Source organism: Lathamus discolor, chromosome 2 (genome assembly GCF_037157495.1).
Source record: "Lathamus discolor isolate bLatDis1 chromosome 2, bLatDis1.hap1, whole genome shotgun sequence".
Classification (NCBI taxonomy): Eukaryota; Metazoa; Chordata; class Aves; order Psittaciformes; family Psittacidae; genus Lathamus; species Lathamus discolor.
The window spans coordinates 143,315,462-143,603,819 of record NC_088885.1 but is presented as its reverse complement, the minus strand read 5'-3'; positions in this window follow the sequence as shown (position 1 = coordinate 143,603,819).

Genomic DNA, 288,358 nt, shown 5'->3' with positions numbered 1-288,358 from the left:
CCAATCCTCTGGGACTTGCCCACTAGAACAGGACTGCTGATAGATGATGGAGAGTGGTTTAGCAAGCTCAGTCAGCACTCTAGGGTGTAACCTATCCGGCTCTATAGACTTGTATACATCTAAGAGGGGCAGGAGGTTGCTAATCATTTCTTCCTCAATTATGGGGACTTTAATCATCTCCCAGTCTCTGCCATCCAGTTCAGGAAACTGAGTACCCTGGCGATGGCTGGTGTGACTATTAAAGACCATTAAGTACCTTAGCCTTTTCCTCATCCTCAGTCACTAGGTTTCCCCTACTATCCAGTAGCAAATGGAGGTTCTCCTTGGAAATTTTGCATGAAGTTCTTTGTTTTTTTAATGGAAGATGACATGTTACTTATGACTTCAGTCATAGTTCTCATTTTAATTTAGAGTCCTCACTTTCTGAAATTCAAATATACAAAACACTTTTTAAGGTCAATCGCTTTTGTACCTCTATCTTGTGGCAGCATTTTTCACTTCATCTGATTTACTGCTAGTTTTTAATAGGAGAGTCCAGTTGTAAATGAAAAATTTAATAATATTAAACACTATAAATAAATAAATAAACACTATTCATTATAATAAAATCAAAGCAGCTCTTCTAAACCACCAATGATATCATTTTGACATTATTTTTGTTTTGCTTATTCACATTATTAAACCAAAGGGTCATCTTCTATCACATAGGCTGTAAATCACCTTGAGTCAATTTCCTGTTTTACTCCTTTTTGTGAGACTGCACTGGAAATACTAGGAGAAATAATAAGATTTGCATGTGTAGTGTATTAGCAACCAGCTAAATTTGTCTTCAAAACTAGACAAGCAGTTATATGAGAAACGTGTATCCATGACAGGGAAAGATGATCTTTTAAATTCTGGAAAGTTGGCTGGGTCAAAATACAGGAATTAGCTTTTAAGCTTCTAGGAATAAATTATAAACTCCTTATGCCCCTGCCATTGGAAAATGGATTTTCTGGTTATACAATATTTCATATTAAACAAACCCAACATGACATTCTTTTTTTCTGCTAATTATATTTTAAGACAATGTAGATATGCATAAATTCTTATTTTTTCACCTCCACATTTAAATAGGTATAATTCCCTAGGAATCAGGGAAACCTAAGCCCTGAGTCTACCGAAAAAAGAGCATGAAATCATCAAAAAAGTGAGTTCTGTGATTTTGATTGTGCAGACTATGTAGTTTTCAACTGAAGATGAAATGTGACACAGAAAAATCTTCCTACCTTGCAACTCTTCACTTTAAATAGCAATGGTTGGAAATTTCTATTTGCATAATAGAATGAAAAACTTACTCTTCCTCTTAATCCTTAGATACTGAAGTTAGTACTTAACTGATCTGACCAACCAGTTCAGCAACTAACGGAGGACAGGTTTCTTTTATGAGAAAATATACCTTTACAATTAGACACATGATTCTGAGTATATCAGCTTGGTTTCTTATAGAGTCATTATTTGAATCTGACCTAGGCTCGAATCCATTTTGAATATACCTGAAGGTCATATGCAGTTGAAAATTAAATTAATAGATGATCTTATGATGCCTGTGGTTAATCTGTTACGGATAAACAGGCAGAGTTACATAGCAGTTATATAAACAGTAAAAGAAAATGTGTTTAGAATAGGATGTAATCAATCCACAGTAATGTTGAATTACCAAAATGGGATCTGAAAATCAGTCTGCATTGAGCTGATTGACTATATCATTTCCAGAGACAGAAAATTGACCAAAGCATAATAACAATAATGCTTTAGCATGAAGCATCGTATCAGCCCAACTTAAAATGAATGTATGCTTGGATGGGAATTGTGTATGAACGATTCCATTTAGTAAAATGGAACTAACAAACCAATTTTCTCAGTCTGGGGAGAGTTTTGTGCAAGAAACCAAACACAGCAACTATCAACTGGCATCTATGAGTTGTGGCAATTGGGCCAGTTTCTAGAAGAAGGCAGAAGGAGTCTACAATTAGAATCAGCTACTTCAGTATTTTGCCTTGCTGTTATACTAAGCTTTTCAACATGCTATTGGGTCTATTCCTAACTAAGCATTTTGGAGTGTTTTCCTGCAAACAACTTATTTATGGGCATGTATAATTCTTCTAGTATGAAAGCCCAGGTTATTTTGTTTATTTATTGTCCATAACAAAAGGTGGTAAATTTTCTGTACATGATTTGATGAGACTATGGTAAGGCATAACTTAAGTGTCAAACTTGTTCTGGATAAGAGGGGGCACAGATTATATGTGGAGATAATAATAAATTAATCGTCTACTTAATAAAAATAAAAAGCTTAACAGTACTAAACATGCAGATGATTTACAGTTACAACATTCTTAGTTCAAATGAATTCAGGAAAACCTTTTCAATAATGTTGATAAAACTGTAAAAAATATTGAACACACTCCTCCCCAAACCAACCAATGAACCAAAAAAGCTTGTTAGGTCAATCCCTTTTATTCTGATGTTGCTTTCACTTATCCATTGTCTTTCTGAATCCTTATGTCAACAGTATATTTAAGCAGAAAGATAAGGGGTTAAAAGTGGGTTAAAATAGCTCAGAGCAAGATAAATCCAGAGATCGTACAGGTAGGTCGTTACAATGGCTGGGTTTTTTTTCTTAGGGTTGGGACCAAAACCACATACAGCTGGCTATGCTGGCAAAGATCTGAGGAGTCTAATCTTATCCTACCACAACAAAGTAATGAAAAATATTTTACAGGAATGATTCAAAGAAGGATCAGGGAAGTGTAATGGTGGGTGGAGATGTGGATTATCTGTAGCTGTTTCACAGTGCAGTTAAAATTGAAATATAATTTAAATATAACTAGGCTGGATCAAGGATTCAGTTTATCCTTTTACACGATTGTATTCAGGAGTTGCCAACTCGCATAGAATCTATGATTCTATGATACTACAGTGAGGATTATAAAAGTTGAGAAATTTTTAATATCTGTGATTGCCTTATTTGCATTGAGGACTTAAACACCAGGTGAGTTACAAAAGTCAGCTAATGACAATGCTTGTCCTAAAACAGCTTATTGTTTAACCATAGAATCATAGAATCAGAATCATAGAATAGTTAGGGTTGGAAAGGACCTCAAGATCATCTAGTTCCAACCCCCCTGCCATGGACAGGGACACCTCACACTAAACCATCCCACACAAGGCTTCATCCAACCTGGCCCTGAACACAGTCAGGGATGGAGCATTCACAACCCCCCTGAGCAACCGATTCCAGTGCCTCACGCCCCTAACAAGGAAAGAATTTCCTCCTTATATCCAATCTAAACTCCCCCTGTTTAAGTTTTAACCCGTTACCCCTTGTCCTGTCACTACAGTCCCTGACTGTCCTCTGCAGGGCCGACAGCTGCACACGCTGAAATAGATGGGTAAGTTTAATTTAATACAACTGTTTGTTTCTTAGTCAAAGAGATGCCTTTTCCTTCACTTTGTCTTCAGCTTTCAATGTCTTTTTTAAATAACATGCAAATCCCAGGGAAACTCTTCTGTTCCTCCAAAGCTAGGCTGTAGGTAGGCCATTTACCACATGATCTTCCACTCCTCATTTTATGTTGTTCTTTCAAACTACTTAGCTCTCGCAGCTATTGGACAAAGAAGAGATTCAGAGCGGCCTTGCGGAGAAGGACTTGGGCGTGCTGGTCGATGAGAAAATGAACATGAGCCGGCAGTGTGCGCTCGCAGCCCAGAAAGCCAGCCATATCCTGGGCTGCATCAAAAGGAGCGTGACCAGCAGGTCGAAGGAGGTGATCCTGCCCCTCTACTCTGCTCGTGTGAGACCTCACCTGGAGTATTGCGTGCAGTTCTGGTGTCCTCAACATAAAAAGGACATGGAACTGCTGGAACAAGTCCAGAGGAGGGCCACGAGGATGATCAGGGGACTGGATCTTTCACTATGGATTTCTTTCACTATGGATTCTTTAGATCTTTCACTGGCTGAATAGAAAATTTGAGCATTTAGTTCATAATGCTCTGATCTTATGACTCTATTGGAGTCAGAAGCCTAACGTTTTTTAAGTATTCCAATATCTTTAGTTAGATTTACCTCTGTGAATAGTGAGATCCATCCCCAACAGAACTTTATAACACTAGGCAAAATCTTCTAAGTTTTAGTTTCCTTTTATATAAAGTACTAAGGTAACATGCTAGCGAGCCACCTAACAACACAGTACACAAGAATAAGAAAAACAGTGAAAATCTCTCAGTGGAGATTTCCATGGCTATACCCAGAGTCACAAATGTGGTCATGTGTGAGCTCAGGATGAGTGCTCATTTTGTTCGTGAGGTCAGTAATGACAATTATTGTATAATTGTGTCCTTCACCCCTCTCTTTTACCATTACGATGAATACAGTAGCTTTTTACATACACGTAAACCCCAAAAAAACCCAAAACCCAAAACCAGCCCCAAACCCAAACCAAACCCCCCAAAAAAAAAAAACAAAACCCAAACAACCAAGATTAGTAAATACATTACATTTTATGCATATTTATGTGCCTGTGCAATAGCTCTTCATGAGTATTTTTCTGGTTATACAACCACAATATCAAATATGAATTTTATGTTGGGTTCTTTTCATGTTCCTTAATGCTACTTCTGGTTAGTACCATCTCTTCAGAGACTGTACTTGGAGAAAATCAGATCAAAGAGGGGAGAAGGTGTTACTGTAATTCTTCTCTGACTAAACAAAATTAACCATTAGGTTTTGAATGGAGAATAATATCTTGAACTTTTTGTAAAGAAAATTAGCTTGCTATCCACTTTTCCTTTCTTTAGAAATTCAATTTTACAGTATAAGTACCTAATGTACCAAATGATTTGCATATTCACCTTGGCCTTTTCCATGTACTGCATGACTCGGTCTCCTATTTCCTTCTGGAGGGGGCTCACATTTTCTTTCATCTTCCTTTTATCCCAAATATACCTATAGAAGTTTTTCTTGTTGATCCTCAATGTCCTTGCCCGGATTGAGTTCTGTCAACGCTTTAGCTTTCCTAACTTGTTGCATGGCTGCTCTCCATATTCTTCCTAGGCTATACGTCCTTGCTTTCACCCTATGTAGGCCTCCTTTTTATGCAGAAGTTTGTCCAGGACCTCCTTGTTTACCACGCAGACCTCCTGGTGCTCCTGCCTGACTTCCTCCTTTTTGGGATGCATCATTCCTGAACTTGGAGGAGGTGATCTTTGAATATTACCCAGCTTTCTTGGGCTTCTCTTCCATGCATGGCTTTATCCCGTAACACTCCACCAAGCAGATCCCTCAAGAGGCTGCAGTCCCTCTCCTGAAGTCCAGAGTAGCAAGCTTGCTGCACACCCTCCTTACCCCCTAAGGATCTCTAACTCCACCGTTTCCTGGTCACTGCAGCCAAGGCTGACCTCCAATTTTACATTCCCCACGAGCCCCTTCCTGTTGATGAGGACAATGTCTAGCATAACACCCCTCCTTGTTGGTTCCTCTGTCACTTGGTTAAGGAAGGTATCATCAACACATGCCAGGAATCTCCTGGATGGCTTGTTCCCTGCTGTGTTGTCTGTGCAACAGATACTGGGGTGGTTGAAATCCTCCAGGAGAACATGGCTTTGTGAAGGTGAGGATGCACCTGTCTGCCTATAGAGGGTCTCATTCTCTTGTTCTTCTTGGTCAGGTGGCCTGTAGCAGACCCCCACTGTAATGTCCCTTGTCCCTGCCCTCCCTTTAGTCCTGACCCATAAGCTCTCATTTGGCTCTTCATCCATCCCCAGGCAGAGCTCTGTGCACTCCAGCTGGTCACTGAAGTAGAAGGCAATACCCCCTCATCTTTTATGTTTTATGTTTAACACTGCTACTCTTTTTCACTGGTGTTCAAGCAGAATGGTGCAGGCCTCTTCTACTGTTCTGTTCTTAAATATGAAATGAGGATATACTTCATATATAGAAATTCAGTTTAAAGGAAGAAAGGTCTAGCTTTGTTTCTCTTGTCACATGTTCCATATCTCTGTTACTTTTCATTGACTTTTACGATTAAAAGTAAAGCTTCTGGAACCTCAAAAATACCTGTTACTTTAATAAGGTTTCTTCCACTCCCCCTCCCAAAAGTGAAGCTGAATCTGGGGATAGATTTTGCTAACACCAATGCTGATAACAGGAAAAAATAGATTAATCAATGCCGCATTTATGTTTGCATGCCTCATTGGATTTTTCATGTGTGATTGATGATAGTGGTAGATGAAAAAGAGATGGTATAACAAATTCTTAGGTAACTGGAGAGCATAGGCAGTATGCTATAACTGTAAGTTTAGTGGTCTGAAAATTTTTAATGAGAAGTTCTTCATGCCTTGATTTTCTTGCAAAAATTGCAAGGAAATATGAAACACGATATGTTCTTTTATCTATAAGTTCTGTCCATTTGATTAATTATGGTATCACATCTTGCAAGAATAGCTAACTTCCTTTGTTATATAGGATATTCAAAAGGAACAGAAGAATGAGTATCTTATTCTGAATCCTGCTGACTAATTTCAGCCAAGGCACAAATTTCGGAGTTATTCACGTTATCAAATCTTTTCAGTAATAATAATAATTATTTACGAAATTATAATAATAATTATTTTCAAAATTTTAAAATACCTCCAAACACATTACACCAGCATTTGATATTTCTATGTGTCCTGAGTTCAGCAGTAGCAGTAATTTTTCTCCTTCTTAGTAGCTGGTGCAGTGTTGTGGTTTTGACTTTCAGCCTGGGAATGGCACCGGTAACACCGATGTTTTCAGTTGTTGCTTAGCAGTGTTTACTCTGACCAAGGACTTTCTGAGTCTCATGCTCTGCTAGGGAGGAGGGGAAGCCCGGAGGACGCAGAGACAGGACACCTGACCCAAACTGACCAAAGAGGTATTCCAGACCACAGCACATCATGCCCAGTATATAAACTGGGGCAGACTGTAATATTACCTTAGCTTTATATTGTGTTTGCTATATCCTGACATTACATTTGTTTATTTCCATATCTTCATCAGGTTGGTAGCTTACAACCGCCTTATTACAGTTAATATATCCTGTCCTTATATCTCTTCTGCTTCTGTTCAATGAGTCCTCAGTTTCTTATTGGCATCAAGTAAATGACTAGGCGTTTAGTGAATTTCATTCTTCCCCTGCCATCTCTAAAGATGAATTCTCTCTTCATGAATAGTATTTTAATTATCTCATGTCTTGCTCATGCCCTCTAGTTTCATGTTAGAAATTATGTGCATTATCATACTTCTTGCATTAAGAAGGCTAACAAAAAATTTAATATTAAAAATTGATCCATCCTAAAACAGATTCTTTAGTTCACCACTTCGTTAATTCTCCAGTGTTATAATATCATACCTAAATCAATGGATTTGACAGGTGGACCACTTGGTAGATAAGGAATTGGCAGGATGGTCACACGCAGAGAGTGGTGATGAACAGCTCAATGTCCAAGTGGAGGCCAGTGACAAGTGGTGTTCCTCAGGGGCTGGTACTGGGATTGGTGCTGTTTATCATGTTTGCTGGTGACACAGACAGTGGGATTGAGTACAACAGCAACAAGTTTGCTGATGACACCAAGCTGTGTGGTGCGGTTTACATACTGGAGGGAAGGGATGCCATCCAGAGGGACCTTGATAGGCTTGAGAGGTGAGACCATGTGAATCAAAAAGACCAAGTACCAGGTCCTGCATGTGGGTCAGGGAAACTCCAAGCACAACTGCAGGCTGGGTGGAGAGTGGATTGAAAGCAGCCCTGAGGATAAGGACATGGAGGTGTTGGCTCAACGTGAGCCAGAACTGTGCACTTGCAGTCCAGAAAACCATCTTTATTCTTAGCTGCATTGAAAGGGGCATGGCCAGCAGGTCGAAAGAGGTGATTCTCTTCCTTTACTCCACTCTTGTGAGACACTACCTGGAGTACTAAGTCCAGCTCTGGAGCCCCCAACACAAAAGGGTTCTAGACCTGTTTTGTGAGTCCAGAGGAGGTCATTGAAGATGAACGGAGGGCTGGAGCAGTTCTATAAAGACAGGCTGAGAGAGCTGGGCTTGCTCGGCCTGAAGAAGAAAAGGCTCAGGGGAGACCTAAAGGCGCAGGGAAGACCATACAGCAGTCTTTCAATACATAAAGGGGGCCTGTAAGGAAACTGGAGAGGGACTTTTTACAAGGGCATTTAGTGACAGGACAAGCAGGAATGGCTTTAAATTGAAAGAGGGGAGATATATTAGACAATAGGAAGAAATTCTTCACTGTGAGGGTGGTGAGGCACTGGCACAGGTTGCTCAGAGAAGTTGTGGCTGCCCCATCCCTGGAAGTGTTCAAGGCCAAGCTGGATGTGGCTTTGAGCAATCTAATCGAGTGGAAGGTGTCTGTGACCACGGCAGGGTGGTTGGAATTAGGTGATGTTTAAGGTCCTTTTCAACCCAAACCATTGTGTTATTTTATGATTCTTTAATAAAAACATGTTCATACATATGTTAGTATTGCACATTAGTCAATATATTAGGTATCATGATAATACATATAATTATTACATCATGGTATTTTTTTTTCACTCTGTATTCAAATTTTTCATTTTAAGGTTATCTGGATCAGAAAATTGATAGCAAAGTGCTTGTTATTGTCTCTCTGTGTGACTGATGGCTCATTTTAAATATGCCAACAGCATGATTCTATCAGCAGTGGCATAAGGCGTATCAGAATATCTTAATATTATACATGCTGGTATTTTTTTTTTTTTTTTTTTTTGCTTTGACAAATACTGATGTTCATTTGTTTTTTAACACAGTGCAGAGAAGAATAAGGATTTCTGAATTATGCCATGTCATTGGTATCTTTACCTTGCCTAAAATTTTGGTAAATAGCAAACTATGAAAACAAAAAACTGAAATCCCCATACTTCAAGTGTGTGATTTCAACTTGAAATTAACAAACTTCTTTCCTGCGGGTTAAACAAATACAGATGATTGACTGATATTAGGCTCTTCAAGTAAAAGAGAACACCCAGGAATATTCATTTAATCTTGTTTATTTTCTTATAGATTATATTGGAAAACCTTGAACATTTAAAAAACATGACGGCCATAGATATCAGATATATAGAAAAAGAATCAACTTTTCAGTCCATCTTAGTAAAATTTCTTAAATATCTGTATTTCTAATTTTCCAGCAGTGCTGCTTTGCAGTCTAGCTGCTGTATTGCAAAACCTTCTCAAATGCTTGATGTGTAAGTGCTTTCTTACATACGTATGTGTGTTCGGGTTTTTTTTATGCTTGACTGTAGTATCATTTTGAAATGTCAGTTTAAGAGCATTATGGAGCATTCAGCTAGGAGTTTCAAGGAAGGCATTTCATTAAATTCCTTCAGCTCTTCAGGAAGGTAATCACAGAAACACAGAACCTAAATCTTGGTTGTCTACTGAAGCCTTTTTAAGCAGTTTTCATGTTTCAGGAGATGATAAAACTGCCTACATAAAGACTTCAGCTTTGTTGTCCCCTTTAATTGGCTCAGCCATGGGACTATTCTTTTGGGGTTTTTGCTTGTAATTCTTTCTTTCCTACTTTGCTACATATTTCACTACAAACAAGCAATGTCAATTCCTACAAGCAGGTTTTCAATATACAGTTGTGATAAGTTCAAAGTCATCAAAGTCGTGAGTCCTGAGTCACAAGGAGTATGATGTTCATGCTGGGCTTTCTTCCTCATCAAGCTTAGGTCACTTAGGTCTATTTTTATGCTTTCTTAGTGCAAAGTGTTTATGTTGCCTTTCTTTTCTTTGCTTCCCAAATACTGAGGTGTGGTTGTTTTGTTTCTTTTCTGTTTGTTATCAATAAAACTGTTTTTACCTAATTCACAAAATTGCACTTCTGCAGTGACCAGAAGTTGATCATAGTGATACACGGGAACATCTAAGGCCTGTGGTATCATCTGATTTTTATGCTCATCTATGTCACATTTTGGTTTTAATGTCACACATAGTTTATTCCAACGTGAATAATTATTTTCTCCATAAACTAACCAAAATGAAAACAATTAAGACAGAAGCTTTCTGAATGCCACACCATTTCTATCACAGCTAAAACAAGTCCAGATCATCTCAGGCCACGACAATCTTAGGTCAATAAAAAATCTGTGGCCTTATACTAACAAATGACACTGAGCTACATCTGACAGGTTTTTGAGTCACTTTGGAAGGCAGAAAATCCTATTGGTTATATTATATTAGTGTCTCGATGAGTTTCTCGGGAGAAATTCTGAAATGTTTGAAACTTTTCAGTACACCAAATACCTGCCACTTGGTTTAAAGGAGTAAATGACATCAGATATTCCTCTTTAAGTAGAGCTACATCAAAAAAGTTATTGAGTTTTTTTTTTATTTAATTCTGTTTTATTCAATCATGATATAAAATTTCCATTTCTGGATGCCATTCTGGGAATTACAGCTACTAGAAGAAAAGAAAACCTTCACTGGAGACTGAAAAAGAAATAGGTATTCTGACTCTTTACACTTTTGTTAATATACTGTCTAAATATTTTTATTGTTCTGGCATAAATAACATGTATTTAATTTCTTAATTTTTTCAGTAATCATGACTACTGTTGAGATCTGCATTTCTGGCACTCTATCTAAAGTTTAGCAGGTAGATCCTGACTATGCAGAGGTGTTTTGAATGTATGAGACAGAACAAAGCAAGCATGGAATGCAATATGAAAATGTAAAAGAAAGAGGCAGGAAAATTTCAGTCACTGGTGAGGAGTCAATAGACTAGACTAGGTGATACTGTATCTTCTTAAAAAAAAAAAAAAAAAAATCCCACAAACTACCATGAAATTAACAATGACGTTCAATAGGTCATGAGGTGAATACACTCAGTGGAATATAGACAATTTGCTATATTTCATGAAGCACTATATACATCACTGTGATTCCTGAAGACCTGGCTAGGAGGTATGGAAAATAGGGTTGGTTTCTTCTGCCTTACAACCATCTGCTCTTCACAGTGAAGACCACTAGACAAACTCTGCAGTGAGCCTGCAAGGCCCTTGAAGCAGCCCTGAGCCCTTACTAAAAAGTAATTAAACAAGGCTTTTTGGGGAACAGTTAATATAGTCCACAAACTTCAACTTTCCAACATTTCTAACATTCAAACATTTTATGCAGCAGATAAATAAATAAATAAATTATCAGATTGGCAGGCAAATAAATGCCTCTGGAGATAGAAACAGTGAGTAAAGAAATCACCTGGAGAAATCAAATCAGCCTCCAGAAAAGATTACAAGTAATGACTGAAGTTATCAAAATTTGTAAGTGTTGTCAAAAGCCAGCAGAAACTTAAGAGGAAAAAAATGAAACATAAACCAGGCACAAATCTACCCAAGACTGCCTCAGGAGCATCACATCTTGTTGTGTAACATACTGAAAAGGTCGAAAAGGCTCATATACTTCTGCAGCATTAATTTTACTTCAGGCTATAGATACATCTTGAGATCTGTTTAAGCATTCTTTCTCAAAAATACCAATACTTCTCTTCAAACGGCACCATAAGGAATAGAACTGCTGAAATATCAGGAGACATAAAGAATAATTGAACTGATGAAATGAGTGAAATATATCTCAGTATATTTGCTATGTATTGAGATTAAACTACTATTGAGATTAAACTACTATTGAGATTAAACAGAAAATTAGTTACAATGGTTCAGGAAGGATACTTTTGCAATGGTTGTTTAGGAAAAATGGCAGCAATAAAACAGATCAGTCCTAAGAAGATATTAATTTGTTCTTATAAATGACAATAGGATCTTGTCTGTTTCTTGTGTCTGTTCATCACAAATTCTTGATGGCGAACAAGAAAACGAATACTGAGATCAGAAACAAAATAAGCCATTTTGCTTTCTTAAAATAGAACCTATTGTTACTGAATAAACTGTTCCAATTTATTTTTAATCTGCTTAATGGTTCAATAGTTTAACCAAAACTGCTTAGCCGGTTATGATGATGCTAACACTCAGAGTCTAAAGTATTTCTTATTACAAAACATATCTCCTAAACATTATTGCAATTAAAAGTTGCCTCTCCTAGTATCTCTTACTTTTTGTCTGTGTTACATTCACCCTTCCACTGTTCTTGTGCATTTCAAAATTTTGGAAAGCATGGTTATGACAATTTGTGAGCCTCCTGATGTCTTTTCTAGGAAAGCAATCATTGTCATAGGGAGCATTTCTTCTTTGTCTGGAGTGCCATAATATCAATGGTAATTATTTCTTCTTCTTTGCCATGGTGCCCACTTAGGCGTATTGTTAACCACTTTTTGCACACGTTGGTCTTTCTCCATTAGTCTGCAGCTGTTATTTTCAACTTTACTATACTAATTGCTTTTTAGCATGTGTCAGATATTTAACATTTTTGTTGTTCCTAAAATCATTTTTTCCCACCTCCTGAGTTTCCATTGTTATCAGAAACTTACCATACATGAGCCATGATAATTCTGTAGTCAATTTTCATCTCTGGTACTATCTGGCCCATATCTTCAAGGTCTCTGCTGTTACTGCAGTCTTGTACTCCTCATGCATCATGAGTGGATGAGGGAACAGTTGCAGCTGCCGGTTACCAGGACTTTAGTAAAGTTTTTGATACTGTTTCCCACGGGCTGCTTGTAGCTTGAACAGGTGTACTGTTCATTCAGTAAAAAATGGCTGAATAGCTGGGCCCAAAGTATTGTTGGTGAATGGAGTTGCTGGCAGGTCACAATGGGTGTTCCAGAGGGTGCAGTACTGGGGCCAGTCCTGTTTAATATCCTTGTCAATGATCTGGAGTTGAAGTGCACCCTCAGTCAGTTTGCAGGTGATATAATGTTGGGTGGGAGTTTTGATCTGCTGGAGGGTAGGAAGCCTCTACAGGGTGATCTGGACAGGTTAGATCTATGGGCTGAGGCCAACTGTATGAGGTTCAACAAGACAAAATGCTGGGTCCTGCACTTGAATCACAACAACCCCATGCACCACAACAGGCTTGGAGAAGAGCAGTTGGAAAGCTGCTCAGCAGAAAAGGACCTGGGGATGCTGATTAATAGCTGCTGAACAGAAGCCAGTTTGTGCCCAGGGGGCCAAGAAGGGCAACAGCATCCTGGCTCATATCTAAAATAGTGTGGCCAGCAAGACTGGGAAGTGATGAAGCCACATCTCAAATACTGTGTTCAGTTTTGGGCCCCTCACTACAGGAAAGACATTGAGATACTGGAGCATGTGCAAAGAAGAGCAATGAAGCTGGTGAAGGGTCTAGAGAACAAGTCTTATGAGGACTAGATGAGGGAACTGGGTTTGCTTAGCTTGGAGAAAAAGTGGCTAAAGTGAGACCTTATACCTGAAAGGAGATGTAGTGATGTGGGTGTTAGTCTTTTCCCAAGTAACAAGTGATAAGAGAAGAGCGAATGGCCTCAAGTTGTATCAGGGGAAGTGTAGATTTGATATTAGGAGAAGTTTCTTTAATGAAATGGCTATAAAGCATTGGAATAGATTGCCTAGATATGTGGTGTAGTCACCATTCCTGGAGGTATCCAACAGACATGTAGATTTGTCACTAAAGGATGGTTTAGTGGTGAACTTGACAATGCTAGGTTGATTGATCTTCAAGGTCTTTTCCAGCCTAAATGATTCTATGATTCTATTATTCTAGGATCACAGACAGTTAATTCTACACAATGTAGTCAGCCACTTTGTATAACACAGAGGACAACAGGACATAAACTACAGTTACATAAATCTTTAAAAACCATGCCATTCATTAAAAAGTGCAGACTTGAGCCTCTTTTCAAATTTTAACTCCGATTGATTAATTTTGTCTGATCCTGTTTAAATAACAAAAAATGAAAACATTAAAAACCCCAAACAACCCACAGTGTAACTGCTTCGCTATTTCCTATATAATGCCTGTCCAGTTATTTCTAAATTATTTTGGTTGCAGTTGAAAGGAACAACAAGCTTTTAAAAAACTGACCTAAAACAGTTTTAGTATGTCAGCCTCACTCTTTTCTGTAGATATAATAAACAAAGCTTGAGGTAGCAGTCAACTCTGCATCAGACTGAGTTGCAAAGAAACTTCTATCTATCTATCTATCTATCTATCTATCTATCTATCTATCTATCTATCTATCTATCATCTATCTATCTATCTATCTATCTATCTATCTATCTATCTATCTCTTCCTAAAGTATTCAAGTACTTAAATGGTTATCCCTGGAACTTTTAATGGAATTAGTCTAATAATTTTCTTTATTATTTAATGTTGTCAGCTGTTCTATAGGTAATACATTTGTTTTAAAGTCTGTCAGTGTCAAAGAATGTATGCTAATCTTGCATTTTAGAATACAGAATCAAGAGATATCAAGGAGATAATGACACTGGCTAACAAGGGAAAAGAACTCTGAACCTTCAATCCAAGGGGTGTAAAGTTCCTAAGTACAAAGTCTGGAAACTAGCTTAATGGCTTGCTTTTCAAAAATGGAGATATCAGCAACTAGCACTTTTTTTCTGATAGCAACTGTGAAAGTGTGAGTTTAAATTCTGTCCTCAGGTAAAGATGATGACCCACTATATAGTGAACAGTCATTAATCATTGGCTTACCACATTTTTACCTGCAAATCTAAAATCACCTCCATAATCACACACGAGGTCATCTGTATTTACACTGGATCCTGTGTTTTTCTGTTTACACTATAAATGCACATTATACCTTTTGTTTGTTCAGTAAGCATGTCTGATTGAGTGGTTCTGCAGAGATAAGAAATGGACTCTGGACTTTCAAGATGCCTTTTGTGATAAGCAGACAAAATCAGCATTATAAATGATCTAAAAGTTAGAACTGTTGGTGTAGCTCACTAAATGTGATTTTGCCATTACTAGTATTAAACCACAAGTATTTCATTGACTCCTCTTTTCAGGGACTTAGGACTTTTCTGGGCTTGCCTTGTCCAGAGCTGTTTTATCCTTCTTTCAAAAGCTACCTAATGGCCAAGTGACTCTTGATTAGCTTGTCTGAGGTGACTCTCTCTGACTATCAAATATGGTAACATTCTGAGAAACCCAGGTAGCCACTTCATAATGAGTAATAGGCTATTATGTTAATTTGAGTTGATGGAGGCATTTGTGCAACAACCATTGTACAGTGAAACTGTAGCTGGGGATAAATGAGAAGAAAGCAGGCTGTGATAAGAAAGCCTAAGCTTTCTTCTAAGCAGAAGAAGAGCTCCAAGCAGATTCTGAGACTGAGGAACAAGGGTCCCCCCATAATGAGAACCACTTCTACCAACTGAAGAACTCAAGATTCCTTCTGACACCCCATCACTTCTCTGCTTGGGACGTACTATTGCCATTGACCATAAAATCCCCCAAAATATTGGAAGGATGAGCATAAATACTACAGAAAAAGGGTAGTTACGAGGAAAAAGTTTTTTTCTATAACAGTTTTGAAGTTGAGTCCTTTTGTATTAATTTGAACTGTGAATGTTGACATTACTTTAACTAGACTATGAAAAGCTGTTTCCTGTGTTTTGATTCAATTGATTTTAATTACTCTAACAATAATTCCTGGCTTCATGTGTATATGGCTTGGTCCCTTAGCCTGTTAACTAGATCACGTTTTTCACTCTCATGCTTTGTCTTAAACTGAAGGCACTTCCTCATCCCAGCTTTGTTGAATGAACTATATACTTCTTGCAAAACTTTGGGAAACAAAGCAAGCACCAGTTTGTTAGGTGTTGGGCTTTGGCATATGACTAAAAGCCAAATTTATACTCAAAGAGAGTGCAAAAATGAAACTGATTTGGTAGTTTTGGTAATTAGTTCAAAAGGTTGAAAGTAAGAAATGTGCAAGCAAAGCTTCAATCTCAATAAAACATACACACATGACCATATTCATAAGTAAAGTTCAGAATCTTGTTTGACAGAACATAAATTCAGGAACATGGATGTACAGGCATATATATTTTGTTACAGGGTTCCTTAGAAATACTTGCAGGTAAAATATGGTTTCAACTGAGAACAAATAAACATATCTTTTATTAATGTTTTGTAAATTTAGCAAGTCTGAATTTCATCAAATAGGGGCTATAATGCCCTAAAAATTACTGACAAAGGGGTCTGCCAGAATCTGGAAGATTATCTAATTACAACTTAAAGAAATTCACAGCAAGGACAAATAATTAAATGTAGAAGTCTCTGAAAACATTAGGAAAAATGAAGGAGAAAGTGTGAGAGAGAGTGACAGACAGCTTCACTTTCTCGTGGGAGTAAAGTGAGGAGAATTACATGGGTCCTTAAGTTTTGTGGTGGGTAACATAAGAATACGTAGAACAGACAAATTAGAAGTGTTCTGAAACACTGCCATCTTGAGATACTTCAAAGAAGAAAACCCAAAAAGAAACAGCTGAGAAAAGCAGAGAGTCTGCTGTCCTACATACTCAAGAAAAACATGCTAATGTTTTATATTTCTCTTCCTAATGTATGCTTTTTTATCCTTGTTAAGTTTCTGAATGCTGTTGTCAGCAAAATTAATGTAATTTTCTTTTAATGTAATATACTATCCTGTGACATTTCTTGAGAAAAAGAGACACACATTAGGAGATGAAGCTATGAATAAATTCAGTCTTACAAACCAGACCTCACTGTCATTAACAACAATGCACAGGAAGTGCTGAAGCTCACTTTAATCTCTTACTGTCAAATAGGTTTTGCTACTTCCATGACCTTTTGCAGTCTGGCAGGTTAATAGTCTTGATTACTTGTACTCTACCAATTCTCAAACGTCTGCACTGACTCTTTCCATTACAGGAAATGATCACAAACATGTGTATTACTCTAGAGGAGTCATGTAAATGTCTGAAGTGGCTATGACATACCTAACATACCAAAATAAATAACGCTTTGCTTAAAAACCCCTCAAATGTTAAAAGTATTGTCATGGTTTAAACAAAGTCACACAGCTTGTTCACTCACTCCCCCCCTTCTTTCCTTCCCTCTACTCCTGGAGGGACGGAGAGGAGAATCGAAAAGAATGTAACTCTCATGGGTTGAGATAAGAACAGTTTAGTAGCTAAGGTATAACACAAATCACTACTGCTACCACCAATGATAATAATAACAAAGGAAATAACAAGGGGAGAGAAATATACCCCCTCAACACCAGCCGACTGATAACTCGCCCCACTGATAACTTGCCCTCAGCTGAGCACCAGCCAACACCTTGTCCAGCCCCGCAGTGCCCTAGCCCTGCCGGGGTAACTCTCCGGTACATCCTGGGCATGACGTGCTGTGGTATGGAATACCTCTTTGGCTAGTTTGGGTCAGGTGTCCTGTCTCTGCTTCCTCCCGGCTTTCCCTCCTCCCTGGCAGAGCATGAGGCTCACAAAGTCCTGGGTCAGACTAAAACATTTGTGTTATCAGCTCTGTTCCCAGGCTGAAAGTCAAAACACAGCGCTGCACCAGCTGCTAAGAAGGAGAAAAATGACGGCTACTGCTGAACCCAGGACAAGTATTTATTAAAAAAAGAACTACACTAAAAACATAAATACATGTTGTGGTTTAAACAAAAGTCATCCATAAATTACACAGTCGCTCTCTCACACCCCCCATTCTTGCCCTCCCCCTACTCACGGAGGGAAGGAGAGGAGAATAGAAGAGAATGAAACTCCCACGGGTTGAGATAAGAACAATTTAGTAACTAAGGTATAACACAAGTCACTACTGCTACCACCAATAATAATAACGATAAAGGAAATAACAAGAGGAAAGAATACAACACCTCTACGCCAGCTGACCAATAACTCACCCCAGTCCCCCCACCCAAGCACCGACTGATATCTCCTCCAACCCTGCAGTCCCTAGCCCTTCCGGGTAACTCTCCGTTACATCCTGGGCATGACGTGCTGTGGTATGGAATACCTCTGTGGTCAGTTTGGGTCAGGTGTCCTGTTTCTGTTACCTCCCAGCTTCCCCTCCTCCCTGGCAGAGCATGAGGCTCAGAAAGTCCTGGGTCAGACTAAAACATTTGAGTTATCACCTCTGTTCCCAGGCCTAAAGTCAAAAGACAGTGCTGCACTAGCTACTAAGAAGGAGAAAAATAACTGCTACTGCTGAACCCGGGAAAATAAAAAAAAAATGTAGTCAGTTATTGGGACATTGCACACTTACTTTACCGTACTAATAAAGATATAACTAAAAAATATTGTTTCAGGAATTTTTATTTTTTTCCCCAGGCAGTAGGCAACAGTTACAGAAGCTTTCTTTTATAGAAAATTTGCTTCATCTTCATGCTGAAGGAAAGCTGTGGTCATGATAGTCTGAGTATGCATGAAGGTGATGTTATCTTTTACCCTTCTTTGTCTACTATACCTCTTAACTTAGAGGGTACTTACATATTTTGTATCCATTTAACCACATGGATGCTTACATTTATATGAAAAATTAACTTGGAGAAAAGTATAAAACAAGCCTTTCATTTTCACAGAATTGAATTGCAAAGAAAATTTAATATAGCAATATAAGACCTACAGCTTTTCATTAGGGAAACCAATGTGTAAGCATTTTCTCACTGACATCAGTTGCTCACATGGGGGTCAGTCTAGACAGAAAATCTTCCATTTCTAAATTACAGTATTTCCAAAATGACTCTGATCTGGAATGAAGCCAACTCATTCAGCACAAATCTTAAACTCTTGTGGAATTTCACTCCCTAGAGCAGGTAAATAAAATTTTAATGTATTTCAGCATCAATATCATTGCAAACTAGGAGCCATCTTGAATATGGGTTTAAGATAAGTTTTTATTCTACTTAGTTCTTTCTGACTGAAACTCGCAAGATACTGCTAGCAATTCAATTCCCAGTGTCCTAGCAAGTCCCATGTGAAGCACGAACTCCACTCCAGCTCAAAATCAGATTTTTCACAAGGCTGCCTCCCTTTTCATATATGACATAAGGAAAAGTCAAAAACTTCAAAGGTGACAGAAGCAGCATGTAACTAGACACTAAAAAACCACTTGAAAGTATTTAAAAATAAAAAGCATTTTACAACAAAACTGTGTTAAAAGGGGCAATTTTCAACAGAGCTGTTTTAGAAGGGCATTATGAGTAAATTCTGTCTGGAATACTTTAAGATAGAGAACAACATATAAAACTTTCTGTTATAAGGACTAGTATAGTCCATTTTAGAACATCAAACCCTGATGAAACATTTTTTGATGTTTAAGCATGTTTCTTAGAGTCTATATAGTTCTTCTAAAGTAGCTTTTATGATTTAAAAACTTAATTAAAGCAATAATAGGAAAGTTCTACTGACTCAACATTAGGTTTTGCTCACACAGGTATAAAATTTGTGTTTGACTTTTCAAGTTAGGCTGTAAAGCCTCTTACAAATACGTGGTTTAGTGAATAAAGTGAACAAGGAAATACAATGTCTAGATTGTAGCTCATAATTTGGGGCATCCTTCAGAGATTAGGACTGGGATTCATAATGTCTAGTGTCTAATATTTATAAAGCTGGGTGACAGGTTGGAGTGTATTTTCAGCAACTTTGTGGAGGACACGAGATTTGGTGTAGCCATCAGTACACGGGACAGATGTTATCACAGAGACCTCAACAGGCTGGAGAAATGAAGCAGCAGGAACCTCATGAAGTCTAACAAAAGGATACATAAATTTCTGTACCTGGGGATAAAGAAAAAAACAATGCACTGCTACAGCTTGGGGTCTGAACTATTGAAAAAGCATCTTTACACAATATGACCTGTGGGTGCTAGTGAACAAGCTGACCATGAGCCAGCAGTATGTTCTTGCAGCAATGATGTCCAACAGTCTCCTGGGCTGCATTAAGCAGAGCATTACCATCAGGTCAAAGGATATGATCTTCTCCCTTAGCCCTGGTGAGACATACCTGAGTGCTATGTCCAGTACTGTTAAAAGAGAGTCAGGGATATACTGGAGATAGCCTAGTGAAGGTTGGAAAGATGGCCAGGGGCTGGAGCACAAAACATACAAGAGTTTGAAAGAGGTAGACTTGTTCAATCTGGAAAAGAGAAGGCTAAGAACAGACAGTATCACTGTCCTGATGAACAAGTAAAGGAAACATGAGCCACGCTTTTTGGAGGTGCACCACAACAGGACAGAGATAACAAGCATAAGTGGAAATGTGGGGAAATTCTATTAGGTATTAGCACTTTTTATACTTTTAAAAGATAAACCTGTGTTCATTCACTAGATGGTACTAATATGTGTAGATCCAGCCTATGATGAGTAGTTTCCTTCCTTTTCTTTGTCTGGAGTCAATATCAATTGTCTTTAGTGCAATGGTACATATTAAGTTACTACTTTTCCAATGCAAGCAATACATAGTCATACACTAAAAGTCATATTACTTACTTTTTTAACATGTTGTAGCTTCAGTGCCAGGGAATCATGTACATACAACAATAAGGAATAAATAAATAATAAATAAGTTTATTATTTATTAATAAATAATACAGTGACAAAATAATTTTTCAAGCAATCTCTCCTAGCTGTTAGAGAGCCTAGGTACCAGAAATACCTTAGATATTATTTTTTCAGATGTGATTATAGATATACTGATTACAGTTGCATGTGTGCATGATCCACTCATATAAGTTGGATTCAGCTGCAATAAAATCTTATACAGGTGTGAGAAACTGATAAATAATGATTTATTTGATGGTACTTATTGAAATTCTGACTGGAGGAAATTGTATCATAAGGTAAATATGTGTATTATAGCAGTCTGTTGCTGTATAATGAAACTTGCAAAGAGGTAGTTGTGAAAGTAAATACAGAATCACAGAATCACAGAATCCCAAGGGTTGGAAGGGACCTAAAAAGATCATCTAGTCCAACCCCCCTGCAAGAGCAGGGTAACCTACAGTACATCACACAGGAACTTGTCCAGGCGGGCCTTGAATATCTCCAGTGTAGGAGACTCCACAACCCCCCTGGGCAGCCTGTTCCAGTGCTCTGTCACTCTTACAGTAAAGAAGTTCTTCCTGATGTTAACGTGGAACTTCCTATGCTCCAGTTTACACCCATTGCCCCTTGTCCTATCACTGGATATCACTGAAAAAAGCCTAGCTCCATCATCCTGACACCTACCCTTCACATATTTGTAAACATTGATGAGGTCACCCCTCAGTCTCCTCTTTTGCAAGCTAAAGAGACCCAGCTCCCTCAGCCTCTCCTCATAAGGGAGATGTTCCACTCCCTTAATCATCTTTGTGGCTCTGCGCTGGACTCCTTCAAGCAATTCCCTGTCCTTCTTGAACAGAGGGGCCCAGAACTGGACGCAATATTCCAGATGCGGCCTCACCAAGGCTGAGTAGAGGGGGAGGAGAACCTCTCTTGACCTACTAACCACTCCCTTTCTAATGCACCCTAAGATGCCATTTGCCTTCTTGGCCACAAGAGCACATTGCTGGCTCATGGTCATCCTCCTATCCACCAGGACCCCCAGGTCCCTTTCCCCTTCACTACTTTCCAGCAGGTCACCCCCCAACCTGTACTGGTACATGGGGTTGTTCTTCCCCAGATGCAAGACTCTACACTTGCCCTTGTTAAATTTCATCCAGTTTCTCCCCGCCCAACTCTCCAGCCTGTCCAGGTCTCGCTGAATGGCAGCACAGTCCTCTGGTGTGTCAGCCACTCCTCCCAGTTTTGTGTCATCAGCAAACTTGCTGAGGGTGCACTCAGTTCCCTCATCCAGGTCATTGATGAAAATATTAAACAGCACCGGTCCCAGCACCGACCCCTGAGGAACTCCACTAGTCACAGACCTCCAGCTAGATTCTGCGCCATTGACCACAACTCTCTGCCTTCTTCCTTTCAACCAGTTCTCGATCCACCTCACTACTTGATCGTCAAGCCCACACTTCCTCAGCTTATCTATGAGGATGCTGTGGGAGACAGTATCAAATGCCTTACTGAAATCAAGAAAAACTACATCTACCGCTCTACCATCATCCCTCCACCTAGTCACTTCCTCATAGAAGGCTATAAGGTTGGTCATACATGACTTCCCCCTCATAAAACCATGTTGGCTGTTCTTAATGACCCCCTCATCCTTGATATGCCTAGTGATGGAGTCAAGAATAAGTTGTTCCATCATCTTTCCAGGGATGGAGGTAAGGCTGACCGGTCTATAATTACCCGGGTCCTCCTTCTTGCCCTTCTTATAGATTGGTGTGACCTTTGCCATCCGCCAATCCTCAGGCACCTCGCCCATTTCCCACGACTTACCAAAGATGATGGAAAGTGGCCTAGCAATGACCTCCGCCAGCTCCCTCAGCACCCGTGGGTGCATTCCATCCGGACCCATCGATTTACAGATGTCCAGTTTGCATAGCTGATCCCTAACCCAATCCTCATCTACCAAAGCAAACTCCTCCTTTGTCCTGACTCCTTCTGGGGCTATAGAAATCCGGGGCCCTCGGGGAGAGTCTGCAGGAGTAAAGACAGAGGCAAAGAAGGCATTCAGCACCTCTGCCTTCTTTATATCCTCTGTCTCCAGGGTACCCACTTCGTTCAGCAGTGGGCCTATATTGCCTCTTGTTTTAGTTTTATTTGCTATGTATTTGAAGAAGCCCTTTCTATTGTCTTTAACCCGACTAGCAAGATTGAGTTCCAAGGAGGCCTTAGCTGTCCTAATTGCCTCCCTACATCCTCTAACAACTGTCCTATATTCCTCCCAAGCGGCCAGCCCCTCCTTCCATAATCCATAGATTCTCCTTTTCCACTTGAGTTTGCCCAGCAGCTCCTTGTTTAACCACGCCGGTCTCCTAGATCCCTTACTTGACTTCCTACTCATTGGGACGCTCCGATCCTGAGCTTGGAAGAAGCGGTCCTTGAATGCTAACCAACTATCTTGAGCCCCTTTACCGCCTAGTACACTTTCCCATGAGACTTCCCTTAGCAGTTGACTGAAGAGGCCAAAGTTGGCCCTTCGGAAATCCAGAACTGTGGCTTTGCTAGGTATTCTATTCCTCCCACACAGGATCCTAAACTCCACCATCTCATGGTCACTGCAGCCAAGGCTGCCATTGACCGTCACCACTTCGACCAAACCCTCCTTGTTGGCGAGTACTAAATCTAGCAGCGCTGCTCCCCTAGTTGGTACGTCCACCATTTGCATTAAGAAATTATCATCAATGCACTCGAGGAACCTCCTAGACTGTGAATGACTGGCTGTGTGAGTCTTCCAGCAAATATCGGGGTAATTAAAGTCCCCCACGACGACTAAGGCATGTAGTCGCGAGGCTACTTCCAGTTGCCTGTAGAAAGCCTCATCAACTCCTTCGTGCTGATCAGGAGGTCTGTAATAGACCCCCACAACTGTATCACCCGTGCCAGTCAGCCCCTTGATTCGTACCCACAGACATTCCACTTGCTCCTCATCCGACCCCGGACAGAACTCAATACATTCTAGTTGCTCTCTCACGTAAAGAGCAACTCCACCACCTCGCTTCGCTGACCTATCTTTCCTAAAAAGGACATAGCCATCCATGACCACATTCCAGTCATGTGAACTGTCCCACCATGTCTCTGTAATCGCCACTAGATCATAACCTTTAGCCCGCACACAGACTTCTAACTCCTCCTGTTTATTCCCCATGCTGCGTGCATTGGTGTACAGGCATTTCAGGGAGCCAGTCCTAGTACTCTTTTTCCCCTGCGGGACAGGGTCTAAAGAGCTATCCTTTCCCACAAGTGAAACAAGAGATTGATAGTCCTCCTTAGCCCGCCACCCTTCAATCCCTAGCATGTTCCTCTTGGGCTTGTCCCCAACAGGCCCAGTTAAATCCCCTCCCCCCTTCCTAACTAGTTTAAAGCCCTGTCAATAAGCCCTGCTAACTCCTGCCCCAAAACCCTTTTTTTTCTCTGGGACTGGTGTATCCCGCCTGTCACCAGCAAACCAGGTGTCCCATACAGCAACCCGTGACTGAAAAACCCAAACCCCTGCCTTTGGCAACAGTCACGTAGCCATACATTAACCTGCAGAGTCTTCTTATATATCCCTTCACCCTCGCTTGCAACAGGTATGGAGGCAAACACCACTTGCGCTCCAGACCCTTTAACCAGCCGTCCCAGGGCCCTGTAGTCTCTCTTCATTGCCCTTACGTTCCTCGTAATAATTTCGTCACTGCCAACCTGAAAAACCAGCAGTGGGTAGTAGTCAGACGGCTGCACCAGTTCAGAGAGCTTATTTTTAACATCTCTAATCCGAGCCCCAGGCAGGCAGCAGACCTCCCTGTGGGGTGGATCCGGTCGACAAATGGGCCCTTCTGTTCCCCTCAGAAGGGAGTCACCCACCACAATTACTCTTCTTTTCTTCTTGGTTGGGGAAGTTCTGAGGCATGTGGGTGAGTGACTAGCCCTGGGTGACTCACTAGATAGATTTGCCTCACCATCTCCATTCACCTGGCCCTGAATTTCCAAGACCTCGTACCTGTTATTCAAGGGCAACTGGGAGGGAGGAAGGGATTGTGAGGGTTTTCGCTTACCTCTCCGAGGAGGAACCTCCCTCCATCCATCCTTGTCCATTAAGCTCTCTCCTTCTGTCTGATGGTAGGAGGGAAGGGGATCCATATCTTGTTGAACCACTTCCCTCTGCCCTTGCCTTAGGGTGTGGTTCCACCAATCTATTTCACTTTCACACTCTCTAATGGCTCTCAACCTTTCTACCTCCTCCCTCAGTTCAGCCACCTGCCTGAGCAGGTCATTTATTTGCTCACAGCGAACACAAGCAGTGTCACTGGCTCCCTCCAATACAAGTGCCAGGCTCAGGCATTCGCTGCAGCCAGAGACCTGCACAGCTGCATGTCTGCAGGAAGGCTCAGTCTGGATACCCACATATAGTACTCACTACAGCTTTCGATCGTGTTGTAACCATGATCTATCTGGTCAATCAATCCGTCTACGTCCCTCAGCACTCCTTCCCCCTCCTGTACTCCAGGCGAGTCCTCTCGATGAGGCGGATGGAACGCTTCCCTGCCCGCTCGCCTGCCCGCTCGCCTGCCCGCGCGAACTGCCGCGCAAACTGCCTCGACCCTCTGCCTCGACGCTCTCTGTTTGCCGGCTCTGTTCGCCGCGCTCCCTGGGAAGGTTTTTTAGCCACTCCCAGCTGGTGCCACTCCTCCTGGCTCCGCCCCCTGTGAGTCAGCCCCTCGCGGGAGCTGAGCTTCCGAGTCCTGGGCAAGTCCTGTTGAGGACTTGAGGCTCCCTCCTCAGTGGCTCTTGTCGCTCTGAGGTGAGGCTCCTGGACGCTGATCTCTCCCCTCTCCGCTCCGGTGTTGCAGGCGTCCTCTCGCAAGCTACTCACCTCAGCAACATTTTCATTATAGTCTTTATTGATTTATCATGACAAAAGAGTGATTTTCCCCCTCCTTCCCCTCCAATATATTTGACAGTGAAAATCATAAGAAACATTATAAGAATGTAAGAAAAAATAGAATAAACTTGACTACTGAGTTTTTACAAAGCCACATATGAGAGAAGGAAGACATTTGTTTTGCTTGTTAGTCTTAGGAAAGTTTCAATATTCATCCAACTATGCAAATAATGGAACTAGGCAAAACTTAGGTGATTAATATCAGAAGACCCAAAGGCCTTCAGGATGTTGGACAACTCACAAAATAAGAACACTTTCACTTGGAATAATGAACTCCCAATCACATTCTGTAGAATATTTCCAGTGAATGGCATTCTAAGACAATTCTACAGACAGAATATGTTCTTTTCTTATAAGAGTTTTAAATAAAACTTTTAGAAAATCTAAAATTTTTCTTATAAATTTATTTAAAGGTGCAATGTTTCAATTGTAAATATATAGATATAAGGTTGCTAGTAAAAATATAGATTATTGTATATTAGCAGTGTTTGTTGATAAATTAAACAAGAAGTTTGTATCTGCAAAGGTTAGTTTCATTTTATTTTTACAAATCTAATACTATAATATTTGTTACTTTCTTCATATTTAATATGTTTATTTATTTATTTTGTTTTGTTATGTTTTTAAATGAACTTGAAAGTCTAAGTTCAATTACATTTCTGTCATGAAAGTAATCAATTTGCGAACTGCATAGGAAAATGGAAACCAAACTGCAGTAATGCTGAATAGGTGACTCAAAACCAACAACATTAAAAACTTTTAAAAAGCAATATATACGCAACATTCATAATGCCAAGCTGATTTGAGATCAAATGTGCAAAGAATGGTAAGGAAAATAAAAATTTATTATGGAGAATGTGTTAGAAGATAAGGCTTAAATTAAATAAACAAATATATCAGGACAATACAGTTAAGTAATAAGCTGCAACTAGACTTCATAATTAAAAAAAAAAAAGGTGAATCTTAGCTCATGCAACAGGAAAGACCTGACAGGTGAAGAACAGTCCCAAGCAAAACAAAGAGCAGATGCAGGAAATGTAAAAGACATGCCAGCAGGGAAGATTCAAAAGAATAAGAAATAGAACTGTCATGGCACTTGAGGGCTATTAGACTACAACTGCCTGCAAGAGAATAGGTGCTGTTGTTAATAAAATAGCAAAAAGAAAACAATTTAAATTGTTAAGAGGTATGGAAAAAAATATGCTTGTAAAATACCTTGTGCTTTGTGTTTATTCTCTTTAAAAACAGACCTGTGTTCTGAAAAAAAACTGTTGTGGTTTAAACAAAGTCAGTCATAAATCACGCAATTGCTCTCTCACTCCCCCCCTTCTTGCCCTCCCTCTACTCACATAGGGATGGAGAGGAGAATCAAAAAGAATGCAACTCCCACGGGTTGATATAAGAACAGTTTAGCAACTAAGGTATAACACAAATCACTACTGCTGCCACCAATAATAATAATGATAAAGGAAATAACAAGAGGAAAGAATACAACACCTCAACACCAGCCAACCGATAACTCGCCCCGCCCTGACCAAGCACCAACTGATATCTCGTCCAACCCTGCAATACCAGCCCTTCCGGAGTAACTCTCTGCTACATCCTGGGCATGACGTGCTGTGGTATGGAATACCTCTTTGGCTAGTTTGGGTCAGGTGTCCTGTCTCTTCTTCCTCCCGGCTTTCCCTCCTCCCTGGCAGAGCACGATGCTCAGAAAGTCCTGGGTCACTAAAACATTTGTGTTATCACCTCTGTTCCCAGGATGGAAGTCAAAACACAGTGCTGCACCAGCTACTAAGAAGGAGAAAAACGACTGCTACTGCTGAACCCAAGACAAAAACCAACAACCAACCCAATCCTAAAACCCCCAAACCTCAAAATAATAAATAAATAAATAAAAAACCAACCCAAACAACCTTATGTCTTTATGGAAGACAAAACTTATAAGCAGCAGCAGAACTTCTGTAACATTTTAGTGCTGGACTTACATCAAAATGGATTGTCAAAAGAAAACCAAGAGTCCGGGGAAGGAAATACAATGTTACCTACTGCTGTGGATAAACAAATCCTGGGGAAGTATGAAGCAGAGCTGTGGTAAAACAAAGCTAATTGGTCACAAAGGTAATAGAGACGATTGAAAATAAAATTAAAAAAACCAAAAAGGCACCAATTTTTATGCTACTCAAGATCAGGTGTCATTTAAGGACCAGCATTTGAAGGCATAATAATAAGAAAGGAGAAAATCAGACATGGGCTAATAAAGTCATTATCACCAATGGCAGAAAAAATTGAGGTCACTGTTAAAGACAGTTGCAACCATTTTTGACAATGAAAGTAAAAATTCTTGAGTCAGGTAATCTTTTCTCACCCCTCTATCGGAAAGCCATACATTTTTTTTCCTAACAAGTCATTTGCAACTTCTGTGTTCTACTTTTCACTTCCATCCTCAAACAAGTCTGCCTTGTTGTCAGATCTATACCTTTCACATGAAGAGCACTCATCAGAGTCCCAGTTCTTCTGGAACATCTGATCCAAACCAATACAATATTTTACATCTGCCATGATGCCCAACAGAGAAAGGATTTTGACCCCAAGGTTATCCTGGAAATTTTTAGCATTTTAGTTATTAGGGATACTTATTCCTATCCAAGCGGGTGCTGCGTTTCTCTTACTGTTCATTCAGATGCTGCAGTGATTTGCCCTTGGTGACAGACTTTTGAAGTCCAAAATGAGACAACCCATTTTAACTTTTGGTGTTTGACAAGAAATGAGAATCATGTAATAACACCCAAAAGAGGCATTACGTTGAACATTCAGGTGCTGACACTTAGCAAATAGAAAATTCTCACGAAAAAGATTTGACTGAAATCACTTGTTTCCCTGTGAGAAACTATAAGAAAAGCTGTTTACATGGAATCTGCAATCAGAAAGACCCATTCTGGCTGTCAAAGCTTCAATCCTATTTTTCATAATGACAAACAGGAGAGACTTTAACTTCACAGTGATGATGATCCCTCAACACTTGTGTGTATCTGTCCTGGGTTCAGCAGTGGCAGTTATTTTTCTCCTTCTTGGTAGCTGGTGCAGTGCTGTGTTTTGACTTTTCAGCCTGGGAAAAGTGCTGATAAAACCGAAGTTTGTAGTTGCTGCTCAAATGTTTGGTCTGGCCAAGGACTTTCTGAGCCTCATGCTCTGCCAGGGAGGAGGGAAAGCCGGGAGGAAGCAGAGACAGGACACCTGACCCAAACTGACCAAAGAGGTATTCCATACCACAGCACGTCATGCCCAGGATGTAACGGAGAGTTACCCAGAAGGGCTGGGGCACTGCAGGGTTGGATAAGGCATCAGTCAGTGCTTGGCTGGGGGGAGTGAGGCGAGTTATTGGTCAGCTGGTATTGAGGTGTTGTATTCTTTCCTCTTGTTATTTCCTTTATCATTATTATTATTGGTGGTAGCAGCAGTGATTTGTGTTATACCTTAGTTACTGAACTGTTCTTATCTCAACCCATGGGAGTTACATTCTTTTAAATTCTCCTCTCCATCCCTCCGGGTGTGGGGGAAGGGCAAGAAGGGGGGGGAGTGACTGAACGAGCTGCGTGATTTATGGCTGACTTTGTTTAAACCACGACAGTATCCCATCAGGGCCCATGGACTTATGTATATGTTTTGATTAAGTGTTCTCTGGCTGATGACATCCCTGGCGAGATTCAGCTCTGTTTTGGCTTTAGCTTTCTTAACTTCATCCCTTCATGCTCAGACAGTGTTTCTGTGTTCCTCCCAGGTTACCACTCCCTGTTTGCTTCCTATTTCTGTATGCTTCTTTTTGCTGCTTGAGTTTGCTGAAGACTTTGTGTTGTTCTGCACAGGCTGCCTGATATTTTTCCCTGACTTCATATTTGTTAAAACTATTAGGTATTGTTAAGCACCAGTTGATATAAGCATGCAAGCTGCAAGTTTGTTTTGGACTTTATTACTTCTGGACAACATTTTGTTTATCTGGAACAGTCAAATTCTATTTATTAATTAATTAATTTATTTATTTATTTATAAGTTTGAATTTGAGAGTTGTTTGTTTGGTTTTTTTATAAGATTTTTCTGCCATAAGGAGAAAACTATTCTTATTAGTGTAGTCACACTTCCTTCAGGTAGTTAAAATAGGTCTCTTCACAGAACTAGAACCAGGAAAATCCTGCAGTGGTAGGTTTTTATGTTAAGACACTATGGAGAAACATAGAAATTTAAAAGCAGTTGCTGAATGAGCTAATACAGTTGAGGAAGTCTTTGTACATGATTCATCTGTTTTATTACTGGGCATGTCGTGGTTTAAACCCAACCACAAAGCTCGTCCGCTCACTCCCCACCCTTCTTGCCCTCCCCATGCTCCTGGAGGGACGGAGAGGAGAATTGAAAAGAATGCAACTACCACGGGTTGATATAAGAACAGTTTAGTAACTAAGGTATAACACAAATCATTACTGCTACCACCAATAATAATAATGATAAAGGAAATAACAAGAGGAAAGAATACAACAGCTCAACACCAGCTGACCAATAACTCACCCCACTCCCCACCCAAGCACCGACCGATGCCTTGTCCAACCCTGCAGTGAACTAGCCCTTCTGGGTAACTCCCCGTTACATCCTGGGCATGACGTGCTGTGGTATGGAATACTTCTTTGATCAGTTTGGGTCAGGTGTCCTGTCTCTGCTTCCTCCCGGCTTTCCCTCCTCCCTGGCAGAGCATGAGGCTCAGAAAGTCCTTAGCCAGAATAAACATTACTTAGCAACAATTAAAAACAGTCAGTGTTATCAGCTCTCTTCCCAGGCTGGAAGTCAAAACACAGAGCTTGCACCAGCTACTAAGAAGGAGAAAAACGGCTACTGGTAAACCCAGGACAGGGTATTATGGAATTAAATGGAGTTTGTGCTAGGTATACAATGACTCAGAGTCCTGCCTAAATTAGAGTCTATTGTGTTGTGTATTATCACACAAAGGAAAACCAGCAGTGAGCCTGCAGGTGCTTTTTAAACATGTTTGTTCAGCATGAAAGAGCTGATATAAAATGCAATGGTTACAGTTCTGCTTGTATATGTTTGTCTTTTGGAAAGACTGTATCCAATTATAACCTTGATCTGATGTTCATCTTCAGACAAGGCATGAAAATTTGTAGCTGCAGCAGTATCAGTGACAGAATGAGTAGTTTAACCTTTGTACATGAATGATCCTTTACGCCCCCATCTCAGAACAACCTTAATCCTCTGCTGATATGTTTAAAGAGCAGTCATACTGTAGAAGTGATAGCTTGCTGCAGCATCTCTACTGAAAAAAAACCTGTCAGGAGTTTTCACTGCTATGTTTTTAAGATATGGAGTTACTAGGAGGCTTGGAAGAGACAGCCTTTCTTTTCTGCCTCATGTACCAATAAGGCTTGTGGAAAAATGATCTCACAATTTAGCAAATATTTTTCCAATTTTCCCCCTCATATCCACGTTGTGCTTACATCTCTTCTACAGAGATATGTTACACTATTAAAATATTAATAATTTTAAAGACATTGCTCTGCTTACTGCTAGAATTCTCCAGTTAATTTCCTTGGAAATCTTTGGCAGGGAAAATGAACAGTTAGAGTCAAATTTCAAAATGAATAGACAAAAAATATCGTTGTCTCGAAGTTTTTACTATATGTGCATTGCACGGATTTTGATCAGAATACAAATCTGAAGTGTTATGACCACTTTCTATTTTAAAATGTATATCATAATGACATAAATTAGCATTTTTCAGAATAGGTGTTCTTACCTGGACTGCATCCTAGAGTCAACAGGGGCAGTAAAGGATGACATCACCTACACTAAAATATATATATATCAGATGGTAGGGTACCTAGAAAGTGTGAGAGGCTCATTAGAATCTCCTCAGGCAGAAGAGAGAATTTAATGCAAAGTCCTTTGCAACTAGGTAAAATGTTTAAGATAGGCTCCTTTTCTTTCTTAGTTTTTGGAAACAATAATGTCATATCTCTTGTTTTGAAGGACGGGACAGTTCCTAAAATTTTGTTAGGAAGATCCTAAGCATAACTACACAATTGGATGCCTGTGACTATTTTCCAACACAGGAAAATCGTTCTGGGTGGAGGACATGGCTGTGCATCGCGCTGCAGATGTTAGTTCAAATTTCCTTCTAGTCCTGTTAGGACTAGACTGGTAGCTATTACAGAGCCATCTCCTCAGACTGGGTGGAGACTGAATTGAAAGCAGTCCTGAGGAGATGGACTTGGGGGTGTTGGTTGATGAGAAGTTCAACATGAGCTGGCTTCAGTGTGTACTTGCAGTTCATAAAGCCAACATTATTCTGGGCTGTATCAAAACAAGCATAACCAGTAGGCTGAGAGAGGTGATCCTCCCCCTCTACTCCGCTCTCATGAGACACCACCTAGAGCGCTGGATCCAGCTATGGGGCCCCCAACACAAGAGGAATGTGGACATGCTTTGTGAATCCAGAGGAGGTCCATGAAGATGATGAGAGGAATGGAGCACCTCTCCTGTGAAGACAGGCTGAGAGAGTTGGGCTTGTTCAGCTCCAGAAAAGAAGGCCCTGGGAAGACTTAAAGCAACCTTCTAGTACCTTGAGCACTTTTAAAAGTGTTCAGGACAGGTTGAATGGGACTTCGAGCAACATGGCCCAAAGGAAGAGCATGGGGGATGGACCTAGGTGATTGTTAAAGTCCCTTTCAAACCAAACTATTCTATGATTCTTTGAAAAGAATACAGAAAAAAACAATATTTGTTTTTTCTTCAAATTCTAGTTTTAAATTAGCAATATTCCCATCTCTATCCATCATTCTAATGCATTTTGTTATAATATGATTAAGTGAATTTACATTGCTGTGAAAATGGCTTGGGTTATGGAAGTAACATTCTTCCGTCTGGTCCTTTCAAATTCACTTTCATTTTCCGAGTTCTGCTACTCTTTCTTTTCTGAATACTCTATTAAGCTTTTTATTACAAACTGATCTTGATCTATCCTTCCACTCCTTTACAGTTTGTCAATTCTTATTGCTGTATCTGGTCAAACAGTGATATACCTGATGAATCTCAAAAGTGAGAAATACTGTTTATGTAATATTATCTTTAATTACTTTGTGAAGAATTGTAATAGACCTTTAAAATTCTAGGAATTGATAATAAATGGAGAATGAATGTGAATATCTGTATGGAGGATTATCAGAAGGATTGACAGAAGTTTATAATAATGGCATATACCAATGCCAAGCAGACTAACAGGTCAGTGAGATGACATCAAATTTATCCTCAGCTTCTCAGGACACACAAGCTGGGAAAAAGACTGCAGTTGCTGAGACAGGATGGAAAGACTAAACACTGCCATGTACTGAAGATTACAAAAAAGATACATCTAAAACCAGCATATTATCATAAATTAAATAAGAACCAAGGAGAATTTGCGAGATCTTGATAGATGCCATCATCTTTCATTTCACTGCAAGGATATCTCGGCAGATCACTAGACTGCATATATCACAGTGCTTGAAGGTCAGAAAGATCACTTGGCTATATGTACCTTAGAGTCTGAATACCGAACAAACTGCTTAGGAATATGCTTCTTGGTGCTTATGAGTATGCAAAAATGAGAGTGTGAGCAAGTGAAATAAAATAAATAAATAAACCCTATAATGCTTCGGTGTTATTTTCTAAAACTTAAACAGTCTTATTCATTATTAAAATCAAAGTCTCATCTGATGATTCAGGTTGGAAGGGAGCTCAAGACATTTCTAGGTAACCCTCCTGCTCAAGACAGAATCAGACATAAGGTCAGATGAGGTTTCTGAAGCTGGCCATTCAACTCTTAATCATCTCCAAGGATGGAAACTGCACAGTATCTCTGAGCAGCCTGTTCCAAAGCTTGAATGTCTTCATGGTCAAGAAGGTTCTCTTTATATCCAGTCTGAAGTCTGTTTCAGTTTATGTCCATTAGCTTAATCTATTCATGTGGATCAAAGGAGTGAGAACCAATACCCTTGGTAGCTTAGAGGTAGAAAGCACCGGTCCTTAGATTAGGACAATAATTTCCTCTCTGGCTTTGTAGTCTTTTGAACAGGTTTATTCCTCAGTAAAAGAATTTATTATGTTTCGTAACTGCACCAATTAATAATTTACCCTACTGAAATAATGTATATAATGTGTACTTGATTTTTTAAGAGTCCATGTCCAGACACCATTGTATAAACTCAGTATTGAAAAAACCCGACATTGTTTGACTTTCCCTTAATATGCTGTTTAACAAAAAGTCTGCTTTCTAAAGTATCTGGTTTTAGAATACAATGTCAAGCTAAAAGTGTATAGCAAGTATCAAAATATCTACATATTCCAATTTAAGTAGCAGCTCTTACATATGAGTATTTTAAGGAATTCAGTCATCTATATTGTTAAAATATTATTAAAATTCAGTCATCTATATTGTTAAAATATCTGGTTTTAGAATACAATGTCAAGCTAAAAGTGTATAGCAAATATCAAAATATCTACATATTCCAATTTAAGTAGCAGCTCTTAGATATGAGTACTTTAAGGAATTCGGTCATCTATATTGTTAAAATAGGTATATTGATCAGACCAGTCTATAGCACAATTTTCAACCATGCTAATATTTGAGAGTTATAGTACAAAAGAAAGAATTTCCAGTAGGACTTTGAGTATGTCCAATGTGTTGGAGGGTTAAAGAGTTACACAGTATGAACATAGGCAATTTTGTGCCATCCGTTTCAGTGCTAGAGGATGATCCAGGCATGCTTAATTTATGCAGCTTGTGGGTCTAGTAATTTGCAATCTGTTTTTGCTAAAAAAAAAATGTTCCAGACAACAAACATGCTGAAGTGAAAGACATCCAGGAGAAAGCATGTGTTCATAATCACAGTTTATTTTACTTTGATGCTAAAAGACATTAGCATTTGGTTTTGCTCTAGGTACAAGGGAACCAAGAGTCTTCTCCACTCAAAGACCTCCCTTTGTTAAATTAGAATCATATAATAGGGTTGGAAAGGACCTTAAGATCATCAAGTTCCAACGTCCCTGCCATGGGCAGGGACACTTCCCACTAAACCATGTTGCCCAAGGCCCTGCCCAACCTGGCCTTGAACACTGCCAGGGATGGAGCATTCACAGCTTCCCTGGGTAACCCATTCTAGTGCCTCACCACCCTTACATTTACTGTCTTTACAAACTTCTTCCTTATATCCAATCTAAACTTCCCCTGTTTAAGTCTGAACTCATTACCCCTTGTCCTGCTTCCTCTCAGCTACCCTGACATCTTGCAGCCTATTGACAGCGTCCCACAGCTCAGCCACCTGCTGCAGGAGGACCTGCACCAGGGAGCAGCGAGTGCAGCCCTGCCCATTATGCACCTTTCCCTCACAAGACCAGTGCAGGCACCCTCTACACCCCGAGCTCTGCACTGCAGCCTCCCTCTCACCGGCTCTGTCTGGGTGCCTACAGTGCCACCACCGGGGCAGCCAGAGCAGAGGTCACAGACCAGGCTCTGGTCATAAGGCGAGTGCTCACCATCCCACCCACCATAACTACCCCTCTCCACTCCTGATCACTCGTGCTCCCTGGGGCAGGCTTTTAACCAGTCAGGGCTGGTGCCGCTCCTCCTGGCACCACCCCCTGTGAGTCAGCTGCTCACGTCAGCTGAGCTGCTGGCTCCTGGGCAAGGCCTGTCAAGGGCTTGAGTCTCCTTCAGTGGCTCTCACGGCTCTGAGCTGAGGCTCCTAGAAGCTGAGCTTCCTCCTGCTCAGGTGTTGAAGGCGTCCTCTCTCAAGCTACTCACCTCAGCAATTCAAAATTCATTGTCACTGTCATAGTCTCTCTTTTTTTTTTTTTTTTCCCTGAATTGGTTATTAGGACTTCATTATCCATATTTTTATTAGAAAACTGGTTTAGCTTTTGCTTCTTATCTTTAATCTCCCCTTTAGCAATAATAGATCAGACGTTCATGAAAAATATCAGGATTGCGATAGTTATTTGCTTGCTGCTAGGAAGAGATTGCATTCATCACTATGGTTCTTTTGCTCAGGAGTGATGTTGCAAAACATTGCTGTGAAACTTATTAATTTGATGCAGCGTTGCATATTTGCATATCTATTACTTTTGAATGTATTGTCTCCTAAGTGAACTTCTAGTTTTAGAAACTGAAATAAGTTTTGATTTATTACGGACCTTCAAATCAGCTTTGAATAACGGAATGGGTAAGGAGAGAGGGATGGATAAAAATTCCTTGGGCGTAGGTAGAAAATGTGCAGTCCTATGTATTGCTGTCCAGTATTTTCTTGTATTACTTTCATTATAATGTTATGATTTGTTAACACCAAAGAATTTTTTTGCCAACATGCTATACTTTAATTTCATGCTGTTTTCTGTCATGATTGTGTATTTTTTTCTACCTGTCTGCTTATCTCACTCCTCAGGTCTCCAGCACCTCAGACTGTGGCACTTGGCTTGGATCCTGAAACACCTAAACTCAAACTTCTACAATCCTTAGTTTCTCAGAAAGCTTTTACTGTCCTTTCTGTCATACTATATCTAATATGCATGACTGTCATGGTTTAAACAAAAGTCAGGAATAAATCACACAGTCATTCTCTCACTCCCCCCCTTCCTGTCTTCCCCCTGCTCCCGGAGGGAGAGAGGAGAATCGAAAAGAATGTAACTCCCATGGGTTGAGATAAGAACAATTTAGTAACTAAAGCATAACACAAATCACTACTGCTACCACCAATAATAATAATGATAAGGCAAATAACAAGGGGAGAGAATACAACACCTCAACACCAGCCGATGGATAACTCCCCCACCCCATCCGACCAAGCACCGACCGATACCTCGTCCAACCCTGCAGTGCCCTAGCCCTTCCAGGTCACTCTCTGTTACATCCTGGGCATGACGTGCTGTGGTATGGAATACCTCTTTGGTCAGTTTGGGTCAGGTGTCCTGTGCCTGCTTCCTCCTGGCTTTCCCTCCTCCCTGGAAGAGCATGAGACTCAGAAAGTCCTTGGTCAGACTAAAACATTTGAGCAGTAACTAAAAACATCGGTGTTATCAGTGCTGTTTCCAGTCCAAAAGTCAAAACACAGCACTGCACCAGCTACTAAGAAGGAGAAAAAAGACTGCTACTGCTGAACCCAGGACAATGACATTAGAATAGAACTAGGCAGCAGATACATTAAAAACAGATAGAGGCTTTTCATTTACTATTTTAAACAAAGTCTTCTGGGATATAAATGGGGGCAAATCCAGCACAGCATTCCTTCGCATTTTTTTTAAAGCTCTTTGGTAGCCAAAATAAGTCATGACTAAAAAAGTGGACTTGTGGTTCGAATATTGTCAGGAAAGTGATATGGGTATTGATAGCAGGAATGAAGGAAGACCTTGTAACTGACTGTCCTTTCTCTTTAGTTTATATCAGAGCTAATTTCCTTTCATGGTTGGATGCTTAGTAGAGAAGTGTGGGGCCTGAGCATTTTCCTAGGCTTTTCTTAAGTGTGATGAGCTTTGATTAGCCTGACTAACCAGCCTTAGAGGAGAGCAAAGTTCAATTAGTCCCCAGGTTATCTAAGCCCTTTGCAATGAGATGTACATGCCTGAGATGCCTGTTAACGCACATTGAACTGGAAACTTGTAACTGCGCACTGTATCAGTGGGGCTGCCTGCAGCTGTGTCAGTGTCAAGACACTTAAAACATCAGGCAAGGTATATAGAACAACCAACCCTCAAATTATTAAATATAAAAAGAAACAATATTTCACTGCATTATCTTATTCCTTTTATCAGAAGTTCCATCTTTTTAGCTGCTAGAAATAGATTAAGGTTGGAAGAGTGGTAACTCAGGGTCACCCTGCTTGAGATTCTGCTCTGCCTCCAAAAACCACTGGGGCATAAAGTGGATACAGAATATCTGTGAAGAAGGAGCTTTATTACTTTAATTGTGTTATGTTTCTTATTTTGTTGAAGCTTGCTAGAGCAGTTGTGGATACCCCATCCCTGGAAGTGCTCAAGAACAAGTTGTATGCGGCTTTGAGAAACATGGTGTAGTGGTATGTGTCCCTGCCCATGGGAGGAGCGGTTGGAGCTAGATGATCTTTAAGGTTCCTTCGAACTCAAAAAATTCTATGATTCTACGATTATTGTGCTTATTTTGTTCAGCCAAATACAATAATAGAAATACAATTGAAGTATTTATTAACATTGTAAAATATTAGTGAGTTTCAAAAGGTGAAAAAAAGTCAAGATTAATGAAGACTGTTGAAAGTAAATAGAATAAAAAGCTTTCTGTTTATTTAAAAAAGTATCAAATTTTGCACTTTTTTGAAATAGCAAAGCCAAGTATGATTTAACAGCTATAGGCATGTAGAGATGTACACACACAAGTTATTCATATCAAGTCTGAAGAAACACATACCTGGAAAAACTATTCACTAAGAGGTAAATCTTGGACAATATTTACTTCCTGGGTCAATAAATGTTAATTTTCATCTCAGCATATGAAAAACTTGTTTATTTTTTTAATTAAGATTCTCAGGGAATGGGCATTGTTGATATAAAGTAAAATAGAAGGTATCTTGCAAAGTAACACAATGAAAATGGAAGAGCATGTCCTGTCCTAAAATTTAATACAAATAAAAATTGAGGTATGAATTTAGAGTGCAGTAACTCTTCTTTAGCAACTATAGCAAAGAAATACCTTGCTAAACTAGACATAAATTTTGCATTCCTATTGCTTAATAAGAACAATTTTGCATATGAATAATAAGACAAGATTATATTTAAATAAATCATTAGTGAAACATCATTGGTACTTCTGAGCTACTGAACTGATGGTAGAACCTTGTCTGCTTACTGTGGCCTAATCATGTGTCCTTAATGTGACCTCATTTAAACACCAATCCTGCAATTCAATCAGCTGGATTCCTTTCAGTTGCATGAAACTGCATGTGTCTTTCTGTGAAGATTAGATAGCAAGTCAAAGTTAATGTATATCCTGGAAGATATGTAAAAGTTGCAAAAGACCTCCTTTTGACCTGCTTACAGCTATATGTATCTTGACAGCTTTTTTTAGAAAAAAGGTCATGCCAAGTCTCATAAGCCTCTGATTCCATTCATTAAATGAGGAAAAAAAGTAAATGACAGACCAAAATTTCCCAGCACAACATGTAATGCTCTGAAATATTTGTCAAACAAAGCCTTTCTGTTTGTGGCTGTTCTCAATCTATTACTCGGATTACTGAGGTAGCAAAAACCAGATTTAATTTATTTTCTGGTTTTTGCCCCCCCCCCCCCCTTTTTTTTCCTCCCAAGTTTGTTGTTAACTACTGACTCTTTTGGTTCCCTAAATAAGAGCACAGCAACTTGCAAACATTCATATGTATATTTTAATTAGGGATATCAGCTTTGTAAAAATGTACTTCAGAGAACAGTATGTTCCCATCATTTGTCACTAGTGTAGATAATTCTTACTGTGCAAAGCCAAACTGAACTTTGAATAGCTATAGCCTCTGGGAGGAGAGTAAGATATGCAAATGATGAATGAAGCACATGACCCTGACTGAGCAGGACTTTGCTTTTTCAGACAAAGGTATTGTAGATTGTCATTTGTTTAGAACATTAGTTCACATGAGCCTCATAAGATTCCTAAAGATCAATACTGAATAGACCTTTATCCAGACATAACAAGAACAATCAGCAGTTTGACATAAAGATATACTTGATATAATATTTATCAATTTAGAAAGAATTAGGTTAAAGTCCCATCTTAGAAATGCTCTGTTGGTTATAAGCGGATTAGCCAATATAATTTATTAGAGATACAGAGTAGCCATTCCCAGAACTGATGCTTCTCATTATAAAGAAGGGCAGTCTTGCTGTGTCTGGTAGTGATTTTTAAGAAAAAGATGACATATTTCAAGGATTTAGACTGTTTAGTGTTACATTCTTTTGTAAATATACATGTGTTTGTTATTGAGTTTTTTTCTTAAGGTCTTTTTTACTAATTTTCTTGAAAACATATTCTCAAAAATAAACTTTGTATCTTATAGCTTAATATTTCAAATCCCATTTGCCATTTCCATGTACTTAAATTCCTTTGAACATTTACATGAAGTAAAAATAGGTGACATGGAATTCCCCCCCTTCTGTTTTTTGTCATTTTTACACTGTGTAGATTTCTTTAATCTGTGGAAAATTTTACATGAGCAAAAATGCACGAGCTTCAGTAAAACAAGTAGCACCAGGGAAGGGCTGAGCATACTGATGTTCAAGTCTGGAGTACAGAGAATAGCCATTTAAAATGATGTGAGGGTTGCCACATTTTTTTGTCTCTATTTGTTGCCCTCCATAACAAACAGGGTGATGTCCACATATTCAACTAGATCAAGTTGCTTACTCTTACTACTCTCTGAAACAGGACCTCTGTTTTCTGAAGGCAGCATTCAGAATGTATGAGGCTGTTTACAGTATGTTTATAGAATGATCTCTTTTGTATGTATACAGAAAACTCCAACTCCGAAAGTATGCATCAGCTGAAAAGAAATGGGGGAAAAAAAAGTGTCTTCTTTTTCTTACACCGTGTTTTAATGTTGTTTGGTTTTTTGCGGGTTTGTTTGCTTGTTTGTTTGTTTATTTTTTCTACTATGCTTTGATAGTTCTGCTTGTGCCAGTCTTCACATTTTTTGTCAAAAGATGTGCTTGTTTAGGGGACTGTCTCTGGAGTCTGCAGAGACTATTCAAGCAATACAGAAATTCCTCACCCTACAGAAAGGGCAGTTTGCCCCTGCTGCTGTTAACTTCATATAGTCTCAGTTAATTATCCTAACTAGAATATTTCAGCATCTGTGCAAACAGAAGTCTCATAAGAATACTTGTTTTTATACTTCTGGTTTTTGTCATAGACAATTGTTTTTCATTGCATTTCCACCTTCCTTTCCCCAGAACATTTATTTCACATACTGCTTTTGTTGACTGCTTTGTGGCATGTTTCTATTGTTTGAGGTACTAGCTCACAGGTCCATTACTCTAATGGCTGTGATTTGGTGGAATGGTATGAGAGCTGATTTTGCCTTTCTAAATTATGTCTGGCATTCTGGAGAACTTGCATCTTTCATTACATTGTTTGTTCTTACTTTTATCCAGCACAAATTCATCATTTCAATGAAAACCTTTCTGTAGGTCTGCAGTTCTTCATCTACCTTTTCTGTTCAGTCTCAGAACTAAGATGCTAATAGTAATAATAACAATTCAGGATTTTCACTGTGATTTGCATTCATTATATAAAGCACAGATGTCAGGGTGTTTTTAACATCCTCCACTCTGTCACACAAAAGGCAAAGTTAATTAAATTAATTAGAAAAGTTCAAGTATGAGATTTGTATTAAATACCACAGAAAACTCCAGTAGGATATTGGTAGTAATTAGCATGTACTTTCACTAAAATAAAATATTAAGATCTCTGTAGACTTTATAAGCAGAACAGCTTGAATAATGCTTATCCTTAATCTAAGAAATCTTTTAATGAAATAATCCTTTTGGGCCTTGTTATGCTGACTTTTACAATAATATGTTCTTATCTTCAACAAAGGTAAAGAACATTATTATTAATTTTAATATTTAATTATATATTTTTTTTAGTTATATTTGATATAGTCCTTTGGTTGGCACAAGGAAACAGGAATCTGAAGATAATTTAGACTGTGAATTTAGGCTGGGAATGTTAAACCTTTTCATATTGAACTTAAGATATAGATCATGCTTCAGCAGCTAATCTTTGACCCACCACGTTGAGCTGACCCAGAATATAAGATATTTGCCTGTCATTTGAGGTAAGAGGTACATTTATAATGCAATCACTTTTGGTTTGTTTGTTGTTTGGGGTTTTTTTTATCCATTGCCTTTCATTTAAAGGGGAATTTAGAATTTCTTGTTTCTGCCTCTTCAGCAGAAGAGAGTGCTAATGGCAATTTACACAATTTCTGTTCCAGTAAAAACAAAATGCCAAAATTATCTCAACTTGTAGTTATATTTCCCATATAGAGGTTGTTGTCTGTTTTGCTCTCACTTCAGCTACATAAACCACTATATTTCTGTCTTTTAAAATAGGCATGCTTTTTCAAGGCATAATAAATATCTCTATGTTTCCTTAAAAAAAAAATAAATCTGTAAGTCTATTAGCGTTATTGGGTGATTTAGCCTAAATAACACTTTTCAGGTTGTAACCTGTTTTTGTCACACACTGCCTCCTCCCCGCTCTCACCCAGGCTTCTCATAAGGTCCTTTCTAACCCTAACCATTCTATGATTCTACGGTAGGTACTGAAACTTAAACCTAAAGAATATGAATGGTTCCTTCAATCGTTTAATTTTGTTTGTTTTGAGAACTTTCATGAATGCTTACTTTTTTAAATACTTTTTTATTACTATTTAGAAACTGGAAAATATTTGTCTGAAGATTTAAAAATAGCACATTAAAAATATTATTTTTATAGTCTCTGTGTGCAAAGTGTCTACATTTAAAACATGTAAATAATAAAAAAACACTTTTCAGGAATATGAAGAATACCTTTATTGCTCCTAATGTGCTTGGGGTTTTGTGTTCTTTTGCTTTATTTTACTTTATTTTATTTTACTTTACATTATTTTATTTTACTTTGCTTTTTTATTTTATTTTATTTTTGTCTCTAAAATATATTTAGGTGTCTGTTATGCTGGATCATCTGATTATTATAAAGTTTGGTGGAGTTCAGGATTTTTTTAAAAATAAAATGAATAACTAAGTTGTAGTGTTTTCTTTTTTTCTTTCTTGTGATCACAGGAAAACAAGCGTCTGTGTGTTTCTACCAATCTTTTGTGACTTTGGGGATTTTTTCACAAAATAGTGAATTTAAAAAGAAGTCCTATAAATCAAATTATAGAATCATAGAATATTTAGGGTTTGAATGGACCTTAAGATCATCTAATTTCAAACCCTCTGCCATGGGCACCACAAATGAAATGCTGAAACAGTAGGAGTACCACAGAATTTACAGCAATAAATCATTACTTTTCCACTGACATACATTTTATAAAAGTGTGTAAGTTCTCTAATTTTTAAAGCTCATTTTTGAAATCAAAACCTTGCTGATTTGCACTACCTCCAGAAATGTTACTATTTAAAAAACAGTTCACTAGTTATTACTGTAGCAGTATCAGTAAGAAGGTTTCCAGAAGAGAAAAAAAGTCCAACACACTATGCTATATATTGCATAAGGAGACCTTTTTTTTTTTTGGTCTTTTTCCGTTACTTAACGCAGCAACATTTCTTCCTGTTGGTCTATAAAAGAAGACTGTTATAAGATCTCCCCAGAGCCTTCACTTCTCTAGCCTGAACAAGACCAACTCTTTCAGCAAGGTGCTCCAGCCCCCGATCATCCTTGTGGCCGCCTCTGGGCCCACACCAATACGTCCATGTCTTTTTTATGGTGGAGATTACAGAGGTGAACACAGTACTCCAGGCAGGGTCTCACCAGAGCAGAGTAGAGGGGGAGAATGAATTCCCTCAACCTGCTGTTCATGCTTCTTTTAATGTATACCAGTATGCTATTGGTTTTCTGGGCTTCAATGTTCAATATTTCATTCACCAATACCCCAAGTCTTTCTCCTCAGAGGTGCTCTCAATCTATTCTCTGCCCAGCCTTTAGGTGTCATAGAATCATAGAATAGTTAGGGTTGGAAAGGACCTTAAGATAATCTAGTTCCAAACCCCTTGCCATGGGCAGGGACATCTCATACTAAACCATGTCACCAAAGGCTCTGTCTAACCTGGCCTTCAACACCTCCAGGGACGGAGCATTCACAACTTCCCTGGTGTCCTGGTTTAAACAAAGTCAGCCATAAATCACGCAGCTCGTTCAGTCACTCCCCTGCCTTCTTGCCCTCCCCCTACTCCCGGAGGGACAGAGAGGAGAATCGAAAAGAATGTAACTCTCACGGGTTGAGATAAGAACAGTTTAGTAACTAAGGTATAACACAAATCACTACTGCTACCACCAATAATAATAATGATAAGGCAAATAACAAGGGGAGAGAATACAACACCTCAACACCAGCCGATGGATAACTCCCCCACCCCACCCGACCGAGCACCGACCGGTACCTCGTCCAACCCTCCAGTCCCTAGCCCTTCCAGGTAACTCTCCGTTACATCCTGGGCATGATGTGCTGTGGTATGGAATACCTCTTTGGTCAGTTTGGGTCAGATGTCCTGTCTCTGCTTCCTCCCAGCTTCCACTCCTCCCTGGCAGAGCATGAGACTCAGAAAGTCCTTGGTCAGACTAAAACATTTGAGCGGTAACTGAAATCATCAGTGTTATCAGTGCGGTTCCCAGGCCAAAAGTCAAAACACAGCACTGCACCAGCTACCAAGAAGGAGAAAAATGACTGCTACTGCTGAGCCCAGGACGCCTCGCCAACCCATTCCAGTGCCTCACCACTCTTATAGGAAACAACTTCTTCCTTAAATTCACCTAAGTTTTAACCTGTTACCCCTTGTCCTATCACTACAGTCCCTAATGAAGAGTCCATCCCCAGCATCCTTATAAGTCCCCCTTCAGATACTAGAAGGCTGCTGTGAGGTCTCCATGTAGCTTTCTCTTCTCCAGGCTGAACAACCCCAACTTTCTCAGCCTGTCTTCATAGAGGAGGTGCTCCAGTCTCCTGATCATCCTCTTGGCCCTGCTCCCAACTTGTTCCAAGAGTTCCATGTCCTTTTTATTTTGAAGACGTCAGAACTGTACACAGTACTCCAAGTGAGGTCTCACAAGAGCAGAGTAGAGGGGCAGGATCACCTCCTTTGACCTGCTGGTTACGCTCCTTTTGATGCAGTCCAGGATACGGTTGGCTTTCTGGGCTGCGAGCGCACACTGAAGAAGGCTTATGTTCACTTTCTCATTGACCAACTTGGCATAGTTAAACTTCATAAGGCTGGCATCAGCCCACCTCACAAGCATGTCAAGGAACCTCTGGAAAATATTTAGGTTTAGCTAATGTTTAAATGTTTAGCTATGTTTAGGATTGCCCTGGCACAGAGGCAGGATCCTGCGTTTGGCCTTGTTGACCTTCAAAAGGTTCATGTGGGCCCACCACTCAAGCCTGTTGACATCTGTCTGTATGGCATCCTTTCCCTCTGGAGTATCAACCACACCAGTCATCCCGGTGTTATGTGCAAATTTGCTGAGGGTGCATTCAATCCCAGTGTTCATGTTGCTGAAAAAGATGTTAAACAGCAGTGGTCCCAATACAGACCTCTGAAGAACAACACTTTTCACCCATCTCCACCCAGACACTGAGCTATTGACACTCCTGATGGCACATCTGAATAGGTTTTACATTGGTACACTGGGGCTGAGATCTCCTGGGACTGGCCTGTTAGGGGCCTGACACTGTGCCCCTCCTCTGAGTCCTTAATTTGTGTTTCCACCTGCTACTGTTCCCTGGTGATCCTCTTGGACATGTAATAGTCTTATGTCTTATGTAATGGGCCTGGGAAAATCTGGACAAGATATTATTCTGGGCCTCCCTCCTGAGTTTTTTTCCCTGTGCTTTTTTATGGATGTGCAGATGAGTTTTTATCACGTAACAGCATCTTCATACAAAGGATAGTTCAGTGGATGGAAATCAAACAAGAAATTGAAAACAAACTGCCATATACACATGGTCGTAAGAGATTAAGAGCACTGGTACATGTTACTACATGAATTCTAAAAAATAATATGGGAAATGAGGCCTCTGGGTCTTCATGAAGATATTAAACATACTTGAAAGAGGGCAAAAGGCAGGAAACAGAGCACTACCATTGTGTTGTAAAAAAAAGACAGACAATTATGCTGGTCAAGAACTGCATAATTTCTTAAACAGAGCTTTGAATCAAATTAACATGCTAACAATTTAAGCAATTTAGCACGTAATGAAAATGAGCTCAAGTTCCTAGTCAGAAAAATAATGGTAAATTATGGAGTGTCTGTCACTTACCTCCAAATATAAGGCGAGATTCTGAGCAAAAAATCATCAGTAGCATGATATTGCTAAGTATGATGGATGATGGGGGATTGCAACCTCCCAGACATCTGCTGGAAAAGTGGCAAAGCAAACTGCAGGAACTCCAGGAAACTACTGGAGTAATAGATGATAGTGAGCTTGACCAGAGGAGAGGCACTGCTGGACCTGTTGCTCACAAAAGCAGAACTTCTTAACAGAGAGGCCAAGAGTGAAGGTAGGCTAGGCTGCAGTGATCATGCCCTGGTGTAAATCTCTCTGTATGGGTAAAAAGATAAGTCAGGACCCCAAACCTCAGAAAGGCGAACTTTTGACTATTTAGGGTGCAAATGTGTGGGATCCTTTGGAAAACTGCCCTCAGAGGCAAAGGAGTGAATGAGAGCTGAGAGATATTTAAAGACATTTTTCTTAGGGTGCAAGAGCTCTTAATCCCAATGTGCAGAAGTTGGACAGGGAAGATGGGAGGCTATCTTGGCTAACTCAAGACATCTTAGCTGAACTAAAACACACCAAGAAAAAAATTAATGTGCAAGCCATGGAGGCAGGGATATGCATCCAGTGATGATTACAGGGATATAGCTCAAGAGTGCAGGAAGAGCATTAGGAAAGCCCAGGAACAGCTAGAGCTGAACTTGGCTAAAAATGTGAAAAATGACAAGAGTTTCTTCAGGTACATGGGACAATAAAAGAAAAGAAATTGTACCTTTCCTGAAGAGCAAAACAAGACACCTGGCTATAGCCAACACAGAGAAGGCTGAGACAGTCAACCATTTCTTTCCTTGGTCTTCACTGGCAAGTGTATTATCCATGCTGCCCAATTCACAGAATCAAAAGGCGGGAACTAGAAGAATGAAGGACTTAAGCCCACTGTAGGAGAAGACTAGATTTAGGACCATCTAAGGAACCTGAAGGTGTACAAGTATATGGTACCTGATGAGATGCATCTGCGTGTCCTGAGGGAACTGGTGGATGAAGTGGCTAGGTCACTATGTGTCATGTTTAAGAAATTGTGGCAGTCAGGTGCAGTTTCCTCTGACTGGAAAAGGGGGAAACATAACCTCCGTTTTTTAAAGAGACAAAAGGAAGGCCTGAGGAACTACAGGCCAATCAATCTCACCTTGGTGAGAGACGGGGAGGCTGAAAGTAGGGGAGTTACTTTTGATCAGGGTGTGCAGCTCAAGGATAAGGGATAACAGTATTAAAATGAAAGAGGGTAGATTTAGATCAGCTATTAGAATTTATTTACTGTGAGCCCAGCTAAATCATGGAGCAGATCCTCCTGGAAACTGTGTTAAGGCACATGGAAAACAGAGAGGCAATTGGTGACAGCAAACATGGCTTCCCTAAGGGCAAACTCTGCTTTGAGAAATTTGGTGGCCTTCTATGATCAGGCCACAACACTGGTCAATAAGGGAAGAGCGGCTTGGGTTTGTCCAAAGTATTTGACACTGTCCTGCACAAAATCCTTGTCTCTAAACTGGGGAGGTATAGATTTGACAGATGGACCACTCATTAGATAAGGAAACAGCTGGATGGTCAGCTCAGAGAGTTGTGTTCAATGGCTCGATGTCTGGGTGGAGATGGGTGAAAAGTGATGTTCTTCAGAGGTCTGTATTGGGACCGCTGATGTTTAACATCTTTTTCAGCAACATGAACACTGGGATTGAGTGCACACTCAGCAAATTTGAGCATAACACCGGGATGACGGGTGTGGTTAATACTCTAGAGGGAAGGGTTACCATAGAGACAGACCTTGACAGGCTTGAGTGGTGGGCCCACATGAAACTTTTGAAGGTCAACAAGGCCAAATGCAAGATCCTGCCTCTGTGCCTGGGCAATCCTAAACATAGCTAAACATTTTAACACTAGCTAAACCTAAATATTTTCCAGAGGGACCTTGACATGCTTATGAGGTAGGCTGATGCCAACCTCACGAAGTTTAACCATGACAAGTGCTAGGTCTTCTACCTGGGTGGGAGCAATCCCAGGCACAGCCACAGGTTGGGCAAAGAAGAGATTGAGAGCAGCCCTGTGGAAAAGGATTTGGGGGTGTTGGTCGATGAGAAACTTAACATGAGCCGGCAGTGTGCCCTCGCAGCCCAGAAAGCCAACCGTATCCTGGACTGCATCAAGAAGAGCGTAACCAGCAGGTCGAAGGAGGTGATCCTGCCCCTCTACTCTGCTCTCGTGAGACCTCACTTGGAGTATTGTGTGCAGTTCTGGTGTCCTCAACATAAAAAGGACATGGAACTCTTGGAATAAGTCCGGAGGAGGACCATGGGGATGATCAGAGCGCTGGAGCACCTCCTCTATGAAAACAGGCTGAGAAAGTTGAGTCTGTTCAGCCTGGAGAAGAGAAGGCTGCATGGAGACCTCATAGCAGCCTTCTAGTACCTGAAGGGGGCTTGTAGAGATGCTGAGGATGGACTCTTCATTAGGGACTGTAGTGATAGGACAAGGGGTAATGGGTTCAAACTTAAACAGAGGTTTAGACTGGCTATAAGGAGGAAGATCTTTACTGTGAGGGTGATGAGGCACTGGAATGAGTTGATAGGGAAGCTGTGAATGCTGCACCCCTGGTGGTGTTCAAGGCAGGTTGGACAGAGCCTTGGGTGACATGGTTTAGTGTGAGGTATCCCTGTCCATGGCAGGGGGGTTGGAACTAGATGATCTTGAGGTCCTTTCCAATCCTAACTATTCTAGGATTCTATGATTTATATGATTTTCACACTGTTTTCAAAATCAAACCAGCTTCCAAACATTGCAATTCTCTGTACATCTTGAACAGCTAATTATTTTCACAGGATGAATATGCTAGAACTGCAAGTTAATAGAAAATTAAGGCATATTGGTAAATGAGTCTGGATATTATGGCTTTAGAAAACCAAATAAAGAATCATCTTTGTTACATATTAGGTGATAACTTCATGATAAAACCTGAAAAGAAGTGGTGAAAAACTAGAATCCTTTCTGAAAGGCATGCCATAAGACAGCACAAGAAATTAGTCAATATTTTGATTCAGTATCAAATTTCAATAGGTATTTGAACTAAAGTATACACGTTAACTGCTAAATGCTGATTTTTTTTTTTTTTTTTTTTGCAATATTGTGGTTCTTTCTAAAGTACTGAACCCTTTTTAGAAGGTACAATGGCAAACTTGGGCCTCAAAAATCAGACTTAGAAGAATACAAGTTATCATTTTTCTTATACCTTAGTGAGAAACTGTTTCTTAAAAAGGAGCCTTTACATATTATTCAACAGCTACATAAGCAAAATTTCTTCTTTTGAATGGAAAAAAAGGTCAAATAAATCTCATCTACGATACTTTACTCTCCAAACGCCACTATTTAGAGATCCATTAAAGTCTGTGAAAATTCTGTATGTCATGACCATGAACTGCTGTTACCAAAGTCCAACACTCTTACAGAAGGCATAAACTCTTTAATGATTTATTTGAATCTTGATTGCTGCTTATCTTGTTTGAACTCAGTGAGCAAACTGGCAACTGTTACCCAGACAAAGCATGGCATCAGATCTCACCATAAAAAGAAAAATAGGCAAATTTGTCAGAAGAAAACTCGATTCTATATGAATAGGCCTTAGACACCTAGTATGTGAAAGAACACACACTCAGATATGTATGCTCTGCCACCAGTATGGTGAAATGCAGCGCTGAGTAGCAAAATTACGCATGAGTACTGACTTACATGGCAGTTCTAAAAAATATGTCAGAAAGATAAATATACAAATTACCAAACAAGACCTATAAAAGATGAAGAAAAATGTGTAGTTACTAAAGAAAATGTTTCAAGAATGCTCATTTAATTTCAGTTAACCAACCAATTCTTTTAACCTCTTAAAAACAAACTGGTGGTAATAGAACTTCAGACTGAGAGAAAAACATGACACAGATTTGTAACATAATGATTTAAAGTGAAGGATGCATCAAAAAAATGCAACAGCAAAATGATCCATGAAATAAGTGGTGTTACCAAGTTTGCAGCTGAAGATTATTACACATAGACTTGTGCACTCAGCTATAAACTCACTAAAATTGACTCAATTCCCACCTTGTGGTAACAGTTACCACCTTAACTACACTGACATAAAATGACACTAATCCTTTTGAGAAACTTGGAACTCTCCGTAGTTAGCATTCTTCCCCCCCAACAAATAGGGTATTTGGATGCAGGCCACGTTTCCTAACTCCCAGGAAAGTTTTTAAAACATCAGGCCATAGCAGAGACTGGACTGGAAGGAGTGGAGGAGAAAAGAAGAAATTCTCAGCCCCTCCCATTTAAGTTCTGACATTGCTTAGAAAGAAATAGTTATTCATGGATTCAGAAAGTGACAGAGAATGATTTTATTGATTTGGTAAAGGAACTTGTTTGGGAAGGTGAGTGGCTTTACCCTGACCTCAGAGCTATGTCTAAAATTGTATTCATTTACTCTTACAGATAAAGGGCAAAAGTATCTGCCATCACAATGACCGTGAATTCAAAATGAAGACAGCAAGATTCACTGTGCGAAGATCTGATCTTGCCTAGATATGGTACATAATTTCATGAGAGACTATTGAACCGGGGTCCTGAAGGTTCTTGAGGGCTGTTGTTTTAAGCTTCTGAAGCCTAACTGGATTAGATGGAAGTCAGGTAGTAAGTCCTCACAAAACTGGGGAAATAGTTGACACTATAGAGGTCCAAATGTTGAGGATTTCTAAGTCAAAACTGGAAGGTGTCTTTGGAATGTTAAGGTTAGGTGACAGCAGTGCTTTTGGTTTTGGTAGTGATAGCAAGAATACTTTATTAATGCACTAATACAGCTTTTGAAACCATGGTTCTTCAATGAAAAGTACACAATGTAAAGAGAATGAGTTCAACAGTGTCAATAATGAAAAAATACCAAAATATGTACGTTTCCCATTGAAACACTCTGAGAATAAAATCAAATATGCAGCTTCTGAACATTTACTAAGTTTTGAAGAAAAATCTGCTACAATGAAACATCAACTGAACAATATTTTGATGGTAAATAAATTAGGCATGCTCTTGTAAAAATTGAAAATTATTGCAGTTAATCTCATAAAGTATGATGATCTGTACAGCTCTGAAGTAGATGGAGCTGTGATGGAGGGAGCTTCACAGCCCTCTTACTGCTGTGGTAAACCCATGCCTGTAAACTAGAAGACAAGTGAGACCATAAAATGAACACTGTAAGTAATTGTTAGGATATGTGCAAACAGGAGATGATCAGACTGAGGAGAACTGGGACCTACAGGGAAATCAGGATGTGAAAAAGAAGCCATGGATGGGAATGTCTACAGATTTGTCTGAGAGTAATCTTGGTTTCATTTCAGGGTAGGACACAGGCTTATACTCTTTCTTCTTTGAGTATGTTGATTTGCAGCTATGAAATACAAATACATAAAAAAACCCTCAAACAAACAAACCAACAAAAAAAAAACCCAAACTTAAGCCTAGAAAACTGTATAAATATTGGTTTAAAAGAAAAATTAAATTAAACTTGCTTTATATGTTGATAGTTTTAGTTCAGCTGCTTTGGGAATAAAGGATGAGAAGAGGATATAATTGCTAACAACGCAGTCTGGTTTCAGAGCATTCGGATGAGGTTTCTTTTAATTTCTAGCTAACTTTAATTAACTGTGGGTTGGTTGGTTTTTTTTTTCCATATCTTCCCCATCTTTCTATCCCAATGGTATTTAACTATGCAAAAAGTTTTGATCACGATTTGCAAGAAGACAACATGACAGTCCTGATGAAATCACATCAGCTCCTGCTTCATGATAGTAATTTCTCTTTTGTTGAGGACTTTTTACTGTCTCTGAATGTAAGTTTAAAAAAGGATTTCTTATAATCACTAGTTGAATTCCATTATGTGAATACAACATAACAGCAGTAGGACACCAGTTTCAAAGTCATTACAATTAGCAATTATTTTACAGGGCTTTTTAATCTTAGTAAAGAGAGACACACTGTGGTATAATAAAGATACAGACTCTATGGTTTCAACAATGAAAATAATGCGTCTTCTGGAGAAAAAAATAACAGCCTAAAATTACCTCTTCATATTAGAGGATTCTGATGCTACAAAAACATGATCAAACGACTAATCACTTCCACATAAGTTTTGGAAAAAAATAAAATAAAACTAATCTACTGGCATGGAATTCGTATTGTAAGGTAGTACAAAATTATGCCCTCTAGGCAATGAATTTGCTTTCTTGTAACAATTTTTATTTTCATCCATAGGGAAGCTGTGTGAAAGAACACATCATACAGCAGGATGGTCAACTTTTTGTAAATTTAAGGTCTGCTATGCCCATTACCTTGGTATCTAAACATATATAAAATTAAGAAAATGTTTCCCACTACATTTTCCAGCTTACTTTATAAACATATCCCTAGCTTCACAAATTTACTTCAGTTGTTCTGTAGAGGCTATGGGTAGATGTTTCAGCTATGTAGAAAGTGTCCCACAGAAGTCGTGTCTTGAAAAAGACAAAGTTTGGGGTTCTGTCTTAACATTGGATGAGAAAGTTAACCTGCTTAGTAAGGTTCTATGGGGTATAGCCCTAGAGGGCAGGGGGGCCCAAGACTCTTGGTTGATATTCAAGGATCACCTACTACTAGCTCAGGAATGTTGCATCCCAACTAGAAGGAAGTTCAGCAGGAGGGCCAGGAGACTTCCTTGGAGGGATAAGGAGCTGCTGAGAAAATTAGAAGTAAAAAAGAGGCTTAAAAAGTGGAAGCAAGGACAGGTGGCCTGGGAAGATGTCCTGGGGTCAGCAGTAGCAGTTGTTTTTCTCCTTCTTAGTAGCTAGTGCAGTGCTATATTTTCATTTTTTGCCCTGGGAAGAGAGCTGATAACGCCGAAGTTTTTAGTTGCTGCTCAAATGTTTGGTCTGGCCAAGGACTTTCTGAGCCTCATGCTCTGCCAGGGAGGAGGGGAGGCCGGGAGGAAGCAGAGACAGGACACCTGACCCAAAGTGACCAAAGAGGTATTCCATACCACAGCACGTCATGCCCAGGATGTAACGGGGAGTTATCCCGAAGAGCTAGAGGGACTGCAGGGTTGAACGAGGTATCGGTCGGTGCCAGGCTGGGGGAAGTGGGGTGAGTTATCAGTCAGCTGGTGCTGAGGTGTTGTATTCTTTCCTCTTATTATTTCCTTTATCATTATTATTATTGGTGGTAGCAGTAGTGGTTTGTGTTATACCTTAGTTACTAAACTGTTCTTATCTCAACCCATGGGAGTTGCATTCTTTTCGATTCTCCTCTCCGTCCCTCCAGGAGCAGGGGGAGGGCAAGAAGGAGGGGAGTGAATGAGATTTGTGGTTGGGTTTAAACCATGACAGAAGAATACAGGGGTGTTGCCTGGGAAGCTAGGGACCAGGTTAAGAAAGCTAATTCCCAGTTAGAATTCAACTTGGCTAGGGATGTTAAGGATAATAGGAAGGGATTCTATAAATATGTAGTGAATAAAAGACAGACTAGGGACAAGGTAGGCTCCCTCCTGAAGCTGTCGGGAGAACTGTTTACACAGGATTCGGAGAAGGCTGAGGTTCTGAATGAGTTCTTTGCCTCAGTCTTCATTGGCAAAGACTATGACCAAACCACCCAAGTCTTGGAAGGCAGACGCAGGGACGGTGAGAATGAAGAATCTAGGCCCAATGTAGGACAGGATCTGGTTTGAGACCGTATTAAGAACCTGAATGTACACAAGTCCGTGAGACCTGATGAAATCCATCTGCTGGTCCTGAAGGAGCTGGCAAATGAAGTTGTTAAGCCACTGTTCATCATATTTGAAAATGCATGGCAGTCAGGTGAAGTTCCCGATGACTGGGAAAAGGGAAATATAACCCCCATTTTCAAGAAGGGGAAAATGGAAGACCCGGGGAATTACAGACCAGTCAGCATCACCACTGTGCGTGGAAAAATCTTGGAGCACATTTTCCTGGAAGGCATGCTAAGACACATGAAAAACAACAAGGTGCTTGTTGACAGCCAGCATGGCTTCACTAAGGGGAAATCCTGCCTGACCAATCTGGTGGCTTTCTATGATGGGGCTATGGAACTGATGGACAAGGGTAGAACAGTTGATGTCATCTACCTGGACTTGTGCAAAGCATTTGACACTGTCCCACGTTACATTTTTGTCTCTAAACTGGAGAGATATCAATTTGATGGATGGACCACTCGGTGGATATAGAACTGGCTGGATGGCCGCACACAAAGAGTTGTGGTCAATGGCTCAATATCCAGCTGGAGACCAGTAACGAGTGGTGTCCCTCAAGGGTCGGTGTTGGGACCGGTCTTGTTTAACATCTTCATCGCTGACATGGACAGTGGTATTGAGTGCGCCCTCAGCAAGTTTGCCAATGACACCAAGCTGTGTGGTTCGGTTGATATGCTGGAGGGAAGGGATGCCATCCAGAGGGACCTTGACACGCTTGTGAGGTGGGCTGATGCCAACCTTATGAAGTTCAACCATGACAAGCGCAAGGTCCTACACCTTGGTCGGAGCAATCCCAGGCACAGCTACAGATTGGGCAAAGAAGAGATTCAGAGCAGCCCTGTGGAAAAGGATTTGGGGGTGTTGGTCGATGAGAAACTTAACATGAACTAGCAATGTGCACTCTCAGCCCAGAAAGCCAACCATATCCTGGCCTGCATCAAAAGGAGTGTGACCAGCAGGTCAAAGGAGGTGATCCTGCCCCTCTACTCTGCGCTCATGAGACATCACTTGGAGTATTGTGTGCACTTCTGGTGTCCTCAACATAAAAAGGACATTGAACTGTTAGAACAAGTCTGGAGGAGGGCCAGGAGGATGATCAGGGGACTGGAGCACCTCCCGTATGAAGACAGGATGAGGAAGTTGGGGCTGTTCAGCATAGAGAAGAGAAGGCTGCATGGAGACCTCATAGCAGCCTTCCAGTACCTGAAGAGGGCCTATGGGGATGCTGGGGAGGGTCTCTTCGTCAGGGACTGTAATAACAGGACAAGGGGTAATGGGTTAAAACTGAAACAGTGGAAGTTTAGATTGGATATAAGGAGGAAATTCTTTCCTGTTAGGGTGGTGAGGCACTGGAATGAGTTTCACAGGGAGGATGTGAGTGCTCCATCCCTGGCAGCGTTCAAGGCCAGGTTGGACAGAGCCTTGGGTGACACGGTTTAATGTGAGGTGAACCTGTCCATGGCAGGGGAGTTGGAACTAGATGATCTTAAGGTCCTTTCCAACCCTAACTATTCTATGATTCTATGATTCTAAAGCATTCCTTTGAGCTGCAAATATCAGGATTATAACTGCTTTAAGAAGTTAAAAATGAGAGGGGAAACTGACAGTTAAAATTTATGTTGCGAAACTGCTTACATGGCCTAAAACCATGACTAAAAAGTCAGGGACTGACTTTACAGGTCTCTAGCTTATAAATATGTTAATTCAAACAAGGTTTTATTTACTCAAACTTCCTACTCAAAGATTGCTTAATTTTTCTGTAACTGTTGCTCACTTTTATGTCTTTGTTACAAGAATGCTAGATGATATAGGGCCTGATATTTGACAAATCTCTAAACCCACTGTTGAGAACACTGGAAAAAATTTCCACCAAAACCTTAGTAAGATTAACTGACTGCATGGAAAAAATTTCTCATTATTTCTACTGTTAATCTTTTAGGAAATTATTATGTGTAGCACAGTTCCATGCCTGCAAGTTACCCAGACCAAAACAATGGAAGTTAAATATCTTGGGAGAAGTACAAGCAAGTTGTACCATGTAATAACCATCAAATTATATGGGCTGTTGAGCTCTAAAGTTCCTTTACATTTTATAAGCAGTAATTGAGGTGGACTACTGGATGGAGTTGAACTGCACTTTGTATACGGACCAGAAATGCTTACTTTCCAAGGGGTGGTGGCTTAGTTTGACTTTACCAAATCATGCTGGGTGGTGGCTTAGTTTGACTTTACCAAATCATGCTGTGTATGACCACTGAAACATTTCAGAACACGCGTCTCGTAAAAGGATCAAATCAGGACCATCAAAGTGAAAACAAATAATAATTTTGAAATGCCTGACTTTAGCTGCATTCTACCTTCTGTGAGGTTGTATTGTGGTAATTTTCAGTAACAAATGCATCTTTTCATTTGCGATGATAAACTGGTCCTCCTACCAGGATGTTCTTTATAACATGTAAGAGGAATCATATTAATAAAATGGTCAATCCTTGCTGAATGAAGCTTAGTGACAGACAAAGTTGGCAACCCTCAGTGCTTAAATGAGTGTTTTTTACCAGTATTCTAAATGGAAGCAGATGGCAGCTTCCCAGAGACTGTGCACATTCCCTGGGGGAGAGGAGAAATGTTACAGCACTCCACCATTGCACTGGAGCAGATAATTAGGCAATTAGATCTATTAAAAACTGACAAAGGGGAAAATATAGATGAACCTTCTCCTTAGGCTTCAGTATGGCAGTACTTGTAATAGCCTATATAGAAAGTCACAGTGAGCATATGACTTGTGAATTTTAAGGCCGAGTTATTGTAATTCATATATGTATGAACATATGCACACCTAATACAAATTAGGTATATTTTACATGCAGACTTGCATGCATATATCTTTATATGTTATGTTACATATGTGTGTGATTACAAATAATTTTCTCTCTCATCAATGGTGAATTTATTAAGAGTCCAAGGCAAAGGTAAATTATGCCTTAATTTCTCCAAGAAGACTTTCTTCACACAGATCTGTCTCAGGATGTCAAAATGTGAGGAGTGGGAAAGTTTTCTGTATGCAAATTTCTTTATGGAAGCTAGTTATCTCCCTGAGTGCAACTGGAAGAGACAAAAATTCCTGGTAGTATAATCAGAGAGCTTCTCCACTTCTTTAAGATCTTCAGCATAGGCTCTGTGTACATGTGTGCATCTTTCAGCACCAGAGAGATAAGGCCAGTTTAACAATTTGTGTCACAAAATGAGCAGAGATTTACAAAGAATTATTAGTTGTGGGATGTGGCGTAAAGTTTCTTAAAAAAGTGAAAAAGAAAATAGATGTTAGGAAAGGGGATCCTTGTCCATATTAATGTAGGAAAAATTCCAAATAAAATCTGATCTATGAGACTTCCTGTTCGTATGATTTTACAATTAGTAAACAGGCTGGTGGAACTGGAATAGCTTCATTCTCATTATGTTTGTTGGGTAATATGCTAATACTATAAATACTGCAATTTATTTGTATTAATAAGACCTGCTCAGTTTTGTTGAAAAGGTGTAAATTATAGATTGTGCAAATTTTTTATGTAAGTTTCTTGTGGTAGAAAGAAAAAAGCATATTTGACATGGTTTAGCGGTGGAATTTGCAGTCCTGGGGTAATGGTTGGACTTTATGACCCCAAAGGTCTTTTCCAAACTAGCTGACTCTATGATTCTATGATATTTAAAAGCCCTTCTGAATCTTCTATCAGCTGAAAAATGGCTAATTAAAAAATTAGCTGATTTTTTCAATGTATCCAGGTATTTTTTCATACATAGGCATTTTATTAGTGATATATCATTAATGATATGATTGAAGGTTCACTAGAATTTCAATATATTGTTTATTGTTAATATATTATTAATAATTTTAATAATATTTATTATCTTATGTCATGATTCAGGAGCCAGTTGTTCCAGGTACTAATGCAAATACAGAAGAAAAAACCCTTGTATTGATCCACGCTTTAAAATATCTGTGTGACACAGTATTTTAAAAAATGTATGTAATAGTATGAATAAAAAAAATCAATTACAGATCACATAATCAAGTAAAATTTGGAAGATCCTGATTATATAGAAATGAAGAGATACCATACATAAAATTACATGAAGAATAATATACCTTTTGATCTCTAATACAGTGTGACACAGAGTAGATAAAATACAAAAAAATTATATTAAAAACCAGCACAATAAGATAAAAAGTAAAAAATATCAAACATAAAATTATAGAGGATAGAGAAATCAAGCAGTCACTAGGAGATATATCTTTAGCTAAGAAATATCATCAGCTTCTTAAGAGCAGCCTTCCAGTATCTGAAGGGGGCCTATAGGGATGCTGGGGAGGGACTCTTTGTCAGGGACTGTAGTGACAGGACAAGGAGTAATGGGTTAAAACTTAAACAGGGGAAGTTTAAATTGGATATAAGGAGGAAATTCTTTCCTGTTAGGGTGGTGAGACACTGGAATCGGTTGCCCATGGAGGTTGTGAATGCTCCATCCCTGGCGGTGTTCAAGGCCAGGTTGGATGAAGCCTTGTGTGGGATGGTTTAGTGTGAGGTGTCCCTGCCCATGGCAGGGGGGTTGGAACTAGATGATCTTGAGGTCCTTTCCAACCCTAACTATTCTATGATTCTATGAGTCTATGACCAAGACACTTCAAAACTAAGTCAATTTAAAATACAGTTTCTTTATAAGACACCTATGGCCTTTACGTTGCCTGAGTGCTTGGTTTATTCCACATTAATATCTTCCCTTTTATACTGTTGCTTTGTACCACATACCCAAGAAAAATGGAAACTTCCTTAGGTTATTTCCCTGCAGCCAAGGAGACATTTTTCTAAATTATTTCCCAGTTTTATTTACTTGAAAAAAAAAAAAAATATTCTCCTTGAACTATCCCTACCATGTTCCGTACATCAATAATAGCTTTACATTGTCTTCCAGTAATTTCCAGGTAGTTTTCATTTTCTATGACTTATTTTAGAGGCCAAGAATATAAATGGCTTCCTACCGCAGCATTATAATTCCACCATTTTGCAAGTTTCGGAGAGATAGTTCACACCCATGCTCACACAACAAGTTTTATACATATGTGGTTATCTCTGAGGAAAGAAACCAGCAAGGACAACTTTCCTTTTCTTTATTGTTCAGCAACGAAAGCTGTTGCATTGGCAAATGCCATCTTTAATGCAGTAATCTAGTGTCTCTGCATTCCCTTAGAGTATCTTTTGAGAATTTGATTACCTTCCATTCACAATACATAGAGACTACGAGACTAACCTTCATCAGATAAAGTCAGCATCTTGAACTTTCTGTTCACATGCTACACATGTATAGATGGAAAATAGGAAAACTGGAAAACCTATTTGGCTTGATTACTTGTTCCAATATTCTTCTAGGCACTGATAATAAACACTTATTAGCTGGTATTAACCAGGTTTAACAAAGGCAATTGTATGGTACTGCACCTGGGGAAGAACCCCAAGTACCAGTACAGGTTGGGGGCTGACCTACTAGAGAGCAGTTCACCTGAGAAGGACCTAGGAGGACTGGTGCATGAAAAATTGATTATGAGCTGGCAGTCTGCCCTTGCAGCCAATAGGGCCAATAGTAAACTGGGATCCATCAGAAGGAGTGTGGCCAGCAGATCAAGGGAGATAATCCTCCCCCTCTACTCAACCCTAGTAAGGCCACATTTGGAATACTGTGTCCAGGTCTGGGCTCTGCAGTACAAGATAGACAAGGAGATAGTGGAGAGGGTCCAGTGAAGGGCCACAAGGATGATCAGGGATCTGGAGCATCTCTCTTATGAGGAGAGATAGTGGGAACTGGGACTGTTTAGTCTAGAGAAGAGAAGACTGAGAGGGAATCTCATTTATGTATATGAGTATCTCAGTGTGTGTGTGTGGGGGGGGTGGGGGGTGTGGGGGGGTGTGTGTGCAAGGAGAATGGTGCCAGACTGTTTTCAGTAGTGTCCAGTGAAAAGATAAGGAGAAATGGCCAAACTAAAATACAAGTTTCACCTCAACATGAGGAAGAACTTCATTATGCTGAGGGTAGCAGAGCACTGGAGCAGGCTGCCATGGGAGGTTCTGGAGTCTCCCTCTCCAGAGACATTCAAAACCCACCTGGACATGTTCCTGTGTAACCTACTTTAGGTGGCCCTGCGTTGGCAGGGAGGTTGGACTAGATGATCTCTAGAGGTCCCTTCCAACACTAACAATTTTGTGATTCTGTGATCCTGTGAGGTATATCTATATGCACTGATTCCTCCTTTCAGATTAAAAAAAAAAAAAAATAAGGACCATAGAGCTTTTCCCAGTCTTTCAAAATCTCACCATATTTTCCCAAAGTTCTCAAGAGATAAAGGGCTTTAGATAGGTTGGATCCATGGGCTGTAGCAAAACATGGTTCAAAAAGGCAAAGTGCTGGGTCCTGCACTTGCATCACAACAACCCCATGCAACACTACAGGCTTGGGGAAGAGTTTCTGGAAAACTGCCTGGCAGAAAAGGACCTGGGAGCTCTGACTGACGGCCACTGAACATGAGCCATCTTGTGCCCAAGTGAACACGAATGCCAACGACATCCTGGCTGTATCAGATATAGCGTAGCCTGCAGGGCCAGGTCAGTGATCATCCCGCTGTACCCAGCACTTGTGAGGCTGTGTCGTGGTTTAAGCCCAGCCAGTAACTCAAAACCACGCAGCTGCTCGCTCACCCACCCCTTTCCCCCCTTATTCCTCCCCCCCACTCCCAGAGGGATGGGGAGGTGAAGCAAAAGAATGTAACTCCCATGGGCTGAGATAAGAACAGTTTAGTAACTAAGGTATAACACAAATCACTACTGCTACCACCAATGCTAATAATGATAAAGGAAATAACAAGGAAAGAAAATACAACCGCTCACCACCTGCCGACCAGTACTAAGCCTGACCCGAGCAGTGGTCTAGCCCTTCTGGGTAACTGCCCCCGGTTTATAAAGTGGGCATGACGTGCTGTGGTCTGGAATACCTCTGACTAGTTTAGGTCAAATGTCCTGTCTGTGCTTTCTCCTGGCTTTCTATGCCCCTCCTCACTGGCAGAGCATGAGACTAAAAGTCCTTGATGGAAGTAAACATTACCGAGCAGCAACTAAAAACATTGGTGTTATCAGCGTTATTCCCAGGCTGAAAGTCAAAACCACAGCACTGCACTAGCTACTAAGGAGAAAAATGACTGCTACTGCTGAACCCAGGACAGGCTGCACCTCAAATACTGTGGTCAGTTCTGGGCTCCTCACTGCAAGGGAGATATTGAGATGCTGGAGTGGGTCTAGAGAAGGGTCACAAACCTGGTGAAGTGTCTAGATCAGAAGTCTTTCAGGAACAGCTGGGGGAACTGGGGTTTTTTGCTCTGGAGAAGAGAAGGCTCAGGGGGACCTTATCACTTTCTACAGCTAACTGAAAAGAGAATGGAATGAAGATGTGGCTGGTATCTTTTCTCTATTAACTACTACTGGACAAGAAGTAACAGACTCAAGCTGCACCATGGAAGGTTTAGACTGGACATAAGGAAAAATTTCTTCACAGAGAGGGTGGTCAGGCATTGAAACAGGCTGCCCAGGGAAGTTGTTGAATCACTGCTCCTGGAAGTGTTCAAAAATGTGTAGACAAGGCCCTCGGTGACACAGTTTAGTTGTGGACTTGGCATTCTTGGGGTAATGGTAGGATTCGATGATCTTAAAGGTCTTTTCGAACCTAGTTGCATCTATGATTCTGTGATTCATTAGCCACGATCTAAGTATCTTCATATGAAAGTAATCTATCAAATGAAAATTTACAATCTACCTGAGGACTTTTAAAGTTGTTTCTTGCTTGTTCCTAAGATTTTATCTTTCTCATCATAAGTACCACCTGGTCTGTGTTCATCAATTTAGTATGGTATGATTTACTTCATCTTTATTCTCACTACTCAAAATTTCATAGTCTTCATCTTGCTATTAGCATACTTACAGGAAAGTTACTCGTGTATTTTCTTTCCTTAATATATTTCATTTGTGTCCTGGGTTTTTTATTTTGCTGATATCAATTTATGCTTAGCACTTTGTCCTAGGCTTCATTTTTTTCTTGCATCTCTTTCGTATTTGAGATTCATAAATAAATTGTTATCACTGTATTGTAATTCCTCATTGAAGACTCCCTTTCCTCTCACTTTCACAATGACAGCTTTCTTCTGGCTTGCTTAGATTCCCTACAAGTAAACTGTATAAAAATCTATTGTCTGAATGTTTTAGTATCTGTCTACATCTCTTACATTATGTTTCATATATATTTATAAATATATGATTCATAAAGTGTTGCATCATACTGCATATTATATATTACATTACAATATATACTACTTTACATGTGTACATGCTTTTTGCCTTACCTTTACTTTCTTCACCATTTTTCCCTGTATTTCTAAAGTTCATGTAATGCTCATTCATTCTTTCATATCTTAAAGTTTGGATATCATGAACACAGCATTCTATGCCTGTTTTTTTTTTTTTTTTTTTTTTTTTTGGGGGGGGTGTTACACAGTGAAAATAGTACTAATTAATTAAAGATTTAGATTACTTTTTTCATAAGCCTGTTTGGTGTTAAGTACTCTGAATGTGAAGAGCTAGTTTATGAATTAAATATTTTCATGTACCTTTGAAATAAAACATAGCGTGATTTCAAGCAACTAAAGCACAATAATTCAGAAAAAAACCCTACATCCTGAAGTAATGTTCCAGCTCATGGTAAAATTCAAAATTGTTTGGTACGATTCCACTAATGACGTTAATGTATGTAATTTTTCCAGAAGTGAGTAGATATGTTATTTTAAATGAAAAAGTAATCAAAGACATATGAGAACTTTTCCTGCCTTAAGTGTAATTCTTTCAATTTTGAAGTTACAATTGAAGCTCTTAAAGCTATTTTAAAACATGATTCCTGACTTAATGCTCTGCCCCCAAGGACGCTTTGACAAAAGCTCATCAAGATATCCTCTGAAGATCTTACTATATAATCTAAAATTAGACATTTTGAATATATTCTCGAAAATTGGTCACAAAAGAAAACAAAATGAAGTGCTCTGTTTTGCAAGTACTAATTAAAATTATCTTTTTTTAAACTAACATCAATATGGAATGGCAGTTTTCTGAAAACATGAACTTTCTCAGTTTTTAGGGCAACCATAATTTCCTTTTTTTTTTTTTTCAGTTAATAGGTTTATATAACTGTCCTTTTCCTAAAGAACATATGTATTATGTCTGTAAAGTCTGTGCCTTAATCCCCCGCCATGGGTAGTTTAACAAACATCACAGGTAGCTTAACAAACTTCTATAAATAAAGAGAATATCAAACAGAATGTAAAAGCCATGCAAGCTCCTGTCATGCAGTGGATTCAGAATGTATATGAAGCAAATGATAAAAGCTTCATACTAGCATGTTCTGCAAATAGCTGTTTTAGCAGCTTTACAACAGGTAACAATTTCATCCATATAGCATAAACATGTTAAATTTTCCCCATTTGTCACTGTACATTAACTGGCTCAATTATAATTTTCTAACCTTATTTGTTAGTTCCTGACTATTAATGTTGAGAATTTTATATACAGCAGAAAATAATATATTAAACCAGAATTTGTACATATTTGGATTTGATAATGTAAGTCAGTTGCTCATCTTAGTATACACAAGTTTCCCTTGATCAAAATCTAATAGACTTTAATCTGAAACTGTGACGTCAGCCAGTATGTCTACAAGTATGTTTTTGTACATACATATATACCTGTGATGACTTTAACCCCTGAAATTCTATTCAAGTGCTTAACTTTAAAAATTAAGCCCTCAAAGTTAGAAAATGAGAAATCAGTCATGTGTATATATAAGAGACTGATCTGAAATCAAGACTTCACTGTCCATTTTCTCAAAGATTGCTCTGAGGAATTGAAATGGTACTCCACCGACTGTTTCCTCAGAGATGGGTGGAAGGAGTTGAAATATGACTCTTTCGTCCATTGCCTGGGAGAAGGGAGTGAGGAGCTGAATTGGGACTCCAGCCTCTATTACCTCGAGGGTTGGTGTGAGGAATTGCTACCCATTATCCCAAGAATTGCTGCAGACACACAAGTGCCATTGAAGAGCTGGCTGCAAGACCAGGCAAACTGGTTCACCAGGAACATGTAATACACGACATGAAGATCGGAGGTACGCCCCCTAACTCATTAAAAAGTGGGAAAAGGTAATCACCAGGGCACATGACCAGGGAACCATTGTCATGAGGATGACTCCAGGAGGACACCTCCATGAGGACACTCTCCATGATGACTACTATGGACCCTGAGGGACACCCTTCAAGAGACATCGCCATGAGGTCAACTCCGTGAAACACACTCCATGGGGTACTTTCAAGGGGACTCCAGAAGGACTCTTCCACGAAGACAGCCACCTCCGATGGACTCTTGGGGGACACTGCTCCGATACCAACTACAAATCCTGAAGAACTCCCACCACCAACGAAGACGACAATGGATCCCCGGGACACCACTGAATACACGGTGATTACTATCTCTCTTTCTCTGCATCCCAAATTCTTGCTTGATTTTTTACCTTTTATTACAAGAATTTCCCTTTTTTATAATAACTGTCTTTTTGTAATTTGCAATAAACTGTCCAATTGTCGTGGTTTAAACCGAGCCACACAGCTCATCCACTCATTCCCCCTGCTTCTTGCCCTCCCTCTACTCCTGGAGGGACAGAGAGGAGAATCGAAAAGAATGCAACTGCCACTGGTTGAGATGAGATAAGAACAGTTTAGTAACTAAGGTATAACACAAATCACTACTGCTACCACCATTAATAATAATGATAAAGGGAATAGCAAGAGGAAAGAACACAACAGCTCAAGACCAGCCGACTGATAACTCGCCCAAACCCACCCTACTGATCACCAACTGATACCTACTCCAACCCTGCAGACTACCAGCCCTTGCAGGTAAATCTCTGTTCCATCCTGGACATGACGTGCTGTGGTATGGAATACCTCTTTGGCTAGTTTGGGTCAGGTGTCCTGTCTCTGCTTCCTCCCAGCTTTCCCTCCTCCCTGGCAGAGCATGAGGCTCAGAAAGCTGTTGCTCAGACTAAAATATCTGTGTTGTAACTAAAAACATCAGTGTCATCAGTGCTGTTCCCAGGCCAAAAGTCAAAACACAGCACTAAAAAAACACTAAATGCTCCCTCTGCTCAGCAAGTCCGCATCCTGGAATTACCTAAAACTCAGTAAAAACATCACTTTTCCCTACTTTTAGCTATCTGATCTTTAGGACATATATATCTCAGCAGATGGCTATTTACATCCTGTCTGAGTTACAGAAAAAAGTAATGAACAGCTAGGCAGAGGAAAATTGTGTTCCTTCAGGGGCCCACTTTATTAAGATGTGATTAGATGAAATCTACAGCATTCCAGAAGATTCAGAATATTTCAGAAATCAACTCTGTACTACATTTGCTTGAAAACATTAGAGAGAAGGAGAAAGAGATAGTATTAACTTTATAAAAAGACCCAGTGTTTAGAGCCTCAATACAAGAAGTAGCAGAGCAGAAAATTCAGTGCTCTTTGTGGCTTCAGACCTCTCCAGCCTCTTAGAACATCTTTTTAAGCACTTCCTGGAATATGCTTTGTTTGGTTGTTGTATTTCTAAATTTAAAAGCTTTTAATTCAAAAGAGAAGGCAATCCAGGGATTGGAAACTAAAACTTGACTTCTATGAACACATGGATACTCTGACTACTACTAAATTAAGCAGCTATGTTGCCTTTTACTTGTTCGACATTTCACCCTGCAAACCACTCCTTTCTTTTGTTTTCCTATAAAATGGCACAGCTTCAGAAAAGTATGGAAGAATCTGGGGTTCACTAGCAAAAATGGGCTAGTTAGTGCAGACCTCCTGGGAACTGCCTGGTTAACTTTACTTTTTTGTGCAGTAAATGAACTGTCTGAAAACCTACTGGGCTGAGCCACAGAGATAACGTAGATTCCCTAAAGTTTTGAGAATATTTAGGCTTACATGACAGGTACTCTCTGTCTCAACAGATATTTAAACTTAGTTGAAGCTTTTGAATGGGATGCAGCTAAAAAGACATAAACTTAGACTGTCTCCTGAATTAAAACCAACTAACCAAAGCCCTAAACAAACCAAAACCAAAACCTATGACTTGATATTGCCATACATCATATAACATCTCAGTGGGAAAAGTTAGCATTTGGAAAGTAGAAATCAACTGATCTTACAATGGGTAATTTGGTTTTCCCTCATTATTATTACCAACCTTATAGTCAATATGTCTACACATAATTTGATAGCAAAAAGTATGCTCATAAATACTTACATAGTGAATATTGCACATACACATTGCAATAAATGAGTAAAAATAAATAAAATCCACTCCCTTGATGAAGGAGCTCTTTCAATGATTTTTTTTCCATTTGTTTTTAAAATATTTCATCAAAAACGGACAATAACTCTCATGCTTCACAGATTTTTTTTCTAAATTAGCAACCATAAATGAAAATTAAATCTGTTCATTAAAGAACAGACAACAAAAACATAAGTTATTTATACCATTGCTATTTATACTACACTATGATTTTGCCAGTTAAACTGCTTAGAAAACTCGTTTCGGACTGTACTGAACCACTAAATTATAATTTCATGTTTGCATTTTTATTACTTTGGACACTTCCCCAAAAACACATGCTAATTACTGTGCCATACAATTGTGAAATCAGAATATGAGTTTTCCTTGAAATTTTTTTACAGTTCTGATATGAATAAAGAGATAGTAGATGATGTAGAAAAGTGGTCTGGGGGAAGAGAATTTTGGACCCTGATCTTAGGACAAGAGCGCTGTCAGAGGTGTTGAACTAGGCAATGCAGCATAGTAGAGTATTTTGGGGAAAACAAAAGGAGTAAAAGCTCCTTTTCCTAGAGTGTTAATAGAACTATAGAATAGTTTGAGTTGGAAGGGACCTTCAAAGATCATCCTTTGAAAGTCCTTTCTTTTGAAGGTTGGTCTTTTCAGAACTGAAAGGACGCAATAAGGTTTCTCCAGAGTCAAGTCTTCTGCAGGCTGACAACACCAACTCTCTCAGCCCTTTCTCTGTAGGAGTGAGAGTTCCATCCCTGTGATAATTTCTGTGGCTTTTCTCTGGACCCTCCCTTACAGGTACTGTAAGGTCTTTCCTGTTCTGAGTTGTTCAGAGCTGAATGCAGTACTCCAGGTGTGTTCTCACCAGAGAAAAGGGGCAAAATCATCTCCCTTGACTTATAGCCACACTTCATGGCATACACCAAGAAAGAATTTTTAAAAAGCAGATTAAATACAGCTATTAAATGCTGGCTTGACTGCATTTTTATATTCTTTCTTTCCCAGCTGCCTTTTTTATCTTTCTCTGTTGTCTGGGTTATGTTTCTCCATCTTAGAGTCTACTGGGTTTATCACCCACCTACTATTTCCTACAGAATAGACTCAGCATCTAATGCTGGCTGTTTCAAATGTAGATACTGCTGTTGTTGTATAGCCAAAATTTTGATGAAGAATTGTGTTAAATTCCTTTTACATTCCCAAAGAAGTTGGGATGTGTTAGATATCTATCTTCAGCTTTTTCTTCTTGCAAAGTTCAGATTTCCAGAAACACTTTAGAATTGCCCGTTAAACTGAAATTGAATTTTTACCTTTATTTTTCCAAGTTATATCTTAAAATAAAAAAGGAGATTACTAAAAATAGACAGAATGGAACAATACAAGATTTAGAAAAATATATTTATACTATAATAAAGTAGCATTTTTTTTTCTAAGTTAAAACCCTACTTTTAAATAGTGTCTTAAGAAGGAGCAGTCATTTGCTTCAGAATGAAAAACTGAGCTTGCTATGAATATTATCTCTGAGCAATCTGTAGCTGCGGGGAAGGATTTGGGAGTGTTGGTCAATGAGAAAATGAACATGAACCGGGAGTGTGCGCTCGCAGCCCAGAAAGCCAACCATATCCTGGGCTGCATCAAAAGGAGCGTGACCAGCAGGGCGAAGGAGGTGATCCTGCCCCTCTACTCTGCTCTCATGAGACCTCACTTGGAGTATTGTGTGCAGTTCTGGTGTCCTCAACATAAAAAGGACATGGAACTGTTGGAACAAGTCCAGAGGAGGGCCACAAGGATGATCAGGGGACTGGAGCACCTCCTGTATGAAGACAGGCTGAGAAAGTTGAGTCTGTTCATGCTGGAGAAGAGAAGGCTTCATGGAGACCTCATAGCAGTCTTCCAGTACCTGAAGGGGGCTTGTAAAGATGCCGGAGAGGGACTCTTCATTAGGGACTGTAGTGATAGGGGAAGGGGTAACAGGTTCAAACTTAAACAGGGGAAGTTTAGATTCATTATAAGGAGGAAATTCTTTACTGTGAGGGTGATGAGGCACTGGAATGGGTTGCCCAGAGAAGCTGTGAGTGCTCCATCCCTGGTGGTGTTCAAGGCCAGGTTGGATGAAGCCTTGTGTGGGATGGTTGAGTGTGAGGTGTCCCTGCCCATGGCAGGGGGGTTGGAACTAGATGATCTTAACGCCCTTTCCAACCCTAACTATTCTATGATTCTGTGATTCTGAATTGGGTGAATGACTGTAAATTCTTTCTTGATAGATTTCATACATTCATTAATGCTAACATGCAAGTTATCTTAAGTTATGTCTACATTGCAATCGAAGTTGGGAATGTAACATGTAGGTAGCCTGCAAATTTTTTTTTCCTAAAACGAATTAGAAGGAGGTGTTCTGAGAAATTCTCAATATAGTTGAGGCTTGGGTTTATTAAAGGAGAGCTAAACTATAGACTGACCTGTAATCGTTTTGAGGAAATCCAGTCTCACATCTTTTTTGAAGAGGATACATGTGTTTTCCAAATAAAGATATAAAGATGCTCTTGCCTCCTGTGATCACCACTTCTCATGACACATATCTTTGATGAACTGCATGCTCTCAGACCAAATTAGGCATATCTGAAAATGTAATGTACTACACTCAAGTGTTAGCCATTGAGTAAAGGAGGAGAATTTATAGCCAAAAGTTGTATATTATATAAAAGAAAGTAGATATTATGCAAATCAGAATAATTACAGGAACTTTTAAATAATGAACAGATTTTTGATAACACTCATTAACACTCCGACTTTAATGTGATTGTATTAACCTTCAAATTATCACCTTGTTGCTTCAGATTACCACCTGTTTACCCAACATGTTAACTAATTTACTCCAAACAGAGGCTACCTTCTGGAATGTGTCCATTTTTGCTGCATAATCATCAAATTTATGTGTCATTAAATGCTAATGAAGACTTTCACATTGTTTATACAATTCAGAACATTATTGTAGATCACAGTAAAGATTCTATAAATTCTACATATGCTTTCTGGAGTATCTTAGTGTAACAAATACGGCAAACCTGAACTTTCATATATTTATTTTTAATGCCATAAATCTTATAGTCACTCCAAAGGCCTCAGGAAGTTCAGCTTTATATAGATCTGTGCTCTTCATTGCTGTAGTGAACTACCTCATGTGCATTCAAATTTAAATATACAGAAACTAACCCTTGAAGGGTCAAGTGGTAGTATTCTAAATTCTTTCTTAGGGCTTGTAGAGATGGGCAAAGATTGCACAGGCCACCAGAAACAACAAACCTGGAACAACTAGGAACTGAGGCCAAAGTACTAGATCAATATATTAACAAGTTCCACAGTTGGACATGGGGTTTTATCAGACACATTTGCTATAAATGCAATGGTTTAGTCTCTTGCTGATATAGCCAAGTTTCAGCTGGAGAAAAACAAAAGAAAACCTCGTAAAGTTTAGAAACTTGATTTTTGTGTTTGCCGTTTTTTTTTTTTTTTATATATTTTAGGACCAAATTTGCTTAAATTCTTTGATAACATGGTCTAGTGTGAAGTGCCCATGCTCATGACAGGGGGGATGGAACTAGATGATCTTAAGGTCCTTTCCAACCTTAACTATTCTATGATACTGTGATTCTATAAATTGCAATATAAACCATAGTCCTTTTATCTGAGTTTTCTTTAGTTCTATTTGAAATTAGAAGTCACTTCTATTTTCTTTTTTTTTTTTTTTTTTTAATTGGGTAAATAAGCTGATAAATAGCTTTCAAAAAAGCCTATTCCATATAATTTTTACTCTGTCAATAAATTAAAACTAAGCAAAATTAGTCAGGTTGGTTGAACTGAGATTTACAACGCATTAAATTTGAATTTGTCAGACCCAGAAAAGTGTGGAAAATTCACTATAATATGTATATTCTTATTTATTTCTTCTGATAAACGTGTGGAACACATACTTCTGAGGCTTGATTTATAATTTTCCATTTAAATCTAACAACAGAGCTTTTAAAAGTTCAACAGAGCTTTTAAAACTTGGTCCAAATGTGAAGGAATATTTACCTCACAATCGGTTGCCCAGGGAGGTTGTGAGTGCTCCATCACTGGCGGTGTTCAAGGCCAGGTTGGATGAAGCCTTGTGTGGGATGGTTTAGTGAGAGGTGTCCCTGTCCATGGCAGGGGGGTTGGAACTAAATGATCTTGAGATCCTTTCCAACCCTAACTATTCTATGATTCTATGATTTTACTCTGAAAAAATTAATTAGAAAAATTACATTTTGTAACTTGCTTCATTGCAAACAGTGGTCAATTAAATTTGAACAAGACAGAAATGAACACAGGCACAAGCCATGTAAATGCGTTTGACTCTTTACATTGATTTTTCTGCAGTTCTTTCGAGATAAAATTTTGATACTAAGACATGGAGAAAAAAAAAAGCTGAGAACATTTGATGTATATTAATAGCAATAGCTTAAGTTATCAGAGAACCTGGTTCAAAGACTTTAAAAGACAGCAACCATATTTTCATTAATATCACTGGATTTAGGGTGCAATCATAAATACTTTCTTGTTATGCTTATTAATTTCTTTATTTACAGCTTTCATACATATATTGGAGATCTGCACATCAAGTTGGAGTATATTTTCTTAATTTAATTCCATATACAGAAGTCAGTAGATAGTATATTTTCTAATCAAGTTAGCTACTATGTTACAACTGAGAACCAAGAACCCAGGCACATACGGTTCTTCCAGTTTACTTGCCTGTATCTGAACCTTTAAGTAAGGTTCAGATTTAGAATCATAGAATCATAGAATAGTTAGGATTGGAAAGGACCTCAAGATCATCTAGTTCCAACCCCCCTGCCATGGGCAGGGACACCTCACACTCAACCATCCCACACAAGGCTTCATCCAACCTGGCCTTGAACACCGCCAGGGATGGAACACTCACAACCTCCCTGGGCAACCCATTCCAGCGTCTCACCACCCTAACAGGAAAGAATTTCCTCCTTATATCCAATCTAAACTTCCCCTGCTGAAGTTTTAACCCGTTCCCCCTTGTCCTGTCACTACAGTCCCTGACGAAGAGTCCCTCCCCAGCATCCCTATAGGCCCCCTTCAGGTACTGGAAGGCTGCTATTAGGACCCCACGCAGCCTTCTCTTCTCCAGGCTGAACAGCCCCAACTGCCTCAGCCTGTCTTCATACGGAAGGTGCTCCAGTCCCCTAATCATCCTCGTGGCCCTCCTCTGGACTTGTTCCAACAGTTCCATAGAATCACAGAATCACAGAATCCCAAGGGTTGGAAGGGACCTAAAAAGATCATCTAGTCCAACCCCCCTGCAAGAGCAGGGTAACCTACAGTACATCACACAGGAACTTGTCCAGGCGGGCCTTGAATATCTCCAGTGTAGGAGACTCCACAACCCCCCTGGGCAGCCTGTTCCAGTGCTCTGTCACTCTTACAGTAAAGAAGTTCTTCCTGATGTTAACGTGGAACTTCCTATGTTCCAGTTTACACCCATTGCCCCTTGTCCTATCACTGGATATCACTGAAAAAAGCCTAGCTCCATCATCCTGACACCTACCCTTCACATATTTGTAAACATTGATGAGGTCACCCCTCAGTCTCCTCTTCTCCAAGCTAAAGAGACCCAGCTTCCTCAGCCTCTCCTCATAAGGGAGATGTTCCACTCCCTTAATCATCTTTGTGGCTCTGCGCTGGACTCCTTCAAGCAATTCCCTGTCCTTCTTGAACAGAGGGGCCCAGAACTGGACGCAATATTCCAGATGCGGCCTCACCAAGGCTGAGTAGAGGGGGAGGAGAACCTCTCTTGACCTACTAACCACTCCCTTTCTAATGCACCCTAAGATGCCATTTGCCTTCTTGGCCACAAGAGCACATTGCTGGCTCATGGTCATCCTCCTATCCACCAGGACCCCCAGGTCCCTTTCCCCTTCACTACTTTCCAGCAGGTCAACCCCCAACCTGTACTGGTACATGGGGTTGTTCTTCCACAGATGCAAGACTCTACACTTGCCCTTGTTAAATTTCATCAAGTTTCTCCCCGCCCAACTCTCCAGCCTGTCCAGGTCTCGCTGAATGGCAGCACAGTCCTCTGGTGTGTCAGCCACTCCTCCCAGTTTTGTGTCATCAGCAAACTTGCTGAGGGTGCACTCAGTTCCCTCATCCAGGTCATTGATGAAAATATTAAACAGCACCGGTCCCAGCACCGACCCCTGAGGAACTCCACTAGTCACAGACCTCCAGCTAGATTCTGCGCCATTGACCACAACTCTCTGCCTTCTTCCTTTCAACCAGTTCTCGATCCACCTCACTACTTGATCGTCAAGCCCACACTTCCTCAGCTTATCTATGAGGATGCTGTGGGAGACAGTATCAAATGCCTTACTGAAATCAAGAAAAACCACATCTACCGCTCTACCATCATCCCTCCAGGACACCAGAACTGCACACAATACTCCAGGTGAGGTCTCACAAGAGCAGAGTAGAGGGGCAGGATCACCTCCTTCAACCTGCTGGTCACGCTCCTTTTGATGCAGCCCAGGATACGGTTGGCTTTCTGGGCTGCGAGCGCACACTGCCGGCTCATGGTCATTTTCTCATCGACCAGCACCCCCAAGTCCTTCTCTGCAGGGCCGCTCTCAATCTCTTCTTTGCCCAATCTGTAGCTGTGCCTGGGAAACCAAAGAAACACATAGAATGCAATGTAATCTAAAATTATATTTATTTAAATTAACTTGGAACATAAAACCCCATTTATTGTCAGTTTAAAGCAATATGATGCTTTTATATTAATTAGGGTGTATTGGACTCAAGACATTGTTGAGTCTCTTTCCACCCACCAGAGAATTTTTATGGTACTGGATGCTGCAAAATGTGACTGTGGCTGCTATATGTCTTTGCAATGTACTTGTAGTGGATGCAACTGCATCTCTTAAATCTAGTAAATCAAAACCCCATCCTCTTTAGGACTGCCTGAGGCTGATAAGAGGTCCTTTCTCTTGTTTAAACTGTTACCTTGCATGAAAGGCAAGTTCTATATTTCAACACTACAGAGTCATTATAAAACAATGCAAGACTAAAACATACCTGGAGCAAGATGGAATCTATGCCTCCTATTCCCACGTGACTCTGAAAAACCTGATAGAATACTAGATATTCTCTGCCTATTTCTCTCTGTGTCTTTAATTATGGCATGGAAATGGAACTGCTTTTTATGCTTATTCAGGATCTAACTTTTCTATGAACCCCATCTAGCAGTACATTGAAGAAAAAGAGAGCTGTTTATTTCAAAATGTTGTGTAAGTGTATGCAATTAGGAGAAGGTACTGAAATATTAATATGGAGGTGTATAGCTAGAACTCTGATGTATTTAACTTTTTTCTCCACATTGTTTAGGTACCTAATTCCTAGTCTGAAAGTCCACTAAGGGTTTTGGCTGCTGGAAAAAATTTTTTTTAAATAATTTCATTGGGTTTTTTTTCTTTTACATCTTAAATCAATCTTCCTAAGTTGTTTATAGAAAATATTGGGGAAAATGTCAAATCACTATGAATGCATTGTTTTGTTTCTATAACACATCTAAGAGATCCACTGGAACCTAGTCAGTAAAACATTATTGAAAATACCAAGTTAATAATAAATTTCTTTCTCTACAAGACAGAAAGTTTTAGTTTCAATTACATGCTAACATACTTGCAAAGCTGCTTAATTAACCAGCACAAATGTGTAATGATATGCTCAAGGATGTTAATAATGCTGATAATTTTTCTGAATACTAACATGTAACAGCATGACTTTGGGCAGACTTTTTTCATGACCAGAAAAGTGAAGCTTTTTTATTATCCCTGCAATTTATACTATGGCAAATTAGCTGATTTCCACAGTGTTTTTTAACCTACGTTATCTCAGCTAATATTCCCTCATAATGTAGCAGGCAGACAGCAAAGACCAGAGTAGGTGGAATGGCATCAATTACAAGAACAAAGTTCAACAGGAAAACGGATGTTATGACAGCCCCTTATAAAGAATTTGCAGTGACTACAGACATTTTAGAAGCTGACTCTTCTTCTTCCAGTATGTTGTAGCTCTTCTCACTTGCTTTGCGCTCAGGACAATAATCTTACATTTCTCTCTCTTTTTTTTTTTTTTTTTTTTTTTGTTGCATTTACAGGAGAACAAATGCAGACAATGACGTATAGATTCTGTATTTCTCTGTCATTTGAGAAGCAGGGAGACTACATGAACCCTAGCTGGTAGAAAAAAAGTAAACCGTTAATCAAAAGCAAAAAATATTTAGTAGCTTATTTTCCTAGGGAATACAGACACATCCAATTATATCACATATCAGCTACTGACACCCTTCTAAAAATCCACAAAGTACATTCTGGAGCAGGAAGTGCAAGATGTATCTGTTAATAGATAGCTTGGGTGTATAGTATTGTCATTGCTAGTAGCAGTCTATGAAATTAATACTGAGATTGCAAGGTTCAGGACGGGGACTTGTACAGCTTGCTCTGTCTGAATCCACTAATATCACAACTTTTCCCCAGCAGGGCTGCTCTCAAGCCCTTCATCCCCCAGCCTGTGCTGATGCTGTGCGATTGCCCTGGTCCAGGTGCAGGACCTTGCACTTACCTTTGTTGAACTTTATGAGGTTCACATTGGCCCACTGCTCAAGACTGTCAATGTCTTTCCAGGTGGCATCCCTTCCCTCAAGCTTGTTGATTCCACTTTGTGTAATTCATTAACTTGCTGAGAGTACACACAGTCACAGAATCATAGAATGGCTTCGGTTGCAAAGGACCTTAAAGATAATTTAGTTCCAACACTCTTGCCATAAGCAGGGACTCCTTCCACTAGACCATGTTGTTCAAGGTGCCATCCTAACTGGCCTGGAAAGCTTCCTTGGATGGCGCATCCACAACTTCTCTAGCCATCCTGTTCTAGTGTCTCTCAATCTATGTCATTAATGACAATTTTAAATAGTACTTGTCCCAGTACGTACTCTTGAGGGACATCACTCAACGGTTTCCATTTGGATGTTGAGCCATTGACCGTAACTTTGGATGTAGCTATCCAGCCGATTTCTTCTCCATCAAATAGTCCACCCTTCAAGCCTATATCTCTCCAGCGCAGAGGTAAGAATGTTGTGGATGGTCATTATTAAAAGTCTTAACAGAAATCAGGATAGATTATGTCAGTTGCTCTTCCTTTACCCACCGGTTCATTTCATTGTAGAGGTGTTATAGGGTGAAGAAATACAGGCCTGATCTGATAGCAGAGACCTTGAAAAGTATGGAAACAGGATGCAGCATAGACATAGGCTTTTCACTAGATGCTCCTAGTATAAACAACTTAATCTTGATCAGTCAAAGAAATTATGACCTGGAGTTGATAAAGGAAAAAAGATTCCTGGGGCAACAAAGACATCAAAGAACATGTACCTGACATATATAATAAGCATCATATATAGCCAATTTGGATGCAGCTTGGAGCTGCAGACCACGGGAGAAAAAGCATGCTGCCAAACGTATGAAAATGGCTCCAAGTGAACCACAGAGAGAGGAGAAAGAAACTATCAACATGAACCTTGTATCTGTCTGTCTTGGCAAAGACTCCAGACGCCAACAATTCCCAGTAACACTACCCCACACACACAAACACTAGAAAAAATCAGGATACAGGAGCAGCGGGAGGGTAAACTTTGCACCAGGAGGAGTCCAAGCTGAGAATTTTAAGTGTACTTTAGCTTTTTTGTTTCCTGTAATAATTAACTGGCTAACAATTATTAGGTATCAATTATACTAAGAATAAAATGTTTGCTTTATATATATAGAAAGTGTTCTTTCACTTTGCCCTTAAACAAGATTTGTGAATTTAACAGCCTCTGGAAAACATATCCATATGCTTTTCTCATTCTGGCATTAAAATTCTCAATATGTTTTTAGAAACCTTCTTCAGCATCTCTGTTCCTTACACGTCTCACAAGTGTAGTAGAAAACCAGGGAGTAGGACAGTGATTGGAGGAGTCATGAACACAGGAAAGAGTAGTTTTGCTGTTTACAGGAAGAAGAATCAACACACAAGCTGTACAGATGTTGCATAGCCAGAAAAGACTATTAAACAAATTCACAGCATATATTCAGTGATTTTTTTTCTGAACTAAGTTTAGCCTTATACCATGTCACTCCTGTGCCTGCACTGGAGTTACTCTTGATTTACACTGTGGTAACTGAGATTACAGCTTCCTCCAGTGCTTAAAGTAAACATTTAAAAGGAAATGAGCATCCTGGAATAGATTCAAGTGACATCCAAAATATCATCAATGCTATGCAACTGGAAAAAGTAACAGTTAACAAGCCCACTGAAGCAATAATAAAGTAGAAGTTGACATTCCTCCTTTGTCTCCAGGCTGTTGGCTTGTGCAGTACAGAGCACTAACTGTCCATTCACTGAATTTTGTCAGTCTGATTATCTTTTTGCACCTGTGGGGATTATCCAGTGTAACAAGGCCTTAGAAAAAGATCATAGTTCTTTTAGCCTTTTAAAGTAATCGAAGAGACAGCTTCTAGACTGCTTAACCCAAGACCTCTTTTAGCAGATGAATATGTGGATGCTAGTTAGTCTCCGGAGTTGTTTGTTGCTCTTTTTTTCTGTATCCATATTATAAGTCAAAACCCCATGCTCCCTGAAAAATCATTACTTGATCTTTTTCCTAACAGCAATTCTAGTGGTTCTGCTATTCTTTCAGACCCTATTCCTTTCTACACCTTATTGAACAAGATGGAAAGTATAAACATAAACCGGCACTCACTGCCTACTAATCATCTAGCATGGAACACTTGTATCTGTTAAAATACACTATGTCTGTGTCTTGTAAACATATTCTGAAATTTAGACTATAGACCTGATCATATATATCTTGACAAAACCTTTGCCTATAGAGTGGGCTTATCAGTTTCCAATTAACTTTGATTCATTCTTCCTCATGTGCTATAGCTATAAGGAAAGGACCTTAAGATCATCTAGTTCCAACTCCCCTGCCATGGGCACTAAACCATGTCACCCAAGGCTCTGTCCAACCTGGCCTTGAACGCTGCCAGGGATGGAGCACTCACAACCTCCCTGTGAAACTCATTCCAGTGCCTCACCACCCTAACAGGAAAGAATTTCCTCCTTATATCCAATCTAAACTTCCACTGTTTCAGTTTTAACCCATTACCCCTTGTCCTGTTACTACAGTCCCTGACGAAGAGACCCTCCCCAGCATCCCTATAGGCCCTCGTCAGGTACTGGAAGGCTTCTATGAGGTCTCCATGCAGCCTTCTCTTCTCCAGCATGAACAGACCCAACTTTCTCAGCCTGTCTTCACACGGGAGGTACTCCAGTCCCCTGATCATCCCCGTGGCCCTCCTCTGGACTTGTTCCAACAGTTCCATGTCCTTTTTATGTTGAGGACACCAGAACTGCACACAATCTTCCAAGTGAGGTCTCATGAGAGCAGAGTAGAGTGGCAGGATCACCTCCTTTGACCTGCTGGTCATGCTCCTCTTGATGCAGGCCAGGATACGGTTGGCTTTCTGGGCTAAGAGTGCACATTGAAGCCGTCTCGTGTATTTTCTCATCAACCAACACCCGCAAGTCCTTCTCTGCAGGGCTGCTCTGAATCTCTTCTTTGCCCAACCTGTAGCTGTGTCTGGGATTGCTCCCACCCAGGTGGAAGACCTTGCACTTGTCATGGTTAAACTTCATAAGGCTGGTATCAGCTCAACTCACAAGCGTGTCAAGGTCCCTCTGGACGGCATTCCTTCCCTCCAACGTCTCAACCAGACCACACAGCTTGGTGTCATTGGCAAACTTGCTGAGGGCACACTCAATCCCACTGTCCATGTCACCAACAAAAGATGTTGAACAAGACCGGTCCCAACACCGATCCCTGAGGGACACCACTCGTTACCAGTCTCCACCCGGACATTGAGCCATTGAACACAACATTTTTGCGTGCGGCCATCCAGCCAGTTCTTTATCCACCGAGTGGTCCACCTATCAAATTGATGTCTCTCCAATTTAGAGACAAGGATGTTGTGTAGGACAGCGTCAAACGCTTTGCACAAGTCCAGGTAGATTATGTCAACTGCTCTACCCCTGTCCATCAGTTCCATAACCCCATCGTAGAAGGCCACCAAATTGGTCAGGCAGGATTTCCCCTTAGTGAAGCTATGTTGACTGTCACCAAGCACCTTGTTATTTTTCATGTGCCTCAGCATGCTTTCCAGGAGAATGTGCTCCAAGATTTTTCCAGGCACAGAGGTGAGACTGACTGGTCTGCAATTCCCTGGGTCTTCCATTTTCCCCTTCTTGAAAATGGGTGTTATATTTCCCTTTTCCAAGTAATCAGGAACATCACCTGACTGCCATGTTTTTTCAAATATGATGGCCAGTTGTAGTGGTTTAAATTGATCCACACAGCTTGTTCACTCACTCCCCCACCCCCTTTTTTTTTCTTCTCCTTCTTTCTTTCCTCCCCCCCCCCCCCCACTCCCAGAGAGATGGGGAGGAGAATTGAGAGAATGTAACTCCCACGGGTTGAGATAAGAACAGCCCAGAAACTAAGGTATAACACAAATCACTACTGCTGCCACCAATGATAATAATGATAAGAGAAAATAACAAAAGAAGAGAATACAATACCACTGCCGAACGAGTTCGACCCCCCTGAAGCAAGACCGTGCCCTTCCGGGTAACATCCAGTTACCTCCCTGGGCATGACCTACTGTTGTATGGAATACCTCTTTGGCTAGCTTGGGTCAGGTGTCCTGTCTCTGCTTCCCCTCGGCCACCCTTCGTCCCTGGCAGAGCATAAGACTCAGAAAGTCCTTAGCCAGAATAAACATTATTTAGCAACAATTAAAAATAATCGGTGCTATCAGCTCTTTTCCCAGGCTGGAAGTCAAAACACAGAGCTTGCACAAGCTACTAAGAAGGAGAAAAATGGCTACTGGTGAACCCAGGACACCAGTGGCTTAGCAACTTCATTTGCCAGCTCCTTCCGGACCCGCGGATGGATTCCATCAGGTCTCACGGACTTGTGCGCGTTCAGATTTTTAAGATGGTCTCGAACCAGATCCTCTCCTACAGTGGGCCCAAGGTCTTCATTCTCACAGTCCCTGCGTCTGCCTTCTAAGACTTGGGTGGTGCAGTCAGAGCCTTTGCCATTGAAGACCTAGGCGAAGAAGTCATTCAGAACCTCAGCTTTCTCCAAATCCTGTGTAGGCAGTTCTCCCGACAGCTTCTGGCAGGGGCCTACCTTGTCCCTAGTTTGTTTTTTATTCACTATGTACCTACAGAATCTCTTCGTGTTATCCTTAACATCCCTAGCCATGTTGAATTCTAACTGGGCATTAGCTTTCTTAACCTGGTCCCTAGCTTCCCAGGCAACATCCCTGTATTCTTCCCAGGCCACTTGTCCTTTTATAAGCCTCTTTTTTCATCTGAATTTTCCTCAGCAGCTCTTTATCCCCTCAAGGAAGTCTCCTGGCCCTCCTGCTGCACTTCCTTCTAGTTGGGATGCAACACTCCTGAGCTTGTAGTAGGTGATCCTTGAATATCAACCAAGATTCGTGGGCCCCCGTGCCCTCCAGGGGTATATCCCATGGAACCTTACTAAGCAGGTTCATCACATCATCACGTCAGTTAATCCCCAGTGAGCTGCAAATAATAATTTAGAAAAGACTCCAATGACTAATGCTTTGAAAAATAATTGTATTTTTTGCTGATAGGTTTTAGCTGCAACAGCACAAAGTAACGCATCATAAAATTTCTAAATAAAGTTAATGATGATTTTGTTACTGATAAACATTTAGCCTAACAACTTTAATTATATGCCACCACTGGAGGGCAGCGTCATGGTTTAACCCCAGCTGTCAACTTGCACCATACAGCTGCTCACTCATTTCCCCTTGGTGGTGTGGGGGATAGAATTAAAAAAGTAGAAGCGGGAAATCTTATGGGTTGAGGTAAAGGTGGTTTAATAGGTAAATCAAAAGCTGTGCATGCAAGCAAAGCAAAACAAGCAACTAATTCACCACTTCCCATGGGCAGGCAGGTGTTCAAACATCTCCAGGAAAGCAGGGCTCCATTAAGTGTAACGGTTACTTGGGATGACAAACGAAATCACTTCAAATGTCCCCCAGCCCTCTCACTGATGTGAGGAGCAGAAAAGGCTTTGGCTCTATGTAAGCACTGCTCAACAGTAAGCAAAACATCCCTGTATTATTAACAGTTTCTAATACAAATCCAAAACATAGCCTATACTAGCTACTATGAAGAAAATTAACACTATCCCAGACAAAACGAACATAGGCTGCAACTTACTGCCTAGTAAATTATTCCATATCCTACAATTCTATTGGTAAATTTGCCCCCTTAGCATAACAGAGTATTAGAAAGTTACAACAGTCTTGCTAAAGGAATAAAGGAACTATGCCTTCCATTTGGAGAATCAGCATAATTAAATTATTAAAATGGATAGCAATTTTATATAGACATTCTAAAGGGAATATCAGAAAATAATTAAAAGTGAAAAAAAATGTGATTCATGAAAATTATTTTAAGAACAAAAGATTTGTAATACACTAATGGAGTATTCTGTAGTTTGCTCTCTGTGCTAAATGTGATAGAGTTGTTACATCTATTGTTATGATTGTTGAGCAAATTAAGAATGGATGACCCTGGGAACTACGGACCAGTCAGTCTCAAGTCTGTGCATGGAAAAATCTTGGAGCAGATTCTCCTGGAAGGCATGCTAAGGCACATGAAAAACAACAAAGTGGTTGGTGACAGTCAGCATGGCTTCACTAAGGGGAAATCCTGCCTGACCAATTTGGTGGCCTTCTACAATGGGGCTATGGAACTGATGGACAGGGGTAGAGCAGTTGACATCATCTACCTGGACTTGTGCAAAGTGTTTGACACTGTCCTGCACAACACCCTTGTCTCTAAATTGGAGAGACATCAATTTGATAGGAGGACCACTCGGTGGATAAAGAACTGGCTGGATGGCCACAAGCAAAGAGTTGTGGTCAATGGCTCAATGTCAGGAACTGGTATTGGGACCGGTCATATTCATTATCTTCATTGGTGACATGGACAGTGGGATTGAGTGTGCCCTCAGAAAGTCTGCTGATGACACCAAGCTGTGTGGTTCTGTTGATACACTGGAGGGAAGGAATGCCGTCCAGAGGGACTTTAACATGCTTGTGAGGTGGGCTGGTGCCAACCTTATGAAGTTTAACCATGACAAGTGCAAGGTCTTCCACCTGGGTGGGAGCAATCCCAGACACAGCTACAGGTTGGGCAAAGAAGAGATTCAGAGCGGCCCTGCAGAGAAGGACTTGGGGGTGTTGGTTGATGAGAAAATACACGAGACGGCTTCAATGTGCACTCTTAGCCCAGAAAGCCAACCGTATCCTGGCCTGCATCAAGAGGAGCATGACCAGCAGGTCAAAGGAGGTGATCCTGCCACTCTACTCTGCTCTCATGAGACCTCACTTGAAGTATTGTGTGCAGTTCTGGTGTCCTCAACATAAAAAGGACATGGAACTGTTGGAACAAGTCCAGAGGAGGGCCACGGGGATGATCAGGGGACTGGAGTACCTCCCGTGTGAAGACAGGCTGAGAAAGTTTGGGCTGTTCAATATAGAGAAGAGAAGGCTGCATGGAGACCTCATAGCAGCCTTCCAGTATCTGAAGGTGGCCTATAAAGATGCTGGGGAGGAACTCTTCGTTAGGGACTGTAGTGATAGGGGAAGGGGTAACGGGTTCAAACTTAAACAGGGGAATTTTAGATTGGATATAAGGAGGAAGCTATTTACTGCGAGGGTGGTGATGTACTGGAATGGGTTGTCCAGGGAAGTTGTGAATGCTCCATCCCTGGCAGTGTTCAAGGCCAGGCTGGACAGAGCCTTGGGTGACATGGTTTAGTGTGAGGTGTCCCTGCCCATGGCAGGGGAGTTGGAACTAGATGATCTTAAGGTCTCTTCCAACCGTAGCTATTCTACGAGTGTATGATACTATCTTATAATTTGAAGCAAGAAGTTATGATCTAAAACTAGTTATAATCTGCTATAGAGCAAGAAACTGTCTTTTAATTTTTTATATAGTCTGTGGAAGACAGTATCTTTTAATCTGAAGTGTTGGGTTGCCTCCAGCTGCCTTCTCACAAGACAAGTAATTGTTTTCTAAGACTCAGTATAATGAGCATGATAGTAACCATTTAAAATGCTTCATTGTCTTTAATTTTGAAGTTTCAATGAAGTCGAATTGACTTCTTAAGGATGGCTAGACTCTTATGTTAAAAGCAATAATAGAAACTGAAAAACTAAAGGCTTTTTTTCTTCCCTAAAATTCATTCCTTTGCAAGTACTCTATGTGCTTTTTTAGTGAGTTTTTTCTAGTTAAGATTATACTTAGTCTTTTATTCTTATTTTATCACATATCTTTCACCCGCTTTGAAATGCTATAATTTTTTTTTTCATTGTTATCAAAGGAAGCTGATGCGCAAGTTTTTTCCATCTTTCTTAATTATTTTGAGATTTAAAAAAAAATAAAGTCTTATTCTGTATTCAGAAAAAAATGTCAGAAGGAGAATAAGAAATGGTCCAATAGACATTTGAGTATGTTACACGATTGGTGAGGTTGTTTAACAGGAAATTGTGGTAACAAAAGCTTTACTTTGCCTGGTGCAAACCAGAGGAAGGCTTTTTTTAAGTATGAAATAAAGAAAATAGATAATTCTTAGTTTCATCTTCTGATTTTAAATCCTCTTATTAGTTTCAAATCCAAATGTATTTACATTAAATTCATATTTGCAAAATTAAAAATATTAATTCAAGGAAGGAACTATCCAAACTACCTGACATAAAGTTACTATGACTTCTATGAGAATAATTGACATATATCACCATAATGTGTTTTTAATTCAGAAGAATATAATACTGTAACATAAATAATGTTTTGATACGCAATACCCATTTGCATTTTCAAATGGTATTTTGATTCTTCTTTGGAAAAGAATAAGAGATTTGGACATTTAAATAAGCTGAGAATATGTATGATGTACTAGTATTAGAAACTTGTCCACAAAAACTAATTCATATGCAAATTCACTACATGGTAGGCAGTTTTCTCTGTTACTTAATTATTGCCCTTCTCTTTCAAACATGGTTTGGACAGTTCATTTTGTGCTTAGCTGGTAAGACAGTTAACAGACAGTGACACTGAAAAGTAGTGTAAGGTTAAGAAGACCATTCTTCCATATCTCTTCCTTCAGATTGAAAGAGTGGGGTGTTTTTGCTTTTTATCTTCCTTCAGCAGAAATTACCAAATGTGACCTAAAATTTTCATAGGCTGTAAAGACACTATACAAAATGAAAAAAAAAGAAAAATCAGTTTAAATGTATTTTATCACTGTATATTACCAGAAGGTGTGCATAAGCAAGATATCATTTACAGCACTGACAAAAAACCAAAGATTGTACCACTTCCAGAATTTCTTCTTTTCTTTCTGATTTTTTCCTCTGGGTTTATCTGTGGTCAGCAGTGGTAAAGCCTAATCAGAATTGTTTGGACTGTGTTATTTCCCTCTCTGCTTATTTTTAGAGCCCTATTATCCTTCTCATGTTTTTATGATCACAGACTATTTGCTTAGAATAATAAAATAACCTGAACCTATTACTCTATCTTCCATTTAAGATATTACTTATTGTTATTAATTATACCATTAATTATAATACTGATTAAATAATAATAATATTAATATTGTTGTTAATAATGACAACAACCACCATCATCATCACCATCTGGGGTACTAGAAAATGAAGAGGCCTAAAACATCATCTAGTCAAAGCAGTTGTCTGTTATCTATATTCCAAACAAAGAGGAAAAAATAACTGAGTAATCTGTTTGCAGATTAATCAAGTCTGTTTAATGGCCTAGAAATATAGAACAGTATATTTCAAAAGTCAGGTAATATAATATTTTAATTGTGTCAAATTATAAATTTAGTTTAGTTATATTTAGTTATATAGACCCTTTTAGTTCTATTTAGTTATACAGAGCCTTAAAGGTAGATTTTAAAGGAAAATTAGTTTGGGACACTGTCCTGGGTTCAGCAGTAGCAGTCATTTTTCTCCTTCTTAGTAGCTAGTGCAGTGCTATATTTTCATTTTTTGGCCTGGGAAGAGAGCTGATAACGCCGATGTTTTTAGTTGCTGCTCAAATGTTTGGCCTGGCCAAGGACTTTCTGAGCCTCATGCTCTGCCAGGGAGGAGGGGAGGCCGGGAGGAAGCAGAGACAGGACACCTGACCCAAAGTGACCAAAGAGGTATTCCATACCACAGCACGTCATGCCCAGGATGTAACGGAGGGTTACCCCGGAAGGGCTGGGAGGACACCAGCGTCTGATGAGGTATCGGTCCGTGCTTGGCTGGGGGGAGTGGGGCGAGTTATCAGTCGGCTGGTGCTGAGGTGTTGTATTCTTTCCTCTTGTTATTTCCTTTATCGTTATTATTATTGGTGGTAGCAGTAGTGATTTGTGTTATACCTTATTTACTAAACTGTTCTTATCTCAACCAGTGGGAGTTGCATTCTTTTCGATTCTCCTTTCCGACCCTCCAGGAGTAGGGGGAGGGCAAGAAGGGGGGGGAGTGAGTGAACGAGGTTTGTGGTTGGGTTTAAACCACGACAGACACACAGGATTAAAAAAAAAGGTTTTGTCTTTTAGATAATTAAAATATTTGGGGACTTACCTGTCTGAATGTCAGTGAAACCATTTACCACTGAAATGTGCGCAAAATTCTTAATAAAATTAAGCAAGACCAAAATCCAGAGATGGAATATGAGGAGATGGCTGAGTAAGCAGCATTAGAAGGTAAAGTATTAGCCTGGAATGAAAATACTGAAAATATCTACATGGATCCACCTAGTTTTGTGTTAATGCTTCAATTAGTTACCATGGGACAAAAATTAGTAGGCTAATGATGAAATCTGCTGTTGACATAAAATGGCAGAGAAATAAGATATCACAGAAGACGAACACCGGAAGAACAGAGGACAAAAATTAAATAGAAGAAATTGAAATTTACGATCTTAGGGCCTTTAAAAAAAGCTGTAAGCTGTTGTGCTCATTAATTGGAAGAAAATTGAGAAAGAAAAGGATGTGGGTTTATTTTTTGATGAAAGCATATAGGTAGAATTCTCCAAGACAGATACTTAACTTAGTAATTGCAAAGCATTACTTTTTTTTATAAACACGACCTCTCAGAACTCATTTGAAATTCTGTATACAGCTCTAGTTCCCTGTGGTCATGAAGATGAACTGAACTGGAACGAGTGGAGAGGAAGACAAGGAGGATGACTAGGAAAATAGAAAACCTGTCTTATAAAAGGACACTAGCAAAAAAAGAGAAAGCTAAGAAGGCACAAAACATATTCTATATATAAATAGATTTTAAGTTAGTAAAGTAGTAATAAATGTCATGACTTAAAAAAAACTTGTTAGTAACTTTTGGGAATAGTTTAAAACACCATCTGCCTGTGATAATGTCTTAGCTCTTCTGTATTTTATTTTTTTTCTATTCCACGTATCTGGTTTAACACATCATATACAATAAAAATGTTGCTAAAATAAACTGTACCTAGATATTTTCTTTGTTTCTTAAGCCCTCTTTCAATCTTGTTTTGAAAAGAAAAAAATGTAAAATTGTTTCAATTCAACCCTAGGGATAGTATTTGTAATGTGCTGTAATTGATGGTCAGGGAACACCCCCCCTCCTTAACTTCACTAAAAGCTCTACACTTCCTCTACCTGCATCAACACATCAATATTATTCAAGTGCAAATCCTCTACATTTCAAGCTGTAACATTTCATTGTCCTTCATTTTAAAGGCATGGGATAAAATAAATCTTTTCTAAAGATATGCAGTGTCCGGAATATCACAATCCAAACCAAGGCAGTCATTTGTTACAAGTTATTTTTTTTCACCAGATGTTACTATCTAATTAGTAGTATAGCACTCAGTCAAAATTTTCACTAACTTCAAAAAGCAGGTTTAAAGTTTATGTTCCTAGGAACTGACAGTCTTAATCTACAAATATTTTACCTATTTCTTGCTCATTCTTAGATTGTAGTTTTCACTTAAAGAACTGGGATTATTTTTTTTTCCTTTTTTTTTTTTCTTAATGCGTTATTTATCAGTACTTATTAATATTGTTGAGACTAAACCTGGGACTTAGGAGAGTTCTTGTCCCCAGTCTGTTTACTTCTGTTCCCCTTCAGGTGCCCAGGTAGCAGGAAGTCGGAGCATGTATTCAAAAAATATAAGTACATATGCACACATTGCATAGGTCAGATATACAAATTGACACAGTGTCTTGGTTTCACCTCTAATAGATTATTTTTTTTTTTTTCCTTCCTAGTAGCTGGTACAGAGCTGTGTTTTGGATTTAGTCTGAGAATAATTCTGATAACACTGATGTTTTAATCATTGCTGAGCACCACTTACCCTGATTAAGGACTTTTCAGTCTCTCATGCTCTGCCAGCGATGAGGGGCACAAGAAGCCCAAAGGGAGCAGAGGCAGGACACCTGAACCAAACTACCCCAAAGGATATTCCATACCACTGCATGTCATGCTCAGTATATGAAGTGGGGGAAGTTACTTGGAAGGGATGGACCACTGCTCAGGTTGGGCTGGGTGCCGGTTGGCATGTAGTGAGCATCACTTGTGTTTATTGTTTCTTAATATTTCTTTTCCTCTTTAACATTCTCTCCCCTTGTTATTTCCTTTATCATTATTAGTATTGATAGTAGTATTATTATACCATACTTTAATTTTTAAACTGTTCTTATCTCAACCTGAGAGGTTTACATCCTTTAGATTCTCCTCCTCATCGAGCCTTGAGGGGGAAGGGGAAGGGTGAGGGAGCAGCTGTGTAGTTCTGAGTTACCGGCTGGGTTTAATCTGCAACACGTAGTCAGAGAGCAGTCCTCTTGCTGGCATCCACATAAACCACAGCAGAACTTACAAAGACATGAACAACACAGCTAAATCATGTTCCTTTTCTCCAGTTTATCAAGGCAGGATTTCCCATTGTCACACTTCCTCCATCCCCCAATCCATAATAATGTCTTGATCTATCAACTCATGCATGTCTGCAGGCCCTTCAAACACTGACCAGTCTGTCCCAGTCACACCTGTACAGGGTCCTTGCCCATGCCCTGGGCTCTGTCAGTCCAGCCTGCAGTCCTAAGGGTGGCTTTTTCCAGACTGGTCTCTAACTTGCTGGCTGTTCATCTTGAGGCTAAGTAGTGAGCCACAAACACAAATACACATATGAAGACACATGCACACACAGAAGAGAACTGGTTGAACCTCTTCAAGTCTGTGCTCTACTGCTTTCTTCAAAGGCCCAACTATCAGTGACTGAAGAGCTCTGGTCATTCTTATTTTCTCAGAAATCCACTCTTCATTATGGTTTGTGTATCTGGGTTTTTAGTTTGTTATTGTCCTTATTTCTTGGTTTTGTCTTTATTATGAATAACTGTCAACAGGGTATCCTTATAAACCATACTGTTACAAATATATAGGTGGATAAATATTTTAGCTTGTAAGTATTCATCATAGTGAAATCAATTTCAGGCTGATTTTAGAGAACAGTGCTATCTAGGACTCTCATAGGATGTGGTGATAACAGTGATGATTTTGCTTGCCTGTTTTTTTGGTTTTTTTTTTTCCTATAATGCCATTTATTTACATAATATCTTGGCAACTGATTTAAATACTTTGCACTGTTGGTGGTAGTGACAATCCCATTTGAAGTTATTGGTGTGTGTAGGTTTACAGATATCTTACTTCCCAACGAAGTAGCTGATAAATAGGGGATTGAATAAGGACATATCAATTTGCTCTGTGGAATGACTTATAAAACAGTTTGATGGCAAATAATTTATTCAACTATGGCTTCAATGGGTTTGTCTATTGATAGTGTTAAAGCACAAACAATCTCTTTCATAACTTAACGATCTACATAAGTGACAAATACCAGTGAATAAACATGGGAGAGAAACATCAACTGAGAAGTGTACTCTGTGGGTTTTATGAGACATAACAGTGTTTGAAGATTCCCTATGGTTAGAACATGATAGCACTCTCCAAGGTGCTGCAAGATGTCTAGTAAAAACAGACTGCATGGAAAAGAATACTGTGAAAATAGCATCGAAGAGTTTCTGGAGAAGAAAGCAAAACAAAGTCTTTTTTTTTTTATTATACAGATTTGTTACTGAGAGTTTACTTGCAAATTTTCAAAGTTTGCATGAACAGGAGAACCACAATTTGAACCCTGACAAACTTAAATGACATTGAATAAAGCAAAGCAAAAAATAGAAGATAGAAGAAATGAAGATAGAAGAATCAGGAAGACTAAAACAAAGAGTAAAAAGGCAAGAAGGAAAAAGATAGAATAAAATTGATTAAGCTTAAAGTTATGTACAGGTTTCTGTGATGAGTGGAAAACAAACTTCAGTTACCAAATAGGGTCTTAATGAGAGACAGGGAGACTCAGTAATAACATTACTAGAAAATATGAAACCATGACTGACAAAAGTTGCAGTTTTCTAAAGCGTTCAATATTATCTCTTGTCTACAAGTAGGGTGGTTTACTAGAGTTTATTTCCCCTGATTCTAGTGAGATCAATTAACTGCATAACACTCAATAGTTTGTATCGGTGTATCTCAATATGACCCTTATTAAAAAAAAATTAAAATTCAACACACCTAAGTAGGATATTATATAACCTTAATGTCTTGAATTTTATGTCTGCAATACTATATTTGATATAGTCATATCTTGAAAAATATTTTTATATTTTAATATACCAGTGTATTTAGTTGTATAACTTGCACGTTATTTTCTTCAAGAAGAGATAGAGGCAACATGAGATTTAATATGAAATGTTTACATTCAAATAAATGTATGATCACATTTATTGTAGTTCTGAGCTCACAGTCTCGTAGGATTAGATTACACTATTTTTTATACATTCTGACTTGTTGATAACGAAAGTTCTTTTAGCATCAGTTCTACTCAGAGTTTGCAGTGTTAAAAGAAGGTACATTTCACACAGAATAATATAACCTACAAAGTTGAAGGTCTCTTATTTGCAAAGACTAAACCACCTCTAAATTTTTGGTAGACAATGGATTATATTCTATCTCAATGGTGTGGGTGTTTTCCTGGTTGCATTAATGCTGGATTTGCTCATACTGCTTTCTCTTTGCAAAAATCTTTATTCTTTTTGTCTGTGTACCATACACTACAGAAAGGATTCTTGGTCTGTGACTTCAAGTCATGTAGCTCCTACTAGAGCAAGGTAAATAAAGCAACATTAATTGACAACAGCTCTGAAGCAAAGATTAGAGGGCTCACACATATGTCCAGCTGTGGATCATTGTTATGATGGCTTTTTAGTTGTCAGGCAGTTTGATTCAAAGTATTGCAACCTTAAATATTTATTCAGACTAAGTAACTTAAAGCAATTTATTATTATATCCATTTCAGCTCTCATGTTGTTACAATAAATCTGACAGCTTTCTCAAAAGATGCATGCAATCATAGAATCATAGAACACTTAAGAAGCGGATAGATGTCATATCTATCCTCGCATATATCTGATCATGTCTCAAAACATATTTCTAGCTAACTTACTATGTCTACTTCAGAACTGCAAATGAAAAACACACCGTAATACATCAATATGCACCCCTTAAAAAAAACCCAACAAACTAAAACCAAATAAAAACCGAACAACAAAGCACTTGATAACTTTACAAGTTCACGACTGTATAAACACTTTACACTGTTAATTTGCCTCAGTGCTAGTGTCCTTTTGCAGTCACTTCTGCAAGGACTTGATCTTTCATTAGAGTTTACACAGGAATAGCTTTTTTATTTAAAAGGGCATAATAAAGAATTTAAGAACTAATGTAAAGCACATCAGGGCAGCAAAGCAAATTCTAAAATGTGTAGTGTGTATGCCAGTAATGAGGAGAATCCAGTCATTCAAGCATCAGTATTTTAATATTGTCATGGTGGAAGCTGATGAAGTCTTTTTTATCTATCTTTTAATCTTGAAGTTTTGATATTCTAGTAATCTGTTACAGACCATTTACAAAACCTCTGTCAATCTGTCCCATGCTACAGTGATCCTCACCAGATTCTTTCAAAAGGAAAGAAACTCTTTCAGTGCTCCTTCTCTCTCTAAGACACATAAAGGATATAAGTTTATACTTACACATTTCTAACAACAGAGGTGGATTACTCTGGGATATTTTGAGCATAAATTATTGTTTTCTATCCATAGTCAATAGGAGATCCTTAATCACCACCAGCGATAAGAAAATTCTATCTAGGAAAAACTATGTCTAAAGAAATGCCCCAAGAGAATCAGGAAATCCAGTCAACTAAAGTATATAAGACTAGAATCTGAAAACAAAGCACTCAAATATATGCTGGACAAAACCTTACTGAAAGAAATATGGCAAGGATCTGTTTTATATGTTTTTGAATTGACTTGTATCACTTAAATATTGGTACTGTGCTTTATTGTCAATTCTCTATGGTAATTAGATAAAGAATCAGATACAGTGGCTACATAGTAGATCGTAGAGCTGGGCGTATAACTTGTTTCTCCGTTTAGCACATACAAATAATTTGTAAGTAGCAGAAATCACTACTGTTCAGCCCTGTGACCATTTTTGTGACCCTCTTCTGGACCAGCTGTAACAGGTCTATGTATTTCTTGTGCTGGGGACCCCAGAAATGGATTCAGTACCCCAGGTAGGGTCTCACAAGAGGAGAGTAAAGGGGGAGAGTCACTTCCCTTGACTTGAAGACTGCATTTCTTTTTATGCAGAAAACATTAAGGCATCTTGGCTGAAGTCTTGGAAATATATAACAGTGTTTATCTGCAGTTACTTAAACTATCCAGCTGTTGTAAACAAGTTTGCCATGAAGTTATTTGTCCCTCACCGTGGCTCAGTGCAAGAGCTGTCCCTTTTTTCTACCAGATCTTTCCAGTTATTCCTGATAAATTCTTTCCCCTTTGAAGTTTCATGATAGAACCATAGAATCATAGAATAGTTAAGGTTGGAAAGGACCTCAAGATCATCTAGTTCCAACACCCCTGCCATGGACAGGGACACCTCACACTAAACCATCCCACACAAGGCTTCATCCAACCTGGCCTTGAACACTGCCAGGGATGGAGCACTCACAACCCACCTGGGCAACCGATTCCAGTGTCTCACCACCCTAACAGGAAAGAATTTCCTCCTTATATCCAATTTAAACTTCCCCTGTTTAAGTTTTAACCCATTACCCCTTGTCCTGTCACTACAGTCCCTGACGAAGAGTCCCTCCCCAGCATCCCTATAGGCCCCCTTCAGGTACTGAAAGGCTGCTATTAGGTCTCCACACAGACTTCTCTTCTCCAGGCTGAACAGACCCAACTTTCTCAGCCTGTCTTCATACGGAAGGTGCTCCAGTCCCCTGATCATCCTCGTGGCCCTCCTCTGGACTTGTTCCAACAGTTCCATGTCCTTTTTATGTTGAGGACACCAGAACTGCACACAATCCTCCAGGTGAGGTCTCACAAGAGCAGAGTAGAGGGGCAGGATCATAATCTTCAATAGTCCCATACTAAAATGAACCAGGTATTGCAAAATATGTGTCAATATTTCCCCAGTAAATTGACCATCTAAGAAATGCTGAATCAGGCATTAGGCTTGATCAGCCCAGCTCTTTTCTAGTAGAATGTAACATCAAGAGTCCCTCAGTTTTTCCTCCTATTCAGAGATGTCATTATTCTTAATTATTAATATGTCTAAAAAATTATAACTGCTAGACATGTTAGTGACAACAATAATAAACAGGACAACAGCAATGATAACAACCACAACAGTGATAGCAACGCTCATGTATTTATTTACAAACATTATGTGTGAAAGTAGTTTTAGAGTAGTATTTGGTTCAATAAAATTGTATATAGGCTAATAAACACTTTTGGCCTCAATATTTGTTGTTCTAGAATATAGTTATTGCTGTGTAAACAAAAAATACCCTCAAATTATAATCGCCAACTCTGCCACTTACTATGAATAGAATGCTAAAACTTCTAGACCAGTTCAAAGTAAAACAAAGTATAAATTAATTTCTTTTGTGATTTGGCTTGTGCTTTTTCAATTTCTGAAGACAAAAAAATCTGTGCACCGACCACCAATTTATTGGAGCATTGCTAATTTGCATATCTAATTTCAAGCTGTACTAATTGCCTTTGAAAATGCCAAGCTTGCTCATTAGTCATTTCCTATTTTCCTGAAGGAAGAGTCTATTTACACAGAAACATTCTCCATAACTGCAAAATCATTATCCTGGGATCTAAAGAAGAAAAAAAAAAACAACAAACACTTAAAATGCATCATAGCAGGTACAGTTCTTTTGCTTTATATGATTAAATTTTACAATTAAGTTAGCAGATGCCTTAGGTATTTTGAACTGAGACATTATTTCTGTCAAGGTTTTAATCTGCTTTAACTATAATAACTTTGAATATTCAGATTACTTGTCAAGAAATACATAAATATTTTGTTTTCTATGTTTTTTACATGTATCTTTTGCATTAGTGCTAGGGAAGGGAATGGAAGGAAAAGGAAAGAAAGGAAAGGAAAGGAAAGGAAAGGAAAGGAAAGGAAAGGAAAGGAAAGGAAAGGAAAGGAAAGGAAAGGAAAGGAAAGGAAAGGAAAGGAAAGGAAAGGAAAGGAAAGGAAAGGAAAGGAAAGGAAAGGAAAGGAAAGGAAAGGAAAGGAAAGGAAAGGAAAGGAAAGGAAAGGAAAGGAAAGGAAAGGAAAGGAAAGGAAAGGAAAGAAGGTGTGTGCATAAAAGGTATTTTTCTTTGAATGCACCAAAACTGATGGACTTTATGGGAAAAAGGAAACATTTGTTATCAAGAAAGTTCAGGAAGATTATTATAACAAAGATGAGGCTTCATGATGCACTATGGTGATTATCATGGCCATCATGGTTAAATACATTTGGGCAATATGGTCATACCAGAACTATTTATCTGGACTGATGTAAACCTAAATCCATCAGGACTAGATATGACACATGCATACTGCCTTCAATGGCTCTTATGCAATGCTGGGTTAGATAAAACTTTATATCATAAGATACGTAGATCAGATTTGTAGTAAAACATAAAATCATAGCTGAACTGTTGATTAGCATATAACTACATACAGTTCCAATTCCCCTGCCATGAGCAGGGGTGCATCATGCTAGAGCATGTCACTCAAGGCCCTGTCCAACCTGGCCTTGAATATTGCCAGGAATGGAGCATTCACCACTTCTCTAGGCATCCTGTTCCAGTGCCTCACCACCCTCACAGTAAAGAACTTTCTAGTTATATGTAGCTATTCAGCTTGTGCTTACAGGTTCAATGACTGACAAATTGTGGTATTTGAAGAGTTCTGAAATATTTTAAAATCTGATTTTAGTGCAAAAGAACCCAGGCTAAATACTTTTCTCATATTTTCTTCATATTTTATTTATTCTAATGCTATTCTCTATGCTTGTAACATTTTCCAGAGACCAATAAAATGATTGGTTAAAAAATGGCAGCCTTCATTGCCAAAGGTTTCTTTTGGTGGGAATAGTTTATAAAGTCATCACATTTATTTTTTTTTCTGACATCTGGTTCGCTGGATTAGTATTAGAAATTAAGACTTTATCTTTGTACATCAGTTTGAATCAACATCTCCAGGAAAGAATATGTATTTTCTTTCATTATATAACAGCACAGAGAGTATATTTTTTTAATATATATACACATATATATATTTATTTAACTGGTTCTATCTTAGGCCTCTTTCTGGTTACACTTTTGTTATGTAAATTTACTTCAGCTATTTTGAACTTTGGACTGCCTCCAGCATTTTGTATTGATTTTATTTTAATAGTCAGAACCCAGAATGACTTAAACGTGCGAGGCACTAATGTTACACTAGATTCAGACAGCTAGAATTACTTCAACAGTTCAATTAAATGGCTTCCAAAATGAGCTTTTGGTCTTTCTTTGTCACAATAGTTTTAGCATGTTCTATACAACCCAGGATGTTGGGGCAAGAGACTTCTTTTTTTTTGGAAAATGCACAATGAAATTCTACTTTCTCAGAGATTGGCATTGTGGGGTTTATGTAAAATAATTAAAGGCAAAAATCTTTTAAATATGTAAGTAAAATTTCCACTGAAGTTAGTTATGTCTGTCCTGACTATATGTACAACTATATATGTATATAACTATACAATTTATTTGGAGAATCTTAATTATCAAGTAAGCTTGATATATGATAGCAAGCATACTTGACAACGACAAAAAGTGTGATTTTATATTTAAAACACACAGTTAAAACTATCACACACCTTATTTTGCTGTTAGTTGTTCTATACTCTTCCATAATTTTATTTCAAGTGCTAAAATCTGTTAAACCAAATTAGATTATGTGTATTTTGCATTCAGCATAACTTAAAAGGTCATTTATATGTAAAATATTTTAATGTCTGTTTTTAAACTCTATTACCTTTACATAATACTTGTACATAGCTTTTGGATACCAATTAGTCATACAATTTGCTGAAATATGTCAGCTCAGGTATATCTATGCCATTTTATATACAGTTGCATAATGAACTGCCTTTATAGAAAAAGTAGACAATGAAAAAAAAATTATCTCTAATTATGTTTTCTGTTCTACCTCAACAATAATTACTCTATATGCTAATTAGGAAAATTATTAACAGTGTTAAAGTGATTTCTTAATGTAGCTAATTAGAAATGTCTTATGTTCACTCACACAAATTCACACCTTCGATATTTTTAGTAAAGCAGCATATGGAATGGCTACTTATTAAGACTAGTATCTACAATTTAATAATTTGGACAGAATTAGCATTTTCCAAATCATTATATTTAAGGATTTTTTTTAAGAAAGTTGCTGTTTTCTTCTGAAATCATATAAAACCTCTTTACACCAGAGATCTGTAATTGTTCATTTTTTTTTTTGTTTGATTTTAATGAAACATGCATCAATCTCTCAATCCAGATTGTAAAAGTATCTTCACATCTCCACTCTGTTTCCCTGTGTTATGGGTGAAAATAAGAGAAGACTGGTGTGGGTGACATCGTGATAGGTATCTGCTATAGGTCACCTAACCAGGAAGAACAAGTGGATCATGCCTTCTACAGAAAGCTGGAATTAGCCTAATGTTTACAGGCTCTGGTCCTGATGGAGAACGTTAGCCACCCCGGTATCTGCTACGGGGGAAAAACAGAAGGGCATAAGCAATCCAGCATGCTCCTGGAAAGCATCAATGATAACTTCTTGACTCCAGTGACCATTGGTAAGGTCACAATTCAATGTCACAACTGTAACATTTTTACTTTTAAAATGTAATGTGTTCTGAGAAAATTAGGGTTGTGAAGATGATTATGGCTTTGCAGGATATGGGGAGAGGCTATGAGAATCAAACCTTGGAAAAGGTTGCTAAGAGATTGTCTGTGTTGTGGACTTTTCTGCCGCTTTGGTGATGTCCAAAACCTAACTGTACACAGCCCTGAGTAACCAGCTGTAGCTGCTCCCCTTGCTTTAAGCAGGAGGCTTTGGACTACGCAATCTCCAGAGGTGCCTCCAAATATAATCCATTCTATGATTCTATGAAATCAAGGAGATATTACATGAAATAAGTATTACTGGCCTGACATATTTCAAAATATAGTCACCTGTGGGAATTGTATTTGAATAACACTTTTCCTAAGGGGAGTAAAACTGGACTGATGTTAAAACCAACGCTATTAACATTTTCATGAACACTCTTGAAGTGAGTATCAGTTAACTGTTGCTTACATTCGCAAATGACACAAAGATTGACCGAATAATTAATGATGAGGAGAGAGCAGTCATACCAGAAGACATCTATTGAAACAGCAACTGGTCTCATTTAAAAAATAAAAACAATAATAATAAAAAATATCTTGTGAGAATAAGGTATGAAAGTTATAACTACAGGCTAGGAAACTGTACCATGGAAAACAGAGACTATATGAAGCTTTAGGGGTAATGCAATATTCTGTGCTACACTGCAGAAAAGTACTCTAATTTTTTTGAGGAATAGAAAGAACAGTAGTAAATAAAAGTAAGATGGATATTTTATCTCTCCTGTGATATTAATGAACTTAGTGTGCATAATTTTAAAGGACACTAAAAAGATTTTAAGAAACAATCAGAAAAAAAAAAAAAGAAAAATGTCCCCAGAATGATTGCATAAATTTGTACATCTTGTCAGGATTAAGACAGATTTCTGTAGAAAGCAACAGAAAAAGTCATGAGAAAAAAATAGCATCTGGGAATTAATTCAAATAAAAACTCAAATGAATATGAATTCCGAAGTGGTTTTGTTGGATTTCTTTTGTTGTTTTTTTGTTTGTGTATGTGGGGGTGGGGGGGTGTGTTTGTTTGTTTTGATTTTGAGAAGGCTGTTTAACTTTGATAATCAACAGCTATCAGAAATGGTGAAATATCTCTGTTTCAGAACAGAGATCAGAACAGGAAATTCTTCAAGCACTTTCCAATAAGAAGATGAAATTAGAAGACAGTGCTACTGTGAAGCACAATTTTAAGAGATATATAATACAAACCGCATATTCAGATGAAATTGACGTAAGTTTATTCATTCCTTGGTTTCAACAATATAAAGACATCATATATATATCCTATTTTGACTTTATGGATTTACAGTATTTTACTTTATCAACCTTGTATTGCTGACAATAAAAACAACACTATTACCATTTTCCTGAATGCTCTTGAAGTGAGTATCAGTTCATTGTGGATTACATTTGCAGGTGACACAAAGAACAGTGTTAAAGACTAAGTTTCAGAAAATATTTCGCCTTAGTTTGACATTATTAAGAAATGGGGACCTCAGTGTACCACCTCCAATGGCATTTTTTTCTGTATTCCATTATTGCTTTCAAATTAAATCACTGTCACTTTGAAGAACATGGACACATTTCTAAAATGATTGGCTACAGCTCTCAGCTTTGAGTACTTATTACACCGTTATATGCTGCTTTGAAGATACGTTTTGCACCAAGGATTCACTTTGTCATCGGGAGGTTTATAGTGAAACATAATCACTTTAATAAACTAAATGTAGTAAACTTATCATAAGAGCATTTTTCTAGTTATTGAACCATTATGTCATGACTTTTACATACTTTCCTCAATTCTTCAGTGTTTTTGCTGGGTACATCAAAACTTTAAACAACAACTTAAAATTGCTCTTCACATTTTACCTGCCTGCTCACTATTCTTGTATTGTTCTATCCATGATATGAATCATTCCGGGCCATAGCATTAAACAGAGTGTTTATGTCCTATTTATTGTCCAGCATGTAGCATTCAGTGTGGTGTTCAACAGGTTGTAGTAATTTGATATGTTATTCTAGAGTTTATGTGGTAGGCAGGTTTTGTTGCTGCAGAGATTCTCCCGACCAAAAGTCACTATGAGATCAAAGGATCGAAGATACAGCTTCTATCATATGACTTCCATAGAAGGACCTTCAAAACATCAGACCTTCCTCTGCCCTCTTTTGAGTTCTTATGTATGCTGAAAAATTGTGAGCACAAAATCAATAATTTTTCTTATAATTCTGGAAATCTTACACTGTATGTTTGAAGTCTCAGCTTTCATTGTTAAAGGAATTATGACTCATTTTAATTCATAAATAGAATCAGTTTAATTATACATAGCTGTCAATTGTTATTCAATTAAGCAGAGGCAGAGATATTAATATAAAATAGAGTTTACTGAGGAAAAAGTGAGAAAATCTACTTTTCATTAAATATTTTTCATTCAAAGGATACTGGGGAATTTCAGTCAGTAACAGTAATCATTTCCGATCATTGCTTTTTCCTATTTCGCATAGTTCAGAATGTGCTTCTCCAGCTTGTCCCAACTCAACATTTCTGCCAGTCTTCTACTTTCATCTCCTGCCTGTACTCAGCTCAGCCCACCTTTGAAGTCCAGTGATCATACTAGCAGATTAACAGCACAAACTGCCTTCTGTCATTTATTGTGCAAAGCTTTCATTCTTTGTAGCAAATGAATAAATGATACTGCTCATTTGTAGGCCAAGAGACTGCTTAGTCTGTATGGCATTATGGGTTAACTTCTTTGTCATATTCTACTAAAAAATAGACTCAAATAAAATGAAGTTTGACTTTTCCCATTCACAATTAGAAAGATTTTAATAGGGAGAGTCAACAGGGAGAAATTCCTTCTTTCAAATGTTGAGCTGCAACTTTAAAACACAGTATTGTTACAATTTATTAAAAACACACACGAGCTGTGATCCCCCCTATAAACCTCCTAAAAGTTTCTATGTATTTTCCCCCTTCTGTAATTCATGTAATTGTGCTCACAGATTTGGTTTGAATTTTCCTGTATAAATGTAATTTAGTCTGAGATAGAAGTGCAGTGAAACATTAAATCCAAATAAATGTTCTATAAAAGATTATAAAATATGGAAAGAAAATATATGACAGCTTTATGTGGTCCTTTAAAAAAAAAAAAGTATCAAACAAACACAGCAATGAGCAGAAGACATGGTTTCAAATGACAATAATTCAAGATCTTTGAGAACATAGTTGAAAACGCACTGATGGTATTTTAGTATTATTAAGTAAATCATAAAATGCCACACGAGTTGGTTTTATGTTGAGACTGTCTTTACAGTTACTGATGGGTTCGTATTTAATTTCAGTTACATAAGAGAAAATCTTTGATAATTGCTAGCAATGACATGAGTGAACTTCAAATAGCTCTAAGCAAAATATTAATGCTACAATTATTTAGAAGCATAACAAAAACACCATTTTAAAGTTTTCACAGGATTTATTCTCATTAGCATCAAATTTATGATTAATTCATTATATAAAATGCCTTATTTAAATGGCTGACAGTATCATACCATTTGTGTAGTTGTAAAATTACGTGCTAATACTGAGGATATTAAAAGGGAACTATAGTTTAGTTTAGCCAGATATCATAGTGCTAGGTGTGTCCCTCTTTCACAGAGTTTAAAATGTTCAGTCTTTAAACTACAAAGATGATGCAGAAAAAAAAATGTAATTCTTTCATGAACCTATTTTTACTACATTTGTAGCAACTTTTGCAAATAATGTGACACTAATACTGTCTCTCAAAACACCATGATCTCAACAGCATATTCCATACATCTATTTATGAGCATTTAGTTTGACATTGTAGCGTATTTTAAAGCCCATAGTTATTGAAATGTCAATAAAATGCACAGTAGAACATCAGTTACATAAATGTAAATTAGAACACTTTCATAAAAAATAAAACACTCTTGTTTGAAGTCAATTTAGAGAAAGAAAAAAACCCCATATATTTTATTTTGAGGGTACTGACTGCAGTTGCTCCACAAGTGTTTGTAAGTACAGTGAGGAATAGTCCTGTTATGTGATCTGTACGGATTTCTAGGCCTAAATTCCCATGATCATGTGGTCTTCTAAGAGTCAAGGATAATATAACTGATATAAAGTTATGAGAGTAATAGAAATGACATAGAGTTAAGACATCATCAAGTTAAAATTAATGATCCTTATATATAGTGATGAACGTCATTCTATCTCTTTTTCCAAGTACCTTCTTGTGCAACAATTTTGTATATGGTATCAGGTAAACCATTTGGCAGCAAAAAATAATAGTAGTTTAGTGTAGGCTGAGTAATTAAATGTCCTGGGTTCAGCAGTAGCAGTTATTTTTCTCCTTAGTAGCTAGTGCAGTGCTGTGTTTTGATTTTTGGCCTGGGAACAGTGTTGATAACGCCGATGTTTTTAGTTGCTGCTCAAATGTTTGGTCTGGCCAAGGACTTTGTGAGCCTCATGCTCTGCCAGGGAGGAGGGAAAGCTGGAAGGAAGCAGAGACAGGACACCTGACCTAAACTAGCCAAAGAGGTATTCCATACCACAGCACGTCATGCCCAGGACGTAACTGGGAGTTACCCGGAAGGGCTGGGAGGACTGCAGGGTTAGAGGGGGTATCGGTTATCGGTCAGTGCTTGGCTGAGGGGGAGTGGAGCGGGTTATTGGTTGGCTGGTGTTGAGGTGTTGTATTCTTTCCTCTTGTTATTTCCTTTATCATTATTATTATTGGTGGTAGCAGTAGTGATTTGTGTTATACCTTAGCTACTAAATTGTTCTTATCTCAACCCGTGGGAGTTGCATTCTTTTTGATCCCCTCTCCATCCCTCCAGGAGTAGAGGGAGGGAAAGAAGAGGGGAAGTGAGTGGACGAGCTGTGTGGATCGGTTTAAACCATGATATTCAATAACAAGAAAAAAAACAACAGCAGCGATAGTAAGAAAAAGTAGTAGCTGGAAATGAGAATTAAAATAACCATGAAATAGTTTATCACTGAGGGATATTGACAGTTCCGTAATGCAGAATGTTCACATGCTGTTAGGAAACTATCATTTCTGACCAGTCTCGGGCTGCCTTCTCTTCAGCTCATACCGGTATGTTCTAGTGCTTTTAGCTTGAGCTTACAGATTTTTTAAAATAACCAAACAACCTAAATCATACAAAAGGGGTTTAAAGCAGATAAAGGCAAACAGGTTTAAACACTCCTCTGCTTGTCTTTAGCAACAGTCTGGAAGATGAGTCTTCCTTTTTTCTAATGACTGTTTTAATCATTAGGATATTATTTATGCTGCCCACAAGTACCTTTCATTTTGAAACGTCTGTGATTATTCCAAAGGCAAGTTTAAATTTATGAAAACCACATTTGTTGAATTCCAATGACTGTCTGCAGAGGTAAAGAAAGAAGTTCCCCCACTATGGTTGTCATACAACTTGACAGGACTCTGTGTTTATCTGAATGCCTGTCCTGCTCTTATTGCTTTCTTCTTGTAATGTTTCAGCCTGAGGTAGAATGTGTTCTCCTTTGGGAGAGAACACATAAAACTAGCTCAAAAGGGCTGCAGCTGAAATAATGCAGCAATCCCCTACTCCCTTCAATCACACCCTCTTTCCCATTAATAGTGATTTCCACTGCTGGAGAAGTTAATGAAAAATGTATTTAAAAAGGGTAATTTGATCCAGCTCCAACATTTATAGACGCAATTATCTGAGTTTGATAGAAACAGACACAAATGGGGCCAATATTTCAAAAGGTTGTTGCAACAAAATGCTTTTAGGGAATGAATAGATATAACATGTTTGTATGTCTGGTAAAGAATTAAGAAAGTGTTGAGTTAGGGTGCAAACCAGTGGAAGCAATAAGCAGAGACCAATGAAATGGAAAATCATTAAAACTAATTTGTTAGAAATTGAAACGTTACAACAGAGTTACAGTTTTCTAACAAGGAAAATTAGTTCACTTTGTATGTATTTTATCTTGCACGTTATCATTTTATAGTTTCAATTTAGAGATCATTACTACAAATTTTAATTTCTAAATCAGCAGTACAAAATATATAAGTAAATGGTAATTTAGCATGAGGAATCATAGGCTGCTTGATTTTTGAGAATAAAACTGAGATAAGTAAAGAACTATTTAAATTTTTAACTGGTACTGTTAAACATGTCTCTGGAAAAGGTACCCATAGCACTAGACTATTTGGGCAACCATTAAAAAATGTCTGTAGGTATATGTTTTGCTGTGAATATATATTAACTCAACATGGTATAGTACATAATGTTTGTAATCAAAGTGTCAGGGAATCTTATTTGTACTAAGTCCTTCATCAGACAGAGCTAAATGAGCTTTTGCCAGTATTAGTAAGCAAGATGACAATTCCAAATCCATTGGTATTTTGTACTAAGTAACTCAATTAAGATACTGTTTTTTTTTCCTTCGTAATCTTATATAAAATAATCTTAAAGTATCTAGCACTGGTGCTGCAGAGTGATATTTGCAAGATGTCAAGGAGACAACACATACAGCTAAAGCTAGGTAATAATAATGATAGAAGGATTATTAAAAATAATCTCTTTTTCATTTGACACATATCTTACAAGAGAAAGGATAGTGAATTATAGTCAGAGGTGCCACTACACAGAGTTCTCATCCCTCTGTTCCCAAGATGAAACAGTATTACGTTCAGCAAGAGTTTATTGAGAATGACATGTAGACACACACCTGTTGCTACCTACCTGATTCTAAGTCTCAATGTCTCCTGCACGAATACTATGTAGCGAAAAAGAGGGGTGGAGACATAAGCAGTGCATTTCCTGTCATTTATGCATTTACCCAAGAAATTACTTTTTAAGACGTAAGCATCTCACATGCTCTTTGTCCTGACTAGTCAGATAGAGAAATATGGCAAACTAATATGTGTAGCTTAGGGACATGACCAGCCTGAAAAAGTCGCACATCTAAATCCTGTGGTGCCTTGGGATTTGGGGAACATACAAGTGTCCATTGTTCAGATACATTTTTTAGTATAGTATACATTGTTTAGGTCAGTTAGTCTAGATTTTTCAGATTTATAAGGTTTTCCTTTCAAGGTAATGAACCTAGGTGGGGAAATATACTACTGACCATTGTTGGAAACACTAACTGTGGACAACTAGATGAAAGCCTAAAACTATCATGTTTATCTGAAGACTGATTCTTATCATAACATTGAATAGTGGTTTTGCTGACTTTTGCAGGTAATAGATGGTTTGAGAAATCGGAAAAGTTTTAACTGACGTTAGTTAAAATGAAAGCTAATTTTCTAAGACAGACCTTTTAAAATAAGCTGTGACTTTTTTCAGAGTTAAAGTAGCATGAGTTTTATTATCAGAAACGATGTGAAACAAATCTTAGCCAGTGGGTTTCCTCTGTATTTTGGTACGTACTTTATATCAATCAGATCAGAAGATGCATTTGACAGACATAAATTTATAAACAGCTGTTGGATTTTTAATCCATCAGATGTCATTAATAGCCTCTTGTGTAACTGCAGTGTGATATAGGAAAAAATGAACCTGTTGGAAAAAACTCCCAGTAAAAATTAAATGAGCTTGGGATGTGACCTATAGTTCCTGGGCATACTTGAAAATCTGCTAGATGATATTAAAAAATCCCTTACAAATGATATCTTTTTTGCTTTTGGGCGGTGTGGGGGATGGGGGTTGCTGTGTGTTGCTCCACATTAAGATGTATGACAGACATCTCCTAACATATTTCTATCAGGACATATAGCTTCAAGACATCCAGTCCTGCTGATTTCAAAATTTTTATTTCTAACAGTGATGTTGAGTAAGTAAAATGCTGTAATACAATTTACTTTTCCGCAATAACCTTCCTTTATGTTTGTGTATCCTCAAAATGACTAATATTAGAGGATCTCTCAGGTCACATGTCTACCACATATAGAGAATAACAAGCATAGCATACATAAGCAGAGTATCCATAAGGCTACACAGTTATATTTCTTTTCTCTCTAGCATGATGAATTACAAATTTACTGCTAAATGGTGAGAGAAATATTCTCAGAAAAAAAAAAAACCTCCCTATTTTAATCCTCCAAGCAGAGAGAACCTTAATTGCAAATCTCTCACACCCTAGCAATGATTCTACCATGTCTTCCTTTGGTGTGTTTTAAGAGTGTTTTTAAGACTTTGTGTTTTTTAAGAATTCTTTTTTTTAAGATTACTTTTATGTGAGAAGAAACAGATGAAATAGCTATCCTTCACAACCCAGAACCAGGTGTATAATCTGAAGAAGAAGAATGTATATATTTCTTTTCTTTGTTTCTGATCAGTAAGCTTGGGTGGATTCCTATACAGTTGTGTGGCTGTTGTAAACATCACTAAAATTATCCAATGAAATTTTTATTTCACGTTTTTTTTTTTTTTTTTAGTGTTTAGAGACCTGAAAAAAGCAATACAACAAGCAGTTTAAAAGGACCCTCAGACTATGCAAGCTGCAATTTAGTAATAGTGTAACTTCTTCAGTTCGAGAGAACGGGTTAGAAAATCTTTGTCCAAATATTTGGGTCTAAAGCTTTATTTGCTACTGCTGAGCATACACGTAATTGCTACCTAAATGACAAAAAAAACCCAGGTATTTCAGAGTTTAAAAACATCTCTTTGGAAAGACTACTTAGACTCATAGAATAATGTAGGGTGAAAGATACAGCTGGAAGTCATTTAGTTCAACCACTTTCTCAGACTATGGCAAGCTTTTAACTTAGGTAAGGTTGCTCATGATCATCTCTAGCCGAATTTTATACCAAGCTATATCTACAAGGGAATATCTACAAGAGTAGAGGTTCTGTATACTCTGGGCATCCTGTTGCAGTGCTGTCTCTGTGATTTACTTTTCCTTATATTCAGCCAAAATTTTCAGTGTGTAACTTGTTCCTCATATGTTTTACATAAAACAAACAATATTCAAATCCTGCCTTGGTAAGTAGTACTATTTTCTGCTCACCTTTGGTCTCCATGAAATTTGCAACCTCTTTTTGTAATGACCCTGCATCAGTGGGAAAGATTTAAAATAATATTCAGTCTGATTATGAGGTCAGCTTCAAAGCATATATATGGTAGTTGCATAATGCAGCAAAGTGCCAGAGGTGTGACAAACAGCAACAACAATCCACTTAGGCCATTATGCAAACCACTCTTTTAAATTAAAGTAGCAAACGTGTCTAAATCAATAACAGTGTTTGAGATTCAACTACAGTTTCAGAAAGGCATAAAGAGAGAAAGCCCTTCCCCTGTTGTTTCTTAAATGCTTTTTAGCAGCTGACATGCTGAAATCACAATCAAAACATCTTTTTCTTTGCTGTTCTTTTCATGCAGGATCTTATGTCAGCTAACTTTTTGGCATTGCAGAGCTGAGAATCAGGTTACCTAAATGTATTTACTAAATCTAATCCTTTCCTTATTTAGTTTATGAGATGGAAGATTAAGACACTTATTTCCTGAGTATTGATAATGTCACAGATATGACACATAAGTGAACTAGTTAATGCCTTTTTCCAATGGACCATTCCATGTGCAGCACTGTGTCAGTGTACTTTGCTTTATACTTGCTGATGTGCATTACACAGTAAATTTCTCAGGCTAGGCTTTCTGACATTTATTTGTCATTCTTGTCATAAAGTCAAATATTTTAAGTAAAAAAAACACATGTTCCAAGAGAGCAGTGCAAAAAAGAAGAGGAATAGTTTGATTCTCCTATCTACATATTACTATTCTTTTTTTTTGTCTTGTCCTCACTCAATGAATTTTAACAGCTCACATTTAAAATGTTAATGAACATAGCTCTTCATATAGAACTCATTTTCCTTCTAAAGCTATCAGAAAGGCAGCAATTCAGAGAGGAAAAGCCATGAAATAAATTTTTGAAATAATTTATCTTTTCTGTAAAAAAATATTAAAAAGCTTGAAAGTAGAGAGACTGTTCAGATTCTTGTTGGCAGGCTAATATCTGGTGATAATATCATCACTGGAGTAAACATCTGGGATTTCTCATTTTAAAGAAGAGAAGGCTCAGGGGGATTTTATTCTTATATATGAATACCTGAGGGAAAGGTGTAAAGAGGATAGAGCCAGACTCCTTTCAGTTGTAGCTAGTATTGGACAGATGAGATGGGTACAAACTGAAACTGAGGAGGTTCCCTCTGAGAACTCAACCATAGAATCATAGAATCATAGAATGGTTAGGGTTGGAAAGGACATCAAGATCATCTAGTTCCAACCCCCCTGCCATGGACAGGGACACCTCTCACTAAACCATCCCTCCATCTGACAACACCAGTGCCAGGCAATGATGACTGCCATGGCAATCTTCACTAAAAAATTATGATTACTCAATTTTAAGAAGATATATGTGCAATAGTGCTCTATACGTTTGATTAACCTTTACTTATACTCTATTTTAGAAGATAAAATATTTTTTCTTACATATTTTTGAATCCCCCATGAAACTGAAGAAACTTCAACTTCACAATGTTTTGATTTTTATTTTTCATGTATTTTGTCTTGAGGAAAATATTGGAGAAAATATGCAAGCATAACAGGGTTTACATTTATAAAGGTTTTATTTTCTGGTAGCTGACACTAAAAATCTCCACTTATCATAAGTTAAAAGATAGTTGATGACTTTTGTATACATCTCTTTTTATCTCTCCCATCCATGTGGGCTTCAGGCAAGACATGGGATGAGAAATGGAAAGGTCACATACTTTTGTATTTCAGGGTACTCTGAGGTTCCTTTTTTTTTTTTTCCATCAGGTTATAAAAGATGTGATAAACATTAAGACCTCATTACCTCATCTGCCTTTGTTTTATTCGTGCTGTGTTTGCCAAAATGGATTATATTTCATTTCTTCATATATACTTAGTACTGAAGCTACGAGAGATTGATGGAGAAATTCAAATTTTATTTCTTCAATAGTCTTGTTCTTAGAACATCAACAATTGTCAGCTGTATGTAACCAACGCTGTACAAACCATGAAGATAGACAGTGGAGTGCTATTAACAATCTTAAGAAGAAACCCAAAACTGCTACATTAGATAATTTTATAATTTTCTCTGAGCATATTTACTGTAACATGCTCATCATTAGCTGATTTTATGATGAACTACAAACAGAATTTTTCTAAGACATACCTAACCTATTTGTAATGTGGAGAATAACAGATCTTAGAATGGGAATGATGCTGTGTGACTGCATTAATAATTACACACATCAAGGTGCTGAAGTGCAAGTTATTGCAGATGTACAAATAATCATTACTGCTGAGTGTAATCCAATTTATTCACATCTCTATGCAGATGATGTACAGATGGGATTAAACAGCTCATCTTCTATAGTTATAATGCACAAAGTACACACTATATAGAGTAATTTCTAATTCCAAGAAAAGTCAAACACATGATGACCAAGTAAGCATGGAAAATTATGGGACTTTTCCTTCAGTTTTAATGATGTTTTAGTGACAAGAAAAGTCTGCTGCAAATAAGATTCCATAGAATTCTGGATGTGCTTCATACAGCTATATTTGTGACAATGTGAAATCTAACAAATACATGTGGGTTGAGGTTTTTTTCCTTCTTTGGAAGAAGGTAATTGATTTTACCTGTGAATACATTGATAATTCTTCCAGGCTTTACTATTTTAATACAATAATCTAAGTGCTCCCAAGTAAATAATTTTCTTCAAGGCATTCAAGCCTTTCAGTTTTCCAGGATTCCCTATTGGACATTAGACATTATTGGGCGCAGACAGGCCCTTCGTCTGTGCAACAATACAGTTGTACTACGTAACTCTACCTTGATGGGTTTAGTAATAGAGCTTGTTAAACTGAGGAAATTATTGTCATAGAGTCATAGAATCATAGAATGGTATGGGTTGGAAACGACCTTTTATCACCAAGTTCCAACCCTGCTACCATGGGCAGGGACATCTTCCACTAGACCAGGTTGTTCAATGTTCCATCCAACCTGACCTTGAACACTTTCAGGGATGGGGCAGCCACAGCTTCTCTGGGTAACCTGTGCCAGTGTCTTACCACTTTCATGGTGAAGACTTTTTCCTACCCTTTTGTCGTGTAGCATGTAGTAGTTTCTTGCTAACAGTAAGAATATCCTAGAAGCAGATCATTTCATTTTGCCATTTGCTTTGCTGTGCTCCATACCAAATTGAGAAAACACCTGCACTGTGAAACAGTTCATTTTTTTAGCTCACTCTCAGGGTTCAGTCTCCTGGTTGCCCACATTGCATACCATTGTAGCTTCTCTTTCTGGGAAGAAAAACAATCTTCTCCAAAACAAAATGCAATTGCTTGATTGTGAGCATAGATCACTCCATGTACTCTTTCAATAATGTTTACAGGTGAGAATGCACTATGCTTCTGTTCCTCTTGAAACAAGGGGGACAGAAAATCACAAAATGGAATATAAAAGCCTTTAGAATCAGTTTTAAGTAATGCTAAGTTTGATGGCTTTGTAACAGTAGCAATGGAAAATTACTAAAGTGCATGATACATAGAAAAAAAAATATAGAGTGCAGCTAGAGAACACACTGAGTATTCTTGTACAAGATAAATTGTTATAGTTGACAGAGTTTTTAGAAAAACAGGCTAGAAGAGCACACAGGGATAAGGAGTATCTGGGAATGGCAGGTGTCCAGGATGGGCTACAGTTAAACTAACTGATAAGTAGGAGGATTATTATGTCTCCTGTGCTAACGAACCAATTAAACTGGTATGAGCATCTACTGCGCATGCTCCAAAGGCTGCCAGAAGTGATGAAGATTGTTGGAAGAAGTAAACGACCCTCAGAGACCACCACCACAATTCTGTACGCATGCTCAGAACTTTCTGGAAAATGACGTAATGTAAGTATGCCCAGGGACTATATAAGGACGGCTTGTGGAGCAACAGAGAGAGTCACACGTTAGGAGGAGCTATCCCCCGTGTCTCCCGGCGCCGCAATAAAGAATGCCTGCTGGTCAGCTTGAAAACTTTGTTGGCAAGTTTGTTCCTGGAGTTTTCTCCAAATCACTCTGCTCTACTTAATGTAACTAACACTGCTTTGTCTGATATTGCACTTTTGAGCACCTCTAGAGACTTCTGACATCCTGTTACACCTCAGTTACGTTAGTTTATAAGTACTCCCTAGAACATGTTTTATCCTTCATTTTAACTCAGAAATGCTGCCCAAAATTATAGTTGTGTCTGAGAACCTCTAGACACCATGTAAGGCTCAACTGGAAGTGGCATATGGACCACAATTCTTTTACAGCCTTGGTCGGAGTGCTGGGACACTTATTCCTTGTAGCAGAAGTATTTAGCAATGTGGAAGTAGCCACATGATCTGTTTCAGAATTAATATTGATTTTTAAATTGTACAAAGTCTACAAACCTGGTGCAGTGTTTGTTTTTCCATTACAGATGCAGCATACAAGAGCTCTGTTCCCCTAAGGGAATTCTATCACTAGCCAAGGATGAGGCTGATGTCCAGGTCAATTGTTCTGAAACTCTGAAGGATGAGAATTAAGCTGCTGCTTTTAGAACTTGATACTTCAGTCAAACTTCATTCATTTTGGTTTCTCCAGCTACACCTCTCACTAATAGTTTCCTGACAGTATTCCCACTGATAACTTTTCTGAGACTGGCTTTAGAAAATTACACATTACTTTTTCAACAGTATCCACAAATAAAGAACAAATAGGAGCAAAAGAAGGAAGAACATTCTCTCAAAGATCTGAGCAAACAAAAACTGCTGACAAGTGCCTGTGGTACAGAAAATAAGAAAGTACATGACTGAATCAAAAGCAGTTCAAACTGTGAAAATATTTATTAACATAGTTCTCTGATTATATTAATTCCTTGTAATTTCTGGCTGTTTGCAATATTTCACAGATGCAACGACTTCTAAGACACAGAGCCCAATCAGAGTCAACAATTTCAGAGAAGTGAGAAAAAATATATTTCTGGGATCCATATAAAATAAAGTTCTTAATCAAATAACAAGCCATAGCTTTTTTATTTTCTTGACAGAAAGCTTCTTCCTGCCACTATTATTTTGCTTATTGGCACCTATCAAATGTGCTTTAAGAATGTCATTAAACCTGTCTAAAAATAAAATTTTGCAAATTGAAAGACACAAACTGTAGCTAATAGGACTAGGAAAATAATAAGGGCTCAATTGCATTTCATTTAAACAAACAAACAAAAAAAACAAACGGCAACAACAACAAAAAAACCAACAAAAACCAACAACAAAAGCCCCAAACCCTAAATCAAAACCAAAATCAAACCAAAATCAGTAATTGCAAAAGTCGCATAAGGCAAATACCCTAAAGAGAGATGTCAAAAAAATAATTCGTTTATTATTTGATTTCAGTCATATTGATTTGAAATTGTGCAGTTAAAATATACAGGCTATGGCAATTAATGGAATGTTGCAAACAATATTAACTACAAAACTCCCTAACCCTACTAAGTAGCTCCTTTCTTGAAGGCTGTCTGAGTTCTATGCTACTATGGCTAGTACATATTGTTTAAAATGTGCTAAATTTTGCTGTAGATTTTACGTACAGTGTCACAAGCTTACCACTGAGCACTAGTTTTATTCTTAGAATAACTACTATAAAATATGAAAGAGTTGTGATGAATAGAAGGAATATACAAGAAATTGGCAGCCTTGACAAACTTGGTCTTCATATGACAAAGTCCCAAAAAACCTTTTAATGGTTCTAAAAATACTTGTGAGGGGGAAAAAAATCCATATATTTTCTATGATATATGTGTCAGGTAAATACTATAGGCATTGTCAGGTTTCTACCACAGTGTATAGTAACTTATTTTGTTAAGATAAGTAGCAAGCAGACATTTTAGCTTCCTTATTGACAGACAAAGGGTATCTGACAGTGAACAACGAAAATAGATAAAATTGTTAGTCATGATTTTCCCTCAGCAAAATTTATTATAAAAGGGAGACCACTTAGGATATTTAAACATATCTGACATGAGTATACATTCCTAAGGCAGTCTGTTTGCAAGCAATCTGTGACAGACAAAGCACTATGAAATAAACTGGAGTTGACAGAGTCCATAAAACAAGCTGTGCACTTGCCTCAAGATGTAAAGTACCAGACAAATGTCTGTAAACACTGCAAGTTTAAATGTAGGGTATTATGTCCTATGCTTTTAAAGAGGCTTAGATACATAGATATTTTTTTTTAATATAATTTCTGAAGGACCAAAAGGAACTTTCTGCCCTTGGTCAGAATGCAAAGTCAAGAGGAGAAAGCAAAAAGCAAACTGAAACAAAAGTTCCCGAAGAGAATGAAGGGCTTGGGACAATGGGGGTTTATTTAGTGAATGCAAGCATCTTAACTCTCAATTAAAAAGCATTTCAGTCATACAGAAGTGATTACCTTCAGCAGTTTGTGTCTTCTGTAAGTGTTCTACTTTTCAGAGCTTCCTTATGCACTTCCTGAAAAATCAGACCTTGAAAATATTGCCAATTGAATGAGCGAATATTGAGTTATAAAACCCACTGTTCACTCCTTTTTTTTTTCTTTTTTTTTTTTAACTCTGATGTCTTGATTTTTGTGCAGCTGGAAGAGATCCCCATTTTAAGTGTCTTTACTTGCATAGACCCTGCTCGAAGAGAGTATTGCTGAAGATAAATATGTGGCAATATTGTATGAATAGGACTAATTATAGTCAACTTTTAACATCTTGCTTTAGGCTTTCTCTCTGATAATGCCTCTGAAGATCTACAAAACCCTAAACCAATGATTTTTTGATTTCTTCTTTGCCATTAGGGGTAGGAAAGAATCCCATTTGAAGCTCTGTCATAAGAATATGGAGAGGAATTTGAACTTTAAATCAGGATAAGGCTCCAATCTGGCATGATACTGGGAGCTGTGGTTAGGCTTGATGAACAAAACTGTACAGATCAGTTTTCAGTCTAAAAAGTGTTTCTACTTTTGGTGTCAGGCATGAAGTTCAAAAGCAAACTCCATGTTTAAACAGATGGTGAAATAGTAAACTGGACAGAGAGCTGGAGTTCTGACACAACTCTACTATATGATAACACTGCAAGATGAAAGACTAACCTGGTATTTTCTGGATGAACTATTAAGACAACACATGCTATAAGCTGAGAATACTTTGCAATACATACTATAAGCTAAGAATACTGTGCAACTCTAGCTGTCGTCATAATTTATTTGTATACCTAAGAACTCTGTTTATTCCTATAATACTTCATTCAGTGATACAGCTTTTATTGCCTTTCAAGCCTCAGTACAGCACAATTGCTCTATAGCAGATGCATCCTCTTGTAATAAGCTCCAATAGCAAATACATAGAATCATAGAATCATAAAATAGTTAGGGTTGGAAAGGACCTCAAGATCATCTAGTTCCAACCCACCTGCCATGGGCAGGGACACCTCACACTAAACCATCCAACACAAGGCTTCATCCAACCTGGCCTTGAACACCGCCAAGGATGGAGCACTCACAACCTCCCTGGGTAACCCATTCCAGTGTCTCACCACCCTAACAGGAAAAAATTTCCTCCTCATATCCAATTTAAACTTCCCCTGTTTAAGTTTTAACCCGTTACCCCTTGTCCTGTCACTACAGTCCCTGACAAAGAGTCCCTCCCCAGCATCCCTATAGGCCCTCTTCAGGTACTGGAAGGCTGCTATTAGGTCTCCATGCAGCCTTCTCTTCTCCAGGCTGAACAGCCCCAACTTCCTCAGCCTGTCTTCATACGGGAGGTGCTCCAGTCCCCTGATCAACCTCGTGGCCCTCCTCTGCACTTGTTCCAGCAGTTCCATGTCCTTTTTATGTTGAGGACACCAGAGCTGCACACAATCCTCCAGGTGAGGTCTCACAAGAGCAGAGTAGAGGGACAGGATCACCTCCTTCGACCTTTTGGTCACGCTCCTTTTGATGCAGCCCAGGATACGGTTGGCTTTCTGGGCTGCGAGCGCACACTGCCGGCTCATGGTCATTTTTTCATCGACCAGCACCCCCAAGTCCTTCTCTGCAGGGCCACTCTGAATCTCTTCTTTGCCCAACCTGTAGCTGTGCCTGGGATTGCTCCCACCCAGGTGTAGGACCTTGCACTTGTCATGGTTGAACTTCATAAGGTTGGCATCAGCCCACCTCACAAGCGTGTCAAGGTCCCTCTGGATGGCATCCCTTCCCTCCAGCATATCAACAGGACCACACAGCTTGGTGTCATCGGCAAACTTGCTGAGGGCGCATGCAATCCCACTGTCCATGTCAGCGACGAAGATGTTAAACAAGACCGGTCCCAACACCGATCCCTGAGGGACACCACTCATTACCAGTCTACAGCCGGACATCGAGCTATTGACCACAACTCTTTGTGTGCAGCCATCCAGCCAGTTCTTTATCCACAGAGTGGTCCATCCATCAAATTGATATCTCTCCAATTTAGAGAGAAGGATGTGGTGTGGGACAGTGTCAAACGCTTTGCATAAGTCCAGGTAGATGACGTTAACTGCTTTACCCTTATCCATCAATTCTGTAGCCCCATCATAGAAGGCCACCAAATTGGTCAGGCAGGATTTCCCCTTAGTGAAGCCATGCTGGCTGTCACCATGCACCTTGTTGTTTTTCATGTGCCTTAGCATGCCTTCCAGGAGAATGTGCTCCAAGATTTTACCAGGCACAGAGGTGAGACTGACTGGTCTGTAATTCACGGGTCTTCCATTTTCCCCTTCTTGAAAATGGGGGTTATATTTCCCTTTTTCCAGTCATCGGGAACTTCACCTGACTGACATGATTTTTCAAATATGATGGCCAGTGATTTAGCAACTTCATTCACCAGCTCCTTCTGGACCCTTGGATGGATTCCATCAGGTCCCACGGACTTGTGTGCGTTCAGATTTTTAAGATGGTCTCGAACCAGATCCTCTCCTACAGTGGGCCCACGGTCTTCATTCTCACAGTCCCTGCACCTACTTTCAAAGAACTGGGTGGTGCAGTCAGAGCCTTTGCCAGTGAAGACCGAGGCGAAGAAGTCATTCAGAACCTCAGCCTTCTCCAAATCCTGTGTAGCTAGTTCTCCCGAAGGCTTCCTCAGGAGGCCTATTTTGTCCCTAGTCTGTTTTTGCTTGCTACGTACCTGTAGAATCCCTTCCTATTATCCTTAACATCCCTGGCTAGGTTTAATTCTAACTGGGCCTTAGCCTTCCTAACCTGGTCCCTAGCTTCCCGGACAACATCCCTGTACTCTACCCAGGCTGCCTGTCCTTGCTTCCATTTTTTATAAGCCTCTTTTTTTCCTTTGAATTTTCCTCAGCAGCTCCTTAGCCATCCAAGGAGGTCTCCTGGCCCTTCTGCCACACTTCCTTCTAGTTGGGATGCAGCACTCCTGAGCTTGTAGCAGGTGATCCCTGAATATCAACCAAAAGTCTTGGGCCCCATGATTGCTATTTTTTGCAATGACCAGGTAAATATTACCTGTTACAGTTTTGGTTTAGTTTTCAGTAATTGTGCATTGTAGCACCTACTGTTATTGTAATTTTGATAGATTTCTATAAATAATAGGAACTAATTTCTTGGGGTTTATTATGTGTGTTCATACTGAGGAGTACGAGCATAGGATGACAGTAGACAACTTGAAAATATGAACACGGCATGAAACTAGAAGTTCCAGGCAAGAAAAAAAAAATGGCCGGTTTGATTGATGGATCAGTTTTCAAAGAGCTGCGGTAGTAGAATTTATCTATAGGTGCAAATAATTGAATGGCCTTTCTTAAGAAAGCTGATGGATAGGCCCATCTACAAGGATAGCTCTTTTGCTGGAGCAGTAACTGGAATTTATTGAGACCTATACCTAGAGAACTGATGGCTTTTATATCAAAGTAGGGTTGTATTTTGTTTGAAAGGCTTTCCAAGCACCATTATGTCCACTCTTTCCCTGGCCTCAACCCCAAAAGTAAAGTAAAAACAAACAAAAGAAAATAACCTCCACCCAACCAAAAAAACCCAAAACAAACCCTCAAGAAATAAAAACCAAAATTTATTACAGTGAGATTAACACTGTTGAATAAATATTATTTATTTTGTAGGCAACTCTCTCTTACAAAAACCAGAAAATTGTTTTATAAGTAAGTAGCATTTTATAGCCACAGATTTTCCTATGTTTTGATTTTACAAAAAGCAAAAATTTCAAAGTTATTTCACAGTCTATTTTTTTTTTTGTGGGCCATTTTGTGCACTCCACTGGTAGATTTCTCTGTTCCTGGTCCATTTATTACCTGATATAATCTAGATATTTTCCCTCCATTTTTGTCAGGAGTTCTCTCTTCTCCCTTATGTACCAACTGGTTTTTTACCATACAGAATTGCTTCTTCTCTCATACATTGGATGTCCATTAGATCGTTAGAGGCATGGCTTTCCTTTTCTAAATCCTTGTGAATTCTTTTTCATTAGTATGAGTTCAGTCTTTCAACTATTTATCTATTGTTACCTCCTTTCTCTCATCAGTGTGCATGCTAGACCAAGTAACTAGTACAACATTGTCCATAGAAAGCACAAGGGAAGTTGTTGGGCAGCATTCTGGTGACAGAAAAGAAACTCATTCTATATACCACAACTCTGCAAACATTATCCTTTGATGTGTAGAATTTAACAAAGTAAATGACAGGCTTGATGAGACTAAGTCACACAGTAAAGAAAAGTCATTTTCTCACCGACATTCTGCTTCATGAGCTGAAGGCATGATTCAGTTTTTAGAAATAAAAACCCACAATGAAAAAAAACCCTAAACCTTGACAGCCCCACAAAACACCCCAAAAAACAAACAAAATACTCAATAGAAATATTTTTTATTTCTTTCCACATAAATATTTCAGGAAAGGAACAGTCTCCTGTGGTAAAATTGCTTTGGAGAGGAGATGATTTTGTTTTCTTAAAGTGGTATTGATGGGTTCAGCACAGACCGTAAGCTTGACAGATGTTTATTTGCTGAGTATGTTTGCGTATCAGGAACTAGGTTTATGGAACAACATGCTTGAAGGCAGATTTACAAACCACATGATGCTCATATGTTTTTTAGATTTTCTTGACATTACAGGAAATTAGAAATGAAAGACTGTGTCCCTTGATTATAGCCTGTGATGCAGAACTACCCTAGCAACTGAAAGTTCAGTTACCCAACATTTCTGAAATAATATAGAACAATGACATGCAGTACTTCACTGAAAAGAAAAACAATCTGTATTAATGGAAAGGAATTTAAAATGTTGTTAAAGATATGTGGCCTGCCAAAGGAAAATCAAAGAAACAGTAGCATAACCAACTGACAAGTATATATTATATGCCTCTTTCGCTCTCTAATAACAAAACTCGGAAATCTGAAATAAAGATGAAAATGGTATCCCTCAAGAATTTTGGGGGGACTGATTTAGTTTAATATTTCTATTTGTGATCTTGTACAAAGGACATATATATATATATAAAAGAAAACAAGAAAAATTATTTATTTAAAAATGTACTGAATGTATTTTAAAAAAAAAGGAAACAATAAATATATCAATTGAAGGTCTCTCACTTTTACAGACTAGTAAGACTTTCTCAGATAAATTTAAATATTGAATTCTAAAATATAAGGAGGGGAAATATGCTAACATGTTAATTGATCAGAATATGACCATAAATCAATAACATGCAGTTACAGAGAGGACAAATTTAAACCTGAAATAAATTTTAGTAGATAAATGAAAGTATTTATTGCTTTATATGAGGTTTTCTGAGATTTGTGGTTTTTAATACTCTATTCTTAGGAGCAATAACAGCCATCTGATTGTTTAAGAAGCAATATGTGAAATGTAACAGCCCCTTCTCAGAAATCCCCTGCTCGTTCTGCTCAAAGCTAGCTGATGAACAGATTGATTGCATGTCATTAAGATCATTCTATCTTTATAACATCCTATTTCCTTGAGATTTTTTCGTTTATTTGTTTACTTTTTGCTATATTTAGACTTCCTCTTGAGTTTTTAGCTAATATGTCCTAATTCATCATTATGCTGGCTACTATATTACTGTATGTAATACAGTAGGGTAAGTCAGCAGATTTACTCTGAATAGTTTTCAGTGAACTTATTCCTATAGGTGGTTCTTCCCTGGACTTCTCCATAACTGCTTCATGACAGTATTCCAAAAAGACATCCGTTGCAGAGTGTGGCTTCCCCTAGTACCAGGAATCTGATTTTCTACGATTTTTTTTATATGGTAACACTGGAGTTCAGGCAAGAACAAAATTCAGTTCTAATAGAAATATTTATAAGACAGAAGGGGCTCACATTTGTCAAAGACCTCTTAGCTCTGTAGTCATTAAATAAAGTACTGGTATTCACAATAACGAGACAGCCTTTGTGTTAAGCTAACATCACACGTCAGGATGGGCCTATAATACTCATTTTCTCTAAAATTTGTCTTACTTATAGCTTCATTTTAGCTTATTTATCTGTAACAACATTTTCTTAATAACCATATAGCTTAGAATTTGTGTTAGCTTTGTTAGAATACATAAAATGTATGCGTATTTGTGTTGTTTAACAAGTGCTGTTAAAATTTTATGTAGACAAGTGGTTATGCTGTGTGCTGGGAAGTGACCTTAGGACAAAGATGCAGCTAAAGGAAGCTAGGCATACAGTGACATCTGAAAGTGTGCACACAGGTGACACTGGAGACCACAAATCTATCAACTAATCACCAGTAGGCATATACTGATAGTAATGAAAATATAGGAGCTGGAGAAAATTAGTTTGAAGTGTAGTAAAAATAAAAAGCAACATATATCTAATGTGCAAAACACATCAAGTGTAAAACGCGTCAAATGTAAAAAGGTGAGATGTAACATGGTGGTTCAATGAAGGTGATCACAAAAATGATCGGAGGGCTGAAAGACCTCTCCTTTAAAGAAAGGCTGAGACAGTTTAAGGTGTTCAGCCTGGAGAAGGCCCCAGTGAGACCTTTTTGTGGCCTTTCAATACTTAAAAAGGGCTTATAAAAAAGATGGGAATAAACTTTCTAGCAGGATCCGTAGTGATAGGACAAGAGGTAATGATTTCAAATTAAAAGAACCATAGAATCATAGAGCAATAGATTCAACTAGGCTGGAAAAGATCAAGTCCAACCATTACCCCAGGACTGCAAAGTCCACAAATAAACCATGTCACTGAGAGCCTCATCTACACATTTTTTGAACACTTCCGTGGACAGTGATTCCAATTCCCTGGGTAGCCTGTTGCAATGCCTGATCACCCTGTTGGTGAAGAAATTTTTCCTAATATTCAGCCTAAACCTCTTTGATGCACCTTGAAGCCATTGTGTCTTCTCCTATCACTTGTTACTTGGGACAACAGACCAGCTACCACCTTGTTCCATCCTCCTTTCAGGCAGTTGAAGAGAGCAATAAGGTCCCCTATGAGCTTTCTCTTCTCCAGACTAAACAACCCCAGTTCTTTCAGCTGTTCCTTATAAAAATTATTCTCCAGACCCTTCACCAGCTCCGTTGCCCTCCTCTTGACTCACTCCAGCATCTCAGTATCTCTCTTGTTGTGAGGGTCCCAGAACTGAATACAATACTCAAGGTGCAGCCTCACCAGTGCTGAGTACAGGGGGATGATCACATCCCTGGCCCTGCTGGCCACATATCTGGTACAAGCCAGGATGCTGTTGGCCTTCTTGGCTGCCTGGGCACACTACTGGCTCATGTTCATCAAACCAGCAATCAGTACCCAGAAGGTATCAAGAAGGTAAATTCAGGGTAGATATAAGGAAGAAATTTTTTATGATGAAGTTGGTAAAACACTGGAACAGGTTACCCAGAGAGGTGGTAAATGTCTCATCCCTGGAAACCTTCAAGGGCAGGTTGGACAGGACTTTGGGCAACCAAATCTAGTTGCAGATGTATCTGCATATTTCAGAGGGGCTGTACTAGATGACCTTTAAAGGTCCCTTCCAACCCAAACTATTCTATGATTCTAAGAAAGAAGGTGTGAAAGACACAAATCAAACAAATAGAAATAATCATAAGCAAATCCTAAGGTGAGGAAGGAAAAAACCACTAATATCAGCATATTGCTCCTCCTACCAAAAAGGAATGAAACTCCTCACTAGGGATGCTGGCATCTTTTTGCTGTTTTGCAGACAGATATTGCTGACATTAAGACCCGCAGGAATAGTTGAAAGATCAGAACACAATACGAGAAAAAAAAAAGAAAAAAAAAGAAGATAGTAGAGGGTTTTTGTGTAAGAACTTGCAACTGCACTATGAGATTTCTTTAGAATTAGTTATTTAGATAATGAGCATTAACATCATTATAACTGGGATAATAACAATAACTGTTGCATTTTTATTACACTAATAATTCTTGACTTCACTTACAAGTGTCTAAACAGCAAAAGGAATACAACAAAATATACAACCTGAATAGCAGAATATGTCCTAGAAGTTAAGTTTACCTTTTTAAAAAAATTCTTTAAAAGGCACTGTATCAGTGACAATGTTTGATTAGCTAGGTTAGAAAACTGGAAGGAGTAAAAGTAATAAGGAAAGTACCTCATTAGTTCTGGAGACAGAATACTGCAAATAAAACCTATCAGAAATGTCTGATAACACTTGTGTTTAAGATCTCCTTCATAAAGTGCTTTTTGCATTCACCCTGTCAAACTTCAGTGTCTACTAGATCACTTTCAGAAGTTAATTCTAAGACCATGGGAAACATGTGGGTCTTGCATGTGTGGATTTTACTTTCTACAACAAGATTCCAGTAGTACTTCTGCATTTTGTGCTATAGGAGGGCATAAATACTTTTATTTACTAGAAATTCACTGAAATCAAATCTATGCTGACATGGCATAGCTTTACAATGTTGTAGGACACATCAGTGAAGCATTAATACTCAGTGTTTTTGTTTCTCTGAAATGGAGAACACCACATCAAATTAATTCCAGTTATTTTGTCCATTTTATCTCTTCATTAATGCCCTTGACTAGGAGAGTTCTTACATTTTCTTTACATCTGATTCACTCTGCTTCTAGATCAGTCTTCACTGATTTCCCATAGTCATTCCCATGATTCATCTGATCTAGCTTTTAATGCCCTATATCCAGTGTTTTAGACTTTTCCCAATTTCCAAAGATTTTCTAAATATATGTATAAGGAGAACTGAACTTTTCTTATTTGCAAATAGATTTTTTGGCTTCTTCTTCAGCTTCAGACAGTTTGGTTTATTAATGTTTCTATTTTGTCAGCTAAGGAGTCCCTCATTTCATTCTCTGTTAGTTTTCTTTCTGTGAGTGCTACTAGATATGATCTGTAAAATCATACAGTGTCAGGACATTCACCTTGTTGTGGCTGTCTGTATTTTCTGTTGTCTTTCAGAGGAAAAAATGGGATTAGAAATATAAATAAGCAATCCTAAAAATCTTGTAACTAATTAATTAGACTCAAATACAAGGTACTGACAGATCTGACACTTCTCTCAGAGCAGTTCCGGCCTCTCCTTTAAGCTTTGGGGAGCATCAATATCTCTGAGTTTTACTGGAGTGCTAAGGCAGCAGACAGATATCTGAGGTGCTTATTTGGCTCTGCACTGAGGTTAAGCTAATTGAACTGGCCATGGTAAAATACTGTACATATCATAAGAAAACCACTGGATGAAACAGATAACTGAGAAAAGCTGACAAAAGTTAGAGACAGCTCTTTGAACGACATCTGGATCTCACTAGTGTACAACAGGAGTCACATGGAAAAGGACTAAAACTCACAGACTCTTGGAGAGGATGCTGCAGCTGCTCAGAGAGTATAGTAGCCAAGGCCGGGAATAGTGTATGCTGATACCCACTTAGCAGTATAAGAAATATCAAATTTGAGTATGGACATAACAAAGCTTGGACTAATGGAAAAACAAATAATTAATATAATTTATTTAGGAGGGGATGAGAGTAGTAAAATAGGGGAAAGAAAGGGAGAAAACAGAGAATATAAGGAATAGCAAATTATGTGATCAGTGCTGTTTGATGGTCCATGTCAAGCAGCTCTGCATCTAAATACAACAGTTTGGAAGAGAAGTGAATCCACTGTTCCACTTTGTATATGTTTGATGTAATTCCAGTGTATGGATGGACCTGGCATGGCTTCCCTGGCATGAGCGAATATTTAGGATGATTACAGGAGATCAGACAATTTGCCATCATGGAAAACAAAGTAATAACTGTAGAGTAGCAGTATACAGGTCAGAGAAATTATGCATCAGGACATTATGAAGGCTAAGTGTTTAAAAGTTATCAATAATTGTTTCTTGGAATAATTACTTGGAAAACTCACATAAAAAAAAAAAAAAAGATTTAATCTTGAAAAGTGCCAACCCCCAGTTCAAGATGTTAGCATATAAAAGCCAGCTCACATTGGAAAAAAAAATGTACAAAGAAACAGCTTTCTCATAGCTGGGAAAGCAAAAAACTTCTACATTTGAGCTCTGAAGATGAAGAGGTGCATTAGAATGAAATTAAACTGCTCACCTGAAAGAAAAAAATACTTATTCATTGCATGCTTGCAGAAGGAAGCTTAGGGTAAATGTAGATTGCCATATAAAATGGACTTGAAAAGACCACATAAAGAAGGAAATAATTCTTCAGCATGATTAAACAGCAGCCTGAAAGAGGCCATTAGTAGATAAAATATACCCTTCAAAAGCAGAAACCATACCAAAATGAGTAGAATAATAAAGAACCTTTTAGAGATTTTTAAGAATCAAATTGCTCGAGGCATTAAAACTAATAATAAAATGTTTCAACTTATAATAAGTAAACAGCTTTCTACAGGCTAGCACTGAACCAGTATAATTAGGGTATAATTAAGATGAAAAAGTAGCATACATAAAAAAAAAGCCATACTCAAGGAAAAGAATTTCAGTGTTTACTGGAGGAAAATTTAAGAAATTTCTATAGCAGAGAGAAGAAATCCAAGGAACTGCCTCAGACAAAAGTGTCAATAGAAAGGATTCAGAACTACTAATTCAAATAACATTAACTTGCTGCTACTTGACTGTATTCAAGGAAGAAATGCTAGAGGAACATGAATTCTCTGAACTACACACTCTTATGCACAAAATACCTTTTAAGTTAGGTTAATGAGAAGAATAGAATGTGGCAAATAACATGAGGGTTTATACAAATTCCCATATGTTTTCCAGAGAAACATAGATGAAAAATTTCCATTTGAAACTAACTTACAGTCCTAGAAGAAGAAACGGAATTAGAAGACATTAGTAAACATTTTTGCGGGAGAGTCAACGTGACTTTTACAGGGAGCAGTTGTGCCCCATAGAACAAGTATTTGAAGCAGGCAATAAGTTTAAATTGGGACACTACATTGTAATTCTGTATTTTCAAAATATTTTAGCAAGATCAGATGCCAAAAACTCTTAAAAATACCAAGATGTAATAGGCAAATTACAAATGTTCTCTTGTGGATTAATAGACAGCAACTGATTGAAACCAATGACAGATGTAAATGGTTAATTTTTACAACAAAGGGGAAATAATTTTGGCATCTGCCAGGGGTCTGAGTCAGTGTCTGTGTTGTCCATTATATTTAGAAGAATCAGCCATATTAAGGAGATAAATTCTGCAGGTTATTGATATAAAAATTTTAATATCTAAAGCTGTCTGTAAGAACTTCCAGAAAGACATCACAATGCTATAGTGAAAAAAGTCACTGAAATCGAATGCTGATAGTTAAACACATTAGTAACAGACAGGATCCAAGAGAAGCCAATCAGATGAAGCTGATCTATCTCCCAATCTGCATTAGAAGCACTGTCATCAGAAAAACACATGAAGTATTAGTACCTAGAGTTTCCTTACTGAAAGGCACTGAAGCACCCATTTTCCACCAAATTTCTCTAGAGAATTTTGCTGCCTGCTAGGAGATCACATTCTTGATGCCACTGAGAGGTTGCTGAGCCTAGTGAACCCTGCAGATTATTATTTACTTCTACTATTCCATATGGGCTCCAATGATGCTGATGAGGCAACTTAGAACCATCAAAAGAGACACATCTGTTGGAGCACTTTGGATCTGGAACACTGTTGATGTTCTCCCCTATCCTCTCAGTCAGAGGAAGTGGTTTAGGAAGGAGGAGATGAATTGAACGGCTGAATGCCTGGCTGCATGACTGCTGCCGTACTCAGGTTTTTGGCTTCTCCTTTTTTATAATAATTGTCCTTTCCCAATAAACCTACTGATCAATTATAGTACTTGACCTCATTTGTATCTTAATTTCACTCTTGGGATCACAAACTGAAACAGGGTTTGGCACTGGGGTTTTCTCCAATCGACCTGGACATACCCTAAAGGAATTAGGGTGTGTTCCTTTAAAAATTTGGCATAGTCTATAGCCCATCTAAAGTTCCTCCATAACAATGCACACAGCATGCATAGCAAGCAGGAGAAGTCGGAAGCCATTGTGCAGCTAGAAAGCTGTGATATAATCACTGTTGCTGAAACATGGTGGGGTGAATCACATGACTGGATGCCAAGATCACTGGCACCCTGGGGTGCAGTGATTAAGTCCTAGTGGAATTCACAACCTGTAGAGATATTGCCTGGGTGAAGTGTAGAATCAGGATACTGACATGAGCCACCAATGTCCTCTAGCAGTCAAGAAAGACAATCCTATGCGGAGCCGCATAAAAAGAAGTGTGACAGTAGGTTGAGGGAAGTGATTCTCTCCCTCTACAGTGGTCCTATGAGACTTCACCTGTGGTACTGCCTCTACCTCTGGGACCCCAAGAACAAGAAAAACACGGACCTGTTAAAGCAGGTCTAGAGGAGGACCACAGAAATAATCAGAGATCTGGAACATCTTTCCTATGAAGAATGTGTGAGAGTTGGGGTTGTTCAGCCTGTAGGAGAAGGTTTGGGGGAGACCTTAGAGCAGTGTTTAAATATGTAAAGGTACTTGCAGCCAAGATGGAGAGAGGCTTTCTATGACATCTTGTAATGACAGGATGAGGGAAAATGGTTTTAAACTGAAAGTGGTAGGTTTAGTTTGGATAAAAGAAAGATGTTTTTTCTACAGTGGAGGTGAGTGCTCTACAGTGGAGACAGTGCTCTAGGTTGCCCAGAGAAGCTGTGGATGCCCCATTCCTGGAAGTGTTCAGAATCAGGCTGGACAGGGCTCTGAGCAGGTTTAGGTATCAGATATAGGAAAACATTAAAAAAGAAAATGCTGTTATCCTCTACTGACTGTCAGATGAGTCTAAGGTGGACTGTAGCTATGCTCATTGTACATTGTATACAGACTGCAGGTTATGGCATGAAGTTATTAAGACCGTGGCCTTTCAGAGTTTTAGAAGAAATTAGAAATGCTTACTCTAACTTAACCTATCTTACAAAAGCTGCATTGTATAGCTCCTGGAACAATTTTGCTTCATTGAATTAGTAACAGAACTTCTATTCAGCATATTTTTGTGTATTCACGTTGGCTGAAACCAACTTGGATTTTCTATTTATCATTTTTTTAAAAGCGTTAAAGTGAAATGTTGATATACCACTATACCATCAAGTGTTCTTACTTCAGAGACACTGGAAGAAGCATCCTGATGGTGTTTCAGTTACTTATGGAAAGGCATTCTCATGATCTGTGAATGCTCTTAGGCACATTAATAGTCCAACCTAACAGTGTGAGACAGAGCTAAGAAATAATATTATTGCATTTCTTCTTCTCTCTTGATCATGGCAGCAGCAAAGGAATATCCTTGGGATTATATCTGGAATTGTGAAAGTTTCTCTTGACCAAGCCAGCTTACAATCTTCTTCTTTTGTCTGCAAGGAATGAGCCAAACCAAATTCATCTCTGCAAAACAACCAACCTCTGCAAAGACATTTTTTTTAGCTAAGTTAGCGCAAAGTGTTGTCAGGTTTTGATACTAAAGTGGAGAGACTGTGTCTTCATGTTCTGCATGCTGAGCCAGACAGTCAATAGGAATAGGAAACCAAAGGCAGGAGGTTTACATGGCATAAGTTCACCTAAATAGATTACACATCTGGAAGTCCAAACACCATCCTTTTGCAAATCCTAACTCTTTACTTATTGAATGAACCTGGCAAAAATGTTTCTCTAGTCTCACCGTTTTGAGTGAAGTCAATGTATGTGATTATATATGCTGCTATAGATGTGAAAAGATTTTCAAAAAGCTAAGGATCTCAAAACACTAGACTACTTTAAAACACACAGGTTTTTCAGAATACATTCTGCTGGCTCTGTGATACAAAGGATTTCTTAAAGCAGAGAATGTGTCTCAGGAATATCTAGAAAATTTTCTATCAGCATACTAGGTAGTCAAGTGTCGTAGTTTAAACCCAGCCAGCAAACTTTGCTCCTCTCAAGGTGGAATGAGGAGGAGAATCTGCAGGTTGAGATAAGAACAATTTAATAATTAAAGTACAATATACTACTACTACTACTACTACTAATAAGGGAAATAACAAAAGGAGAGAATATAAAACTGAAATGGGAAAGGGAAGAGAAAAAAAAACCCAAAACCACAAGTAATTCTCACCGCATGCTGACTGACACCCAGCCTGGCCTAAGCAGTGATTCATCCACTCCAGGTAACTTCGTCGAGTTCATATACCAAACATGATGTGCTGTGGTACACAATACCCCTTTGGCTAGTTTGAGTCAGGTGTCCTGTCTCTGCTCCCTCCGGGCTTCTTGTGCCCCTCCTCACTGGCAGAGCATGAAAAACTGAAAAGTCCTTGATCAGGGTAAGTGCTACCTAGCAACAACTAAAACATTGGTGTGTTACCAGCATTATGCTCAGACTAAATCCAAAACACAGCACTGCACCAGATATTAAGAAGAAAATTAATTGTACCCCAGCAAAAAACAGGATATCAAAAATCAAGACCAGAGCCTTATATGGATTTTATTTGTTACTGTAGCTGGAACTAGAAAACTTTAATATCTAATCTTCTAATGGTTGGAACATTAGAAAGATTCCCATCCCCTTTGCCTTTCTCCCTACCCTAGTTTCATGAGCTTCTCCAAGCAGTTGAAGAAAGGAGTCTGCAACGTATAGAGAACGTTTCCTTATCTACTTTGCGCACTTTATGGTAGATTTTAGCAATCTAAAAGCAGCACAGTGGTATCAGTTAAAAGTGCAAAGACTGCAGTAAGAATGAGAAAAATAGGCCATTGAGAGGCATATAAAAACATTATATCTGAAAGAGCTAGAGCTAAGTTTTTCATTTAGTTTTATTTTGCTCTCTAGGCAGCTATCTGTGTTCAACTGGATCTAGGGACACACCAAAGAGAATTTCATCAGGAAAAGTACAGTGTCACTTTCCAGCAACCCTTGGTTAGAAGGCTTAGAAGAATGTCGCGGTTTAATCAAAGTCACCCATAAATCATACAGTCGTTCACTCACTCCCCACCCTTCTTGCCCTTACCCTACACCCAGAGGGACAGAGAGCAGAATCAAAAAGAATGCAACTACCACGGGCTGAGATAAGAACAGTTTAGTAACTAAAGTATAACACAAATCAGTACTGCTACCACCAATAATAATAATAATAAAGGAAATAAGGGAAGAGAATACAACACCTCAGCACCAGCTGACCGATAACTCATCTAACCCCACCCGACCGAGCACTGACCAATACCTCGTCCAGCCCTGCAGTGCCCTAGCCCTTCTGGGTAACAACCCGTTACATCCTGCGCATGACGTGCTGTGTTATGGAATACCTCTTTGTTCAGTTTAGGTCAGGTGTCCTGTCTCTGCTTCCTCCCGGCTTTCCCTCCTCCCTGGCAGAGCATGAGGCTCAGAAAGTCTTTGGTCAGACTAAAATATTTGAGTTATCAGCTCTGTTCCCAGGCCGAAAGTCAAAACACAACACTGTACCAGCTACTAAGAAGGAGAAAAATGACTGCTACTGCTGAACCCAGGACAAATATTGTTATCTTCAAAATTCTTAATCGCTGAGGATACATTGTGTTTCAAAAAGATGAGGAACTAGCAAAAGCATTATATCAGAGGGGTTGACTAGCAAGTACGCAGAAGTAAAATAAGTTGCAAATGGGAAGAAATTGTTTACAAATACCATCCACAGTAAAGATACACGTGTATAAATATAAAAGTTAATGAACTCTTTTTGAGAAAGGGGAATAGTTTAAATAGGTAAACAACTTAGTTTCAATTCAGTTGTTCACAATACTATCCTAACATTTACTTTTGGTGTTTTTTGCTGGATAAAAGTATGAAGGAGAAAGCATGCACTTAAACCAGATAGAAGCTTTTTTTTTTTTTTTGTTATGTAACTTATATTATTATTAAAAGACAGCGCATGTTTAAAAAAAATGCTTATCACTTATATTTTCCTAACAGTTGCTAAAAATCCAAATTTTCATTTGTTGCTCTTATTTAAGTGAGATGCCTATACTGTAAATATCTGATAAAAAAGCTATTGTTTTGAATCTGTTTCTTAGAGACAAGAACAAATGTAACTTGTGAATAGGTTTCTATAGAAAATGAAACAATTTTCTAAAAAAAAATATTCTACAAAAATGAAATTTAAGAAAAATTTGGAGGTACTGATATCATCCTCTTCATTTTCAAAAGAACATATCAATTAGTAGAAGACAGAAATTCTACCTTGTGGAAAACCACAGGCAAATCTTAGCCCAGGTGTCTATGGATGAAGAAACCAAAGTCTTTAGAAGCTAATCTTGGTTTACTCTTTTATTTGTAAAGACTAGAGTAAAATGTAACATGAACCCAATATAAACAAGCATGCAGATAAACAGAGTTTATGCAGTGACATCCATTCAACATTATTTTGCTGCAAACAGAACACAAGCACAATGAAATCCAAACGTTACGCAAATCCCTTTCTGCCTTCTTAAAAGTTAGGAATGTTCGTATAAGCAGCTAACACATTTTATTTCAGTGAATTCCCTATCATTTCTTCAGTCAATGCGAGGTTCCCTCCTCTGACATATATGACTAAGTTTTAAGGGTTGTAACTTCTTCCATTTGATCAGGGTCAGGCCAGTCTATAAGATGCATTTCATACATTAATCATCAAGAATTTGTGTTTCTCATCACAGAAACTAATACTAGTGAAAGTGGTTGCCATAGCAATTAATTGTCAGAATTTATTTTCAGAAGTGAACCAAGGATAGCATTTGTGAAACCTTTTCACATCAGAATTCCACATCAGATTCTTGAAGAACTAATTCTAAGGTTTCAATTTAATTGCAGTGCAATGTGTCTTTGTGTTTGTGCCCACTGTGTCCAAGTAATGGTATTAATTAGTACAGTATCAAATGCTAAATTTTCCATTAATAATAAATGGAGATTATTTGGTCAGTATACCTTCATTGCCATAAGAGAGAATTAGTTGATATTTACTACATCATGACGGATTATTATGATTCATACAGTATTACAGGAATTTGATTTTATAGTTATGCTTCTTGTTTTATCTCATCATCAGTGGAATCCAGCTTTCCACAATTTTGCTTACTTAGTTTAATAACACGCTCAACTCTTCTTGAAAGGATTTAAATCGCAGTTTTTAAGATTGTGGATGGTATGGCTTTTTCAACACATTTATGAGCTTGTCAACATTCTACTTAAAACTTGTGAAATGTGATGTGTCCAACAACCCAGGACAAGAGTGGTACTTTTAAGATTATGATTTTATGCCAGGGAAGGATGGGGAAGGGGGAAAGAAAAAAAAACAGAAAAGAAAAATACATTTGTATTTCAATGTTTGTATTTTTTTCAGATAGCACTGTTTTTTAATTGTATTTTTTATATATGCCTTGGTATCTGCCAACAAAGGCAACATCACAGAGAGTTTAGATATGCATTTTTCATCAGATTTAATTGGATTGAAAAGAAATATGGAAGAGTGCTTTTGCATATTTTCTTTTTAAAAAAAGTGCCAAATCTGAAGGCTTAATTATTTTCTTCTATAAAAACTGTCTAAATTTCTAAAAAAATAAGACCTTTATGATACAAGATTTAGTGGCGGCTCTATTGTATCATGCAGACTTAAACATTGCTCAGATAAGAGATGTGAAATGCGTTTTTTTTTTTTTTTTACCTCAGTCTAGCACACAGCATTGTCTCAGCTTCTAAGAACAGATACCAGTATGTCAGTGTTGTAAACGTACTGCATCATCTATCAATATATGCAGTTTGCCCCAAAGAGTCCCATATTTAAAATACAGGGTAGAGATTTTTACAGATCATTTTTGGCAGTCATTGTCAAAATGCTGAACTCATTTTGCTGTTTTTCCTGGTGCCATCATTCATTAGCAAAATATAGCATGCAAAATGGTAAACAAGGGAAATCATGCTGAAGCTAACTGGCAACTACAGGAAGGGTAGCTTTGTGCATTCTGCCTGCCTCTTGAACCACTTGAGAGATAAATTCTTCATAATATACTTTGAAAGCATAAGAAACTAAAAATGATGCATACACACCAGAAATTATCTACTATGAGGGAAAAAAACACCCTAGCATTTTGTTGTCTATCTGGAATTCTGAAAAGCCTTTGACACAGCCCCCCACAATATTCTTCTCTTTAAATTAGGGAGATACGGTTTTGAGAGGTGGACTGTTCAGTGAATAAGGAATTGGCTGAATAGTTGCATCCAGAGAATAGTGATCAATGGCTCAATGTCTGGATGGACACCAGTGACAAGTGGCACTCCTGAGGGTTCCATGCTGGGACCAGTACTGCTTAGTATCTTTATCAACAACATAGACAGTGAGATTAAGTGTGCCATCAACAATTTTCAGATGACATGAAACTGTGTGGTCAAGTGCAGGGTCTTGCACCTGGGTCTGTATCAATACAGGCTGGGCGATGAAGAGATTGAGAGTTGCCCTGAGGAGAAGGACTCAGGGGTACTGGTGAATGGAAGACTGGACATAATCCAGCAATGTGTGCTTGCAGCCGAGAAGGCCAATTGTATCTTGGGCTGCATCCAAAAAAACATGGCCAGCAGGTCAAGGGAGGTGATTCTGCCCCTTTGTTCTGCTCTGGTAAAACCCACATGCAGTACTGCGTTCAGCTCTGAAGTCCTCAGTACAGGAAAGACATGGACCTGTTGAAAAATGTTCAGAGGAAGGCCAAAAAAATTATCAGAGTGCTGGAACACCTCTCCTATGAGGAAAGAAAAGCTGAGAGAGTTGGGGTTGTCCATCCTGAAGAAGAGGAGACTTCGGGGAGGAGACCTTATTGTGGCCTTTCAGTACTTAAAAAAGGCTTATAAGAAATATCTGGAGAGACGTCTTAACAGAGCCTTTTGCAATAGGACAAGGAATAATGTTTTTAAATGAAGAAGGGAAACTCAGCCTAGATGTGAAGGGGAAATTTTTTACAGTGAAGGTGGTAAAATATTGGAACAGGTTGTCCAGAGAGGTGGTGGATGCACCATCCCTTAAGACACTCAAGGCCAGGCTGGATGTGGTTCTGAGCAACCTGTTCTAGTTGAAGATGTCTCTGCTCGTTGCAGGGGGTTGGACTAGACGACCTTTGAAGGTCCCTTCCAACACAAAATATTCTGTGATTTTAGTGTTTAGGATTTCAGTTTGTTGGTTTGGTTCGGGCTTTTTTTCCAATTGTTTCTTTAACACACTCCTGTGTAAAGACAAATCAGAAAGCTCACTGGTTGTTACAGCAATGTAGAACATGTTTGGTTTGTAGCTGGTGTCTATACCTCTCTACTAATAAAACTGACATTCAGTGAGGGAATTAACAAGTGAAGTTAGTGGACATGAAGCAAGTTATTTTATTATCAGAAAAATGTCTATTTCAGAATCAGATGTTCAGAAGCAGATTTTCATTGCACCATTCTCTTGTACTTAATAGACTGATATAAAGGTGCAAATAGCACTCCAGTGTAGCTTTTATTTCTGATTTCAGCTAAAATAAATTGTTACTGAAAGACTTTGTTGGGTGGGGTTTTTTTGTTCTTTGTTTATGGGCAAGGTTTAAGGTGTTTATCGGATTCTGAGAATGGAGTTTTCCTATTTTCATTTTCAAGGAGCAGCTGAAAATTTTTACACAGGTAATTAGACAAGAATGGCCTTCTCTCTAAAAGCAGCCATTAGTTCGTGTTCAAAAGAAATACATGTATAAATGGCTTTGCTGCTGTCGTGGTTTAAACCCAACCACAAACCTCGTTCACTCACTCCCCCCCTTCTTGCCCTCCCCCTGCTCCTGGAGGGACAGAGAGGAGAACTGAAAAGAATGCAACTCCCACGGGTTGAGATAAGAACAGCCCAGTAACTAAGGTATAACACAAACCACTACTGCTACCACCAATAATAATAATGATAAAGGAAATAACAAGAGGAAAGAATACAACACCTCAGCACCAGCTGACTGATAACTCGCCCCACTCCCCCCAGCTGAGCACCGACCGATACCTCTTCCAACCCTGCAGTCCCTCTAGCCCTTCTGGGTCACTCCCAGTTACATCCTGGGCATGACGTGCTGTGGTATGGAGTACCTCTTTGGCTAGTTTGGGTCAGGTGTCCTGTCTCTGCTTCCTCCCGGCCTCCCCTCCTCCCTGGCAGAGCATGAGGCTCAGAAAGTCCTTGGCCAGACCAAACATTCGAGCAGCAACTGAAAACATCGGTGTTATCAGCACTGTTCCCAAGCCAAAAGATCAAAACACAGCACTGCACTAGCTCCTAAGAAGGAGAAAAATGACCGCTGCTGCTCAACCCAGGACAGCTGCCTATTATTTCCTAGCAGTTTGTGAGACTATGAGGAAAAAAAACCAGGCAAGGAGGAAACAGGACAAAAGTTTCTGAAGAGACATTAGAGGTTAGATGTTTGAAATGAGTTCACAGTAATGAACAAGGGAATTAGTTGCTCAGTTCCTCACATTTTGGGTATTTTAGAATAAACTGTATTGTATGGAAAAAAAAATCAGTTCTATCAATATTTTCTCCTTTCAAAAATTTCTGATTTTTTAGCAAATTAATGACAGCAATGCTATTTTAATTTACAGGTGCAGAGTGGATAGTATAGTACCTAACCCTCTGTAATTCTAAAAGCATCACTGAAGACTGAAAATAGGAAGTGGAGTAGAAATACCTTCTGGGTAAATGGTAATAAAAGAATATTTGTAACGGATGTTTTGCAGCAACATTACTATGAATACTTAAAACAAACAATGCTGTTCAAGAGTTACTCTGAAAAATAATCTAGTGTTTCTTCAGAAACAGAATTTCAAAAACATTAATTTTACCTGTATTTTGTTTTTAATTTCCTGAGTTCTTTATGTATAAGAGACAGAGACTGTTAATACTGAGCAATTTAACACCCACCTGTTTATGAGATATTCTGAAAGAAATATATATGAAACAGCTTTGCAGATGATTCAGTAAAATCTCACAGTTTATATCTATCAAACAGATCTGTGAAATCTGGAAATATCAGTGAAGAATGGAAACCAGACCGGTAGCTAAACTGCAAGTCTTTTAACAGATGAATGAAAATCCACTTTCAGAGAAGTGGTGAAGCCTAAAGCTAAATCATAGACTAAGTGGATAAATGTGACTTAATTATATGAGTTAAGCATAGCCCAGTGCTGGAACAGTACAGTATACTCTCTCATGTAAAAAGTAATTTCATAAGTAGCTGACAAATAACTAGCAGGGAAATCTCACCAGATAATTGCTTAACAGCAAGCCCATGCCTCTTCGTGACCAGAGTCATGAGACTGAGGAAGACCTTTTTTCTAATTTTAAACAGCAGGAATACTTTGTGTATAAAGAAACATGACTGGGAGTGGAGGTAAGAAATGTATATACCTGTTAATTGTTCTGTGCATTAGCATGGCTTCCCTTCCTGTTCTTCTGGCAGGTTCTTCCTCTGTTATGATTAGGGGAATTGTTCTTATATTAATATTTGTGTAGCTCAATCACGAGCAGAATCTAAAATCTCTTGACGTGATTTAGTAAAACTAAAAAAAAAAAATTAAAAGAAAAATACTGGCACAAGCAGTTCGCTGTTTTGTGACACTGGCCTAGACTATCCTGTCATATCTCTCATGTCAGTATGCCTTTTTTGTCAGAGAAGACAAGGTGATGAATTTCAGTACTCCTTCAAATTTTGTTTAAGGACAGATAATTATATTATTTTCTTTCCCTTTGTGGCAAAATATTTGAAGAGCCGATACCAACATCCTGAACTGATGAAGCAATACAAATTCTTTCTAGATAACCACATTTTCCTAAGAATTAATCTATGTCAGCCTTAAATATTCAGAGTTCATTTCAATACTCTAAATCCAGTAATTGGATCAATTATAAAGCAAGAGAAGGAAAAAGTAATTTCATTTCCATCAGAATGATTCACCAGTTCCCTGTTATCTAGAGGTACAGTGCTGTTGCAAGGTAAAAGTATCTGCCAGGACAGGACTTAGGCACGTCTTGGCTCTGCTTGAATTCTGGAGGAAATTGTCCCATTTGACTACATTTTTTCACTAGCTGCCAAGTCAGCCTAGCTCATTGAACATGACTTCCCTCCCTGTCATATTCTTGATTATTTGCTCTTCCACAGGGGTGAAGGGAAGGAAAAAAAAAAAAATAGGAGTAAAATGTTGAAAGGTTTCCTAGAATATGAAGCAATATATTCCAGAACTGAAGTCAAGGTTTCCTAGATCATGTGTCGAAAAAGTCATAGTAACGTTAAAGCCCAATCATGATGAGATTAGTGTCTTCAATAAGAGTGATCAAATAGCTCATTAAGTGTATGGTATGGAGCAACAGTAATGCACCACAGTAGTACAAATGGAATACAGTATTACTTTGCATGTTTAACTCAGATAATTTCAATATATTTCTTCAGTTAGACTAAAAATATTTTCTGTAAAAACTACAATACTTTCACAAGTCATTCAGCTTTTTGTTTGGACAACTCCTCATTGCATTTTCCTCATTTCATTTAGAATAACTTTCATTTAAGGTGGAAAAGACCTTTAAGATCATTGAATCCAACTCTAAACCTAAGATTACCAAGTTCACCTTTAAACCATGTCCCTAAGTGCCACGTTTACATCTCTTTCAAATACCTCCGCAGCTGGTGACTCAATTACTTCGCAGGGCAGCCTGTTCCAGTGCTCGACAACAACCTGTAACCTGTAATCTGATAACCTTTTCAGAATCTGTGGAGCCTTCCTACCCTCAAGCACATCAACGCTCCTGCCCAACTTGGTGTTGTCTGCAAACTTACCAGGAATGCAGTCAAGCACTTTGTCTAGATTATTGATAAGGAACAAACAGAACGGTCCACAGTACTGAGCCTTAAGGAACATCCCTTGTGAGTCGCTGGCAACTGGATTTAGTTCCATTCACCACAGTTCTTTGGGGTCATCCATCTGGCCATCTTTTTACCCAGCAAAGAGTACTCTCGTATAAGCCACAAGCAGGTATTTTGTCCAGGAGAATGCTGTAAGAAATTGTGTCAAAGACTTTACTACTGTCTAGACAGACAACATCCACAGCCTTTCCCTCATCTACTAAGTGGGTCACCTTGTCACAGAAAGACATCAAGTTTGCCAAGCAGGACCTGCCTTTCATAAAGCTATGCTGACTGGGCCTGATCACCTGCTTGTCCTCACTGTACCCCAGTAAAATAGTTTTACTCTTTCTTATATACATTTTTTCCTCTGTCCAGAAATCTTTCTTAAATCAAAATATATTTATTTATTTATTGAGTAATTAAAACAATTTCCTAAATTGTGTATGATATATAACAAAGTTATAAGTACTCAAGCTAAAAACAACGCTTAAGTGTATTACTGTATATAAACAGAGGGAATATCTAAGGATATGGATTTGTTTTTGTTTTCTTTTTCCATTCTAAGTATTTTAGTAAAAGGGCATTCTTTCATTGCATTCCTGGGTTTAGATACATATTCTGAATATTGACATATGATAGCAGGGATACCTGAAACCTTCCATTATGACTGCAAACAGATCTGAGAATGACCTCATCAAATCAGAACTTTATTTAATTATCCCACAAAATCACCAAATTATTACCAGCATTATTATATGTATGATCATGGGGACTGAAATTACATTTGAATTCAGCCCAGGCACAGCTACAGGTTGGGCAGAGAAGAGATTCAGAGCGGTCCTGCAGAGAGGACTTGGGGGTGTTGGTTAATGAGAAAATGAACATGAGCTGGCATTCTGCGCTCACAGCCCAGAAAGCCAACCGTATCCTGGGCTGCATCAAAAGGAGCATGACCGCAGGTCCAAGGAACTGATCCTGCCCCTCTACTCTGCTCTTGTGAGACCTCACCTGGAGTATTGTGTGCAGTTCTGGTGTCCTCAGCATAAAAAGGACATGGAGCTGTTGGAACAAATCCAGAGGAGGGCCACGAGGATGATCAGGGGACTGGAGCACCTCCCTTATGAAGACAGGCTGAGAAAGTTGGGTCTGTTCAGCCTGGAGAAGAGAAGGCTGCGTGGAGACCTCATAGCAGCCTTCCAGTACCTGAAGGGGGCCTATAGGGATGCTGGGGATGGACTCTTCATTAGGGACTGTAGTGATAGGACAAGGGGTAATGGTTTAAAACTTAAACAGGGAAGTTTAGATTGGATATAAGGAAGAAATTCTTTCCTGTTAGGGTGGTGAGGCACTGGAATGGGTTGGCCAGGGAAGCTGTGAATGCTTCATCCCTGGCAGTGTTCAAGGCCAGGTTAGACGAAGCCTTGGGTGACATGGTTTAGTATGATGTGTCCCTGTCCATGGCAGGGGTTTTGGAACTAGATGATCTTAAAGTCCTTTCCAACCCTAACTATTCTATGATTCTATGATTCTATGTCAGCTGCATTAAATAAATCTTATATTGGTATGAAAATGCTAGCAAGTAACATTTTATTCTTTAAGTCTGTGAAGTATAAGACTAGCTACATTTATCTTCAAATGGGAATCCTCTTTCATAAATACAGGATTACTAAAAATGTAATTTGTGATTGCACTAACATAATTACACTACACAGAATCCCAGTGGAGTCTCTAGAAATATTGTTAGGGATGTCAGTAGAAAGAAGTCTATGGATTAAAAGGTTCTAAACTAATCATGCACTTATTAGGTATGGCCAAATTCTTGCTAACTCCCAGATGAAAGAGAAAACAAACCTAAACTAATTACTACAGTTCTGCACACAGGGGAAGGCATCTGTACTAGAAGAAGTAGCATAACACAGCTCTCATGCCTATAATTACCTTTTCCATTATGTCATTTTGAATTATTATAGAAAAAAAGAATAGTAGTATAGTAATATGAGGGGCTGATGAGCTACAGCAATATAAAAATATGTATCAAGACAGCTGTTGCATAGTATGCTACTTTGCGAAATAATCTTTACAGTTAGTAGAAATAGATTTATTGAATCCATTTAATAATACAAACAGATGTAGCTCTGACTTGAAAATAAGCAGGTTCTGCAGCACTAAGAGTCTGATTAGACTCTTTGAAAGAGACTGATCATCTTAGCATTTGCAGAATGATTCTGTGTACTCTGAATCAAAACCTGCAGGAATTGAAGCCAAAAATGCTTATAACAGACACATAATATTTATTAGGAAACACAGACCTCTTTCTGTAAAGCCTACTAATGAACATTTTCATAGAACTGAAAATATCTCAGTTGGAGCTCCAGCCAACCTGGTGATGAGTACATATCTTTCAAATTCCAAGAATATCTTTCATTCATTGATTTATACATTCGCATATGAGGCAAAGGAAAGGGCGCACCCAAAAATGCAAAATGTGCATATGCAGTAGCCCAAGTTTGAAGATGTATGGCTTTGAACAGTCTTATGATAATGCAGTTCAAAGGTGATTTGTTATGAAGATTCATAAATTAACACAGTTCAAATTGCACAGCTTGTTTATAGTAATTTTTTTGATAATGGCTGTTTTAAGGGTGGATCAAAGGAAGAACTGCACCACAGCAAGTTTAATATATCAGGTTTCAAAATTCTATATATAATTATAAGGAAATGTATTAAATGTTTAAAAAAGGTTGTACTGTTTTTTCAGAAACTCATTATAACACATTCCAACTTTAAAACCTGCAATTAACTTGGAAGAAAATCTCTGCTGGATGCAATGATGCTCAGTAGGATATGTATTACAATTTCTCTTTTGGCAACATAACCAAGATAAAACCTGATGTTATAGCTAATTAAATTATTTTAGCAAATTAGCTTTGTCTATGACTTATTTTGGGTTTAGTGCTGCCACAGACAATCTTTTGAAGATATTATTTAAATAAGAAAGCAGTCACGAGAAGCTCTCTGTCTCAGCTGAACATAAAACCTTTAATCTCTATCAAAATTCAAAGCTGAAATTCAGACAATTAACTAAAGAAAGAATAAATGTGCAAATAATAAATAAACTGTATATACTTGCTTTCTTGTATACCATGAACTGGATTAATTTTAAACAAATAATTCTAAATCACGGTGAAGAAAAGTTAAGCATAGGATGTTTAACTTGGAAACAGGAGAAATAACTTTAAAAAGAAGTAAACAATATAAAAATGAATTCTGCATGAAAAAACAGACTGCCCAATTTTATCTGAAAGATCTTTTTGGTTTTGTGGTGGTGGTTTTTTTTTGCTGATAATAAAATATTCACTCTAAATCTTAACACAGAAAATAATGTCTTTTTATTGTCAGGTATTTAAAATTAATCCTTTTTCAATTAGCCATCACATAGCTATCAACTTCCAGAATGAACTGCTTACCACCAGAATTATTTCAAGATATTTTTTTTCATGTCACATATTTAAGAAAATAAATTAAGAGGACTTTTCAGATGTTTCAAGCACCTCTATCCAACGTATTTAGTATGCTTAAAGATATATGCTGTGTTAGGCTACCATAAGAGGCATGGCAGAATAGCTGCAATAAGAAACTTGTGAGAAAACACCACAAGAAAAACCTAAAACAACAGCTGAAGCAATAGCTGGTAGTGGTATTAAATGGAAATGTTCTAACCCATGATATACTATCACATACTGATCGCCTAAAGCTTTTCCAGCTGAGAACGATATGTTGAACATGTATCTAACAAAGGCCTACATTGGTGCAATATCACTTCACAGTTAGGTGACCACAAGCTGCCAAGTTATTTGTAGAGACAGACAGGGGGCAGGAGACAGATGTGATCTTGCCCTAGGGCTTATTAGAAAGGCAGAAGAGAGATACAGACAAACAACACATATTAGCGCCAAAAAGCATTTTTAATATTTTAGTTGCTCTGATACTCAGAAACTCTGCCATTGCTCAGTGACTGGAAACCAAATATATTGCAATAACAGAAAGGAATAGGGAATCAAATGGACTTAGATGTTCTTCAAAGTAGAGTTTACTCTGCTTTTGTTTCTGATCTTTTGGGTGAAGGAAAGGCATAGCTTGCTTAGATTTTAAGATCAGCAAACAAACATGCCTGCCCAAAACTATTATACACAACTGCATGCATATAGATTAGAAGTTGATAGAGGATGTCTATTTGTTCATACAGCAGAGTTGATTTGGCCCATTGGTTAGGAAAAACCAAGAAGAGCGAACAAATATTATAAACTAAGGTACGCAGATTAGATGTGATTAGCGAAACCAATATACAAAAAATCAGTACATCAAGAAGGCGAACTATATCTTATACTAAAGAAAAATATATTAATAGCTGAAGCTCTATGTGATTAAATACATATAGCTATATATGGAGAACATTCATCCAAAAGGTACACAAATCTATTATCTCCAACATACTAATAGTGATCAAAAATCCTGCATTTCCTGTTCCTGGCTCTTAGTAACTTTTTGCTTGGAGATTCTCAGAATCACAAAATGGTTGAGGTTGGAAGGGACCACTGGAGGTCATCTGGTCCAGCTCCCTAATTGAGCAGAGTCATCTAAAGAAGGTTATACATTGTGGTGTCCAGATGTTTTTTTAATATCTCCAAGGATAGAGATGCCACAGACTGTTTCAGCAGTCTGTTCCAACCATATAGGTCATCTTCTACCCTGCTGAAATGTCAAAAATCATCCTCAATTATGCTTGCATTTTTTTTCCCCCCTCATGACTCTAAATATTTGACTGCTATTAATGGGTAGAACTTATTCTAATTTTCTCTGCACTCCAGAGTCTTATACCTTGCCGTTCTCACACAGCCTGGGACAAAAGTAATTCCTGCTTCATATCACATTAGCAGCTGCCAAATGATTTCATACGCAGAACAAACACTGTATTTCAGCCCTCTTCATCCCTACAATGGCAAATAATGTAATGCCCAATCCATAACAGCTGCATCCTACGAACCGTCACTTAAAATACTGGTTTGCCATATATCCTGCTTTTGGTCTATTTCTTATTACAGGCTGCAGAATCCTATTTGTATTGTAGCTTACACTTTAAATGAGGTGAACAGAAAGAGTTTTGGTAAATTCTCTGGATCTGTTTGATCTAGATCGTCATTTTTGGTCTTATAATTTTTTTATTTTATTTTTTTTATGTTATACACGTTTTCTCTTTAACATCTTTCCGAGGTGAATACGAGTTGAACTAATAAGAGAAAATATTGAAAAAGTGAATTTCATAGAATCATAGAATAGTTAGGGTTGGAAAGGATATTAAGATCATCAAATTCCAACCCCCTGCCATGGGAAGGAACACCTCACACTAAATTGTGTCAACCAAGGCTCTGTCCAATCTGGCCTTGAACACTGCCAAGGATGGAGCACTCACAAATTCCCTGAGCAACCTATTCCAGTACCTCATCACCGTCACAGTAAAGAACTTCCTCCTTATACCCAATCTAAACTTCCTCTGTTTAAATTTTAACCCATTACCCCTTGTCCTATCACTACAGTCCCTAATGAAGAGTCCCTCCCCAGTATCCTTACAACAGCTCTAAATTTTTCAGCCTGTCTTTACACAGGAAGTGCTTCAGCCCCCTGATCATCCTCGCGGCATTCCTTTGGACTTGTTCCAACATGTCCATGTCCTTATTTTGATGACATCAGAACTGCACACAATACTCCAAGTGAGGTCTCATGAGAGCAGAGTAGAGGGGCAGGATCACCTCCTTCGACCTGCTGGTCACGCTCCTTTTGATGCAGCCCAGAATACGGTTGGCTTTCTGGGTTGTGAGTGCACACTGGAGCCGGCTCATGTTAATTTTCTCATCAACCAGCACCCCCAAGTCCTTCTCCTGAATCTCTTCTCTGCCCAACCTGTAGCTGTGCTTGGCATTGCTCCCACCAAGGTGGAGGACCTTGCACTTGTCACGGTTAAACTTCATAAGGTGGGCACCAGCCCACCTCACAAGCCTGTCAAGGTCACTCTGCATGGCATTCCTTCCCTGCAACATATCAACTGAACCCCACAGCTTTTTGTCATCGGCAAACTTGCTGAGGGCACACTCAATCCCACTATCCTTGTCATCGACAAAGATGTTGAACAAGACCAGACGCAACACCAGTTCCTGAAGGACACCACTCATTACTGGTCTCCAGCCGGACATTGAGCCATTGACCACAACTCTTTGCGTGTGTCCATCCAGCCAATTCTTTATCCACCGAGTGGTCCATCCATCAAATTGATGTCTCTGCGATTTAGAGACAAGGTTGTCATGTGGCAAAGTGCAGAGAGCTTTGCACAAATCCAGGTAGATGTCACCAACTGCTCTACCCTGTCCATCAGTTCTGTAGCCCCATCATAGAAGGCCACCAAATTGGTCAGGCAGGATTTCCCCTTAGTGAAGCCATGCTGGCTGTCACCAAGCACCTTGTTGTTTTTCATGTGCCTTAGCATGCCTTCCAGGGGAATCTGCTCCAAGATTTTTCCAGGCACAGAAGTGAGACTGACTGGTCTGTAATTCCCCGGGTCATCTATTTTCCCCTTCTTGGAAATGGGAGTTATATTCCCCTTTTTAAAGTCATCAGGAACTTCACTTGACTGCCATGAATGTTCAAATATGATGAACAGTGGCTCAGCAACTTCATTCGCCAGCTCCTTCAGGACCCGCAGATGGATTTCATCAGGTCTCATGCACTTGTCTACATTCAGGTTCCTAAGATGGTCTTGAGCCAGATCCTCTCCTACAATGGGTCTAAGGTTTTCATTCTCACAGTCTCTGTGTCTGCCTTCCAAGACTTGGGTGGTGTAGTCAGAGCATTTGCCAGTGAAGACTGAAGAAAAGATGTCATTGAGAACCTCAGCCTTCTCCAAATCCAGAGTAGTCAGTTCTCCTAATAGCTTCCGGAAAGAGCTACATTGTCCCTAGTCTGTCTTTTATTTACTACGTACCTATAGAATCCCTTCCTGTTATCTTTCACATCCCTAGTCAAGTTGAATTCTAACTGGGACTTAGCTCTCCTAATCTGGTCCCTAGCTTCCCAGACATCCCTGTATTCCTCCCAGGCTGCCTGTCCTTGCTTCCACCTTTTATAAGCCTCTCTAAGTGATATTTACACTGGCCATTGTCCAGTCACAGAGATACAAGATGATGAATAGCAAGCATATTCCTATGAAGTCTAAATTAACCAGCTGTACCTAGTATTACCTCTAAATATTACAGAAAGGACTTACAGTGAATTTACTTTTGATGTTTTTAATTTATACAAACATTCATCCATAAGATTGCAGAGGAATATATTTTTTGAATAAACATATATAATGACAGCTTATAAAAATCATGCAGTCTCTGGCATCAAAGGACTTTTTTGTTTAAATGTAAACAGATGTGAATACATATTTCTGAGCTTGTGTCTTTGTAAGGATTTTTTCCTCCTGAAAACCTTTTAAAAGTTGGGGTTTCGGTTTGTTTGTTTGGGTTTTTTCCCCCTGGAATGGATTAGATGCATATTTATAAAAGAATGTGAAAACTGGGTATGTAATGAACTCAGAAAACACAGTGTAAGACACAAAACCAGTTCTTTGTGAAATCTCAGGTCTTGAGATTTTTATTTAATAATTAAGGTATTTAATTAAATTCTTTAATTTAATTCCTCATTTTCTAACTTCTTTTCAGTATCTAGGTTTCCTGTAAGATTGAGATTGCAAACCATTAAATACTGGGAGCTTTTGTAAAACAAAATAGCATTTTGGAGCAGTTTGAGGGCATTTTAAAATTTCATCAAATTGCACTTCTATAGAAAAAAAAGCTGTTAAGCAATAATGAACTAATTGTTCCATTCCACTAATTTGCTTGCAGAAAACTGCAAGCGAGACCTCATGTCAGACTTACAGTTTAATTCCCAGATTCAACAACTTGTTTCTCCACTTTCGTTTTATCAGGCCAATAGGGAATCTGCTGAGTTACAAAGTGCAAAACACTGAAGTATTGGAAAATGATCTGTTTTATTCCTAACCTTGCTAATCTTCAACTGATATAAAGAGTAAGATGACTTTATTTCTGACCCACCCCTCGATTAGGATGGAGGAGAGAAAATCTGTTACCTTACACACAGTGACTACTAGTATTTTGGAATTATCATATTGCTAGGTGAGGAGATTAGCAGGCAATAAAGAGAAGGAAAAAAATAAAGATCTAAGCAGGCTGTAATTTATGGAATATTGATTAAATTTCTTTTCTGATTCTCCATGTAAGCAGCTTTTCCATCTCCATTGACTCTCACAGTCCGAAAGGACTGCCCTTCATTTTTAGAGGCCTTAGATGACTAGCTTATTTATTATATTCCTTTACCACTATTGTCCAAGGAATAAATAGATTAATTTAATTTTCAGTGAGAGTATTACTTTAGAGGTGAAAAAAAATGCAGAATTCATTGGGAGAACACAGTTGCACTTTCACTGACCTTTGGCAATGAGCAGTCTGAGCCACAGGGTCCTCCAAGCAGTGGAGTTCCTTGACCAGTCAGACAGATCTTACAAGTGTGTCCGACCATGGCCATGTATGTCTTCTAGACTGCTGGGCCAGAGACCTGCTGGAAGCTGGAAGAGGTGGGGTGGATGCATTTAAACATTCCTGTCAGACCCCACCAGTCCTGCCTGCACTGGTCAGTATTCCCCTAGCAGGGTAGTTAAAATCCTTTGCCTCTGCTCCCTGCTGACTCCTCCAGTGGCAACCAGGTCTCTTGGTCCTTGGTCACTTCTACCCAGCAACTCCAACACTCTTCAGTTATATGAAATGACTTAATTTTCAAGGGCTGTAGCATCAAGGACCACAGTGGCCACAGAAAGACTTGTCCATGAACTTGACCCAACTGCTGCAGAAGAGAAAGATAATGTCCTTGTTGATTAAGAAGGGAGCTAGGTACTTTTCTCCCTGAATGGTAAAGTTTGAACACTACATTTAATCCCAGTAATAGAAAGGAAATCTACTGTATATATGCTAACTAAACCTAAGAAAGACACATAATTAAAAAGGAAGAAACATATAAAACGAATGATAATGTTAAAGACCGATAATGTTAAAGAAAACATTTTACTCATTCCTGCATACAACTGGGGGGAAGCACATTTCCAAGAAATCATGTACCTCTAAGACATTTTCCTACCAGAAGGAAACAAATATGCTGTTTTCAGTTTCTTCCAGATTTAGTGATAATCTATGCTTCCAAGAGAGATTTTGGTCCATCTCTGAGGTAATACATTTGTTGGAATTATTTTTTGCTTTCTGAAATATTTTTCATCTCTATAACAAAAAAATCCCTGATAGATTATGTAGCTATGATATACTCCATTTAGGTTTCCTTCACATTGATTTACAGTTAGCCTGATAACATTTCCATGTGCAGTAGCCAGGCAATCCTCACCAAAGAGAAAATATTAATTCACAATTTTTTTTGTACAAGAGATTGTACTTCATCTGGAGGCTGTAATCCCTTTTCAGTATACTAATTCAATTTTTTCCTTATCTGCCACTTACTTAAAATTTTTATGAAAAGTTTGATGTCTATACCTATTTCAAAGAACAGTCAAACCCAGAAATAGACAAATTTAATGCAGCTAATGAAAAAATTTAAGCAACAGTACATTCTTAACACACCTAAATACTCATGCTACAATGAGAGATGAAAGATGTTCTTAAATTCATGATTATTAGAAAGATATTAATCTTTCTGTTCTTATTTTTGTACGATTAACCGGAGCAGTATGTCTCACATCCATCTCTTTGTGGTTTTAAGAGTACAGTTGTATGGTCATATGGTTAAGAAACTTTAGCAATGCTTATTTCCAAGCAATCTTCATAAAATTATTACTACAGCTGATTCTGAGTAACCTTAGTACTTTTACCTGTTTTCAATATTATTAATTTTTAACATAAGTGAAGTTCCATGGTATGTTACATTTTGGATAATTTTGTTTAGTTGCATAATCCTGCAACTGAAAAGAAATTCGGAATAAAGAACACATCAAGCAGGGAGGGTTTTGGCCCAGATCCTTACCTTTATATTTAAACAGAGTAAATTCACAACCCCTTGTGCATTTCACACAGACAGCTGTGAACTCCATTTACATATGCTTTACCTGTAATTATCTACACCTGGGTTGGAGCAATCCCAGGCACAGGTTGGGCAAAGAAGAGATTCAGAGCAGCCCTGCAGAGAAGGACTTGGGTGTGTTGGTTGATGGGAAAATGAACATGAGCTGGCAGTGTGCACTCACCGCCCAGGACGCCAACCATATCCTGGGCTGCATCAAAAGGAGCGTGACCAGCTGGCCCAAGGAGGTGATCCTGCCCCTCTGCTCTGCTGTAGTGAGACCTCACTTGGAGTACTGTGTGCAGTTCTGGTGACTGCAACATAAAAAGAACTGTTGGAACAAGTCAGAGGAGGGCCAAAACTTAAACAGGGGAAGTTCAGATTGGGTATAAGGCGGAAGTTCATTTACTGAAAAGATAGGAAGTTAAACTGAAATACTGATAATGAGAATGGAATAAGTACTGTAATTATAATAGAGAAGATTATATATAGACAATACCACAAGTGATTTAAGTGATTTAACAGACAATTCTGTCTACACTTTTCTTCTTACTCTTAAGTGAAAGAATCCTCTGAGTTTGAATAGTCCAGTGTCTTTCTCTGAGTAGCTACTAAAAATACCCAGGATCAGAGACTGAAGTGTTTAACTGAAGGACATATATTACAGTTTTGTCGCATGAGAATGTGACCAAATGTTCATTAAAGTATCTAACCCAATATTCACTAAAGTGTCTAAAAGAAAAGTGAAACAAAACAAAAAACCCCATAGTTTCATATCAAAATGTTCAGCCTGGAAAAAAGAAGGCTGCGTGGAGACCTCATAGCAGCCTTCCAGTATCTGAAGGGGCTGGATGGCTGCACACAAAGAGTTGTGGTCAATGGCTCGATGTCCGGCTGGAGACCAGTAACGAGTAGTGTCCCTCAGGGATCGGTGTTGGGACCAGTCTTGTTTAACATCTTCATCGCTGACATGGACAGTGGGATTGCGTGCGCCCTCAGCAAGTTTGCCAATGACACCAAGCTGTGTGGTCCGGTTGATACGCTGGAGGGAAGGGATGCCATCCAGAGGGACCTTGACACGCTTGTGAGGTGGGCTGATGCCAACCTTATGAAGTTCAACCATGACAAGTGCAAGGTCCTACACCTGGGTGGGAGCAATCCCAGGCACGGCTACAGACTGGGCAAAGAAGAGATTCAGAGCGGCCCTGCAGAGAAGGACTTGGGGGTGCTGGTCGATAAGAAAATGAACATGAGCCGGCAGTGTGCGCTCGCAGCCCAGAAAGCCAACCGTATCCTGGGCTGCATCAAAAGGAGAGTGACCAGCAGGTCGAAGGAGGTGATCCTGCCCCTCTACTCTGCTCTTGTGAGACCTCACCTGGAGTATTGTGTGCAGTTCTGGTGTCCTCAACATAAAAAGGACATGGAGCTGTTGGAACAAGTCCAGAGGAGGGCCACAAGGATGATCAGGGGGCTGGAGCACCTCCCGTATGAAGACAGGCTGAGGAAGTTGGGTCTGTTCATGCTGGAGAAGAGAAGGCTGTGTGGAGACCTCACAGCAGCCTTCCAGTACCTGAAGGGGGCCTATAGGGATGCTGGGGATGGACTCCTCATTAGGGACTGTAGTGACAGGACAAGGGGTAATGGTTTAAAACTTAAACAGGGAAGTTTAGATTGGATATAAGGAAGAAATTCTTGTTAGGTTGTTGAGGCACTGGAATGGGTTGCCCAGGAAGCTGTGAATGCTCCATCCCTGGCAGTGTTCAAGGCCAGGCTGGATAAAGCCCTGGGTGGTATAGTTTAGTGTGAGGTGTCCCTGCCCAAGGCAGGGGGCTTGGAACTAGATGATCTTAAGCTCCTTTCCAACCCTAACTATTCTATGATTCTAAGGGCGCCTATAGGGATGCTGGGCATGGACTATCTATTAGGGACTGTAGTGACTGGACAAGGGGTAACAGGTTAAAACTAAAACAGCGGATGTTTGAGACTATATATAAGGAAGAAGTTCTTTACTGTAAGAGTGGTGATGCATTGAAATGGATTGCCCAGGGAAGTTGTGAATGCTCCATCCCTGGCCGTGTTCAAGGCCAGGTTGGACGAAGCCTTGGGTGACATGGTTTAGTGGGAGATGTCCCTGTCCATGGCAAGGTGGTTGGAACTAGGTGATCTTAAGGTCCTTTCCAACTGTAGCTATTCTATGATTCTATGATTCTATCCATGTATTGGTTAAACTGCTCTTGAATATAAAGAGAGACTTAAGTTTACGGTTACCCCCCTGGCGTATGAAATCAGGGTAATTGATCTTATGGAGTAGGTATTTAACTGCATGGTTAATATATATAAAATGCAGGTCTATAAAATCCAGTTAGTTCTCAATGATCTTTTGATATTGGAAGAAATCTGCCCCTTTTCTCAATTGGCAAGCTGGCAAAACATAGAATAACAGAGCTGCATTTCCTAGGGAGTCTTGTAAGGATAAACTAAAATTTTTGCTATTCAGATCCACACATAAAAGAGTGAATTCAGGGTTACTCTAAATTGAATAGAAGAACACCAGTAAAAGCAGGGATTTACTTTTGGCCAAACTGTTTTACTTGAAAAATAATTTGCATAGACTCCCTTTCAACCTTTTCTGCTACATTTTATGGTGGCAAAATATCACAAAAAGGTAGCACATTTATGTTTTTTTCTTCAGATATTACTTTAGAGTAGTGGAAGTTTTAAATGTGTTATAGACCTGCAAACTTTTCTTATTGCTTCCAACATTGATCTTTCTTTTTTTAAGTCTAAGAACTTAACTTTCAGTATATTATCAATAACTAAGATTTTTTTTATTTTTCACAGGTAGAGACACATCATCATTCCTCACTCTCATAGCTTTTATGGTATATTTCACACAAAATAATATTTGCTCTTTTTAATCATGAGTTACAGAAGAGTAGAACAGACAGAAATAGTAGGAGAAGAGTTTTGAAATATTTTGTCAGAAACATCTCAAAGTGATAAGTATTTCATCAAAAAAAGAAAAAATTCTTGGATAGATATTTTTATTAAGGAAGTGTAACTGTAGTCTGATGGTGCTTATCTGCAAAAACACCTTGTCTATAGATGCTGTGCTCTTTGTATAGTGTATGCTAGTGGTCAGATTGCTGGATGCCAGTAAGAAGGAATGTGAAAATTTGAATTTCAGCTCACCTTTTCATTGCCTTCTCCTCTGAACAGGTCACTTCTCTGCTGTCTTTAAACAACCTAAGGGCTCTTCCTTCTAATGCTAGCCAGTGACGACAATAAAGAGCATAAACTTTGTTCAGGAACATCATGAGATAAATGTGTGCCATCTCGATACTACTACATGAAATGAAAAATTATAAATTTGGGGTGGTTAAGCATACATAAATTTGAGGAAAATATGGTATGCTCAGTACAGTTTTAATAGTGTGCATACATTCAAATCTTCCCGCATATCTTATCTTTCTATAAAAAAAAAAAAAATTCCATGTACCTATCAGCCTGCTGAAACTTTGTCTAAGATCCATATTGGACCTTTGTTTGATCTCACATGCATCTGGGAAATGTGGCTGTCCCTAAAGCATGCACACTTTGGTTGTGTCTAGGCCTTCTCTATATGATCAGAGCTACTGTGCATTTTATTGTATTACAGAAGTGAGAAAGGAAGGTTAATGCATCTCATTGATGAGTTTGTACACAGGGGAAGAATGGTAGAGTGTATAGAGGGAATTCTAGCCAGAAATATGCTACCTCTACTCAGTGAGTTAACAAAAACTAAGAATCTTACCAAACCTGTGATGTCGCTGAAACATTTCAGGTTTTCTTACACATTTCAGCCTTTGGTGGGAGTCACAGCATAATGGTTCATTGGGTCAGAAAGTCTAATGCTTGTTGGCTGAATCATATGATACTTTCTGTAACATTTCATTATTTTTTTGTTCTACAGAGTATATTAACTTTATGAAGAGTAATTAAAAACCTCTTCACTCAAGTAGAGACAAGTAACACATTTTTCTAGAATTAATATATCTGTAAGCAGCTGAGCCATCCTACTGCTTATTGCTTCCTGATTCTCTATACATTTTATTGATTAATAATCAAGAAAAAAAGCAGGCATGTCAGACAAAGCACTGAGCAGAAAGAAACAAAAATAGTGTCGGTGGTGAAAGAAGCCAAATATTACTACTTACAAGGCACGCATCCTGAAAATGGGCAGAAGGGAGAGGTGATACTTTTACCTCTGCATTACTTTTGGTCAGGCATGGATCTCCGTTATATGCTGATCTTTTATCTACCCCTTCCAAGTTAAATAAAAACCTGAAAAAGAAATGTATTTGTACACAAATAACAATTTATTTTATAAAGTAATTCCCTTTGTTGTCAGCTAATTAAATTCTGTCACTGAACCAAATATGATTGACTGTTACCTACAGCTGTTCCCTGTAAATCTGTCTACATGCAGCTGCTCCAGGATGGTAAGCATTCTGACACTCTCTAAAACACAGTCAGGCAACAGAAACAGACAGCCATTGAAAATTTAATCTTAACAAGGCTTCCACTGAACTCATGGGGATACCATTTTTAATGAGAAAGAGAATGTCAGACTGAGAATCTTGCTTAGCAAAGTTCATTAAGTAACAACTGATTAAAAGGCATAAGGTGGACAGCTTTATTTTCCCTCTAGGAAAGCAAATATCTTTAGAAATTATTATTTCCTTCATAAGATGCATTTAGTTGTCAAAATGACTGTCTTGTCAAGACCATGTAGGCATGTGGCAGATTACCAATTTTTTTTTTTTTTCCAAGTTTGTTTCCTACTGAGGTGTCAAGACAGAACTCACTGCCAGCAATGCATTTTTTTATGAGCAGTATCAAGATTTATCCACAGAGCTAAGAAACTGATGCACACTAGTCATGTAGCATGGTGAGATGTGACAGAATGCACTCTCAGAAAGGCTGCAATGATCTGGGTAGAGTAATTCACCAGTGGTAGTGCTGCCATTCAGAGGAACCTTGACAGTCTTGGACAATGGGCACAGTGGAATCCCATAAAGTTCAGCAATGACTACTCTAAAGTCCTATAGCTGGAGATGAATAGTTTTCTTCAGCAGTGTGGGACCAGCCACCTGGGAAGCAGATTTGCAGAATAGGTCCTGGAAGTTGTGCTGGGCAGTAATTTGAACATGAGCTTTTTTTCTGTGGCAAAGAAGGCAAATGGCTTCTGGGGCTGCACTGGGCAGAGTGCTGACAGCAGATTCAGTGAGGTGATTCTTCCTTCAGCACTGGTGAGACATCTCTGGGTATTATGTCCAGTTCTGGGCTCCCCAATACCAGAGAGACATGACCACACTACGTCAAGTATACAGAATACTACAAAGATGATGAACAGAACAGCATCTTTCGTACAAAAGGCTAAGAGAGGTGGGAATACTTAGCATAGAGAACAGAAGGCTCAGGGGGGTCTTATCCATGTGGGATAAGGGGTGGAGGTAAAGAAGATGGAGCCAGGATTTTTTCAGTTATGCCCAGTGACAGGACAAGGGACAATGGTCCAAAATTAAAATACAGATAATGCTGCTTAAACATAGAGGAAAAACTTCTGCTGAGGGGGTAGCTGAGAACTGGAGCAAGTTGCACAGACAGTCTGTGGACACTATTTTTGGGGATATTTAGCTCAACTGCATATGCATGACAACTCAGAATCAGCTAATGCAACTGAACAACCTCCATTAGCTGACTCTGAGTTTAATTGTAAAGATTTGTCTAGGTGACTTACGGACCTGCGTTCCAGACTCATCTAATTTTTGATTCTGTGATTATATATTTTGGGGTGAAGGGAAGGAAAAAAAGAAAAAGTATCCTGATTTTTTTGCTTTGTGTTTGTTTTATTTTTAATAATTTAAAGATAATTTAAAGGTAAAACAATAATAACATATTTTGCTCCGGATAGCTGTCATACCGAAGTAAAATCAGCTACATTATTTATCCTGAATAAGAATATCCAGTCTTCTATATCCATCTGGAGATACCAGGTTGCAACTTCATTGAAATGTTCATCTGAGTTTGAACATTCAAACTTGGGAGAAAGAAAGCAAACAGGCAGCAGCACTCTCTACTAGTGTGATCTTTTTTACTTACTGCAATTTTGTCTGTGTTTCTTTTTAATGGACTATGCAGATCCTGGTTATGGTATATGCTTCTCTAACATTAATAGAGAGTATTATTAAAAAATGTAGTGACGACTCAGGTATTGTCTAATAGGTCAATAGGAAAAGAAAACATGAGAAAACAGACTGAAAGAACCTCCATTCAGTATATTATTCAGGCAGGCTGTACTAAGCAAAAGTTAAGCAAAAAAAAAAAAAAAAAAGAAATATGTGTTTCAGTAGAGGACTGAAGATTAATAGAAGTTCAGGAATCTGATACTGCAATAAATAAAAATGCTGGAAGCACACATGGGATCCCAGAATAGAAAGCTTATGGTGTTGTTTTATGTACCCTTGCGACAATATAAAAAGAAAACCAACATTTACAATGGTTACTGTTATGTTTCTGAGTTAAAAATAAAGAAATTTCTGAAATTATTTAATGTAGACTTGTTTATTATTAGATATTAGGAAGCAGAAATGAATAAAAATGCCTAAATTTACAATGCAAAATCGCGTTCCAACGTATGTTATTCAAGTACTTGTGAGTTATGCATGTTTCCCTCTTCTAAATGAGGATATTACGTATGTTGAATTAAGGAGCTCGAGGTTTGAAATGATTTTTTACACAGTACCTTGGAAAATGGGAGACCACAAAACAAAACATGTACAATTAAAATGGGTACAAATATGGGATGATCTCATAAATTCCATAATAAGACTTAGAAACTTTAATTTTTTATTTGTTTGGGTTTTTTTTCCTACATATGTATGGTTCTTCTACATTTGTTTCTGAGTACATTTAGAAAGAATGCTCAGATAAAAAGTTTTTGCATGCTCAAGGACAACCTTATTTAGTCTTTAAAGTCTGTGTGGAAAAGCTGAGATCCAAAAAAAGTGTGAGAAACAAGAAAATATTAAGAGATATTTCTAGATTTCCTTCTATTTTATTTGAAGATTATTTAAATATAATTTAATTTCTTTACAAACAGTACTGAGCAACCTTAACTTCATTCCATTTTCTTACTGCCTATTGCTTTTCTTTCAGAAATTTTATTGATGCAATAAATACAAAATTTTTCTATAGATGCTGTGCTCTTTGTATAGTGTATGCAACAGCTGGAACAAGTCCAGAGGAGGGCCACGAGGATGATCAGGGGACTGGAGCACCTCCCGTATGAAGACAGGCTGAGGAAGTTGGGGCTGTTCAGCCTGGAGAAGAGAAGGCTGCATGGAGACCTCATAGCAGCCTTCCAGTATCTGAAGGGGGCCTATAGGGATGCTGGGGAGGGTCTCTTCGTCAGGGACTGTAGTGACAGGACAAGGGGTAATGGGTTAAAACTTAAACAGGGGAAGTTTAGATAGGATATAAGGAGGAAATTCTTTCCTGTTAGGGTGGTGAGACACTGGAATCGGTTGCCCATGGAGGTTGTGAGTGCTCCATCCCTGGCGGTGTTCAAGGCCAGGTTGGATGAAGCCTTGTGTTGGATGGTTTAGTGAGAGGTGTCCCTGCCCATGGCAGGAAGGTTGGAACTAGATGATCTTGAGGTCCTTTCCAACCCTAACTATTCTATGATTCTAAGGCTGCATGCTTCAAGGCACTGGTTTCTGATTCTATGATGTTCTAGACATCATCTAGGAAAATAATCACATTTTCTCATATAGAGCCTTATGATCCAAACATAGATACAGAGTGGCAGAACATTTTACTAGACTGTGCATTCTAGAATGAGAATAAGTTTGGAAAGTTAATAACCATGTTGCTGGCACTTCTCCCTTTACAACTCTGTCAGGAAAAGAGCTTAGATAAAGGTCACTTACTCAATTAAAGTCTTTAGTTTATAATAGCTAAGGATCTGCCACATACATTATGGTTTATGGCATGATACTTTAAACACTGGTAACTGTTAGTATGTCTCCAAGCTACTAGTAACTTGGGTTTATCTTCTCTGGTCCAAATAACAAAATGCACATGCAATTACCTGTAAATCTCTTCATATTTTCTGATCCTCCCTTGTACCTCTCCTAATAAGGATGGGAGTTGTTTACTTCGGTTCCTACTTCAGCTACTTGAATTCTGGAAGACAGAGAAGTTGATCATGTTCTTCACAGGTTCCTTACTACACCATACATGGTTTAGTCTCCTTTGCAAACTCTGGAAAACCTCTTACAACCATGATAGCCTTTGGAAAATAGTGAAATTTGGATGGGGAAGAAACAGAAATATGACAAAATATATAGAAACTGCATTTTTATTTTTGGAAAATAACCGTCTGATGAAGCTGCTTATCCTTGATACAGTGATCTATTTGATTTGAGCACCATTAATGGTTCCCAATACCTCATGGGAATCAACGAATGGTTGAGGTTGGAAGGGAGTGATGGGCATCATCTATTTCAAATTCCCTGCTCGAGCAAGGTTACCTAGAATACATTACTCAGAACTGTGTCCAGACAGCTCTTGAATATCTCCAGGGAAGTATCCTTCACAGCCTCTTTGGACAACCTATTCCAAGGCTCAGTCACCCTCACGTAAAGAAGTGAGTGAAGTTCTTCCCCACCTTCAGGTGGAACCTCCTGTGTTTTAGTTTATGCATGTTGTCATCTGGCACCACCATGAAGAGTCTGGTCCATCCCCTTGAGACCTTCCATCCAGATACTTTTATACATTGATCAAATTCCCCCCTGAGCCTTCTCTTCTCTAGGCTGAACCGTCCCAGCTCCCTCAGCCTTTCCTTGTATGAGAGATACTCCAGACCCTTAATCATTCTGGTAGGGCTTTGCTGGACTTATTCAAGGAGTTCCATGTCTCTCTTGTACTGAAGAACCAAATACTTGACATAGTACTCCAGCTGAGTTGACTGGCAACATCTTTATTTTGAAAAGGTGGAGATTTCAAAAGTTTCACTCTTACTGCAAATACAGATCCATGTGATCCCTGTTCCACTTATTCCAGTAAATCTAATTTCTGGGTTCACATATCATAAATGATATTTGGAGACTGGCTTTAGATAACAGAAAATAGCAATAGTAATAACGAGGTACTAATCCTGGAGTCTGGCCTTTTCAATGTCTAACTGAACTGGAAATGGAAATCAAAGATAGAACACAATTTTTTCTTAAAATGAAGATTTCTTTGATTTTTCACAAGGCAGCTATTTAAATTCCTGGTTATTTTTATTTTATTTTTAGTTGAATGACTCTTTAGACTATATATGGTAACTTACCACACAAACCAGCTAACTGTAAGCAAAAACAATACCAAAAATCCTATTAACTCAGAAGCTTGCTACATCCTTATCTAACAAGTACTTATCCAGAGGCAATGCAGATCTGCAGCTTTCCTGTTAAATTGTACTTTACTCCCCAGCTAATCCCAGTGTTTGGCAGAAGTAATTCCAGAAGTAAATTGTCACTTCATAAATGAAAAGAAAGCAGAATCAGGCCATCTGCTAATCTGAATGCTTGTTTTGCTGAAAATAATTTTGCTTCTGTCTAGGTATTTGCCATTTATGATTGAACAATTGTCTGTTGTCACTGAAGCAGTCAAATTCTCTGATGTGGAGTTGTGTGTGTACTTTGTTTCCCTGTGTGCAAAGGTATATACATCTCTGTATTTTACAGTCTTTTATATAATGTGGAAAAAAAAGCTAGATTTCAGCTCTGTGAAAGTTCACTTTCATAATAGTTCTCTATAAAGACTTAAAACTCACAGACTATATTAAGAATAAAATGAAAAAAAAAAAAAAACAAAAAAGAAAAAATCAAGTGCCTATTTGGAAAAAAAACCCTACCCAAAACAACAAACCTAAACTGATATTTGTGTTAAAACAATGAATAGCAAACATCATAGTTCAATTAAACAGTTAAGCCAGGTTTTGACCCTGATTTATTGAAAGCTCCTTTGTCTTATCTGTAATTCAGAATGGCTTCCAGGAGTCAAGAAATGTGATACGGATACAAATTTCAGGTAAGGTAAGTATGCTTGCAAACCTGTGAGCCTGTTCACACTAAGAAGGAGAATAAAAGCTTTTCTTAGGTGTAATAGCATGTGGACTTATGAGGCTGGAAGTCCTTTCAGAGTGTTCTTGAAGCAGTGTGCAAAGCTAACAAACTAAAAGAAGGCACAGATTGTAGGAACACAGACAAATTTTTTCGAAACTGACTGGTTCCTAGGAGTGCACTATCCTGCTTATGTCATACTCTACTCTGTCCATTTCACAGTCATGAATAAACAGCAATTTTTAAACAAAAAGTAAAAAGGTGAGAAGCAGCCTCTAGATAATTAAGTAGATCAGCAGGACACCAGCAGTTTCAAGGCTGCTTAACTGCATGGGGAAATGAAACTGGAGTACTGCTTCTTAAAATGGATACTTGGCATCACTTTCAGTTCACTTATTTGTTCTTAAAGCTATATTTTTAACTTACCTTCTGCACTTTTCTGTTTCATGTAGGTTGAAGTTGAGTTCAAAAGCTCTCAAACAGAAATCTATGGCTTTTCACGTCTCCCTACCCTTCTGTAGGCATCCCCACATTCAAGATTTGAAAGAAGGAATGCATCATCCCTGCAGTTATAGTGCAAATGCACAGTTTACTCAAGACTAGAGAGGTCTTGGTCTACAAACAAAACACTGGTTTATGCTGTGGGAAACAAAGAGAGGCATGCCTACATAACAACTAAAACAGATGATTTGAAACTTGTAGATTTTAAAACCAGGAAGACGTATGTTATTTGTTCATCTGGATGTCCCTCTTGGCATAGGCCAAATACTCCACATAGTAACTTCTCTATATAGCCCACCACATTTTCAGATAAAACCTACTTATTTTTCAGCTCATAGAAATATTGTTCCCATCACTGAAAATTCTGGCTGTGGATCTTTTGATTTGTTTTGTTCCACCTACCTCTCAACACTTTTACTAAAAGTACAGGCCATGAATGTGGACTTTCAGAAATGTCCTTCAAGCAATTCTAATAAATAACCCCCACAAATTTTTTATTTCCACCATGTGTTTTTAATACATTTTAAACATTCTATATTTTTGCTCAATTCAGAGAATTTACTTCCTTGTTCTTCCTTCACTAGTTAAAATAATTCAGTTACACAGAAAAGATGCTCATCTTTAGTATATTTTCTGTAGTCTTCTAAGTCTCTACTAACTCAGTAAATACGTTTCAAGTAATTTTTCATATAATTTATGTTAAAATTCATGGCTGACAGTTCTGAAGTTAGAGTTTCTCCCCCAGAGCAATGATTTCATTAATTCTTTTATTTTTGTTTCAAGCTTTGGGAATTTCAAAACTAAAGATGACTCATTTCTCCTTTCTGAATATTAACTGAGTCTGAAAAACTAACTTAGGCTGGAAACTAATTTCTTTCGAAGTTTCAATGCATATCACAGCTTTTTATTCTTATTTTCATGATGCTTGCACTATAGCCATCGTTATAAATCACTCAGTCCTTGGGATTATGTCCTCAATTTACTCTCTGTTCTGTTTCAGGTTATTAGGGTGTTCTAGTGGGACATGCTATCTTGAAAAAATTTGAGACAGAGAAATGAACAGCACAAGAATCACAAAGTCTTGCTCTACCAAGCCCCTGTTATACTGTGAATTCTTTCATCTCAGTTTTAATTATGCCTGTGAATTAAATAAACAGACCTGTAATGCTAGATGTTGAAGGAGCTGTAGCACCTCCTGTGAATGGAATATATTCTCAACAATTACAGAGGCTTTTTTTAACAGTGACTGGAAAACAGGAAAGAAATTGTTCTGCGATCCTTTTGCCCTTTTCATAGAATCATAAAATAGTTAGGGTTGGAAAGCACCTTAATGACATCTAGTTCAAACCCCCCTGCCATGGGCAAGAATGCCTCACCCTAGGCCATTTTGCACAAGGCTCTGTCTAACCTGGACTTGAACACTAACAGGGATGGAGCATTTACACTTCTTTGGGCAATATGTTCCAGTGCCTCATCACCCTCACAGTAAAGAACCTCTTTCTTATACCTAACCTGAACTTCCTCTGTTTAAGCTCGAACCTGTTACCCCTTGCCCTATCACTACAGTCCCTAATGAGGAGTCCCTCTTCAGAACCTTTGTAGGCCCCCTAAAGACACCGGAAAGCTGCAATGAGGTCTCCACACAGCCTTCTCTTCTCCAGGTTGAACAGCCTCAACTTTCTTAGCTTGTCTTCATATGGGAGGTGCTCCAGCACCATCATCCTCATGGCCCTTCTCTGGACTTGCTCCAACAGCTTCATGTCCTTATTTTGAGGACACCAGAACTGCACACAGTACTCCAAGTGGGATGTCACTAGAACAAATTGGAGAGTATCTTCTATGCCCTTGTTTCTTGCCTCTACCCTTCCTGATAGCTTAGATTAAACTCTGGCAATCGAATAATGGTCTGTACTTTATATATGTGCAATGCTTAGCATAATGGCTCCCAATTCAGTCTAGAGTCTCTGGGCACATCCTGTAATGATTTTGCTGCTTCTAACAACATCTGGCAAGTTAGCATTTATTTTCCCTCTGATCTGAATTCTGCTGCTGATAGATTATGTCATGCCTTGGATCAGAACAGCTCTCATAATCTCATGTTTTATAGCTTTTTTTTTTTTTTTATTCTCTGATCCAATTATGAACCTGGGTGATCCACTGGAGTTAGACTTCAATCATTATTTTTGTTTTATGCAAATATTAATTACTCTGTTTCTTGTCTCTGTTAATGATTACTTTACAAAGAGTTGCAGCAAAGACACTGTCTAAAATTCACTCAATTGTTCACTGGATGCTGGGTAGGATTTTTACTGCCCACCTGAGCTACAATCATACAACTGTACATATTGTATTTTGGTGCATATTGATCTTTAGTCATTGCAATTCTTCCAAACTGTTCTTCAGTTTTGTCTTTAAGTTTGTTCAAGTCTTGTGGCTTTCAGTTTTGTAGACTTTAATAACGATAATAAGCAGAAGTATTTTCATTTTCCTGACTTTCGACAAAAGGAAAAAAAAAAAAAAAAAGCCCAAACATTAATAATAACAATGGAAGAAAAACAAATAAATAGATGAATGTCATGAACACATTTTTTTTAACTGAGCAATTAAAATTATTTTTTTTAGAAAAATAACTTCCAATTACTAGTATTCTTTTGTAGGCAAAACTCATGAAAATCCTGAAAAAAATATAGTAAAAAATATAGCTTTATTAAGTCTGGTTTATTGAATTATTTACAGTTACTAAGGAACAGAAGTGCCCCCTCTTGCCTATAAGAATGACTTTAGGAAAACCGTTGCACAGTTAAAGTAGCTTCTAGCTCCAAAGTCAAAGGCTAAATGATACATCTTTCCTCTGAAAAAACAATAATCATATTATATATTCAAAGCATTCATAGATTATAGTCACAGCATCTACAAAGATGGGTTCCAAACCAGCAAAACGGACAGACAAAATACCTTAGAAGAATCAATGTGAAGTTTTAAAAAATACATAAACCTCCTCATAATATAAGCTTCTTTTATATCACCATATTTTTCTTTGGGAATATGAATCTGGTATGGAAACAAAGATGACTTTCCTTTCCTCAGCCTGAATGACATAAATAAAAATATATCATTAGCTATACAAATTTGGATTTGATTTTACCACTGCTATTTTAACAAAAGGCTACAATTATTTTGAATGAATTGATTTGTATACTTAGGCAAAACTTTGCCATGTTAGCATTTCAAAATGTAAATTAACTGTTTCTGGTTTTCCCCAAGTTAGCGAAATAGTATATATTGAAAAGGAGAAAAACCTATAAGATCATTCAAGTTAAAGAAGATGTATCTTAACTATATACATATTCAGTCTAATTCTAGAGAATGATTGTTATATATACAGTTTACAAAAAATATGTTAAAAATCCCACACTCATAATTCAGTAGCACTATAGATAACATGTGTGTTTGTGTAGCACCAGAAATGATCTCATCATAGTGGTTTTACATTCCTAGTAGTTCCTGCTTCATCAAATCCCATTCCATCTTTCCCAACTGTCCTTTCTCTTCTTCACTTTTTTCTTTCCTTTACCTCCTCACATGGCCTACAACAGTTTTTCAAGAATTTTCTTTACACCATACCCCTGTAGGATACATAGCTAAGGTGTACAATAAGGAATATAATAAGGAACACAGAGTAATAACAGCCTTGAGTTACCTAAGTGCACAGGTTTTTTTAGAGCTCACTTTGCTAAAAAACTTATTTTTCAGGGAAAAATTGTTTTACAGATGTAGACTTACATTTTATATCATTACATGTAAGTCAACTTCTATTGAAATGTTTTTCAGGTTTTAGAATGAAGTTTCCATTAAAAAAACAGAACAAAGTATAAGCTATCTACCCTAGTGAGTAGACAGCACTTCCTGCAAGGCAGATGTGACAGCTAAGGAAAGCTCGTGAATGAACTTCTGAGACTTGAATCTCAGAATCGCTCTTGAATCCTTTCTCTTGCTCTTTAGCTTGCTTTTTTTTTCTTTATTAGTTGCATACACATATACATATAGCCTCTTCATAAAGTTGCATGCACTTAATTCTTTACTTTTACAGTTTCATAGCCTCCTAAACTGACAAAGCATGAAAGACAAATTCGCAAAAGCAATATTAATTATCCACTTCCCACACATCACCCAAAAACTTTAAAAGCAAGGCACTTATCCAGAAAAATAACTATTATTGTTTGCAGCAGAAAGGAATTTATAATCATATTTAATTAGCTAATGTTTACAAGGATCTTTAGATCCTTGGATAAAAGATACTAGACAAATGTTAAGCATGATCATCCTGAAGGTTTTTTCTATACTTTGGCAACATAATTATGATCTCTGCAGTCTTATCAACAATTAAGCTATAAGAAGTAGTGCATTTTGAGATATTTTTAGTTACTAGTGTTTGATAGCAACAAGACTGAATTTTCTTTTCAGATTCTTTTCAGATTTATGTTAGGGATAAGCTAGAGAGTATGGAACTCTGTCTGGGGACAGGTGAGCAGTCAGTAGAGAATTTGTGGGTCAGGGTTAAAGGAAGAACAATGATGGTAGACATTACTGTAGGGATCTGTTACAGACCGCGTGATCAAGAGACAAATATGAACAGCCTCACGATTGCAGGCTCTTGTTCTCATGGGGGACTTCAACCATCCTGATATTTGTTGGAGGGACGGTACAGCCTGCCACAAGCAATCTGGGAGGTTCCTCGACTGTGTGGAATACAACATCCTCCTGCAAGTAGCAGAGGAGCTGAAAAGAAGTGCCATGCTTGACCTTGTGCTCACCAACAGGGAAGGGCTTGTTGGAAATGTGATGCTCCAGGGCAGCCTTGGCTGTAATGATCATGAGATGGTCGAGTTCAAGATCCTCAGGACAGTGAAAAGAACGTTCAGCAAGCTCACTGCCCTGGACTTCAAAGAGCAGACTTTGGCCTCTTGGTTCCATGCAATAAAACCCTGGGGAGCAGAGGGTCCCAAGACTGTTGGTTGATATTCAAGGATCACCTACTACAAGACAGGCGGAGAAAGTTGGGGCTGTTCAGCCTGGAGAAGAGAAGGCTGCATGGAGACCTCATAGCAACATTCCAGTATCTGAAGGGGGCCTACAAGGTTGCTAGAGAGGAACTCTACACTAGGGACTGTAGTGACAGTACAAGGGGTAATGGGTTAAAACTTAAACAGGGGAAGTTTAGATTGGATAGAAGGAAGAAGTTCTTTACTGTGAGGGTGGTGAGGCACTGGAATGGGTTGCCCAGGGAAGTTGTGAATGCTTCATTCCTGGTGGTGTTCAAGGACTGGTTGGACAGAGCCTTGGGTAGGATGGTTTCCCTGCCCATGGCAGGGGGGTTGGAACTAGATGATCTTGAGGTCCTTTCCAACTCTAACTATTCTACAAGTCTATGATTGCATGATTCATGTAATTTAAAACTTAATTTATTATTGCTTTCTTGGCATTCAGCTAAATGACTAACTTATGGTGAATTTTCCTGCCATATATTTTTTAAGTAATTCAGCTGTATTTTTTTATTTAATCTTTTTAAATAAAAATAAATATATATTGCGCACATATTTGCCAGAGCCTGAAACTTTATTAGAGGAGGATTTATTCATGATTATAACTTGGCTGCTGACTGTACTTTGTTATAAAATAAATGGAGGAAAACAAATTATATATACTATGCATTGTTCCATTTTTTTCTTTGGAATCAGAATGTAGACATTTTATTTCAGATGTGTATCAAATGATCCCACTGATGAGCTGGGGTTTGGGGTTCTTTAAACTCTAACAGTTCATTCTAAATGTCCAACCTTAAATACAGGATCCAAATCTGTAACCTAAGGCTTTCAAAATCTGAGCTGTATAGGTCATGTATAAATCTTGTAGAGGATTTTATTATTTTTTTTAAATAATTTATACCCCCCGTCTTGGGTGTGCCTCATCTTTCTTCTGCAAGACTTACTGAAGGAAAACAGTAATTTTTTTTAAAGAACTTCTATTTTTAAAGTGTAACGAGAATAGCAAACTTTTTTTTTTTTTTTTTTTTTTTTTTTTGTTCATAAAGTATTATGTTAAAGTTCAGCCTCAGGAAAGCAGCTGAAGGAGATTACACCAGTACTCTTCTTCCCCATAAGATGACATCCCCTTTAAATATGTGCTAGTCTGATTCGTATAAAGAAGCACTATCCATCTCTCCAGAGAAAGCTTTGCCATTATGAAGAAAATAAATCAAGTTCAATAAAGAAACTGAGGTCAGATTTGGAGAAAGGATGAAGGAAATGTTGCAGGGAGAACAAAATGGAGCACGCTGGCTAGAAAGTAGGACACACTAGCAGGGACGTTAAAAAAAATCAGGGTTCAAATTTCCTCTCTCAAATTCTTTCTTTGTTTTATCCAGTGACAGCTTAATGACAAAACCAGAACATGTGTGACATGCACAGTGATAAATCTCTAGGTACCTGCAGACATGCAATGTGAGAAAGTTCAAAGAAGCTAGTTAGAACTTCTTAAGAGTTTCAGTAGTACAGTGAGGAACATAGTTCTAAGTTAGTAACCTAAGAACAAAACAATTTTGAAACATTTTAATAGTATCATAGGGACAGTATGTCAAAATATAATATTTTTTCTCCAAACAAAAATTCTAGTTTTGCCTTTATGTTAAGAGTGCTACTAAAAGAGATTGAAAAGTCACTGTTCCACAAAATAAAAATTCTGGTGAAACAAGACAGAGACTGTCTATACTGTGAATTTCAATAATCTAGAACTCTTTCATTTTTATGTCAAAACATGATATTAAATACTAAAATTAGATCATAATATTAATTCAACGTATTGCATGGCCTGAAAACCAGGATTTAATCTGTTATAAATGTAAGAAAATTGAAATGCTAAACCTATGTTTACACCTAATTAGAAATAAACACATCAGTACTATTGAAATTAATAAGTCAAAACAATTGTACTTTTTCTTTCTGAGATATATGTGAAAAGCACTCAACTTGAATTCTGAAAATAAAAATAGTGAAAGAAGAAGTATTTTGGTTATACCTAGACAACAGATATTATGGAGTTTTGATTTATTACATCTCTTTTTTAATCTATTTTTTATTGTAGCTGCAGCTTTCCTTCATCCAAAAGACATAATGTGGTAGTACTATACACTAGCATATTGTAAACATGATTCACAGTTATCAACCACCCATGAACAGTTAAATAATAGAATCATAGAATAGTTAGGGTTGGAAAGGACCTTAAGCTCACCTAGTTCCAACACCCCTGCCATGGGCAGGGACACCTCACACTAAACCATCCCACACAAGGCTTCATCCAACCTGGCCTTGAACACTGCCAGGGACGGAGCATTCACAACATCCTTGGGCAACCTACCTATTCCAGTACATCACCACCCTAACAGGAAAGAATTTCTTCCTTATATCCAATCTACACTTCCCCTGTTTAAGTTTTAACCCGTTACACCTTGTCCTGTCACTACAGTCCCTAATGAAGAGTCCCTCCCCAGCATCCCTATAGGCCCTCTTCAGGTACTGGAAGACTGCTATGAGGTCTCCACGCAGCCTTCTCTTCTCCAGGCTGAACAGCCCCAACTTCCTCAGCCTGTCTTCATACGGGAGGTGCTCCAGTCCCCTGATCATCCTCGTGGCCCTCCTCTGGACTTGTTCCAGCAGTTCCATGTCCTTTTTATCTTGAGGACACCAGAACTGCACACAGTACTCCAGGTGAGGTCTCACAAGAGCAGAGAGTCAGGATCACCTCCTTCGACCTGCTGGTCACGCTCCTTTTGATGCAGCCCAGGATACGGTTGGCTTCCTGGGCTGGGAGTGCACACTGCTGGTCAATGTTCATTTTCTCATCAACCAGCACCCCCAAGTCCTTCTCTGCAGGGCTGCTCTGAATCTCTTCTTTGTCCAGTCTGTAGCTGTGCCTGGGATTGCTCCCACCCAGGTGTAGGACCTTGCACTTGTCACAGTTGAACTTCATGAGGTTGGTATCAGCCCACCTCACAAGCGTGTTGAGGTCCCTCTGGATGGCATCCCCTCCCTGCCACATATCAACCAAACCACACAGCTTTTTGTAATTGTCAAACTTGCTGAGGGCACACTCAATCCCACTGTCCATGTCAGCGACGAAGATGTTAAACAAGACCGGTCCCAACACCGATCCCTGCGGGACACCACCTGTTACTGGTCTCTAGCTGGACATTGAGCCATTGATCACAGCTCCTTGTGTGCGGCCATCCAGCCAGTTCTTTATCCACCGAGTGGTCCACCTATCAAATTGATGTCTCTTCAATTTAGAGACAAGGATGCTGTGCAGGACAGTGTCAAACGCTTTGCACAAGTCCAGGTAGATGACACCAACTGCTTTACCCTTGTCCGTCAGTTCTGTAACCCCATCATAGAAGGCCACCAAATTGGTCAGGCAGGATTTCCCCTTAGTGAAGCCATGCTGGCTGTCACCAAGCACCTTGTTGTTTTTCATCTGCCTTAGCATGCCTTCCAGGGGAATCTGCTCCAAGATTTTTCCAGGCACAGAAGTGAGACTGACTGGTCTGTAATTCCCCAGATCTTCCATTTTCCCCTTCCTGAAAATGGAGGTTATATTTCCCTTTTTCCAGTCATCGGGAACTTCACCTGACTGCCATGATTTTTCCAATATGATGGCCAGTGGCTTAGCAACTTCATTCGCCAGCTCCTTCAGGACTCGCGGATGGATTTCATCAGGTCCCACAGACTTGTGCGAGTTCAGATTTTTAAGATGGTCTCATATTCAGGCAGCCACTGACAATACCCCCAGGTACTTTTGTATCAGGCAGCTTTCCTGGGCTGCATCAAAAGAAGCAAGACCAACAGATAGAGGGAAGTAATTATTCCCTTCAACTCCATTCTTGTGAGACAGCACCTGCAGTAAGCACTGTGTTCAGTTTTGGAACCCCCAGTGTAAGAAGTGTGTGGACCTGCTTGAGCACATCTAGAGGATGGTCACAAAGATGATCACAGGGCTTGAACATTTCTCCTACAAAGACAGGCTGAGATAACTGGGCTTGTTCAGCCTGGAGTAGCTGCATAGATATAAATTAAATAGTGGAAAAAAATTCTTTACTGTGAGTGTGATGAGACACTGGCACAGGTTGCCCAGAGAAGTTGTGGCTGCCCCATCGCTGGAAGTGTTCAAGGCCAGACTGGAAGGGACTTTGAGCAACTTGGTCTAGTGGAAGGTGTATTTGCCCATGGAACCAGATAATCTTTAAGATCCCTCACAGTGCAAAATATTCTTTGATTCTATGATTTGATTTTACTATTTTTTCTTTGGAATTTTAATCTTCAGCAAGTACAGTCAAAAAAGTTTAAGTTACAAAGTGATTGGATGCCAGTTATTTAAGATAGCTTTGCCATCTTCCTTGATTGAGCACATAACAAAATAATTAATGCATACAATGCTTTAGTTAAAAAAAAAAAAAAAACAACAAACAGACCTAGAGAAAGAAAATTAGTATTTTGATGTTTATTTATGTTTATTTGGTTTTTTTTATCTAATGAATAAAGGCTGTCTACAGAATACCTAATTTGTCATACATGCTAAAGCTATGAACTACTGAACTTCCAAACACGCTAATATCAAACATAACATCAAAATATCCCTCCAAAGTTATTCTAATTAATTTAGAATAAACCTAAAAAGAATATAGTCTCTTTCATTTTGACATAATCTTCAGTTTCATAAGGTAAAATTGCACTGGAATAAAATATGATGGTCTAATATAAAAATACTTCAAGATATGTGTTCAGGAATTGCCTGCTTTTCAAGAGAAATAAGCTGTAATGAAAAAATCTACTTACTGTTTTTCTGCATTTTTTATCTTTATAAGTAAACAAAAATGTAGTGTTTATTCTTGAAATACAGCTTTTTTCTACATTCTAGATGAGTATGTTTATCCATTGTATACTTGTACTGACTATTACTGTTACAATGTTAAGAGAATTAAAAGTTAATTGCTAATTTCACAAAATGTCATTGGGAAAAAATGTCACCAAAAATCATAGCTCCACATTAGCATTCATTTAAACTATGAAATATCTTTGTGATTATATGAAGAATTACACTGATGGTTATTCTGTTTACCCAGGAGCTCCTTAGGCATGCTGTTTGGAAACTTTCTTATTCACATCTTCAAATTCATGCTAGTAAAACCACTGATTTATTATATCTATTTTGATTTTATCACAGTTGGAAAGTCCTCAAAGCCTCTTAACAAGGTTACTTTTGTCAAAGACACTGTACAAAGTTATAAATATGCATAAAATAATTTCCAAATTTTATTCCAGAAAATGTTTATTATTCAGTGCTGGCACTACAATTTTTCTTTTATGTCTTACTCTCTGTAGAATCATAATTACTGGCTGAAGGTCAAATGAGTCAGTTATGTCATCTGATTCTCCTTTTGTTACAGAACACAATTTTGCTCTCTTTATTGCATTGGTTATGTACCGTGAATAGCACACTGGAGTTGACCAATGCAATAATATTTCAAATGTTGTTTCAGCCTACATTTAATATGTGTGTACTTCTATCTAAACTTTCATTCTTTGGAGCAATCGTTAAGAAAAGAATTCTCAGAATTACTCATTTCTGTAACAAGGGTCATAGCTGAACTCTTCTCAGGCTTAGAAACAGAAGCAGAATTCTGAAAACAGCACTTGAAGACTGCTCTAAGGGACCCTAATAAATGAAATCTTAAGTATTTTCTTTTAAGCTAACAGGCAGTGGGATAACATTTACTAGGAGTTCTATCAAACAAGTTTCTCTTTGAAAACAATATGCTCAAAATTCCTTTAAACTTAATTATGGATTAAAGTTTAAACTGTGATAGTATTCAGTAAATGATTTATTATAGTGCTAGTGAACGTTCTTCTCCATAGTACAATTTTCCACTTCACTGCTGCCATTTGAAAATGACATCAGAACTTAGTTCACTTACCATCTCTTCTTGTTAATGATTTATTGTCATAGTTGCAAAGCATTTCAGCTGACAAGTAGTTTCCTCTTTCAACAATTCAGTTAAAAAAACACCTTGCTGTTTTCCCAGTTTGTGTTAAATAACTATTTTCTCCTTTTTTAATTTGTAATTGCTATGGTTTGTATAGACAGCAGTGGAAGAGTCAATAGAGAAGTCTATGATGGAATTTTAACATGTAACACTAATTTTTCCTTAATTGTTAGATACAGGGGTTGACTATATCACAAGTTCCAGTCCTTGTTAATGTCAAAAGAAAAACACCATAGGAAAAAACAGAGCAAGAAAGAATTTGCAGGGATAGTTCACACTATGACCTTTACATTACAGTGGAGCTTTAGCTCCTAAATTCCAACACAAGTATTAACAATATCTGATTTCTGCAGATGTGAACCCAGCATTAGCTCATTCATCACAAACTTGATGTTTTATATACATTTTAAAATTTTTTAATTTTAAACTTATATTCTATCTCTATAATTTAAGTGCATTGCGTCTATTAAAAAAAACAAAACCTGCCCAAGTATTAATTGAAATCTTGAAATGTTATTGCAATGGCTCAGAAAACACAAAATTATGTGCCTAGTCTGAATTTCTCTAGCTTTGCTTGAAGTGATCAGATTGTGTTATATATTTGTGACTTAGAATGAAGAACTTTCTACCATCAAATTTTAATTATTCCTGTAGACTTTTAAAGTTTGATATCATGACATCAAACCTTAACCTTCTTGTAGATTAACTAAACTAAATAGGTTGAATTTCTTTAACTTCTCACTTCGTATTTTCCAAACCTTTAATCATTTTTGTGCAACTTCTCAATTTATTTACTCACTAATTGACTCGTCTGAAAAATGTGATAAAAATGCTTATACTTTTTAAGTAATGTCTGTATTTGATAAGTAATTTGTCACCTGCTTATCAGTAGATAACATATCAAAATATTATTAGTATGCAAAATGCCATTCAATAATACATGTGGCAATAATTAAACAATATTCATAGATAGTTAAAAGTGCAGAGGAAGAAAATCAGTTGAAACCTTAAACTGTTTACACACACACACACACATCTATCTTCTTGTATCTGTCTTCAATCTTGTTTCAAGTACAATTTTCAGCATCTAGCATATAATGTCAGTAAGTGTAGACATCACTGTGTGATTTGAGAACTGTGTGAGACATAGCAGCAGTTCAATATCTTATCTGAGTGGCTATATTTAATGGTATAAACCAACTAGGTCTCTGATCACCTTCCAATCTTCTTGTTTACTGCAATCCTACTATAAAGAAATAAAGGATATTAGATATTAAATAAATTACTTTATCAGACTTAAACACTGAAATTCAGCTATGGTAACCTAGGGTGGAGAAAATTCTTTAACACCTTCCTCCCTATTTTTATTCATCATTTCACCTAATTCTTGCATTTTTTTCTTTTACTTACTTTCACTTTTCTTATGAAAGCATAATGTTTCTCTCTTCATTCTAATTCATTCCAAAGGTATCTCTGGAATTAATTTGGTATATATTTACCCTGCAGCACCAGTGAATGTGTTGTAGCTTCAACATGACAGGTCAGATGCATGTACAAACAACTCACCTCCATGTTGTGAGAGACTGATTTGAAATCAGACTCCACTATCCATTGTCTCGAAGATTGGTATGAGAAGCTGAGATGGAATTCCACCTATCTTTTGTCTCAGAGATGGGTGGGAGGAGGTGAGATAAGATTTTTACACTGTCCATTACCTGAGGGATGAGTGGGAAAGAGCTAAGACCTCCAGGACTGGTGTGAAGAATTGCCCACTGTCCCAAGAATTGCTGCAGACCTGCAGTTGAAGAGCTGACTGCAAGACGAAGGAGACTGGTCCACCAGGAGAGTGTAATATGTGACATGAATAACAGAGGTACTCCCCCAAGCTCATTATAAAAAGGGGAAAAGGTAATCACCAAGAGAGATGTTGCCAAAGGAGCCATTGATATGATGATGACTCCAGAAGGACACCTCCATGAGGTCATCCACCGATGACTACTACAGACCCTGAGGGACACACTTCACAAGATATCTCCATGAGGGCAGCTCCACAAGACACACTCCACAGGGTATCTTCAAGGGGACAAACTCCAGAAAGACATCTCCATGAGGGCACCCACCTCCAATGACTACTATGGACTCTTGGGGGACACTGCTCCGATACCAACTATGAACCCTGAAGAAATCCCACCACCTCTGATGATGGATCTCTGGGACACTGCTGGATCCATGGTGGTGATTAGTTTGCTCTCTCCCTCTGCACCCTGAATTCTTGCTTCATTTTCCGCCTTTTTTCAAATCTGTCCTAACACTATCCTTTTTTTATTTATATAATAAATTCTCTTTTTTATAATAATTGTATTTTCTTAATAAACCAACTGATTGATTATGGTACTTGACCTCATTTACATCTTAATTTCACTCTTGGTATCAGGAACAAAACAGGCTCTGGCACTAGGGTTTTCTCCAGTCGGACCCTGACGCGTATGGATGAGACCACTCCAGCTTCTCCTTGTTACTCAGCTTCTATGTGAAAGACATAGGCTGCACTTGCCTTCTTACTCTTAGACTTTCCACGTTTCTTTTTAGGTATAAAGGAAGACATAATCTGGAGTCTTGGAGAACTTAGTAATATGAAGCTCCATATTAGTAATATCAAAGTGTGGAAAGGAAACAGGCAGACAGAATACTATTCTGGAGAGATCCATGGAAAAGTATTGTGTTACAGCCTATGGGTACTTCTGGAAACAGGACCTGAGGCAACACTCTGTTTGGATGCTTAACAGGGGAATTCAACAAGACTTATGCCACTGAAGGAAATCAGTTTATTTTGGCAGAAATATGTTTGTCTTTATTGTTTAATTCATCTATATCTGGATTTTCTGCTTCTGTTGTACTACAAAATTAAACCCTTTGTTTTATGTTTTAATTAAAAAAAATATTCTTCTGTGTTGAACAACTAAAATGCCCAGTGTGAGGTTAAATGAGTTCTTTTTGCCTGATTATAAAGAGGAGAGTGCCAATTTTCCTAATATTAGAAAGCATACAGCATAAAGTTATGCAATTTAAAACACATTAGCATCTGAACGTTTCCCAGTCCTTCACTGAAACATCTGCTAATGGAAATGTGTTGTGTAATAACCCCTTTCACTTGCTTATGTATGCTTATGTCATACACATCTGTATGACATGGCAAATCTGAGGAGAGTTTTAAGTCTTTTAAAAAGAAAGAATCTTGCATATAATCAAATAATTCGATAGGTAGTTCAATAATATAATGAAAGAATGTGACAATTATGAAGGATGCTTCATTTCAAGAAAAACGTAAATTTTCTTAACATTTAGAATAATCTAGGTTGAATCTTGTGAATAAAGAATGTAGATTAGACAAGAGTTCAGGAAAAATCAGAGAATTCAGATCCTTTTACAGTATAACTTCAGGACTTGATCAGGTTTTCAATTTATTTTTTAATTTTTTTCTCTTTCTAATTATTTTTCCAGCTTCCAGAAAACAGTATCCTAACAATGTTAACCACTGTCTGTGCATTTGTTTGGTTTTTTTTTTTGTTTTTTTTTTTTTAATTACAGGATGCATTTTAATACTTATTTTGAATGTTAAATGGCTGTCAAATGACAACGCTGATGACTGCAATGACTGCACCTTGTAACCAGCAAATGTGGCTCATCAGTCCAAGATTATTACATAGATGTCTGTTCTCCTGGTGTAAGGACTGTTAATTCTATAAGTACTACTATAAATAAAGGGAAATGTGATGGGTTTCCTTAAAATCCCCACTTCAAAGTCATACAGGACCCTCTATTTTCAACCTTATTGTTATTAATAATATTAATAATAATAAAAATATTTAATAAGTCAGAATGTAAACATCAAATAACTCAGCCCTGTATCTGTTCTCTTCACAAGTTATTTTTGTCTGGCTAAAACACAGAACTGTGAATACAGTGTTGTGAATTGCAAGTATTTTTCAATGAATAACACCTTTTCTAAGCTTTAAAGTCAATTGGATTTAAATGCCTACTTCTCTTTTAGCTTTTGAGTCTATCTGTTCTGCCCAGAGGTATGCAGGAAGTCTATAGAAGCAATTGGTAGCAGTCACAGAATTTTTGTAGTTCACTCTAGTGTTGAATAAAAAGCAGAAAAAAAAAAAAAAAAAACCAAAACCAATACAGGGAGTTAACATCTTTTGATAATTCTGAAATAAAAGCTGAGGGAAAAAATGAAGCAAGACTGGATTTCTGTATCTACATGCTGAGGCACTACATATACGCTGCTGAAACTGGACCTGGACTTCTATGATGGAAGACAATAAAAAATGTAACTGGGCAAGGAATCCACACAATCTTAGACCTGCCTGTGAAATGAGACCGGATTCTGATCATCTTGTGACACTAAAAGGAAGTTTACTTCATGCAAAATTCTAGTGACTTATGGATTCCTAAGAGGCTTTATATCACCTTTATTCTTCCTCAGATCTACTGAAGGCAAAAGCAAAACTGATTTACATTTTCTTTTTTTAAGAATGTGTTACTGTTCTTCATTCCACTCATGTATAATTTGAAAAAATTAGAATCTTGCCGATTTGTCTTCCCTTCCTATTCACTTACATGGAACTTAGAATCATAGAATCATAGAATAGTTAGGGTTGGAAAGGACCATAAGGTCATCTAGTTCCACCCCCTCCCATGGGCAGGGACACCTCCCATTAAACCGTGTCACCCAAGGCTTTGTCCAGCCTGGCCTTGCACACCACCAGGGATACAGCATTCACAACATACTTGGGCAACCCATTCCAGTGCCTCACCACCCTCACAGTAAATAATTTCTTCCTTATATCCAATCTAAACTTCCCGTGTTGAAGATTTAACCCATTACCCCTTGTCCTGTCACTACAGTCCCTAATGTAGTGTCCATCCCCAGCATCCCTATAGGCCCCCTTCAGGTACTGGAAGGCTGCTATGAGGTCTCCACGCAGCCTTCTCTTCTCCAGGCTGAACAGACCCAACTTCCTCAGCCTGTCTTCATACGGGAGGTGCTCCAGTCCCCTGATCATCCTCGTGACCCTCCTCTGCACTTGTTCCAGCAGTTCCATGTCCTTTTTATGTTGAGGACACCAGAACTGCACACAATCCTCCAGGTGAGGTCTCACAAGAGCAGAGTAGAGGGGCAGGATCAGCTCCTTTGACCTGCTGGTCACGCTCCTTTTGATGCAGCCCAGGATACGGTTAGCTTTCTGGGCTGGGAGTGCACACTGCCGGCTCATGCTCATTTTCTCATCGACCAACACCCCCAAGTCCTTCTCCACAGGGCTGCTTTGATTCTTTTCTCTGCCCAACCTGTAGCTGTGCCTGGAATTGCTCTGACCCAGGCGTAGGACCTTGCACTTGTCGTGGTTGAACTTCATGAGGTTGGCATCAGCCCACCTTACAAGCTTGTCAAGGTCCTCTGGATGGCATTCCTTCCCTCCAGCTTATCAACTGGACCACACAGCTTGGTGTCATTGGTAAACTTGCTGAGGGTGCACTCAATCCCACTGTCCATATCACCAACAAAGATGTTGAACGAGACTGGTCACAACACCGATTCCTGAGGTACACCACCTGTTACTGGTCTCTAGCCAGATATTGAGCCATTAACCACAACTCTTTGTGTGCAGCCATCCAGCCAGTTTTTTATCCACCAAGTGGTCCATCCATCAAATTGATGTCTCTCCAATTTAGAGACAAGGTTGTCATGTGGGGCAGTGTCAAACGCTTTGCACAAGTCCAGGTAGATGAAATCTACTGCTCTACCCCTGTCCATCAATTCCATAGCACCATCATGGAAGGCCACCAAGCTGGTCAGGCAGGATTTCCCCTTAGTGAAGCCACGCTGGCTGTCACCAAGCACCTTGTTGTTTTTCATGTGCCTTAGCATGCCTTCCAGGGGAATCTGCTCCAAGATTTTACCAGGCACAGAGGTGAGACTGACTGGTTTGTAATTCCCCAGGTCATCCATTTTCCCCTTCATGAAAATGGGGGTTAGATTTCCCTTTTTCCAGTCGTCGGGAACTTCACCTGACTGCCATGATTTTTCAAATATGATGGCCAGTGGCTTAGCAACATCATTTGTCAACTCCTTCAGGACCTGCGGATGGATTTGATTAAGTCTCATGGTCTTGTGTACATTCAGGTTCTTAAGAGGGTCTCGCACCAGATCCTTTCCTACAGTGGGCCCAAGGTCTTCATTCTCACAGTCTCTGCGTCTGCCTTCCAAGACTTGGATGGTGTAGTCAGAGCACTTGTCTCACTAACAAAAAGCCTCAAGCTTTTCTTTTCTTTCATATCTTACATAATTTCTATGTACTTCAAAATTAAAGTTAACAATTCTGATTTTCATTTTTGCTTTTGAAACATGATAAGCTATAATTTGTTCCATCATATATCCTTGCATCTAAATATAAATATTGCTAAGCAACGCTTAGCAGATGCTGGGTTTAGAAACTTCTGCTTATACAACAGCCACTCTTAAGTATTAATCATGCAAATTATAATTATGTTCTTCAATAGAATTCAGATTTTAGGCTGTAAATGACCTTTATAGACATTTTTGTGTCAGCAGCAATCATCTGTGCACCAAGTTCAACTGCATCTGCATAAGGTAACTTTATATCTTACCATTTATATCAACATGAAATCCTCAATTGTAACAATATCAATCTAACATCATAATGCAGTGGCAATTTTTTTCCTTTCGCTGCTGCTGGCAGACCTTAGCAGCATAAAAATTATTGAGACAGATGCACAAGTAATCAGTTATGTCACCTTATTGATGCATTCTTGATTATCCGTTAATGAGACAGAATATCTGAAGAGGGAGTTCTTGTACCTAATGAATGTTTCTTCAGATGCCAGATTTGTTTGGCTTATACACCTGCTTTCCTTATATGACCTCCTACCCCTAGTTATTACTTATAGGTACAGCGGAAAAGAAAAAATCTTGGAACAACAGTGTATCAAAAATCTTGTTTTTCTTTAGCATAGGTACGAAATTTGCAATAAAATAGAGTGAGATTCTGAGATGGGAGTGAGATCTTAATTTAAAAAATACAAAATGTGGGAAAAATACAGGGTAAAATTTTCATGCAAAATAAATAATTAGCAGCCATTCTGACGTTCAGTGATGTAGCTGAAGAAGCTATTTCTTGGTTTTCTCTCTTTGTTTTCAACTTAAAAGCTGGAACATAATTTATCCCATGCTAAATTAGTTCAGTTTCCATTAATATTTGCCAGTTAGAAGACTGATAAAAAAAGTCACAAAAGGTTATTGGGGTGGGGAGACGGCAGTGTTCAACAGCCCAGTTCCAGAGTAGAACTGCGATGTGACTTGAACTGTGCAATCCAGAATCCTATTATTTTATAGTATTTCCTCTGCTGAGAGTGGAAATATCCTGGCACCTGAAATCATGGCATTCAAAATCATGACTTATCTAAGACAGAGAATATGAAAAGCTAAGCGAAAAGTAAAGTAAGTGAAGTTCCTTTTTTTTTTCCCCTCCCACACTGTGCAAACTAGGTGAGAACCAATTCTGATCAGAAAGTAAACGCAGATTTATGCCTAACCTAACAAACTCCTTTCTCTTTGCTCATAAGCAAATGAAGTCTATTTCTGTCTGTAAATTTTTCTGTCCAGTGAGTTAGCTTCTCATAGCTACAAATTCATACCTAAAATATGGAGCCTTTCTGTTACTGAATTTATGTAGAAATAAGTGGCCTAAACAGACAAATATGACATCTTTTTTTTTCTGTGTTGGTATAGCTGTATTTAACTGAGAATGATGTCACTGATGGTAAGTTAATTTTGCCCATAGTAGTCGTCAGAGTGCTGTGCATTGTATTGACAGCTAGAAAAGCATTGATAACACACCAGTGTTTCTGCTACTATTGAACAGTGCCCTCAGAGAACCAAGGCTGTCTTTCCAACATTCCCTTCCCATCACCTGCAAAAGCCAGTAGGCTGGGGGTGGGTAAGATCTTGGGAGGGTATATAGCCAGGACAGCTGACCTGAACTGACTAAAGGGATATCACATACTATATGATATCTTATCAGCAATAAAAGCTGTTTATACTTCATTTAATATTAATATATGTTTGTAAAGATTACAAATACTTCTGAACCTTCATGAATAAGCAGTAATGGGAAATAAAAAAACAAAACAAAAATTAGTCTTTTTTAATTAGTCTTTTCAGTGTTTCTGCCCCCCTTTTTTTTTTCCTTGAATTCTTTCCTCTGTTGTGAAACTGCCTTCATTAAAAACTATGTTATAATTCGCAACAAAGCTGGTGGCTTCAGAATTTCATTCTTGAATGTTTGCAAGATTGTATTTCTAGTGGTTACCCATGAAAGATATTCAATCCAGAAGGAAAAAAAGAACAAAGAAAAGCCCTGTTGGATGAGTAGGATCTGAATTTTCTGCAGCAGGAAAAAATAAATTCATAAACAGTAACAGGACTGGAAGCTTTGAAAAGAGCTCTCAAGCAGATTAGCTCTTCCTTGGCAACATCTGAAAGTTTCCACTTTAGTAAATCTCTCCAATGCATAATCCATATAACTGAAAAACTAATTAGAAATTCAACTTTCAATGTCTGGCTAATATTATACCTGAAAGTAACTGTGGCCAACTACAGTTCCCACACCATAAATCTATTTACCACTTACAGTCCCCTTGTATATGAATTGTAGTTCCATTTAATAGTAAGACAATAGCCAAATTGTGAAAAAACAACAAGTAAAATTGTGATGTTCTATAAATGCAAGTAATTGGATGAATTCCACAGAACGCAAATAGTAATGGCTGAAATTGCACTGTACTTCTTGTCTGCTTTAAACCAATGCGGGTATTTAAATCTTTCTCCTCAGGGCTGCACAAAATCCATTCTCTGCCTAGCCTGTAGGTGTGCTTGGGATTGCCCTTAGACAGATTCAGGACCCTGTACTTGGCCTTATTGAACTTCAGGAGATTCACAAGGGCCCGTTTCTCAAGCTTATTAAGATCCCTCTGGATGGCATCCCTTCCCTTCAGTGTGTCAACTGCACCAGACAGTTTGGTGCTGTCAGCAGACCTGCTGAGGGTGCAAATTCCACTGTCTATGATGCTGTCAATGATGCTAAACAGTGCTGGTCCCAGTACCAAGCCCCAAGGAACACCACTCATCACCGATCTCCACTTGAACATTTTGAAGTTGACCACAACTCTTTGAATGACTAACCTGCCAATCAATACCATACGCACCAAGTGATCCATCTGTCACATCCATGCCACACCAGTTTAGAGACATGGATATCACGCAGGTGGTTTTGCTGACCTTCTTCCTGACTTCTTCAAAGACTGAAAATTCTATCACTTCATGACTGCAAATGTGATATGTGATACAGACATAACAATTGAATGGGTAAGCACAAAAGAAGAATTTGTCATTTCTGCTGCACATGATTTTTCTGCAACTGTAAGGTAGAATTGCTTGGGGCTTTTTACGTCAGCAGGAATATTTAGAAAGTACAAGTGCAGTAACAGTAGGGTTTTAGAATTCCATTTCTACCTCACAGGATTTTCCCTTCTACCAGAAGTAAACAGTCAGACCATTCTCAGCAAGTTCCTTGCTTGTGAAAACAGTGAAGAAATTCATGCTGTGGTGATATGATCAGTTATTAGTATGCACCTGCTGGCATTGCCCTGGTAATTTATTACAGCAAGTTATCATCAAAATCATGGTGTGTTGATTACACATTAACTTTCATACATTACCAGTGGACCAGTGAATTAATGATATATTACCACAGTACATCAGAAAAATACCAACTGCAAAATATAAGAGATAAAGTTTGTTTGTTTTTGTCAACACATATATTTATGACAAAGACACTAGCACAAGCATTATGCTATCAACATCTTTCATCATTGAAGAATGGACATTGGACATGAAACTGGATATGAGACAGGAATGTGCACTTGCAGCCCAGAAAGTTAATCATATCCTGGACTGCATCAAAAGAAGTGGACTGAATGGTATTTAAAGGTCCCTTCCAACACAAATTCTTCTATGATCATAAATTAGCTATTGTGGCAAACTGAGAAGAAAAAGACTAAATTAGGGAGTCTAATGAAAAAATAGTCTTAAAACTTCCATGATTATCTTCCAAATATATTTGTGTCATTAGTAACATATTTGCTTTGTAGTTTTTTCTTTGTTGCTGTTTGCTTTTTTTGGGGACTATTTTTCAACATTTATAGTCAATAGAGTGAAGTTCTCATTGAAAGTATAAGTTAAACCAGAATTTTTCTAGTCAGGTGGTTTTCTGCTATTAACCATAATCTGAATTCATTATATAAGTATATTTGGCCATAGTGTAACATCAGTTATAAATCTGAACTGCAGAAAGTGAAACACATAAGTATTTAATTCTGAAAACCTGGAAAAAATAGGAAGAGAATCCTATATTCTTTCCACTGGGAGTGTACGTGAAAAATTTTCATGCCCAAGTCATCTTTTCTTCCATTCTACCAGTTAAAGAAAAGCGTGCAGCCAGAAACAGGGATATAATGTGATTCAACTTCTGTCTTTGTCACTGGTACTGTCATGATGGTTTGGGCTTTTATGACAATGGGGCATTCTTTGACGGCTATAACACCTGCTAGGGAGGGATGGGATTCGCCTGTCTAGAAAAGGCAAGGGGATCTTTGGCAGCAGGCTGGCCAACATATTGAGGTAGGCTTTAAACTGAAGGACACGAATGTGGGGTCCAAAATGGCAATGCTCATGCCATCACATCCAACTGGGGAATAAGCCAGGCCAACCAGAGCAATGACAAATGTTTCTTAGCTGCCTCCCATGATGAAAAGCAGAAGGCCAACTCTCTCAATGGTGTGTATGACTACAGTAGATCATTTTGCACCTCTCCTGGGTAACCAGAATGCTCGATTACCTCTCAAATGTCAGTAGATCAAAGTATGCAGCATGTGTAAGAATTAGAGATGTGTGTGTTGCTGCTGGGCTATGATGTCATTGTGATTACAGAGACATGGGATATGGTGAGATAGTTTGCATGACTGGAATTCTGTCATTCTAGGAAAGACAGGCTACCAAGGCGAGATGCTTGTCTTGCTCTTTATGTGGGAGATCAACTGGAATGTATTAAGCTCTGCCTAGAGGGGGATGAAAAAAGAGTCAAGAGCTAATGGGGCAGGCTAACATGAGTGACACTGTTGTAGGTGTTTAGTCAGGCCACCTGATCAGGAAGAGGAAGTCCATGAGACCTTCTACAGAGAGCTGGAAGTGGCCTCATAGTCACAGGCCCTGGTTCTCATGGGGGACTTCAACCACCCTGATATCAGCTACTGAAAAGACAACACAGCTAGGCAAACACAGTCCAGGAGATTCCTGCAGAGCGCTGATAACTTTTTGACACAGGTGTTGAAGAACCTAACGAGGAGAGGTGTGTTGCTGGACCTTGTACTAACAAAGAAAGGAGTATTGGCTGGAGATGTGAAAGGGGCATTTACTGCTCTTCTGGGCAAAACATTTGCTGATACCATGAAAACATCAGTCTCCTCCATATTCAAGCATGCATCTTTATACCAAAGAAGCAAAAATGTATGTCCTACAATAATGAGGACAGAAATTTTCTTACATCTTTCTGCAGGTTCTGAACAACGTGCAGGAAGGATCAAGAAGTCTGAGTAGGTTCTACAGGATCCTGAAGACTTGCCCTATCAGGCAATAGGCATTATGCCAGCGTTCCCTACAATGATAACACATGGCATACTGATATGTACGCATATGTTATCATCAGGGTAACACATACATACTCAGGAAAATAAAAAGAAAATTCATCAGGAAAATAAAAAGAAAATTCACACATAGCTCCCACCTCAGCCTTAATGTGTGAAAATCTTTGTTTCTAATGCCTTGTTTTTGCAGACACAAATATTATATGGGGAACCACTCAAAGGCCTCTTTAAAGTCAATTACACAATTCCCATTCTTTAGTGAGACTAAGGCTTCGTCTGAAATTCAGAACAATTAGGAAGAATTATTTATAAAGTATATTCCTCTATAAAAATTCAGAGAATAGGGGATTGATTCAATATACTAACTTCAAGCAACCCTAGCCAGTTGAAATGGCAGCTATTTACTAAACATTAATTCTGGTTAATGAAAATGTTTGTTTGTATCTAACAACCAAAACCATTGTTAAAACAGACTTTGAGTTGCAAGGGACTTCAGCAAAATAATGCTTCCTACGAAATCTAGGAACAAAATTAATGTGATATAACAGGCAGTTTCACAAGCTTAATTTTTGAGTGAAATCCACTTAAATTTAATTTTCTTTTTCTAAGAAAAGTGTTTGCAAAATTTAGAATGTCTGGAAAAATGTAGAATAATTAGTGTCATCATTCTTACAAAATGTTTTAGACATTTATTATTAAAAAGATCAGTCTGGTACCCTATTATAAAATCAAAGTTTGGCTACAGAAAGTCAAAAAAATTGAGGGAACTCTCTAGGAGAAGGCTGAGGTTGTTTAAGCTCTAATTAAAACATTGGTGATTACATTCAGGAATGCATCAACTGAAACTAAAAGAAAATAAAAGAAATACAGTACTGTAAATTAAAATTACTATGTCCAGGTCCAGGTCTAAGATTATATTGTGACTAATAAGAAAAAAATGCAGTAACAATTTTGTACAAAAGTTAAATATTATTTCTTCTTCTACCCTATGTGTATTCCTCTTTACTAAAACACCTCTCAATGAAATAGTATAAAGGTTGTACAATACTTCCTATAAAATTATATAATATTTAAAGAATGCATAATAATATCTGTATTTAGGCAACTTCAAGTTTTAAATTCTAAGTAGATCTATGAAAAATGTGAAGGAAATAAGTTTGTTAGTTGGAAGTTCACATGACAGAAACCTTAGAATTCATCAGGTGTATTTATTATGTTTAGAACAGTTTAGCTCTTTAAATTATGAAGTTCCATGCTGCACCTCAGCTTATACAAATTTATTTGTTACACTAAGGTGAAATTTCTCAGAAGTTCTTATTTTTTTTTTTCAGCTTTAGTCTTCTAATTGTTGGTCTACTTTTTTAGACAGTCAACAAGAATTACTTGGACACATCCGGTAGCACTCTGCTGTCTGAAACGACAATGTGCCTTAATCTGCTTCAACTCTTCAATATCAAGAAAAACTTTTCCATCTTTTTCAATTGCATATTTGGCTATCCCACATGGCAAGCCCTATCTCTCTGACCCAGATAAGCAGAACTTAATGAAGGACGGCTCAGCATGTGTAGCCTCATAAACTTGCTTTTTGTTTGCTTATGCTCTTCAGCTGACAAGAATGTTCATCAGTATTAAAGGGCATACATACAAAATGTATGCTACAGCACTGTGATTTCATTTTGCAGACTACTTATGGAAAAAAACCCTATAGATCGTCTTATGGTGTTTTTATGAATCTTTATTTTAAACCAGCTTTTCTTGCTGTTTGGTGACTCTTTTTCCCATAATTTTAACTGATTTCTTTTTTATCTTTAACGCATTTTCTTAGCTTACTGGCTTACTGCATGACAAGACTTCATCTCCTCTTTCCCAGGAACTTAGTTATTACCAGATGACTGTGATGACATCAGGTGACATCATGCATTCAGAATAACTTTGAGTTCTAACCTATAGGACAATTCAATACTTTTACACATGTTTTTAGAATTAGACTCTGATGAAAGAGTCAAATTTGGCCTGTTTTTTCTCCAGCATTTACCACTGGAAAATATTGCCAACATTTATTATTTGCCTTCTTTAAAAAAAATAATTGTGTTTTCTAAAAACATGGTTAAAGAACCACAGAGAGGTGGTCAATAATATAAATGTTTAAATATTTGTTAATGGAGATGCATTATTTTACTTTGTTTTCACACAGAAAACAGGAAGGATAGAGAAGGCTGAAAGCAAAGTATTGTTTGTCTTTGTTTAGTGCTTTTTGCTTCTGCTCTTCTCAATTTTATCTCTTCAGTTTCAATTCCAAAATCCTTGGTCTTATCCTGAAACTCACATAAACTGAGAGTGGGGTAGATTAAGGAGATTTTTTATATATATATATATATGCACATATATATGTACAAATATACATTTGGGTTCCAATATTCAGAGACAAATTAGAAGAATTTACTGGTCAAGTTTGGGAAGTGATACTTGTCTTTAGAATTTTAAGGACTATAGCAGCCTCTATGATCTTCTTCCCTTTGTGAGAACAGCTAAAATGAATTCATTATCCATCTCTTATCACATTTTCTTCCAATTTTAGTATTTTGAATTTCCTTAGGAGACTGTTTTAATAAATGGTGCTGTATGTAAGTAGCTTTCAGAGGAACTACTGGGATTTCTTATACACAATAATGGAATTCTATTAAAAGGCTGTTTTTTATTAACGGTGTACATATATTTTAATTAGAACAAAGCAGCTCTGACTTTGAAATAGCCTAAGGCAGTCAAGTGCTTTGTGACTATTTGGGAAGCCAGTAGCTACATAGTCTGAGAAGTGGGAACACTTTATTGTTTCCCTGAGGCATCACTGCCTTAAGAGTTGACCTTTTTCCCAACTCTGAGTCCTGTTGTCATTGTGCACTACACCACAAAGTAGAGCAGCTATTGTCGAGGTAAGAAGCATTTTAAGTCATATTGCTACTATGACAAGAAGTTCAGCATACGTAATAGTATGAAAGTTACTGTCACTGCCTAATATTGATTCAGAAATAAAAGTCAGAAATAATTTATAGATATTCTTTCTTAAAATCTCTCATACGTTTTGCTGTAAAAAAAAAAAAAAAAGCACAGAAAAGTACAGCTGTTCTACTCAATGACAGATACATTCTTAGAAGGCACTTGCAGGCATCCTTTGTGCTTTTTTCTGTCTGAACATGTGAGTGGTTAAAAGTAATGATTTCAAAAACTGCTTATATAGCTTAAAGACAACTATGGCCTTAAAATTTTTCCTTTCTTTTTGTTCTCTGCAAAAGTAATTACATTAAAACATGTGCCTGGATATATATCATATAGGTTTATAAGCATATACATATACACAGATTTCAGATTTTTGTACATATATACACAAATATCCAAATCATAGAATCATAGAATCATAGAATGGTTAGGGTTAGAAAGGACCTCAAGATCATCTAGTTCCAACCCCCCTGCCATGGACAGGGACAACTCTCACTAAACCATCCCACACAAGGCTTCATCCAACCTGGCCTTGAACACCGCAAGGGATGGAGCACTCACAACCTCCCTGGGCAACCCATTCCAGCATCTCACCACCCTAACAGGAAAGAATTTCCTCCTTCTATCCAATCTAAACTTCCCCTGTTTAAGTTTTAAGCCATTACCCCTTGTCCTGTCAATACAGTCCGTGACAAAGATTCCCTCCCCAAAATCCCTATAGGCCCCCTTCAGGTACTGGAAGGCTGCTATGAGGTCTCCATGCAGCCTTCTCTTCTCCAGGCTGAACAGACCCAACTTCCTCAGCCTGTCTTCATACGGGAGGTGCTCCAGTCCCCTGATCATCCTCGTGACCCTCCTCTGCACTTGTTCCAGCAGTTCCATGTCCTTTTTATGTTGAGGACACCAGAACTGCACACAATCCTCCAGGTGAGGTCTCACAAGTGCAGAGTAGAGGGGCAGGATCACCTCCTTCGACCTGCTGGTCACGCTCCTTTTGATGCAGCCCAGGATACGGTTGGCTTTCTGGGCTGCGAGCGCACACTGCTGGCTCATGTTCATTTTCTCATCGACCAGCACCCCCAAGTCCTTCTCTGCAGGGCTGCTCTGAATCTCTTCTTTGCCCAGTCTGTATCCGTGCCTGGGATTGCTCCGACCCAGGTATAGGACCCTGCACTTGTCGTGGTTGAACTTCATAAGGTTGGCATCAGCCCACCTCACAAGCGTGTCAAGGTCCCTCTGGATGGCATCCCTTCCCTCCAGCATATCAACCGGACCACACAGCTTGGTGTCATCGGCAAACTTGCTGAGGGCACACTCAATCCCACTGCCCATGTCAGCGACGAAGATGTTAAACAAGACCGGTCCCAACACCGATCCCTGAGGGACACCACTCGTTACCGGTCTCCAGCCAGACATCGAGCCATTGACCACAACTCCTCCAATTTTATTAGATTACAGTGAAAAACATTGAAATTCAAAGATTTTCCTCTGCCTTCTACAGTTATTGTTCACTCTCATGGTACTGATCAAAAACATCATAAAATAAATTATTTATAACAATTAAGGGTGAAATTTAGTGTACAGAACTATGTGTAAATCAGCTTTTTCACAAAATGCTTCTATTACACATAAAGCATACATAAATTAAAAAATGTGTATGCACATTTGTGCGTATGTACAAGCATTTATCTTTATTTACCTCTTCAGCTTTGTATGAATCTCTCACCCAAAATCTCTGTTAGGAATATGAAATAAATTTTTCAAGGGTGATCTCAGTTCAGCTAAAGTTAAGTATCTCACAGCAAAGTGCTGAAAAAAAATCCTCTTGTAGTCTCCTGGAAGATAAGAGTAAAGCCCTAAAAGATTTTTTGGAAGAGTTTCTATGGAGAAAAGGAGGACATGACAGACATCATCCTTTTTTCTTGAGTGTCAGTGTTTTTATGCCCAAGGAAATGAGGCTATGCCTGAGCCTTGTCTGGAAAGGTAGTCACATGGGGACATGTGTCATTTTTGATAGACAAATATTGAGCAGCATTCCTTTCTGCAATTTTTAAATGACACATGTCATGTCAAATCCCATTAATCAAACATATCTTGTTGTTGAAAATATATAATATATAATGGAAAAAAGCTTAAATAAATTATAGGAAAGTATTTTTATGGTATGCAGAAATCTTCGCTTATTAAACTCTTGAGTAAAGAGGAATAGCTCTAAGTGTCTGTGCACCCCTATATTCTTTATAAAACAAGAATGAGTGGAATCATCATGCTTTTTAGAAAAAAGGGAGAAATGCCTATTCCATATATATATATATATGCTCATCGGAACAGTTACATGAATGCTCGCAAGAAAAGTGCCACGGATTTGGAGATAAAGTCTGGTTTTGAAGCTTTAAGCTTGCAAAAAAAGAAAAAAAGTAAAATGTAAGGGAGAGCAAAATCAGTTCACATTTCATTAAATATTTTTTGTTGTATCAGAAAATACTCTTCATAGAATCATAGAATGGTTTGGATTGAAAGGGAAATTAAAGATCACCTGGTTCCAACCACTTGCGATGTCAGGGACACCTTCCACTAGACAAGGTTCCTCAAATCCTAGTCCAATGTGGCTTTGAACATTGCCTAGGGCAGCCACAACTTTTCTGGGCAACCTGTGTGTCGTAGTTTAAACCAATCCACACAGGTCGTCCACTCACTCCCCCCCCCCGCCGACCCTCCCCACTCCCGGAGGGATGGGGAGGAAAATCAGGAGAATGTAACTCCCACGGGTTGACATAAGAACAGCCCAGTAACTAAGGTATAACACAAATCACCACTGCTACCACCAATTATAATATTGATAAGAGAAAATAACAAGAGAATACGATACCACCGCCGAACGAGTTCGACCCCCTCGAAGAGAGAGAGCCTGCCCCTTCCGGGTAACTCCCAGTTCCCTCTCTGGGCATGACGTGCTGTGGTATGGAATACCTCTTTGGCTAGTTTGGGTCAGGTGTCCTGTCTCTGCTTCCTCCCGGCCTCCCTCGTCCCCAGCAGAGCATGAGACTCACAGAGTCCTTGGCCAGAATAAACATTACTTAGCAACAATTAAAAACAATCGGTGTTATCAGCTCTCTGCCCAGGCTGGAAGTCAAAACACAGAGCTTGCACCAGTTACTAAGAAGGAGCAAAACGGCTCCTGGTAAACCCAGGACACTGTGCCAATGCCTCACCATACTCATAGTTAAGAATTTTCTCCCACTATCTAGTCTAAATCTACCCTCTTTCAGCTTAAAGCAATTCCCCTTTATCCAGTCATGACGTGTCCATGTAAAAAGTCACTCTTCAGATTTCCTGTAGGCCCCATTTAGGTACTGGAAGTCTTCTTTAAGATCTCCCTGGAGACTTCATCAGGCTGAACAAGTATAACTCCAGACTTGTCATCATAGGAGAGGTATTCCAGCACTCTGATCTCTTCATATCATCATACCAACCTGTATTTGTGCTTGGGATTGCCCTCAGCCGTATTCAGGACCTTGCACTTGGTCTTGTTAAACTTAAGGAGGTTTGTGCTGGCCCACCTCTCAAGCCTGTCAAGGTTCCTCTGGATGGCATCCCTTCCCTCCAGTGTGTTTTTCTTGTTGCCCTTAATGTTCTTGGCTAGATTGAGTTCTGCCAGTGCTCTAACTTTCCCAACCTGATCCCTGCCTGCTCTGACTATTTCTCTATATTTTTCCCAGGCCACCTATCCTTGCTTTGCCCTTCTGTAGGCCTCTTTTTATGCTGGCATTTGTCCAAGAACTCCTTGTTCATCCACACAGGCCTCCTGGTGTACTTCTCTTTGTTGGAATGCATCACTCCTGAGCTTGGAGGAGGTGATCTCTGAATATAAACCAGCTCTTAATACAACTGGAATCATAATATAGTGCAAACTTACTACTTTTGCTAATATGATGAGTGATTTAATTACTTCATTACCTTTCATATTATGCTACAAAAAAGAAACAATGTAGTAGCAAGATATCTTGCTACTTGGAAATAGCAAATAGTAAGTGAAGAATAAAGGTGTGATGTGGTTTGATCAAAGGAGGTGATCGTGACCCTAGTCTGCTCTTGTGAGACCTCACTTGGAGTATTGTGTACAGTGCTGGTGTCCTCAACATAAAAAGGACATGGAACTGCTGGAACAAGTCCGGAGGAGGGCAACGAGAATGATCAGGGGACTGGAGCACCTCCCGTGTGAAGATAGGTTGAGGAAGTTGGGTCTGTTCAGCCTGGAGAAGAGAAGGCTGCGTGGAGACCTCATAGCAGCCTTCCAGTATCGGGAGGGGGCCTATAAGGATGCTGGGGATGGACTCTTCATTAGAGACTGTAGTGATAGGGCAAGGGATAATGGGTTTAAACTTAAACAGGCAATGTTTAGGTTAGATATAAGGAAGAAGTTCTTTACTAGGAGGGTGGTGAGGCACTGGAATGGGTTGGCCAGGGAAGTTTTGAATGCTCCATACCTGGCTGTGCTCAAGACCAGGTTGGACAGAGCCTTGGGTGACATGGCTTAGTGTGAAGTGTCCCTGTCCATGGCAGGGAGTGTTGGAACTATATGATCTTAAGGTCCTTTTAAACCCTACTTATTCTATGATACATTAGAGCCTGCAAGAATATTCAAATGTGCCTAGCTGTGATTGCAAATGTAAAACAATTCAGTTTTGTATAACACGGACACAGGCATAAGTCTTGCAAGACTCATATTAACTATTGAAAATGCAAACAAAAGACTCCTTCACACTAGTAATGGTGCAACCGCTCTCTATTAATTTTTTTGTCTTACTTATGATCAGTCACTGCTGGACTATGACTGAGGTGACTAGTGAGCTGCATGTGATGTCATGACATAACTGTTGTGGATTAGGAACCTTTTGCTTAGTCTTCTCATGATACAGAAAACCCCCAGAATTCTTAAAAAAGTTCTTATTTACTAAATGTAGTGGTACCCTATGTCACCAGTTTAGAATCAGGTTTTAAAAAGTGGCACTGATATTATTCCTGAAACGCAACATCCTCCCCTTTAGTAGGCTTTATTTCACAGCTAGAATATATTTCAATAGACAAAAATTTTTACTTTTTGAGATAAAGATATTCTGACAGCTGATCCCCTCTTCTCAATAAGTCATGGCAATTTCATTTAAGCTGTATGCTTGAAATGTTTGTTAATTGGCATAAAATTCTCACAGAATTTGTATTCTTTTTATTTCATGTTTTTTTTTATTTTCTCCCTTTCAGGCTAGTTAAAAATAAGGGTTCATGTCTGCACCTAAGATGTGGTGGAAAACCAGAGATAACAGAGACAAATCAAGTGGGTCTCCTGTGGAGCTTCATGACCTCAATCTATGCTGTCACTGTACTCCTTAAAGAGGGCTTAAAAATAGAAGAAATAAACAGTTAAGAAATGCTTTGCTTCTTCAGATCAGTGGTCTGTCTAGCACAGTGACAGTAGGAGATGTTCTTCAGGGAGAGCATGTCAGCCAAGCCAGTGTCTGACTTCCTTTCCTAAACTGTACACTCACAGTCATTGGATTAGAGATGCAGAGGATACACTCTTTTGAAAGAGACTGGTTTTCCCTCATTAAATACATTTTCATATTTTATCATCACTAACACTATTTAGAAACAGAAAAGCCCTGACATAGCTCTCTTGAATTAAATAGATATATTTTGGAGACTATACAGTAAGAACTTTAAAATGTTTTAGATCCACTCTCCAAACACTGACAGTGAGAAGAGTAACAAAGCATCATTATCTCTGATTTTTCCTTTATTTATGGTAGACATAAATTTTCTTTCTGGGTAATGTACTGAGTTACACAAAATTCTAAATAGATGATGAAGAAAAAAATAAGGAAGAGGTTTGGAATCATAGATTCAACTAAATTGGAAAAGACCTTTAAGATCATTAACCTTCTTCCATACTTCTTTCTGTGTGATGATATACTAGCTACTCTGAAATTCAGGTCCTGAAGTACACATCTCTAGTCAATGTCTAACAAAGGGATTCACAAAGTCTATGATACATGATCAGGGAGTGTATGACACTATACTGCTAAACATTTTTGTAGCTTATCACTTCATATATGAGTATGACAGTAACTTTCCAACTGGGATTTTGTGAATTTTTTTTCCACTATATGCAAACAATGTTTCACCCCACCCTCCAAATTTTTCATTACAAAATGGTGAGAACCTAAGCCTACTGAAAATTAAAATGCTCATGTCTATCCTTCTTTTTGTTAGTATATGTACTGATCAATAGATTTTGCAGATATTTAAGAAAGACCATTCCTACACAGTTTTACAATCATTGTATAAATTTCAGTTATTTACAAGGCTTGTTGAAGAAAGGAATGTAGCTATATCTTTTCCAGCAACATGAGATTTATATATTATTTTCCAGGAGATGAGCAAGGTTTAGTATGTTAACCTAATATACTTTCTTGATATGCAGTTCTCCAACAAATTCTTAATTTAAGTCACAGAAAAATCATATATCTTAGGGGAAAATTATTAGAGCTTGGCAGCACTCTGTGCCTTTCTGCTCTCCAAGCAGGAAATATGTTGCAGGCTCTGTACTTTTTCTGCTTACACTTATTCTACATTCAGAAAAAGGTTTTCTAAGTTTCTTGAATGTTTAGTAGTGTGGTTAAATTAAATATGCATTAACATTCATGTGTACAAATGCCCATCAGGCATAGGAACATATAAAACTACTAAAATTTAGACTATCATTCCCATTATTTGCAGGGTACCTATGTTGGCTGAATATCAGGGAAAATGAATTTTTCAGATCTATAAATACCTTCTACAGTATTTGTTTCATCATGTATTTTTCTACTTAATTTCACCCACTTAACGTGAATATTAGCAAAAAAAAAATAACAATCGTGGTGAATAAATCTTACAAACTTAGGGACTGACAACAATTTCAAGGAACTCAACTGTCTGCAATGTATGTTTATGTTGATAATTTTCAGAGTGATTGTTTACTTAGCATTTTATTGTTCCTTGGACGTTTTCAAAGAAAAGCTCTGAAGATTTATACTATAGGAAAAAATATAAGGAGAACACTAAGTGGATGATTACTAGTTTCTCCTATGCTGAAACACCACAGTACCAGCTTTCTTTCTTTTTTTTTTTTTAATATTTTAATACAAGGTAATTTTATCATATAGCCTCTCGACAATGTGTATGTGAGCAAGGAGGATGACTAATATGTAGCTAAGAACAGGAAAAACAAAAGTTGGTGAAGAACAAGGAAGAAAATGCATGATTTGAAACCAATAGGATCACTTACATGTCAAAAAAATGAAAGCCTGTATTAATGTCTTCCTTTAATAAAGCTAGCTTAATCAAAGCATTGGAGTGGTGAGGGTTAAGTGTTACATAAATCCTACCTGAGAATGCTGTCTGAGGTTATTTTCAGTACAAGTTATACACTGTTAGAACACTTCCCTACTGGAATGGACTCTTATACCAAAAGACTGAACACTGGCAAGAGTAATCCATAGAAAAATACATACATTCTTTTATCATGGTGAAAACAGAAAAAACTCTCAACTTACCAATTAGTTTCAAACAGTACAGGAAATTATGCATTGCAAAGAGAACTCTGTTAGCCAGGGGGTGGAGGGGATGGGGGGGGTGGGGGGTGGAGAGGGGAAAGAAAAGAAAAGATAAGAGCTTCCTTTTTAGACATAATGAGAAGTTATATCTGGAAGCACTATTGTCACTGATATTAATCTTTTCATTAACTTATTTAGCATGAATTCATAATCTGGCTGACATTTTAAGTAAGGTCTCCACTGTGTCTGAAATAATCAGATTGTTCTGCATGGCAAAACTATTTGCTCTTGTTATGTTAAAATGAATCACATTAAGAGAATCTGACTTCAGCTGGCAGTTAATTGAGATCAGGGATACAACACTGGTAATCATTTTACAAATGAGTTCCCTGTTTGCATTCAGTTTTGACTCATAGCACCTAGCAACATCAAGTCTTTGTTAATAAATCCTTATCAATAGTATTTTTTAAAATACATTCTTTCATTGGCAATGAAAGGAATGTATCTTTTCCTACACTTATTAAAACTCTGGATATATACTATGTAAGATTATATTTGACCTCAGATAAAGGTGTAACACCTTAATACAATTTTAACATGAAAACAGAAGCATAGCTTACATTCAGTTTTACTGCAAATAATATTTTATTGTCACAGTGATTCATAAGATAGCCATTTGTCTTTCTAGAAACAGCGAGTAAAACATGCCATCACAAATGGCAGCTCTTGGAGCTATCCGTGCAGTTGTTCCTGCTAACAGAGAGCTATTAGGTATTATGTGCAAATTAATCATGGATTTCTTGTCAGTAAACTATATTGGCCTGCAAGGAAAGGCTTTAACAATAAATGCCAACATTTTGAGTATTACAGGTCAAGCAGTCATGGCATTAAAGCTGTCATAATAATGAAAAGAACTTTATACAGTGTGCTCATAAATTTTAAGAATGCTGATATTTGCATTCATAATACACCTTATGTGCATCTATATGCAAGGCACACAAGTAGAATTCTTTTATCTCATTTCACTTTACCTCCACTATTAACTGCTACGTAAGACAGATATACTTTACCTGCTGCAGCACACCAGATATTTTCTTTAAACTTCCTATGTGACTTCATAATCATTTATTTCACAGGAGAATTGCAAATTTGGGTCGTATTTAGATACATTTCTGTCACCCTGCAGTGCCTTACATTTAATCTGCTATTGTATTGAAATACTATACTTTTCTTGATGTATTTCTCAGACAATATTACACATAAAACCAAATGTTTTGAATAAACCCCTGAAATCTTGACACTCGGGTGAATAAAGTGTTCTTCAGATTTTTCTAGTGTAACCAGTCCCTGTTTCACTATACCTTTTCATGTCAGGAAAGCTTCAGATAGAATATAACAGAACAATGTAAAATGCTTTTAAATCCTATGTTGAAAGATTTACTGTAGGACTACTAATAAAACAAATTGGCAGTTTACCCAACCGCTATTTATTTTCTCTGAGTCAGGTATGTTTTCCTATGCTGTACCACTTACAATTAGATTTTTTCAGAAGTTATATTCCTCACTATTTAAATAATACATTATATAATTCTAAACAAAATCATGTCACATGATCAGCATGCCTTAACACAGTTGTTTATCAACACTTTGGGACAAAATTTCTTCTCTCATCCTCCTTAATTTCAGACCTGGAATCCCTTAACTTTTCAGTTTGAAACCTTCCAACAAAGTCGATGGCAGTAGGCAAAACCAGAAGGAATGTTAAACATGGCATTGTTTTTGAATTGACAAACACCTGTATAATTCAGAAATATATTGTAAGGACTTTTTATTTTTCCTACAAGGATTTTATTTCAGATTATTACTATAAGCATCTATCCTTTTCAAAATATATGCTATTGTTCTTGGGTTTGAGATTAAAGTACAAGCATGAGAAGGTTTTTTTTTCTTCCATTTTCAGAGCATTAAACATGCTTAATAGTGCTATATTTTTCTAAATACATAATTAAGCCCCCACACAAGTGGGCTGATTTGCAAATACAACAGTGAAGTAAGTACATTTAAAAATTTCTGATTAATCTTCACATTAACTAAATCTAATTTCACATGCCTTAAATCAGGAAGAATTTTCCTAGGGTTATACAGAAAGGTGATTTTTACACAGATTAATGTGTAAAGGAGAAAGGAAATAGAAACCCCTCAGATGCCTCATCGTAGCTTGACTAATTGATGCCCCTCTTAAGAAGGCATAGGCAAAGAATAGATAGCATGCACCCTTAAATTCTATAACATCTAAATAGAAGGTGTTTTTTTAGATAAAATATGTAGCCTGCAGCAGAACAAAGACTAGAAATCATCTCTCCATTCGTCTCCCTTAAACAAACTAGTGGGGGCAAAAAAGTGCACAAGAATCTCAACAGTAAATTCCTGGGAAAATTGATACTATTATACAGAGTTAAGTAAGACTGAGGAAGCTATTGATATGTTGGCCTGGGAGAAACCAAACAGCATCTCAAACAACTTGGTATTTTTTGATCTAGATAATATTGTTACACTAGCTAGGCCTACTAGATACTTTAGCAGAATGTGCTACAGCAGAACTACTCATTCTATACAATGCAGAAAAATAAAAAAATCCCATGTCTTTAAGAGAACTTTTGTCATAAACCTTCTCCTAGATCAAATTGGAGTTTGTTAAAAAAGAGGATAGTCCATTCATATGCATTATAAAGGGTACCAGCTACTAACATGCTATCTACTCATTTGTTTCTGTATTATTTTTTCCCCACTAAGCTAACACACTGCTTAGCTGAATGTTTACTACTTAGCTTATATAATTCTACTTATACAATACACTACTTATTTTAGATGTTACTTAGCTAATACATTTGAAAGCCAGGCTATTTACTTTCTAAATTTGACAATAGTTTTAATTTCCTTATTTTTTTTAATTTCATTTCCCATTTTTTAATTTAATTTGCTATTTTTTTTACTAAAATAAAGTAATGTATTAAAAGAATTTGAGCAATAAAATTTAAACTGTAATGTTTTGTTGCATCAGACATCTTCAGTGTTTCTCTATTTTACAATGATGCACATTGGGGTAAGGCCACAGACAACATTACTTCATTTCTCACAGCACGTTGCTTTCCAGAGAATTCTTATTCCATTTTATTCATCTGCTTGCAATACGTCTTCAGTATGACTGTTCTCTCTACTCATTGTTTGTAGAAACTATTCACACATCTTTAATGCAACTTTTATATTTTAATCACATACTCTGAAGCCACAGTTGATTCTATTTCTAATCCTGATATTTTAGATTATACACACATATATACATAGGCAATAACTACATGAATGTTAGTTATCTCTTGGCTCAATAAAATAACAAAATTTGGATCCAATCCCAGAAAAAGGTGAGCCCCTACACCTTCTTCTGACCAGAAAAGAACAGAAAATTCTTATGTGGATTGGAGTGCAAAATAAAACCTTGAGTAAGCATGTTATTATAGACATAACCATCTAAAATAAAAATCAAATTGAAATTAAGTTACTTTTCCTTTATTCTAACTGGCTCTTTCACATACTCAATTTTTCCTGTATCTCTATAAGAGGTGATGCTGCATTTCTGTATTTACTATGGAAGACAAAATACCTCATAGAGAACCTATGTTTAAGTTGGAATTCTTAGCATTTTACGAACAGCTTAGGAAATCTACACAGTAATAAACAATTTTCCAGATGTGTTCTGTATATATAGTGTCTTCTATATGAAAAATAAAGTTGACTGCTTTTCTCTACATGAGTCTTTTCTGCCTTTCTTTACTGTGGTAGAATGAATAATGTAAAGAATCTGTCAGAATTATTTACATGTTTACGAGAACAATCTGCCTGTACCGTTCTTTCTCCTGCCTCATTTAATCTATTCAAAGAGAGGATGAGACATTGGCATAGGGACAAACCATTGGGACTTATCTGCAAAAGAACTGAAAACCATTACTGTTAGCTCTTTCCCATTATTTTTGATGATGCCCCAGAAAATATATATGGTTCCTAAGTAGCAAGCTGAATGCAGATTTGCTTTAAAAATATGAAGTTTAACTTCTTTGAACCTCAGTTTTTACCAGTCTCTGCTCCCAGCTGTTTCCTAGGTTTTCTACAGGATTTTTATTTTTTTTTCCTTTGCTCACTTGTTTGTATCAAAAAGTAGGAATGTGCTGTCATTGCATACTCATTCACTTAATAACTATTTTATTTGTAATGGAATTACATTACAGCATTACAGCATTACAGCAAGTAGAGCAGTAGCGTAGGAATGTGAATGTTAAACAAGTACTTTCAACCTGCTGTGACCAATCAAGGAATGTCTGCAATAGAAGAAGGCTCTTAGTAGGAAAGACAAAGTTAACACAAAGGTGACCAGAAGGTAGCATTTGTTCTAGATAAATGGTATTAACAGCTGAGTGGATCAACTAGCTGCATTAGTTGAACAAATCAAGCAGTTATATCAGCTGAGTGAACCTGTTGTGTAACAATTTGTCACTGATTTTATCAGAAAAGCGCAAGTATCTTCCTGAGTCAGCCAGCATGGGGCTGTAGGTTTGGTGTAAACCAACACAGTATATATAAACTGAACAACCAATAAAAAGAATTTCTAAGAGAGCAATGGGCCTGATCTAGTTTCAACCCACATATTGCTTCCCGACAACCAGGCTGCCCAACCTCTTGACAGTGATTATGCTATAGACAGCATACAGTGGCTTTTGCATTTGGTTTATGAGTCCACTGCATATTGCTGTTCCTACAGTCCATTAAATGTAATGTGTACTTGCATTGTGATATAAGTTCATTATTGTGTCACTCTTTTAAATCAAAGTCGCATCAACTAACTTTATGTTTAATAACAAGTTTACTTTCTTAAAGTCCTCCACTTGTATACTAAGTAAAGGAACTTGATTATGTAATATTAGACTCTGAGACCTGTTTGTTTCCAGTAGTAGTTTCTACTGTCACAACTAGATAATCAGAACTGAGCACTGAACCTGAGCAGGACAGAACAGATCAAATCTGGTTAAAAAGAAATTAACTGAAGTCACAAACTATGTCAGTGCTCAAGGCAACAGAAAGAGAGTGTTATCCTTGACATATTTCCAGCAAGAGCTAATTTTTTTTTTTTAATTTACTTAAATCTGATCCAGTTTTAATCATGCATATTTGTAGGCCAAATTATAGAATGCAGCAATATTCACTTTTTAGTAACAAAATCAATTATCAATATGATGCATGACAGACTGTATTAATGTTAATAAACCATTAGCTTTATAGATTTTATATCTTAGTGTCGTGGTTTAAACTCAGTCAGCCACGTAGCCTCTCTCTCATTCCCTCCCTTCCTCCCCCCTGCTCCTGGAAGGATGGGGAAGAGAATCAAAAGAATGTAACTCCCACGGGTTGAGATAAGAACAGTCCAGTAACTAAGGTATAACACAAACCACTACTGCTACCACCAATAATAACAATGATAAGGGAAATAACAAAGCAAGAGAATATAACCACTCACCACCAACCAACCGATACCCAGCCTGACTGAGCAGTGATCTAACCCTTCCGGGCAACTGCCCCCAGTTTTACCTCCTGGGCATGATGTGCTGTGGCATGGAATACCTCTTTGGCTAGTTTGGGTCAGGTGTCCTGTCTTTGTTTCCTCCTGGTTTCCTCTCCTCCCTGGCAGAGCATGAGACTCACGAAGTCCTTGGTTAGACTAAGCATTACTGAGCACTGACTAAAAACATCGGCCTTATCAGTACTGTTCGCAGGCCGAAAGTCAAAACCACAGCACTGCACCAGCTACAAAGAAGGAGAAAAATGACTGCTACTGCTGAGCCCAGGACTGCATCCACCCCGTATTCCGTAAAATTCACATCATGCTCAGATCCCACATTTTGAATATACCATCACTTTTATATATATATTCACCACAGAGAGACAGATAATTTCTTAGTGCATGGACCAATCCGTATAAAGCTACTGAGTCCATTCGATCAATGATGTCAGGTTCCATCTTTTGTAACAATCTTTCAGAGCAAGAGAAGCTGTGTGCAGTGTTCACACTCATGAATAACCTGGGCAATAGTGTCCATTGCTAAGTCCACCCCTCAATCATGAGTCCATCTCTATGTTGCATCTCTGCCCTGATGGCCTGAAGTGTCATGGGTCCACCAGGCTCAAAATAATTCACTGTCCCCTTCAGCAGTTTCTACAGCTTGTCACTGGGGACTCCATACAGCTGCCTTCCATCTGCTTCCAAAGCATTGGAAGGGCCCAGTGGAGTAGATACTTGCCCATACTGTCCCACACAGCCTGCCACTCATGACTGTCCAGCCTCGGGGAAAATCTCTTGGTCTTCGCATATAGTTGTGTAATACTAGACAAGACCCAAACCCAACTCTGCTTAACTTTTGAGATCAGACAAAATGGTCGTGGGTAGAACACACTCTGTGTGTGTGCCAACATGGTGATCCCCATCACAATCCTCAGGCAGGTCTCAAGGGTACCCAAAGGCCATTCAAAGCCATCAGAACTCTCAAATGATGCTGCTGTACTTGTTTGTTAAGTGTTGTTCCCAGGCTGAAAGTCAAAACCACAGCACTGCACCAGCTACTAAGAAGAGAAAAATGACTGCTGCTGCTGAACCCAGGACACTTAGACACCTATGGCATTCAGCAATCTGCAACAACTTAGTATTTACCTTCTTAGTAAGAAAATGTTTTATTCTGTTTTGGTGAAAATCAGTGTTAAATGCAACAGAACCTGCAAAAATAAAGCTTAACTCTTCAGTACAAAATCTTTAGAGTATTTCTTTGATGTGTGACTTAACAGTATCAACATGGACAGCCATAAGTAAGATTCTGTTAACAGTCATAACATTTATTTTCTGTATTCTCCTATACATTTTCCTGCTCCCCAGTACAACTGACTGTGACTGATTAAATAAGACACTAAAGGAATGAGGATAAGATGAGTAATCTCTCAAGATCATCTCTTCACTACTGTGTATACTCTGTGTCTGATCTGATTTATTTCATAGATGCTTTACAGGGAAAGAAAATAGTTTTTCTGAATGTTATCTGCCTAACATTGTACCCTTCATTAATATCTTTCCCGGTTTTGCTACTTGGAAGGTATCTTTCTTACTGTCAATAAGCTATTTGGAAACAATGGAGTCAACTCAAATTACACTGGCAGATGGAGTTAAGGGTGGGCAGAATTTGGGTATCTAAGCTCAGATGATGATTCAGATCACCTACTGTATATAACTGCCAGATCCTTGGAGAACCAAAGTCTCAGACTGAGCTGTCGGTGGCTAAAGCTTCTTTGAGTAGACAATTCACTTCGTTCCGCAGAAGGTCCAGTGCATTTGGTGTGTACAGATGCTTACACTGACAGGTAAGCATCAAATTCATTTTAAGCTATTAGTTGAAAAGAAATATGTAGATATTCCTTTGGGGGACCTTATTGCTAGTGACTAACTCTACTTCCCTTATACCCTTTGCCCTGGTTCAGAGACAGATAGTTCCATGGCATTATAGACACACACAATTCTCTTTCCCTTCTGCCTTTCTCTAGTCACCCTGCTACACGCAGCCTAGAATTTAATCCATGTATCTATGTTTTTGGAAAGGTATCTTTTAACATGAGAACAAATTCTGAACACTAATTTTAATATGTTGCATTATTCAAATAAAAGAACATTAGCTAAGAAATATTACTTTTGTTTTTGCAATAGCATGCCCTTTGAAACAATGCCTAACCTTGACTTAAAAGGCTGAAATTGATGAGAATGTATCAGAGTGCAAGACTGATTATACAATGATTTATTACCTCCATGTTAAAACCTACATTTTTTGTCCAGATTTGGTATCTAACTATCAAATCTCATTAGGTCTATTTCTGCCAATTTAAGGGACCATCTGCCAACAAGAACAACAAAACCAACAAAAAACACCAGAAAAAAAACCTACAAACCAAAACAACAAACCTGCAGCCTACTTATTTCTAGGCCATCATTCAAACATTCATTAATAAAGGAGAGTGTGATTATTTTTTTTTTCTCTTTTTTTTTTTTTCTTCCCCTACCAAAAATGTGCCAGACTCTCCATATCTTGAAGGAAAACATTTTGTGTAGTGATTAGCCAGATTTCCTTTGCAGTCGTACTGCACTGTTATCTATACTCCAAGACTGAACATTAAGATCGTCTCTGAAGATATATTTTAGAACAAATAAAAGGTTACATGCTACATTAAGCAATCAGGATGACGATACTTAAAATGAAAGTAATTATTTGCTCACTAAAGAGTCTTCCTAAACATTCTTTGCATTATTCTATTGAGAGAAGGATAAAAAATACCCAACCAACCAAACAAACAAAAAAAGGAAAACAAGCCACAAAAACCCCCAGACTCAACAACATGAAAAAAACCAAACCAAACTTTGCTACAGAAAAAAAACACAAGCACAATAGCAATAAATCAAAACCAAAACCAAAACAGAAAATCCCCCAAACAACCCCATGCACAATCCCAACTAGTTTTCATTATTTTCTAATATTTGATGTGCAAAGGAATGAGGGATTAAAAAATATTATTCAGAACTAATATAGCAATTTAAATACAAATACCACAAGTTTTCCTTGAAGGCCTTGCGATCTTACTAATGTTTAATTACATTACATAAGAAATCAATAGAGCCTTCCAAGGAGATAAAGGCTAGAGCTATCCATTATTATGTTTTTATCTATTTTACTGCAGCCACATCCAGATGCATTATCACGTTTGGCATGTTTTACATATTAGAACAAAAACACTCCATAACCAATTATTGACAGTTTAGGAATACAAGAAGAACAGATGGAGAAAGACTGGTAAACGGATGGTGGCACTGAGGAGATAACAAAAAAACACTAATTACAGCTAGTAGGCCTGCACAATCTGAGAATGGACACACATACCTTACTTAACATGCCAAACCACTGCTACTGGCAGTGTAGCAAGAGATTGTTTTGTTTCAGTTTACGAAATTAAAAGGAACATTTTTTTTTCTAAAAAAAGCAAAAAATAGAGATTGCAATAGCTACACTTATTAAGATGGTCTTAGTTGTGCTGAAGCAGTTGTTTGCTACGTAACTGTGTTAACAGTTTGAGATTACACTTGCTGACAAAGAGCACAGTCCAGAGTACTAGGATGAATGATACAGGGAATGATCTGGGGGAAATCCCTGTTTCTGCAAGGCTGCTAGACTCTAATCTGTGTTGCTGCCTATTTTCTGTCCATCAACACCTTTTTGTCACTGCCAAACAATCTTTTCCTTTAACACTGAGTATCTGAAGGGATGTCAAACTCTCTTTGATCCAGAAGCTCTCAGGACAAAAGTAAGGCTATTACTCCCAGATTAAGACAGATGATCAACATTAAGGCTGACTTAGTAGACATCAGTAACATCTACAATTTACAGTTAGACTGTGTTAAGAACACTGTTAAGGCTTGTTTACTTCAGTGCTAGAAAGTTAGACCTATCAAATAAAGGTTATCTCAAAGAAGATAAAATAACTTGCCAAAACCTGGTGCTTGCATTCCTGTATTATGATAATTGTGTTTCTGTCAAGAACATTTGCACAGAGTGTATTATTCAAGAACCTGAAACCTAAGATTATGTAAGCAATAATAATAATAAAAAATTGTTGTACTATTAACATATGAAAATTATTTGTAAAGGAGGGACTGTTCTGTGGTCAAAGACAATCACACAGTAAAGAAGGAAATATGTACAGATATCAGAAAAATGCAAGATGCATTCTAAGTTTTACAAAGAACAAATTGCTACTTTTACATGCATAAGTTTGGGGAAGATCGTGGGAGACATCACTGGACTCTGAAGATAGCTATTCTGTCTTTTTTTTTTCCTGTGCTTATTTACTGAATATAATCATTCAGATAATCTACCCTAACAGGCATAATTCACACCGTGAGTGTGAAATTCAAAGAATTTCTAATTCATTAGTCAAGGGATCTAATGTATAGATTTATATACTATGTAAGAAAATACTTAATGTAGAATCATAGAATAGTTTGGATTGCAAGGGACCTTCAAAGACCATCCAGTCCAACCCCCCTGCAATGAGCAGGGACTTTTTCAGCTAGATCAGGTTGCTCAGAGCCCTGTCCAAACTTGAACGGTTCTGGGATGTGGGCATCTACCACCTCTCTAGGCAACCTGTTGCAGTATTTTATCACCACCATTGAAAAAATATTTTCCTTATGTTCAGCCTGAATCTTTCCTCTTTTAGTTTAAAACCATCACACTTCATCCTATCACAAAAGACCCCACTAAAATGTCTCTCCCCAATACTTTCTTAAGGAGTAATGTTTCTACAAGTGTTATTTCCCTTCTCTCAAAATCCAAGTCAGTCAATGAATAAAAAACCTTAAGAAATTCCAACACCCTAGAATGGCAAATATAAAAATAAGCTCTAAAAAGAGAAAGAAGCTAAACAAAGACAAAATTATAGACTATTATGAATAGTAACACATTTTACTTAATATGCATGTCTTCTCACTTGTTTTACATGTTTTACATGTGGGAGATAAAACAAGAGAAAGCCATTTTCTGGTAATGAAATATTATTGCCTCTCAATAAAACAAACAAAAAAAATAAATCATATGCATGCTCAGGGTCTTTGTCTTGAGGCTCTGCATGAGTAAAAAAATTCAGCTTAAGTTAGTTAATTAAATGCTTATGGCAATAATAAAACAAATGGGCCATTTTCAGTAGACTGCATTTGATCCCAGTTTTTATCTTGTTTGATACCTGGAGGCAACAGAGATGCAAAATATAGATGTTAATGATAGAGAGCTGGACATCCTAGGTAGCCTCAAACCAGACACTACCACTGAAGGTGATGGCGCTTCAATGACTTATATAACAAGGGTATTTTGTTCAGAAAACCATAAATCTGGAATCTAAATTATTGTGTACACTACTTCTGATTAAATTCATAATTTCAGCTAAGTATCTAAGTACTGAATGGTTTTATGATGATGTTTAATGGGACACAATCAATTTACTGCACCTAAAAAACAAATATAAAGGTAAAATCTTTTGCAAGATATGTATATATAACAATTTTATTCTCAATGAATTTAAAGAACTATTACTTATCAGCATTTGTTCCTTAATACCTTAGCTCGGTAAACACCTACTGCATATTTCCTTGAAAACAATATTAGAATCATAAAATCATAGAATCATAGAATAGTTAGGGTTGGAAAGGACCTCAAGATCATCTAGTTCCAACCCCCCTGCCATGGGCAGGGACACCTCACACTAAACCATCCAACACAAGGCTTCATCCAACCTGGCCTTGAACACCGCCAAGGATGGAGCACTCACAACCCCCCTGGGCAACCGATTCCAGTGTCTCACCACCCTAACAGGAAAGAATTTCCTCCTTATATCCAACCTAAACTTCCCCTGTTTAAGTTTTAACCCGTTACCCCTTGTCCTGTCACTACAGTCCCTGACAAAGAGTCCCTCCCCAGCATCCCTATAGGCCCTCTTCAGATACTGGAAGGCTGCTATGAGGTCTCCATGCAGCCTTCTCTTCTCCAGGCTGAACAGCCCCAACTTCCTCAGCCTGTCTTCATATGGGAGGTGCTCCAGTCCCCTGATTAGCCTTGTGGCCCTCCTCTGGACTTCTTCCAGCAGTTCCGTGTCCTTTTTATGTTGAGGACACCAGAACTGCACACAATACTCCAGGTGAGGTCTCACAAGAGCAGAGTAGAGGGGCAGGATCACCTACTTCAACCTGCTGGTCACACTCGTTTTGATGCAGCCCGGGATACGGATAGCTTTCTGGGCTGCGAGCGCACACTGCCGGCTCATGTTCATTTTCTCATCGACCAGCACCCCCAAGTCCTTCTCTGTAGGGCCGCTCTGAATCTCTTCTTTGTCCAGTCTGTAGCTGTGCCTGGGATTGCTCCGACCCACGTGTAGGACCTTGAATTTGTCGTCCTTGAACTTCATAAGGTTGGCATCAGCCTACCTCACAAGTGTGTCAAGGTCCATCTGGATGGCATCCTTTCCCTCCAGCGTATCAACTGGACCACACAGCTTGGTGTCATTGGCAAACTTGCTGAGGGCACACTCAATCCCACTGTCCATGTCAGCGATGACGATGTTAAACAAGACCAGTCCCAACACCGATCCCTGAGGGACACCACTTGTTACCGGTTTCCAGCCGGACATCAAGCCATTGACCACAACTCTTTGTGTGCGGCCATCCAGCCAGTTCTTTATCCACCGAGTGGTCCATCCATCAAATTGATATCTCTCCAATTTAGAGAGAAGGATGTCGTGTGGGACAGTGTCAAACGCTTTGCACAAGTCCAGGTAGATGACGTCAACTGCTCTACCCTTATCCATCAATTCTGTAGCCCCATCATAGAAGGCCACCAAATTGGTCAGGCAGGATTTCCCCTTAGTGAAGCCATGCTGGCTGTCACCAAGCACCTTGTTGTTCTTCATGTGCCTTAGCATGCTGTCCAGGAGAATGTGCTCCAAGATTTTTCCAGGCACAGAAGTGAGACTGACTGGTCTGTAATTCCCCAGATCTTCCATTTTCCCCTTCTTGAAAATGGGGGTTATATTTCCCTTTTTCCAGTCATCGGGAACTTCACCTGACTGCCACAATTTTTCCAATATCATGGCCAGTGGCTTAGTAACTTCATTCGCCAGCTCCTTGTCGTGGTTTAAACCCAACCACAAGCCTCGTCCACTCACTCCCCCCGCCCCACCCGACCCTCCCCACTCCCAGAGGGATGGGGAGGAGAATCAGGAGAATGTAACTCCCACAGGTTGAGATAAGAACAGCCCAGTAACTAAGGTATAACACAAATCACTGCCGCTACCGCCAATGATAATATTGATAAGAGAAAATAACAAGAGAATGCGATACCTCCGCCGAACGAATTCGACCCCCTCGAAGAGAGAGAGCCTGCCTTTCTGGGTAACTCCCAGTTACCTCCCTGGGCATGATGTGCTGTGGTATGGAATACCTCTTTGGCTAGTTTGGGTCAGGTGTCCTGTCTCTGCTTCCTCCCGGCCTCCCTCGTCCCCAGCAGAGCATGAGACTCACAGAGTCCTTGGCCAGAATAAACATTACTTAGCAACAATTAAAAACAATCGGTGTTATCAGCTCTCTGCCCAGGCTGGAAGTCAAAACACAGAGCTTGCACCAGTTACTAAGAAGGAGCAAAACGGCTCCTGGTAAACCCAGGACACTCCTTCTGGACCCGCGAATGGATTCCATCAGGTCCCACGGACTTGTGTGCGTTCAGATTTTTAAGATGGTCTCGAACCAGATCCTCTCCTACAGTGGGCCCAAGGTCTTCATTCTCACAGTCCCTGCGTCTACCTTCTAAGAACTGGGTGGTGCAGTCAGAGCCTTTGCCAGTGAAGACCGAGGCGAAGAAGTCATTCAGAACCTCAGCCTTCTCCAAATCCTGCGTAGCCAGTTCTCCCAAAAGCTTCCTCAGAGGGCCTATTTTGTCCCTAGTCTTTTTTTTTTTGTTTGCTACATACCTGTATTATCCCTTCCTGTTATCCCTAACATCCCTGGCTAGGTTTAATTCTAACTGGGCCTTAGTCTTCCTAACCTGGTCCCTAGCTTCCCGGACAACATCCCTGTAGTCTACCCAGGCCGCCTGTCCTTGCTTCTACTTTTTATAAGCCTCTTTTTTCCTTTGAATTTTCCTCAGCAGCTCCTTATCCATCCAAGGAGGTCTCCTGGCCCTCCTTCTGCACATCCTTCTAGTTGGGATGCAGCACTCCTGAGCTTGTAGCAGGTGATCCTTGAATATCAACCAACAGTCTTGGGCCCCCCTGCCCTCCAGGGCTATAGCCCATGGAACCTTACTAAGCAGGCTCCTGAAGAGGCCAAAGTCTGCTCTTTTGAAGTCCAGGGCAGTGAGCTTGCTGCACGCTCTTCTCACTCTCCTGGGGATCTCAAATTCGACCATCTCGTGATCGCTGCATCCAAGGCTGCCCTGGAGTACCACATTCTCAACAAGCCCTTCCCTGTTGGTGAGCACGAGGCCAAGCATGGCACCTCTCCTTGTCGGCTCTTCTATTACTTGCAGAAAGAAGTTGTCTTCCACACAATCGAGGAACCTTCTGGATTGCTTGTGCCGTGCAGTGCCATCGTTCCAACAGATGTCAGGGTGGTTGAAATCCCCCATGAGAACAAGGGCCTGAAAGTGTGAGGCTTTTCCTATCTGTCTGTAGAGTGCTTCATCCACAGGTTCTCCTTGATCGGATGGCCTGTAACAGATCCCCACAGTAATGTCTCCCACGGCTGTTTTCCCTTTAACCCTGACCCACAAACTCTCTGTAAACTGCTCACCTGCCCCCAGACAGAGTTCCATATTCTCCAGCCTATCCCTAACATAAAGGGCAACTCCCCCTCCCCGCCTGCCAGGCCTGTCTTTTCTAAAGAGCCTGTAACTTTCCATTCTAACACTCCAGTCATAGGAGCCATCCCACCATGTTTCTGTGATGCCTATTATATCATATCCCCGTAGATGTGCGCACATCTCTAATTCCTCTTGTTTGTTCCCCATGCTACGTGCGTTTGTATAGAGGCATCTGAGACGAGCTCCAGTTGAAGCTGGCTCGTTGGCTGGAGCAGCTGGAATATGTCTACATTGTTCCGAGCATTTATTATAGGTGTTGGCAACTGACTGGTTGTGTTGGGATGGAATGATGCCCCCCTCCCCCAACACATCTAGCTTAAAATTAGAATTTCATAAAACCTGAATTATGGGCAAGGTTAGTAACCACATATGTTGAATATCACCTTCAGTATGTATGAATTGAAATTAATTAATTTGGACTGAGAAAAATATATCGTGCCTCCTTCTAAATTATTTTAATAGTTTCTTTTGCTTACTATTTGGCGAAACAAAGCAAAATATCCAATATTTCAAGTAAGTTTTCAGATGTCAAGGCCAATGAAAAACCTCTTATATTCTCATGTTATTTCCTGTTCTTTGTGGTTTTTATGGAAGAATTGAGGAATTTTGACTTTCTAGTCACCATTTTATTAAAAGCCACTTGCAGGTAAAAGAAAACAGAATTAAATCCTCACATGTCTGGTTTCCTATGAAGTAAAAATCAACTAAAGTTCATGTTTTAAGAAAGAGCAGGACGGAATATTGATCCACTCTACAGGAAACAGAGTAAAGAAGTGACTGAGGCTGCAATGGAGCGGTGAGGATCACTCTGTGGATGAACCGCAACAAAAATAATTAGTTTTTTTCATCTGGTTTAAAATTGTACATTCCTGTTCTCCTTGTCACTATATTATAACATTTTTACAATGATAAAGGCATGTGTCAAACCCTTGATTGCACACTTTTTAGCAATTTTAACTCATCATAGTGCTCCTAGGTGAGATTCTTGAATTCATCAATGAAAATATAAAAGCTTGCCACAAGTTAGCTAGACAGTGAATGCAATGTCTGTGTAACACAGAATTGTTTTTTAATATGAGTTATAATTAAGGCAATAAAGGATTTGGAAATTTCATGTTCTAGAATATATTATTCAATTCTAGAGAGTAATAAAGCAATAATTTTTTTTAACATATTTATGGGTAGCCAGGGAAGTGCAGCAGAAAAGCACTGCACACCAATCTTTGCAAAGTGTTTTGAGCACTTCGGAAGTTCTAATAATTTTTGTTTGCTCAATAATCAGGAGCTTTATGAACAAGATGCATTAAGTTTTTCAATCGTTTTTCACCAGGATTCATGCAAAACTATTTACTTGCAACTTGAAATATAACCTCTTAAACAGCATGAAAAGTTTTCATGTCTGTGTGAATTTCAGTAACTGTTCTGGCCGAAAAGCAGAAAAGGCAACACAGAAATAATCAAAACCTGAAATACTTGCACAATGTTGAACAACTTTTCAAATTGTCTGGAAGTTTCTACATAATATTCCATATAATCATAGAATCTTTGAGGTTGGAAGGGAGCTCTTCAAGTCACCTAGTCCAATGAATGCAGCTCAAGCAAGGTCATTCAGTGCAAGTTCCCAGTATCATGTCCACCTAGGTTTTGAAAGTATCCACAAATGGAGACTCCACAACTTCTCTGGGCATCCTGTTCCAGTGAGAAAGTGCTTTCTTGTGTTCAGAAGGAATTTCATGTTTTCCTAATTTGTGCCCATAGCCTCCTCTCTTATCAATGGGCACCACTGTAAAGAGCCTAGCTCGTCTTCTTTACACCCTCCTTTTGAGGTATCTGCATGCACAGATGAGAGACTTGTGAGCCTTCCCTTGAGCCTGAGCAACCCCAGCATTCTCATCCTTTCCTCTTATGGCAGGTGCCCCAATCCTTTAATCGTCTTCTTGGCCTTTTATTGGAACTTTTGCTCTTTACTTTACTTTTACTCTTTCTTGTACTGAAGTCCAGCACTGGGCAAAATATTGCAAAATTACAGAAAGTCTGGGTTTGGAAGGCACCTCTAGAGATCATCTAGTCTATCCCTCTCTCCCCCCGCCCCAAATCAGGCTCACCTAGAGCATATTACACAGGATTACAACCAAATGGATTTTGGGTATCTCCAGAGGAGTTTCCACAGCTTCTCTGGGCAGTATATTCCAGTGCTCTGTCTCTGTCAAAGCAACGAATTACACTAATTGTAAGCAAATATACTACATGTGTGAACTAATGCACCTAATGAATTTGCAGTAAGGTTGGGGAAGGTTCAGATCCTAATAAGCTAAATATTTACAGTAATTGTAAGTTTGTAAATTTCAAGGAAACTTGAAGGACAGCATATTTCCTCTTGTTTGTGTGCTCTGAAATAAAATATGCATCTAAACTCCAGTACTGTGAAATCCCATTTTCAGCCATATCATAGAAGTTTTCCAATATCTGTCCTCCCATCAGGTGAATAGCATTAAAACTTCAAATCATCTTGACTTCAGAGGGTATCAAGTGAATCAACTGGAGCATTTTTCATTTTCATTTGTAGTTCTTGGTTTTAGGTATTACTACTAGTCTTTTTAATGCATAGACATAGACATTTCCTAAGATACAGGAAAGTAAAAGAGAGCATGAATAGCAAATTTTGGCTATTCCTAATTTGAAACAACAAAGTCATAAACCCCTTTTAACCAACATTTGTAGAGAAAAGGCATAACAGCCTGTCAGCTACAGGAGTCATTGCCAGTAGAATTCAGTATTTCCAATTACTGTAAAATGCTGACATCTACTGGAAAATATTTAATTAAATATTAAAGCCAGACTGTCCAGCAAAAAATATGAATCCTGTTACTGTCAATGAAATGAGTTCTTTGATAGTTCAGGATGTGTCTTTTTCGTCGTTGAGATAAATGATTAAATTTGCATAGGACAAATGATTTCTCCATACTTTGCTAATCTAAAATCAGAACTAAAAGAAAACTTTGCATTCATTTATTTCAGAGCACAATTTAAAATGACATGCAAAACCTTCACTAAGAAAGTGTTTAATGCTAGGTAAAATCTAACTTTATTCAGTCTGAAGGACATATATCCATCTTTCATAAAGGCAACTGGATCTCTATGATTTACCATCAAATATTTAGATAGTCAGATTTAACATTTTGCACTCAGTTAATTGTGAGAGTCAGTACCCTGCAGAAGTCATTGAAAATGGCATTTTAAGAAAACAGAAAGCTAGATATCATTAAGTGGACAATATAATGGAGTTTTTTAAAATTGCCAAATTGGCATAGATACAGCACTAAATTGGTCCAACCTTTTTTTCCTGCTTGTGAAGGAAAAAGAGCTAGTGTTGTGAAAATACTCCATGTCAGCTCATCAGAAGTATAGCTGCGGAAGATCCATGCTGTCCACTTGGTCCCTTATATGAAAGTATCCTTTCAATGAGTTCTATTAAGGAATGATGCTTGATTCTTTCACATCATAGACAGGGTGTCTTAGCAGGGCAAGCCACCGTATTTTATCTCATACCACGACATTCCTTGTATTGCTCAGGGCAAAGAATGTCCTAGACATATGCACACATAAAGACGCATGTAAAAGACAGGAGCTCTGAGGATTGTAATCCACATAGTTGTTTATAGCCACCTGATGTAAAATTGCAGTTAACAGGAATATCTAATGTATTCTCTTTCTAAAGCAACTGCATTTGATCCTACACATTCTTAAAAATAAAATTTAGAAAACTATACATAAATCTATTATAGTGTGATTTATTAATGGGTTTAGGAAAGATTGTGTTAGATGTTCGTTAGACTGTAAGATGACATCTTTAACTACTTAATGGGTTTTTTTTAAATTTATTCACCTTAGTAAAGATTTAAAAAGTGGAATTTACATACAGGTAAGAGAAAATAGCATTTGTGGCAGAAAAAAATAACCAACCAACCAAAACAAAAAACCAAACAAAAAAACCAAAAAACTTCTTATCCAAAGTCAGAACAATGAAGTTTTCAAAAATACAGTGAAAATAAAAATTGAGAGATAGTGAAAAAATACGTTTCTATTTTTCATTGCTTTTAAGCAATCAGTGCCTTATGCATCTATGAGGAGGGCATTTCGGAGCAGTCAGTCTTCTGCTGCTTTTAAAGCAAGAGTGGAAAAAGCCAGAAGTGTTAAAGGAACCATTTTATTCCAGTTGAAAACAATCCATGTTTTAGAGTAAATGACTGAGCTTGAAGCAAATTAGAACTGGTTGAAAATTCTTCAAAATTTCATCCACAAAAGAAAACATTAATGCAAAAATTTAACTACAGAAAGAAGAGGAAAAAAAAAGGTAGATTTCACACACTTAAGGAAAGAAAGAGCGTCAAATAGGCCTGTAGAATTTATACCCAAAAGCAACTATTTTGAAGCTGGGAATACCAAAGAAAATGTAAGAAAGAGTCAAAACAAACTGTACTAGGCTGCAGCCTTGATGTTTTCTTCCCAATTCTCTCATTATTTAGTCATAGAAACTTCTTCTTGTGGTTTAACTCCAGCCAGCATTTAAGTACTACGCAGCTGCTCACTCAAATCAGGGCAAAAAAGGTAACATCCGTAGGCTGAACTTAAAACAGTTTAATAATAGAAAATATTATTATTAATAATAATCGTAATGAAAAGGAAAACAACAAAAGAGAGCGAAATAAAAACCAAGAAAGTCAAATTGCGTATAATATAGTTGCTCACCACCAACTGACCAATACCCATCCAGTCCCCAAGCAGCAATCACCCCACACACACACACTCCCCCCTCACCAACTCCCCCCAGTTTATATACTGGGCATGACATGCTGTGGTATGGAATACCTCTTTAGCTAGTTTGGGTCAGGTGTCCTGTCTCTGCTCCCTCCTGGCTTCTTGTGCCCCTCCTCACTGGCAGAACATGAGACTGAACAGTCCTTGGTCAGGGTAAGCGCTACTGAGCAACAGCTAAAAACATTGGTGTCTTATAAGCATTATTCTCAGACTAGAGCCAAAACACAGCACTACACTTGCTACTAGGGAGAAGATTAACTCTATCCCAGACAAAGCCAGGAGACTCCTGAAGAAATATTGGACCATTAAATGTAAGGATGACCAGGAAGAAGCATATAGGAAACATAGAGGCGAGAAAGCAAGCTGTTTTGGAAGAAGAAGGTTTGCAAAAAATAAAACCCCGAAACAACACACGCAGAAGCCCCTTCAAACTTTGCAAATATGTGAGGAAGTGGCTAGAAGCCACAGACAAACCCGTCAGTCTTTCAGCTTTCCTGCTGAGATGGAGTGAGCTGACATAACTGCCTTAATATTTAAAGCTCTCATATCTTCCAGCTATTGATTTGGAGAATAACTCATGCAACACAGATGTGTGCTGTAGAAACCTGCTGAAGAGGTCTGCATACCATGTGGAAAATGTGGCTCCCTTGTTGCTAACGCTGACTGACACTAGTGACTGGGAGAGACTGATAAGATTTGCTATAGGGAAAGAAGAGTTATACCAAAATAATCGGATTCTATTGTTGCCTTACATCAGTCCTTTTACCCAGTCTTGACAGAGGTAGCTTAGCACAGTTTATAAATTGTTTAGAAGAGAAAACAGGGAACTGGATATGCTATTTCTTACAAAAGGGAGATAGGCTTCATGTACTGGTCAATTCTGAACTGGCTGTAAGAAATGTAACCAGAATCAGATGATGCTGCTTCTGAATTTTCTTAGACAGTTACTGATTTTTTTTCATCCTAATCAAGATTAGGTAACAGCCCAAGGAAATAAAGCCTAGATTTGCTACAGTGTGGGTGTTTGCTGTGTGGCTGATCCTTACATTAGTAAATCAACCCCCATTTCTCGCATGGAAGGAAAAAAAAAAAAACACAACAAAGCAAACCTTGAAACACTACATAGATTATCAAAAAGCAGCTCAGTGACAGATACATGAAACAGGCAGTTCTATATAACAAGATGCAGAAGAATGATATTCTATGTCAATTTGCAGACTTATCTTTCCCGATTGCTTCTTTGAGCAAAGACTGAAGATACAGAAAACAAAATCAAGCCAAAAAACCATGTTGTCTGCTGTTCCCTGCTGATCCTTCCCTTTTAGTTCCTCTAGTCACCAGTATGGTAAGAGCCACAGGCATAAGACTGCCTTTTTACCTCAGATGTGACAGTAACCAAGTGAATCCATTCTTTTAAAAAGACAGGCTTTACCAAAAAGTCACATTATATATCCCAGCTAACTCTGCCACATTTTATCCAGACAAAGTGGCAGTCAGTGACATCACACTCACCAGTCCTCTGGTTATTTGGGAAGAATCAAACACTATTTGCCTCTTTTCTGAGCATTGCTTCTTCTTCCATACCCTGTGCAGGTACTGCTGACACTTTCTTTAAACCTAGTGAAGTTAGTGGGTATGGATACTTTCATAAACTGTATCAAAACACTCAGAGTGGTCATATTCCTGAGTGAAAATGGATGTAACAGATATACGTACGGTACGTTTGAGAATTATTTCAGACTTCCTCTGTAAAAGCCCTATTGAGCTGGCAAGGAAAGTTAAAATAATTTGATATTTTAGTAACAATTAATAGTATCTTTGACATTTTCATGTTAAAATCCTCCTTTAAAAATAACCTTCTGCAGAGAATGAAAAGAAAGCCATAAAAATCCACAGGAAAACCATGAAGCATAATCACTGTGGCCCAGAGAAGGCATGATGTGACAGGTAAGCACTTTAAATTCAGTTACAAAGCTAGCAGCTGCATGAAAGATATACTACCAATGGATTTAGGTACTTGTGACATATCTTTCTAAGGTGTTTGAAATAAAAATAAAATCAGCATTTACAGTCCTCCAACCATTGGATTTATTTGAATGGAATTTCTCTGGGTTTACTACAGTAACAGCTGTTAGGTATGTTCACATTTCCATTAATGACATGAAGACCAATACACTAAATATTAACAAAATAGAATCTTGAATTGAGTCCTTTTGTAAATATCACCAAGATACAAAAATATAAGAAATATTTACAGGAAACAACAAAATGTAATGGAAAAAAAATTACATTGGATGATCTTGAGGAAAAATAAACAGAAATATGTCATTTTGCATATTTCTGTTTTAGCATGTTAGTTATGAAGAACTCTCTACATAAAAAATGACCTATGTTATCAGAGATTTCAGATTAGCTATGGAATTATGAAACTCACAAAACCTTTTTCAGAATACTAATATTTGTCTCAACTTTTCTGTAAGTCTCAGTAGAATCAAACACACAAAGTAAAAAAAAAAAAAAAAAGAAAAAAACAACAAACCAAAAAACAGAACCAAACAACAAGCACCACCACAAAACAAAAAAAACAAAACCCACAAACCAACAAAGCCCAAATAAGAAAAAAACCTAAACCAAACCAAAAATAAAAAAAAAACCCACAAAATAAAAATACACATAGATGCTGAGATTATTGGAGATTAAATGAATAAAATAAATATAATCCAGTTAAGATGTTTCATCTGCTTATACGGCATTTTACTGTTTGCTCTGTCTTCCCAGGAACCAAAATCACACAGTTAAAATCCTGATTTTAATAAACTAATGAAAAAGTGTGGAAGTCCATAGAAATAAAAGAGCCCCCCCAAAACCCAGCAATGGTTAAAATAAAAGTTTATAAAAGTCATCTTATTTAGGTATGGCATATTAGTACAGTGGAATTAGTAGACATAGTTCCGCAAAAACATCTTGAAGTTGAACTTAAAGCCCTTGGGAACATTTATTTGTATAACATTTATGAACAGAAAGGGGAGTGCTTAAGCAGCTATTGTTTGTATGAGGCCAGAGTGAAAAGTTGCGAGAAGTGTTCATAGTTCTTCTTCAAGGTTAATTTTAAAGCTCATGATGAAGACTATTTGGGCTGCCTGCAGTCAACAGCAAATTACTTTTGAACAATATTCCTAATTTTTGGTATGCCACTTAATTGATGAAGCACTACCTCTAACCCTTTCTGACAAATAGTTGTTTTAAATCAAGCCAAGAAATTACCGCCTGACTTGAACAGTCTGTGAAACATTTTTTTAAATCTCATAGCAGAGCTGAGAGTTAATTTTAGCAGCCAAAGAGAAACAAGGGTGAATTTGTGAAACTGAATACTGTTTATTCAGAACCTGTTCTGTTTTCACATACGTTAATGCTATTATCCTCTCAACAGAACTTACAGGCAAATGTGTTTTAATCTATTTTTTAAACAATTTTCTGAATCTTCCAAATGTATCACCTGTAGAATGACTTGCAGATCCATGAACATAGCTAAACTCTGCTGGATTATTAAATATGAGACCCATAAAACTAGAAAAGCCTCCATAAGCTATTTTGTCACATCATGCCATAACCCTCTGGGGAACAGATTATTCTTTTCTTTACAGTAGCAGCTATGTATATGATGAACCTTTCTCTTTTGCATTAATGTCCCTGTGCCTTGCTTTCACTCTTCAAATAGACTTACATTTAAATCCACTTTATCTGTTCTTATGCAGCAAAAATAAAATGCAAACAGTTTCAAACCAATTGCAATGAAATCAGCATCAGTGAAATTAGTTAGGCTTCTCCTGGGTTCAGATATATGTGGCCATATAGGCCATAGCATAAACATTTTAATCAGACAAGGTTTTCCTTCTTACTAATTTAATCTATCAGGACAAATAATGGCTTTAGCTTTCCATAAACAAGAAGTTAGCTTATATTTCACTAAGTCAATTGATGTTCAGCCTTCAAAATAAAGAGCTTCTTGTCATGCAGAAATAAGATTCTGGCTGGTGTTTCCATTTTTATTAGCACATTTGTTTTAATGTTTTAACCCATGAAATATCTAACATCTTCGATTCTGGGTGAGATGAAACTTAGTATTGCTGTAAAAGAGATGAAACAAAATCACTTAAGTTCTGGAATATTTTTGTGTGAATATAGCTAACAGTTCTTTATAAGTTCATTTTCCTTGAAGAACAAAAGAAACATAACTAAGAAAATTACTCGATATATTAATGGCTTTAACAAACCACACAGGTTATTTTTTTTTTTAAACTACAAATTGCCACGCTGGAAGTCATGCCTTCAAGGTAGCTGATAAAAACAAATATAATAAAGAGGTTATTTTAAGTAAAACACCAGGATTCCCTTTTGTTATAAGAAAAAAAAAAGTGGAAAAAAAAGTAAAAACTTGTAGTGATTGTTAGAAATAAGAAAGTGAGTTCAATTGTTGAAGCTGCAGTAAAGTCAAATGCAAATGCAAGCATTCTTTTCCAATGTACTTTTTTAAACTACAACCAAGCATTCCTAGAACTTGAGGTAATAACAAAAAGTTGTGTCCTGTTGGGTTTACTTAGGCAATTTCCTCATCTGTTGAGTTCCACAGACAAGAACTGGAAGAGCTTCAGTGCAACAAACACAGTGTGCAGGTGTCACAGGCACACAAATTCAGCATGTGGGAATCATACCTGTCAAGTCCTTGGGGAGTGTTATTAGCTATATTGTTTCCAGAAGATCAATTAACTGGGAAATTAAAAACTGCCTGGGAAAGTCCCTGCTGTGAGGGCAGGATTTTCAAAGACTGACTTCTGACACCAGAAATTATCATACCAATGGAGTGTACTGCAGGTCCAAAGAAAGCAAACAGTCCTGCCTTGAGATCATATACACACAGTTTTGTTCTTGACAAAACGAAAAGGGAACAGGCTATGGTCAGACAATAATTTTGTTTTCTTGCCCTTCTAGCTTTTACTTTTTTATCATAAACTCATTGTTACTTCAAAGAAGCAACCATCATGTCATTTAGACAAAGGGTCCCCAAATTTCTCAATTCAGACAGATTTGCAAAGTAATGCACGTGACAAAGAGGAAAAGGATTTCAGCCTTCAGTTGTATAACTTCCAATTTTCTTTTTAATCAAAGAGTAATAATAGTCTTTCAGCTTCTGTTTAAAATACCTGCCATTTTTCAGAATCTATAAAAATATATTCTGTTTCTTTCTATCAAAACAATTCTTATTTTAACTCAGAAAAGAATACAATAAATAATGCGTTATTAAATCTCTTTTAATATTTCACTTAACCTTGTACCTCATAATAAACCTGGTAGTCCAGCAAATATATATCAATGGAAATACTGACATTTTCTAGTATTATTACAGTTTTAATATCTCTTAAGATGATGTTGTATAGAAAATAAGAAATACAGGGTTGTACAGTGTTGCATGCAATCACTGAAAGCATTGTCTTCTGCTCAAGCTGTATAAGTTAAAACTAGATCACTTACAGAATATGTTTTTATTTAGTTTGTATGTATAAACATGAGTTCTCACTCTAGTTGTTCTTTTTCTTTTTATACAAACATCATTCAGTTCTGGTAACCTTTCAGCATATATTATGCTTTTAACTTACATTTTATTTTCCCTTAAAAAAAAAAAAAGAAGGAAATTATAATCAAGACATTTATTAAATCAGGTGGCTGTCACAGCCAGGCTCCAGAGCTTTTAATCTACTGTATTTATCAGAATATGCGTAGTTATCCATTGAGGATCCCAAGAGATTCTGCATCATATGTCTTAATTCCTCTTCTTATTTTATGCCTTTTTTAAAATAATCTCTGAATGCAAGAATGTGATGCCCACCATCTAATACTCTTTTGTGTGTACATAACAAAGGAAAATTATTTAAAAAATAATTATGCAGGCAAATGGTGGGAATTAAGAGACACAAATGACTTAATTGACAGAGACAACAAATGAACACTTCTTCTTTAATACTTGGTGTCTTAAGTTTGCTGCCTCTTAATCTTGTTTCTCAGTTCTAAAATAAATCAAAGATTCCCAAATAAAAACAGGTTTGTTTAAATAAGCATAAAATTAAAGAATATGAAAAAAAAAAAAATCTGTTACCATTCCAGTCTAAGCAGGTTGCAGACTTTTTATTTTTGTTTCCTTGACTAAATCATCATTGAAGTTATAGACAACTGCTGAGCAGCTCCCCTATTGTTTGATAGAGTCTTTCATCTATAATGTAACCAGCCTCCAGAAATATATTGCATCAGGAGCTCATATTATTTCCAAAATGAAAACATAATTATCTGGAAATTATAGAATAACATTTTAGAATGTATATACTATTCACAGTTTATATTACAAAATTTATTACAAATCATACACAGAAGCAATTAAACTCTCTATTTTCTGGGTAGAGATTTTTCTATCCTAATTTATGCAGGATACATTCTTTCAAACACAGATTTGCTCTTTATTTTAACTATTTTAACTTGAATTAGTGCTTTAGGTAAGTTATTTTATAAATACGAGGCTGAACTGTGTTTGGAAAGCTAATTTCTCTCAGAACTATGTAATGATCATTATAGAAAGTCTATTAAGAACGTCAGGATTAAAGCATTAATAAAACAAAATAAAAAATATATGTTTTTCTAACTTTCATGAACTCTAAGACGAACTATTTTAAATGTTTTTTACTGGAAACTGATTAACAGTTATCAAACCCCTGGGAACACTTCAGAATCACTTAAGTAATTATTTAAACATAAATAAACATTTAGTTGTTTTAAAAACTACTATGAAAAAAAAAAATACTTGACTTTTGATTTAAGAAAACCCCTGTTCTACATGACTAAATAATTCTTCAGAAAAGAAATGGAAGCAAAACTAAGGTAACCAACAAAATCCTAATGATATTACTAACTGATCTTAGTGTTCATACCATTGTTCAAAAGCAGGATAAATGATGTACGTATCTACTTGTTTCCCACTGGGCCCTGCAGAAAAGTACTTGGGGGTGCTGGTCGATGAGAAAATGAACATGAGCCGGCAGTGTGCGCTCGCAGCCCAGAAAGCCAACCGTATCCTGGGCTGCATCAAAAGGAGAGTGACCAACAGGTCGAAGGAGGTGATCCTGCCCCTCTACTCTGCTCTCATGAGAGCTCAGTTGGAGTATTGTGTGCAGTTCTGGTGTCCTCAACATAAAAAGGACATGGAACTGTTGGAACAAGTCCAGAGGAGGGCCACGAGGATGATCAGGGGAATGGAGCACCTCCCGTATGAAGACAGGCTGAGGAAGTTGGGGCTTTTCAGCCTGGAGAAGAGAAGGCTGCGTAGAGACCTCATAGCAGTCTTCCAGTACCTGAAGGGGGCCTATAGGGATGCTGGGGAGGGACTCTTCATCAGGGACTGTAGTGACAGGACAAGGGGTAACGGGTTAAAACTTAAACAGGGGAAGTTTAGATTGGATATAAGGAGGAAATTCTTTCCTGTTAGGGTGTTGAGACACTGGAATCGGTTGCCCAGGGAGGTTGTGAGTGCTCCATCCCTTGCGGTGTTCAAGGCCAGGTTGGATGAAGCCTTGTGTGGGATGGTTTAGTGTGAGGTGTCCCTGTCCATGGCAGGGGGGTTGGAACTAGATAATCTTGAGGTCTTTTCCAACCCTAACTATTCTATGATTCTATGATTTCTGTATGGGTTCTTTGCTAAGTAAACATTTTAAAGGGAAGAGAAAATTAAGCTGGAGTTCATCTCAGGCACCATAGTGTAGCACTAACCTGTTACTTTTTTGCCATCTCTTATCATTCACCACCCCTTTAGTTTCAAGACAGCTGCACTCTCATTTAGACACAGATTTCTGGTAACTACATTACTACAATGTTCTAATTTACTTGTCTGATTAGGTTTTAATCCAAATTATGATTTTGCTTCTTAAATGCAAAATAGCAACTGTTAGCCTACAGATTTTCATCATATATGACCATCATGTTATGGAAAGGGCTATCTATGTTAGAAAGCAAGTGAAATAATATTATGACAAAAAAAATAATAACTTATAAAAAATTAACTCTTCTGAAATTAAGTACAATTACATAGGTATGCCACTGTGATTAATGATGGAGAGTTTAGGCTTATCAAAAAAGAAGCACAGTAGAGCATTACCCAGGATAAAATGGCAAATTTAAGCCTTAAGAGATCAGGCAGTTTGTCTGAGAGAGGAAAAAAGAAAAGAAAGTACAGTTTAATCACCATTTTTATGACTTTAGTCTGTATTAGTATGGAACAGAATCTATGTGTTTATAGGACAGCTCCTTACCTAGTGTTAGCACATTAAACTACTAAGACTGCACAGAAGCTTTGGTATCTGACTCCTTAAACTGCTTTCCTAAGTAGAGGGAGAAAAAAAAAATCAAAAGAAACAAGGTTTTGTTAGCTTTCTTTTTTTTTTTTTTTTTTTTTTTTTTGCAGGAGTATGTTGTACAATTGTACTATATATTTTGATACCATTTGTCTATGAATGAACTACTGTTCTCATTTATACCCTTATTTGTGCCTTTTCCATGCCATGTCTTGAGAAATTTCCTTCTTTTTTCTTAATATTTTTTCTTCTGTAACCTTTAAAAAAGTACATATAGAGACCATGAGATGGTGGAGTTTAGGATCCTGTGTGGGAGGAATAGAATACCTAGCAAAGCCACAGTTCAGGATTTCCGAAGGGCCAACTTTGGCCTCTTCAGTCAACTGCTAAGGGAAGTCTCATGGGAAAGTGTACTAGGCGGTAAAGGGGTTCAAGATAGTTGGTTAGCATTCAAGGACCGCTTCTTCCAAGCTCAGGATCGGAGCGTCCCAATGAGTAGGAAATCAAGTAAGGGATCTAGGAGACCGGCATGGTTAAACAAGGAGCTGCTGGGCAAACTCAAGTGGAAAAGGAGAATCTATGGATTATGGAAGGAGGGGCTGGCCGCTTGGGAGGAATATAGGACAGTTGTTAGATGATGTAGGGAGGCAATTAGGACAGCTAAGGCCTCCTTGGAACTCAATCTTGCTAGTCGGGTTAAAGACAATAGAAAGGGCTTCTTCAAATACATAGCAAATAAAACTAACACAAGAGGCAATATAGGCCCACTGCTGAACGAAGTGGGTGCCCTGGAGACAGAGGATATAAAGAAGGCAGAGGTGCTGAATGCCTTCTTTGCCTCTGTCTTTACTCCTGCAGACTCTCCCCGAGGGCCCCGGATTTCTATAGCCCCAGAAGGAGTCAGGACAAAGGAGGAGTTTGCTCTGGTAGATGTGGATTGGGTTAGGGATCAGCTATGCAATCTGGACATCTGTAAATCGATGGGTCCGGATGGAATGCACCCACGGGTGCTGAGGGAGCTGGCGGAGGTCATTGCTAGGCCACTCTCCATCATCTTTGGTAAGTCGTGGGAAACGGGCGAGGTGCCTGAGGATTGGCGGATGGCAAAGGTCACACCAGTCTATAAGAAGGGCAAGAAGGAGGACCCGGGTAATTATAGACCTGTCAGCCTTACCTCCATCCCTGGAAAGGTGATGGAACAACTTATTCTTGACTCCATCACTAGGCATATCAAGGATGAGGGGGTCATTAAGAACAGCCAACATGGTTTTATGAGGGGGAAGTCATGTATGACCAACCTTATAGGCTTCTATGAGGAAGTGACTAGGTGGAGGGATGATGGTAGAGCGGTAGATGTAGTTTTTCTTGATTTCAGTAAGGCATTTGATACTGTCTCCCACAGCATCCTCACAGATAAGCTAAGGAAGTGTGGGCTTGACGATCAAGTAGTGAGGTGGATCGAGAACTGGTTGAAAGGAAGAAGGCAGAGAGTTGTGGTCAATGGCGCAGAATCTAGCTGGAGGTCTGTGACTAGTGGAGTCCCTCAGGGGTCGGTGCTGGGACCGGTGCTGTTTAATATTTTCATCAATGACCTGGATGAGGGAACTGAGTGCACCATCAGCAAGTTCGCTGATGACACAAAACTGGGAGGAGTGGCTGACACACCAGAGGACTGTGCTGCCATTCAGCGAGACCTGGACAGGCTGGAGAGTTGGGCGGGAAGAAACTTGATGAAATTTAAGAAGGGCAAGTGTAGAGTCTTGCATCTGGGGAAGAACAACCCCATGTACCAGTACAGGTTGGGGGTTGACCTGCTGGAAAGTAGCGAAGGGGAAAGGGACCTGGGGGTCCTGGTGGATAGGAGGATGACCATGAGCCAGCAATGTGCTCTTGCGGCCAAGAAGGCAAATGGCATCTTAGGGTGCTTTAGAAAGGGAGTGGTTAGTAGGTCAAGAGAGGTTCTCCTCCCCCTCTACTCAGCCTTGGTGAGGCCGCATCTGGAATATTGCGTCCAGTTCTGGGCCCCTCTGTTCAAGAAGGACAGGGAATTGCTTGAAGGAGTCCAGCGCAGAGCCACAAAGATGATTAAGGGAGTGGAACATCTCCCTTATGAGGAGGGGCTGAGGGAGCTGGGTCTCTTTAGCTTGCAAAAGAGGAGACTGAGGGGTGACCTCATCAATGTTTACAAATATGTAAAGGGTAGGTGTCAGGATGATGGAGCTAGGCTTTTTTCAGTGATATCCAGTGATAGGACAAGGGGCAATGGGTGTAAACTGGAGCATAGGAAGTTCCACGTTAACATCAGGAAGAACTTCTTTACTGTAAGAGTGACAGAGCACTGGAACAGGTTGCCCAGGGGGGTTGTGGAGTCTCCTACACTGGAGATATTCAAGGCCCGCCTGGACAAGTTCCTGTGTGATGTACTGTAGGTTACCCTGCTATTGTGGGGGGGTTGGACTAGATGATCTTTTGAGGTCCCTTCCAACCCTTGGGATTCTGTGATTCTGTGATTCTGTGATTCCCTGAAAGCTCTTTTAGTTTACTGAAATAATTTGCAACAGTTGATGTTAATGTTTACACACCACAAAAAATAACAAAATTTTGCTGTAAATTATTTAGTAGCATGAACAGACACAGGACTTAAGTACAGACAATACCAAACTCAGGACAAAAAGAAAGCAGGACTGCTCAAATATACTTAGGAAATTGCTGTGATGCAAGCGCTGTAGAACTATTGTAATGTGCTTTGTTGAGATCAATTTCCTTGAGTGGATCAACACGTGGAAACAATTTAGAGCACAGGAAGGAACAATGAAGTATTTGAAAGCAAGCTTATAATAAGACAGTCCAAATGACTGATTTATTTAACATTGCAAAGAAGAACTCATGTTGTGGATTAATAATAGCTTATGACCACTTTTTATGGGGAAGTGAAATGCATTTAGATATTTCTTTAATTCATCAGCATGCAACAAATACCAGCAGTATAGAAAGCTATTCAGTCTGGAACTGAGGTGCATATTTTAGCAATAGGATGTTCATTGTAAAACCTGACAAAAAATAGTAACATAAACATTACTAGGTATTTTAAATCAAGAATGAAGATGTGTTATAAAGAATTGCATTAGATAGAAAAAAATAATAGTTGCTCTGACAGCTCATTACCTGTATTGGAAAAGAGCTCATATAAGACCATCATAACAACTCCTTCTGCCTTTAAAGCATTTTCAAATATGGAAAATACTTGCCCAAATGAAGCCTATGAATGTAAGTTATCAATGTTTTGGGGTTCTTTTGCATAACAAACTGTTTAAAAATATATGAATTGCTAAAATGACATGATTGTGTAAACTGTGAAATTGCATGATTGCAACAGAAAACAAACAGTAAACACCCTTTTCAGAACTTCAGACTCAGCAAGAGTCATGCCAGACAAAGTCAGAATAATCTCATATAAGACTACTGATTGTATAGTGCTGCAATGCCTTGGAATAAGCAGTAGGATGAAAATGAGCTAAAGAGTCTATTGGATTTTTTGTGTTCCTTTTGTTACACATAAAAAACAGTCTTTCTGTTACTTAAAAATGAATATTTTTAAATTACCTGCAAAAGAAAAGATTTTGGGAACATACATACTTAAGAGCAGTCATTTTTAATTTCCAGTCAAATTTGAAATGCCTGTTTAATAATTAGACAATTATCATAGAATCATAGAATCATAGAATGGCTAGGGTTGGAAAGGACCTCAAGACCATCTAGTTCCAACCCCCCTGCCATGGACAGGGACACATCATACTAAACCATCCAACACAAGGCTTCATCCAACCTGGCCTTGAACACTGCCAGGGATGGAGCACTCACAACCCACCTGGGCAACCAATTTCAGTGTCTCACCACCCTAACAGGAAAGAATTTCCTCCTTATATCCAATCTAAACTTCCCCTGTTTAAGTTTTAACCCATTACCCCTTGTCCTGTCACTACAGTCCCTGATGAAGAGTCCCTCCCCAGCATCCCTATAGGCCCCCTTCAGGTACTGGAAGACTGCTATGAGGTCTCTACGCAGCCTTCTCTTCTCCAGGCTGAAAAGCCCCAACTTCCTCAGCCTGTCTTCATACGGGAGGTGCTCCAGTCCCCTGATCATCCTCGTGGCCCTCCTCTGGTCTTGTTCCAGAAGTTCCATGTTCTTTTTATGTTGAGGACACCAGAACTGCACACAATACTCCAGGTGAGGTCTCACAAGAGCAGAGTAGAGGGGCAGGATCACCTCCTTCGACCTGCTGGTCACGCTCCTTTTGATGCAGCCCAGGATACGGTTGGCTTTCTGGGCTGCGAGCGCACACTGCCGGCTCATGTTCATTTTCTTATCGACCAGCACCCCCAAGTCCTTCTCTGCAGGGCCGCTCTGAATCTCTTCTTTGCCCAGTCTGTAGCTGTGCCTGGGATTGTTCCGACCCAGGTGTAGGACCCTGCGCTTGTCGTGGTTGAACTTCATAAGGTTGGCATCAGCCCACCTCACAAGCGTGTCAAGGTCCATCTGGATGGCATCCTTTCCCTCCAGCGTATCAACCGGACCACAGAGCTTTTTGTAATTGTCAAACTTGCTGAGGGCGCACTCAATCCCACTGTCCATGTCAGTGACGAAGATGTTAAACAAGACCGGTCCCAACACTGATCCCTGAGGGACACCACTCGTTACCGGTCTCCAGCCAGACATCGAGCCATTGACCACAACTCTTTGTGTGCGGCCGTCAAGCCAGTTCTTTATCCACCGAGTGGTCCATCCATCAAATTGATATCTCTCCAATTTAGAGAGAAGGATGTCGTGTGGAACAGTGTCGAACACTTTGCACAAGTCCAGGTAGATGACGTCAACTGCTTTACCCTTATCCATCAATTCTGTAGCCCCATCATAGAAGGCCACCAAATTGGTCAGGCAGGATTTCCCCTCAGTGAAGCCATGCTGGCTGTCACCAAGCACCTTGTTGTTCTTCATGTGCCTTAGAATGCTGTCCAGGAGAATGTGCTCCAAGATTTTTCCAGGCACAGAAGTGAGACTGACTGGTCTGTAATTCCCCGGGTCTTCCATTTTCCCCTTCTTGAAATTAGACGTAGTTATACTTACTAATATCCAATCTCATCCTCCCCTTGTGTACTGGGAGGCCATTACCTCTTGTTCTATCACTCGTTACTCAGGAGAAGAGACCGGTCACCTCTTGGCTCCATCCTCCTTTTAGGTAGCTGTAGAAAGCAGGAAGTTCCCCCCTGAGTCTTCTCATCTCCGGACTAAACAACCCCAGTTCCATCGTCTTCTTCCCTCAGAAGACTGTCAGAATCTTCACCAGCTTTGTTGCCCGATGCTGAACCCACTCCAGCAACTCAATAACCTTCTTGTAATGATGGGCCCAGAACTGAGTAGGGTATCTAAGGTGCAGCTTCACGAGTGTCAAATACAGAGGAACGATCACATTACGTGCTGCATATTGTGCTGGCCACACATTTCTAATACAGGCTAGAATGCCATTGGACTTCTTGTTTACCTGGGAACACCACATTTAAGACACTCTGTGTCTTTAAAGTCCCCTGAAATTTTCAGGTCTTCTTTTAAAAATTCACAGTTTAGTCAGAAATGCACGGTAGAAGCTTGTGGACAGTTGAAGAAAGAGGTTTCAGGTCAAAAAATGGCCTAAGCAGATACTAGGTGCTCACACATATTTTTTCCTCTATTTTCCTCTTGTTCTAATAAGTTTTTTATTAATAACAAACATTTATAAAACCCCCAAACATTCCATAAACATTCTGTTTAGATCAGTTTTAGAAGCTGTGTGTTTAGATCATTAAATATTTAAATCTGTCTGTATCGAGCAAGCTCAACTTGACCTTCCATTTTAGTCAACAACTACAATTTAAATGGAGTCTGTGGTACTCAGTGCCTTTGAAAACAGCATTATAAATCAGATTAGGTGTTTAAATTGAGAGATTTGAATTAATAATGACGGACTGTTGTTGACATTTTCCCTTCTCTAGCACTTATCATTTGCATTCTAATTATTATTATTTGCATTGCAACAGAACCACCTTATAAGTTTTTATTGCCAAAGATATTGTACATCAGTACCTATATTTACGACTTTTTTCTGTTTTTAATCTTAGCATAGTAGTTATCTATTGTTCTAATATTTCTGTTTTCTTACATTGTTAGAGTATTATTTTAGTTGTTTGGTTAGGTAAAAAGAAGAGATTGCAAGAGGAATTGGAGAAATTATTTTTTTCAAGTACTTTGTTTCAGAATCTGAAACAGAATGATTACCAAAACATTTTGATGCATTAGAACAGTGGTCCTTTAATTCAAAATCCTAACATGAAAACTAAGTGCATTTTCTAGAAATGTTGAGCTTCAGTCAGAGATGAATACCAAAAGATATTATATAACCCTTTATACAATGATTAGTATAATACTTGAATCCAGTTTGCAATAATAGTAGAAGAATATTGGAAAGAAATGAAAATGTTTCTGAAAGAAGAAGCTGAAAATTCCGAGTCACAAACATATGTAGATGCATTAAAAGGGACAGTCAAAATAAATGCTTCTACCTTCCTTTTATTCCAGTGGAAATAAAATAACAGAAAATAACAGGAAATTACCTGGCCTACAAAATTTAACAGAAAAGTTTGGAATATTGCAGTTGTTATGAACCATGTAATTCCAGCGTGCACTCTACTACCACCACAGTAAATGAGCTTTTGAGAATACTGGTCAAGTATAATAATGATCTTAGGTGCTTAGATTTACATAAAACTACAGCATAATGAATGTAACTTGTACTTAAGTGTTATAAAATAGTATGAAAATAAGTGTCTGTTATTTGACTTATAGAATAGTAGGTGGAGGTTTTTTACAGTGGAAAAACAAGAAGCTTTTTCCTTTCATATCTGGATCATGGGAATATTTAGTTTTGAATCAAGTTATAGTATAATTTAAATGTAATGTTTTGATTTTTTACTGATGCTTAATACCATACATTTCTATTTCATATATATACAGCAAGATGGTTTCAGCTATGTAAAAATTAAAAAGTTTTTGAAAAGTTTTGACATTTTTATTTCATCTGTCTTAGAGAAAATGTTTCAATTTGACCAGTTTGAGGCATCATTACAAAGTAAATACTAAATAATAAAAATCTAGGTTTATAGATATCACATTTGACTCTATATTCACATCTATTATAGTAAGTGTTTATTCTGTGCCTGCTATTGTAGTAAAGCACTGACTGGTGCTACCTGCAGATGCTTAACAAACAGCCGAGTACAGTTCCAACTAAAAGTAAAAGAAAAGTTGTTTGAAATATAGTAAAAAAAAAAAAAAAATTAAGGAGCAAGATTTAAAAGAAAATAAAAGAATAAATCAAACTGACATCTAAGTGGCATAAGAATTTAAGAATTGTTCCTGAAATATTGTGAAAGATCAAATAACAGTAAGAAAGACTAGGGTATGCTTTAAACCTCTATGCAGGCATAGGGGTATTCTTTGAAATTAAATTTCAAGTGCCCATGTTGTTAACTGACAGACAAACCTATATTTTAGAGTACAGTCTTTTAACTACATTTCACTGTCTTTAGGGTATTACAAATATTATCTTAGTAGACACATATAATTGAAGAAACAGGGGTTTTGCCAAAATGGACCAATTTCTACTTTCAGTTCTCTTTTTAATTGTCCTGGGTTCAGTTGTCCTCAGTGAAAGGATCCACTCTTATTTTTAAACCAGAGTTTGAGTAGTTACTACACTTACAGTACTGGAGAACTTTGATTAAGCTTATGTGATCTCATCTTCTATCTCCTAAATATAGTAAATGCTTTAAGTAACCCAAGAATATCCTCAGATATATTTGCACTTTTTGTGGGATTTTTGTTGTGGGGTTGTTTTGTTTTGGTTTTTTTTGCATAATTGTAAGGGATGGCATATAGCAAAATGATGTTTGTTTAACTGTCTGTTTTTATGTGGCTTTGAAATCAGCTGTTTCTGCTGTGAAGGGAGGTATGATATTGTGTGCAACAGCTTCTGTGGATGACCTTTCCAAGTAGCATCTGTTGTTGTCCAATCCATTGCTATTCCTGCAAAAGAAGGTCTAGGACTGTTCTGCTACCTTAGACCAGGGCTACACCTCCTCAGAAAGGAAAGCTTCCTCTTCAAGGTGGTGAAATTCAAATTCTTGGCTTTATTGTGTGTACAGTGATTCCTTTAAGTTTCCATCTCTTTTGATTGCATACTCAGTGAGAAGATGAATGAAGAAACACATGAATAACTGTTTGTTAATATAATATTAAGAAACTTATTTGCAAGGGAATATTGATGTTCCTTTTTTTTTCTGAAATGAATATTTAAACATCTGATGTACTGGAATACTGGAATATAGTACTGGAATATGTACTGGAATAATGATAGAAACCTGCATGTCCCTATTTCAGAGTGAATTGTCTAATTAGATTACTATTATTACAGTGATTTCTTTTGCTAGTTAAATGAATATCAAATTCACCTTTCTTCACAAAGAATAAAAATAAGCACTCTTCACCCTCTCTCACTGCTTTGGAATATTAGTTTATAATGTAGCATATACAGCTGGTAAAAAGAGGATTTCTCTAGGCAGAAAAACATCTGTTTCTCCAGATTCTTTCTAGCTACTGAACTGTTGGACTAAAGAAGGAATGCAGACAGGTAGAAATAGGGCATGTCACATTCCTGCATTTATATTCTATGTAGAGTTCAATCTAATAGTGAACCCTGAGAAAAACCTATCAGATCAACTCTTGGAAGTAAGAAAGCCAAAACTAGTCTTGGATCTGATAAAGCCTAGGCAGACTTAGATTTTTCATATCTCTCCTTACAGTCAAAATGGTGAGATAAATTTTTGTTAAGTGGGCTAGAGATTAGACAGAAAACTGTCAGAACTTGCATGATCTGTGATACAAGCTCAATTGCCACCCAGTTACTAGAGACATTTCAGTACTGTGGCTCACACAATTTTACTTTGTTAATTATTCTGGAGGGTTGCACAGAATTCAGTCTCATTAACTTCATGAATGACACTAAAATGGGGAGACCAGCCAGTATCCAGGAGGCCACTTAAACATAAATTATTCTATATTCTGATTTTGTGAGTCTAACAAAGAATGACTGATGACATAGTTAACGGTGTTAAGGTAAGGCCTGACACAATTATTTTTCATTGGCAATAACTTCATTGAGAAAGCCAGGTAGGAATAATATCAGAATAAAACTATTTTCACTCTTGAACTAAAAATTGTCTAATTTGCATGACATATAGTATGTGTTTACATGATAAATATAAATTGATACAGCTATCCTACAATACCGAGAAACATGGCATTGACTTACAGTTTGGTTCTATCTTTCAGTGGCATGTTCTACAGATCTAAGGAAGTGAGACTTCTCAAAAAAAGCCGTGGAAAACAAGACCAATTATTCTACTGATCTGAATGTTCTTTGAACATGACTTAATTGATTATATAAGTTTTAAATAAAGTGTTAAATAATTTACATGAAATTTTACCATTAATTCAGATTCCAGTAGGTTAAAAGCTATAATGCATTTTACTCCTGAAATGTGAATTTTCAGTTCCATGTGTGGAGCAAATCTGGAAGATGTTTGGTGAACTTGTTACTGGATCAGTTCATCAGTGGTAAATATTCCTTTTTATTCTTCTAGCATTAAAAAATTAAACAATCATAAAACATATCAACTCTAAATTTTAAGTTCAGCTTTGAAGTTCTTCCATCTTCAGGAACTACATAAACTTCACAATGCGAAATAGATTTGTAAAATATGTTTGAACTTCTAAGTAGAGAAATTCTTTAAAGATTGGAACTTTGCCATGATTAATATGTAGCTGTAGATATCAGTGAATTATGGTTATCTTCTGTAAAAAACTACATTGTTTCCATGGACTATTAGATGTAGCTTATATGGATATTTTGCTCATTTGGACAGTCCGTGGATCTCTTACAATATCTTTAATTAGACAGAAATCACTAAATAGATGGTTTGTGATAAATCTGTTGGAGAAGTGTTAACAATTCAGAAACACCTAAAGGCAACTAATAATCCAAGCATTTTAAACAACAGCAAATAAGACCGTATCTGATTAAATGCAGCAGGGACACCTCTACAATTTTCAGCATGTGTAGTTTCAAACACCACAAATCAACTAAAACAAAGGCATTCTGATGAGCAGAGGTGTTTAATATGTTAGAGCCTTTCTCCACTGCTATTCTTGAAATTAAAATTAGTAGCTACGGAAAGCTGTGCCACTGGAGTGTTATGTATCCATCTGACAATACATGGGTATAGAAATGTAAGCCTTATGAAGAAAATCACAAAAATGAAACATTCAGTATGTAACAGAAAAAAAAAACCCACCCCACCAACAAACAAACAACCCACAAAAAAAACCTAACCAACCAAACAAACAAAAATAATTCCCGAATTAGAACATAAGCATTTTTTCTATTACAAAAACATACTATTACTGCTGTGGCTTTACTGAGAAACTGAAACAGATACTACACCTCTATCTCATTATGTTGGTAAAGTTGGCTGCTAAATCACATGAATTCTTCAGGCTATTTTCTGGAGTGCTAGAGTTGTAAAAAAACTGTGGGGCTACTTGTGGTGTATTTATTAATTTGCACTTAAACCTATGAAAGTATTCTTTTGGGTTGGGTTGTTTTTTTTTTTTTTCTAAAAAAACAACTCAAAAGGGAAAAAAAGAAAAAGACCCAAACAACAAAATACTAAACCCCCAAACACAGCTATTGCTTTATTTCTGTAGCCATTACAATATTTGAGCCAGCGAACCCCTTTGCTTGAAGCAAGAAGCAATTTTCTTCATACATAAAATGAAGCTAAACAAGACCCACTACTTGATTAAAGTCAAAATTATTTTAAATTTCCCCTCCATAGGTAGGAGTTCTACTGTGTCACAAAACAGTCATCCCCCTTGTTGCCTGTATCTGGAGTATTCTAGTGGCTCAGAATCTGCAAGAAATCTGTTTCTACGCACGTAATTCAGGTAAGTTTGGGGAGATTTTCTAAACATTTTAAAGTTTCATTTAATTCCATTTAAAATTCTGTGCTTTTTGAAATTCTTCTATCCGTGAGAAGAATGTGTTTATATTTTCCCTTTTTTTTTTTTCCTTGAAAGTGTTATAGTGTGATATTGCAAAGCATTAGCTGTAAGATTATTCTGTGCCAGTAAGCATGAGCATAAGTACTGATTAATTTCATTACTATGCATAGCTCCATTTCTGGGCATTATTTTTGTTCTGAAATAAGGACAGATACAGAGACATTGTGGAAGAGAACCACTAAAATGTGGCTTAAGATAAAATGCGTATTAGAAGTCTTCCTTAAATGTATTTCTGAGAACATATTCTCGGGAAAGGGTTTCGGGATCATAAAAGAAGGCAGTTATAACCAACATCATAAATATAGTTCAGTACCCTCAGTGTTGCTAAAAAAAGGGTAAGGACCAAAGTGAAAACAAAAAGAACACATCAAGTTTCTCCCTTGTGTTCAAGAGAAAGGAATTTTAGGTCAGACCATGACCCCAAAAAATGGGTCAGACCCAGGTATGTTCAGATTTCGAAAGTATGAAGGAGGCTTGTCAGAAAAAACAAAAATCTAATTTTATTGAAAACATTAACATCTCTTAAACTAAAAGTTAAACAAAAATGAAAAAAAATGGAAAATATAAGGGAATGTTTCACCTTATGGAAAGTGTGACTACATGTTTGACCTGCAAACAGGAAAATGATGTCTCTACAGGATGGATCTATCCACTTTTCATTTCGAGAGACCAGGGCTTGTTCAGTGCTTACTGAAATTGCCACAGTACTTAATGTGACCCTTTTGTGTATAGACTTAGAAGAACTTCCCTTCTAAGATATCTTCAAAATTTAAAACCATAGAAAAGCCACACAGTGAGAATACATGTTTTTTTTCAGGTTTGGTAAATTCACTACAGAAATACATTATGGGATATCGATTAGTATGCTACTAAATTACAGATCTCATCTTCACAGCAGGTTTTACTCACATTAAGCTACAAAGTGGCAGTTTGAACTAGATTGTTTATTCCTGGAGTTGAAAATCAAGAGTATGAATCAAAATCAACAATAAACCAACAACAAACCAACAACCAGTAACATTCAATTTTTGCAAATGTCATGGATTTGATATTTATTTACAAAGATTTTTTTTGCACTATGATATTGAGGTAATTTATGTAGACCTCTGAATTGTAAATTACAATTGAAAACTCGCATTCTAGTTTCAGCATCGTATAGAATGGCCATTGTGTAAACAATAATCAGGCCCTGTGTGTTATAGCTTTATAAGATATAAATGTGCAGATTACAGGTTTACCAAACATGCTGCTGAGAAGCAACATTGATATTAATCACGCTACAATGATATTTTTTTATACTGAGAGACTATTTAAGTAGTCTGCAAAGGCAAAATTTATTTGTTAATGGAGAACAATTCTACCAAGAAAATGAAGGAGACTGTATTTACCAAACAGCATCAAATTTTGAAGTAGGCTCAAGATTGCTTCCATTCATTTGATATAGGTTCATATATTTGAGGAGAATGTTAACATTCAAACTGTTAGCAATGAAACCACTAATATCCTGATTAGTACCTACTGATGATCTCTATGGAGCTCAATTTTAGTTTCAGGCAGACGTGGGCTTAATTCTGTGGCCCTCAGCTCTCTCCCTGCATGGTATAGACAGTTAGGTGTTTAATACAGGGGTATAGATTACATCCTACATTTGTAGAAAACCATGTCCTGTATTCACTCTGTCCTGAAGCAGGGCCTACTGGACAGCCCCTGGCCTCTACTAACATAGCACACCCATGCAGTCCTGACACTGCCAACCCTTTGACACATTAACCCAATTCAGTGGTGGAGGACAAAGACCAAAGTCCAGCAACAAAATCTGCTAAGGGCTTCTGTCTGCTTCAGGGACTTGGATCTGCTGCAGAGCTTTCCTTGTTCCCATCGCTTTGTTATTTAAGCTAAAGTACAGATAACCTAGAGAAGGGATGAACAGTACAGTTATTTGACTTCTTTGACAATCTTCAATCGGGGTCACTCAAGTAATGGTAGATCAGGGCAAATGTCAGAGCATTAAAATACAAACAATGTTTTCTTAACCCCTGAATTCAGCAGTACACAGTGAACACTGTGTGGAAAACTGTCTTTTGACAAGGCTTGCATTTCTAATTATTTGATATCAATCCTAGTTGTTCTCAGAAGCAGCATATAATTTCTCTCTGAAAGCTTGCTCCCATCATTATTTTTCAGTTTCTGGCTGTTAAAACAAGAAAGGTGTGGTCTGTTTTGTTTTGTTTTATTTTTTTAAAACACAGAGGTTTTCCTTTTTTATTTCTCACTTCAAAGCTACATTCATCACTCACTTGAAAATGGCTTAGCCATTTATATTTTTTTTTACATTCTTCACCTACTGTTCACCTTTCTATGAACTACATACTGGAAGACTTCAACACACAATATAAGTTCATGCTATCAACAGAATTAGAAAAGAAACTGTTGTGATGGCTGAACAGGAGGCTGTAATGGTAATGTCAGATTGCAGAGTTCACTCAACATTCTTTCTTCAGACTTACAACTAGAGAGGACTACTCAGAAAGAACACAAATGTTTTGTTCTGTTCAGTTCACAAAGTTTTCATTATAATGCAATCTTTCCTGATTTATATTTATCATCTGAATTTAATTATTTCAATCAGGACTCAGTGCAACAACTGGAAGTTTTAAATAAGTTTGGTTTTTTTAAATAAAACTAAGCTACTGGATAATGGTTGTTGGTAAGAATACCAAGTTCTAACACACATTTCAGGAATGCACAGAAAGCTTTATTATCCATCATAATGGATAAGATTCAATCCAAGTCTGACACATTTAGGCTCCTAAATGTCTATTAGAGATATGAGAAATTCAGTTCAGTCGCCTAGGTAAAATAGTTAAGCATCATATGTGATTGTATGTGGCAGGATCTACAGGAGACCTGTGCCCTTCTGGGCTGCCAGCTGAAGTCTGTTACTACCAATGAAAATAGATGCCTACCTTTTGTCAACAAATGCCTGTCTTTTGTCAGCCCTGCAGAGAAAGACTTGGGGGTACTGGTTGATGGGAAAATGAACATGAGCTGGCAGTGTGTGCTCACAGACCAGAAAGCCAACCGTATCCTGGGTTGCATCAAAAGGAGCGTGACCAGCAGGTCGAAGGAGGTGATCCTGCCCCTCTACTCTGCTCTCGTGAGAGCTCAGTTGGAGGATTGTGTATAGTTCTGGTGTCCTCAACATAAAAAGGACATGGAACTGCTGGAGCAAGTCCAGAGGAGGGCCACGAGGATGATCAGGAGACTGGAGCACCTCCCATATGAAGACAGGCTGAGAAAGTTGTGTCTGTTCAGCCTGGAGAAAAGAAGGCTGCATGGAGACCTCATAGCAGCCTTCCAGTATCTGAAGGGGGGCTGTAAGGATGCTGGGGAGGGACTCCTCATTAGGGACTGTAGTGATAGGGCAAGGGGTAATGGGTTAAAACTTAAACAGGGGAAGTTTAAATTGGATATAAGGAAAAAGTTCTTTCCTGAGAGGGTGGTAAGGCACTGGGATGGGTTGCCTAGGGAAGTTGTGAATGCTCCATCCCTGGCAGTGTTCAGGTCAAGGTTGGACAGACCCTTGGGTGGGATGGTTTAATGTGTGGGTACCCTGGAGACAGAGGATATAAAGAAGGCAGAGGTGCTAAATGCCTTCTTTGCCTCTGTCTTTACTCCTGCAGAATCTCCCCGAGGGCCCCGGATTTCTATAGCCCCAGAAGGAGTCAGGACAAAGGAGGAGTTTGCTTTGGTAGATGAGGATTGGGTTAGGGATCAGCTATGCAAACTGGACATCTGTAAATCGATGGGTCCGGATGGAATGCACCCACGGGTGCTGAGGGAGCTGGCGGAGGTCATTGCTAGGCCACTTTCCATCATCTTTGGTAAGTCGTGGGAAACGGGCGAGGTGCCTGAGGATTGGCGGATGGCAAAGGTCACACCAATCTATAAGAAGGGCAAGAAGGAGGACCCGGGTAATTATAGACCGGTCAGCCTTACCTCCATCCCTGGAAAGATGATGGAACAACTTATTCTTGACTCCATCACTAGGCATATCAAGGATGAGGGGGTCATTAAGAACAGCCAACATGGTTTTATGAGGGGGAAGTCATGTATGACCAACCTTATAGCCTTCTATGAGGAAGTGACTAGGTGGAGGGATGATGGTAGAGCGGTAGATGTAGTTTTTCTTGATTTCAGTAAGGCATTTGATACTGTCTCCCACAGCATCCTCATAGATAAGCTAAGGAAGTGTGGGCTTGACGATCAAGTAGTGAGGTGGATCGAGAACTGGTTGAAAGGAAGAAGGCAGAGAGTTGTGGTCAATGGCGCAGAATCTAGCTGGAGGTCTGTGACTAGTGGAGTCCCTCAGGGGTCGGTGCTGGGACCGGTGCTGTTTAATATTTTCATCAATGACCTGGATGAGGGAACTGAGTGCACCCTCAGCAAGTTTGCTGATGACACAAAACTGGGAGGAGTGGCTGACACACCAGAGGACTGTGCTGCCATTCAGCGAGACCTGGACAGGCTGGAGAGTTGGGCGGGGAGAAACTGGATGAAATTTAACAAGGGCAAGTGTAGAGTCTTGCATCTGGGGAAGAACAACCCCATGTACCAGTACAGGTTGGGGGTTGACCTGCTGGAAAGTAGCGAAGGGGAAAGGGACCTGGGGGTCCTGGTGGATAGGAGGATGACCATGAGCCAGCAATGTGCTCTTGTGGCCAAGAAGGCAAATGGCATCTTAGGGTGCATTAGAAAGGGAGTGGTTAGTAGGTCAAGAGAGGTTCTCCTCCCCCTCTACTCAGCCTTGGTGAGGCCGCATCTGGAATATTGCGTCCAGTTCTGGGCCCCTCTGTTCAAGAAGGACAGGGAATTGCTTGAAGGAGTCCAGCGCAGAGCCACAAAGATGATTAAGGGAGTGGAACATCTCCCTTATGAGGAGAGGCTGAGGGAGCTGGGTCTCTTTAGCTTGCAAAAGAGGAGACTGAGGGGTGACCTCATCAATGTTTACAAATATGTAAAGGGTAGGTGTCAGGATGATGGAGCTAGGCTTTTTTCAGTGATATCCAGTGATAGGACAAGGGGCAATGGGTGTAAACTGGAACATAGGAAGTTCCACGTTAACATCAGGAAGAACTTCTTTACTGTAAGAGTGACAGAGCACTGGAACAGGTTGCCCAGGGGGGTTGTGGAGTCTCCTACACTGGAGATATTCAAGGCCCGCCTGGACAAGTTCCTGTGTGATGTACTGTAGGTTACCCTGCTATTGCGGGGGGGTTGGACTAGATGATCTTTTGAGGTCCCTTCCAACCCTTGGGATTCTGGGATTCTGTGATTCTGTGAGGTGTCCCTGTCCATGGCAGGGGGGTAGGAACTAGATGATTTGAAGGTGCTTTCCAACCCTAACTATTCTATGATACTATTCTATGATTCTAACAAAGTCTGAATGAACCAAAATAAGAATCAGAGCCTAGAGTGAGTCGGTTCTCCAAAAGGCAGAATTTATGTCAGTTGCTGAAATACAAACATAAGTTCCCACTATAACAGCAGCTGAGTATTCAAGTCACCTCTACATATATGACAAATATGGTACAAGCAATTTACACACTAGGGCGACAACTGACATTGTGGACCTGCAGTTAAAGGCCAAATAAGAACAGCTTGTGACAGTTTAAATAAAGCTACATGCCTGTCTTTGAAAAGCTGAACCATCCCATGCAAAGCAATTTAGTTCATTCTAAAATGCACATAACCTGCCTAGTCATTTCAATTCATTAGCTGCACTGAGAAACATTGTATTTACCAATGGGATAAACCAGCTGAGGAAATATTTTCAGTCCCTTCGTCAGCTGGCTCTTTAAGAAGATGGACAAGAAACTTGTTTTAATAATGCTACTTTAGAGCACATTTTGAGTGACATCGAATCATAGAAACATAGAATCAACTAGACTGGAAAAGACCTTTAAGGTCTACCAACTCCATCACTAAACCATATCACTAAATCATCTGCATGTTTTCTGAGCACTTCCAGGGATAGTGATTCCACCACTTCCTTGGGAAGCCTGTCCACCTACGATGAGACTTTATTAATAGATGAAGAATTTGTCCAATTAGACCTTTGTCTATTGCAGATAAACTAAGGTGTGCTTAAATCAAATTTGATCAGCACTCACAGGTTGCCAAAGGGGAGTCCAGGTTATCAAGTTGTCTTTCAGGCCATGCTGTTGTTCCTTCATTGTGCACTATTCCTTGCAGAAGTTAGATTTGGATCTTCTTTTTCATTGCTTTTTTCTCTATATACTTCTATACAGTCATTCTTTATAAGCTCTTAGGTGTTATGCAGACCTATTTTTATCTCTCTGGTGAGGAGCTTTATCATATACACTAAATGCTGGTGACACTGCATTCTGTCCTACTTGCTGTGGTCTTCAAAATTTTTTAAATCTAATTTATGTTCTCCCCAAATTAGATTCTATGCAAGTAAAACATTCTTTATTACAAGGTCTGCTTTTTCTTGTTTTTTTTTGTTTACTAGCATACTCACTAGGCCAGGTGCATGTTGGGCACTTCTATCTATCCAACGTTATTGAATATCTAGTGTTTAAGTTGAAAAGTTAATCAGTTGAAAAATAGGAAGAGTATTCTGTGCTAAAGTATTCACTAACTCATATTTTATTTTCTGGTTTTTATGTTTCTGACTATTCAACACCACAGGAGTTTTGCATGAGAATATAACCTCGATATTTAAAAATTCCTCTGCTCCCATTCATAATCATTGCATCAAATACCAATCTGTTTGTGGCTTCATTGTTGCTCACAAAAGAAAATGACAGAAACTACATTTGAAAGTAGCCAATGTAATTTTTAGAACAGCCCAATGTGGAAGGCTCAGCAGATTTGGACTGTATAATTACAGTCCCAATGTCACATGATGATATGACTTCTAATTTATAAGAGTGTGTAGGAAAGGAAATAATTCCTAATGACCATTGAATAGTTATTTGAATATATATGTTCACAAAATACATGAAATAACATGGCACATGGTAGAGGAAGTGTCCTAAATATGTTTGTTAGAAATTATACTTGTGGTCTTTTGACTAGCCTTGGATGAGATCGTTTAGTGTGAGGTGTCCCTGCCTATGGCAGGGGGGTTGGAACTAGATGATCTTTAGGTCCTTTCCAACTCTAACTATTCTATGATTCTAAGTAAAGTTGTGTTAGAAAAGATTTTATGAAAAGTGCATGCATTAGTTGGTTTATATCTCAGTGATACTTTGTGATGAATCACAAGGCAAAAGAAAGTGGAAGTAACCAGTTATAGCCATAAACATGGTATGAAAAGCAAGTTTGCTCACTGTGGAAAGTTTGTCCTTTGCTCCTATAAAGACTGTTGAATCTGCGGTTGCAGAAGAGGAAAAAGAGAATCAACTGCTTATCTTTCTGCAACAATGTTTATAAAAGATGCCAGAATTTACCTTCAAATGATCAGCACTAGATGGATATACACTAGGCATTGTCATTGCATTAAGAGCACAACCATGTGAGTGAAATAAATAGACAGGTTTGAGAACACATGAATAAGATAACAATAATTTGGTGGGGTCTCATCTTTGGCATACCTTTGGATGAAAGTCAATTTTGAAAAATATTCCAGGATAATGTAGTTCATGATCTCCTGAAGGTGTAGTCCAGGTGTGGACACTAAGCTTCTTCTTAGAAAAGTAAGCCGAAAGCCAATAGAAGGAAAGGAAAAATAAAAAAGTTCTGAAAGGCAAGAAAAGTTCCTCTTGCAACTGGAGTAATCTTCTTTATTGATTTTAAAGCAATTACTTTTCCACTATAATATCTAGAATTATAAATCATGCAATTGCAAAACTGAGCCTGCTTTTACCTATTTTAAGGAGAAGAAACCAATGAATTGGGCAGATTTGCACTGGCAAATCGTCCATTGAGGACATTTGAAACAATGGGTTTCATTTAAAATCTCTAAGAATTTGAAGGGGGGAGGGAGACTAGATGGCTAAAAGAGCTGCATTTTTAATGGCCAATATTGAAAACACCCCTACTATTTATCTTATATATACTCAGACATAGATGTACAGGATATATAAGCAGGGAAATAAAAAGCATATAAACTCAATAGCTCAAAGACTGTAATTTTTCTTTTAAAATATACTCTGAAATAGATCATAGAAGTTAGTACCTCAAGATTTAGTCCGACTACTCTCTAGAAGATTATTATTACAATTTAAAGCTGTTTATGCTTTAGTAAATTGAGTGCCCAAAACTGGAACAGCACGGCATACAGCCTTCAGAATTTAAGTAAACCAGCTACTAATTCAGGAAAGTGAATGGGAGTTAATGGAATTATGGCAAAGAATGTATGTCCCTGATACGAACACAGCATGATCCCAAGAAGTGTAAATAAAAGTAAATCCCAGAATAACAAGGGTGAAAACATTTAATCCTAAGGTTTCTCTTCTAAAGAATTTCAAAATTCTACATTATTTTATGGTGTCTCAGGTAAATCAAATTTCTCAAGCAGAAAGGACAACTGAGACTTCTAAAAGATGGTGAAGAATAGTAAAGAGCAATTATTTTGAACTATGATCATTCTCTCTCTATTTGCTCTGTAGTATCCATTCAGAGATGTTCCCTTTTTAATCTGTGGAAAGACATGGGACAGACTCCAGAAAGACTGTCAGTTTCCAGCCTGTTAGTCCACAAGAACTAATGTAGGGGTGTTCAGTTTAATGCAGAGACAGTGGTACAGAAGGAAGTACAAATGCCTCAGTGTTTTCTTTTGGACTGGGTAAGAAGGCTGCCCAACAACATACATTGTACAAGCCACAGCTTTCTGTTCTACTCTAAAAAACACAACAGAATCAGGTAGTCAGAGGGAGGAACATGACTGAAACACGTTAATGTTCATCAAGGGCAAAGGCATTTTTCAACCTCTTGTGAGCTTTCTTTTTCCTTCTTTTTTTTTTTTTTTTTTTTTTAATTAGCTATGGATCATGAAGAATAATGCTTGTAAGATTTCATCATGCCAGAAAAGCTGAAGTGAAAATGACATGGAGAAACAGTCTGTCAAGCTGTGTAAAAAGCCAATATTCTTGGAATACATCTTCTAAAGAAGTAACATCAAGAAACAGATCGGTTTATACAATCTGTGTATCTGACCTGTAGACTTTAAGAGCAATGAAGCAGAGAAGTCGGGGAAACAATGAAGGAACAACCTGATTTTTATAGAAAGTCTTTATGGTTCAAGTAGAAAAAAAAAAAAAATTCTAAAGACATCTGACTGTTTACAAGTATAGTATTTTAGGTAACAGATATAACATTGATAACAACAGTACTGTACCACCTACAAAGAACCTAACAACAAAGCAGTACTCCTACTGCATTATAATGTATTATTTTGTACTTGCCCTGAATATTATTTTTCCTTTTTGAATGTTTCATTTTCTTTTTTGATCCTGATGTCATAAATTCCTGAAGTCAAGCATGGACAGCTTGTTTCTTTGATGTCTTTATCCACCTATAGAGTCATAAACTAGCATTCCAAATAACCAACAACATGTATTTTCCAATCTAATTCACAAAATCAGAATCCTGTGTCTGTATGACTCACTAAAGAGATTAGCGTTTCATTTTGTAGAAGATGCTGACTTTATTGATTAAATTGATTGATCTGTTCCTGTGCAAAGAAAGTCATAAGAATGTCTTGTTATATTATTATTATAGTTACTCAAGTTTTGATTTTGAGAGTGAAGAGTAATGAGATAGCTGAATTCTGTGTGCGCTGCTTAACACAGTCTAGAAACTGCATACAACCTACAGGACTGAGGAGTAGATACAGAATCACAAGAAGAAAGAAAAAAAAAGGTATTTGTATTATTGTTGAGGTTTCTTGTAATGTGAATTTTAGAGGTAATTTGGGGGTTCTCATTACTCACAAATCTTATATTCCAATGACGTACATGTTTTATATTTTAATATTTCCTTTGTTCTGTATTTGATAGTAAGCTTGAACTATGTTAATTTGCAAAGGCATAGGTTTTTCATTTCATCTAGTCTATTTGGAATAAGTCAATTTTAATTTGTATAAAACAGATCTCCAATAATGAGATTCTCCTCTACATGTCTTTCAGTTTCCCTATGGTCCTGTAGGGCCTGACAAGGATATTTCTTGGCAATTATGACTTAATTAAATATTCCCCGAAGAGCTGCTATATATAGCAAAGTCATTTAAGCAGTTGTCAGCCATTTAAAGTCAACACTTTTAGCAGCCACATTTCACAGAATCACAGAATCCCAGAATCCCAAGGGTTGGAAGGGACCTCAAAAGATCATCTAGTCCAACCCCCCTGCAAGAGCAGGGTAACCTACAGTACATCACACAGGAACTTGTCCAGGCGGGCCTTGAATATCTCCAGTGTAGGAGACTCCACAACCCCCCTGGGCAACCTGTTCCAGTGCTCTGTCACTCTTACAGTAAAGAAGTTCTTCCTGATGTTAACGTGGAACTTCCTATGCTCTAGTTTACACCCATTGCCCCTTGTCCTATCACTGGATATCACTGAAAAAAGCCTAGCTCCATCATCCTGACACCTACCCTTTACATATTTGTAAACATTGATGAGGTCACCCCTCAGTCTCCTCTTCTCCAAGCTAAAGAGACCCAGCTCCCTCAGCCTCTCCTCATAAGGGAGATGTTCCACTCCCTTAATCATCTTTGTGGCTCTGCGCTGGACTCCTTCAAGCAATTCCCTGTCCTTCTTGAACAGAGGGGCCCAGAACTGGACGCAATATTCCAGATGCGGCCTCACCAAGGCTGAGTAGAGGGGGAGGAGAACCTCTCTTGACCTACTAACCACTCCCTTTCTAATGCACCCTAAGATGCCATTTGCCTTCTTGGCCACAAGAGCACATTGCTGGCTCATGGTCATCCTCCTATCCACCAGGACCCCCAGGTCCCTTTCCCCTTCACTACTTTCCAGCAGGTCAACCCCCAACCTGTACTGGTACATGGGGTTGTTCTTCCCCAGATGCAAGACTCTACACTTGCCCTTCTTAAATTTCATCAAGTTTCTTCCCGCCCAACTCTCCAGCCTGTCCAGGTCTCGCTGAATGGCAGCACAGTCCTCTGGTGTGTCAGCCACTCCTCCCAGTTTTGTGTCCACCACTCTCGTCAAAGTCTTGAGAGAAGACTTTGATTTAGTATGTATTATAATGGTGCATGGGAAAATAAACATCATGGTTGTTTTCACAGTCTCCAGAACTATAATTTATAAAATATATCTCAAGGTTACCTATATCAGTAACTCCATATAAAGAAAATTTATCTTACTACTACGTTTTTATAGTGCCTCACATTTTTATAAGATTTGCACTACCATGTGTGCTGGAGAATCATACTGTATCTATTGAAAAAGTTCTTAATTAAAATTTTTCACTTTGTTTTTTTGAAAAAATGTTTTTAGAAGATGAAAATGAAGATAGAAAAGAATGAGTAGGAAGGTCAGTCTAGCGTAAGAAAGAATCTAAAAGTGAAAAAAAACCCTCAATAACCTAAAGTTCTAAAAATTAAGTATTAAAATACGTCATAACTTTAATCCATTTGCTTAGTAAAATATGTTGTAGTTAATGTTAAGGAGCAGTCCCAACTGATGACTAGTCTTCCGATTTTCTGTATTTCCTGTGAGTGTTGCTGTTCTTTTGCCTTTTTTTGTCCTGTCTCCCCACAATTTTATAAAGTCAACTTCATTATACTGAAACGTTTTCTTTCCACAAAATTTCTAAAAGTAGTTTGCCACTCTATAATGCAGAATGCTATATACATTTCTCTTTAGTGTATAAACACAAAAACATACCCTTAACAATGGAACAAAAATCTAAAACACACACAGAAAAAAATGGGAAAATTCTAACCTAAAAAAGAAAACAAACCTTGTGGACATACTTTTATGTTACATTAGCAATCATTGCCAAGGAAATTCTGACTTAATCTAGTATCAGACTTTGACATTTTTCTAATGTTGACTTTTGCCCTTGTTCCAAATAAGTGGTCCTCCTAATTTAGTTTTATTAGTAGTCTGTAGTTTTCAAAGACACTTAAATAGAAGGACTACTAAAAGTAAAGGAAAGAAGACAAAAGGACCTCTTTGAGGCTGGCCAGGAAAAACTTCCCTGTCAATCAGATAATTTTCTGATTCCCTCTCAATACATTGATGTTGGAGACTGGTATATTCTCTAATGCATAACAGTTTGTACTCTTTCCCAAAAGCTTGGGTTTGATTTTGCTGAACCTTTGGTACACTATTGCCTGATAATGATGACTGAAAGAGTTGCTTCAAAAAAGTTGCTTACAAAACAAGTATTTTTCTGTCTGTTTCAAATTACCTACCTTCCAATATGATTGAACAACCACAAAACCTTGTATTACGAAACATTGGTACTGCATCTTTATAATATACAACCATTCACTAAACTGTATACTGGTGCTTGTTTTCTCATTTGGCTGCTCTATAGTCTGTAGAAGATCCCTGCAATCTTTATCTATCAATTAAAAGAGAACACCCAAACATCACAGTCACTGGGGTTTTGTACATTTTCTCCTTCTTTAGAGCTGAAGAAAAATGTAAGTGAATTCACAAACTAACTAAAAAGGAGAAAAAAAAAAAAATCAATACCATAGTATCATAGAATCATAAAATGCTTATGGTTAGAAGAGACCTTAGGATCAATGCCCCTATCATGGGCATAGACACCTTCCACTGGACCATGTAGCTCAAGGCCCCTGTCTAACCCGGCCTTGAAGACTGCCAGGGATCACAGCTTCCTTGGGCAACCTGTTCCTGTTTCACCAATCCCACAGTAAAGAATTTCGTCCTTATACTAACTTAAAATCTCCCCTGTTTATGTTTAAACGTATTACCCCTTGTACTATCACTACAGTCCCTGACGAAGAGTTGCCTCCCAACATCCCTGTAGGCACCTTTCAGGTATTGGAGTGAATGAGTAGCTGAGGAAGGAACAAGGACTTGAAAAAGGCACCAGCCTGATGGGACACTGTTGAACACTGTGTATTTGAATACGCAATGTGTTTAGTATATTAAGTGCTGCATAAGAGACCAATAAAAAGGTCTAAGCCAGGTCAGAGTAATTACCATTTTACGTAAGTTTTTCTTGCTTGATTATTTTAAATAAAGGTCTAGAGATGAGAGAGGGGAGAAGACTGATTTCATTTCTGTGATCCCTTGGTTTTGCTATTTTAAATCATCACCTGAAATTGTCTCCAGCCTATACTAAATCATTATGGATTGCCTAAAGTATAAGGAGTTTTTTCATATCTAAGAGAGAGAGATCCTGAATAAACTGCGTCTGGGTCTGGACAAAAGTTAGGAATATTTGACAGTAACACATTTCAGTCATCATAGATCTACAGCCTGTTGCTGTAGCTACATTAGTACAGCATTTGACATTTACAGAATTCTACCACTCTTTATATATTGCATTTTTTCTTGCATTAGTTCCTTTATTCTGGAAATCCATTGCTTATTAGTTTAGTTTTTGAGGCTTTACTTAAAACCCAAGTCTAATAATAAGAATGACTGTCAGCCTCTAACAGTATTTAAATGCTAAGTGTTGTTAGCTTCAGCAGTTGAAAATAGTCCCAATGAACATGTGGATGATGACAGCCACAAGACAATCCCTATCTGTAAGACCTGACTTTTTTATTGTTTGCCAAAGGCAAGAGTAAACTGGCAGCTTTTCTACTGAAGTGCAGGTGTTTTCCCCTGCCCATGGCTGTTATGAATTACAGGTGGACCAATAATGAAAAAAGCAAACTCTGATCTTAGAAACTGAGAGTATTTGGTGAAGATTTCTGAATAGGAAAACCATTTTTTTTATGTGATTTTGACCGTCTGCAACTGATTCATTATTCTTTTTAAGGATATTAAGTTATGAATAATGTTATGTTGCAACACAGACTCAAGAGTGGGACTTTTCAGTCACTGAGGGGCTGTTGTGTAAGATCACTTGCTCAAATCAAGATCATAGAATCACAGAATCATAAAATAGTTAGGGTTGGAAAGGACCTCAAGATCATCTAGTTCCAACCCCCCTGCCATGGGCAGGGACACCTCACACTAAACCATCCCACACAAGGCTTCATCCAACCTGGCCTTGAACACTGCCAGGGATGGAGCACTCACAACCTCCCTGGGCAACCCATTCCAGCGTCTCACCACCCTAACAGGAAAGAATTTCCTCCTTATATCCAATCTAAACTTCCCCTGTTTAAGTTTTAACCCGTTACCCCTTGTCCTGTCACTACAGTCCCTGATGAAGAGTCCCTCCCCAGCAACCTTACAGCCCCCCTTCAGATACTGGAAGGCTGCTATGAGGTCTCCATGCAGCCTTCTCTTCTCCAGGCTGAACAGCCCCAACTTCCTCAGCCTGTCTTCATACGGGAGGTGCTCCAGTCCCCTGATCATCCTCGTGGCCCTCCTCTGGACTTGTTCCAACAGTTCCATGTCCTTTTTATGTTGAGGACACCAGAACTGCACACAATACTCCAAGTGAGGTCTCACAAGTGCAGAGTAGAGGGGCAGGATCACCTCCTTCGACCTGCTGGTCACGCTCCTTTTGATGCAGCCCAGGATACGGTTGGCTTTCTGGGCTGCGAGCGCACACTGCCGGCTCATGTTCATTTTCTCATCGACCAGCACCCCCAGGTCCTGGCAGGTGTATTGTACTTGCCACTGGGGATGACCATCAAAATACTTTTTTTGATCAAGGAAATACTGTACCTACCTATATGTCTTAACCATTTGGGATTTAGAGGTGTCATATTTCACAGAAACTTTATTGTATTTTTTCATTTTCATCAGCCCAAAATCTGGGATTTCACCCAAATGAGAATTTATAAAAATTGTTTTATTTAATACATGTGAAAAAAGTTGTGATTAATCTAAGAACACTCTGACTACAGAAGTGTTGGATTTTTTTCACATTTTTAGTGTCTAGAAGTTTTGGGTTTTTTTCACCTGTGCCCAGTGCCAATGGAGAAGATTCTCTTGTCCATCTTACTACAGCTTTCCATCTTACTTACAGCTTTGACAGACAGTTGGAAATATTCTAAACAAAGATCTCACTGGAAGTCTTCTCTTACAGACTAGCTCCATCGGGTAAAAAAAGTAATTGATAATTCTGAATTAAGGATCCAAAATCTTAAATTTAATTTTCCAAAAATTATTTGTTCCTCACAGAGCTATCAAGTGAGAGAAAAATCTGGATGAACTAATGTATCTCTGAAAATATTTACAAGTTGTAATCAGGATTGCAATCTGGATGTAATCAATTTATTAATTGTAAATCAGGAAGGGCGTCTATAGGTATGCTGCCACCAAAAGAAAGACTAGGGATAATGTAGGCCATTTCCAAAAGGAAATGATAGACCTGGCTGCCCTGGATTTGGAGAAGGCTGAGGTTCTTAATGACTTCTTTGCCTCAGTCTTCATTGGAAAATGCTCTGACCAAACCACCCAAGCCTTGGAAGGCAGATGCCGAGACTGTGTGAATGAAGACCTTAGGCCCACTGTAGGAGAGGATCTAGTTCAAGACCATCTTAAGAACCTGAATATGCGCAGGTCCTTGGGACTTGGTGAAATCCATCAGTGGAGTCCTAAAGTAACTGTCAGATGAAGCTACTAAGCCACTGTCCATCACATTAGAAAAATCATGGCAGTCAGGTGAAGTTCCCCAAGACAAGACAAAGGGAAATATAACCCCATATTTTAAAACGGGAAAGTGGAACAGGGAACCACAGACCAGTCAGTCTCACCTCTGTGCCTGGCAGGGTCATGGAATAGATCCTCCTGGAAGCACATGAAAATCAATGAGGTGGCTGGTGACAGCCAGCATGGCTTCACTAAGGGCAAGTCATGCCTGACCAATTTGGTGGCCTTCTATGATGGGGCTATGGAACTGATGGACAGGTGTAGAGCAGTTGATGTCATCTACCTGGACTTGTGCAGTGTTCGGCACTGTCTTGCATGACATCCTTGTCTCTAAAGTGCAGACACCGGCTATATAAAGAATTGGTGGAATGGCCACATGAAGAGAGTTGTGGTCAACATCTCAGTGTCCTGCTGGAAACTGGTAATGAGTGGTGTCTTTTCGGCATTGGTGTTGGGACCAATCCTGTTCAACATCTGTGTTGGCAACACGGACAGTGGTATTGAATGAGCCCTCAGCAAGTTTGCCGATGACACCAAGCTGTGTGGTTCAGTTGATACTCTGGAGTGAAAGGATGCCATCCAGAGGGACCTCGACATGCTTGTGAGGTGGGCTGATGCCAACCTTATGAAGTTTAACCGTGCCAAGTGCAAGGTCCTCCACCTGGGTCAGAGCAATCCCAGGCACAGCTACAGGTTGGGCAGATTCAGAGATTCAGAGCAGCCCTGTGGAGGACTTGGTGGTGTTGGCTGATCAGAAACTGAACATGAGCTGGCAATATGCACTTCCAGCCCAGAAACCAGCCGTGTCCTGGGCTGCATCAAAAGGAGCGTGACCAGCAGGTCGAAAGAGGTGATCCTGCCCCTCTACTCTGCTTTTGTGAGACCTCACCTGGAGTATTGTGTGCAGTTCTGGTGTCCTCAACATAAGAAGAACATAGAGCTGTTGGAGCACATCCAGAGGAGGGCCACAAGAATGATCAGGCACTGGAGCACCTCCCTTATGAAGACAGGCTGGGAAAGTTGGGGCTGTTCAGCCTGGAGAACAGAAGGCTTCATGGAGGCCTCATAACAACTTTCCAGTATCTGAAAAGGGCCTACAAGGGTACTAGAGAGTGATCTAGATGATCTTAAAGTCTTAGCAATCCTAACTGTTCTGATTCTCTAATCTTCAGCAGAATATAGTGACTGGTGAAACCGCTTGTTACCTCACACTCCCATTTCTTTAGCATGCATCCACTAAAATTCCCTGGTATCTAAGTTGCCCATACTGTCTGAATACACAAGCTTCTTTGGTGTGTGATGAATAGGACTCAGCCAAGACAGGGAGAAATTAAATAATTTTGATTCTTTCTTTTTGTATTTTTTTTTCCTACGGTCTCTCTCAAAAAGTTAAAAAAAAAAAAATGAACAACAAACAAACAAACAAACAAACAAAACCTCTTCTCTCATGCTTGCCTGACTGTTAAGTTTAGGTTTTGTTTGTTTGATTTTTATGTGTGCTTTACAGATTCTTCAAGTTTTCATGAAAGTATAGTTAAGTCATATTGAATTCAAGGTCTCAAAATTTCTATCTGTTATGATGTGTCCCTGACTCAATAAATTATGGTGTTTCTTATTTTGCCTTAAAAAGTTTGTCACAGGATTTTCCATTTATTCACCTTTCCCACCTCTTTTGTTTTATTCTGTTGGCAACATTTTAAGTGCAAACATAGATCAGTAACCATTTTGTTTAAAACCAATGAAGAAAAAAGCAAGAGCAATATTTAAAGGAAGAAGATCCTACGTATTAAGCTTGTCTCACCAGAATTCTGAAGACAGAAGCTATATGAAAGATTTCAGGTCTGATTTCACACTAAGAAAAGGATTGAATATCAACAAAGATGGAATACCAGCTACCAACTACAAGGGATCATCCTATACATCTCTTTTCTTCTTTTTTTTTTAGTGTTACCATCCACAAAACTTGTTCTTTATTTCTTTGATTTTGGCAGAGCTATGTGAGGCTTTGTGCTTTTCACAATGGTCTAAGAAAAGTCAGAAGCAACCTATTTCAGTGTGAGTAATCTACTTTGGATACCTGTATACTCGCGTTAGGGAATTCTTGAAATACGTCTCCAAGTCAAATTAATACAGATCAATGTCTGGATTTCAAAGTTTTTGAATTATGCATATGATATATGTAAATAAAATGTAAAGATGAAAGTACAACCAGAAGATACCTAACCTTTTCAACACATGTGAAGGTATTCTGCGATAAGCTCCTTAAATAAACTTACTGATCACACAAAGTTGCTTTCTCAGTTTTCTCTGAAATTTGATAGCCAACTAATCCTGTTGGGCTGAGCATTGTTTAGTATAATCTGAAGCATATGCTTCGTAAGTCTGAAATTTATGGTTTATCACTTGATAAAGCTTGTTTTACCTAAAGGAGACCTTTTTTCTAAGGCTTAATGATCTGACCATATAAATTTCCTACTGATTTCCAGAGAAGTCGTATTGTTAGTTTGTACATGCTTTGCTGCATATATTATACAGAGGATAGCTATAGTGTCTGTTCTGAAAAATAGGTTGGCTAATGATATAAAAATATCTTATGAATAGCAGTAGGAAATAGAAGAAATTGAAAAGATTTAGCCCTTTATGGCAGGTTGCATATATATATATATATATATATATATACACACACACAAAGTTTGTATGTTTGTTGCTTTGGTTATGATTGTGACAATCATATTATGAATTTTTCCTTGGCGGAAACTGAAAATAAAACTAAAAATTGTCAGTATAAAAAACTCAGCATCTACACAATGACTTTTGAAATGAAATCACTGAACTTATAGAACGCTGTGATCCGCCCTAATATGGTTCATATCTCACACCCTGCCATGGTTTAAGCCCAGCTGGTAACTCAAAACCATGCAGCCACTCGTTCATTGCCCCGCCCTTCCTCCCCCATTCCCAGAGGGATGGAGAGGAGAATCAAAAGAATGTAACTCCCACAGGTTGAGATAAGAACAGTAACTAAGGTATAACACAAAACCACTACTGCTACCACCAGTAATAATAATAAGGGAAATAACAAGGGGAGAGAATGCAACTGCACACCACATGCCAACAGATACCCAGCCTGACCCGAGCAGCATTCTGGGCCTTCCTGGTAACTCCCCCCAGTTTATATACTGGGAATGACATGCTGTGGTATGGCATACCTCTTTGGCTAGTTTGGGTCAGGTGTTCGCTTCCTCCTGTTTTCACCTCCTCCCTGGCAGGAGACTCAAAAAGTCCTTGGTCAGAGTAAACATTACTGAGCAACAGGTAAAAACAGCTGTGTTATTAATGTTGTTCCCAGGCTGAAAGTCAAAACCACAGCACTGCACCAGCTATTAAGAAGGAGAAAAATGACTGCTACTGCTGAACCCAGGACACACCCACATGTGCTATTGCATCCTGCTCACATGTAAAAAGTATCCCCACTGTAAACAGTGCAGTTTCTTTGATGATACTTAAAGTCTAACACAAAAACCATTGAAGCCCTTTTTCGGTGGCATTAGTGGTCTTCAGAGAAAATTTTGTGACTAAACGATTGCCTTTCCTCAGCTCTTCTTTTAATATATCATTTATTAGTTCTATCTAGCCACTGCATAAAAGACAGTTTGGCTGAATAAGGAGTCTTATGTGTAAGAAAGACCAGCATTCTCATCTTCCATCCAAAGAGCAAAGTATTACGTTCCTATAAATACCTGAAGAGAATTTTCAACCTATTACTGTTAGAGTATACAATTTGTTCCATATCATGTGTTTTCATGAAAGTTATATCAAATAGAAAATCAATGATTTCAGTATAATATTCTGTTAATGGACTTTTATGACTTTCTTTTATACATGTGTTTAGACTTCAATTAAAAAAGACAAGCTTATAGGTGTTTTGACTTGAGTGTAAGAAAAAAAACTAAAAAAGCAAAACAAAATTATTAAGATGTTAAAATAAAGAAATACATTAAATAATGACATATTTTAGAGTTAAAACATCTTTTTATTAAAAAATTATCATATGTTTATGAGGTACTTGAATAACTTGACTCATTAGTCTGGAAAATAAATGAGAAAAAAGGAAAGGTAAAGCTTTTGGAACGAAAAAACAGAACTTTTTATGTTTACATTCCTCCTTATACTTTAATACTGTAGAATTTCTATACTCATCTGTACTATAAAATTCATGACATGTGCATAAAGAGACTTTTCTTTATCCTTCATTGAAAGGCGAAGCTAATCTAGATAGAACATAAGGAGCACAAAGGTGATTTATTAGGGATTAATAAAAAATGCAACAAAAGCCTATGATACATTAAAAAAATAAATGTTCATTTTTTTGTGGCTTTGAAAGTCTCAGAATAACATGTCATTCCAATCAAAGAGGCTTCAGGCTTCCAGGTTACCGATGGAAATCTAAAGTGGAAAACAATTTCAGTGATTGAAGCTACAATTCATGTAGTACATAACTGCAATGACAGTTTTGCTTGCAGAATTGGAGATTAACTTATTTAAGGTAACTTAAAAGTTAATGTGAAGTATAAAGTAATTGTGATTTAGATTTACAGGACATGTAAAATGCAGGTTTTCCACAGTGGAGGTGGCAAAATGCCACAATTTTGAGATTCTTGACAAGATTCTAGGATGTAAACATAAGGAACTGCTAGTCTAAGAATTATCTGTGCCTTACTCCCCAAGAAGACTGATAATGTTTCTAGTCCATTTATTTTTGGTTTTGTTTGGGTTTAGGTTTTGTTTGTTTGTTATTCTTTTTCTGTAGCAAGCCTTTAACATTTCTCCAAGAATTGAACTCTTATATGAATTAATGTAAAAATTTGCAAGAGAAGTATGATATTTGACAGATTAGATTAGTTCACTATGCAGTCAGGTGATCCTGTGTTTGCAATAGTCTGACTGCTCCAGTGCCAGCTAAAACTTACTGGTGAAAGAATCCAAATTGTTGAAATTACCAGATAGTCAGAATAATAGTCATGCTGATGAACTGCCTGAAATCTTAAGTTCTAGCTTTTATTTTCACTCCTATATTTTTTTATTTCTATTTTAGATAACCATACATAATTAAAGATATGGATCTTAGAAAACACTTGTAGAATGACTGATATAGTAAAAGCTGGTAATTTTTAGCTGACAGAGCACTGTATGTTGCCTCAGCAGGTGAAGTGAGAACTCCAAAATAGAAAATTATTATTTTTTTTGCTTTTCTTATATATTTTCTGAAATAATATCATGTCTAGGTATGTAAAACTGCTGTATAAAATAGAATGTGACAGTCAAATCATCATAATTTATGAAGATATCTTTAAACAAAATTTTGACTCATTCTATAAGCAGTGTAAAGAATGGCAGCTGAATAAAGCCTTTATGAAAAGTCTTTATCAACCATAGCAATGCATTATTTTGTTTTATAAAGTAATAAACAGTTTATATGAATTAAAAAGTATTTTAGAATGCTCACCTATTTAAAGTGTCCTGTTTTTCTTCTGAGAAAACCTTCAACTTTAAAATATTTTAACCTGCAAAATTAAAGGCAATGTTTTCTCATGTTCTGCACACTGATTTTGATTTTTACAAGAGTATAAATCCACTGAAGGACTAACGAATTTACATCAGTTTCTTCCTGATTTTAATATTGTCTCTTAAGTATTGAGTTTTTAATCATATTAACAATTTAGTTCACATTGATCACCCTTGTCTTTATCAATATGTGGACTGAATTATTAATTGATGTTTTGGTAGCAATATCTTAACCTGACTGCAGATCATTTGAGAATCATGTCCTGGTATTTATCATACTGCCCTTTTGTACAAATACTGGAAGTTAGAAATTTTAAATAAAGTTTTCTGCTGAATAATCATAGCCCAGCTAATGTGATTATAATGACAAGATGAAAGACTATGAATGCTTTCAAATGAATAAGCACATAAAATATTATTTACATCATACAAATGGAAATATCCTTATTTAGGCACTCCATTAATTATTGAAATATAGTGCTACTCTTGACATGGAATTTAATTCTTGTTGTTTACAAATTTTATATTCCACAACACCACCAAACATCTAAGACATTTTTTCTGAGAGTATCTTTTTCTCATTTTTTACCATCAGGGATCCTATCATACTTTAGGGGTTCTCAAAGAACTACAGAATCATAGAACAGTTAGGGATGGAAAGGATCTTAAAACAATCTAGTTCTAAACCCTTGCCATGGGCAGAGATGCCTCACCCTAGACCATGTTGCCTAAAGCTCTGTCCAATCTGTCCTTGAACACTGAAGATATTACATACAAACACCAAAGGTACAAAATCGTTGCCCAGAGTTCTGTCCAACCTGGCCTTGAACACTGCCAGAGATGGAGCATTCACAACTTCTTTGGGCAACCTTTTCCAGTGCCTATCCACCCTAACAGTAGAAAACTTCCATCTTACATCCAATCTAAACTTCCCCTGTTCAAGTTTTAACCCGTTACCCCTTGTTCTATCACTACAGCCCCTGATGGAGTCCGTCCCCAGCATCCTTATAGGCCCCCTTCAGATACTGGAAGGCTGCTATGAGGCCACCACGCAGCCTTCTCTTCTCCAGCATGAACAACCCCAACTTTCTCAGCCTGTCTTCATATGGGAGGTGCTCCAGTCCCCTTACCTTCCTCGTGGCTCTCCTCTGGACTTGCTCCAACAGTTCCAGGTCCTTCTTATGTTGGGGACACCAGAACTGTGAACAATCCTCCAAATGAGCTCTCACGAGAGCAGAGTAGAGGGGCAGGATCACCTCCTTCGACCTGCTGGTCACGCTCCTTTTGATGCAACCCAGGATATGATTGTACTTCTGGGCTGGAAGCACACACTGCTGGCTCATGTTCATTTTCTCATCCACTAACACCCCCAAGTCCTTCTCTTCAGGGCTGCTGTGAATCTCTTCTCTGCCCAGTCTGTGGCTGTGCCTGGGATTGCTACGGCCCAGGTGTAGGACCTTTCACTTTGGTTGGTTGAACTTTGTGAGGTTGTCATTGGCTCACTTCTCAAACATGCCAAGGTCCCTCTGGATGGCATCCCTTCCCTCCAGCTCATCAACCGCACCACACAGCTTGGTGTCATCAGCAAACTTGCTGAGGTGCGCTCAATCCCACTGCCCATGTTGCCAACAAAGATGTCGAACAGGATTGGTCCTAGCATCAACATTGAGCCATTGACTGCAACTGTCTGCATGCAGCCATCCAGCCAGTTCTTTATTCACCAAGTGGTCCATCCATCAGATTTATATTTCTGTAGTTTAGAGATAAGAATGTCATGAGGGACAGTGGCAAACACTTTGCACATGTGAATTCAGGAATGTCTTTTTAACACTGCAAAGCTCTTTAATTTTTCCTTTAGTTAGCATGGTTAGTTGCAATCTAAGCAAGATTTCTCATCTATAAACAGTCTATGTCTTTATTTGCTTTAAAAGCTTAGATAAAATTTCAGTGGTCCTTTTATCCCATTGTAAATTCCTATTTGAAAGGTTTTTCCAGTGTATATTTGCAATCACATTTATCTGAACACTCTCAGTTCTGTCTTCAAAAAGCATATCCTTGTCTTCAGCTCTCCACAGAAGTGTGTTATTCTGCACTAATTGTTCGCATTTACACTTGTTTTCAGATTATCTTAGATATTACACTTAGAGGCACTTCACACTGTTTTTAATCTATTTATGAGAATTGCTGAATAATAAACTCACTCTCTAGTTCTAAAAGATCCTGACAGTTTCTGGGATGAAATCCAAATGCAGATAAGAAAATACCTTCTTTGAAATCTTTAAAGTTGTCAACAGACTTAGCAAACTTGCACAGGTGCAAAACATAATAACATATTGAGCACAAAAGCAAAATGGCTGCATCTGAGACAACCTATGCAGAAAGAAAAAGAAATCTCTTTAAAGATTCTGAAGAATATCTGACCTTTGTATAACCATAATATACTGTATTTTTTTAATTACTTTTATGTTCATGTGGCTTGGGAGCCAATGTTTAATAGTTGCTAAATATCTGTCTTAATATTCTCCTCTGCAAATACAGATTGAAAATACAAATTGCATCTCTTTAGTCTCTGAAAGCTTAGACTGTATACTACATTACCATCCCTCACATATTTAACTCACTTGACATCTCTAGTCATGAGATTATGGTCACTTCATTGTACACTCCATGGTTTCTTACTTCATATTGCACATTACTGGGAAATTCGATTGATCCAATTGGCAATTCTATCTACTCCAGGTCAAACTACAGGCTAAAAAGGTATTATTTTCAAATACAAAATATATTGGAATGAAAACTAGCTGAACAGACAGGTCCAGAGGACAGTGATCAATACCACAAGGACTTGGAGATGATGGGGATAGGTACCACAAAGACTACCTAGAGACACAAGGTACCCTGTGTACCTCGTGGGTCAGTACTATATTCAGACCTGTTTAACATCTGCATTAACGATCTGGATGATGTGGCAGTGTGGCCCCAGCAGGTTTGTAGATGACTCCAAGCTGGGAAGAGTGGCTGGTATGTCAGAGGTCTGTGCTGCCGTTCAGAGGGACCTAAAGAGTCTGGAGAAATGGGCTGACAGCAACTTCAGGAAGTTCAGCAAGGAGAAGTACAAAGTCCTACAGCTGGTGGGGAACAATCCCATGCACCAGAATACACTGGGGGTCAACTGGCTAGCAAGCTTCTTGACATAAAAGCCCTGGGGCTCTTAATGGACACCAAGCTGAACTTCAGTCAGCAATGTGCCTTTGCTGCAAATAAGGTTAATGGTATCCAGGGCTGTATAAGGAGGATCATTGCCAGCCAGCTGAAGGAGGTGATCCTTCCCTAGCACTGGTGAGGCCACACCTGAAGTACTGCATATACTGGAAAATGTATATTAGAGAGAGTCCATCAAATGGACACTTGATGATTAAGGGACTAGAGTATCTCTGTGTAGAAGGAAAGGTTGAGAGAGCTGACACTGTTCAGCCTGGACTAAAGAAGACTCAGGAGATACTGTGTTAATGGATATAATTAACTGAAGGAAGGGTGTAAAGAAGACAGAACCAGTCTCTTTTCAGGGGTGCTTAATGGCAGAACCAGAGGCAATGAGCAAAAGCTGAAACAAGAGCTTCTGTCTGAGAGGGTTAATGAGCACTTGAATGGGCTGCCCCTACAGGTCATGGAATCTACCCCCTTGGAGATATTCAAAAGCCATCTGTACATATTACTGGGAAACCAGCACTCCATGGCCCTCCTTGAACAAAGAGGTCTATTCTGTGATTTTATAGCTCTATGATTATAGGCCTGCCAATATGTGGAAATAGCAAATAATGATAAATCATAAGAATTGCCAGTTTGTGTATGATTAATTTTTCCCCTGATCCTGAATGTCCTGGGTTCAGCAGTAGCAGTCATTTTTCTCCTTCTTAATAGCTGGTACAGTGCTGTAGTTTTGACTTTCAGCCTGGGAACAATATTAATAACACAGCTGTTTTTACCTGTTGCTCAGTAATGTTTACTCTGACCAAGGACTTTTTGAGTCTCCTGCCAGGGAGGAGGTGAAGACAGGAGGAAGCGAACACCTGACCCAAACTAGCCAAAGAGGTATGCCATACCACAGCATGTCATTCCCAGTATATAAACTGGGGGGAGTTACCAGGAAGGCCCAGAATGCTGCTCGGGTCAGGCTGGGTATCTGTTGGCATGTGGTGTGCAGTTGCATTCTCTCCCCTTGTTATTTCCCTTATCATTATTATTACAGGTGGTAGCAGTAGTGGTTTTGTGTTATACCTTAGTTACTGGACTGTTTTTATCTCAACCTGTGGGAGTTACATTCTTTCAATTCTCTTCCCCATCCCTCTGGGAGCTGGTGGGAGGAAGGGCGGGGCAGTGAGCGAGTGGCTGCATGGTTTTGAGTTACCAGCTGGGCTTAAACCAAACAGTTCTTTGTGGTGCCCATCGTGGGCCTGAAGGGTTGAGATAATGACAGATCTGACCAGAGTGTGTCTAATTGTATTTGTGATAAGCATTTTATTGTTTTGGATTAATTGTCACACCTCACAATGCTGATTTATTGGCTCTCAAAGTTGTTGCTCTTGATCTTGGAGTTTCAGCATGTTGTACCTTACTTATACCAGGTATTTGCTGTTTTAGTGTTTATCGGTTGGGGGGTTTCACTGTATTTTATGGCAATGACTTGTAATACAATAGACTCACTGATCATGAAGCTGATCTGGTTTGTGTTCCCAGTGTAGTCATCGCCTCTACACTTTGGGAGGTATATAATGAAAGTGTTTAGCAACTACACATTTTTTTTCCTCATCAGGTGGTCAACCTATGAAGGAAACATTCCCTTACATTCCAAGCCCCTACCCCCAGACTATTTACAGCATCATCTGAGAGTTCTGAAAGTTTTGAATGGCCTTTGGGTACCCCTGAGACCTGCCTGCTGATTGTAATGGGGATCACCACCTTGGCACACACACAGAGTGTGTTCTACCCACAACCATTTTGTCTGATCTCGAAAGTTAAGCAGTCGTGTTTGGGTCTTTTTTAGGGTTAGACAATGATATAGGAGGACCAAGAGATTTTCCCCGAGGCTGGACAGTCATGAGTGGCAGGGTGTGTGGGGCAGTACGGGCAAGTATCTAGTCCACTGGGCCCCTCCAGTGTTTTGGAAGCATCAGAGATGGAAGGCAGCTGTATGGAGTCCTCGACAACAAGTTGCAGAAACTGCTGAAGAAGAGGGTGAATCAAGTCAGTTTGCCAAGGTAAAAACTGTCCAGCTGTCCTTGGCCATTGCTGAACAAGAAAAGTGGCTATTACTTTATCTCTATACTGACTCATGGATGGTGGCAAATGCCCTGTGGTTGTGGTTGCAGCAATGGAACCAGAGCAACTGGCAACGCAGAGGTAAACCCATCTGGGCTGCTGCACTGTGGCAAGACATCGCTGCCCAGGTGCAGAACATGGTGGTGAAGGTACATCATGTAGATGCTCATGTACCCAAGAGTTGGAGCACCAAGGATCATGAGAACAACCAACAGGTGGATAAAGCTGCTAAGATTGAAGTGGCTCAGATGGACTTAGATTGGCAATGTAAGGGTGAATTATTTTGAGGCCGGTGGGCCCATGACACTTCAGGCCATCAATGCAGAGATGCAACATAAAGATGGGCTCATGATCAAGGGGTGGATTTAACAATGGACACTATAGCCCAGGTTATTCATGAGTGTGAAACATGTGCTGCAATTAAGCAAGCTAAATGATTAAAGCCTCTTTGGTATGGAAGATGGTTGAAGTACAAATATGGGGAGGTCTGGCAGAGTGATTGTATCGCACTCCCACCAACCTGCCAAGGCAAGTGCCATGTGCTTACCATGGTGGAAGCCACCACCGGATGGCTGGAAATGTACGCTGTGCCCCACGCCACTGCCCACAGCACTATCCTGGGCCTCGAGAAACAGATTTTGTGGTGACATGGCACCCCAGAGATAACTGAATTGGACAATGGGACTAATTTCTGGAGCAACCTTATAGACACTTGGGCCAAAGAGCATGGCATTGAGTGGGTATATCACATCCCCTACCATGCACCAGCCTCTGGGAAAGTCAAATGATACAATGGGCTGTTAAAAACTACACTGAGAACAATGGGTGGTGGGATTTTCAAACATTGGGATAGACATTTACCAAAAGTCACCTGGCTGGACAACATCAGAGGATCTGCCAACAGGGCTGGCCCAGCCCAGTCAGAACATTCACATACTGTAGAAGGGGATAAAGCTCCTGTGGTGCACATAAAGAATTTGCTGGGAAAGAGAGTCTGAATTATTCATGCTTCAGGTAAAGGCAAACCCACTCATGAGATTGTTTTTGCTTAGGGACCCCGATATACTTGGTGGATAACACAGGAAGATGGGGAAGTCCGATGTGTACCTCAAGGGGATTTGATTTTAGGGGAAAACAACCAACGAACTCAATTGTATGCTGTTGCCTGCTATGTAGCACTTTTATAGCTCACCAACTAGATGTCTTCAGGTCACCAGTGACTGGCCCTGACTTCCCTCCAATCATCATCCCAACAAAGAATGAACTTTGATGAAACCAGACAAGCTCAGCAGTGACCAGACGAGTTCCACAGTGTCATCAGCAGGTAACAATCCAACACTGCACACAGTCTCTCCTGCTCTTAAAGGCTGTTACAAGAGATGGAGCCTGACATCACGGACCGGATGAGCTCAGCAGCTTTATAGGGATTGGTCCATGCACTAAGGAATGATATCTGTGTGTGTGTGTGTTTTTGTACATATATATATATATGAGTGAGTGTATATTAAAAAATGTGAGATCTGAGCATTATGTGAATGGTATGGAATAAGGGGTTGATACTGTCCTGGGCTCAGCAGTAGTAGTAATTTTTCTCCTTCTTAGTAGCTGCTGCAGTGCTGTGGTTTTGACTTTCAGCTTGGGAACAGTGCTGATAACAGCAGTTAGTTGCTGCTCAGTAATGTTCACTCTGACCAAGGGCTTTCTGAGTCTCATGCTCTGCCAGGGAGGAGGGGAAGCCGGGAGGAAGCAGAGACAGGGCACCTGACCCAAACTAACCAAAGAGGTATTCCATACCACAGAACGTCATGCCCAGTATATAAACTGGGGGCAGTTACCCAGAAAGGCTAAATCTCTGCTTGGGTCAGGCTGGGTATCAGTTGGTGGGCGGTGAGCAGTTGTATTCTCTCCCCTTGTTATTTCCCTTATCATTATCATTATTGCTGGCAGTAGCAGTGGTTTGTGTTATACCTTAGTTACTGGACTGTTCTTATCTCAACCTGTGGGAGTTACATTCTTTTGATTCTCCTCCCCATCCCTCCAGGAACAGGGGGGAAAGAAGAAGGGGAAGAGGGAGTGAGTGGCTGAGTGGTTCTGAGTTACCGGCTGGGCTTAAACCACGACTCTGAAGTTACGAAAAATATTGCCTTCATAATAAAATATTTTTTTCTTAATGATACATAATGTTAATTATTTTGCTAATCAAGAAATTGAATACAGCACCAACAGAGAAAAGATGTGTATTTGCACCCTTTGAAATTATGTACATCAGAGTGCAAAATCTACATATGATCTTTAGGACATATCTGCATAGACATGCAGCTTCTTCCCTTAGAAAGCATGTGCTCACTTTGTTGCTTTTCTTATAGAATCATAGAATAATTAGGGTTGGAAAGCACCTTAAGATAGTCTAGTTCCGGCCCCCCTGTCACGGTCAGGGATGCCTCACCCTAGATCATGTTACCCAAGGCTCTGTCCAACCTGGCCTTGAACACCGGAAACATTGCATACAAACACCAAAGTTACAAAATTTGTTACAAGTTGTTGTCTTTTGTTATTTTTTCTCTTTCATTGTTCACTTGTACCATTGTGTGCTATCAAATATATTATTATATTAACAGATTAAAAAAAATGTGTGTGACCATCTTTTTCTGTTTCTTGCCTAGGACAGAGACATACAACAAAATAGAAGCTAACCTTAAAGACCAGACTCCTCCTTCTCTTGAAAAACTGTTCAACATTGCTAACCATGACAGTGTTTCTGTTAATACAGTAATTTTGTTTTTCTTGTGAGCTGATGCATGAGAAAAAGACAAAAATGAAATATCACTCAAGAAATGTCACTATCTCTTTCATTTTGCTTGGTTAGATACATGTAGTTTTGAAGTTATTTTTAATCTTTTAATGTTCTAGAATTAAAAAAAAAAAATCTTATTTTGTAGTGCAATTAATAAAAATTTGGATTTTAAATCTGCAGATTATCTGTTAAACCATAGTAAGAAAAACAACCACTCAACTGACTAAACAGAAGATAAAAACTGAATCAGAAATTCAAGAAAAATGTCATATGAATAACAATTTTAGCAAATAACATAAAGAAATGCTTGAATATGTTGCTGATGACTAAGAAAAAATGACCTATGCAGACAGTAATCTTTTACATAGTACTATAGTACAGTAAAGTCATTAGGTTCCTTATCTTCTATGTTGTAAATGAGTAAAAAATAATGCAAGTTATATAAGAAATCACGTAGACTGCAGGTTTTCCTCGGGGGAAGAAATGAATATATTCAAAAAAAGAATACACTTGGAAACATTGTGACGATGAAACATAAATGCATTATTAAGATTATAACTTCAGTTCTTTTGATGAACTACCTTTGTATTTAGTCTAAGGTAGAATATGAAATGAGGAAAAAGAGGGCTAGAACTTCTATGTAATCACAGTTCTTTGTGGTAAAAAATTGAGAATGTCATTGCTGATCACAGGGTGAGAAGAAACAGACTCAGAAAGGCTGCTGAATCTTAAGAAAATACATAGGTATTGACACAGGCTAGAAGGCTACAAAGCTGTCTGGCTACCAGAGACAGGCAATGGAGGGAAAAAATAGTACAAGTGTGATCTTGCAGCATATTTCAGACTGAAAAGTCCACCTTTAAAAGGCTGAATATTCAGCAAGAAGGAATAAAAATATTCATGTGTGAAGTTCAAATATTTAATATCAACCTCATATTCATGATACCATCATTTAAATAAAGAATATTACTTTTCAAAGTGAAAGAAGTCCAAGTATATATAGAATAAAGTTACTGACAATACAAAGAATGAGAAACTTAATTCAAAAATAGAGGCGAATCTTCTCATAATTACTTAATCAGATTTGACAGAAAATATTTTAGTCTTTAATGAGACTTTCAGTTTGTTCCTTAACCATTTTTGTAACAAAGTATAAATAAATCAACAGGAGAACTGCTATAACCCAAAGATAGTTCACTGCAAAACACTTAAAGTATGCTGTGCAATATCCACAGAAATCTTGCTATTGACGGTGTAAGAAGCAATAACAAAAATGTAAGCAGTCTTTCTCATTGAATGTGTTTAGATTTTATTCACCATAAATGTTCTAAGAAATGTATTTTAGACATAAAAAACATATTAAGCAAGATTTTTTTGAGAGTCGTGTCATTCTGCTTAGCATACTGATGCTTTCCTGAACCTCCAGCTTATATATTGCAAAACATTTTATCTATGGCTATTAAAAACTTTCAAATACAGAAAGACCCTCAGGTCTTTTATGACGGCACTGGACCAGAATTTCCAGTCTTGAGGTAGAAATTAAGATAAAATTATGAAAATAGTGCAGAGATCTTGCTATTAGGTGCTTAGATGCTCAAAACTCCAGCCATTATTATAGTTGAAGTGACATGAGTTTTGCCACTTTTGAAACTTTCTTTATTCAGTCAAGAAGCATAAAATCATAGAATGTTAGGGTTGGAAAGGACCTTAAGATCATCTAGTTCCAACCCCCCTCACATGGGCAGGGATACCTCACACTAAACCATGTCACCCAAGGCTCTGTCCAACCTGGCCTTGAACACCGCCAGGGATGGAGCATTCACAGCTCCACTGGGCAACCCATTCCAGTGCCTCACCAACTTTACAGTAAAGAAATTCTTCCTTACATCCAATCTAAACTTCTCCTGTTTAAGTTTGAACCCATTACCCTTGTCCTATCACTACAGTCCCTAATGAAGAGTCCCTCCCCAGCATCCTTATAGGCCCCCTTCAGACACTGGAAGGCTGCTATGAGGTCTTCACACAGCCTTCTCTTCTCCAGGCTGAACAGACACAACTTTCCCAGCCTATCTATCCCTTCATACTGCAGGTGCTCCAGTCCCCTGATCATTCTTGTGGCCCTTCTCTGGACTTGTTCCAACAGTTCCATGTTCTTTTTATGTTGAGGACACCAGAACTGTACAGAATACTCCAAGACAGGTTTCATGAGAGCAGAGTAGAGGGGCAGCATCACCTCCTTCGACCTGTTGGTCACGCTCCTTTTGATGCAGCCCAGGATACGGTTGGCTTCCTGGTCTGTGAACACACACTTCTGGCTCATGTTAAGTTTCTCATTGACCAGCACCCCCAAGTCCTTCTCTGCAGGGCTGCTCTGAATCTCTTCTCTGCCCAACCTGTAGCTGTGCCTGGGATTGCTCCGACCCAGGTGTAGGACCTTGTACTTGTCATGGTTGAACTTCATAAGGTTGGCAACAGCTCCCTTCTTAAGCGTGTCAAGGTCCCTCTGGATGGCATTCCTTCTCTCTAGCACATCAACTGAACCACACAGCTTGCTGTCATCGGCAAACTTGTTGAGGGTGCACTCAATCCCACTGTCCATGTCACCAACGAAGATGTTGAACAGGACTGGTCCCAACACCTATCCCTGAGGGACACCACTCGTTACTGGTTTCCAGCTGGACATTGAGTCATTCACCACAGCTCTTTGAGTGTGGCCGTCCAGCCAGTTCTTTATTCACTGAGCAGTCCACCTATCAAATTGATGTCTCTCCAATTTAGAGGCAAAAAAAAAACCCAAAACTGGTTATCCTCATTACCATAACCAATAGTTGGGAGGAAGAAGTAACATCTTAGTAAGTAAATAATTTCAGCATTGCAGCTGATGGTAAACCATTATCCCAATTTCATTGTATTCTCCTATTAATTAAAACAATTCTAGGGGTTTTAATTGATGTAATCTGAGTATATTAGCTGTAATACAAGAGGTAATGGCCTCAAACTGTGCTAGGGAAGGTTTAGATTGTGTATTAGGAAAAAATTCTTCCCAGAAACAATAATCAGATATTAGAACATGCTTTCCAGTGAAGCTCTGGAATTCTCAGAAGTGGTAGTCTTGGGATAATAGTTGGACTTGATGACCTTAAAACTTTTTTCAAACCTAGTTGATTCTATGATTCTATATTAGAGCTGATTTATGAATGGACTAACCACCAGGCTGTGATAAGTCTGTAATGGGTTTCTCTCAGTCTCCTTTGATGGAACTCTTTCACTTCATATGGAATGTTTCAATACTGTTTCAATACTGGAAACAGAACATTGTTTCCAGGAAAAGCTTTGATAACTAAAATCTAATAGAACTTAAACAGAAGGTGTGACTCAGGCGTAGGGTTACAAGTTTAGGCCACAGCTTACTGGAGGTTTTAAATTTTTTACTACCACTTTAATATTTGCAGCAGGCATCCTAACTAATAATTAGGTACATAGGCTGCCTAGTGAATTTAGCCTTTTGTCTTCAGTTAATATACAGATAATTCACAAAAATTAAACCCCCTAAAAAACTATATGCAACATTATTCTAAGGGTTGTTCATACAGCACTTCTACCTCTAGCAGACAGCGCTCTTGCTCAGTACCAAGGGCTCTTCAGATATGCACGATTCCAAGCATCTGTGTAGTACATTGAGTTCAAAACTGATTTCTGTAATCTCTTAGAACCAGTTTATAAATGCTGTCCTTCAGAATGCTGTCCAAACCAGCAATCATATGGTCATGAGCAGTCATGCATGACAAATGCTAGTTTTAGAGTAGCTTGTTCTCTTCATCGTCAGCATGGACACGCCACAATGGGGAAGCTGATTTGAGTACATCTTTCTATATAAAGATTATAGGAGGCTTAAAACTCTGATGTCAGTAAGTTAGAAATCTACCTGCAAACAAACATGGAAAAGCATGGAAAATAATGGAACAGAAAATGGAACTGCGAGAGGCTAATGTAGAAAATGCCTATATTTAACATTCTATTCTCATCCTCTCCAGTACCACAAGATTTTACCTTTAATTTTGCATTACAAATTTCAAATGTAAAATTACACAACATCAATTGAATTACAACGGAACAACCCTTTGAAAAATGTTAGAAATTCATTCCCTGGTACTTTTTCATAACACAGTCAATTGCTTTTTTTAATTTACATTTTTCAAACTGTTCAAGTAGGGATTAAAAACACAGACACAAAAGGAATATATTTAAAGTAATTATGTTATACTCCTTTTTAAAATTGCGAAATCATGACATATAGACTATCTGAACATGTGTTGGAAAGCACTGAAGACACTGCTTCTCTTAACATGGTATGATGACTTAATAAGGGAACATTGACTATCTCAACTATCTAAATAAATGCTGACTGATTAAAAATGCACATAGAACTACCACAAATAAAGTCAGATACTGTCCAGAAAAAAAACCCACCTTTAAAATAGAGCACTATTCTTCTCTTTTTTCTGTCATTTTAAATTGCTTAGTCTTTAGGGCAAGAAATGTATGAAAATTTATTTAAAGATTTACCACAAGCTCAATTGTTGGAAAAGGAAGCCTGCCAAGGAAAAAGCTAAAAATAAAAATAAAAAAAAATTAAAAGAATAAAAAAAAATAAAATCAGAAGATTAATCCACTAGTGAGAGACACAGATGAATGTACACTGAAATGATAAGTGAATCTTCATTTTAGGTGTGATGAGCTCCCATTTATAAAGCTTAGGATTTTTAATGGACTTTTAACTTCTCCAAGAGTGTTTATTAAATTCTCTTCCTTAATGGGTCTCTAAACTGTAACTTGAAAATTATATGTTATTGAGGACCATACTCAGAAAGTATGACTATTACCCGTGTTAAAAAGTCATAGTAATAGGGGACTCTACTTTGAAAGGGATGGAAGCACTCGTCTGTCGGCCTGACCCCGTCTCGAGGGAGGTGTGCTGCCTACCAGCGGCACAGATCAGGGATGTTACAGAGAGGCTGCCTGCTCTAGTAAGTTCCACGGACTATTACCCGCTCCCGGTGATCCATGTGGGTGCTAGGGATATAGATGGTAGTAGAATGGGGACCATAAAGAAAGACTACAGAGCCCTAGGAGAGGTGGTTAGGGGCTCCGGTGCTCAGAAAGTCTTTTTGTCAATTCTCCAGGACACAGGGGAGGACCAAGAAAAAGCTAGGAGGATTGGCCAGGTTAATAAATGGTTAAAAAGGTGTTGTCATAGTCAGGGGTTTGGGTGTCTTGAACATAGGACTGAAGTTAGTAGGCCAGATCTACTGGGGGCTAGTGGAGCTGCTCTGGTAAAGAAGGGGAAGAGCAGTTTTGGTAGGAGGCTTGCCAGACTGGTCAAGGAGGCTTTAAACTAGATGTGTTGGGGGAAGGGGGCATCATTCCATCCCAACACACCCAGTCAGAACCTATAATAAATGCTCGGAACAATGTAGATATATTCCAGCTGCTCCAGCCAACGAGCCGGCTTCAATTGGAGCTCGTCTCAGACGCCTCTATACAAACGCCCGTAGCATGGGGAACAAACAAGAGGAATTAGAGATGTGTGCGCATCTACGGGGGTATGATATAATAGGCCCCTGGAGGGGGGCCCAAGACTCTTACTTGATATTCAAGGATCACCTGCTACAAGCTTAGGAGTGTTGCATACCAACTAGAAGTAAGTGCGGCAGAAGGGCCAGGAGGCCTCCTTGGATGGATAAGGAGCTGCTGAGGAAAATTCAAAGGAAAAAAGAGGCTTATAAAAAGTAGAAGCAAGGACAGGCGGCCTGGGTAGAGTACAGGGATGCTGTCCAGGAAGCTAGGGACCAGGTTAGGAAGGCTAAGGCCCAGTTAGAATTAAACCTAGCCAGGGATGTTAAGGATAATAGGAAGGGATTCTACAGGTACGTAGCAAACAAAAAACAGACTAGGGACAAAATAGGCCCCCCAAGGAAGCTTTCGGGAGAACTGGCTATGCAGGATTTGGAGAAGGCTGAGGTTTTGAATGACTTCTTCACCTCGGTCTTCACTGGCAAAGGCTCTGACTGCACCGCCCAGTTCTTAGAAAGTAGATGCAGGGGCTGTGAGAATGAAGACCTTGGGCCCACTGTAGGAGAGGATCTGGTTCGAGACCATCTTCAAAATCTGAACGCACACGAGTCCGTGGGACCTGATGGAATCCATCCGCGGGTCCTGAAGGAGCTGGCGAATGAAGTTGTTAAGCCACTAGCCATCATATTTGAAAAATCATGTCAGTCAGGTGAAGTTCCCGATGACTGGAAAAAGGGAAATATAGCCTCCATTTTCAAGAAGGGGAAAATGGAAGACCCGGGGAATTACAGACCAGTCAGTCTCACCTCTGTGCCTGGTAAAATCTTGGAGCACATTCTCCTGGACAGCATGCTAAGGCACATGAAAAACAACAAAGTGGTTGGTGACAGCCAGCATGGCTTCACTAAGGGGAAATCCTGCCTGATCAATTTGGTGGCTTTCTACGGTGGGGCTACAGAACTGATGGACAAGGGTAGAGCAGTTGACGTCATCTACCTGGACTTGTGCAAAGCGTTTGACACTGTTCCTGTAATAAGGAAAAGTATAAATGGCTGACAACTGACTAAACAGGTCTGTCAGAGAAGATATCTTCAGCACGTTGGGGCAACAAATAGTAAAAGCACAGAGGGTTTCATCAAAAAGAGTGTGACCAGCAGGTCAAAATAGAGTGTTAATTTCCCTTCACATGGCATTTGCAAAGCTGGATTTGGAGTATCTGATCCAGTCTTGGGCCATGATATAAAAGACAGGTGCTGACACTGGAGAAAGTCCAGTGAAGAGTCACCAAGTTGGTAAGGGGACTGAAGCACATGCCAAGAGGCCAAAGGAACTGATCTAACTTTGAAGTTAAAACTGTCTTGAGCAGGAGATCAGACCAGATGACTTTTGGAGGTTTATTCCAGGCTAAATTTTACTGTGATTCTATATTTTATAGAATCAAATTCAAATCTCAGAGTTTTCTGGGCCCTTCAGAAAACATGCAGGTGAACTCATTCCATAAACTTTCTATAGCGTGATTCTCCCTTTTCGCAGGCAAGGGTTAACAGTCTGGGGAGACTGCCAGTACTGCATTTTGTGTGGTTCATGCCTATGAAATACTTGTACAAATCAGTTAGGCATACAAAAGAAGAGTTAGCTGTTCTGTGATTCCCACCACTGATGGTGTATTTCGTGTGACTCATGTATTTCTCTATGTGACTTTCTTTGTAGCCCTTCTTTTCTTTGTATCACTCATTTTTTTTAATCCAGTTTAGCCATGCTGGCAACTTTGACAGTCTGAGTGCACACAGTCTAAAGCTTACAATTGAAGCTTATCAGAAGATACCATTCTTTGGGCCTCTGATCACAGAACTTGAACTTTGGTCCCTTTATCTTTTGTCAAAACAAACTTTCAAATCCTTTGAAGTACAGCAGCCTCAGGAGTGCTGGTATCAGCTTTTCCCAATCATATATGGCTACAACCGTTTTCTCACTGCTTCTTTGTCCATGGTCTGGTAAAGCACTGCTTGAATGAGACAAATAGGAAAAATGTTACAATACCCTTTCACAACAAAACCATAAAAAGAGAAGAGTCTGCTGAGACTCTTGTACTTGAAAGGATGTCCTTGAATGATTTAGCAATAGTCTGACAGATATTATGGGTACAGCACAATTCAAAGATGAATTGAAGTAGGAGACAATGTAAGCTGTATCAGAACTGTGAAAATACTTTTTGTGTGAAATGTGTTGTTTCATTTGTAGTGTACTTGGTGTTTAAAATTGCATATACAGCATAATATTTTCCTTTATTTACTATCTTGTCATTCGGGCTGTGTTGTCAGACAGTATTTGTACTTCCAAGGTGAGGGAGGACTGCTCACTATTTTTCATAGTAGTCACCATCTTGAAGAATTGTCCAGTGCACTATTGCTAGAAACATTTTCTCTTTTGAAGAAGAAGAAAAAAAAATGTTACAGCACAAGCAGAAGATGAAGTTGCACCAATCGTGCTAATATTTAGTGCCACCCCCCCCCCCCAAAAAAAAAAATAAAAATCAAGCAGAAGCATTTTATGGGCACCTAAAGTAGGGTATAACACTTGAAAATACAGATGGCACAGGCAGATAAATTGCTGAGGAATGAAAGCCTAATCACTGATTGGCAATCTATGACATGCCAAGAGAACAGCGGGAGTGGGGAAACAGTGAGTACTTTTTAGAGGAAATTTATTGTGCAGAGGTAGGCCTTCCAACGAAGCAGGAGTGGAAGCAGAAATGTCAGATGTTTGATGCAGTAAGCATCACTTAAGGCTACTATCAAATCTGGAAAATAATGTTGAAAAGAAAGTAAATTAAAATTACCAAATAAGGAGAACGTTTATACACATTTTCAGAGGCCTTAGGAAAATAAATTAATTATTTGAAGAATGCTACCAGTGATATTTTCCTAGTTTGGCATCATATTTACCTGTTAAATTAGTATTTCTGTGATTTCTGTGGATTTAACTAAAGTAGGAATAAGACTAACATATGTGTGAGAATATTGTAAAACGTGGTAGAGGGAGTATATAACTACTATTCATAACAAATTACTCATAACAGGATGAAATGCAATGCAATCTTCCATGTAATCAATTAAACGAGGCAAACGAGTTTTCATCAGAATGAAACCGTATATTTTCTTATTTCTTTTCCTATTGAAAAACAGGTTTCACATTTGCTGCTTATTTTTTAAAGCCTTGCTTTTTTTGCTGCTGCGCAGATTTTCATGACACTAAATTAATTTTAAGTCACAAATATGTTTAATTCTTTATCTGGTCACACAGTTTGTTTTCAACTGTGTGCTAAATTCAATAGGTTATGTGCATAAGCCATCAATACTTGTGTCTACACAAATAAATGGAAGAAAAATTTACTAAAGAAATATAAGAGTATGCAGAAGATTTTCAGATGAATGAATAAAATGACATATGAATGTCTTGCATCTGTTTTGTACTATCATGTACAATCATGCCTCTGTTTAACTTTATTAAACTCTTACGAATACATTTTACCAGGCTATCATTAAGAAGTTTCAATAAATATGAGGGACTATGTGAGTCAATTTGTTACTGCAAAAATTCAGGTCACATCCTAGGATGATACATGAGGACATTTTTTTGTGCTTCAGTAGCAGAACTGCAAGCATCCTAACTAGAAGGTTCACTACAGAATTTTTCACTTGTGAGAAATCTGTACAGGTTTTTCAGGGTTTACAAATACCTGCGCTACAAAGTACTGTTGCTTGATTCCTGTCACAGAGTCCTATGAGTCCTAATTTTGCCTGACTTTTAAGAGACAACATGGACTAATTCTGAGTCCCTCTGCTTCTCAGGAGCAATTTATTTTCTTGGTACTATTAGACCCAATGGTAGTAGAATTCAGCATTAAGATTACATTAGTGGAAATTTGAATGCCTCTGGTAAAATCTTGAAAAACTATTTTAGCAGTCAAAGCTCTTTGGAGTTGCTTGGTTTGGTTTGTTTCTTTCCTGTCAATGCATTTAAATACTGAAATCTTCTGTTTCAGTGAGAAATATGTATAAATTATACATAGTACATTTTGGAAAACTACTATTAGATTTTTATTTTAACGAAATACAGATATGTGTTTACATTTTATACCTTTAAATGAACAGTTATTCTAATATTCAAATCTGAACTTTAATATAGTCAAGATCATTTTATAGGATATAGAAGGGAAAATATTATAACAGATTAGTAATGCCACGTTACCTATAGCCTTATGCATTGAAGACATTGGATTTGATCATTCCCTCAATGAATTTGACCATTGCTCAAAGTCCAAATGGAGAATGGCAATGGGTGCTGTCCCTCAGGGGTCTGCAATGGGATGGACCAGTACTGTTTCATATCTTCACGAATGACACAGACAGTAAGATCAAGTGGACCCTCATCAAGTTTGCAGATGACACGCAACTGAGTGGTGTGGTTGACATGCCTGAGGGACAGGATACCATCCAGAGTGACCTGGACAAGCTCAAGAAGTGGGCCCCTCTGAACCTCATTAGGTTCACCAAGGCCAAGTTTAAGGTCCTGCATGTGGGTCAAGGCAAACCCTGCTATAAGTACAGGGTGGATGATGAAGGGATTGATAGTAGCCCTGTGGAGACAGGCAGGGTGTACTTGTGAGCGAAAAGCAGGACATGAGGTGGCAAAAATGTGTGGCCAGCGGATCAAGGGAGGTGATTCTGCCCCTCTACTCCCTGCTGATGAGACTACACCTGCAGTACTGTGTCCAGCTCTAGTTCTCAGCACAGGAAAGACGTGGACCTGCTGGAATGAGCTCAAGCCACAAAAATGTTCTGAGGGCTGAAGCATCTCTCCTAAGAGGAAAGGCTGAGGGAGCTGGGGTTGCCCAGCCTGGAAAAGCAAAGGCTATGAGGAAAGAAAGACTTTACTGTGGTCTTTCAATACCTAAAAAGGCTTGTAAGGAAAATGGGGACAAACTTTTTAGCAGGGCCTCTAGTGATAGGACAAGGGGTAATTCTTTTAAATGAAAAGATGGTAAATTCACACTAGAGATAAGGAATTATTTGGTGGTTTTTTTATGACAGTAGTGAACAGGTTGCCTAGAGAGCTGGTAGATGCCCCATCCCAACAGCCAAGGTCAAGCTGGACAGGGCTGTGAGCAACCTGATCTAGTTGAAGAGATCCCAGCTCATTACAGGGGGGAAGGGGTAAGACAAGATGACCTTTAAAGGTCCCTTTCAATCCAAATCATACTATGATTCTATGATTTAAGTTGCAAAAGGACTAGTCTGTCATAATTTGTTGTTAAGAAAGACAGGCAGCATCCAGGGTCAACTAATAATTCCAGAAGAATATAAATCTCCAGGTATGCAGTCAGTTCAAGGGAAATATTGACCCTTCTGCTTGCCCAGTGTAGGGCAATTAAGTCATGTTAACATTGTAACTTTTACATTTAAGGGGTGTTGTTAATCAGGCTCAAAACAAGGAAGCTATGATTTCCTCAAAATGCCCAAACTGAACTGCTTTATATCTCTGCTGGCTTTACCAGAGAGGTCAAGTCTGAAAGCTGAACCCTAAGGATTTCAAAGAAATGTGTCCCAAAGAACTTAACACCTTACTATTTAGGTGTCACTCGTGAATTAGCATTTAAATGTGGGTCAATACTACACATCAGAGTCAAGCATGTGCACCTTGGAGAAGAGAATTCACTGCCACCAGTCATGCTGTGCTCCTTGCACCTTTCATTGTCCATTTTAAGAAGTAATGCATACTGCAACTTTTCCTGCTTTCTAAAGCATACCAGATTCTAGTAAAGAAAAATAACATTAAGATGTGCATATCTGTTAATAGCTATACGATTACCTAATCAGTGAGACTCTTCTGAATAGATTAATGCCACATAAGATGAATAGGTATGTCTGTTGTAAAAGAATAGCAACTTTTGATGACAAATGGTTACAGGTCATTACAGGAATGCAACCCTGGATGTTAGATAAAACCAGATACAGAGACAGCAATGAAAGAAGAGAATGAACATTTTATGTATGTAGAACATACTCAAGTAGTAAATTTCAAGTGTGATATGGATTTGAAGACCAATGAAGAAACAGGAAGGTATAGAACATGACAGAAAAAATATGATCCTGCATTTTGCAGGAAAAAGCCCTCACTTCATACTTATCTCAGCAAAGTGAAGTACAAAGTTTTAAGAATGATAGTATGCGTCAAAACTAATTTTTAATTCTGTACCTATCTGTAAATAATTCTAGTTTAATACTTATAAATATATTCAGTGATCTATTTTACCAAAATATACGAGGAATATTTTGCAGATCTAAATTATTAAACTTGCCTTCTGTCAATATGACCATGGCACAGTTTAACCGCAGCTGGCAACTAAGCCCCACACAGCTGCTCACTCCCCTCTAGAGGGATGTAGGAGAGAATCAGAAGGGCAAAAGTGAGAAAACTTCTGGGCTGGGATAAATACAGTTTAACAGGTAAAACAAAAGCCATGCATGCAAGCAAAGCAAGACAAGAAATTTGTTCACTACTTCCTATGGGCAGGCAGGTTGTCACGGTTTAAAGAAAAGTCATCCATAAATCACACAGTCTCTCTCTCACTCCCCCCCTTCTTGCCCTCCCCCTGCTCCTGGAGGGACAGAGAGAAGAATCGAAAAGAATGCAATTCCCATGGGTTGAGATAAGAACAGTTTAGTAACTAAGGTATAACACAAATCACTACTGCTACCACCAATAATAATAAGGATAAAGGAAATAACAAGAGGAAAGAACACAACACCTCAACACCAGCTGACCAATAACTCACCCCACTCCTCCCAGCCAAGCACCGACAGATACCTCATCCAACCCTGCAGTGAACTGGCCCTTCCGGGTAACTCCCTGTTACATCCTGGGCATGACGTGCTGTGGTATGGAATACCTCTTTGGCTAGTTTAGGTCAGGTGTCCTGTCTCTGCTTCCTCCCAGCTTTCCTTCCTCCCTGGCAGAGCATGAGGCTCAGAAAGTCCTTGGGCAGACCAAACATTTGAGCAGCAACTGAAAACATCGGCATTATCAGCACTGTTCCCAGGCCAAAAAATCAAAACACAGCACTGCACTAGCTACTAAGAAGGAGAAAAATGACTGCTACTGCTGAACCCAAGACACAGGTGTTTCAGCCATCTCCAGGAAAGCAGGGCTCCCTCATGCATAACGGTTACCTGGAAGTCATCATTCTGAACATCCCCCCTTCCTCCCTCTTCCCCCAAATTTACATGTTGAGAATGATGCCATACAGTATATGATATCCTTTAAGTCAGTTGGGGTCAGCTGTTCCGGCTGTTCTCCTCCCAGCTTCTTGTGCACCCTCCAGTCTAAGTGCTGGTGGGGTGAGTAGCAGAAAAGGCCTTGGCTCTGAATAAGCTCCTCTCAGCAATAACTAAAACATCCCTGTGTTATTAAGACTGTTTCCAGCACAAATCCAAACCAGCCCATACTAGTTACTATGAAGAAAATTAACTTACCCCAGGCAAAAACAGGCCACTTAGGAATTTTCTACTAGGACAAATTAAGAAACCCCACAGCCCTCCAACAATAAGATGGTGTATGATTTATAGTAACACCTAAAGGAAATTAAAAGGAAATGTAGATGCTGATGAAGAAGCTCATTGAAGACAACAGAGGGGAGCATTGCAAAGCCAAGGATAAGCTCTTTGCAATTGTTTCATCCACTTTTTCACCTAAAGAGATGGGTTTAAAATCCCCCTGAACCTTAGACTGCGCTTCTACTATTTGTAAAATCAAAATATCAGGACCAAGCTTGTGTGAAAAATATTCAGTAATCACAGAATCATAGAATGGTTTGGGTTGGAAAGAACCTTCAGATCACCTAGTCCTAACCCCGTTGCCATGGGCAGGGGCATCTCTCCCTAGCCCATGTGATTCCAGGCTCTGTCCAGCCTGGCCTTGAACTCTGCAGGGATGGAGAATTTAATTCTTTGGGCAACCTGTTCCAGTGTCCTCACAGTAAAGAACTTCTTCCTTACGTCTAACTTGAACTTCCCTGTTTAAGTCTAAACCCCTTGTCCTATCACTGCAGAAAAGATCATGAAAAGCACCCAAAATCTTTGATATTTATCTGAGTTTTAAATATCTTTTTTTTTCTAAAAAAGTTCTTCAGAACAAACAGGAGGCAGAAGCCATTTAATGCAGTTTCCATCTTACGGAATCACCATGCTGGAGAATCTTTTTTGTGTTTAATTAAATGATTGCACATTACAGCCAAGAGAGAAAATTAATTACTATTTGATTAAATTAATGGCTGGAAGGAATTCACCTTTGTTTAGACTATGATATTATTAGGAGAAAAATTCTTTTCAAAAAATGCTTGATTTACTGAATATAGAAAGTAGAAAAATATCTCATGTAATTAGACGATAAAGGGCAAAGTAGTATTACACTGAACAGCAAAACAAATCTCATGGGATATCAGTGATATCAGTCCAGTAACATAAATCCACTGTTGGTAGGAGCCTTGTTATCAGCCAGAAATACGCTGAGAAAATTAATTAGAGAAAAATCATTACTGAAGACATAATGTCACTGATCTTTATTACCCATCACCTAGAAAAAGGCTCACTTAATTTGATAAAATTTGCTATTAATATGAAAACATAGATTCATGTTTGCCTAATAATGATATATTTTGCCAGTTGTTGGCAACGTCCTTAGAAAAATCACTATTACAACCTAAAAATGTAGCAAAATACAGAAAACACAATTACCTAAATTAAGCTAATTTGAAAAGAAGAAAATATGCAGGTTCCTAGTTTGTTTCTTGTCAATGTGAATGTTACATAAATATTTATCTCATTCAGGTGCGCTTCTTGTTTGTTTCAATGTCTTATGTTGACGCATTTGTAGTTGTTTTTTTGTAACTCTCTCCTAGATCTCTGTCGCTGTCTTAGAACATGATTTTATAACTATTCAGTTACAATATTTTTCCCCTTTCTTCAGAAAGCTTGACCATTACTGACCAAGCAGACAGAGCAGAAGGAATATCACCACTAATATTTAGTGGGTCTGTAGCACACCCAATCTGCTTCAGTATAACAACATGAACTGTGGGTGATAATTGTGTAGCCACATGATCTTTATGAAAGCTCATCAAGCTGCTGTCTATGTACTGGAACAACAGCAAAGGTGCTAAAAGCATGATTTCCAAAAGGGACTAGAAATAATTAGATCATGAGTGGCACTACAATTTTCCCATGGAATGAAGCAAGATATACTAGGAACAGTATACAGGATTTACGGGATTTTTTTTTTTTTATGTTCTTCATTATGTACCTTTTGAACAAAATAATCATTGTTACCTCTCAAAAAGTCTTATCTGTGGTATAATTGTACAGCATCCTAAGTATAGGGCTACACCCAAGCTAATTCTGTTCTCTCTATGAAGGCATAACATCATGTAATCCCAGAAAAAGAATTTAGAAGTCATCTATTACCTTCTCTGGAAGACATCTAGTCCAAACTCATACTCAAAAAACAGCTAACTGTAATATTAGATTAGGTTGTCTAAGTCTTGTCCACTGAGTTGTGAAAACCTTCAAAGATGTAAAGTCTAAAACAACTTTAGGCAACCTGTTCCAGAGTCTAAGAACTCTGATTAGGAAATCTGTCTCATATTCGCCTTACATTCAGTGGGTATTTCCTTGTCTGTTGCCTCTTGAACTTTTCCTATGAACTTTTAAGATGAACCTTAGTTACTGTCAGTGACTGTATCAAGGATGTACATGGCCAGACATGGGTGTATATATAAGCTTGATGTAACATAGCTTAGGCCAGGATCATAGACAAAAGTCTCAGCTTAAAAACAGCTCCCACATGAAGGAAGGGAAGCCTCTGATGAGGCTTCTTAGCAAAGGTGTTTGGGACAGCTAATGCCCTGATGCTTCTTAGAGACCTTTCTTGAAGATCTTTAGGTCCAGCTGAGTCTTCTCAAATAAACCTCATTAACAAGGAGTTGGTTTTGAGTGTGGGCAGCCACATATAGTGAAAGCTTTTGTAGGAAGAAATTAATTTTTCAGACTTCCTTCTCAGAGTTTAAATGGCAAATGTGGATTGCAGAGCTGAATATGATGGTGAGGAAAAACAGTAGAGAAGAACAAAGCAGCATAAACTGCACCTTTTATATTACTTAGTTATGTACTACTATAGTTTGTGTTGTGGTCTTTGTACATCCTCTGAACCGCACAAAGATGCTGACTTAAAGTCTTTCCTTGGAATAAATCTACCTCAAAAGTAATGCCCATGGCAAAGGTCTCCACACTACTGATGATTTGGGCCACAGAGCGCAGTCCAGATCCACAAAGCTGGACCCATTATTTCCTGGGCTCCACACTGACAAGGCCTGTACAACATTTCATATAACTACATAAACTTACCAGCTCATTTCATTCCACAGTGAAAACATGTTTTTGATAGATATGGGAGACATTACTGTGGGGATCTGTTACAGGCCGCCTGATCAAGGAGAACCTGTGGATGAAGCACTCTAAAGACAGATAGGAAAAGCCTCACGCTCGCAGGCCCTTGCTCACATGGGGGACTTCAACCACCCTGACATCTGTTGGAACGATGGCACTGCACGGCACAAGCAATCCAGGAGGTTCCTCGATTGTGTGGAAGACAACTTCCTTCTGCAAGTAATAGAGGAGCCGAAAAGGAGAGGTGCCATGCTTGACCCTGTGCTCACCAACAGGGAAGGGCTTGTTGAGAATGTGGTACTCCAGGGCAGCCTTGGATGCAGCGATCACGAGATGGTCGAATTTGAGATCCCCAGGAGAGTGAGAAGAGCGTGCAGCAAGCTCACTGCCCTGGACTTCAAAAGAGCAGACTTTGGCCTCTTCAGGAGCCTGCTTAGTAAGGTTCCATGGGCTATAGCCCTGGAGGGCAGGGGGGCCCAAGACTGTTGGTTGATATTCAAGGATCACCTGCTACAAGCTCAGGAGTGCTGCATCCCAACTAGAAGGAAGTGCAGCAGGAGGGCCAGGAGACCTCCTTGGATGGATAAGGAGCTGCTGAGGAAAATTCAAAGGAAAAAAGAGTCTTATAAAAAGTAGAAGCAAGGACAGGCGGCCTGGGTAGAGTACAGGGATGTTGTCCGGGAGGCTAGGGACCAGGTTAGGAAGGCTAAGGCCCGGTTAGAATTAAACCTAGCCAGGGATGTTAAGGATAACAGGAAGGGATTCTACAGATATGTAGCAAACAAAAAACACACTAGGGACAAAATAGGCCCCCCTGAGGAAGCTTTCGGGAGAACTGGCTACGCAGGATTTGGAGAAGGCTGAGGTTCTGAATGACTTCTTCACCTCGGTCTTCACTGGCAAAGGCTCTGACTGCACCACCCAGGTCTTAGAAGGTAGACGCAGGGACTGTGAGAATGAACTCAGGGTGAAGAACAGATGTCAGGGTGGTTGAAATCCCCCATGAGAGCAAGGGCCTGCGAGTGTGAGGCTTTTCCTATCTGTCTGTAGAGTGCTTCATCCACAGGTTCTCCTTGATCAGGCGGCCTGTAACAGATTCCCACAGTAATGTCTCCCACAGCTGCTTTCCCTTTAACCCTGACCCACAAACTCTCTGTAAACTGCTCACCTGCCCCCAGACAGAGTTCCATACTCTCCAGCCTATCCCTAACATAAAGGGCAACTCCCCCTCCCCGCCTGCCAGGCCTGTCTTTTCTAAAGAGCCTGTAACCTTCTATTCCAACACTCCAGTCATAGGAGCCATCTCACCATGTTTCTGTGATGCCTACTATGTCATACCCCCGTAGACGTGCACACATCTCTAATTCCTCTTGTTTGTTCCCCATGCTACAGGCATTTGTATAGAGGCATCTGAGACGAGCTCCAATTGAAGCCGGCTCGTTGGCTGGAGCAGCTGGAATATATCTACATTGTTCCAAGTGTTTATTATAGGTGTTGGCAACTGACTTTAGCTAAAATCCTTTACTGTTAATTTAGCATTCTGTTTTAACGACAAATTGATAATGTATATAAAACATACAAATGCCAAAATTATTTTGATATAAAATTTTCAATTATAGTTACAGGCTCGCAGTGTGTTTCAGTGGTTTATCTCTCTGTTTTGAATTTGGAGACACATATCTAATTCAGCAGAAGAAACGTGGAGCCTTATTGTACCTGGTTTTGTCACAATGTTATGCATATGCTGTTGTCTGCCAGTACAGAAAAGAGAGCCAGGAGTGGGCTGGATATCGGTCAGCATGTGCTGAACAATTGCATCCTACATCGCTTGGGAGCTTGGGATTTTTAACTTTTTTTTTCCCCTGTTGTTCCCTATAATTATCATCAATATTGTTATTGTAAATATTTTTTGTGTTATTAGCTTCAGTGGGCAGTTCTTCTAAGTATATACATAATCATAGAACGGTTAGGGTTGGAAAGGACCTCAAGATCATCTAGTTCCAACCCCCCTGCCATGGACAGGGACACCTCTTACTGAACCATCCCACACAAGCACACTGCTGGCTCATGTTCATTTTCTCATCGACCAGCACCCCCAGGTCCTTCTCTGCAGGGCCGCTCTGAATCTCTTCTTTGCCCAGTCTGTAGCTGTGCCTGGGATTGCTCCGACCCAGGTGTAGGACCTTGCACTTGTCGTGGTTGAACTTCATAAGGTTGGCATCAGCCCACCTCACAAGCGTGTTAAGGTCCCTCTGGATGGCATCCCTTCCCTCCAGGGTAGCAACCGGACCACACAGTTTGGTGTCATCAACAAACTTGCTGAGGGCGCACTCCTTCCCACTGTCCATGTCAGCGACGACGATGTTAAACAAGACTGGTCCCTGAGGGACACCACTCGTTACCGGTCTCCAGCCGGACATCGAGCCATTGACCACAACTCTTTGTGTGCAGCCATCCAGCCAGTTCTTTATCCACTGAGTGGTCCATCCATCAAATTGATATCTCTCCAATTTAGAGATAAGAATGTCGTGTGGGACAGTGTCAAACACTTTGCACAAGTCCAGGTAGATGACGTCAACTGCTCTACCCCTGTCCATCAATTCTGTAGCCCCATCATAGAAGGCCACCAAATTGGTCAGGCAGGATTTCCCCTTAGTGAAGCCATGCTGGCTGTCACCAAGCACCTTGTTGTTCTTCATGTGCCTTAGCATGCCATCCAGGAGAATGTGCTCCAAGATTTTACCAGGCACAGAGGTGAGACTGACTTGTCTGTAATTCCCCGGGTCTTCCATTTTCCCTTCTTGAAAATGGGGGTTATATTTCCCTTTTTCTAGTCGTCGGGAACTTCACCTGGCTGCCATGATTTTTCAAATATGATGGCCAGTGGCTTAGCAACTTCATTCGCAAGCTCCTTCCAGACCCGCGGATGGATTCCATCAGGTCCCACGGACTTGTGCGTGTTCAGATTTTGAAGATGGTCTCGAACCAGGTCCTCTCCTACAGTGGGCCCAAGGTCTTCATTCTCACAGCCCCTGCATCTACTTTCTAAGAACTGGGCGGTGCAGTCAGAGCCTTTGCCAGTGAAGACCGAGGTGAAGAAGTCATTCAGAACCTCAGCCTTCTCCAAATCCTGCGTAGCCAGTTCTCCCGAAAGCTTCCTCAGGGGGGCCTATTTTGTCCCTAGTGTGTTTTTTGTTTGCTACATATCTGTAGAATCCCTTCCTGTTATCCTTAACATCCCTGGCTAGGTTTAATTCTAACCGGGCCTTAGCCTTCCTAACCTGGTCCCTAGCCTCCCGGACAACATCCCTGTACTCTACCCAGGCCGCCTGTCCTTGCTTCTACTTTTTATAAGACTCTTTTTTCCTTTGAATTTTCCTCAGCAGCTCCTTATCCATCCAAGGAGGTCTCCTGGCCCTCCTGCTGCACTTCCTTCTAGTTGGGATGCAGCACTCCTGAGCTTGTAGCAGGTGATCCTTGAATATCAACCAACAGTCTTGGGCCCCCCTGCCCTCCAGGGCTATAGCCCATGGAACCTTACTAAGCAGGCTCCTGAAGAGGCCAAAGTCTGCTCTTTTGAAGTCCAGGGCAGTGAGCTTGCTGCACGCTCTTCTCACTCTCCTGGGGATCTCAAATTCGACCATCTCGTGATCGCTGCATCCAAGGCTGCCCTGGAGTACCACATTCTCAACAAGCCCTTCCCTGTTGGTGAGCACAGGGTCAAGCATGGCACCTCTCCTTTTCGGCTCCTCTATTACTTGCAGAAGGAAGTTGTCTTCCACACAATCGAGGAACCTCCTGGATTGCTTGTGCCGTGCAGTGCCATCGTTCCAACAGATGTCAGGGTGGTTGAAATCCCCCATGAGAGCAAGGGCCTGCGAGCGTGAGGCTTTTCCTATCTGTCTGTAGAGTGCTTCATCCACAGGTTCTCCTTGATCAGGCGTCCTGTAACAGATCCCCACAGTAATGTCTCCCGTGGCTGTTTTCCCTTTAACCCTGACCCACAAACTCTCTAAACTGCTCACCTGCCCCCAGACAGAGTTCCATACTCTCCAGCCTATCCCTAACATAAAGGGCAACTCCCCCTCCCCAACTGCCAGGCCTTTCCTTTCTAAAGAGCCTGTAACCTTCCATTCCAACACTCCAGTCACAGGAGCCATCCCACCATGTTTCTGTGATGCCTATTATATCATACCCCTGTAGATGTGTACACATCTCTAATTCCTCTTGTTTGTTCCCCATGCTACGGGCATTTGTATAGAGGCATCTGAGACGAGCTCCAATTGAAGCCGGCTCGTTGGCTGGAGCAGCTGGTATATATCTACATTGTTCCAAGTGTTTATTATAGGTGCTGGCAACTGACTGGGTGTATTGGGATGGAATGGGTTATTATTTTACTTAATCTCAGTTATTAAACTGTTCTTATCTCCACCAGTGAGTTTTACCTTCTTCCAATCCTCCTCCCCATCCCACATGCTGGGGGTAGGAGGGAAGATGTGAGTGATCACCTGCATGGTACTTAATTTTTGGCTGAGCTTAAACAATGACGAAAATGGGGCTGCTATTGGGACAAGCAACGTATAGAAAAAAGTTTTGTTCATCATCAATTTAAATTATCAGTATGTATACATTAAAAATAAAGAAAAAATATATATTTTGTTTGAATTTTTCTAGGAAACTGATGTAAAGAAATATATTTTCTCCTCTTACGTGAGTAGATTTCTACGCCTACGATCCAGCACGATTGCAAATAAAGGCATTAGTTTTATTAAATTTATTTAAAGGATGTTTTAGTGCAAAATATAGACTTTTTTATGTATGAAATAACTGACTAATGTAAGCCCATATTGAAAGATGTTGAACAATAACATTAGAAATAAGTTTGCAGACTGAACTGTGCCTACACAATTTTTCCATATACTTTTCTATTTTTGCTATTTACTTTTCTATACATTAAATGATTTTAAATTATAATATTGTAATTAAGAATATGTTTATACTTATAGGATAGAGTACAGTTTTATTCGTCAAGTGCCATACTTCCAAAAGATTTATTTTAATCATCCTGTTTTGTTAACTCAATAGAAATAAGATTTTTAGATTGAAAAGGCTATAGTTACATTTTAGGATGGTTACTCACACTGTACAAATTACACCCTGAATCTTACTTTTTTTTTTTTTTAAATAATGAGAATGACTTTTTTTCTCAGAAGAATAAATATCATAAAGCTTCATTTCAATGATATCCAGTATAAAGCCTCACAGAAGTTCTTCAGGTCATTCATTGTAAGTGGAAATGCAGATAGATATAACGACCATGTTCGCAGAAAACCTATAGAAGCAGAGTTTGAAGTAAAAGAAAAATTCCAAGGTTTTGTATTTTGTAGGACTTGCAGAGGAAGAAATGAAAACACACTAAAGGAGGCACGGGAGGTACGTGTCTGAGGGGACTTCAGCCCATGGGTGACCCATGCCAGAGCAGGTACACCCTAGCAGGGTCTTCAGGCTCTGTATAACTCACACAGCACAGCAAAACATTCAAGAAAAGAGCAGAGGAAAAAAAAAAAAAAAAACAAACCTAAAGAAAGACAAGTAATGGCAGGAAGGAACTGCTGTGCATTGACCCCCTCCTCCTGTGCTGTCCATCACTTCTGAAGGGACAGAGTACATTGTGTTGCAAAAGCAAGGGTAAGGGAGACCAGAAAGAGGGAAGAAAAATATCTGGAGTGCTGTTGAGACAGGCAAAGGAGAAGGGAAAAGGTTTTCCCTAAGCCTTTGTTTAAATTACTGTCTTCATTGCATCTCAATAGCAGAATCAGCAATTAAAGGTTCATGTAAGCAATAAATTAAAATTCAGTTAAATTTCTCCACTCAAGACCATTTTGCTCATGACTCTGCCCTACACTGATGATTTTTTTCAATGCTGAAGTTAAGAAAACACTAGTGAAAACCACAGTTTAGTAGATACTGAATACTGCTTTTATACTATTATTTATACTGTAATTCCAAAAAAGCAACCTCAGACATGAAGCAATTTTCTGCCGTGCAATTGGCATGGAGCATAGAATAAAAAGATGCACACTATTTTATATTCTCTGTGTGTTTAGCTGACTTTGATTTATTATGTTAATGTAATAATCAGGGAACTCCACATTGCACTCCATGTTATGTAATCCTGTATTTTAAAATCTGCAATTATTCCTTAGCACAATAGCTGATCACTACAATTTTAAAGCTTCAAATGCAGTATTCATATCAAAAGGAAAACCAAATTCTTTATATATCTGAAAAAGAAATTAGACTGTTTTGATTTGCTGCAAATATTAAATATTGAGTCTTCTGTGCTGTTGGGTTCTTTTCTATTTCAAATACATTAAAAACATCAGATCTGTTATGTGATTTTTGTCTTTCCAATCTGTATTTTGCAGCACGTGTCAGATTATCTTGGCAAACAACAGGGTAAGAGCCTCTTCAGTATTGTTCCTGCTGCCAGACTGAGTGGCTCGGCTGGAGGATTGATGTTTTTAACCAATGTAATTGATAAGAATGCTAAAGCATTAATATTGTCTTTCCTACAAAAGCAATCAAAATTGTCTACATTTATCTTCCAAATTTAAAGTAGTCTTCACTAGAGTACTAGATACAAAAAGATCAGTGTATATCAGTATGTAGCAATTATTAATAAAACTTAACTATTTTAAAGCCTAAAAATACCAAAATCTATCAGCCTCAGGCACAGTATTTCTTCTTAAGCAGACCCACTATGCCATGAGCAACTGCCATTTTTTCAGCACTGCTGAAAAATCATAGAATCATAGAATAGTTAGGGTTGGAAAGGACCTCAAGATCATCTAGTTCCAACCCCCCTGCCATGGACAGGGACACCTCACACTAAACCATCCCACCCAAGGCTTCATCCAACATGGCCTTGAACACTGCCAGGGATGGAGCACTCACAACCCACCTGGGCAACTGATTCCAGTGTCTCACCACCCTAACAGGAAAGAATTTCCTCCTTATATCCAATCTAAACTTCCCCTGTTTAAGTTTTAACCCGTTACCCCTTGTCCTGTCACTACAGTCCCTGACGAAGAGTCCCTCCCCAGCATCCCTATAGGCCCCCTTCAGATACTGGAAGGCTGCTATGAGGTCCCCACGCAGCCTTCTCTTCTCCAGGCTGAACAGACACAACTTCCTCAGCCTGTCTTCATACGGGAGGTGCTCCAGTCCCCTGATCATCCTTGTGGCCCTCCTCTGCACTTGTTCCAACAGTTCCATGTCCTTTTTATGTTGAGGACACCAGAACTGCACACAATACTCCAGGTGAGGTCTCACAAGAGCAGAGTAAAGGGGCAGGATCACCTCTTTCGACATGCTGGTCACGCTCTTTTTGATGCAGCCCAGGATATGGTTGGTTTTCTGGGCTGCGAGCGCACACTGGAGCCAGCTCATGTTCATTTTCTCATCGACCAGCACCCCCAGGTCCTTCTCTGCAGGGCCGCTCTGAATCTCTTCTTTGCCCAATCTGTAGCTGTGCCTGGGATTGCTCCCACCCAGGTGTAGGACCTTGCACTTGTCATGGTTGAACTTCATAAGGTTGGCATCAGCCCACCTTACAAGTGTGTCAAGGTCCCTCTGGATGGCATCCCTTCCCTCCAGGGTAGCAACCGGACCACACAGCTTGGTGTCATCAGCAAACTTGCTGAGGGTGCACTCAATCCCACTGTCCATGTCAGCGACAAAGATGTTAAACAAGACCGGTCCCAACACCGGTCCCTGAGGGACACCACTTGTTACCGGTCTCCAGCCGGACATCGGGCCATTGACCACAACTTTTTGTGTGCGGCCATCCAGCCAGTTCTTTATCCACCGAGTGGTCCATCCATCAAATTGATATCACTCCAATTTAGAGAGAAGGATGTTGTTTGGGACAGTGTCAAACGCTTTGCACAAGTCCAGGTAGAAATCAAGTCACTTGCAAGCTCTCAGGAATTTTTATTTGTGTCCTTCAGCTGAAACTCTGTAAACATGCATGTTCTAAAAACCACAGAAGAATGAAACATTATGGGAATATACACAACTATTTTGCCTTTCTAGGGTGGCACTTCTCAAAACATTCTAACTTAATCGTCTGTCTGACCATGAGTTTGGAACTGCTCTTTAACTTTTGGAATCTGAATTTAGGCTCCTGTTTTTACAAGTTGCAGTCACTGTTTCTTGTTTTCCCTTTAAATAGTTATAATGAACACTCAGCTCTGTGAAAACAACTTTAACTTTTTTACAGTGAAAAGACATTCAGTATTTGTTGGAAGTATCACACTTCAAAGCATAAGACCTCATTGGACTGAAAGTGAAACTATAAAGGAAAATAATTTTCAAAGCAACCTTACATAAAGCAAGTTAGATTGCTTAGCTCACATTTCTATATTGTAAGTAGGAGTAAAGGAAGTATGGCAAGGTAAAACAGTTCAACTAGAGGGAAGAAAAAGCTGGTTATAATTTGTGCCTCTATGAAAAAAAAGTAGAACATTTCCAGTTGTCTTTGCAGGTTATTTTTCACTGGCTTGTTATTGACAGTACCAGAGATATGATAATTTTTGTTTTCATTTTAGAGGAAATAAGCAGAGAGAAAAAATAAAACCAACATATATTCATATTGTTGAAAAAGTCCCTGTCAGGGTGTTGGGTTATCTTTCTCAGTTCTCTCTCACTCACCTTGAGCGCAGGCAGAAGTTAGCAGAAGCCAGAGACCATTCTGCACAGTGAATTTAAATGTAGCTATTCTGTTAGAGGCTGTCAAAGACTCTGAAACTTCAGATGTGGCCATGCTGTCAATTGGGTGCAGTATCATCGAACACTCCCTTACACATGCAATTTACAGATGTACAGAGGCAGACTCAAATTTCTTGTATTTCAAGAACGCTAGAACTTATTACTTCTCTGTTTATCAACTACTGTCAAGAGGAAACCGTACCACCAGTTCCCAATCAGAGGTATAACCACACCCACCTGCAACTTCTGCCACCACTGATTTAGTTTGATCTAGTGGGGAACTGGTTTAGTACTCTTGCTGCTAATCTGGTAGAACTCACCTGCCAGGTCTGCATGCTGGAATGCAGCTAAGCCATTTTAAGTCACTTATCGTTCCTGTAAATGAGGCTACAAAGAATTTTGTTATATCCTTTGTTTTCTTCCTTCTGTCTGTCACACTGAGGGATTTAAATTCTATCCCTCTGTGCTAGTTCTACGTTTGGCATTACACAGTTGTTTTCTGTTTAGAGCCTGCCCCTGATCTACTCTCACTGCAAATGACTGGAGTTTTGCCATTGACTAAAGCAGGAGTTGGTTTGTGCCCAAAATCTAGTTAATTATGACAGAGCTTTTTTAAATGAAGAGAGTCTGTCATGTCTTGTCTGTTTAGGAGAGTCTGTCACTCAATTTCATGTTTTTGTTATTGTCTAAATGAACTTTTAATTAATGGTAAGCATCTGATATTTATCTGCCTCATTTAATTGTATACCATAATATTATTTTTTATTTATATAGATAATTCTCAAAAAAAATCAAACCTTTCTGGTTAGGTAAATACTTCAGTCAGTTGAATTTCAGCTTTTTCTACTTTTTCACTAATGGAAATGGTTTCTTATTCATGCTAACGGACAATGACATCTCTGTCAGTATCTAAATCTCACAGTACCTTAACCTGTTTGCGAAATTGAAAAGTCTGAACAAAATCTGACTGAAAATTTGCGGGAGCAGGCCTTCTCTGGTGTTACATGCTATGTTTTATGATGACAGGTCTAATTATTCCTGAGCTACAGCTATCAGAAAATTGCCATTTGCATTGTGTACAAGAATAAACCTTTCTCCATTGCAAGTCCCATCACAGTGTGCTAAGCATACTGCCGTATTTTTACCTGAACCTGTACTTGGTCTCAGTGAGGATTAACAATACCCATTAGCTATGTCCTCATAAGTGATTCCTACTTATTATTGCAGAAATATAGCATGGCATGGTAAAAGGAAAAGTCATACATAATGGTTATATAGACTGAGTAGCTAAAATGCAAAGAGAATACATTCAGGATTCTAAATACGTATTTAATATCAAATACTTCACTGACTTCTGTTCTGGTGTTCTCAAGAAGACATAGGACTGGTGGAGCAAGTCAACAGGAGGGCCAAGAGGATGATCAGGGGACTGCAGCACCTCCTGTATGAAGACAGGCCGAGAAAGTTGGGGCTATTCAGCCTGGAGAAGAGAAGGCTTCATGGAGACCTCAGAGCAGCCTTCTAGCAGCTGAAGGGGCCCTATAAGGATGCTAGGGAGGGACTCTTCATTAGGGACTGTAGTGATGCAACAAGGGATAAGGGGTTAAAACTTAAACAGGAGAAGTTCAAGTTAGAGATAAGTAATAAGTTCTTTACTGTGAGGATGGTGAGACACTGGAATGGGTTGTTTAAAGAAGTAGTAAATCTGTGGCTGTGTTCGAGGCCAGGTTGAACAGAGCGTTGGGTGACATGATCTAGGGTGAGGTGTCCTTGCCCATGGAAGGGTGGCTGGAGCTAGATGATCTTAAGGTCCTTTCCAACCCTAACTATTTCATGATTCTGTGACCTGTTCTAATTTCATCATGACCACTCTAAATATAAGACAAAGCAGAATTTAGCTCAGGTTGCGCTGACCAAGCAGGCTTTGTGGGTCAGTACTAGATTTACACATATATCCCAGCTCCACAGCAGACCACTGAAACCTGCTCAGCCCTTCTGCCATAAAATGAAAATGTTCTTGTGTTCTGTTTGTGAGTTCTTCTAATATCAAATATTGAAAACTCCAGGCTGAGCTTACTAGTGCCCCTAAAGAAAGGTATCCAGAGCCAAAATCACACACCTGGGAAATTACAAGGGGATCCTAGGACACAGCAAAGTAGTTTGGCCATGGAAGCCTGTAGCACAAGGATCCTCCTTCCTCTTTGGGATGTTTGTGTGGGCTGCCTTTTATAGCTGCAGTATAGGCCTGGAGAGCAGCAAGGAGGGATGATAACCTATGAGGCTTGTGCTTACTCTAGTACATGTTGCTTCTTCCATCTCTTTTTTCTTCACTTGTGTTTCACATATTGGTGAAAGTCAGACTGATTTAAACACCTGGGATCTCACAGTAGCTTGTGTGTCATTCGGGTAAGGTGAGGCTACATAACAAGTAAGAAAGAATTGCCAAAGGCTTATGGTACACACAGGTGTCATATTTGATGTTCCCTCAAAACCAGAGCAGTATGAATATTACTAAAAAGTTTTCAGTCACGGTAAAGTTACAATTGGTGTAATGGAAACCATATTCTAGCACAGGTGACTTTCAGAGAATAGATCATAGAATAGTTAGGGTTGGAAAGGACCTCAAGATCATCTAGTTCCAACCCCCCTGCCATGGGCAGGGACACCTCACACTAAACCATCCCACACAAGGCTTCATCCAACCTGGCCTTGAACACCACCAGGGATGGAGCGCTTAACCTCCCTGAATGTGAATGGTTTGCACAGGCAGAAATGAAGGGATATATGCTGGGCTTTTGTCACCTAGAATGTAATTGGTGATGACTAAAGCAAAAAAAAAAATTAGCCTGAAGAAGTTTTGACTTCAAGACTTTAGAGTAAAAAAACCTTAAAAAAAAAAAAATTACTTCATATTGAATGTTAATACATCTAATTCTTATATGAAGCTAATTTTACAATTTTATTTAGATTTTAGGGATAGTCTGAATGAAATTTTTGATCTATGACCTGTAGGATAAAACTCAGTCAAAACAGTATCAGAATTAAAAAAAAAAAAAAAAAAAAAAAAGGGAAGAAAAACCCCTCTCTTTTCTGATTCTGTAACCAACTATATTCAGAAGTAAGTTACATTCTTCTGCAACATCAATAGCTTCATCCACCCTAACAGTATTTAAGCATTTTAACATTCATTCAAATTGCAAAAGCTGTAGTTCACCTGGATGTTTCACTTTGCTATAATGTTATTATTAGTAAAACACAGTAAAAAATAACGTTATTTCAAAATATGGTTTACTTCCATTAGGTACAAATCTACCTATCTCTGCCTTCCTCAAAATCCTCACAATTATCTGTAGCAAGTGGAAGAGTACTGAACGGGGCAAACTACCAGGCAAACTGCTGGGTAATGCACATTGGATTTTCACAGTTCCTCGTTCCTGGGCAATCTTCGTAATCTCCTTAGACAGTTATTCTTGTGATCCTGGATCTCTTATGAACTGGTGATATGTTTAGAAAATACAGTACTTTTGTATGACCTTTTTTAAATCTAGGTAACCTATTCATGTTTTTTCTGCTATCAAATAAAAACCAGATGGTAGTCAGAACTGCAGGTAACATCTGATTTATTTTTTTATTTTTTTTACAAAAATTAATAACAAAATGTTGTCATGGAATTATACAAAGCAAACAAAACCCCATAATAAGCAAAATATTTACTTTCAGAAAGTAGATACACATTTTATAGGTACATGTCTTTAATAATTTATTATATTTGTTCCTGTTGTTGCAGTTGTTTTTCATGTATTCCATCTCCACCAACAGCAAGGATAAATAATAACAAGAAATTATTTCATAAACTATTTATTTATTATGATTATACATTAGAGTAAAATTTAACAGTTCTGTAATGCTTAATCCATGGTAGTTTCTTGTTAAATAAAATTTGATTTTATGCAGAAAAATATGAAAGTATTATAAGTACATGTTCAAAATATCACAGTACAAGTATAAACTGTTATAAAAGTACATTTCTTGTCAGTCAGCCAGACATGTAACTACTAATAAATTATTTTATTCATCAATCTTTCAACTGATCAAGCTGACACTTGAAACTGTAGATTTTAAGGAAGCTCAAAATGAAAAAGCCTTTGTTGGCAGTGTGAAAGAAATTTGCATACTGAAATGCAGGACTGATGAAAACCTAAAAGTCTAATATTGTGGGACAGACTTCAAACACAGTTGATTCCACACTTCACTGGTAAATGTCAAACTGTTCCAATATTTTAAATTTCATATTTTCCTTATTTTTGTCCATTTTTCTTTTCAGTGTTGGGGTTCAAAAAGCATGAGTAAATCTCTATTAATTTGAAAACATAAGTTGACATGTTTAAGAATTTTTTTCTCTTCTGTTCATTAATTAATCCTGTCTAGTCTTAAAAGCACAGTTGTTAATAGCTCACTGAAAAAGTGGCATAATAGCAGCAGAAAAAAATGTAGAAACAATACAGATTATTAGCAATATATTCCATGAGATATTTGCACATCTTTTTCTCCCATGTGAATCCATCTGCGCAGAAAAAGACTTACAGTACAGCTTCATTTTGAGGGAAGCTTGAAGAAGACCTGCAAAAATAAATCAGACTTAAAGATTTTTTTTCCAAAGTCTTGATGAGTTCTATATTGAAGATCACACTAACCCCTTTTTACAGATCTCATTTACACACAAAGTTTATTGGTTTCACTGAAACAGTTCCAGGAAGGCTATCATCAAGTATCTATGTGAAAAGACTTACTGAAGTTTCAAAGCCTCTTACTTTTATGCTTAGATGCACAAAAGACTGGCGATCTGAAATTAAGGTGCTGCCATGCAACTTTAAATCTCTACATTATTTAAATTATTCTTCTGTGTTTGCTGCAGGAAAAAGCTTATCTGAAAGCACTGCTCAAACAAATGAGACCTGGACTACACTTGCCAGTATGTAATTGATTAGATTACTCTTGTATGTGTTAGGAAAGTAGAGAAGCATGGATGAGTTTTGCTGTGTAACTGTTGCCAAATTTAGGTTCTTCTCAGTCACATGGGACAGAGGGGAAAGGATGACTGTTACTAAGTAACAATTACAAACTGGCTTCATATAATGTGAAAGGAAGAGATAGCAGCCTGAAGCTACCTATCTTAGATGTCCATTGGTAGCTCATGCCAACAGTCTAATCTAGAAAAGCAATAACCCATCAAGATAGTAGCCCCATTTAGGACAATAAATCCATCTGATATCTGACATCATATTGAAATCTAAGCTGAAGATGGAACTACTACACATAAAGGGCAGACAGTCATCCAGGACTGGGATACATAGAACCATAGAATAGTTAGGGTTGGAAAGAACATTAAGATCAGCTAGTTCCATCCCACCTACTGTGGGCAGGGACACATCCCAATAGACCAGGTTGCTCAAGGCCCTGTCCTACCTGACCTTGATCACTGCCAGTGATGTGGCATTCAGAACTTCCTGGGCAGCATGTTAAATCATGTAATCGAAGGAAGTGTCCTTTTCTGCTTGGTCCATGACACTGATCACAAGTGGGCAGGAGAGACTTGGAACTTGGTTGAAATGAGCATGAAATGTATGAGGAGAATCTCATTATGAGACTCATGAAGATTTACAGAAGAAAGCATGAAGTCCTGCACCTAGGGAGGAATAACCCAGTGCACAGGTACATGCTGGGGTCAGCCAGCTGGAATAAAGATTTTCAGAGAACTCCATGTTGTTCTTGATAGGCAACAAGTTGAATATAAGTCAGCAATGTGCATTTATGATAAAAAAGGTGAACATCATCCTGGGGTCTCTCAACAACGCTATAGACAGCAAGCGCAGGGTCTGTCACCAGTGATGAGACCCCATCAGAGCACTGTGTCCACTTCTGGGATCACTGGTAGAAGAGACATGGATGTGCCGGAATAAGGATAATAAAAATGATTCAGGGACTGGAGCATCTTTCATAGAAAGAGTGACTGAAGAGCTGGGACTGCATAATCCAAAAATCCTGAAAAGGCTGAAGGGGAATCTCATGAATGCATGCAAATATCTGATGAGAGGAAGCCAGTAACAGAAACTAGGCTCAGCGGTGTTCTGTGAAAGAACAAGGAGCAATGAGCAAAAATATAAATAAAGAAAATTCAATTTATATATAAGACCTTTTTTTTTTTTTTTTTTTTTTTTACTGTGAGGATGTTTGAGTCCTGGAACACATTGCCCAGACAAGCTGTGGAATGTCTGTTCTTGGTAATATTAAAAACAACACAACTCGGAACAATCTATCATAATTGAGCCTGCTCTCAGCAGTGGGGTTGGACTAGGTGATCTTCTAAGATGCCTTCTAAACTCAAGGATTGTGTGATTTTGTGAACAGAAATAAAAACTATTTTTTTAATCTCAAATAGAAACTTAGAATCATAGCAGCATTCATGTGTTAGAGCGTTATTTTGCATAGTTTTGGTCCAAACCAAAAAAGCATTCTCTGAGACAATGGTCAGGGGATATTTGAAAGACAGTGTGTGTCAAGAAGAGTTTCTTCAAGGTATTTTAGCATGCTGGGTTTAATCAGTTTTGTTTCATTTGTTTTTTGCCCATTTTAATTTTTTTGGTGGGTTTTTTGTTTGTTTGTTTGTTTTTTGTTTTGTTTGCTTGTTTTGGGTTGTTTGCTGTTTTTTGTTTTTGTTTTTGTTGTGTTTTGTTTTTTTTTTTTAGGGAGAGATGTGTCAGTCATTTTTTCATGCTATTTCCTTTCCTGTCTCCTTTTATTTGCTGATGTAGGTATGGCTGTAATAAAGTTAGTCAGAAAGTCTTCCAAAATCTTGACATAACTTCATTGACTCTGCAAGGGAATTTGTGGGGTACTAGTCAAATTATACCATTTCATCATGAAGGATGTCTTAAGGT